This window comes from Columba livia, chromosome 11 (assembly GCF_036013475.1).
Source record: "Columba livia isolate bColLiv1 breed racing homer chromosome 11, bColLiv1.pat.W.v2, whole genome shotgun sequence".
Lineage (NCBI taxonomy): Eukaryota > Metazoa > Chordata > Aves > Columbiformes > Columbidae > Columba > Columba livia.
In genome coordinates, this window is record NC_088612.1 from 12,968,198 (window position 1) to 13,185,174 (window position 216,977).

The 216,977-nt window shown below is 52.5% G+C and overlaps 5 protein-coding genes and 1 long non-coding RNA gene across 8 annotated transcripts; 2 read left to right on the top strand and 4 right to left on the bottom strand.

Annotated features, from left to right (window-relative positions):
* The first annotated feature begins 30,847 nt into the window (after nt 1–30,847).
* On the top strand, nt 30,848–113,116 carry FRMD5 (FERM domain containing 5). Of its 2 annotated transcripts, XM_065076865.1 has the most exons (15): nt 30,848–31,157; nt 94,781–94,885; nt 95,810–95,852; nt 96,416–96,494; nt 100,216–100,313; nt 101,079–101,202; nt 102,202–102,289; nt 105,709–105,797; nt 106,430–106,493; nt 107,064–107,155; nt 108,742–108,816; nt 109,524–109,592; nt 109,698–109,804; nt 112,308–112,654; nt 112,834–113,116. In XM_065076865.1, the coding sequence occupies exons 1-15, from the start codon at nt 31,056–31,058 to the stop codon at nt 112,879–112,881; spliced, it is 1,530 nt and encodes a 509-aa protein (XP_064932937.1). In that variant the 5' UTR covers nt 30,848–31,055; the 3' UTR covers nt 112,882–113,116. The 2 variants fall into 2 exon arrangements, with proteins under 2 accessions (XP_064932937.1, XP_064932936.1); XM_065076864.1 differs by having other exon boundaries at nt 30,850–31,157; nt 112,308–113,116.
* A 2,263-nt stretch (nt 113,117–115,379) lies between these two features.
* WDR76 (WD repeat domain 76) lies at nt 115,380–124,679 on the bottom strand. Its single transcript, XM_065076866.1, has 13 exons — nt 124,523–124,679; nt 124,025–124,306; nt 123,187–123,279; nt 122,425–122,480; nt 121,489–121,597; nt 120,641–120,739; nt 120,512–120,555; nt 120,279–120,432; nt 118,700–118,849; nt 117,871–118,088; nt 117,259–117,411; nt 116,589–116,642; nt 115,380–115,801 (listed from the first exon to the last, which is right to left on the bottom strand). Exons 1-13 carry the CDS (start codon nt 124,607–124,609, stop codon nt 115,546–115,548), a joined length of 1,755 nt encoding a protein of 584 aa, XP_064932938.1. The 5' UTR covers nt 124,610–124,679; the 3' UTR covers nt 115,380–115,545.
* Nucleotides 124,680–126,532: 1,853 nt separating this feature from the next.
* BLM (BLM RecQ like helicase) lies at nt 126,533–144,442 on the bottom strand. The gene is made up of 21 exons (XM_065076861.1): nt 144,228–144,442; nt 143,524–144,146; nt 142,319–142,508; nt 141,229–141,350; nt 140,141–140,255; nt 138,488–139,152; nt 137,553–137,729; nt 137,037–137,155; nt 136,207–136,320; nt 135,368–135,466; nt 135,130–135,278; nt 134,446–134,552; nt 133,823–133,983; nt 133,137–133,332; nt 132,268–132,458; nt 131,663–131,810; nt 131,130–131,329; nt 130,180–130,372; nt 129,909–130,031; nt 128,515–128,722; nt 126,533–126,866 (listed from the first exon to the last, which is right to left on the bottom strand). The coding sequence occupies exons 1-21, from the start codon at nt 144,323–144,325 to the stop codon at nt 126,683–126,685; spliced, it is 4,182 nt and encodes a 1,393-aa protein (XP_064932933.1). The 5' UTR covers nt 144,326–144,442; the 3' UTR covers nt 126,533–126,682.
* A 309-nt stretch (nt 144,443–144,751) lies between these two features.
* On the bottom strand, nt 144,752–152,327 carry CTSH (cathepsin H). Its single transcript, XM_065076868.1, has 12 exons — nt 152,112–152,327; nt 151,944–151,975; nt 151,741–151,846; nt 151,591–151,661; nt 150,926–151,030; nt 150,531–150,617; nt 149,829–149,884; nt 148,670–148,751; nt 148,504–148,572; nt 148,054–148,160; nt 146,238–146,363; nt 144,752–145,484 (listed from the first exon to the last, which is right to left on the bottom strand). The coding sequence occupies exons 1-12, from the start codon at nt 152,182–152,184 to the stop codon at nt 145,409–145,411; spliced, it is 990 nt and encodes a 329-aa protein (XP_064932940.1). The 5' UTR covers nt 152,185–152,327; the 3' UTR covers nt 144,752–145,408.
* A 78-nt stretch (nt 152,328–152,405) lies between these two features.
* On the bottom strand, nt 152,406–185,632 carry RASGRF1 (Ras protein specific guanine nucleotide releasing factor 1). Of its 2 annotated transcripts, none has more exons than XM_065076863.1 (27): nt 185,131–185,632; nt 174,523–174,629; nt 173,587–173,734; nt 171,032–171,124; nt 170,382–170,635; nt 169,956–170,035; nt 169,316–169,509; nt 168,836–168,945; nt 167,989–168,107; nt 167,356–167,516; nt 166,510–166,573; nt 165,791–165,927; nt 164,702–164,784; nt 163,781–163,990; nt 162,813–163,183; nt 161,883–162,008; nt 161,180–161,350; nt 160,725–160,837; nt 159,964–160,076; nt 159,525–159,585; nt 157,490–157,593; nt 157,229–157,313; nt 156,453–156,650; nt 155,613–155,692; nt 154,854–154,971; nt 154,444–154,512; nt 152,406–153,412 (listed from the first exon to the last, which is right to left on the bottom strand). In XM_065076863.1, exons 1-27 carry the CDS (start codon nt 185,404–185,406, stop codon nt 153,320–153,322), a joined length of 3,738 nt encoding a protein of 1,245 aa, XP_064932935.1. In that variant the 5' UTR covers nt 185,407–185,632; the 3' UTR covers nt 152,406–153,319. The 2 variants fall into 2 exon arrangements, with proteins under 2 accessions (XP_064932935.1, XP_064932934.1); XM_065076862.1 differs by having other exon boundaries at nt 163,781–164,029.
* A 10,307-nt stretch (nt 185,633–195,939) lies between these two features.
* LOC110365191 (uncharacterized) lies at nt 195,940–201,108 on the top strand. Its single transcript, XR_010475455.1, has 2 exons — nt 195,940–196,076; nt 200,936–201,108. It is a non-coding gene; the product is annotated as an uncharacterized LOC110365191 (long non-coding RNA).
* Nucleotides 201,109–216,977: the final 15,869 nt, after the last annotated feature.

The window sequence follows — 216,977 nt, forward strand, 5'->3', positions numbered from 1 at the left end:
GGCTGGGGCGAAATAGCGGGCGGTAGGGGCTGGGCATCCACTCGGCTTCCAGCAGTGTGGATTCCCTCAGTGCTTCCGCTGAAAGGGGTTTATGGAGGAAACAGCATGTCTTGAAATTGTCTGAGGAAATTAGTTCTTTGGTTTTTAATAAATACTCAAATAAAGTATTTATTCATAATCAAATTGCCTCACAAACCATTAATACTTCACGTCGCCGTGGCGGCTGGTGTCCCAGGGCACAGGGAGGCGGGAGCTGGGACCTGCAGAGCTGTGTGCTGTGCTCAGCACCGGTCAGTTCAGAGCAGCTGAATCTGCCTTTCGACGCGTGAGGGCAGACAGGGTGTAAGCATGCAAGTTTTTGCTGCCTCAGAGGCTTTATTTTTCTGTGATAAGATTTAAGTAACGATTCTGCGCCATCCCTGTGGTCAAGCACCTGAAGCAGGAGCAGGTTTGCAGGGAGCTCCTGTGGTACAGCACACGCATGAGGCAGTGACAGTGCCTCCACACTGTAAAATAGTGTTGAGAGGATGTGGGGGAAACAGAAGGGAGTCAGTTTTCTCCTAAAAGGAGGAAAAAGAGTGATGTTGGAGGAATAAAGTGGATTCCTTTCCTGAGATGCAGAATGTGTCAGCTGTGATGACTCCCAGGGCTCCCAGGTGAGGCTCAGCAGGGCAGTTAAGGTCGAGTTAGTGAATGCTGGTAGCTGGTTTGGCCAGGAACATCACAAGGATTTTGATTAAAGCAATTTCAGTGAAGTCTGTTGCAGAATGAGATTTGGGATCCTGAGCCCAGGGTGCCATGGTCACCCCCCTGCCATCCAAGGCAAGCAGGGGCTCCAGAGCAGGGGTGACCATGAAGAGCCGCCCCCCAAGGTCACCCTGGGGAGCCTGGCACTAGTTTAATCAGCCCTGGCTGCAGGACGTCAGGTCCAGCCAAGACCTAAGATCTACAGCTGAATTCTTTTCTTTCAATTATTCTTCTGTTAATAAGGTTGAGCCTTAAGAAAATTGTCTGAGGCTGAATTGCCTTCTGGGGCTTTGTGTTGTGTTTTTTGGCTGGGGTGTTGCTCTGACTCACTCCAGACTTTTTTGCTCTTTTTAAACAGTGGAAATACCACTGTTGAGTTAAAATGGGTCTGTGTATTTATATGTAGAATAGTGAATACTGGATAAGAGAGCATGCTGATTTAATAATCTACTCAGCATTACAGAAAATGAGTGATTTAAGAAGTATATAATTCAATATTCTAAGATACTGTTTCCTTCCAACTGCAGCAGAATGAAGCTTTTATTTTGCATATATTACAAGTTTGTATTTTTTGCAAACATTCTGAATACAGAACTTAAATTAGCCTGGACTTTTAGCATATACTTTAAAAACTTATTAACGTGCTCCATCTGTTGGTAAGCTGAACGACTGTCCAAGTGAGCAGCAGAGCCCGTGAACATTTGTGTGTGGATCTGTAAGGCTGCAGTCACAACACAGAGTCATTAATGCCTGTAGAAGAGAATGCTGCTTGGTGCAGGGAGAGAGCAGGTGGGAAACCCTGCAAAGAGCCCAGAGGGAAAACAGCACCCACCATTCCTGGGCTGGGTGTAGGCACAGGGAACTTTAGGGGTTCCAGAGGGAAGAGGTGACGTGCGCTGTGGAGCAGCAGCATGGACTCAGCAGGAGTGAAGACAAGGGTTTTAATATCGTGGTGCTGTGGTTCTTTTGTCTTGTGGTGTGCTCGTGATTTTGCAAAACATTAACGTTCAATTACTCTTCTATTTTGTTGCTGGGGAACACAAGCAGAGAAGGAAAACAATATTTTAAATTTAACTCTACTAGATATAAATGAGATTTCATGGGACAAAGACTTTTTTGGCTTGAGGGGTTATTGCTGGGCCAGGTTTCAAAGGCCCTACTGCAGCCAATTGGATTCTTGGAGCATCTTAAAAAATTGTAAGCATTTTTATAAAAATGTTTTAGGCAACACAAATACAGCCATTGGCTCTAGGAGTGTATTTGATCGGTCTTCAAGTCGCACACAAGTATATCCATGTGTTGCTGTTACTGACTGTATTTGTGGAAATGAGAGAGAGTCCAGGATGATAAAAGTTTCAGACCATGCCCTTAAAGTTTCAAGAAGAGGTATCAAAATGTGTGCATTACCTCACTTTCCCCAGGTGTTCATGGTCACAATATACACGTGTATAGATTCCAAGAGCAGGTACTCTGTATTTTTACTCTCCCCAGGACAATTAAGGCCTTTTTCAATTGTGGCTGCTGGAATTGCTTTCTAATAAAGACTCCTCCTCAACTCTTATCTGCAAAATTATGCTAGTCACAGTAGATATAATTTAACACTATTTCATGTGAGGTTCTAAAAGCTAGTAGACAGTTCTCCATTATATGTGTGTCTTAATTCCAGAAAACCCCTTCTGTCTGGTACATTGTATTACACTGAGATACTTTCTGATAAATGGGTGTTGGTTTCAAACAGACTGTCATAAAGCATCTTTTAAAAAAATATTAATCTGATAATATGATTTCCACTAAAGTAATTGATCTAGTAAGTGGTTGGACGGGTGGCAGGTTTATGTTTGTTGTTGTCTGTACTAAATTTAATATTAGCTTGAGGGCAAGACTTTAAGGCATTTGAGCATCTCCAGCTTCATCAGGGAATCTTCTGCTCTATATATCAAAAACCCAGTGGTTTTGCCGTAATCTGTACAGGTTCATGTACCAAACTCTCAGCACTAGATGGGGCCAGGCACCGCGGTGAACCTGCATCCAATTGCATGGGCATTGAAGCAAGGCTTGGAGAGCTAGAAAACTCACTGCAAACAATGTTCATCAATTATGGCGTAAGTACTAGGTTAAGATAAAATCAGCAATTAAGGCCAAATGCTTATTAAGGATTAGGAGATTCAATGAGAGCTCAGTGGGCCTTGAGGAGTTGTACTGGAGCCTGGCTAATCCTTTTGCCTTTTCCAGCTTATGTTGCTATTTACCACTCATACCCACCACTGGAAATGGCAATTCTGAGGGACAGGCTCTGAAACGCAGAGTCATTTGTTGCAAGCAGGTGATCACGATTAATGTATCTGAGTGCAGGAATGCTGCTGTCTCCCTGGACCAATTCCTCTGCTCTCTGTGCACCTCATTTGGATTAGATTAATAGTTACGATTCCTAGGTTAGGTGGGTTTCTTTTTTTCTTGCAGACTAAGAAAGCCACAGATTGAGCATCATAGGTTGTTGCTCTGTGTGTCAAAGTGGAACCTGAATTTGAAGCAGTTTGTATTCCCAAGTCTATTTTAAGAAGACCTTCCTTTGTCCTAAAAAAAAAGGAAGCAAATTACTTTTACAACACATGGATTGGAAAGCACTTTCTGTCATACTCGAGAATCTTGTGTATTTATTTCTTCCTTCATGGTAGAAAAAAAAGCAGGATTTGAATGATAAACTACTAATCAGAATTTTGGCAGATTTTCTTCATTGCTTTAAGACGAACTGGCATTTCAGTGTAGGAAAAGCAACAGTTTACTAAGCTGAGGACTGGAAGAGCTGTCTGTGCACGTTGCGCATTAACATATTTTCAATCGTATGAAATGGGTGCATTTCAAATTTAATTTAGGTGTCAATAAAATAGCAGCCATGGCAATAGTGGGTATTCCCTGCCCTTCCAGTGCAGAGCTGTGCTCAGGACTCCTCCTGTTCTGCTCATACACAACAGGGTCATGGTCCCTGGGACTGCTCTGCCTGGGGGACCTTCCCGAGAGCGGCGCACAGCATGGGAACGTGCGCAGGGGGAGAACAAGGAGAAAGGAGGAAACTGCAGCAGTCCACCAGCGTGCTGGGTACAAACTGGGTGGGGATGGGTCACAGAAGGCTCAAAAACGGGATTTGTGGGAGTCCTCCCTTGGTGGGACAGCACAAGGGATGCAAAGGCAGGCAGGGTGACTTCCCATGTCCCTTCCAGGTCTGTTAGCCAGGCATCACGGTAGTGAGATCCCAGTCTCTAAATTTAAAGGCAATGGAAGCAGCCGTTGTGTAGGTGCTCCCCAAAGGCAAAAGGAGTATCGAGCCAGCTTAAGGAAAAGCTGACGCAGGGCAGAAATGTGATACATTTTCAAGAGCAAATGGTTCCATTTAGTCCAGGGACGTGCTGTGTCTGTGGAAGTTAGAGCTGGCCTGAAGTACCACGTCTGTCCAGGGCACCGAGAAACTGAGCAGTCTTTGGTATGCTAAATGAGGTTACAAATTATTTAAATAATGCTTCCCGAGAAAATTCATATTTGCTTACCATTGTGAATATGATTCTTCTTAATCTTGCCTTTGCTCCTTTTCCTCTCCCACATACCCACTTCAATTTTTTCTTGCTCTTTAAGTGCCAAATAGCTTCCCTCTCGTCACTCAGTTTTATTTCTTTTAAATGTCCAGTCTAATTAAGCCCACTGAGCCAAGAGCTGTGGAACAAGAGGGTCAATTGTGCTCCCACTTGCCTGGTTGGAACCTGGAGGAGCTCCCGGAGCCACTGCCGGGAATTTCCACTGGCCTCAGCAGAGCTGCCTGACCGGGCAGCTTGGGGTGAGCTGATTCGCACCCTCGCAGCACCAGAAGGGCACAGGAGACACTGTCACCATGAGGAGCTGCTCACGGGATGCTGTTCCACTGCACCGGAGTGAGAACAGGAAAATGCCATGGGGGTCAGCCAGGCTGTCCTTGTGGAGGAGACACATTGTGTCCAGCTCTGCAAGAGGTCAAGGAGGACAGGTGGACATAGGGAAACATCTTGAATGGCTCTGGCTGCTTTCCATCTCCAGGGAGTACCTTCGCCTGTCTCCTGCTCCCTTCCTTTACAGCACCTATGGCACACGAGTTTCCCAAGGAGCCCATGGCAGCAGCTCCTGTCTGGGAGAGACAGGAATCATCTCCTCAAGACCCAGCTTCTCCCTTCCTGAGAGCAGAGCAGGGCTGAGTCCTTTCAACCTCACTGCTCCCTTCTTGGAGGACATTGGAAGTTCAGATCTCGTTCCTCTGATGAGGAAAAGTGAGGGAGCTTTTCACAGCAATCAGTTTACTTTTCTGGCTTCTGAATCCTTTTTCCAGTGGACTGTGGTTGTCATCAAGACCATTCCTGTTGGGAACTGAGTGATGAGGAAGAAAAATGACTGTCAGGGCTGTTTCAGCAATGGACCTAATATAATGGGATGGCTGCAACCCAGGTTGGAGGTTGAGTAGTCAAGTGATGCAAATCAGAGAAGAGAAGATAGGTCATGTAAATAACATCATCCAGTGTTTACTGTGAGCAAGCAGAATGTGAGTCAGGGAGAAATCTGTCTTTGTCAGGGACTCCTGCTGATCCATTTCTCCATGCATCAGCCGCACATAAAGTTAATCTGCTTATGCAGCAGCTGAGAAACTGAAATGCCCTCAATGCCCTCCTGTCATCCCTGCATCTAGCTGGAGTCTCAAAAATACCAGGGGAGCAGAAATTCCATCTACGTTGTGAGGGTGACCACCCTTCATCCCTCTCATTTAGAATCACAGATGGTTTGGGTTTGAGAGACCTTCCCAGCTCCCCCAGTGCCACCCCTGCCATGAGCAGGGACATCTTCACCAGCTCAGGTTGCTCAGAGCCCCGTCCAGCCTGGCCTGGGATGTCTCCAGGGATGGGGCATCCAACACCTCTCTGGGCAACCTGGGCCAGGCTCTCACCATCCTCAGGGGCAACAGTTTCTTCCTCATGTCTGGTCTGAATCTCCCTCCTTCAGTTTAAAACCATCACCCCTTGTCCTGTCACAAAAAACTGTCATGTGATGTTTCCTCTCCTCTGCTGGGGACAGGCTGAGAGAGTTGGGGTGTTCAGCCTGGAGAAGAGAAGCTCCAGGGAGTCACCACAGGAGCTCCAATGCCACCTCGCCTTAAACCTTGAGAGAAGAAAACCTCTGGTTTTGTCCTAATTTAAAACCAGCTAAAGTGTGTAGGTTGTGAGATTCAGTATCATGTTTGTAAACATTACTAACAAATGTGTAATTTATTCTGCATCCTTTTTTTATTTCTTTAATTTATAGTATAATTTAGAATATCTCATCCTTTATTTTATAATGACACTACAAGGGCCAATCAGAGTTAATTCACGGTGCTTTCCTCTGATCCACTGTTAATTTCTAGATAGAAACACTGGGAGATAATTCACATTAGATACAGTTTTTATTTACCACACACCACACTTTGACCTACGTTTCTTATCACCTTGCCTGTATGGGCCAATGCAATTACTTTCCTTTTGTAATCTAGTGCTACCTTCAGGTCCATGTAAGAGACGATACAATGGCTGTTTAATTCACAGTAACTAATCAAAGTCAGTACTCCTGTAATTCCTGGAACAGACACTCACAAGGTCATTGTTGTGGGGATGATTCATGGTCGGCTCCCAGCGATGCTGCTACCTGCTTGTGCTGCTCTGCAGCAGCAACCGCCACGTTGGACACGTTCCAGCGTTGGTTTGAAACGTCTGTCAGTGCAAAACAACCAATGGTCAGGACACTCCTTTTGTGCTGCATCACAACAAAACAGGGGAACCTCTGCAGGGACAGTAGCAGATGAGTGAACGCTGCATATCCAGGGTGAGGCGTTTGGGACGGGGAGTGCAGGGCCAGGCCGTGCACGGGGATGTGCATCCTTGGATGCCCGATCGTGCCTGGTTCCTTGGGCTCAGGCACGTGAAGCCCAGGTATTTAGCTTTGCTCTCTGGAGAACAACCATAGCCAGTGTGTTCTGAAATGCTTCTTCCTGATTGCTTTATATTTCCAGCTGTATTTTAGAACAACGGATCAGGCAGCGAGACCTCCCTGACTTTAAACTAGTGTATTCTAAGAAGCTTATTGTTTTTCTAAGCCCCCTCCTCATCCTCACAACCCTACAGATTTTTCTCCTTGGTTAGCATCACATACAGCAGCATCCCATTCTGAACACCTGAGCTCCTTCAGTCTCAAAAAGTTAATTTGATTAAAACATTCAGAAAATCACTTTGACAGTGAGACATGAGCAGAAAGCAAGATGCTTCTCTTCACTTATGAAAGCAAGAGTCATGTATTGTATCAGTTAATTGGTTCAACTAAAACTTGCATAATTCAGTTTCTTCAGAGTGACTGGGATTTAATAATAAACCCCTTCAGTTTAACAGCATCATAGCGCTCGGGATGTGTGAAGATGTACAGGAGGCAGAGCTGTGCACACAGGGCTGCTCTGATCTATCATCCTGTGGTCCCGGGCAGCGCCCGAGGTGCCTCCAGCTGAGAACAGCACCCGAGGGCATGGTCCTGCTGGGTAACAGGACCAGCAGAGAGCAGGCGGCCAGAAAGGAGTAATTATTCCCAGGGACCTCTTCCAGAAAGGTCATCTTCAAAAGGTTGTAGTACAGCTTCTTAAAGCTGTTCCTCAAGACCGTTCCTGTTACAGTGATCTACATTTCTAGCCCAGTTTTTCCAAGAAAGGAAGCTGTACGGTCACACCATCTGGCTGCAAGTCCCCCTCCAAGAGCTTTTGTGCCTCTGGTCTGGCTGTGGCAGGAATGCAGGTCTGCAAAGCCTCGTGTTCCCCGTGCTGGGGAACAGATGGAAATGGAGCCATTTCCCCAAGGAGCTGGAGGGCAACAGGAGGCCTGAACACCCTGCAGGAGGCACCTGAGGGGCAGATGCAGATGCTTTGGGAGTGAGGTGTCGTCTTCTGCTGTTCACTGAATTGCTGTTTTCTTCCCAAGGAAAGCTAAGGGTCTAGACATTCTCAGTTGCTACTTAAAGATATTTTTGCTTGTAAGTAGGACTGTGCCTGTAGCTTGCCTCTCATCCAGTCCTTTCTGAGCCCAAATCCTTCCTCTCAGCTTCTCCACAACCCACTCTGCTGGAACCTACCATGCCTCGACCCAGGGTCAGGCACTGGGCACTTTCCACGCTGGAGAACTGCAGCTCTGTCTCCATCCCTTTCTCTTCACAAGTATGTTCTTGGATTAGTTTCTTTTTCAGGCTGGATTAAATTGCAGGAGCCCTTCAGTACGGGTTCCAGTGGCTCGGATCTTGCTGTTTGTGCTGAAAATGAGCTCCCAGGTGTCAGTGCCCGGTGATCTGCTGGGGGAAGCACTGCTGACAGTTTCCTCACCACTGCAAGGTTTTCATTCTGACCATTCCAATGTGTTGACTTTCAGTGTCTGTGTGCCAAGTTTCACCTTGGGACCTGTAATTTGGGCAAGACATTCAAATTACTGGTAGCAGTTCTGAGATGTACTGATTAATCTTTCAGTATACTTTAGATTTATGCGTGATTTCAAAGCAAAGGTCAATTGTTCCATGGTGCTTTGTAGGAGTGGTTTTTTTAGATGTGCAAAAAGATTTATTTTTAGAATTAGACAGTCAACTCATTGCTCGTCAGTTTTCTATGGAGAAGAAAGAAGACCATTCCCCCTTGCACCAAGTCCTATCCTGTTGCATTAAACCAAGATCCAGCATCTATTAAGACAAGATTGGAAAAGGCTTTGACTTTTAGTTGTTTGGGTTTTTTTACAAGTTGACTTGCTTTTGACATACTTTAATATTTTTCAGAAGTTAACACTATTGAAGTTTGCTTTTATAAATATTTACCCCAAAGACAGTGGGGGAATAAGAGAACAGGCACAGGCTCCTGAGATGCCCACAAAGTGGTATGGAGTGTGTCATACTGCAAAATGTTATGATTTCTCAGTGGGGACTTTTACATACAATTCATTATATCTGTGGTGTAGTCATGTTCATCTAACAAGCTAATCATGACCTTCACATTCCACCCATGGGAGAGCTAAAGCTTTGTAGTTACAAAGATTTATGAGGATACCCAGCCATGACCCACAGGGGTTGCTGGAATTGGTGTTTTTGCCTTCTTGGCCATTTTGTCCTGGTTCTAGGGTGACAGGAGGCACTTGGAGAGGGCTCTGTCCATCCAGCACATTCCCCCTGAAGAGGATCAATGTGCAAAGACGCTGGATGTGTCCCTTGTCTCCAGCCGGGCCGTCAGAGCATCAAATACTGCCTGAGCCGTGGCTCCGAGCCACTGTCCATGTTTCCTTCAGCAGCACTGAATCGTGTCCCTCTGTCTAGACTGGTTCGTGTCCTTTCAGTGCCTTTTTTATGCCCAAAAGTTTGTGGCAGCAGCCAGGGAGCATAACACCTTTCCGTGGAGAGACAGCCTTGAGACAAAGAGATATGTGAGCATTATTTACACCTGTGTGCAGTGTTACACCCAGACAGAGCAACTCTTGCCCTTCTGCAAGGCTGTATTGTCTCATACATGGTTTATGTAAATATTCTGAAAGCAGTTTTGTATCTGGCTGCTAGTGAACCTACTGGAGGTAGATCCACTCACTTGCCTTCTACATCCCATGGAACACAGAAGAGTTAAGCTCTTTGTCTGGTAGAGGACATGCTGGAAACTGCTGGTTCAAAAAGATTAGGCACAGTAATTAAAACATAATTGCTATTAATAGTTGTCTTCCTAATCAGACTTTTCTCTCTATTGCTCCTTACCTCAGAGGATTCTTTTCTTCTTTGTGTTTTTCTGGAAATGTATTTGTTATGGATAAAACCGAAGCCAAACCGTGGTCATAAACATGTTTGGTAAATGTTTTTAATTAAATGGATCCAGCACACATTGAAGTGGGCTCTGCGGGGGTGGATCTGTTTTCCTCTCCTGTCTGTACTGTTGGGCAGCACCTCCCAGTAACGGTGCCATTAGGATGATGCGCTGAAAGCAGGCTGGTAGTTCTTTATAAATAAAGACGTAAGCTGCTCTGACCGTGAGTGTACTCACGAGCAGATGCCTGTGCTCTCTCTGCCACGGTGTTTGACCTGTACAAGCCACTGCAGCACCGACCCAAAGTGACACGAGATACCACAAACCATTGGCCTGCAGCTCTTCAGCTTTTGCTCCTGTCCCACCTCCTCACTTGCTGCTTGCCTGCGTGGGGCTTCCTCTTGAGTTTGCAAGATATGTATCTCCTGACAATAATATTTATACTGCTCATATATTCTGTTACACACATGAGGTATCATACTGCATCTGGAGGTGGTTGTGATTGTGGGTGTCTCCCATCAAACAGACAGGGTTGAAGTCCCTAGGGGCTCCCACAAATCAAACTGGAAGGCAGCTTGTGATCTGCAAATTCCAGCCCTTGACACACCATTTGTGGAGACTTTAAACTTACAGTCCAGTACAATTCAATCTCATGCCAACCACACTTCTCTCTGAACATCTGTGTTAGTGCAATGCCAGATGTGCTCCCTTCATTCCTGACTTTCTCTGTGTTTCTTTAAGCAAAGAGAACAGATTTTTTTGTGTCCTGGTTTGATCTTTCCTGCAGACTCTCTCCATCACGCTCCTCTGTTCTTTCTCATTTTCTGTTGTTCCCCTGTTTCTACTGTCTTCCTCTTCCTTTTTTTGTCTTTTCCAATATTCACATTGCCCTCAAGTGCAGCTGTGCAACTACAGTAGAAATCCCCAATCAATCTGCCAGCCCTTTGAAGAACGGTTGTATTCTTCCATGTTGGCTTAATTACCGCATCCTGGTGAGGATGCGAATGCCTTTTGGGAGGGGAGAGAAGCAGCAGCTCTGAATGCAGCACCTGGGGATCGCAGTTCTCTGTTTGTGTGCCCCTGACATCTGGTCTCTTGACACCCTGTATGTGCCTTCAGAATCTTATTGTGCTGCATTTATTAGGGGTTGGATTCTCGCAGCCCTATCCTTCAGGTACTGAGCTCTTCGCTGTGCTCTAGAAAAGTGCTTAATGGTGCACTCAGAATCAAGCACCTGATTTAGTAGTTGGCTGAATTGGGTCAGAATTTGCCATGTGTTGCAGGAACAAGCCTGCACTGCACAAACCACACAGGCTAAATCAAATCTAACAGTGTAATTAGGAACAATTCCTACCTGGTTTATCTCCCATGGGATTGACCTGTTGGCTTCTCTACATACATTTGTAGATTCTGGTTTTCCCACACTCCGGGTCTCTTGCACTTACCTGCCCATTGCCAATACTGATGAGCAGAACTTCTCAGCACATGAGCTTTGCAGGAAAATCTATGTTACTTTGCATGTCTGAACACCTGCATTGTCTGTAAACTTTTCCTTGAAACAGCAAAAAGCTGTGATTAACGGGCCTGATGCTGTGAGGAGCTGAGCTTGCTTTGTGCTGAATAGCTTCCTTGGCAAATGAATATATTCCATAGCCTGCTGACATGACTGCCCTTGTTAGCAGGACTTGCTTTAGTGCTCCATGAGCCAGTGAGTGAACACACGGCTTTCTGGAGGGAGGCAGTGGGAGTGGTACCAGGGGTTTGGCCAAATTTCCTTTACTTCACGTCCTGATCAAGCTAAACTGGAGTTATGATACTGCCTCCCCTGCCCCACCTGCAACCAGAGCCAGGAGCCCTTCTAGTGCCCAAATAGGAAACCAGCAGCTATGATAACATTTAATGTGAAATCTGAGTTGCTCTTTAAAGAATTTATTTCAAGATGGACTGCAGAATGCTATATGCATCAAACCAGTGTGTTTCTCGAGTAGACAGGGTCATGTCATCTCTGTGCTTTTTACAGAAATAGCTTCCAGATGTAACCATTGTGTCATGGTACATTTATGACATTTGACAGTACTGCATGATGAGTGGGGTTTGGGTGTGCGATGGCAAAAGCGTGCACCAGTCTTATCTCTGACCTGCCGATGAGGTTTGTCCCAGCCTGCTGGGCTTTGTGTACTTTCGTATTTTGGGACCACAATAAACAGCCCTGGGTGGTGATGAGACAAAGCCAGGACTAAAACACCAGGCATGAGTTTTCCTCTGGTGGAATAGACAGACATGGAAATGAAGTCAAGGCATTTGAAGGCTCTCAAAGACACGAACAAGGGCATTTAGCAGCCAGCATCTCCTCAGACAGCCACTTGGAAGTCCACAGAATGGAGGCAAAGCTTCTGTCCTGTATGGTACAGCCACCTCCGCAGTCAGTGGGCCACTCGGGTGGCTGGTCACTGCAGCTGCATCTTCTCCAGGATTTCACCAGTGCTGGAGAATGAAAGGCAGTTGAACTCTGAAGATTAAAAACAGGCAAAAATCTAAATTTGTGCTTTGTTGCTCAGCATAAGATGATGTTGAAAACACTCAGCAGCGTGAGGTGCCATGTGGGACCCCTTTGTGTGTCCTGCAGAGCCCCGGGGCCGGGGTGCTGCGTTCACACCTTGCAGGGTGTGCTGAGGAACAGGGGAGGCTGCCCCGCTCAGAACCCCCGCAATGTCAGCCCCCACTTCTTGTCTTGCTTTTGGAGTAACAGATGTAACCTATTTGTTGGGTGCCTGAAGGCCATTTGGAAAAGGTCAGTGGTTAGAATACAGATGACATACTTTAAAAGCGCATGAAAATAGCACAATTCATTAAACTATGAGGAGCAGAAGGTTTGGAGTTAAGGGTGGGGTTGCTTTTATAGCCCCCTTTGAGCTTCGTGGCCGACTTTGTGTAGAGGAATTTGAGATACAGGTAGTTTTGCATGCCTTTTTTTTTGCCGTGTTATAAAATATTCATATGGTCATTCACGGATCTGAAATCAGGACTTCTGGGTCCGTTTCTGCAACTGACATGACGTCCTGTGCACTGCCTGCATTCCTCTTCTTTCCAGTACGTGGGCTCGGGGTCAAACCCCGTTTGCAATCCCTGCCTGACCATCCCACTCAAGCTTTGCCAGCAGTGACAGGACAGCCTGATGCTGCCGGTGGGTCTCTGAACATCTACCACTGGGTGGGTGCAGCCTCAGCACTCCCTGGGGCCAGCGCACGCGTGGGACTGTGCAATTTATAAGAGAGTGAAACCCTTCCCTGGGAGACCATATTGATGCTGAAAATGCTTTAGTGGTCTGTCACAGAATTACACATAGAAATCATCACAAAACATCTTAACAGACTTATTTTCTAAGCTACCAAAAACAGATGGACTGCACTGGAACCTGAATTATTTCCCTTTTTTCAGTCATTTTGAATTCTACAAGTTCCAAAAAAATTAATCTGGAGATGACAAACCCATTCTCCCGGGATCTTTTTTATTTTTTTTTTTAATCAGTATTTTAACAGAGCTGCTTTCAGGCCCTTGCATGTTTTCACAGACCCGTGGAGAGCCCCATCAGGAGCTGTGCACCAGAACAAGTGAAAAGCGTGGGGTACCAACCCCAGCCCTGCTTGGACCCATGGAGTCTGGAGTGTCAGCCACCCTGGGGCAGCAGAAAAGGTGCTTGAGATGCATGTGCTGACAGCGCGGCTGGCTGGTGTCCTTACTGTCAGCACGTGGCTTTAAGCAGAAGCAATCGCTGGATCCTGTGAGTCCCCAGCAGAATGAGCCGTGCGCTCAGCCGGTTCTGTTTGTCGTTCCATCGCTTGTGTATGTTGTTCCGTGTGAGGGGGAAGATGAGCTGTTACAGTTATGACTTATTCTAACAGTTCCCTTTTATGTTCAGAAGAGTTTGGCCGAGAGCAAAACCCTCATGTTACAGTTGAGTTGTGTTTTGTTTTCAAATGCCGCTCGGTGCTTCAGCTTGGGTGAGAGGCAGAAATAGGGCTGAGGCTGCCCAAGGAGCCTCGTCTTTGTGGTCAAAAACTTGAGCCGAGTATTGCCAGGCATGAGAGTTCAAGGACAGGTTGTATGGAGATTTTTGTAATCTTTTTTTTTTGAATTATTTTTGCTTATTCCCTTTTGACAAGCTTTCTGTCCTGTGCAGAGACAGCACAATGTCTTTAAATCTTTTTTAGCAGCTACTGAGGTGGAAACAGCCTGAGACAGGTAGCTGGAGACAAAAGGTGGCTCCCAAGGAGAGGAATCAGCTTAATGGTGACTCGAGTTCAGAAGGCAAGGAGAGGTGGAAGAGACCTCCCCTGAGGTAGGATGTTCTCTGCAGGATGTGAACCAGCCTGAGTGCTGTGTCCCAAACCTCGTTGCCATGCAGGGACACCACCCTGATCCTGAGCCCAGAGCCTCATTTGCTTGGTCCTGTTTGTATTTGCTGCAGCGAACTGACCTCTCAGCTGGAAGGACTCTGCTCATTTTCGCTGTGTTCATGTTGCTGCAGCAGCGTATTCTGGGTGTGAGACCATGTGTGAGACCATATTGTTTTTCTGAGGGCTGGCGCTCCCATTTTAAGCTTGATGCAGCTACTGATGCAGCCTCATGAATACAGACAAGCTGCCTATTTCCTTCCCCCAGTGCCTGGGGAGGTGATACCGAGGGCTGCACTCCCACTGGCTGCAAAAGTGATCTGAAATGGGGAGAGTCAAGACGTCAGGCTGAGTTCACACCTCAATTCAGATGGAGGAACCATGAGCTGTCCTCACAGAGTCCTGTGAGGCTCCTCCAGGGTTGTCTCAGGACAGCCCAGATCAGCATTTGGCTCAGAACAAAAAGCTGTTACAACACTACTGTCCCCTACTACAGATTCCTGTGTCTTCAGTCCCCAGACAAGCAATTGTGGAGCAAGCGCTGTCAATGACAAGCAGTCTGTCAGCAGGTTTTCATCGTCCTGCCGTTGGAAAGCTGTCCTTGGTAAGAACAGATTGTATCTAACATGTCCCCATCCTGATGGAGGAGTGGATTCGCTTCTCTGACTCCAGATTGGAAACTCTGCCCCTGAGCCATGAAAGCAACAGCACAAAACAGGACCCTGTATTCCTCTGGAAATAAAGCAGGATTATAGCCTAAGCCAATCAAATGAAGAAGACCACTTTGTAGTTAACGAGAGTGGTCCAGTGAAGCAGGTGACCCGGGGTAGACATTGGATCAAACTCATCCAGCCTCTCCAGCACGAGCAAAGCAAACAGCAAGTCCACATCAGCCGTTTCCTTTGGCCACCCTGAGGTCGGGTGCTCCAGGCAGCTGCCTGCCCTGCCTGCGCCCAGAGCAACCTGAGGAGCAGTGTGGGTAATTAGGGAGGCCACGCAAGAGTTGCAGCATGTCTAATGGTCTTCTGCCTCTGAAATGGGTGGGAGTGGGATGGAAACTACCTCACCTGTCAGTACCTCACATCAGGACTGCCGTGAATTCTTCCTGAAGGCAGCAAGAAGTTGCTTCGTGGGGATGGGCTGATCAGTGGTTGCTGTGGGGAGCTGAGGAGGCCGGGATGTGGCCCTGCCTCTGCCAGTGGCTGATGGTTCTGTGTGGAGCCCCATGGCCATGGCCAGCTGGATGAATGTCACCTCAAAATGCACAGGGCAAGGGGTGCCTGAGAGCGGGTGCTGCCAGCAGTGGACCTAGAGTGGGCAGGAAGGGCTTTACCCTTCCTTACCCTTCTTTATTTTGTTGAAAACCCTGAAATACTGCAGTGCAACATTGCCTGTCCTGCTCCCTTCCTTAGGGTTCTCCTGGCTGCATGGTCCTTGGTGGCAGCAGTGAGTCAGTGTCCCTGAGGGAGGCTGCCTGGTCCATGAACCTCTGTGTCTGACTCAGCACCATGCTGGGGCAAGTGCTGCAGAGAAAACTGGTGTCCAGTCGTGTGCGCCTCAGCTGGGAAACCCTTCGTTTGGTCCCTCCTGGGGCAGAGGGTGCCGCGCTGAAGGTGCTTTTTAGGGTGGCTGTGGAGATCTTGGTCAGCACGTGTCTGCCAAGCCGTGGGGCCAATCGTGGAGTTCATCGCTGCTGGGGGGAGTAGAGATGCCTCTGCCCCCCAGAGCCATCCTGCCACACGGGGAGGTGGGCATGGCAGGCAGAGGGTGTCCCCGCCCGGCCCCATGGCTTATTTTAGGAGTAGCTTTGCACGGCATCAATAAACCTGCTGCTGTCATTTAGCAGTCACGAAGCGAGACGGAGTGGGGAAAGCAGGCTATGGGAGGAGGGTGGGAGCGAGGCATGAGCTGCTTTAGAAAATAGGCTCTGCAGCATTCGGAGCGTGTGTGCACAGAGCTGCCGTTCTCTCCTTTGAGCTGAATAATGCGCAGTTATTTTAAGTGGCCCTGTTATAATTCGAGGTGTACTGACCTGCGTGACAGCAGCCAGTTGTCAAATGCCACCCACAGGCTAGTGAGCAGGAAGAGTAATTTGCATCCACACTGTCTCTCCAGCTTCCTTACCGGTGCTGGTGGCTGGAGAGGGTCCCGGCTGCCCCCCAAGCCCCACCGCCGAGGAGGAGGAGGAGGAAGGGCCCTGCTCTCATCTGGTTACTGTTGCTTGGGAAACCACTCCTGCCGTATCCACTTCTTCGGTACAGTGGTTGTCTTCCAAAATGGCAATAGCATGATGGGGCATCTTAAAATCTGGCACAGGTGCAAGAAAAAGCACAGAAGAGGGGTGGAAGAATTCCTGAATGTTTTGTGAGAACATGTACCTAAAAATATTTGTGTTTTCACATGCAACATCAGAGAAACAGGATTGTAATTATGTGGATGTGTGCCCCAGGCTGTAAGTCTGCTGGGCTCTGGAGATGAAATTTTGGCCACGCAGAAATAAGTGATGAAATTCTACCGATCTCCCAGGACCAGGATTTGCCTGGGGACTAGGAGAAGCTCAGCCCATCACCTTCCCTCTGCTCTGTCATGGGCCTCCCAGGCACATTTACACCAGGGAGATTTTCACTGGTGTGTTCATGAGGACAGACACCTCCAGGGCCTCTGGCCAGGGTAAGAAGTCAAAGCCATGTGCTGAGGGATGTGAAAAAGCTGGGACACAGGGTGAGGAGAGCTGTTCTGCAGGGCTGTGTGAGGAAAACACGTGCTGGGTGAGGAACACACGTGCTGGGTGAAGAACACGTGTGCAGCCAGGTGTGGAATACACATGGAGCTGGGTGAGGAACACGTGTTTCAGCCAGGTGTGGAACACACATGGAGCTGGGTGAGGAACACGTGTGCAGCCAGGTGTGGAACACACATGGAGCTGGGTGAGGAACACGTGTGCAGCCAGGTGTGGAACACACATGGAGCTGGGTGAGGAACACGTGTTTCAGCCAGGTGTGGAACACACATGGAGCTGGGTGAGGAACACGTGTGCAGCCAGGTGTGGAACACACATGGAGCTGGGTGAAGGACACGTGTGCCCCTGGGCAGCAGGATGGTGGAGCAGCATTCCCCCATGGAACTCCCCAGCAGAGCTCTCTGCTGCTGTAGCAGAGCTGGGCAGCCTGTGGGACTCTGCTCTTGATTAGAGAAACCTGCTCTACAGGGAGAGAAGTTCAAGAATTTCCTTAAAACTTCATGATTTCCTCTTAATAAAAATGTAAGAAGTTTGAAGACGCCTCTCAATGGACTTGGTGGTATGGTCTGTGCATGGTTCATCTGAGCTTCCCTCAGTATCTCTCCTCGAGTGACCTGTTTCTTTTCGCTGCCAGTATGAGAGACACAAACATTCTGAAGGAGCTCATCATGCAGTGGTTTAGTGTTGGGGCTTCTGGTGGGCGCCTGGCCATCTGCACACTGCAGGAAGCTCTGCTGAGCCTCCCAGGCCCTGCGGTTGGATCCCATGCTGGAGGGGCTGCAGGGGTGCAGGAGCTGCTGTCCCCAGCTCACAGCACTTGGCCAGGAGCTTGGGGGTCTGGGGGGGCCATGGGGTGCACAGGACCCGGTGTGGCTGGGGTACCACACGGGAGGTGTCCTGAGCCCACTGGGCTGGGCACAGGCGACCTGTACTGGGCTGCACCAACAGCCCTGGTGCTCTAAGGGCAGAAGCTCCAGCTCGCTCGTAGGGTTTGGGTGTTTATTTTCCAGCAAACCCATGATTTTATCAATTCTTTTATCCACATGAGCTTGAGGATGCTCTTGGCTTTTTGTCTCCAGAGAAGAGGCAGTGTCTTTGCTTTAACTGTGCTGTGAGTCCTAAAGAAAAAAATCATTCAGTTTAGTCGATTTTTCTTTGCCTTTTACTGGGAGATCCCCCTCTGGTCACTGGGGAATCAGACGCAGCTTTTCTCAGTGTTCAGATCTTCAAATGGGGAAAGTGGTTGTTCTTTGTGGGAGCCTTTGGGCCCTGCAGGTCACCCTGCCAGGTACAGCAGCACAACCGTCCCTCTGAAACTGGGCCCTGATTGCAGGATCTGGTACTTTTTGGATATTCCTAAATGTTGACATTCGTCATTTGCTATTTTTATTCACTCTGTCAGAAACATTTGGTAATTCTTTTTTGTTTCTCCTCCCTTCCTCAGGCTGCTTTCCAGGCACTCTCAACCCCTCCTCTTCTTGGCTGGATGTGTCCTTTCTGCCTTACTCTACTCCTTGCTGGGGTTATGGATTTAAAGCTAAAAACAAACTTCATCAACTTATCTTTTTCACTTTGCAAAAAATGTTACTAGTTTTTAAATGGTGAAGCTGTTAGGATTGCAGCACCTCTTCCAGCCCAGCAGGACCAGCTGCTTCTGGGCAGGACTGTGCCCGTTTGCTGGAGAAACAGGTGTCCAACCTCAGCATCTCCATTGAGTCACCATCCGCTTCTAATGTCACTTTGGTCTGACAGAAAGAGAAACATCTCTCTCAGCTGAAGATCTTCCCATCTGAAACTCTAGGACACTCAATTACTGTGCAGCAAGTACATTTTATATTGCCATTACAAATAATTTAGCTGCAACAATATGGCAGTTTAATTTGCCTTATTTATCTCAATCATTTTGCATGAGGAAGATAAATGCCTCAGCATAATTTCATGTAGACGCGTCTCCTTTAATGTGGTTACAGGTGAAGACACCATGATACATCCCTGCATAAAAATCAATCTTGCAGGCAGTTGGCCTGAATTAAAACACCCAAACCAGATACACGGGAACTTTGTTTGCATGGAGGGTGCGTGCTGTACCAGTGCCCTAATGTGAATTAATTTAAAAGTATCTTACCTTCAAGCATAGAAGAGGGAAAAAGACACTATACCCACACAACCATGTCCACATAGTCCTGCTGAGAGCATACTTTGCTGCTTCTTTCCTTTTTTAGTTTAGACGTCTCAGCACTTTCTGTTCCCATGGGAACCCTGCCTTTTCCCTTGGCGCTCCCTTGCATTTCAAGGCGCTGGGACTGGCGGGGCTGTGGTCCTGCTGGCAGCACATGGATGTGGCAGCCCTGTCCCTGCCCAGTGTCCCTGTCCCTGCCCTGTGTCCCGGTCCATGCCCGGCGTCCCTGTCCCTGCCTGGTGTCCCACTCAGAGCTTACAGGAGAGTACAAGACCTTCCTATTGCGGAGGGAAGCATGACGGACATCAGCACTGTGGTGAAATGCATTTCTGATGATGAAACTCACATTCACAGTAAAAACCTGATTTTCCTATTGTTACATGTTTCCCCGCTTTCCTGGAACCAATTTAAGAAGATTCATTTGCTACTGAAGTCATCCATAGTGTGATAATATCAGTAAGAGACTCTATGAGGTTCAGCTGGTCAGTACTTCTAGAGGTTTGTATTATAGAATATGTTGAGTTAATATAATTCACCAAACATACACTGAGTTCACTGGGTTTATGGGTGCCAAGGTGGATTGGCAAGATTGTTATCTTCACTGCTCAGTTTTAAAATGCTGCTTCTTAAAAAAGATCCTTTCAGAGCAGTAGGATGTGTGAAACAATGCTGCAAACTGCTGACAGGTACCATGGCAATGGGCTCTGCCAGAGATGTGACGCTCTTTGGAGCTGCTTCTCCTATTGACTGAACTATTTTTCACTCCATATTTATGAGTATTTCCACTCCCGATGGATGCGGACAGCTCTTCCCAACATCATTCATCTCTGGGGCGGCGGGTGTGCAGCCCGTCCCCCTGTTTCTGCTGGGCAGAGGGGGTCTGGCTGCAGGTCTGGCTGCTCCCAGCAGGTTGTGGATGGTGGCAGCAGGGGACACGCTGTGCCGAGGTGCCAGCCTGAGGAGTGGCACTGAGCTCAGGGTCCCAGCACCAATGTGCTGTGATGGCCCCTGCATCCCACCAGTTCCAGATGATTCCATGGCCCTCCCTGTGAGCTGCCCTGGCTCACAGCACCTGTGGCGAATGTTCACCTCTTTCTGTTCGTCTCGCTTGGTCTCTCAGCTCCCTTTGTTTTGCACAAGACATTTCTGATGGCCAAGCTGTGCTGCCTCACTCCCGCTCAGAGGTGCCGCACCAGGCCCTGTGTCGTTACTCTCTAGTGGGGTGTATTTTTGCTAAATGCTTGGGATGTGCAAAAACACGATTGCAGCTTGTCAGAGCTGCCCACGTGTCAGAGCTGGGAGCAAGAGACCGCCTCGGTCATCGCTCCTGGCGCTGAAGGGCAGAGCTGGCAAGGCTGCAAGCCCCGGTGCTCGTGGCCATGCCTGCCTGTGCCAGGCTGGCTGTGCTGAGCCCGGCTGTGCCAAGACCCCGTGTTACCATCCCATGCCCCTGGCTCCTTCTGACCTTGTGGCCACGGGTCTCAGCTCTCAGATCCTGCCATTGCTTGTGGATGTGGCCACTGATGGTTTCTGCTCTGCCCCAGCATTCCCTACTGGATGCATCCTACATGTTGTACAGGGTTTCTTCAGGAGCACAGGAATGTATTCATTGTGCAAGGGCATCACACAGCTGACTAAGAAAATGCAGCACTGCATGATGCAATCTTCTTGCTCTGGGAGATGCACACGGACATTCCATCCCTGGAAATGGTGGTTCAGCCCCCTGAAGAGATGCTACAGCAGGGATGGGAACAGGAGGCCTCACATGTGCTGTCAGGCAGGAGAAACCAGCCCTGTCTGCGATGGGGTCCTACCCGTGAGGGGGTCCTGCCTGCAACGGGGTCCTGCCTGTTCTCAGTGCCACCGTGGCTCTGGAGGTGACATCCCTCCCTGCAGTGCCCACAGCCGCAGCAGCACTGGCGCACAAGCCGAGTGGTGTGGCCGTGGTGCTCAGCCGGCACCCCATGCCCCGCTCCGGTGTGATGTGGCTGAGCTCTGGGAAGCCAGAGCTTCAGAACAGGAAGGTTAATTGCTATTTGCTTTCAAAGCTTTTATCTCATTTTTTAACTCCTCTCTCTTTCATCTTCCCTGTCTGCTTTTTGAAGAACAGCACTTAGAAATCTGTTTTTCAGGGTGCAAACCAGTCGCAGGTTCAGGACCAGGGAGAACAAAGGGAGGAGACCCATCTCAGGGCTGCAGTGGTCCCACGTGCAGGAACATGCATTCCAGTAAGACAGACTGTAGAAATGGGTTTTAAGGGTGTGGAGAGTCATGGACCCAGCTCCTGAGAGTGGCTGTGCCTCCCTGGGAACCCCGTGTGCTTTGTCTCACCTTCTCTGCTTTGGCTGCCAGGCGTCAGCACCATCTCTACCTTCCTGTGTTAGATAGAAGAACCTTTCACCATCATGTGTTCTCTTTGCCATAAAGATATTTATATACCTTAATAAAGTCAACTCTTGGTATTCTCTGTAAGCTACACAGATGGAGCTCGCAGGGTATTTTTGCCAGGCTCTCAGTGATTTTACCCATTCTCTTCTGTGCTCTCTGTGTATCTGTTAAGATCTTGAACACCAAACCTGAATGGGGGTTTCCAGTGTTGGTCTAAACACTGGGTAATCGAATTCTCCATGGGCAAATTTGCTGCCCTGCTCTCCCCCAGCTGTCTTTGCTTGCCAGGAGTGCTCCAGACACTCGTCTGTGTTGCTTTGCCCCCCACGCTCTCCCAGCACGTCCTGGGAGCGCTCCTACCATCCTCACCATGCTTTGCTGCCTGGGATGGCCCCTGGCCCATGCGCTCACGTGTCCCAATTTTATTTTCGGCCGCACTAAAACACTCTCCGTTCAGACGAGGGAGCATTTCAGAGCTCCATGTGCCTCAGCTGCTCTTCCTTGTCAGACTGTCCTGCCAGGCTGGTAATCATCCGTATGTTTTACCAGCAGTGATCTTGCATTTGCTCACAATTTGCTGATGGAAGAAAATGTCTCCCAGTGCCTGGCGCAGCCCTGGGGATGCCGTGCCGTGCTGGTGCTGTGCCGGTGCTGTGCCGCAGTTGTGCCGCAGACCAGCCATCTGGACAGGGCCTCCTCAGCATGGGCCTCGAGAGTATGCTCATCCTTACCAACCTCATATGATAGCACAGCTTCCCTTGATTGTAACCTTATCAAGGAATGAAAACATATTTATTTCACCAAATCTACTGTCTAAAAAACTGTATTGGCAATAATTATCTTTTTGTCTCTTAATTCTGACTCAATTTTTCCATTAGCTTTCCTGGCTAGAAACCTGCCAGTCTGCTTGGATATCCATGCAGCATCAGCACTTTTCTTTCTTTTGGATTTTCCCCGGTATTCAAAAGTGTATTTGAAATCAACAGCAGTGGGTCAACCGACTCTTTTCAGATTTGGGTGTTCCTGATTGTGGGTGTTTTACATCTTCCCTGGATGCCAATAGATGGAAATGTGTTTGTTGCTCTTCTGTTGTTCACAGCAGACAACACTTGCTGCCCCATCTGCTCTCTGGGCACGAACCCCAACTGTCCCACTGCTCTGGGGACACTGTGGTCCCAAACGTTGGTATCCGCTTGCTCGCGATACACACACAGGTCTTCTGGTTATTTCTGATTCTTCCCATCCAATGGCTTTTTTTATCTCCATCAATTTTGTAAATTTAGTGACTTTTAATTGACCAGCTCGTGTCTTCCTGCTCATTTCTCATTCGCCAGGTATCAGGTTTTAATTTCTAAGTGCAGACTCACATCTAGAATTCATTTTTACTCAGAAATACTTTGTTTTTGGTGGCAGAGTAGCAGTTATAGGCTGCGCAGTGAGCTCCTCTCAGAGTGTTGGCTTTCAGGCATGTTTTTCTGTCTGTTTTCTTCTCAGTCTCTTTGTTCCAAGTTCAACTCATTGGAAGCACCAAGTAATAAAATACTACTACAGTTAACGAATGTGCTCATTGGATGAAAGTGTAGTAGGTGTGTTTCATACCATATTAAATACAACTGTATGAATGTAATGCACTTCCATTTTTGGAAAGATTTGGCTTAGTACAGAATGACATTCTTGATACAGTTATTCATAAAGTAACTTCTTTAAAGCATTAGGTATGTCCATCAATACATCCATATATTTGTTCTTGTGAACCCTAAAAGGGGGCCAATGTTGTGATAACAGCCCAGATAAATGGGCTTCTTGCATTTTGGAAACCAGCTGATATAGATGCCAATTGCTTTCTTAAATGCACTTCCACTAGGGTATTTTTTCTTACGGGAGCTCCTTGCGGTTCCAAGGCACATTACAGACTTTTAAATTTATTTTCTGGAGCTCCGTACAATCTCTGTCTCCCCGACAGCATTCAGAAATCCGCAGGGATGGGAGAATTTCATATTGACTCTAAATAAAAGGGTAACTTTACAGAAAGAAAAAAAAACCCAAACAAAGCAGAAGCAAAAACCCCAGGGTTTCCTGAAGTGGAAAGGAACGTTTAATTTCTTACCCAGCGCTGCTGCTGCAGCACCACGAGACCGCGTGAGCTTTTATCCCTCGCTCCTCTCCTCAGAGCAAAATCCTTTGAAAGGCATCTTTTTCCTTATGATTCATTAACCTGTAAAACAGATCTGTTTTGTGGAGAAAAGGCCGTTTACTGAATTATAAGTGGACATCATCACTACATTGATTTTCCAGGGTCTTGTCAATAGAAACAGCATTAAGTAACTCGGGCAGGCTGGAGGCTGTGGACTAACACACTGGATCTACCTCGTTAGGCTCTAACAAACGCCAGCTCCAAGGGCACCATGTGTTCTGAGGACAGAGTGAAAGAAACGGGGACACTGGAGGGCTGGCCAGTGCATCGCCTGCAGCCTGCGCCCTCGGGAATGGCCAGATACCTCCATGCCATCCAACGCCAGAGCGTTCAAACATCATCTATCAGTGCAGCAGCATTCTGGGGTGTTCACCGCCCTTCCAGTTGGGCCCTGAGCAGCTGCCACAGCTCTCGGCATCTCTTTCCACCCCAAACATGCAGTAAATGTGAGAGGCTCAGCAATGCAACGGATGGTCCCCTCCCTGCTGACAGCCTGATGATGTGTCTGCAAGTGCACAAATTATCTTTGCGGTTCTCTTGCAGCTACATTTGCCAAAAAATCTGTATATAAAGTGAAGATAATAACAAGTAAACATTCAACCCAGGCTGTTGAATTTCTAGATGTGGAAGCACCCCGGGAGCCCATTTTCTTCAGACAACAGGGTTCTACTAGAAATATTTTTAAGAGAGTAGCTTTAAACACATTTAAGGGGAAAATAAAAGCAAGTTAGGAAAAGCAATGCCCATTGCTTGAAACACTCAAGATGCAAATGCATTTTCTTTACACAGTGCCCAGGCCTGGTGGTTTTGGGAAGGTGTCTGAGGCTGAGCAGCTCCCTTCCCTCTCTTCTGTTGACAAATGTGGTTTTAAAGTCTCTCAGATCTGTACAATGTGATGTTTCAATTACGAAGCTTCACCTGTTCCTCCTTCCTTTGGAAAAACACTAACTGAGTGTTTGATTCTATCGCAGGCCAGTGGGACATCGCTGTCCCCACAGAGGGGACAGGGCTTCAGCAGAGTGGAACAGATTTAGGGTGTCCAAATCTTGTTGGATTATGTGCCCAAATCCATCAAGCATCCCTGAAAGGTACATATTTATTTGCTCTTAAATTCTTGCATGCACATCAGGGACAGCATTAGCAAATCCAAGAGCTCATGCCTGAAAATCGGGAGCCAGGAGTGGAAAGCCTGAGCAACAAAGAACCCCAGGGCTGCTTCTCCTGCTGTCTTATTTCTGAGCCCTGCTGAGCACCCTCTGGTACATATGCCTCACATTTTCAAGCCTTCTTTTGCAATCAGGAGGAATAAATGATCATTTTTTTGACAGAGACTGTGATTACATCTTAGTCACAGAGAGCAAGAAGAGGGACCTTTAGAAAAATACCACTAGATATCAAAAGAATCATAAAACAAATCACAAGCACTGGCCATGGCACACAGTGATGGGTCATGGCAAAACTTCACTGGGTGTGTCAGTGGGGACATATCACCCTAGTGACGCATTTGTACAGACCCCCAGGTCACAGTCCACAGAGACATGCTTTTCTCCGCCTGTTAAAACATTTACAGAAACAGTCTGTAAACAGAATTATAGGAATGTTTTAAATGGACTTCTGGGGTGGATTCAGAACTATTCCCTATTTTTATTCTCTAAATATAAACTAGAGCGCATCTTGCTAGCAAAAAAATGACAAGAGCATTTCTCAGTGTTACCTCTGTGAGGACCCAGGGAGACTGGAAGTTGTATTTGCACTTTCAAGGCTGGGTGATGTGAGTGTCTGCCAAAGCAGTGACTCAGGAGGAGGAATGAGCCCTGCGTGCCCTGTCTCGCCAGGCACAAACTCGGGGCTCCAATCTCTGCCGCCAGCGCAGAGCAAAGCTTTTTCTGACATACCTATGATTAGCTCTGCAAGCAGGGAAAGAAGTCACAGCGATTGTGTGCTGTGAATTGCTCACTGGAATGTCACATTTTGTGCTGTCTGTCTCGTCCACAAGCACATTCCTCCACGAGGGCAGACGTGGTGCTGCCATGGGCAGCGAGCTCTGCACCACGAGGGGCTCGGCCATAGAGAGCTCCCTAAGGAAAAGTGAAGAAATCCAGGGATGAAGACCCTTAAAAGGATCTTTTGGACCAAAAAAAGGCTGGTGCCTTTGATCCTCTGGGGAACCTGTAGAAGACACAGGCTCTGCCTTATGGAGGAAACCATTTCCCAAGAAGTCCCGAGCCCTGTTGGATGCAGCCAGAGGTGAAGGTGAGAGAGACGTCAGGCACTGCCCACAGCTCCAGCACAGCAGAACCGCCCGGGGAGCTCAGGGGTCCCATGGTGAGGTGCCAGCCACAGCAATGCCGTCTGAGGGGAACAAACGAGATGCTCGGGAGTGACCCAGCGGCATGGTCTGCATCTGCTGCTCCATCCCTGGCAGGTGTCCTCCAGCTGGCAGGAACGCCCAAGCAGAAATTCACCTGTGTCCTGTTGCCTGCTGGGGAGTGTGGCAGCAAACACCCTCTGGAGAGATGCTGCTTCTCGGGGTGACAGACTGTGCTGGAGAAGCAGCATGTTATAGGGTGTGAGATCAGATGGAGAGTTTCAAGCGCTGTTGGCATGCAGATGGCATTGCTGCACACCAGGTTGCTGATGGAGGGTTATTGCTGGCTGGTCCTGCTGGGCAGATCATGCTGCTCGGAACTGAGGCGGAGCAAGGGTTTCCCCAGACTGCACCCAGAGCAGTGGTCCCTGAGCACAAGACCCCTCCTCCCCTTCGTTCTTCATTGTCGTTGCCGCAGGCGATGGATGCTACAGAGGGGTCTGAGCTTCACCTCCGCTTCTTGCCGGGCTCTTCCCAGCACCTTCCCCACCTGAGAGCTGCTCTGCACCCCACAGCTCCAGGAGGAGTGAGAAGGTGTATGAGGCCGACAGCACAGGCTCTGTAATTACCCCCTGAAATACCTGCCTCCAGCCAAAAATTGTGTGCTGGAGCTGAAGGAGACCTCTGCCTAATGAGCTGGTCCCTGTATGTCAGCAGTAATTAATGTGCATTGCCCTGCAGGTTCCCACCTCCTCCTAACAGGCTGAAATTTTATCCTCTGGCTATAATTGAAAACTAGGGTTAAAATTTTAAATGCCTGTGAGCTGGGAAGCTGGATGCTACAGCCTGTTCCCCATGGGTACATGTGGGGCAGTTGCTGGGGTGGTTCCAGCCGCCGCTTTCACTCCTGGCTCTTACTGTTGACTTCCATCCTCACCACCTTGTTCTCCTCCCTCATTCTCTTTGCTTCTCTTACTCTGTCATTTTGAGTCTCCTCCTTTCCTCACCTTTCTTTGTTTCCTTTTCTCTTCATCTCAGCATGAAACTCCCTCCAGGAGCGTGGTGTCATCCCTAGTGGCACAAGAAGCCACCTCTGTGCCAGCAGCCCCTTCCCATCAGATGGTGCTGATGGAAATAATACCAGGATACAGAGAAATAATAAAGGGACCGAAGACATACATGGATATGCATGTGAAGCACATCATGCTGCTTCCCGCTGTACTGGGAGAAATCATGGGAGAAACAGGATTTGGGGATTTCTTGTTGGTACAGCTTGTATCTTCCCCAGCTAGACCTGCCACCACTACTGCATGAGCTGCGCCAGGGACACTGTCTAAGCCTAAATAACTAGAACTTCCTGACCTCATTTTGCTGGAGGAGGTAACTCAGTTGCTGGTCCAAATGTTCCCCATGGCCATTAGTGTTCAGCTGAGGATGAAGGATGTACAAACACTCGCTGAAGGGCAGAGCACTCCCTGTCTGCATCCCCTGGAAAAATCTCCCACTGGTGCCCAGCATGCATTTCTGAAATACTGGCCTAAAGCCAGTGATGGGTCCCTCGTTGGTTGCCATAGTGTTTATAATTATTTGTTATTGTAGAAAAATACTGTCTGAAGCATATACAAGCATTTATTCCAGTTCAGAGCATGTAAATGTAAGGGAGCTCAGACACATGGTGGGCTGGTTTCAATAGCTGGTGAGCCTTTTTCTAGAAGAGGTGAAAGTCTTTTTTCCAAAACTTTTCATTAACAAAAAGTAATTAAGGAATAGCAGAGAATTTGGTCTTTGGTTTCTGTCTCAGTGTATAGAAAAGTGAGAGCAGGCGTGAACTGGTGAATCAATGCCTGCTTCATGCTGCAGACAGCCTGGGAGAGCAGAGCACGGCTGGGAATCCAGCTGATTTGGTAGTATAATGACAAAACTGACAGTACTGGTGACCATTTAAATTATGGGCAAACCCAATGAGCTGGACCATGTTTTGACATCTCATGTGGATGATGCTGGGCTTGTGTTGGAGCTCAGATGATAAGAACCATTGTTTTTCTATAATTTCAGATTCAGGTACCTGCTGAAAAGCAAAGCAAAGCTGACAGCCTCATTTGCTGGCTCTGGATGAAGAAAATGCAGAAAGTATCTAAACAGAACAGGCTGCAGTGAAACAAGAAATGCCAGTTAAAGCAAAAGTCCATGTTTTGGTCATCTAGAGCACAAGTAGTTATCACTTCCAAACATTAGCATAATTTAAAGAGGAACAGTCACCCGTTAGGGCTGTGCCAAGACAGAGGGCAGCTGCTGGTGAACCAGAGATGTCCAGCCAAATACTGGGGACAGGGACATCCCCGGCAGGATGGGGACATCCCCTGGCAGGACAGTCCCTTCTGTCCTCCAGGGCTTTAAGATGCAACCTCTTAGTGAAGTTTAACCTACTGGAAAACAAATTCACCTAGGAATTAATTTTAAAAATACATTTGGAAAGCTGCATTTTGGATTTTTGAGCTCAAATCTGCAAGTAATGGAGAATCCAAATATGGAGAATTTGTAGGATTTGCTGTGTTAATTATTAAAAAGGAAAAAAGACATTACTCATCAAAACTGCATTCTTGTCAGTCAAAGCTGGGGAACAGAGTGTTTTTATAAGGGCATTTTTTAGCCTTTGATACACTCATTGGAAACCTTTTCAGGTAGTTTGAGAGAGAAGCGCCGAGCTGCCCTCAGGTGTCTGGCTGCAGCCATGGCCCTGTTCTGAGGACGAGCCTGAGGCAGCAGAGGGGGATGAGCTTGGCTCCTGCATTGCCTCAGTGAGGGTCTTTAAAAAAGATACATTTTGTCTGTCAAAAACTGGAACCTCAGCAAAACCGTTCACTTGGTGGAGGAACGAAGTTAACAGGCGAGCGCGGCATGGGTGAGAGGCTCCTGACAAAGCGGGGCTGCTATGGCATGAATGCTCTCTTCATTAAGCCACTCAGCTGGCTCAGAGCTTCTGTTCTTGATGAAAGCAGCACCTGCTAATGCTGAGGATCCCATTCTTCATTAACAGTTCAGCTGGTTCAGAAGGGGAGCTCTGAGGCAGATGAACAATTTATGCAGAGTGGGATACATGACAAAGTAGCAGCTACTTTAGTGAATACAAGCATCTTTGTAAAAGTGCCCAGATGGTTCAGGAGCGAGTCCCATTCTTTGTGAAAAGCGCCGTTGTTGTTCCGGGCTCTGCATCACGCCTCCTGACAACGTGCTGGGCACAACCCATGTTCCTGGGAAGCTGCAGGATTCAGTGTCCTGACAGACACCCCACACAGGCCAAGGCTCTGGGTTTGCCTTCATTGTTTTCCAGCAGAATAATGTCCACTCTGAGATGGTGCTCTCTGTCTCACTGCTGCAGCACCACTGCCTGCAACATCGCATTCCCTCTCTGTCATTTGCATTAACTGGAAGTTTAGATTAATTGCCTATTGGACACTAAGATAACCAAGACTGGTTCCTCTCTGTGGTGCTTCCATGAGCACAACCGTGGTGGGCAGAGCTGGCACAGCCAGCCTGGCTGGGGACAGAGAGATGGGGGCTCAGAAAGACCCATCTCTTGTCATCTGTCATGGGGACAACCCCTGAATCGTCTGGCCCCAAAGAAAAGTGCTGGGGTCCGAGTCCCATCTGCCAGAGTGTGGACTGGCCACAGCAAGGATGGGGTGTCAGGGACACGAGAACCTGGAGAGCCCCCGGCACCTTGGAGCCATTCTCCTGGCTGTCGAGGCTGGGCAGGGGTTTGCAGAGTGTTGTGGTGCAGGGGGAGGTGCTGCCCAGCAGCGAGAGAGGGCTGAAGGGCTGGGAAACAGGGAGCCTGTGCTGCCTGGGGAAAGGTGGGGAACATGGCTGTGTAAACCGTCTTTCTGGCTGGGAAGGCAGGGAGTGAGCAAAGTTGGAGCAGAGGTAACACAGGGACCTCTTAAACAGCTGCGCATTTGGAGTCTAAGGCTGGTGCTGAGGAAGGGAGGCCGGGAGCTGCAGTGCAGCCTGTGTCTGCAGCTGGAGGGGATGCAGATGAGTCCCCCGGCAAGGACGAGCTGAGTCAGGAAGGTGCAGCAGGGACAGGGCCTGTGCTGCAGGGCGATAGACCAGAGGCAGCTTAGCAGGACCCTCACTGGGGCCTGTTTGCTTCAAGCATTTGTCGCATGTGTGGAGCCAGGGTGGCAGAGGGAGCAATGCTGAACCCCTCGGGGGCCCTTGCTCTGCACAGGTATGGCTGTGGACAGTGTGACACCCAGCCAGGAAATGGCCAGGGCTGGAGGCAGAGATCCTCAGCACTGCCAGCCAGGCTCCCAGCCCTGGTCGCTGCTGACACTGCCACCAGGTATTTCACTTCTCCAAAGCAGCACCGACTGCATCTGAGCAGCACTGAACACTTTTAGAGTCCGTTTTGTCTAATAACCAGGGATATTAAAGTTTCCTTTCATAGTGAATGAACACTAAGAGAGAGGCTCATGCCTTGGAAACTGTCTCAGCAGTGGGGCTGGCCCAGCGTCCTGCCCCCAGGGCCGCTGGAGCCAACCCCTCCGTGGAACACCAGCCTACTAACCCCAATCTGCGAGAGCCGGGCGAGGGCTGGTGCTGCGGTAGGGACCTGCAGGCCCCAGGGTCGGGCTTGTTCACCTGCGGTCCCCAGGGACGCAGCCTCCTCCTCCCCAGGACGGGAACGGCCGCTCCCTGCTCAGGTGTCCGGGCCGAGGGTGCCCTCGGCCGCACGCACCCCAAGTGCCCGCACAGCCCGGGCTGCCCCACGCCCTGCCCCGCTGCCCCCGGGCCGGGAGTCCTTCGGTGGGCGCCAGGCTGCGGGGAGCGGGGCCACAGTGCCCGGTGTCCCGAGGAGACCCCGGACCCCCCACCGGCGGGGGCAGCGCCGCGCACGCAGCGCCCCCCCAACCCCTTCGCGCCCGCGGAGCCCCCTCCCGTGCGGGGCTGCCCGCGGAGGCGGCGGGGCCGCCCCCCCATGCCGCATTGGTTTGCGGCGGAGCCCGTCACCGCCGCGGCGCCGAGATTGGCCCCCGCAGCCGGCGCCGGGCGCCCCCCCGGCCCTGCCTCCACCCGCCCGCCGAGCGCCGCGGCCCGGGCACGGGCACTGCGCTCCGCTCCGCGCCGCTCGGCCCGCAGCGGGGACAGGGCCGGGCCGGGCGAGGGGCGCGCCCGCTGCACCGCGCCGCGCCGGCAGCGGGATGTGAGCGGAGGCTCCGCCGGCAGCGCCCGCCGCTCCGCGCCTCTCCGCCTCGGGAAGATGCTGAGCAGGTGGATGAGTGGCAGCAGCAGGAACCTGGACCGCGAGTACAACTGCACCGTGCGGCTGCTGGACGACAGCGAGTACACCTGCACCATCCAGGTCAGTGTCCCGCGGGGGCGGCACAACCCCGTGCGGGGGTCGCGCTGCCCCCAGAGCCGCCGCGCTGCCGCCCGAAGCTGGCAGACAAAAGGAGCGGAGCGGCGGGGGCGTCTCGGTCCTGCACTGCCGCCGCGAACAAAGGCAGACCCCCCCCCGCCCCGTTCCCGCCGCCCGCGGCTTCCCGGCTCTCGGGAGGCGTCCGGAGCGTCGCCGCGGGAAACGGGCCGCGGCTGTCGGCGGTGCGGAGCCCCGGGGCAGAGCCCCCCGCCTGCGAACCCCTCCCCTGCCGCCGAGAACCCGCAGCCCCCGGAGCGCAGCCGGAGCCGGGCAGGGACAGCCGGGCACGGCCGCCCCGGCGCCGGGGAGAGCCGCGGCCGTGCCCCGCGGAGCCAGGCGGTGCCTCCTCTTTTGGCTGCGGGGCCTCCGGGCATCGCAGGGGGGACTTGGGTACGAAGTGAAGTACGGGAGGTGCTGCTGGGCAGGGTGCGCGGGAGATGCTGCCGGGTAGGGAGATGCTGCCGGGTAGGACTGGGCTCTCCCCGGCCGCCGCCGCATCTCGGGGTGCCCGGTCCGCCTCCCTCGTTAGCGCCCAGCTTTGCCCTAATGAGCGGTTGTTTGGGCTCGCCACAGTCCGGAGCTGCGGGACCGGGTGCGCATCTGCTACTGCCCAGCCCGGCTGCCGGCGGGACCGGGACCCGCAGCCGCCGGTTGCTGCCGGGTCTGCGCGGGGCCGCGGCTCAGCCCACAGGGACCGCAGGATGTCGTATTACTAAAAACTGGAAAAAGGCGTTCTCTGGCTCTGCTGCCACTAGTCAGGTACCGGGACCTTGGGACTGGAGGGCTGAGATGAGCATCCCTGGCTCCGACTGCTTTTACTCTTCATTCGTGTCATGATTTCTGCAAGAGAGCTCGCCACGAACTCGTACGCGATAGCACCGGCGACTCTTCCTGCGGGTATCGCCTGGCTTCAGCCCAGCCCGTGGGCAATGGAAAATTCAGTGCAGAGTTTGGAGTAAAGGTGACTCAACATGTAAATAGCAACAACTCCCACCCTCCAGCCTTCGCTGGGTCTCACCAGTCCTCTCCGGCTCCGAGGAGGAGGGAGCATCTTCTCCTTTACAGGGAGAAACACGCTTTAAATGGTGATGTTAAAGAATGGTTACCTAGGAATGCTGCAGGCTATGGGAGGCACCATCGGTTTTGTTTAAATCGCTTAAAATAGGTAAATACGGTGTTTTGTGCAACAAACGGCTGGAGAATGCTAATGCTGCTCATTCTTCCCTCACCTCCCCCACCTGGATTGTAAAGTGTGACCCAGTAAACAACTATACCGGCAACCTAGTTTGTTTTGCATAAGCAAAACTAATTCGTCTCTCAGAAGTTGTTTTTAATACAAATTCAATGGAAAACTGTAGTTTGGGAGAGAAAGTATGGGCAATGCAGTTTAGAAAAATCTGGATTTTCTGTCCTTAAGATAATTTAACAAGGTGTTGTCATTTTGCATGTCTGTCTTTTTAAAAATTTTTTTAAGACAAAATACTACTTGATCATGTATTTCAATGGCTTATTTTATGTACAGCATAGTAACTACTGAACCCTGGTATTTAGTATGCATGACCTAAGGTATAAAGAATTAGCTCATATTACCCTCACAATCAAGGTTATCCCACCTAGATATTTGGTTTTTATTTCTTTCATGCTGCCTTATAAGCCAAGTATTTATAGTCTGTGCAGAATTAAAGCGTGCATAGTAGGAATGTATAATGTCTCGCAAGTGAGAAAAACCGTCACCACACAGGCTGGGAGCGGTGAATGAGTTTTGAAGGTCATTCCCTCACGAGTGCAGATATTTCACGACTTGCTGAGATCCATCGTGTTTACTCACCCAGGCTGTTTCTACGCCTGTTGTTTCTAATTTATGTACTTCTATTTTTACTTAAATACAGAGAAAGTGTCCAAAGCATAAGTCATAGTTTTCATACGCAGTGCTGTTAATCACAGCGCGCATCTGGAGAGTGAAGCCGCTTGCTGGAAGTTTGTAACATGGATTTTTGCTGCTGTGCCCATGTGTTTGCTGCTCCCACACAGTGTGTGGGGACGTGGTGAGGACGTGGGGCCCTCCCTGAAGCATGGCCCGTCTGACAGGTCATCTGGCCTTTCCATTGCTGGGGGAAAGACAGAAGCATTGGAGGCAGAGCTGATTTTAGGAGGTCTTATTTGTGTTTCAGATAATAGCACTGGTTAGATCTGTCAATAAAATTAACCTCTGGCTGTGCCTGATAACAGGTGTTTGAGTAGGGGTACTGCTAGAGAATAACTGAATATTCTGTTTCTAAATAAAGCCCTTTTTATTTGATTATCCAAAGTTTACTTTGATAATATTCCCATGTTAAACAGTTCGTTGTTTGAGCTTGGGTAAATCCTTTCTCTCTTTTGCCCTAATTGTCACTGCAAACAGCCCATCCGAGCAGGCAGAGGAGCCTGGAGAGCTGGTCCATGGGTTCCCCGAGGGTAGGGGACATTGGGGACAGAGCTGCTGCAGGCAGGGGCAGCATCAGCAGTGGGTCAGGCAGCTGGGTCGGCACCTCTGTCAGGTGTTTTGGTGTTGAGGTTTTTTTTGTGTATTCCAGTAGTTTGCTGGTGTGGGGAGGACGTTGTCCCAGTGTTCATCTCTGCTGGGCTCTGGGGCAGGGTCTGTGTTTGCTGGCGAGCAGAGCAGGGCAGAGCTGTTGGTCTCAGCGCTTGCCAGGGCTCAGGGACTCCCAGCAGCTGCCTCAACATGAAGATGTTAGGCTTTCTGACTCAGAAAAGCTTGTATTTTAATCATATTATTTATCACAGAGGCACCTTTTAAAGGAGCGTAGGTGGCAGTTTGCAGTGTGGGGACAAGCAAAGGTGAGAACGCAGCAATGCCTGTTCGCACTCCGGCCCTTGGTGTTGTGCTGGCGCCGGCCCCGGGTCCCAGCAGTGTCCCTGCCCCTGGACGTGTCCCCAAGGAGCTGGTGGAGAGGAGCAGCCATTCCCAAAGGCTTTTTGTTCATCTCCGTGGCCAGGGTCTGGTGTAGCACTTGGTTTAATTTCTACTTCCCACCTTGCGCTCCGTGTCTCGCAGAGCCGTGTGCCAGCCTGGCAGCCGCGCTCAGAATAAAGCGAGCTTTGAAAACCCAAGCGATGCTCTCACGCTGCGGCTTTGCTGTGACTGAGCTGCTTGTCTGAGGAAATGTTTTAAGTTCTTCAGTGTAGTGTCAGTGGTGGTATAAGAGGCTTGAAATAATTAATGATTTGCCATTGCTCGATGCATCAAGCATTTTCCTGAAGAGACAGTGGTGTTTTGTTTCAAACCTCAGTAGTACTACGAGAACGTGGAGACGTGAGAAAATAAATATAAAAATGAGGTTTCTTAGGTTCAGAATGTAAGAAGTTTCTTGTGTGAGACTGGAAATAAATAAAAATGAGATCTTGACTGTGTTCTTGGACAAACCCCGTGTTTTCCACATGAAGCACAAAGTTCATTAAGAGACCCGACAGGATCATTAATAACAGGCAGTCAACACGAAGGGGAGCCTCGGGTTTTTGCAGCGCTGGCTACTGTGAAGGTTATTTGTTCATTATCTTTTTATCTTCTGAGAGTTTCCAATTGCTCTTGCTGGGAAATAGGTTAGCAGAGCGGTGCTGGCGCAGCGGGGCTCTCGGCCGCAGTCCGGGCGCAGGTGATGTGTCCTCGCTGGAGGATGCTCCCACTGCCGGAGCGCCGGATCTGCCAGGCTCCGTGCCGGGGAGCTGGGGTTGACTCTGCAGCCCATCCTGCTGCAGCCCATCCTGCTGCAGCCAGGTTGAGCCCATCGGCAAAGCCTCTGGGCTGCAGGACCACAGCAACCCCAGCCCTGTGTTCAGCGATGCCGAACGCAAGACCCGCAGGATTCTGTGGCTGGCCAGCATTTACATACCCCCCGGGTGATGGGCTTGGAAACAAAACTGCCCAAAACGCACAGCGAGTTTGAAGTCAAAGCTGAGAGTTTCTTGGGCTTCATCTCCCTTTCCCTTTTACATTAATTTCCAAAGATATAATTCTAAATACAAAACATCTACTAAACATCCACTGAAAAACTAGTGACATATTTACTCTTGTTTTAATGAGAGGCAGACACACAAGTTGTTGTGGAGACCCATTGAAAATATTTCTAGTGCTGCTGTTCTTCACCAGCTGAAATGTCAATTTTCTGTTAACTTTTCATACCTGTCTTACAATGTTACCTGCTGTGAAACTGCCAACTATCCCCCTCTTAGGAGCCAGTTTCCTGAAAGGACCGCTTTGGTTATTGCTTTCCCGTGTAAGATGTTGAAGGCAAATATAGATATATATGTATACAGACACAGAGTATTACCAATGTAGAAGGATATGTACAATAGCAGCCCTAAATAAGACATTTTCTGCCTCTGCCATGTAAAAAGTTAGGTAATGCACAGTAGGAGGTTTTTTTTAAGGTGTCTGGAGAATACTGAAAGTGCTTTGAGCAGCCCACTTGTTTTTAATTTTTGACTGACTCTTCAGGAGCTCCAAAGGATGGTGTTTATGGGGAGGATGCCGGTGGCCACGTCCAAGCAAAGCCATCTCCTTCCGTGGGAGCTCGCCTGATGTTGCACTTTGCCCTGGATGAGACCAGGAGCACCGACAGCATCTACGATCTCTCTCGTTGGTTCACCCGTTGGGTCTGTGTTGTAGCTGAAACCTTGCAGGTTGGCTTCTCCTGGGAGCCCTGTCTGAAGACGGGCAAAGACTGTGTGGTGAGCCAGACCCTCGCTGAGGTGCATCAGTGGTGGGGAAGGTCCTGATGGAGGTTCCACCAGCCTGTGGAAGCTCCTCCAGAGCTCGCGAGGGGTGGGTGTCCTCTTGGGGGGATGTTGCACCACGTGTGAAGGTGGGTTCCTGAGCATGGCTGGGGGCACTGAGAACGGCCACTGCCTGCAAACGCTGGGGGAATTTGGGTGTCAATGGCAAGTGGAATCCTTGTTGGCTTGGGCAGCAGCCCTTGGTCCCACGTGTTCGAGGATGATGTGTGCTCATCTTCATCTCGCGCTACATGAGGTGGGAGTTTGCCAGTGGGAAAAACCAAACCATGTGGTTCCCTCAACACTTTGGCCCTCTGGGGGCCTTGCAGGAATGTCATGCACGCCGTGGCGAGCACAGGTTGTGCGGGAGGATGGGGATCTCACCACGCAGAGCACACCGATGCTCCCACTGCCACGGAGCCGTCCCTCTGTCCTGCGCAGGATGCTGTCCCTCAGGTGGGGGTAGTTTAGAGATCAAACCCTCTGAAATCACTGCACTCCTGGTTTCCAAGCAGCAGAGGATGCGTGGCACTGCTGTCACTTGTTAGAAATGACAGCGTGGTACTGGAGAAGGCTGGGAACGAGCAGGGATTTCCTATGGGACGACAAGGGCAGTATTTTATTTGCTATCAATTTTATCAAGAATAGACAACACCCTCTTAGCACAGGGGTCAGACGTTGGTGCTGCTGCAGAGAGAACTGGACAGCGCTTCTGTCATCAGCCGCTTGTTTGTGGTCAAAACCACCAAATATTGTTTGGTTACAGAAAGCTTTGGAGTTTCTTCTGCAAATAAGAAGGTTTCAGGTCAAATTCTTTTATTTGAAATTTTTTGAGAGTAAATTATCACAGCGGTATGAGAGCAATTTCATATTGATGATCTGGAACTGCCTGCAAAGCTGATGAATCCACAGCGAGTGTCTGCAGGGCCGGGGGCTCTTGCTCAGCAGGAGGGAGCCGGGAGCAGGTTCTGGTGCAGCCCCAGCACAGCTACCGTGCGCGTGGGCCGGGGTTTGTCCTGCCGGCGCTGGGGCGATGATTTGGAAGGATGGAGCTAAATCCATGGCAGGATTTGTGGTTAGTTATTTTTGGTTGTTTTTCCTACCAGCCTCTTACAAGCTTCAGAATACAGGAAAATGTATCCTAATTTGTTTCTTTGTCGGCCACCTCTTGTGGGTTACCCCTCTGTGTTCACAACAGAGTTCTGGCTGCTGTGGCCGTAACAAACACACGGGGGTTTGTGTGTGCGTGAAATCACTGCCCATAAACATCCCCAGGCACGTGCCTACCTGACCATCTCAAATCAAAAGGTATTTTTAAGCTTCAAATTCTGCCTGTCTCCCCCTGCTGTCACCACCTGCCTCCTATTCAAACAAGCCTGTCTTTTGTTTGTTATATTCTGGGACATCGGCACAAGGAGTTCTTGCAGCTGAAAGTAGCTATTAACTATCCATGATGGTGTTTTCATCCCATGACAGATCAGTGACTGCTGCCCGTTGCATTCCGAAACAAGGGGAAGGGTGTGGGGTCTGAAGCTGCTGCAGCCCCATCCCCTGGGCACACGGCTGGTGCTGGGGACAGGACAGTCACATCCAGTCTCTCTGTGGCACAGATTTTGACGATCTGGTTTTCCAGGAATTTACTGGGTGAGATGTACTGGGATATGACTGTTCCTAAGGAACCTGTGGGATTTGGGGTTGGACAGGCAGTTTTCCTACGTGTGGTGCAGATGTCACGTCTGTTGTGTAATTATGGCCAAGACTGAGCTTAGTATCTACGAAAAATTCCTGGTGCTTAGAGCCTGATTCTTTTCTGCAAAGGGCCAGCGCAGAGGGAAGTTGTTTGAACTGGGCTTCTGACTGCCAGTGGGGAAGCTCTTTTTTCTAATAAAAAATAGGAATTTTGTGACTGCCAGTGGACCAAACTGGCATGGCCCTGGAGAGCAGCTGGGCGCTTTGTTCCTCCTGCATCGTCATTTTTAAAGATGCAGACTGTACTTTGCCCTTAATTACACTTTGGCAATTACCGCCCATGTAGATTAGCTTCACTGGTCACCATTGTCTTCATTTGCAAAAGTGACTTGGCAGCTGAAATGTCACGAGGAAAGCAGTTTATTCTGCACACACACAAAATGCGAGATGCCATCGTGCCTCCTTTGGCTGCAGGGGACAGCAAGGGGAAAATACAGGAAAATCTTATTTTCCTCACTAAAGTCAGCAGCTGTCTCTCCAGATACACTTCAGGAGCTGCGTTCTGAGCAAGATGGTGCCATTTTTACATAAGCAGTTTGTGGAGCAGAGTGGTGGTTTAAGCCATGGGATCTTCTAGCTGCTCCAAGGATCAACTTTGTCCTTCCATTAGTGACTGTCCCCAGTTTTCCTTGTGGAAACCGGGGGAATCTGTTCTAAAATTGTTCAGTCTTTGGTCCTGATCAGGAAAGTTGATGTAAATGGAAAGGGCTCTTCTGTAGACAAGGGAACAGACTGGAGAACCTGTCCGGGTTAGTAGAACGTACCTTGCATTGTGCAAATGCCACGGCTGGGGAATCCCTCCCAAAGAGGTGTGAGTATTGCGGGGCTCAGAGCCAGGGGACAGCTGTGACCTAATAATCTTAGCATAATAATTTTAACAAGTTTTCTTCAGATTTTTGAGCGGGGAGCATCGCTCCGCCCCTGGCCAGGCTGTGGTCCCACTGGAGCTGGGCACACGCTGAGACCCATTTTCTTTCCCCAGGAGAGTCAGTTTTCTGCCTTGAGCATCTCAGTGGAAATTCAAGGTTTGCACTTATTTTAATCTTTCGTATCTGGCAGTAAAGAATATAAGCACTGGACTCCTGAGCATGGAGAAAAATCTTAGGCTGGTTTGGGATGCTGCGGGGAGGAGTGAAATAAGGTGGGTCACGACTTGCCAGGTACTGCCAGACAGACAAGGCATTTTTTGTAAATGATAATTAACAAAAGCTTTGGGATATTGTGCTTTGTGAGGCCAGAGAGACCTCAGTGAGTTAATGCTGGATGTCAAATTTTGATCAATGCTGTAGCTGGAAATAGAATATTTGGCTGCACAATGTCTGTTACCAAAGACTTTAATTATAGTGGCATATCTGTCGTATCGATGAGGTTTTTCTGTTTTTTAGAGGGTTTAGAGCAGGGCTGTTTCAGGTTGTATTGGCTTTTAGCTTGGCACATAAGCTGGGATCCCAAAGGAAAAATCCATTTAGCTGCCAATAGGAAATTTTTGTTTAATAAAAAAATTACAAAAATGGATTAAACCATTCTGGAGCCAGAGTCTTTAGGAATATATAGATGAGGTAGTTTATAGCCATTCTAACTATATGTTATCTATATACTGAACTTATAGAATGGACAGTATATTGGAACTGCAAAAAACCCAGCCAGAATCCAATATAGTTATGTTTGAAAAATAGATAAGAAACATGCTGAGCAGGTACTTTTCATGAATCGATTTAATTCTCATTAGCGTTGCACTATATAGCATGCTGACTAATATTTCTGGCTGGCGAACAAGAACGGTTTTCCAAAGGAAATGTGAAATGAGAACAGAATGTCTTTGGGGTCTGGGCCCTGGGAGCTCTGGGCGATTGGAGGGGGAGAAGCTGTGAGGGTGGGGGAGAAAGCAGGGGGAGGGCTGGGTTGGAGGTGGTGGTGAGAGGGTGTGGGCAGTGGGGCTGTGGCAGATGGTGGGATGTCCCCGCCATGCACTCCGTGTCCCCTGTGCCACTGGCTCTGCCAGTTGAGCCGACAGCTCCTGCCCTGTGCTGGCACCATCCCACATCCCTCTGGAGGGGACTCTTGGACCGCGGTCCTGCCAGAATCTCTGTGTTCCTGGGCTGCTCCTCAATATTAAGGTTCATCTCCTGATGCAGAATGGACTCTTCTGTCTTCTGGTCCAGCTCTGTGTTACTTCTGTCCATCCTTTCTTCCACTTGCATTATTACATGCGTGTTTACAGTTTTGCATCATTCTCATTTGCACGTTGATATAAAAATCCCAAACCTGCAGGGAATGATTACCCAGCCTGTCACCCCTTCTTGGCAGCAACTCCTTAAGCCACTGGTGAGGCTTTAACCAGTTGTGAGTTCTGCTTTCTCATGAGGGGTTTCTCCATCTGGGGCTGTGGGATACAGCGCTGGGTCGTGAAGCAGTGGCCGTGGGGTGGATGAGCGGTGCCGGCATCTGCCGTTCTGCCTTGCTGGGCCTCCCCGGGGTGTGGGCAGCTCGCGTGGCCCCTTCGCAGGGCTCTGATTTAGTTGGGTACCGTGTCCCTCAGCTTAACATCTGCTCTAGACATAAATAAGGTGCTAATATAAAATAATTCCCAACATAGCATGCTTTGAGCAATGATGACAGTGACTTCTCTCTGCCCTTATGGGATGCTTTCCACTGTCAGCGCTGCTACATCGGCCCCTTGGCAAAGTCCCCGAGAATTAAAGGAAGATGCAGCCAACGGCTTGGAGGAAAGAAATGAGATTGAGGCTTTTCTTAGTAACCCCTGTGCCACCGAGGGGAGAGCATGCTTGTTTCTGTAGGGCTTTTAATTAACATGTGGCATTTTGTTACAAGGATGTCATAGAGTGTAATGGGGAATGATGTCTGAGGCATTTTAGGCTGGTTTGGTTTTTAGTTTCTGTGGGTGGTGTGTAATTCTCAGTCAGCTCTGCTGGGCTTTTCTGAAGAGACGTGGCTTTTGGACATGGTTAATCTTCATATCCATGAGCTGATGATGATGATCCGTGTCATGTTCTGCCAGTGTCCTGGGGCAGCCGAGGGGAAAAATGTGCTGGGGGAGCAGCTGTGCAACCCCTGCCCCCTGGGTGCCCCATGGGTGCTGCTCTGGGACACCCACAGCTCCTCCCTGCACCATGACCTCTCTTGGCTGCCAAACTGGGCTAACAGCTCATCCTTTTTCCACTAGAGTTTCTGTGAGGACACGTTCGTGAGAGACGGGTACGAGGAGAGCACGAGGAGGGACGTGAGGTTTGCCTGGAACGATGCTTTGGTTCCTGGACTGACCAGGGCTGGTGCCATGGGCAGCAAGGAGAATTTCACTGCTCAGGGTTGACGTTGCTTTTGCAGTGAGAATAATTTCACTGTACAGGGTTGGTACTGCTTTGCACTGAGGGTAATTTCACTGCTCAGGGCTGATGTGATGTTGCTTCGCAGTGCAGGGTTGCAAGTGAAGGAGAAGCAGAGCAGCCTGCAGCAGAGCTCTTTCTGCTTCTCCCAGCACAGAGCACATCCCAACCCTTCGTGTCTGGCACCGGGTGAGGATGCTGGAGGCCTTGGTGCCCGTCCGCCCACCTGCTGGCCCCCAGCCCTGTGCAGGGTGCAGGACCTGGGGGCAGCTCCAGCAGCCAGGACTGAGCAGCGAGTGCCAGTGCTGCGTCGTGGCTCCTCCCCAACCAACCTGAGACCCGCAACCGCCAGAAACATGGTTCTGAGCCTGAATCGTAACTGCTGTGTTTGTGAGGAGGAGACGATCCATTCTTGGGTAGAAAGAAGTACAAAACCCAGCAGCAGTGAGCAGGTCCCTGTAGAGGGTTGCTGCGAAGGGGACGGCAGTGCCAAAGCAGTGCTGGCATCCGTGACAGCGCAGGGATGAGCAGAGGGACGGCTGTGACCTGGAGCAGGGCTTGTCCCCAGGGAACCTCACCGTGAGAAGGCTCATCATGGCTGAGCTGCAACTCAATTATGGTTCCTGTGTCGCAGGATGTGAGTTTTGCCAGGGGAGTGCATTAGTAATGGAGAGCGTGAGCAATTAAACCTCCTGCACTCAGGACAGAAATTTCCAAATCCTTCTGGCTCTCCCTTCACCCCCTGGAAGTGAGCAGGGGGAAGATGTATTCTCTGAGACTAATCAGCCGTGTTAGGGTTTCCTGGGGTGTGGGAGGGCTCGGTGCCCCATGCTTGGGGCCAGCTGCCCGCATCCTGCACCCCAGCAGACCTAGTGCCCGTGCCAGGCACAGGTGACTGGGAGAAGCAATGCTGGGAGCTGGCAGCTCCAGGATGGATGTGAATCTTGTACCCAGGTCTAGAAAATGTGCAGATCTTCCCAGTGCTCGGGTGCAGCAGCCAAAAAGCTTCCCCAAGTGTCGGGTGCTGGTGTTTGCTTCCCAGACCCAGCACCAGTGCTGGACCTTCACTGGAATGATGGGCTGTTCTTCCAGCCAACCCTCTGAACTCAAGATTCCCCATTCCCTCTGTTTGTCTGTCTGCTCATCCCTCCGCCCTGGGGACAAGTGCCATCTACAGCAGGCATGGCCCTGGGACTGGCCCCGGTGGCTTGGCAGAGACATTGGCTGTGACTCAGGGGTTGTGGTGTTTGTGGGGTAAGGGTGAGTTGAGCTGGGCTGCAGTCTTACACTTTTGTGCAGTTCCCATGAGACAAGGATAAGAGTAAAAAGCAGCTCGGAATGGCATCCCTGTTGGCTTCTGCATGGAACTTGGGAAACCGTAAATCAGCCTGAAAGGAGTGACTGCTCCGTGACCCCCACACACACTGCCCAATTGTTGTACTTTCCTTTGTTCCATGGGTCTCTGTGGAGAGAGGAAAAGTCAACATGGGGCTGGGAATCGCCATGGGAACATCACCTGGGAGATGCCCTTGTCCCCACTGCCCCGCTGCTGGACATCGCAATGGAACTTCACGTCCAGCCCCTGGAAGTGACAACAAGGAACCGTAACCTGGTGTCAATCCACATCCAGCCCTGTCCCAGCTGCTGGGCTGTGGGAGCCCCTCCATGGGACTCCCCGGATCTGTGACAACGTGGCCCTCGGCATCGGCTGGATCTTCGGCACCAGGGATGGAGGGAGGAGGGTGCTGAGCTCCTCTGTGGACCCCACCCGGATGGATGCCCTGGGATGCCCACATCTAATACAGGGGATTAGGACCACTGGTGGATACGTTCTCATCTCTTCTCCTTGTTCCCTATTTATTTCATGTGCAAAACCTACAGGTTCATCTGAGTGAGACACTTAGTTCATGGAAACCGAAGTGTGGAGCTGCTGCCTGTGTCTGGGCAGCATCCCTGCCTGCGGCCAGGGGCTCCCAGGGGCCGAGGGCTCCGCTCCTCTGGGAGTTGGGTGCTGCCTGTTGTAGGAAAGCAGTGAAGTTACACACAGACTCTGATGAACCTTGTCCCATGAGCTTCTGGAAAATGTCACCTGGGTTTAAAGCACCATTTAGGCAAATAAGTTGTGCTGAAATTGCATTTCTTTAATTAATGCAGTCAGATTAACCGGTGCCGCAGATACACCTCTCCTTACATTAGTTGTCACTTGAAACTTCCCTGTCCTGCCATGTCTGGGTTTTTAAAATGCTGTCAGCAGTTCTGTGAGTCTGTGAACCGCGCGGTGCTGGAGGCTGTGCTGTCTGTCCCAGGGCTGGGGGCTGAAAGACTCGCAGGGGGATGGGAGAGTCACCCTGGGGGGGCATCTGGCTGTGCTCAACTTGTCCCTTGCAGGATGGGTCACAGGGAGCAGCAGGAGCACATCTGGGTGAGTATCTCAGGGCAGCACCACAGTGCCACTGTTGAGGGGATGGATCCAGCTTGTGTTACAATAACAAATGAAGCAGACAGAAGTAAACATAGGAGGAAGTTAATAGATAAGCCCCTTTCCACTTACTTTTGGAATTACCTAACAGCTCTAAGGTGATGACTGTCTTGGAGCTTCACGATGTGACGCTTTGCTCCGCCATCTCGCCAAGCTGGACCGTGCTGGTGGTGGGCACAGGGCTGATGGGCAGGGGAACACATCAGGTGTCACCTGTGTACTGCACCGTGAGCTGTTCTGAAGGACCCGGGGCACCTATTTGGAATTACGGCCACCTGTCAGTTATTATTAGTTGTTTTTATGAAGTTTTTCATGCCTGCCTTGCTGAAACGGTCTCCTACTCCATCCTGCGCGCTGCGGTTCTGCAGGCAGCGCAAGCAGCTGCCAGTGCTGCTGCTTCCTTTTCTTTATGGTTTTATAACAGTATCCACACTTGGATATTTTGTGTGCTGCAATAATAAAATGCATATTTGAATGGTTCTCTTGGATCTGTTAAATTAGGGAGGGGGAAGGGCAGTTCATGACTGCCCTGGTGCATTCAAGGGCTGAAGGGGAGTGGCGCTGTTTGCGATGTTCCCTTGTTTTGCAGTGTTGTACCTAATGATTGCATCTTTCTTACCACCTCCCAGCTGGCTCCCCACGTGCCCGAGCAGGTACCCCTGTGCCAGCCAAGGTCACTCTTTGCTTGGAGGCACCAAGGTGCTTTTCTCTGGGTGCGCAGATCCTGGTGACGCTGCCAGATATTGTGGGGAGGCGGCTGCACATGTGTTATCCAACGACTGATGAGTTCAGTGCTGCCTGATTTCTGTTCAGAGTTTGCTGGGCACTGGCTTTGCTGGCTGGTGGCATTCTAGGTGTTGGCGTCATTGGCTGGTTTACATACCAGTGGCTACAACCTTTATTTTGTTTTTCAGCATTCTGGAGAGGGTCCAGTTCTCTTTGGGCAGTCTGTCATGCACACAAACCTCAGCAGGACGGGCTGTGACAGCTGTACTGCATGGCAAGGCTTGTTTTGCCAAAACCAGATGTCCCTCTAGTCGTACCTGGGTCAAAGCTGCTGGGCAGAGGTGGGTGGACGTACGTTCCTTAACCTGACAGCAGGGTGGGACCAGGCTGCCACCTCTGCAGGACCTGAGCGAGGGGGCCACAGGGATTGAGGCTCTGTGCTTGTCGAAATACGGGATTTGCAAGGAATTTCTCTTCAACGTGGTCCAGAATCAACTCAAATTGTTCCTGGTGGCCATAAGAGCTTGTCTGCAAATGGTAGGATTATTTGAGATCTGTGACAGCTTCCTGGGCAAATGTGTGCTGCCGCAGCCAGTGCTATGCTGTCGATGCTGCTGGCGGAGCTGGGCACTTCCCTTTCCCAGTGTTTTCTCCATGGCCAGGCAAAGGAAATATGGTGCCATTTTGCTGTTGTATTCTTCCAAGTGAGCAAGCTGGCACGAAATAACACATACAGAGCAAGCATAAAAAGGGTGGGTGCTTACGGCTTGCCATCTTTTAGGTGTGTTTGGGAAAACAAAATCATCTGATGCACTACAGAAGCCAAAAGAGACTGTTTTGAATGCACTTGATTCTTCTGTAAGTACTACAATTATCCTGGCTTTTATTTAAAGTGTCGGTTAGACATGGTGGTAGAACTGGGTTGAAAATACAATTATTTTGCCTGGATGGCATTGGCTGCCGAGGGGAGGGCTGAGAGGGCCAGCGGAGCAACAGATTCTCTCAAGCCCTTAAAATATTTATGGTGGTGTAATGCGTACACATTTTAAGCATATCTGACATCATCCTACGCTTCTCTTGTATCTGTCATTGCTTATGGAGAGACTCCAGAGAGCATCACTGCACAGCTGGTAGGAGGTAGCTGCAGGTAGCCATGCACTTCATGGATATTTTTATAGCTGAGATTTAGAACGGAGCCATAAAGTCTGTTCCTAGAGAGCTCTTTATAGCGCAAGGAGGGGCTTTGCACAGCACTGGCAAAGGTGGCTGCTCGTGCAGTGGATGGGGTTGGGATGCGGGAACGTGCCGGTGCTGCTTGGTAAGGAGGGGCTTGGCTGGGGGCTAGTCCTCTCCTTGCACGCCCGGCTGCCCGGGGGATGTGAAGCAGCCTGGGAAGATGTGTCAGACATTTCATCAATGACTCAGAGTCACCCCGTTGTTCGCTGCATTCCCAAAGCACCATCCCCTGCGCAGGGGTGCTGGGGGACCTGTCACTGCTTAGCACGGGGGCTGGCAGTGTTTGGGGAGGCTGGGCAGCTGTTCACATGCACTGGGGTGAACAACAGGGAATTCTCACTGAGGTCTGGGGTGGCTGGCTGCTCCCAGCCAGGGACACCACTGTTCACATGCATGTTGACCTTTTCTTTTATCTTTTTCTCCCTTGGAGGCTGAAATCTCCCAGTGTGTCACCTCCTGAGCTTTCTGTTGACCCAGCAATGTCTCAGCCCACCAGTGGTTGTCCGTGGTGAGTGGGGGCTGCTGTGTGTGGGGCTGAGGGCACAGCGAGGGGCTTCTGCACTCCTGACAGTCTCCATAGGAATGGGGCACTGGGGTCTCTGCTTTTTTGGGGAAAACTATTCCCATGGCCCCTGCCCAGGCAACATCATCCACCCCATTGCAGGCTGCAGTGGGGTAGCCACCACGACTGCATGTTGAGCTCCTGTGTGCATCACCAAGCTGCAGGGTGACATCTTAGCACTCATCATCGGGACGATGTCTGTAAAGGGCAATAAAGGGCATGATATTCCAAAGAGTCTCAGACACAGGGGGGCAATTCCAGACACCTGAGCAGCGTCTCTGGGATATTTGTCATTTTGAGTGTTGAGTCAAGCATCTTCCTTTCCTTGGGACCCTGCCCCAGGGCTGCTGGTGGTGCCACCTGCTCTGGAGGGACAGGAGCTTATTTTCCAGCCAAAAGAAGAGTCTGTTTAAAGAAGCCACTTGTCTTACTGCTTGAGGGATAATTCTTGTCAATCTGCCACTTTTTACGCTGATGTGCTAAAAATAGCGCATTATTTCCAGGCAGTAATTGCACATCCTGTAGTTGTAATGAGCTCTTAAGGTAATTACCTTTTGGTGGGGAAGAGCTGAAGAGAGGGTGTGCTTGGCTGACAAAGAGGCTTTGCGATGAGCCTGGCGGGTTCTGAGCTCATGTTCAAGGGCAGACGTCCCACTATGGGGGTGATGCATCTGCGGAGCAACAGGGACATCGGCACATCGGCCCATCCCAAATTTCTCCACGGGGTTGGGGGAACAAGACCTCTGGCACACACCACCCACCCTGTGCCACTTTTTGGGGAGATCCTGGAATGAGCAGGAGCATCGTTGCCATGCTTGTCATCAGGGATACGGGAAAGATGAACGTCACCTGGGGAGGTGGCAGGAATCTGCTTCCCATCTAGAAAATAATCTTTTAACGTATTTGATTTCTTCAAACCAGTATTTAAATGTGCTTCTCCATAGCTAGGGGTTATCTGAACAGGAATTAGGATATATATTGGTAAAGTGCGACATGCCAGCTGCTCTGTCAAGCTTTGCCCTACAAGAGGTCACCCTGGAGCCACCGCTGCCCCATGCACCCTCTGGAGCCTCTCACCCTGTCAGCTCCCATGCCAGGGGATGGACCCACCTTCCGCTGCGCTCCCTTTGCTGTCCCCGGTTCAAGAAATAATCTGTTGTAGTCCTGCTTTGCCTCCCAGCTTTGTAAATCAATTTACTGTGTTGTAGAGTATCTAGTGCTTGCATGAAATAGGTAAATTACATCTACCGCTGTTACCTCTTTATAACTAATTTGATAACAGATTAAGAGTATAAACCATTTTGAACAGTTTTGCCTGAATCAATTTTCCTTTTGTAAGGCAGAGGTGCTGATCTTACAGTACAATGAGTTTCCCCATCTTGTGTAATCCTGTGGCTTTTCTTTATCGCGGTCTCCAGTGTATTTCCACAATTACAGCCAGATCTATGTATCTGCAGTTTTGTTCCCGCATGGCCATGCTGGGATAGAACCTCTCCAGGTTTCTACAGCTGCCCCATGTCTGTGAGCACTTTCCTACAAGGGGAAAAGCTCGTAAAGCCGTAACTCGTGTTTTATGGAGACAGGATTCCTTTATATTTCTGTTTTTTTAAAGTGTGGCCAAAGCCAGTGAAGTGCTCCCGTACACCCACCCCCTCCTGCCGGCACCGGTGTGGTGGATACCTGCGGGTTACTGATTCCTGTGGGACATCAAGAACCTGGGCAGGAGGGGACTGGGGAACATGCTCCTTTGCACGGCACCACGTGCTCTGCTTGTGGGCTCTGCCCTGGGCTGACGTGAGTGATGGGATTCTGAACTCCTGGACGGTCAGTGTTGCGCATTATTTTGCACAACCTTTTTTAAAATAAAGGCCCTTATTAGAAATCAGGCTTAATAGCCACATCACAAGCGTTTTTCTTCAGGCGGAAGCTGTTGGAGAGGATGGAGCGTGGTTTGCTTGACGTGCCTTTGTGGCTCTGAGGACAAAACCAGGCTGCTGATGCGATTCCCACAGAGGGGACAAGGTTCCCAGCCCCTCCCTCGCTGCCTCTGCAGCAGCTCCTGGTGCTGTGGACAGAGCAATGGATGCTGTTGGATGGACTGATGGCCGCTGCTGTGCGGACTGATGGCCACTGCTGGATGGACTGACAGCTGTGCTGGCAAGCAGAGCAGTGGTGCCAAGGGTGCTGTATGAAGCCCTCTGGGTGGGAGGCTGGGACGTGGCCCCATGTCTTTGCCCGGCTCTGTTTGCGGTGCCGTCCTGGCGCTGCTGCGGCTGCTGATGGGAGGCGGCGTGCGGAGCAGGGGCTGCTGTGGGTGTGTGAGCAGCGCCAGTGCCTTTGTGCAATTACAGCAACTCCTTTGCAATATAAATATCATTGCTTTAATAAAACTCGAGTGATCTGTGCTTGCCGATAACTACAGCATGGCATCAACATAAGCAAAGCATTAAGTTCACAATAATTGCAGTGCTCGCTGTTAGAAGGATGTGGCAGTGGTGCATACGTGCTTCAGAGTGTGGGGTTACAGGCCACGCCATGAAATTTTTATCTTTTAATTGGCTAATGCCATGTTTCATCACCTTGGCTGGTGCAGGATGTTTGCTGTAATTAATACTAATGAACATGTCTACTGGAGGATGCAGTGGAAGCTCTCCATGCTGTTCCATTTTCTGCCTTTATTACCATTTTGATTTAGAACAGACCACGAAAAGCACAACCTGCCTGTTTCTGTGCTGTGGAAGGGTGACAGGCCAAGGGTGCTGGTGACAGACCTGGGGTGCTGGTGACACTCCAGGGCTCGTTGTCCCTGTTCAGGGCTGGGGGAGCTGCTGGGAAGCTGCCTCCTGCCCCTCGGCATTTTGCTCCGTGTGCTTGATGTGCTGAGCGCTGCTGGGAGCAGAGAGGTACCCGGAGCTCTGGGTGCTGCACCCCAGTCCCTGCTGTGCCCCAGGTGCTCCCCAGGATCATGTCCCTCCCTTTCTTCCCATCACCACTGCCCCTGCTTCTGTGCCAGCCCCTCCGTGGGGGTCAGGAGGTGACACCACTCCAGGCCGTGTCGTGTTCCCATGCTGGGCACCTTCTTCATGCTGCTGGGGTAGACACTGTGATGTTATCGGGCTCTTTGAGGGCAAAATGCTGCTGGTCGTGTGAGGTTTGGGAAGCAGAGCAGCAGAGTTGGTCAGATGATGGCAGTTCCATACTGGTGGTGATTCAAATGTGATCTATATGACGTTGCAAAACCAAGCTGAATGTTACAAAGCAGCTAAGAATGGATAAGATTATTTTTATTATCTGGATTTTTTTTTTACACTTCTGCTGTAATTTTGTAGTAAAGTGCTTGAGCCTTGGCCTGAGGGGAGCAAACTGTCCTGCCTAGGGATGGGAAAGTCTTTGAGTATCTGGCAAGCATGTGGCAAGCTGTTTTTATGAGAGCAGCGTTATACAGGATGGGCTACTATACCTCTGAGTGAGCACTTGCCATTGGCTTGAGCTGGTGTGCACAGGAGGTGCATGGTGCTGTCCAAGCACTGAGGGCTGATTTAAGGGCTCTCATTGCTGGCTGGATACCTACCATGCTGGCAGAAAGATCCTCTTTGGCAGTAACTGACCGATGAGTTTTTGACTCAGACTGGGTTGGGAGAAGGTGGTGAGAATGTTTATGTTTGTTACAAAGATACTCGCTCTTCCTGCATGTCCCATGATCAGTCTCTGTCTGCAGCCCCGCTCTCTCCAGGCTGCTCCCATCCCCTGAGTGTCCCCAGGTTGTGTGGGCAATGCCTGCATCCCTCTGTCCTGCATCCCTGTGTCCCTATATCCTGTGTCCCTGCACTCCTGCCGGCATGGGCTGGCAGCTCTCAGTCTGCCCTTCATCCCAAGCTGGGAGCACTGGCAGGGACAGGTGACAGATTCTTTCCTTGGTGGGCTCCCCTGTCCTCCACCACCTTTTGTTTGCATTTACCATCTCCGTGTGCACCCACAAATGCTGCGAAAGTCGTGGTTTTGTCTGTGACTGTCTGAGCAAAGATGCTGCTGGGCATGCTAAAGGAGCCTGTCTGTGCAGCCTGCTGAAACCTGGGGTGTTTCTGAAGGTAGTTTAGATATGTGCATCTTCACAGGGGCCTTCAATTAAATCTCTGACAGTCCAGAGCCTTTATTTCCTTTGCTAAATTCCGGGAACTTCGAGTGATAGATAGGGAGCAGAGGATCTCAGAGATAGCGAGTGGTTTGAAAATATGTTTCTGTATCAGGCCTGATATGAGGACTTGCTTGCAGCAAAAGGCGCTGCCTTGATTGCAAGGGGAGATCACAATTCTTATAACTGCCAGGCAAAGCTTGCCCATCTTGCTCTCTCTCTCCCCCCACGTATTCCTGACACACGATCAGCACTGACCGTGCAGCTGCCTTAATTTTTTAGCATCTCAGAATGACAGGATTGTACTCCTCTATCTATTTACCCGTCTATTTCTGCAGAGTAAGGACCTAATTGAGCGAATAATGTACAAGCTGACAGCTCTGAAAAGCCATTGCGCAGCACTTTATGTTTTGGGGAAAGCTTTTTATTCTGCGCTGTTTGTGGTGTGCCCACACAGGGCGTATGGTCACTGATAGGTGGCCCCAGTCCCTGCTCGGTCACACGTCCTGCCAGGGACCCAATCCCTGGGGGTCTCCAGTGCCTGATGGGGGTGGTTACTGGCCCAGGTTTGTACTGAGGGGACAGGGTCCTGGAGAAGGTCTGCTGTGGCCCCTGGAGTTGCAGCATCAATCCTGGGCACGTTCAGCCCAAGCCCAGGACACATCCCTGGTGCAAACGCCCCTGTTGCCCTTGGAAAGAGGAGATGGGACATGGGAGCTCGTGGTGTCAGAGCGGTTCCTCGGTGGGATCTCAGTTCAGTGCTGGTGCCCTGGAGCTCACGTGGCCTCTCAGCTCCAGCGAGATGCTGAGCAAGGCAGCACCCGCTTCCCAATGTGAGCAAAGCCTAGTCCGCAGCAAACCATTGAAAACCCACTTTTGCCAAGTCCTGAGCCCAGAGATGTGGTTCCTCTTGTCATGTGGTTTAGTTGTCGCTGTGCAAACATCAGCTCTTGCAGCTGGAAAAGTGAAATCTCCAACCAGAAACCCCGCTGTGTAGCTCAGTGAAATCTGATTGCTTTGTCTAACCAGGCAAATGACTGACACAATTTGGAAAGTCCTTGAGAGTTTTTAAAGGTCAGTGATGTCCAATATATAACCAGCCCAACCTGAGTCACGCATGCTAAGCCAACCTTCGCTGAAGTCGCAAGATGGTTTGTTTGGGTTCTGCTTCTCCATGCAAAACAACGGCTGAGAACAGATCCGTATCCTCAAGGCATGACTGAAGCGATGTCTCTGCTCCCTGAGGCTACAGAGAGGATCTGGGCAGAGGGGACTTGTGATGAAATCCCCAGAGGACTTCACACAGAATTCTGAGAACACACTGTGTACTGCACAGGGGTTCTGGGCCACCTCAGTGGGCACTGGGTGATGGCGGGGACAGCAGTTCCCGCAGAGGTCCACATCCAGGTAGGTTTGAATGTCTCCAGAGAAGGAGACTCCACACCCACTCCGGGCAGCCTGATCCAGGCTCTGGCACCTCACAGCAAAGAAGTTTCTCCTCATGTTCCGATGGGACCTCCTGTATTTCAGTCTGTGCCTGTTGCCCCTCACCCTGGCGCTGGGCACCACTGAACAGAGTCTGGTCTATCTTCTGACACCCACCCTGAGATATTGATCCCATTGATCAGATCCCTCTCAGCTTCTCTTCTCCAGCTCAACAGTCCCGGCTCTCTCAGTCTCTTCTTGTCAGGAAGATGCTCCAGACCCCTCAGCATCCCTGTGTCCCTCTGCTGGGCTCTGTGCAGTAATTCATCGCTGTGGGGCAGAAACTGCCCAGATTTGGGACTCTCACACAAGGCGTGCACAGGACCCAAGCTGGGCCTGCTCAGCAAAGGCTGAGGACCACATACAGCATTTTTAAGGGCTGTGCTTTCTCCGATGCACAGATAATACAAAAATCACTTCTGTTTCTCCATCTACTGCCAACACGTGTTTTGTGTTTATTTGTGCTGTATTGTCACGGTTGTGTTGTGAGAAAGCACAGCTCATCCCAGTCAGCAGAGTTGGGTTACCGGTGCTCTCTGTGCGACATCTGTTCTCCTGCTAATGAATTAGGGACCCTAGTGTCCCCATGGCTCTTAACTTTTCTCCCATCACTCCAGGGTAACTCGGTTTGCCTTGGTGGAATTGCTCCACCAACAATTTGGTGAGTCCGCAGTGGGTGATTTCGGGCACGCTGCTCCTGTCTGCACCCGCAGCACTGAATGGGCCCTTCGCCTCCCCCTTTCCCAACTATTTAAGCCCAAATTCTTCTGGAGAGTTTCAGTGTGTGGGAAGTGCATCCATGTTGCAGTGCATCTTGTTCTGTGTCGAACCACACATAGTGGCACTTTTGGTTGCATTTTTTGACTGCTGTTGTGAGCAGTAGCAGCTCATTTTGAAGAACCACTGCTCCCAGGGATTTTCTAATATTGGCATTAAAAAAAAACAATAAAAAAGGGATGGACACTGAGGAGAAGCTGGTGGGACCAAAAGCTCTTTCTCCAGGTGCTGCCGCAGGACCGGGACAGCCCATGGGATGGGGGGACATCATTGGCCTCTCTCTGAAGGCAAGGATGAGGAACCTTCTCACCTTTATTTCCCTGTCCTACATGGGTGTGCCTGTACCTGCACACTGGTCTGAGACCCTTCAGTGATTCTTGTAGCAAAAATAATAAATACATCAGGGATGGAAAATGTAATCAGAATGTTTATTCTTGATCAAGTTAGTGCACCTTGCATTGATTGTGAGCATTCCTTAGGTGCGTTTCCATTTTTCTTCCTGCAGGTTTCACAAAACATTGCTTTCCTTTAGCAGGGACACTCTCTAATCATATGTGAAGCCTGGTCTGATGTGAGTAAGTGGAACAGACAGGCAGAACCTTTTTTACATTAAAGTCAAGTCGCGGAGTCTTGTGCACATGCCGTGCTGGATGGTGTTATCTGCAGACATGATACCTCGGCTTTCCACGTGCTCAGGGCACACGGCTGCAGGTCTGGAGCAGCACAGCTCAGTGGGGCTGAGCTGCTGGGAGAGCTGCCCTCATTGTGCTTTGTCTGGATCATAAAAAAAAAATGCATCCCTTTGCCATGCTTTCTTCTAGTAGATAAGTAAAGGTGAAATAAAACAACATTTCATTTGGAATTTCAGCTGGTATTTTTTCGCCTGCGGAACTCACAGTTAGTGTCTGCCCCGGCCATCGGGGCTCTCAGCTGGGCGTCCCTCGGTCCAGGGGTGGCTGTGGCCTTGGGGGTGTATTTTGCTGTAGGCTCAGTGGTATGTTTAAGGTTTAAAAGCTTTGGGCAAAGTGTTTGCGGGAGCTCCTAGAGGGTGAAAGGCTGTCAGCCTGGATTAATATTAGGAGAGCAAAGAGGGCACGGTACGTTAGGGATGCGGGAAGGCTCACACGCGGCAGGACTGTGTGTCTGTGCTGCCTTCTCCTGCTTTACGGGTCAGCTTTTCTCACCTACTTGGTTCCAGGTACTGAAAAAAGAGTGCCCATAATCCAGTGCCAAGACTAAGAATTTGCTTATCTTATATTTTATTGAGGAAAGCATCACATTTTCCCTGTTTTTATAATCCTTACTATAAATGTAGATCTGGTACCCTGCACCCTGCTGAAAGGTGCAGGGCTGGCTGGGCATCCTCCTGTGCCCCTGGGATGGACATGGGGTCCCCTGGCCCAGGGTCTCTCACTGCCACAGGCACCTTTGCAGCTCTTGTGTGGGGCACAGGAGACCTGTTGCTGCAGGGGACACTGCCTTTCTGGTTTGCTTCTGAGGGACAGCATAAAAATAGGAGTGATACACTGCAATAAGGTTTGGAGATCTCTGTCACCAGCAGCATCTCAAATCATTAAGCCTGAAATAATTTTAATTGGATCCAGAATTCACAAGAGATTTTTTTTGCTGCCTTTGTGGAGCTGGACTAGTTTCTCTGGTATCACACCAACCATGGAGTCCAGGAGAGCAGAGATCCCCGCGTGGCTTGGGAGTGACTTTGGGTCGTAAGTTACCGAGGCTACTTCCAGCTTTGTCTCCTTTGGAGTGAATGAACACCCCTGGAAAAGCTCTAAGTTGCTGATTTAAGTTATTGAAATGAATTCTCTAGCTTATTGACACCCTGTTCATGTGGGACAAAGACCTGTGTCTGTGGGGGAGATGTACCTGCAGCTCTGCTGGGATGGTTTGAGTAACTGCAGAGAAGATAAAATTTCAGTTAATCATTTTGCATCTCCAATGAAAAATGAGGCATTTGTACTTGCAAATGAACTGTAGATCAGTGACCCTCACCCACACAGACAGACTTTTTCAGTTAATTTGTCTTCAGATTGCATGGACTTCTTCAAATGAATTAGACAGTAATCAAACAGAGACAATTAAGTGCAATAACTGCACAGAAAGGTGGGGTACAAAGTAAACATTAAAAGTTCCATTTAAACAGACTGGCCTGAGAACATCAGCAGCCAGGCGTGTTGTAGCTCTCGCCCCCCTGTCCCCTGGCTGAGCAGAGCCGGGGGCCTGGGATACTCCCGGTACCGCAGCTGCACGTAGGCTTTGCTGCGGGTTTGGTGACTCCTTGGGCCTGATCATCACAGTAAACGTCCCATTCAGTGCTTCCAGTTTGATGCCAGGACTGCATTTGCAGACGCTGGTGTGTGTCTGTGCAGTGGGAGAGAGCCGGGTGCTGCCCTGGGGAGGATTTATCGCTTTGCTGAAGTGCTGGTGACAAACACTGTGGTTTGAATGGGAGTCAGCTCTTGTTCAGGTGTCTGCGTCCCTGCTGATAAGCGGTGAGGGGAATTAAAAGCTGAAATTACATTGAGAGCCTCTATCTTACTTTTCCTGTCACCATGTGCATTGACAGGGTACAAACCAAGCAGAACACATCAGCGCGATTCAGCGGTGCTGGGCAGCACAGCTCTGCCGCAGCACAGGGCTCAGCACAGCATCGAGGTAGTTACTGAAATGCAGTGACAACCGCATTGATTTGGGAATGTCAGGATGATATTTCTTGTTGTGCTCAACTGCAGTTCGTGGAGCACCTGATGGGAAACCTGTCTCGGTGAAAGCTGCTGCTCTGGGTGCAGCTTGGGAGGGAGGGAGGGTGCAGCTGCGTCTCCTTAGTGGGGTTCAAATGGACGAGGGGATTCTTGTGGTCGTGCTGGGGCTGGAAATGGTTTGCTTCCCAGCACAGGAGCAACGTTTTAAAACGTACACAGGAAAGCCCCATAGAGCATCAGAGATTTACCTGTGTTTGAGGAGGATTCTGGTGGACAAACAGCGCTTGGTATTTGTGCAGGGCTCCTCCTCCTTGTTGCAATCAGATAGGTTGAGTATTGTGACATAATGCAAACACAGGGAAAGGCATTGCCAAAACCCCAGGAAGGTTAAAGCCTGGGGTGCTCAGGAGCCTGTGGGGTTGGGAGCTGTGCAGGGGGAGCGAGGAGCCGTTGCAGGAGTGGAACGAAGTGGGGGGCTGTGGAGAGCTGGGGCTGAAGGGAGCCGGGCAGAGCGGGCTGGGAGCTGCTGGCACAGCGGCACAGGGACACAGGGACGTGGGCCCGGGCTGTGCGGGGAGCTGGCCCCAGCCCTGCCCTTGGCCTTGCTCCCAGTCCGTAGGTGTCTGGCAAGTGGCTTTCGAGGAATCTGCACCACACCTGTGCCTGCTCAACGTGCCAGCATTGCTGGCACTACAGCAAGCCACGGGCAAGGGCTGCCCATTGCCAAGGAGTAAGGGGACGTGGAGGACAATGGGAAAACATGTGGGGGATGAAAGTGGTGCCGTTTGTCACCATGACCCCTGGTGCCTACACACCTCCTCTACCCGTTGCGGGGGAATCAGGCACCACTCAGCTGCCACGAGACGGCCATGCCAACACAGAGCGGGGCAGGGTCGGGCTGCCCTGGACTCCACTGTGCTGCTCCATCCTCCAGCCCGCGTGAACATCAGGAACTTCTGATCACCTGGCACTAAAACCAAGGATAATTTTGCATGCAGGTTTACAGCTGAAGATTCATTGCTGACATTCTTTGTTTTCTTGCCCTGATGGATGCTGGTGATGCCATTGGGTGACCCTCAATTTGAATGTTTAATGAGACGCTTCCGTATTTTAATTGCATGTTGCATGCTGTGAGCGTGCGTACCACGGAGACGTCGCACCGCTGGTGCAATCTTACATGAATGCAGAGTTTGTTCTGCTCCAGCACCAAAGCGGCTGCCTGCAGACAGGTGTGTGCCAGCGGGGGGCATGTCCTGGTGGTGCACGGGCTCCTGGCTCCCCCTGCCCACAGGAGCCTGGCTGCTCCTCCGCAGGGACAGGGACATGAGCCATTGCCCGGGTTCAGGTCCTCTCCTCTGCTTTGGAGCCCCTCAGGGTGATTGTGTTGGGATCATCCTTCCTGCTGCAGGAATGGGGATTCCTGATGCTCCAGCTGGCAGCCACGATTTGGGCTCATTCCCCCAGGATAAAAACTGAGCTGGAGCTCTCTCCAGTGCCAGTAGAGCCAGTGCCGCTGGCTGCACACCCAGCCCTTTTTCTTCCCCCACTTCACGTTTCAGAAGCAAACCTGGATCCTAGTTTCCTTTCCCCATGTTATATCACTGTGCTGCCCTTGTTTGCAAAGCCCATTTTTATTCTCCAGACTTGTGCATAAGCACCCCTTTCCACTGTGCCTCCCGCCCCGGCCCCATGGTGGGACAAGCTCAGTGTGGGGCTGATCAGCCGTGCACTCGCTGCAGCTGAACAGGAGCAGAGATCCACTCATTGCTCCAGCATCACTCTGCTCCAGGCCGTCTGCAACTTTCTGGACTATGGTAGCTTTTTTGTCCTCTTTTTGGGTTCAACTGCCAGCCCAGCTGCGGTCACAGCTGCTGCAGCAAAACAAAGCACTGACCATGCTGAAGCTGGGAGAGCCGGTTGAAGGGACCTGAGCATCCCCCGGGCTGGTCCCCCAGCCTTGTTCTGTCACAGTGCCTCATTATGCAACTGAGAAGCTCCAGTCCTATTTTTCTTCTTAATTATTAGTTTGATCCGGTAAGAGTCTCAGCGTGGGTTTTGAGGTAGGTTCGGTTGGCCCTCGCATGCCCTGGGAGGACCACAGGAGTGCTGGTGCACGCACACGTCTCGTGCACACACAGCTCTGCCCTGTCCCAGCCGTGTCACTCCTGAAGCCCTCTTCAGTTCCAGGGCCACGGAGGATGGCAGAAGCTCCTCGCGAGGTTCCTCCCTGGTCTGTACCGGGGCTGTTCCTGGTGCATGAGCTGCCTCTGAAGCTGCCCTGGGGTTAATAAGCTGTTGCAGACCAGCAGTGTGTTCCTGCATCTGCAGTGAGTATGGTGGTTATGAGGTGCCACAGCACAGGTGCCAAAGCCTTTTAATATTATGTTTTCCATTAAAACAAGCTGCAAACCCCCAGTGACAGGGAGGCGCGTTTTGGGGGTGCAACATGTGCTGGAGGTGAGGCCCCTTTGCTCTCCGTTTTCCATTCAGATCACACGCCAACCCTGCCATGTCCCCAGGAACCAGCATAGCTGACCAGCCAGATCCCTGCTGACAGCAGACCCTCCTCCCCAGTTTCTGGAATTATCCCAGTGCAGGAGCAGCACTGGTTTCCATGCTGAGGCTCCCAGGTTGGGGGGAGCAGGGAGAGCCACGGCTGCACTCGTGCAGCGTTTTCAGTTTGCTTTGGCTGCAGAGCTACAGGCAATCAGCTTTGCTAGCCGTGTGCCTGCAGCTGTGTGTCTCCATCAGCCTTAGCAGGGCCTGCAAACAAGTTGTTTCTTTTGTTGGCTTTCTCAAATTTGCTTTCTGTTTTCCTTCGCAGCTCTAAAATTGCAGGCTAATATTTGTTGGTATTCCTCTGAGCTAAGGGATTACCTCCATATGTATCTGTATCAGATGATTTAAATATGTTGGCTTCTGCATGGACCTGTCAAATGTATTTTAGAATCTGGTTTAAGTTCAACTTTCTCCTAGTTGTTTAAGCTAAACTGAAAACAGGCTACTGCTTGGGAAAAAAAATAAAAGGCATTAAGTCTGTCAGTGTAAGGATCCTGGCAGGATCGGCCTCTCCTGGTTGCCCTCTCAGGGCTTTCAGATGCCTGGTTTATTACCCAGCTCTCAGTCTCATTGGGTCGCCGTTGCAATAGATATTGGTGCTGGGACGGCTGGTGCGTTCCTGACATCTCCTGTGCGCGGGGCCGTGCCTGCGTATTCGGTTCCCGGGGATGAAGGGAGCAGGTTTGTGGAGGGAAGGAATGGAGCGTTCCCTGGGTTGCGTTCTGGCTTGTTTCCCGTCGCCCCAGGACACTGGCTGTGAGCAGCCTGCCAAGCACTGCCAGCCCCGGGCCACAGCACTGCTGCAAGTCCAAACCACGCTGGCAGAGCTCTTCAGCTACTTGATTTTTCTGGAATTAGAAATCCAAATCTTTTTTAGTAAATACTAACACTAAAAAAATAATAATTCCCAAGGCTGGGCTCCTCCATTGCAAGTTCCATTGAGTGCCAACACTCTCAGCAGCTCCTACAAAGCCATTATCTCCAGTATAAATTGTTACACAATCCTAATTCTCATGCTGTAAATGGCTTCATAATGAACACGTAACATCAAAGTAGACCCAGAAACAATCAAGTTTCTGTTCAAAATCCAAGATGTTTGGGGAGGATCAAGAGTTCAGCTTTATAAACTGCTCCAGCGAGCAGGTTGGGTTGGATGTGGGGAGGATGAAAAGTGTGTGTCCCTCCCCCAGCATGACAAAAAGTTGTCGTTTCTCCTGATTTTGTAAGAGGATATAAATGTGTAAATCCTTTCATGACCCAGTAGGCACACTGAATTAACTCGAAGTGAATGTGAATAATGTGTGAAATAAATGAACAAGGAACCCCCGTATTTGCTGCCTGGACAGCGGGAAGTAACTGGTCCGGCAGAGCAGGATGCTGGAGCAGGATCCCCCTGCATCCCTCCCTCTAGCTGACCAGAGGATGCTTCCAAGCCAAGAGATTTGTACAGTTTTTGAGTTGTCAGACCCTGCAGGCTCCTACTGTGCTGGTGTGAGGGGGATGAGGATTTTGCTGGGCTGCTCCAGGTCTCTCCCTGCTTTGGCTCTGGACGTCTCTTGGTGCCCCAGGGCCGTGTGTGGGACGTGGGGCGAAGGACGATGCCAGCTCTTGTCATGCATCAGTCCTGCTCTAATGAAGTTCTTTGCCAGTCTACAGCACGGACTAATTTGGTTTCTGTATCAAAGTGAATTAAGTTGTGGCTCATGACCCTGATGGTCTGTTTAGCTGACGGGGAAGTCGCTGTGTCTCTGCAAAGGTAACTGCGTTATTTGTGCAGCTCCCATTTAGCTCTAACAGGGAGTACAGGCAGTGCAGCTTCCCATTAGAGCTAATAGGAATCACAGAGGGACGTGCCTAGTGCAGTGAAGCCATGCCATGCTGTGCCGTGCCGTGCCATGCCACGCTATGCTGTGCCGTGCAGCAGGAGCAGGGGCAGAGTGACAGGAACCTGCTGTGAGCAGCAGGGGCTGATCCCCCCACAAGAGGAGGATGAAGAAGAGACACAGTCTCCCTGCTGCAAGGGAATGGGGATGAAGGTCCTAAAGCTCCTTTTCAGACTGGAGAGCGGGGCTGAACCAGATACTGCAGAAATGGGTCAGGGCCATCAAATGCACACAGCAAGATCCAGGGTTTATTAAGGCACAATAATTCTGGGATTTTCTAAGCAACTTTTAATTTTGGTGGATCCGTGAAAGAAGAGCAAAGACCACAGATCCTGCCAGGTGTTTAATCATGACAAGAGCCAGCGGTGCATCAGCTGCTGAATTAACCTCTGTTCCCTGGTTTTCCCTGAGCAGGCCATTCCCTTCCCAGCGCTGTGGAGCTCCTGGTCCCACTGGCTGTGAGCTGGTCATGGCTCCACCATGGGGCCAAGGTTCCATCGGGGCCGTCAGGGAGGGCCCCAAGCGTTCACCTTTCAGTGGAGTTGTGCTCGGGTAGAGATGCATCACAAGCAGAAACGTACAACTCCCTGCTCTCTTTTCTTCCAAATTTCAGGATTTCTGATTAAGCAGGAGCCCAGTCTGGGTCAGCCTTTGCTGGTTATCTAAACCATTTCCCTCTGCCAGATGTGGAAGAGGCTGAGATTATTGGAGCACACAGTGGATCCAGCACAACTGCTAGTGGCTCGATGTGCCTTATTAGTAAATCTTCACCATTTCTGTCTTCCTCAATGTAACATAGTGAAGGGGAAAGGGGAATTAGTCAGGGAGCTGAGCCTAATTGTAAAATGTTGGGAAAGAGCAGCAAATGGCCCAAGCGGAGGCAGCTCTGACGTGACTGATGACTCAGGCTCCCTGGGCAGCCGAGTGGGTGCGAGGGTGAGCAGCAGTGAACAATGGCCACAATGTGCACGGCACAAAGGGGCTTTTCTTCCCCCAGAGCATGCACAGCCCCTTGCCCCAGCCCCACTCTCCCCACAAACAATGGTAGGAAAATCTTCATTTGTGCTGGAGTTCCCCTTGGTCACTCTCACTGTCTCCCAGGCCAGGGACTGCGTGGTCTTGGCTCAGCTCAGACCTGTGGGGTTTATGCCCTTCTTTAAAAAACACTCCATGCCAGGGGGCAGATGGTGGCAGCTGGTGATGTTCCACACGAGTCAGTCAGTTTGTCCCTTGGATGCCTGGGTTGTGCCGTTCCCCGTGGGGTGAACCGGGGCAGAGCGAGTCCTCGTCCTGCAAATCACCAGTCCCGGAGACCCCAGGGCTGGTGGTACCATCAGCTCCTGCTCATTTCTGTCCTTGCAAACACAGAAATAAACCACTGGTTTTGCCCCATTCCATGTGCTGTGCCTGGAACTGGGACTGGGGCTCTGGTGTCTCTGCCCAACAGGCTGGTGCTGCTGCTTCTCCTGCTTGGTCATTCTGCTCAGGAGCTCAGCTAGTGCAGTTGCTTTGACAGTCTCCGTCTTTACAGTTTATTTCATCTTTTTGAAAGATTTATTTGAATAAATTGCCAGATGAAATACTGCTTTCAACTTGTTGACCTGCTGGGGTATTGTAGCCTTCCAGCGGTGCCATCAGGGAAAATTCAAGCCTTAGAAGTTTGCCTGGTATAAACGAATTGCCTTGTAGATGTTTTGATGCAAAACTGCATCAAGCAGAAAAGGGGGTTTAGTGGCTCTGTGTCTTGGTTAAAAAAGAAAACTTTTTCCATACGTTTGAACAGCTGATTTGTTTGCCACGGTTGGCTTGGGATAACAGTTCGTGGCAAATGCTGAATGCAAAACCAAACCTGGTTCCCAGTTCCTGCAGCTGGTGAAAGTCGTGCAGAAACGTGGTGATTGCTGTGATGAAATGCTGCTCAGAATATGAGTGTGGATGTGCCATGAAATACATCTTGAAGACATTTTTAGGTGCTATTTCTCCAGAGCCTTCCTGAGGGTGATGGTTTCAGACTCCACACCAGGTACTTCTTACCAGAGCAGGGTGAGGTGAGCAAGTTTAAGCTGAGCCTGCCCTCTGAGCTGCACCTTGGTAAGCCTGCAGCTCTGCTTGGCCAGAGAGCAGCTGGCAGCAATGTCCCGTGGTACTGGCTGGAGGGCACCAGGATTTAAAACAGGGCTGCTAAGCTGGAGGTACTTTCACCCCATTTTACCCTCCCTCTCACCCAAGCCCTCACCCTGGGAACATGCCAGGAATGGTGGATCCAGGGTGAAAACCGATAACCCCAGACTAAAAATCTCAAAGATTGAAAAGCCAGTGATCTTGTAATGTTCATCCAACAAAATTACTGCTAGGAACAGTGTGCTCACTCAAATAAATCACATTCAACAGTAGCACAAATATTTCTTTCTTGCAGAGATGGTCGGTGCTCCTCAGTGCCAGCGAGGATGTGCCTTTGCCCTGGGGTTGTGTCTGGGCTCGCAGGAGATGGTCACGCTGGAGGGCCCTGGTTCAAGGCAGATTTCAGTGAGGGTGGTGGGGGTGTCACTGCACGGATGTAGAGGGGGCAGGGGGCTGCATTCACTGGAGCCAAACCTTACCAGAGCCAGCCAAGATTTCCTTCTGCACAGGAAATAATTTCAGAGCACAGCAATAGTTGTTGCTGTATTTGTACAGAAGAAAGTAATTCCAGGCTTTGCTCACGTGTTATGGCATCATCCTTGAGGGTAACGTGGTGTGCACAGCCAAACCCCATTGTTCATCATCATTGTCATCATCCACCTCAGCTGATCCTTGCCCAAATTGCTGGAGTGTGCAGCTCCTGGGCATTGGCAGCTCCGGCACAGCTCCATCGGCCAACGCTGGAGGAGGCTCTGGGAACCAGCCGGAGCTTTGCTGGGTAGTGCAGCGGCTGCGGAGTTTGCAAACCTTGTGCTGTGGCCAAGCAGACGGGCATGGCCAGTCACAGCTGAACGTGGGGAGAACACCCTGCGCTGCCGGCAGCTCCTGCAAAGTGCTTGGAACAAAGTGGCACAAAATGGGACATAATATGTTGTTTGTAACTGTCCTGTTATTAATAGTTAATCAGTCAGCTCTGTATTTCAAAGTGTGTGGGCATGGGAGGGAATTGCCAGCGAAGCAAACTGCTTAACTTGGAGTTGCGTTTCTGGCGTTTGACCTCTGAGGAAACACTCTCCAGGTTTTCCTGGAGAGCTCATTACAAAGACAATAAAGGCCTGAGATAAATAGGATGCAACCGTTATTAACACGCGGTCCCTAGAAACTGGTCTAAAAAACTCAGCGCTTGGACAATGAAATTGTGTCCCTGATTTGTGTGGTAGCGTGTTCCCTCCTGTTGCCATGGCTACAGCATCCTCGGGCGATGCTCCTGGCACCTGCCTCCCAGCCTGCTCACATTAACGCCTGCTCAGATCTGTATCTTGTCGGGCTGGTGTGTTTGCATTTTAAACCATCAGGAATGCCTTCATGTGAACCGCCGGATTCGCATCCATTTTACAAAGTATTCCCGTTTATTCCTGTGTCCTTTTCCCAATGCTGTGGTTGATGTGAGCGGATACCCTTCCTCAAGACAAAACTGCACCAGGGCTGCGTGCCAGCGCTCCGCTGGGTGAGGAGAGCTGGCGCCAAAGGGAAAATCTCCAGCAAATTAGATTGTTTACCTTTGTCTAAAAATCCATGTCTGTGGAAGCTGATGGTGAAGAGTGGGTTGGGTACCAGGAGTCCACCTCTTCCCGAGCCCCTGCAGCAGAGGCGTGGGTGGCTCTGGCACTGGTCGGGGGATCGGGGTGGGTGTCCCTGTCCCACCAGCCCCCTCCCTCACCCCTGTGCGAGGCTCCCGCACCCGCAGCCCCATGCTCAGCCCCCAACCCGCCAACTCCTCCCTCCACACCCATCCCATGTTCCCTGTACCCAGAAGCCGTGTGTGCCCTGTGGTGGTCACGCTGAATCCTTGTGCAGAGGCTCGGTGCAAATCAGAATATTAAAACCGCGGGTGACCTGCTGGAGGTGTTCAGCACGTGTACGTACACCAGGGCGGTGGAACATCCCCACGATGTGCATCCCCACCACCTCCCCCGCCAGACCGGATGCCCAGACCCGTCTCACCCCTGCGGCTGTGGGTACAAGGGGCAGCGCGAGGCAGGGCAGCTGGGGCCACTTTCTGGAGCCTGCATTGGGGCAGTGACAGTTTAGATTTGGGGGCACCACGAGCTGTGGGATCCACCACCTCCCGGGGCAGTTTATTCCTCTACTTAATCGCCCTTGTTTTTCAAACCCACATCTTGTTTCTAAGTCAAATTTGTGTGCTTCCAGCTCCTGGAGGCTGGTTCTTTGGCTGCTTTTCTTTGCTTGATTGAAGAGCCCTTTAGTAGCTGGTATTTTCTGTCTGTGAAGGCACTTACCGATGATAATCATGTCACTTCTCACTCTTCTTTTTGATATATTAGAGAGGCTGAGCTCTTCAGCACTCCCACTGCAAGGTGCCTTCTCCAGCTTCCAAACAATTCCTGTCTCTTTTTACAACCTCCCTGGTATTTTCAACTCCCCCTTTGTGATGAAGGTGCTGAGGCCAAGCCCCCAGCATCCCACCCTCCCAGTATCTCCCCCTCCCAGCATCCCACCCTCCCAGTATCCCAGCAGGAGGGCTGTGCTGTAGCAAAAGACTCTCCCAGAGCTGACCCTGAGCCCCTGTTGACACCCCCAGCTGTGATTTGATGCCCGTGCCGGGGCTGCCCGGGCTCCTGCTCTGTTTCTGCCTCTGCAAACACAGCTGGGTCACCAACTTGTTGCATCCTTTATGTAATTATCCATTCTTTTATAGAAACTGCTGATGCAGGCAGGCAGCACAGCAGGTCCTGTCTGCTCTGTGACTGTCCCCAGCAGGCTCTGCCAGGCATAGGGCAGGGACTGGGGCACCTCTGGCCCAGCTGCTGGGACCGTGCTTGTGGCCTCTCTGTGTGGCACTTGTGGGTCCTTCCAGTCCTTCTCCTCAACAGCAAATTCACAAAAAGCAGACTCATATTTCACAAACAGCCTTTAACAATGATGGCTTCCTCACAGGTGTGTGCTTGGGACCCCAGAGAAGGACCATGTTTGACGAACGGCACGGATTTGTCCTGTTGTCTCTGCACATACCATTGCCAGAGGCAGCCAATGTTACCCCAATAATGGGAAAATAATAAAAATCTACCGCACTTTGGAAAAAAGATCTCTCTCAAAGGGAAGATTGTAGTCAGAAGAACATATTTAAGTACATCCCATGCACAGGGGTTTGATAGGGTTTCTTCTGGGCGTGTGTTTCTCCAGTTACCACTTTTGATAGAATCTTTCTATGGATCTGCTGCCATTTTGCATTAATCCCCGTTTATACGAATTCCTGAGTGAATCCCATTGTTGGTGCCCGCGTCCGCTGCAGTCTGGGGAGCCAGCTGTGATCCTCGTATGCACCCGCTCCGTTCGCCTCAGCATAAAATAAAACCTGGTGGCAATATTTCTCCTGTACTGGACAACAGACTCATATAAGCAGCTCCTTCAGCAAAGTACACCTATAATTTACTTTCATACCGTGAAATACAGACGGGATAAATCAAATAGATGAGAAGTGAAACCAGCAAAGGTCAGAAGCATCTTTATTACTATGGGAGTTTTCACAGTAGAGGGGATGGGGCAGGGAGGGCTCCTGGCAGGCAGAGGTCACCGTCCCCGGGGACTGTCCAGATCATGGCCTTGGTGCCGGGAAGATCCCGTGGAAAGGACCACAGCTCCTCAGCAAAGCTCACCAGGCCTGTTTGCACAAATCACATTATTTTTCAGACTCCGGAGTGTGCCCAGCACACATTGTAGACCATCAAACCAAACAGAAACCTTCACATAAGAAACCAAATCATTTCTGGTGTTTGCATCCAGACCTGCCTGCAGGAGGGAGATGCCCTGGACACTGGGACAGATCCTCCTCCCGTCTGGAATCTGCTGTCAAATCCGAGAGCAGCACTTTGGCCGTGGCTGCTCCACCAGCCCTGGGCACGGCGGTCACATCCCCATGGCCCTGTGCAGCTCAGCTCCTTTCTCATCCCATGTTTTTTTGCTCAGGAAAGCAGTGAAGGCAAAAATTTAAACAAAAACACGAAGAGAGGCTTTAGAGCGAACAAATTGGAAAACAAACTCAGTGGAACAAGGAGAAAAGGCCCGTGACATACAAGAAATTGTGTGGTTAGAAATAGAGCTCAGCCAAAAATTAGCTAATTGCATTTTTTTCCCGCAAGACAATTAATGGATGGTTAGTTCTTGTATTCCTGAGGGGATTCCTGAGTTACTCTGCCCATGTTGCTCCCTCTGAATCTGGTTTTGAGGTTTGGATTTAAATGAGGGGCAGTGGCCCCAGAGCCCAGGCAGAGGATCACAGAGATTTTTGGAGAAACAGCTGCCCCCCAAGTCCCCTCGGCCCGGGGGCTCTCTGCAGCTTGTCGATGCTGTTCCCTTCTGGTGGGGCTGCAGCAGCAGATTGCTGCTCCCCTTGGCAGGCGCCCGGGCGCCTTCCTGGACGCCCGTGTGACATAAAACAATGTGACACTTTTGCGCATGATGTCACACTCATATAAAAATACTCATGGCTGTCCACCGAGATCTTCGTACAGCCGCAGCCGGCAACAGCCGAATCTGGGGCATCTGTGGCCGTGGTGCCCACGGCAGTGAATTTCCATATTGTCGTGTGCGGTTAATAATTTGATTCATCCCAAGTCTGCCTCCCCCAGGAGCGTGAGGCAGACAAAAGAGGTTCTAGAACGGCAAGATCCGATTTTTGCCAGTCGTTAGCAGGGAGGCAGTGGGCAGCTGCAGCTATGGCTTGGTTGTGTTGGGCAGAACGTCCAATGGTTTGGGGGACAAAATGATTGTCACTTGTTTGCATTGTGCACTGCGGTGAAGGTACCAATGATAGTTACACTCTAGCAGAAAACTGACAAGGTGGGTGAGCTGCAAATGCCCTTTTTGACTCTTTTCTTCTGTCCCCATTATTTGCATTTGCAAGCAAGCCCTTCAGGGCTGGCCCACAGCCGAGCAGAGCTGTGTGCGAGTCCCAGGGAGAGGTGGCCTTGTGCTCTGCAGGGCTGGAGAAGGAGGAGAGGGAATGAAATCCTGTTTGCAGCATCCTCTGGCCTGCACACGTGTGCTCCTTCGCCGTGGGGAAGCGGAGCTGTGATGTGGCCATGTGTTGCGGGACGGCCAAGGTCTCTCTTAGCAGAGATGCCTCTTCCAAATCCTGGTTTTCTTCTAAAATCTTGTCCCAGGGTTTTCCTGTGACACCCTGGCCTCCCAGCCCCTCCAGCTGCACACCCCTGGGACCGTGCTGCCTGTGCCTGCCTGGGCCTGGATGCATGTCTATATAGATACACATATATACTAAAAAAAGACAATATATAGAGTCTTTACAAATCCTTTGCAAGGTCACCTTATGTGACAAAGGACATCAGCACTTCAACATAAGGCGCTGAAACGATCTTGAAGGCTCATCCAGACGCCAGGCTGTTAGGAGGGTCACTGTGAGCGCGGCAGCGTGGGGACATTTTGTGCCAAGATGTGTTGCTGGTGTACAAGGCAGAGCCCGGGCTGCCCTGGTGTAAGGAGGAGGAGGAGGCAGCACAGGGTGAAGGGCTGGGGCTGCAGCAAGGCTCAGCACTGCCGGGCACCGAGGGACGCAATGGGACCATTTATAGTTCATGCTTGGCAGAAAGGCTGGAGAGACAGGGATTAATTGTGCACAGGGAGTGGTACTGGCAGGAAGAGCAGATGGCAATATTTAGATTTACAGGAAAATATTTTAAATAAGTTTTCTCTTGAAGTACAGGCTTTTCTGACTGACAGGGGCAATACGTGCAGAACGAAGCTGCTGCTGCTGTTCCCAGATGACTGATTGGCAATAAATGAGGTTTCAGGGCAATACCTGAAGGTGGTGTTTAGGAACATTGCTCTGCCCTCCCTGTGTCCCCCTGCTGAGGCAGCACTTGTGGGTTCAGCATCTGCATGGGGCAGGATACCCAAACATGCCTCTGTTTGCCTGAGAGAGTCCCATCCCCAAATGCCTTAATTTCTCTTTATTCTCATCTTATTCATCTTATGCACACACACCCTCTGCCAAAGCCAAACCAAACTAAGTTTTATCATGACAGTGGCAGCGAGGTGTTTGAAGATGCTTCTGTTCAGAGCTGCTCAGTACGCGGCAGGTCGGCCGGGGATGGCAGCAGCCGTCCCCACGGGAGCCTCTGAGTCACCGTGTTTGCACAGCGAGAGAAATAAACCCTCAGAAAACAAACTACCTCCTTCATACACAGCATGGAGCCTGACGGTGGGGCAGCCGCCAGCCCTGCAGCCCCCCCGTCATCCCTCCTGCTCAGTGCCTGCACGGGGCTGCTCCTGGAGTTACTGAGGGACTTAGCTACATCAGCTCTTTTGGACATTCTGACAAAATGCACTTTTTTGGTGCGGGAGGTTTGGAGTTTAAATCATGCCCTTCACAAATGGCCCCACTGCAGGGTGTCTGAGGACGAGGCAGGTTTCGTTCACTCTGTACAGATATGAAATGCTGACTTTTACACTTTAAAAGCTGCTTGTTAGTTGGCAAATCAGAATCGCTTTGTTGAAAGTCAGAGGAGTGAAGGGGGCAGAAGCGATGTGTCCCCACGTCCATCACCACCAGCTGTGTTCTGGGTAGACCTGAGGCTGAAGCAATCAAAATTTACTGTCCCCGGAGCCAAGCAGGAGCCTGGGGGCTTTTCTGCTGATGTTTTGGTGGATAATATTTGGGTTATAGCAGCAAGAGCAGATGCCTTGGAGTCAAATCCCTCTGCTGGGTTTCCTGCTCCCCTAGCCCCTCCAGCTGCCCCGAGATGTCTTCCGCCAAATTTTTGGGGAGTTTTGGGCATTATAAGATGGGTGTGGTAAAAACTGTCATTAATAAGTGCCGCAAGGGTTGATTTAATTATTGCAGGCACAACTGGAGTCTGAAGGGGCACTATTTCCTATCACAAGTGTCTCTGCTTCAGTATTGCAAAATTTGAATAATTCTCTTTGACAGCTTTTTTCTTTTTATAGCAGTAATTAGTCAGTGTTGCTGTGATGAGCGTTAGGCAAAGCTGCCCTGGGATTGCTGTTCGATGGCTGCGAGTCGCGCTGCTCGGCTGGGGAAGGACTCCTGTCTGCAGGCTGTAGAGGTGCAATAATGACAGCAGGTGAGGGTGTTGGACTCAAATGCTGAAACGATTCCTCCCGAGACAAAAAACCTGGCCTGTTTGTTCTACTTCAAAGTCACACGTGCATTTTAAGGCAGCTGGTGGGATGCTGTGACACCTGTTGGAGCCAGGCTGGTCAGTCAGGCCCAGCAGTGATTACTACACAAAATAGCAAAAAATAATTAAAAAAAAAATAGAAACTGTAATTTTAAAAGTTCAGTTTAGGTGGAGGGAGATAGAGGGGTTTAGGGAAGAAACCAGATATTAAATGTGTTTTTAATCCCAGTTAGTACCCAAAATACTGCAACATCTAGTCACCAGGGGCTGAAATTAGTGCAATGTTGGCAGGATTGTGTGTTACTTTAACAGAAAGTGCACTTAAGTGTGGAAAGAATTTACCAAGGGAAACGACAGAGATTTTGTCTCTTTGTCTAATTGAAGCTATCTAAAAGCCATGGGCCTAGTTTTATCATACACTGTTGTTAATGCACACGTGTCATTTTCTGGGGTTTTTTTTTGGCTTAGTTTGTTAAAAAGATAAAATTGGAAGGTTAGAGTTATCTGGTGACTTCAAAATAGGTGAGTCAGAGTGGAACTGGAGTTGTCTGATTTTTTTTCAGGAAGCCAAGGTGGAATTAATCCAGCTTCCCACAGTCAGTTACTGCTCTCTGCATGGCACAGAGCTCAGACTGTTTCTGTGTTTGGGCATTTGGAGCTCAGACCGTTTCTGTGTTTGGGCGTTTGGTGCTGACGCTCCACAGCAGCAGCTTCAGTGCAGCCGCCCGGCGCTGGGGCTGCACTGCACCGCACCCTCCTCTTCATCACCTGCTGAAAAGAGGCATTTTCCTTCCTTTCCCTAGGGCTGCAGAGGGACAGATGATGTTGCCTTCAGAGAGAAGGATCTTTTATTGTTATTAAAACACAGCTGCAGATCTGTGGGGGCTCTGTTTGCAGCGGGGCTGTGAGATGGGCTCTGCAAATCTAAGAGTGCATCCCTTAGCCCTTGCAAATGATAACATTTCCGCATAAAAACCCCATTTTGTGCTTTATTTTTATCTACAAATGGGGGGCAAGTCCTGCCTTGGCATTACTTCATATTCCCACACAGGTGAGGGTAAGGAGCAGAATCTGTACGTGGCTGTTCCTGCAAACGTACTTTGGTGATGTGACCTCCTGTTGCCCAGACACCTCCTCTGCCAGGACAAACCCGCCTTGCTCGTGCGTTGAACAGGGCTATGGGAGCTGAGACCCACACATGTTTTATTATCTATGCATGTATGAGATACAACTAGACACAGCTGCTGTATTTTGCAGAAATGTTGAGTATCGGTAATACTATAATAATGACATCATCAGTAAATATCAAATAGGTTCATCATAGAACAATATTTTTCAGTATTCCCATATGAAAAGGGGATTAATAACAATCCATGCTGCTGATGGATGGCGCAGGTTTCCTAAGGATGGACTAGAACTGTTTTAACGTTCCGCTTGATATGCAATTATTGCTCGTGGCCATATGTGGCTCTGTGTATAAATATTGTCGCCTCAGCTGCTGGAGTGCAGCAATTTGGCAGCTCTGGCATCGTCCCCATCCCTGGCAGGCACAGGGACACGGGGGCTCTGAAGTGGGGGCTGGCAGCAGATACCCCCAGCCCAGGGAGCTTTAGTTTCATGGTGAACTGCTCTGGAGGGGTTTAGAGTGGCAACATTGCCTCCTGGCCATAACCTGCTTGGGGTTTCTCTCTCCATGGGTCCCCTAAGTTATCTTCATCTCCACTGGTGTTACTAAGGTATGAGGTTTTATACAGTTGAGTTTCAGACAATGAAAGTGTCACCTTCATCTTTGGGAGAATGTTGACACCAAAGGTCAGTCAGACCTGGAAAGGGATCACACAAAGCCCAAGGTGGCAGTTACAGCGGACGTGCTGGGGGACTTGGATGGCACTGTGGGGACAAAGAAGATGGAGATGCACAACTGAGAAATCACTTCTTTACTCTCCTAGCATTAACAGTGTTGAAGAATTCTCTTTTAGACCTGAAATCAAGGAGGAAGACTTGAGCCTGTAAGACCTCAGGCACAGTGCTGAGTACCCTGAAAAAAGAGCATCTGTAACCCCATTCCTGCCCCAGCAAAGGCTGGGTGGGGGCTCCTTCATTACCACCTTCCTGGTGTTAATGGGTCCCAAGTGCACCCACCTGTGCAGCCCCTGTTCCACCCTGTCCAGGTGGGACCAGATGTTATCTATGGGGAGCAGCTGTGGGTGCAGGAGTTCTGGGGGACTGTTGGTGGCTGTGAGCTGTTTGGGCACTGCTATGGTGAGTACATGGGTTTTGATCCCTGGGGTGGGATGAAGGTTGGGACCCTGCTCTGGGAGATGCTCTCAGCTCAGGGTGAGGCTGGGGCTGCTGCTGAGTCAAAGCTTTTGCAGAAGAGCTGAGATTTCTGAGGCTGAAGTGGCAGGATAAAGCAGCAGTGCTGGCTGCTGCAGGTGCAGGGGGGTGTTCAGAGCCCTCAGCCTTGTCTCGCTTATCTGGGAGTTCAAGTGCTTTGCCTCAATGCTATGTGTAAGTCCTAAGAAGTCCCTGGGGCTGCACGTGCCAGGTTATGTGTTTCTGAAAGGTGGCACAAAATCAACACTTTCTCCCAAGAAGCCTGGAGCAGACAGTGGGAGAAACAGCCCTGGGTGTGAACCGGGACCCATGGGCTGGGGAAAAGGCACCAAACCAGAACCCTAGGCTGGTCCATTTATGGGACCTTATAGGCAAAAAATAAAAAGCCAGAAAAAGGTGGCTGCTGCAAACCACAATACGTTTCCATCTTGTACCCCAGAGGAGTGTTTTTCTTCACTCCAGTTAAAAACAACCAGTGGCCCTGGGTAGGGAGATGGTGGTGGCTGGTCTGGAGTGAGAGCCGGGCTGGCATTGGGTCCAGCATCGCCGGCTGCAGCCCTTGTCACTGCTGCTGCCCTTCTGGGTTTCTTGTGATGAAGATTAAGTAGAAGACTTACTAGTAGCTACTCAAAAATCTTGTAGCAAGTGGTTTTCTGTCTGCAGGACAGGATGATGCTGAGGGATGTCTGTGTTTCTGTGAGGTGACCGAGAACACTTGCTCTCAAGTAGCAGGTTCCAAAGCAGCTGTTTCCCGCAGGTTGTGTGGCTCAGTGTTGTGGCTGGGGGGTAACCCCAAAGTGTGGGCTGCTGCGAGCACGGTGCAGCCCTGAGGAAAGGATTTACTTTATTTGCTCTTCCTTGTGTTCTCCCGTCAAGTGGTTGGTGCTGGGGCAGGCTGGGCTGATGCTGTGCTCTGGCCCGGGGGGATATTTTTATGTTTTGCTGGTTTGGGGTGGGTTTTTTCGTGTTCTTGGGTCACAGGGTCTGGTGCTCCCACAAGAACCAGGCACGTGGTGATGTCCCTGCCTTGGTGTCCAGGTCCCACTGGCACCCGTGGCTCCCCTGGTCCCTTCATCCATCATCCCACCACCCCATGATGTTTGGTGTTACCTTAACGAAGGAGATTCCCACGTATGTGCTTCCCATTCCCAGGCGTGTGAGCTTCCCTTGGCAGAGAGAAAATGTGCATTTTTAACTTGTGTTTAGTTTACCAGGTGATCTAAACTGCTCTGTACCAGTGGCCTGACATCTCCTTGTTTGTTGCTCCCTATTGTGTGCCAAGTTCACAGCAATGCTTTGTCGTCTCGTAGGCTTTTGGTTAAAATCTTGTGAATTTGACCTATTTTCTTGATGTCCCTGTTAAACACCCACCCAGTGGCTTCAGCATCCTAATTGCATTGCAGGCAGCTTTTAATCTGTTTAGTGTGTGTCATGTTGATGTTGTATCATTCTCATTTTTAATCAAAATGTCATGCAGTACCAGGTTAAGTGTCTTACGGAAGTCTAAATATATTAAATTAACACTGTTGCCTTTATTAACCATTTTTTAAACTAATCAAAAAGTCAAATAGGTTTGACAGGGTTCATTTCTCACAAGCCGTGCTTGGCATCTGCTCCCCAGTATCAGTGGTTCTGTTATTTTGTCCCGATCAGGGCTGGGCTGGAGGGACAGTGTTTGCCTGCGCCAACACCAATTATTTATTGGCAGAACCTCCTTCTTCAGACTTTCGGAGCTTTCTTGTAGAAATATAAAACGAGATGAGTTTCTGATTGTAAGGGAAACTGTATAACCTGAAGTGACTGACGGTCCCTGTCCCAAAGAAATTGCAATTTAAATGCTAAATCTGGAATCTGCCAGGAGTTTTTTCTTTCTGAATGCGAATATTTGAATTCTATCATCAAATGCCAACTGTGAGCTGGGTCCTTGCCCTGCAGGCTCGGCAGGACAGGGGAAAGGTAATTAGTCACTGACTATTTCAAGTTTTGTCACCTTGAAATCTATGGCAGGGAACAGGAATATGGGGTAAAAAAGGGTTTACAGCCACGGCTCCTGGAAGGACACACAGACCTCTGGATGGTCCTGTTGCAGGAGCAGCTCTGGGGCTGCAGGCAGGGACCTGGATTTTCCTGGGAAAACCACAAAAACACACTTTCCCTCCTGCCCAAGGGGGTTCCAGCCTACCCAAGCTTAATTTATGATAATTATTTTTAATATCACTTTTATGTGGCAATACATTGTTTTAATTTCATAACAATGTAACATCTGATATTAAGTGTTTGCAGCTCGGCTCCAAGCTCCCTGAGGCGATATTTATTAAAATCTTTTTTTTGTCCATATTTCACGTTTATTGCTGCCATCTTTAATTAAGGGAGGTAAATACTGCTCATGTGGGTTGAGGGGCCTTTTTCACATGAATAATTAGAAAAGGACTCAGTAACAGGATATGCAGCAGGATGGAGAAAGGAGCTCCCTGGCGTTCTTGCTGCCTTGTCCTGCACCAGGGCGGGCGGCTTGGCAGGGACACGGGTCTGTGCACCCAGGATCTGGTGATGGTTGAAAATTAGCAGTAAGGTCCCGCTGAGGGTGGTTTTTGGAGCTGGAGGAGTTGTTTTGCCGGGATGTGGAGCTGCAGCATGGTGGGTTTGCTGGAGCTGGACCCTGTTTGTGGGATGGGCAGAGCCGTGGGGCCAGAGGATTTGCAGCCTGAGCTGCACTTTGCTCCTGCCTCCAAACCTGCTCAGAACCCAATACTTTAGTGAATTCCTCCATATAGTTTTCTTGTAATTTCTGGAGTTTTATTTCTTGTGGTTCTGTGTTCCATGTCCACACCTGCTCTGGGAGGAAAGGCAAAACCAGACCTAAATCCAGTGGAGTGTGTTGATAAGTCATTTTTCCTGCTATATCTCCTAAAATCCATCTTTTTGTCAGATAATGGTTCTGCAGGTGGCACAGGATGCTCAGGGCAGGGGTGATGCGGTCCTGGGTAGGGATTCACCACCTTGGTGACCCCGTTATTTCCACCCCCCGGTATTTCCTACCCCCGCCACCTGCCAGCTGGGGCTGTCCCGTCTGTCACTGAGAGCTCTGCTGCCTGGGCCTGTCCTTTGCAAACCATTGCAGGTGAGGAGCAGGCACTGCAAAGGGACATGGAAACCGAGATTGTTCAGGAGTTACAAGGACTAGGCTTAAACAAGATCAGCTCTACCTCACATGGATCCAGTAATATCTACTGTGAAAAATGTTTGCATCACATTTTCTTCTTCCCTTTTGTATCTGAAATGTCATTTGGTCTCTGAATCCAGACACTGCATTTCACACATCTCCACAGCCCATTTAATTAAGAGACCTCTGCTCAAATGAAGGGGTTTGACTTCACACTTTGCATGCAAGCAGCAGTATGTAATTGCAGGTTTGCTCATAATTGCATGGCTTCTGGAACACATTTTGGTGTTCATTCTTTGTGCAGTTGTTTGTTGTAGAGAAAATAAGATTAATTTATATTCCAGTAATATGTCAAGTACATGTTTTTACACAACTGTGTAAAGGTGGAGCCTGTACGGAACTCACAAATATTGCGATGTTTGCCTTTAGATCCAAGGTCTTGGTCTCACTGCTGTAGTAAAGAGGATTCCAGGCTGTCCACAAGGAACCACAGAGAAGGCAGAGCAACCTCAGTTCCAGTGCAATCTCACTGGCTGGGCAGGCTCTCACAGGGCTGATTTTTGCCCTAATAAACCAGCTGCAAAAGCTGGGTTCCCAAGCAATAACAGCGTACTAAAACTTTGTGCGGGCGGCTGCCGTGTGCATAGCCCAGCAGAACCTGACGTGAGTGTGTGGCTGCTAATTGCCCCGGCAGCTGGCTAATTGTGCAGGGGGCCTTCCTCATGCAGGGACGCTGCTGCTGCTGCCCCTCGCAGGAGCACGGCCCTCCTGCAGGTCTGGCTCCGCTCCCACCATTCCAGCACCACGGCAATTCATGGTTCTTGTCTCTGGCCCCCAGGGATAGTGATCTCGGTGCCGCTCTCCTGGCATCATGGTGTCTGATGGCTGCAATGCCTCGGTCTGCACTGATGCAGATCCAGAATGCAGCTTGTGGGTGGATGTCTCTCCTGTCTGCCCATTGCAGAGGCTTTCTGCCACTGAAACGTTAATTACCAGAGGGCTGAAATAAACTCCAGCCCTTTCCAAGGGGATCCCACCCTGTGTTCAGAGACAGGTGTGGGACCTGGTGGTGGTGCAGCCCTTGGGGTGACAGAGCCTGTGTCCTCCTCTCTGCCCATCACTGGGACGTGTTTGACACGAATTCCCTGTTTCTGCAGCACCTGGGAAACGAGGATGCCTGGAATGCTAAGAATGAAGTTCTTACACTGTGGTCGTTACTTTGAGGATGTTTCTCAGGGCTGTGGTGTCTGACATCGTATAAATGTCAAATAGGGGAAGGAGACAAGCATGTGGCTGTGGGTTTGGAGTGTCCTGGTGGGGGCCCAGGCCCTTGTCCCTGCTGGAAGGAGCTGTGGGACGGTGCTCTGGGGTCTGGCAGAGCACTGGGCTGCCCCCAGATCCTGCTCTGGCTGCTGGAAATTCATTATCAACTGGCAGCAGGCACATCTGTTGCCCTCTGCTCTGTAGATCCCAGCCAGGAGAGGGTTCTATTCAGAAAAGTGTTCTTTGGGGACAGATAAGATATGTCATTTGTGGAGGCATCTAGAATCCAGCCATGCTGAAGCTTGAGATGCTTGTGCTTGCCTGTGCATAAAGGAGAGAGTTTTTCTCTTGTCTTTTTCTCTTTGTTAGGTCTCCTGTGTTCTCTTCTCTTGCATCTCTTAAGTAGTCACTGTGGATCTCCTTTGTCAGAGCTGAGTCACCATTTAGTGATTTCTCTCCTTCACATCTCCCCTCGCGCTGGAGAAATGCAGCGACAACTATGAACTTCCCCACGAGTCATTCTGTCTGATGGAATATGTTCAGGTGGTTGAAGGCTGCGATGGAAGGATATTTTCTCTCTAGTGCGGAGACACAGCCTTGCTGGGGGGTTGCTGTGATTTCTTGCTGTCCCTCATTATGGACAGAGCTGATGAAGGGGACACGTGCCTGGCTGGGGGAGCTGATGGAGGAGAGGTGCTGCCACAGGAGACCTGCGGCTAAATGAGCCCTGATGCAGCCCACAAAGCCCTGTTCAGAGATAATGCCAGAGGCTCTTTGAACTTGCTGACAGCTGAGATAAAGTATCAGCCAGTGGCAGTTGCAGAGAAGCTGGAAAAAGCACATTTCTGCAGCCTGCAGGGCAGCAGCCCCAAGCTGGGGCAGGTCGATGCCTCTGCTGTGATCCAGCGTACACCGCAGGGATGCACTTCATCTCCAGCTTGCCACAGAGCAAGGAAAATAGTGTTTGAGATGAAACCTCTGGGAGGTGCAGGGAGCCGTGGCGATGCTGGCGCTGTCCTGGCAGCCCTCCTGCTTCAGGGACACTCTTCCTCTGGGCCTCAGTGTTTGTCAGCCGTGAGATAATTGGATGTGATAGTGCAGGCACAATGACTTCATTTCTGTAATTATTTTTATTTCTTCTGCAGGCCTGTGTTTTAAAATAAACTTCAGAGCTAATGTGTTGGGTTACATCTTTATCTCCCTTATTTAATTTCTCTTAAAGGACTGGATGCTCAGTTGTCCCTCAGTGCCAGGTTTACCCAGCTTTGCTTGCTCTTCCCCCCACTCCACATTATTGACATGGACTCAGATATTTGCCACACAAGACTATACCAAGGATTTTAAACTTAGGCTTTGGTGTGAGGGATGGAAAATGTTCCTGCAGAAGTTGGGACCCTATTGTGACATTGGGCGGATGGACAGTGCTCATAGGCAGGACTTCTTAAGCTTGTGATCTAACTCTGGTTTCACTTGATGAGATAAAACCTGCTGGCAAGCCTGGGCTGCCCTGCACAGCCTCTCCTGCTGCCCCAGTTCCCCATGGGCTACCCTGCCACGAGGCTCCACTGCTCTCGCCAGGTGCCCATGGCACACCGGAGCTTTCTGAAGGACACTCTGCTTCATGGGCATCTGAACCGGTTCTGTGAAATGTGTGCCCTGGCGGATACGGAGGGAAAGGGGCTCTGTGGGGCAAAGAACAGGGGGAAAAAAAAAAAAAAGGTATTTGATGTTGAGCTGTCGCTAGCAGAGTAATCTCGTGTTTCGTGTCTGGATATTCAGCTCGCATCAGCTTCAATCAAGCGCTCCATCGGAAGTCTCCTTCCATTAAGTCGTGCGATTCTCATCCGCTGATCTGGGCTGCAGTAAAGCTTACACAGCCATCTGGGCTTAAAACAATGACTTTCTACATCAACATGAGTAATCCTCCTGCCTGACATCATTTAATCAGTAATTTGTCTGAACATGTTGTAAATGCACCAGGCTGGGGGTGGAGTTTGGGTCCCAAAGCTGCTTCTGCTGCGAAGGGCAAACCCCCCATCCCCAAGGTCTGGTGCAAGGGACAGTGGTGACAGCTTGTGTGCTGGTCCCGGGCAGCCACGTACAGGGGATGCTGAGGTCCCCGTGACATGTCAGTGCTCAGGGCGAGTGTCCCCAGGGTCCCTGTGCCCAAGGGGCTGTGGCACAACCAGCCCCTCCTGCGAACTGCTGCTGTCAGGGGAGATCTGTCCTGAAATTCAGGCTGCGTTCAACCTCAGCTGCTTCTGAGCCCGTGGGACAGCTGCAGGCCCTGCTTCTGTGGATTATTTTTATCTCTAAATAAGAAATTCTCTCTAAGCAGCATTTAAAACTAATGTCATTGTCCTGGCAGTGGTGGCTGCCCAGGACACGGATGTGAACACGTAAAACGTGGCTTCTGGCAGGACAATTCAGACAGTTTCTTTTAATGTCTATGATTCTTAGTATTGCCAGGAGTTGATTTTTGAAAGTGATAATTTGTTTGAACTTGCTGGAGTCTGTTTAATGAACTGGCCAGGCTCAAAGGGGATGGCTACATGCTGCTTGTCTGCAATTCCCACGTTCTTTCAGTGAGCAAATATCCCCTGACTGCTCCGGAGCAGCTCTGCAACGTGCAGCTCTGCACCATGCGTCCTGCCCCGAGCCCTGTGCTGCCTGTGCAAGCTCCAGGGGCTTCAGTGCTGGGGGAGGAGTCTCTGTGGGACTGTGTTCAGCCCATTTCTAGACCCCCCTGGGCAGGAAATCATCGGCAGGTGACTCACGGATGGGGTCTGAGTGGGAGGATGGTGGGTCTTGTACAGGGAGCAGGGATGTCCCCAGCTGAGCTGTGTCACTGCAGCACAGACTGCACCTGTACGGGACCCACTGGGCTCCTCTTGGTGCTACATTCAATTGGTGGTTTTGAAAATCTATTTCTTTATCTAAAATAGAAGTGCGTGGTTGTGGGAGTGGCACTGCCCTGAGCCCTGGCTGCCCGCAGGGGTGATGCTCTGCCAGGTTCATGCTGCCGTTCCTCATGCTGCCAGGACCCGATTTCCCACTTATGTCCCCCAGAATCGGCACGGGTGGTCCCTGTCAGGCAGCAGACGGGCTCCACGGTGCAGCCCTGTGGTTCATGTCAGGAGAATCGCCCAATGTATGCAGGGAAGGTTCAAATGACATCTCTGTCATCTGCTGTCATGTTTGTAGCCAGGCAATAGAGCATTGCAGTAATTAAAAGCAGAACCACGCCCCACTTAGTGTAATGAGGCGTGGGGCTCTGCCAGGTTCCCCCAGCACTCAGCTCCCCTCCCCGGAGAGCTCCCGGCATCACCAGTGATTTGGGGAGTGGGAACTGCTTTGGATTTCAATTGAAAATGAAAATCTCAGTGACTGATACACCACTTCAGTTCACCCCTCTGCCCCTGCACTTCCCCGGCTCTCCCTACAGCCCCCACCTGCAGGAAGGGCAGCTTTTGGAGGGCAAGATGTGTCTGGTGGTGGCTGATTCGGATGTATTTGTATGAGGACTGGTACCCGGAAGCACCGGTACCTGTGGGATGTGCCCAGCCTGCAGGCTTGGTGTTGCAAAGATAGCATCTTTCATTTGCGTATAAACTGATAGGCAGCCAAGTGCACTGTGCAGAACAGTCATTACCGGAGCGGGCAGGGAGCCCTGTGCTGCCCAGATATCTGCGGGAAGGTGGTGTACCCCCCGGGGGCTCAGCTTTGGGGTGCACATGTGGTGGGACAGGGCTCCTGTGGGGCTTCTGGGACAGGATTTTGCAGGTTGCTCGTAGGTACAGTATTAAATGAGGGAATTAAATCATAAGAGCTTATGCAATTTCAGTAACTAAAGGTGATGCAGAAATGCCAGAGCATCAGCTGGCAGGTCCCAGCTCCCTGTGTGCCATTTAATGCTGCAGGCAGGAGCTGTGGACCCAGAGTGTCGGAGGCTGTGCCTGTTTGCGACCTTGGCAAAGTCATTTCATGTTGCAGTTCCCCAGTCCCCTGCCGTGTTCAAGTGCCAGGTTTTGAGGTGTGATGGGAGAGATGCTGGAGCCAAGGTCTCTGCAGGACTGAGAGCCTTGGGAGGTTCTGGTGGGGGGACCCAGCCCCGCGGAATGGCTCAGCACATGAGCAGCCGTGGGGTTTGGAGACTTTGTGACTTGTTTCCTGCTTTTACGGAAACCTGATATTTTCCCCCGTATTGGGAAGCTGAATTACAGAGCCCAGACTGTCCCGCTGTCCTGGGAGATGCTCACCCACTGCCTGTTCTTCACGTGGAGGGGTTGAAATGGACTTTGCGGGGCTCGGGGGCACCTGGTGCTTGTGGCCTTACTCTTGTCAGGCTGTGGGTTTGGCACACGGTCACTGGGGGCCTGGTGGGTCCCCGCTCCCTCGGGGGTGCTCCCATTTCTTCTCTGTTGTGCAAATGCAGCAACAACGCTTTGGTAAAGCCTCAGCCCGCCCATCCTGCTGCTTCTGATCTCTAGACATGATGCTTTGTCAAACATTTTTTTTTGTTCAGTGGAACTAAGAATTCTCTATTCTGTCTTTTTTTTTTGATATGGAAAGTAAACAAGTTAATGTGAAGGCATCTTTCTAACTGTGTTTGTGGTTCAGTATGCAGCGAGGCTCTGAAACCGTGGAAGTGTCGGTGCTCAGGGTGCTCTGTGCGTGATGTTGTACATGGGGAATTAGACTCTGCTGGAGAGCGATGAAAGCAATGAACTGTCTGCGATGTTGTTAGAGTGGATTAGATCACTTACTTTGCAGAATAAAATATATGAAATGCTTTTGCTTTTAGAAATCAGGGCTGTTTTATGTCCTTTTCTTGTGCCTGACCTCAGGTCCCCACTCTCCCCGTTTGCCCACCAGTGAGGGGCTGGGGGGTTTGCAAAGAGGCTTCTGGTTTCTTACCAGACTGTGTCCTGCCAGGAAGAGTGGTAGGGCCAAAGAAGTAAAATACCCCAGTAATCAGGACAGAACAGAGAAATAAGCACTTGCTTCTGTTCAAAACAAAAAAAAAAGTAACTCTGTTTGTGGCTCACTGTGGATAATTGGATCCTGCCGGAGAACTTGGGAAATGCATGGAACAACAGTTTTCTTTCCGTTTCTTTCCGTTTCCCCAAGAGTTTCCCATGAAGAATGGCACATCCTTCCTGCAGATGTTAACTGCAGATCCTGCCTAAGTCCATAGCTTTAAATATCAAACTCACTCCTTCTCTGTGCATGCAGTCTGCGGAGGAATGGAAGATTTTCCCCAGCTGCGCTCTGCTCCCTGCAGCTATGGGCTCCGGCTCCCCATGCAGCCCTGGCTCTGAGCTTGGAAGGGCCTGAATTCCCTGACATGTTTTTTGCAAAATACCAACGTGCCGTGTCCTGTGGGTGTTTTCAGGGAGAGATGTCAACCCATATAACCGTTCCCCAAATCACGTTACCAAGAGAATGTTTTTTGCCCTCTCGGGTTGATCTGAAAAGGTCGTGTGTGACACTAGCATGTGACTGCAAGGACAGAGAATTTTGGGGGCTTTTCTTTAAAAATAGCAACATCTGAGTGAAGTCCTGTTCCCTTGCAGCTGGAATTGCCCCCCCGGTGCCACCAGAGCTTTGTGGGGTCTGTGTGGAGCAAGCCCCTTCAGCAGGATGGTGTCTCATGGCCCCCTCATGCCCACAGCTCATCCCGGGCACAGGAGCAGAGGGAGGTGACTGGGCTGTGTGGTCCCTATAGATGACCCCCGGGGCTCTGCTGTAGCTGCCGAGTGGCCCCAATGACACAGTGAGGCTGCCTGGGTGTCCCCAGCAGCTGGGGAGGGGACACAGTATCCTCTGAATTGCTGCTGGGAGGTGCCATGGTGCTGATGCTCGGTAGCTCCGCAGGGTTTGTGCCCTGGACCTGGTAAGAGCCTGTTGGCTCGTGTACCCCAGGGCATCACAGCAGTGCCATGGACCAGCCCTGAGCAGCCTCTCCCCTGCCTTTAGCCTGCAGGGGTCTGTTATCTGGGGATGTTGCCTTGCTCTGGGCTGGGGCAGGAGTAGAGCAGGCCACAGTTAATGGCTGTAGCTCACCAAGGAGTGGTGCTGCTTTCTTCCCAGCAAGGTCGGTGTGTCCAGGTCATCTTCAAAGGCTTTGATTTACAGAAGCAAGCTGGGAGAGATGGCAAGCCAAAGTGAAAGGTCAACATTCATTTCGGCAAAGGCTTTTGTTGGGTCCCAGGTGAAACCAGAAATTTGCATTTAAATGAATATGTATTTTGAGACATTAAACCCACAGGCAAAATAAAAGGCCTTGCTGAGATGACAAATACACCGCTTCTTGTGCTTGTTCCTGATATTAGGCCAGACAGCATTTAGAAATAAAACCACATCAGATAAAGCAATTTTTCTTCCTTTTCTTTTCTGAAAACAACAGTCTACTGTAAATACTTGGTGTGGACCTGGGCTACTGAAATTTTAAATGATAAAAGAATTGGTGGATTTGCAGGGTCTGTGTATGATGCACAGGAGAATGATCTCAGAGCTGTTCTGCAGTTCCAGTTCAGCTTCTCTTTCATCCTGAAATCCTAATAAAGAGAGAAAAGTCTGCTTAGAGAAGGGGGAAAAACAAGTCAGCTTGGGGTGACCTGGGGTGCAAAGTGGGACCTGCTGGCCAGGGTTGGTGAGGGGAGCCAGCAGTCCTGTGCAAACCAGAGTGGCTCTTTGGAGGAAAAAGCACCATAAAATAAACTGTTGTGGGGCTCCGCCGCTGTGGCAGGTTCTCAACCGAAAATGTTTTTATCTCAGACGTCTGATGAATAAAACACGGACTCTTTGCTGCTCTCTGAAGTCGACACCCAGCTGCTCAACAAGCTTGTAAAGCATTTAGCGGAGGAGCGGAGCTGCGATCAAATGCACCGCTGGCTCTGTTTGTACGCTCCAGGCCGGGGGCTGACAGTGGCACCGCTCGGCTCCCTGCCTGCAGAGGTGATGCTGCCCTGCCCGTGTCCCTGCCTGAAGAGGTGATGCTGCCCTGCCTGCGCCCCTGCCCGCTCCAGAGCCCTGGCCCTCTCCTCTCTGCCACGGTGCTCACAGAAAAGGGGCTGGTGCCCCTTCCCTTGGAGAGGTCCTGCTTTGTACATGGTGCTGGATGGTGCTGGCTACCCTTGTCAGATGCCACCAAGGTGGCCTTCGGTCCCTCAGGGGTGATGCAGGGGATGGATTCCCCCTCCAAAGGTCTCTCTGCTTTGTGGTTTTTATATCCTGATGTTGTCCAGCAATGCCAGTGTGAGGTTTCCCAGCTGCCCTTGGCCAAGCAATCCTTAGAACCATAGAATCATTTTGGTTGGAAAAGCCCCTCAAGATTACAGAGTCTAACTGTTCCCCCACCCCTGGCACTACCCCACGTCCCTGAGAACCTCATCTCTGCGTCTGTTCAACCCCTCCAGGGATGGTGACTCCACCACTGCCCTGGGCAGCCTGTTCCAATGCCCCACAGCCCTTTGGGAAAGAAATTGTTCCCAAGATCCAACCTCAACCTCCCCTGGTGCAACTTGAGGCCGTTTCCTCTGGTCCTAGCACTTGTTTCTTGGGAGCAGAGCCCGTCCACCCCTGGCTCCAACCTCCTTTCAGGCAGTTGCAGAGAGCGAGAAGGTTGTTGTTGGTGATGGGGACACTGGCAGTGGGTGCAGACTGAAAGTCTTAGCTTCTGCCCTTCGTTATCCCCTGAATTTGTCTCGCCAAGCAGAACGTCCCTCGCTTGGGGAAGGGGAGTGGCAGTAACACTGCTCTGGTGCAGGACAGTGGCTCTTGGTGCAGCTTCCCCAGCATCCCCACCAATGCAGAGCAGCTGATGCTGGTGCAGCCTTCCTGGGCCCCTTTGTGGGAACAGGGCTCACAGCAGCACTTTCCCCCAGTTTGTGCTTTCCCAGCCCCATGAGAAGCAGCTGTCACCAAGGCTGGACTTTAATGTTGCAGGCAGTCTTCACACAGCACCCAGTGTGTTATCCAGGGCTTATTCCACAGTGTTATTGGTAAAATAACGTTGTCATAATGGAGATTTACATCGCATGGTGCTTGTGTCTGTATCTCATTTTCTGCTGAAGGCGGTATCAGATTTATTGGAAGGTTTCTGCTGTCTGCACCTCTATTAGTGTTGCTCGTTTATAGCATAAAATGGCTCTCCTCCCTCTCCCTAGGAAATCACCTTCTGGGAGGGTTAACAATCTTGCAGTCAAGTGATATTCGTAGTTATATAAAAAAAAGTCATCTTTGTTAATATTCTGTGAGCAATGCGATGTCTCTGAGGACAAAGTTCTTTCCATTGCTGGGTAAATCAGAGTTCATTATCATGTTAATCTGACTGATTACAGTCTCCCAGAAGGATTCCACATATGGTCATTTCTGTAGCACAAATAAGGTCTGTTTTGCCTTAATCATAAGGCTTGTGCTTCTGCTGGTGATCTTTATTCTTGAGGTGCATGCAGAGAGATTTAAATACTAATTGTTTTTGAACCTGCTCTTAGTTTTGATTCTGAAGAGGAGTTTTGGACCTCTGCCTTGTGTTTGGATGTGGTTTTGCCCATATATTTTATTGGTTTGGTTCTGGTTTTAAGTCTGTAGGAGCATGAGCTGTACCCCATCATCCATCCATGAGACTGTGCAGATGAACGTCCTTTCTAGGAGAAGGTTTTGGGGGAAGTTGTGAAGCTCAGCGTTGGTCTCTGTACAGGACGGGCTATGGGAGGGCGCGCAGATGCTCCTGCTGTTCTCTGCTTACTCAGAGGTCTGACAGACGCTGCTGACCCAGGACATTGATCAGACTTCTCACAACAAATTATTCCAGTGGTTTACACATGTGAGAGCAAGGGTTTGGGGACACTGGACGTTTGTGAGCACAAGCAAATGAAATGTCTTGTTCCAGTTCCTGGGCAGGCTGAGATGCTCGGGCTGGCCCACGGCCCCATCCCAGCCGCAGTGCCAGGGCGGTGGGTCTGGCCCCATCACAGCCGCAGTGCTGGAGCGGTGAGCCCAGCGCAGCCGCAGGGGCCCATGGGGCTGTTTGGGCTCCAGGGCTGTGCCTGCATCCCAGTGCTGCCGGGGGCAAAGGAAGGGCTGGACTGTGGCTTCACCCGGTGTTATTGCAGTTCTCACCCCTGTGTTTCTGCCAGCGCCTCGCTTCGCTTTCATGAAAAGTAAATTTTTTATGAACCATTTATACTTTTCTTTCTTTTCTCCCATGAGCGTTTTGCTGCATTCAGCTGCTGGAAGCAGAGTGAGCTTTTCAGCAGGAATGTTGCCAAAAAAAACGAAGGTGCCTGTTTTTTGTGAGTGGCACAGACAGATTTTCATCGTTGTTGTTTGTTTTATTTCATTTTTCATCAGCTGTGTGTGCAATAGCATTGACCATGACACGCAGAGCTCATTTCCACAGGGTCTGAAGGGGATGCTGCTCGGAAAGGGGGATTCCCCGTGGGACCCCAAGCCCCATGCCCGGCGGATTCCTGGCTGCGCAGGCAGCTCCGCACTCGGTCGTGAAGCCCCCACAAGCAAAGCTGTTGCTAAAGTGTTTTTAGTTCCCACGTGCTGCAAGCAGCATGACTTGCATTAAAAATATCTCTTTCTTGTATGCAGCAAGTAGGGCTTACCTTCTGACAAGGAAATATTTCTCATCAGCTGATTGCTATGAACATGTTTATGAGCCTCTAAATCATATATAGCAGAATTAGTTGCACCAAGACTCTTTTGCGTGCTAATGGAAGAAGAGTGCCAGTTTAAACAAGAGCACGTATGGAGCTGCTCCAGGCTTGCATGAATGAAAAAAGTGAGTTTGACTTATTGGAAAAACCAATTTGGTTTTATGGTGAGAGGTTTTCAGTGCCTCTAAATTATAGACTTATAAATTCTAAATATAATTTCTAAAAGTTACACAGTAGCACTAAGTAGCAAAATGTAAGGTGTCGTATCGCTGGGAGTTAGTGTGCAGGTGGCTGGGGAGCTGTGTTCCAGCTGAGGGACGATCCCAGCATCTCCCAGAGGCTCCGCGGCAGGACCCGTTCAGATCATGATTAGCCCATGGGGACGTCCAGCAGCACAAGCCCTTGTTGTGGGGTCACTGGGAGAAGCTGACGGGGGGGTCTTGCTGGGGGGTCCCTCTGCTGTTCCACCAGCCAGTCCTTTCCCCACAGCCCAAATTTCCTGCCCCTCCTCCCATCTTTAATTTTTAAAAATCCCCTCTACTTAATCCATGATAAATATTTGAATGGTGTTAAATTCACCCTTCTGACAGAAACTCTTGTCATTCTTGTTCTTAACTGTGACTCACTGAAGAATATTTTGCTGTGGGAAGAGCAAACAGATGGCCCTGTCACCAGCATCGAGGCAGTGGGACTGGAGCCTGAACAGGCTGCTGGAGCTGCTGAGGTTTGCTTGGTTTTGTGTAAAACACAGTGGCTGGTGGTCACTACCAGCCCCATCTCGGGGTCTTGTGTGTGCTGGCTCCAGCTGTGCAGTGCATATCCAGCTGTGTAGCATCAGTCCTATTGGGTCTACCACCACCTCCACGGTGCAGAGGGTGTGGGGATGAGCTGCCCTGGCTGGGGATGCAGGATGGGGGATCAATGTTGCTTTGCTGTTCTGTTTCCAGCAAGATCCTGTTCCTTGCTGAGGCAATGCCATGACTCTGGGATGGTGCCTGGAGAGCTGTCAGTACTGGGGAAAATAGGGAGCAAGTTTTCCAAAGCCCTTGGGAGTGCAGAGCTGTCAGGAAAGCTTCCTCTTCAAACGAGGAGATAAATCCTCCCCAGCTGCAGCAGTGAAGTGTGGACAGAGCTACAGCCACATTGGTTTGTGGGGGGCTGGTATGTTCTAAGTAGGTGATAAATCCCTGACTATGGTTTGGGATTTAAAAATGTGCTGAACTGCTGTCCCAAGGTGGATTCTTTCCTAAATGGAGACATAAGCGGAAGCATCAGCTGCTCAAATTCAGAGATGGAGAGCTGTGAAGGGTGTTTTGCATATGCCACCATGTCAAAGGGTTTTAAAAACCTGCCTGTGGATTAAAACAAGGAGTTGATAATCTGAAGTTTAAGGTTCCAAGAGTCACTTCATTAGGAACTTTCCTTCTCAAAATCTTAATAAAGTTCTGGAGCAAACTCCCTGGATAAGTCTTGAAGACCGAAATTACTGTGTCAGCGAGGAAGAAGGATTACAGATAACAGGGAATTAATACTGAAATGCATATGCTATAAATATAACAGGATTACATTTGAGTGTTATGTAAAACCCGTTTTTCTTACTCCTAGTCTCCTCCGGTGGGCTGGAGCTGGCGGAGCTGGGGCTATCACAGAACTGTTCTGCATTTCCCACTTCACTTGTTGCCGGCAGCTGCCGTTTGTTCATCAGGTGACTCTGCTTCTGTCACCACCTTTGCTAAAGGGTTCATTTGGCACACACCAAAAGGCCCGGTGGCCCAGGGCAGGGTGGGCTGTGAGGTCTGGGCAGCAACGTGACCCCAGCACCATGTCCTTGGGGGACCGGTGCTCCCCGGGCTCCGTGTGTCCCTGCTCCGAGTCCTCCCCAGCCACCTGGTTCTCTGTGGCCTTTTATCCCCTTTCACCCGCACCCAGGACTGCCTTTGGAAGCCGTCTGCAATGTTCCCCAACAAAAATCCTTTGTGCTCATGCTTGGGGCTCATCCCCAACTGGATCTTCTCAGAAACCATGGGAACATTCCTGGGAACAGTCCCTCAACACTCCTCAAGTCCTGGCCTCACCAATGGCTCTGGGAGCATCTTCCCAGGGGATTTTTGTGACACTGTGGCTCCTTGGTGCTGCTCAGCCCTTTCTGGAAGCAAGGCTGAGCCTGCAGCACACCGGAGCACAGCAGCCCTTAGCTGAGCCCTCACTGCTGCTGGTTCTCAGGGTGCTTGGGTCACGGTATCGTGGGCAGGGGGTGACCCGCTCCCCTCCTCGCTGCAGCGGGCACCCAGTGCCCCGCTCACCTGGAGGGAGAGCATCAGCCAGTGCAACAGCAGCAAAGGAGCCAACAAGAATACAGCAAAATAGCCAACAATAATAAATCAAAGTAGTGAAGAAGTGTAATGCTTCTTTCTGCAGCAGTGGAGCAGGGGTCAGGGAGGGGGCCGTGGGGACAGGGCAGGACTGCAGGAGTTGCCAGGGAAGTTCTCAGCACCAGCACAGGAGCAGCAGAGGGTGCGAGAGCTGTGCAGTTCACTGCCCTCCTGCCCCACTGGCGATGGTGCCATCCCGCTTGGGGACACCTGTGACATTGTTGGGGAACCCTCAGGGCTAATGCTGAGGCTGCTGCTGTCCCCCTGCAGCCCCAGCCTGGGGGGCGTAGGGAGTGAGGGGTCCCTGCAGGTAACGCACCCCACTACAGCCCTGCGGGCTCTGCTCCCAGCGCAGTCACGCATTTCTGAGCCACTTGTTCCCTGTCTGGAAATTAATGTTCTCAGGCATATTTTTACCCATTTCTGCCTCATTCCGCAGCTCAGATGAACTGCCTGCTTCCTCTGAGGGCCAAGAGCCACTGATTTGGACTGGACCCTGCCTGCAAAGTGCACGTTAACTTTGTCCGAGGGATATTAAATCCCAGCCTCACACAGTACAATGCCGAATTTTGAAAATGCAGCATTTAAACCACAATATCGCAATCAAATTGCTAGTGAAAATCTCTTCATGTTGGCAATGGAGCTGGTGGGTCTTTGATGTCTTCCAGCTCAGATGTTGCTGCCAAAGAGACTTAAGCTTAAACGTCACTTTGTAAAGTGGACTTTTTTTGAAGTTTTCTTTAAAAAATAATCTTCTAAGCTCAGGAAGCAGAGAGGAATGGCCAGTTCCACAATGAGATTTCCAAACCAAATAGCACAGAAAGGAGACACTTTCAACTGCTGCTTTTTCTTCTGTAAATCCTGCACTTAATCCGCAGAGCGGCTGTGGGTGAATCACTGTTTTGGCTCCAGCAGTGCAGATGCTGCGGTGGGGCTGGGTCTGGCCATGCCTGGCAGCAGAGTTGGGATGTGGGTCACACTGAGAACAGCAGAACCTGAGCTGCTGTGGGGCTCAACCCCGTGTCCTCTCCTGCTGGTGTTTCTCACCAAGCCCTGGCTGTGTGGTGAGCCCCGTCGGGGGATCAGCTGCTCCCTGCAGCCCCCGTGTTTGCTGGGCTCCCCCTATCATCCGCTCTGCCAGCTTGGGGCTCCCATTGGGACAGAACCTTCGAGAGGAGCCCTCAAAGCATGAGCCAGTCTGGTTTGGCTGGAGGTCAGAACCTGTTTCTTAGAGTGGAGTTTTGCAGTGGGAGCTCACTGCAGGAGCCGGAGGAACCTGCTTGCGGGGGATTTCTGACACATCCCATACTGTGACACTGCAGGGTGTAACGATGCTCAAGTGAGGATGCGGTGCCCAACCCTCACCTTCCCATCGCCAGAACCACATTTAGGGTTGTCTGATATCGCTGTGCCATCCCCGTGGCAGTCGGCAGGACCTGGTGGGTGTCACAGGCTGCGGGAAGGGGCTGGTTCTGCGCTGCTGAAGGAGCTGGTTGTGCTCAGCCTCAGTGTGCAAACTGGCCTTGCTGCTCTGGCCTTGTCCTGGAGGCGGCAGGTTTGGCAGCAGGTTGGGTGGCAGTGGTGCTCAGGGTGATGTAGGAAGCTCACACTTTTATATGGTTTATATGGTGTTGGGCTTGGTGCCGCGTGGTACCTGATTAAGAAGCTGGAGTGAAACAAACCCGTCATGGCACATGATAAATGGTCTAAAAATGGCTGTGCTACCAGTGTCTCTAAGCAAGACTTTAGGACAGAGCTGGGTCTCACCCCGCAAGGCAAAGCCATCCCTCACCGCTGGAGTGGTGGCTGTGCTGCCCAAGAGCTGCTGTGCCCAGGGACGGGGCTGCTCCTGCCTGAGCTGAGGCACACCGTTTCATTTTCAGATGAGCTGCTATTTCTAAATCTCCTTTTTTAAAAACGTTTTTAGCTCTGGATGACCCTAATTTTGGCTGAGGAGCTTAAAAAAGCTAAGAATGCAAGGTTAATTTAATCTTCTTAAGGTTTAAAAATCATCTGGGATCCTTTGTTTGATAGTGCTGGAAGCGTTTATCTCCCTGTAGAAGCCTTGTTTCTGTTTTGCAGTACATGGTGCAAAACTCTTTCGCAGTAAAGGCTGCCAGTTTCAGCATTCTGCACTTTTTGTCTGCAGGAACTGTAGTGATGCTGATGCTCAGCAGGGCGAGGTGCTCGGGGGCTCCTCAGACCCACGACCCTGGGCTGGAGGGCTGGGGCCAGATGGGCCCTGACCTAAGTTTGTTGAGTTCTGTTGAGCAGCAGAACCCACAGTGGAGTTTCCCGTCACTGAGCTGTGGGTCCATTTGCCACTGGAAAGTCCCATTGGGATCTACCTGCCATCGGCACAGCACTGTCTTCCTGTCCCTCTGTAAAAATGGATCATAGAACTCCCTGGAAGATCAGGCACGAGGGAGGATGTGGGGCTGAGCTGGGGGGAAGTTGGGTCCCCAACAGCATCTCTCTGCGCTGCCCTGCGGTGCTGAAACCATCTGGGTGTTGCTCGTGGGATGCACGGCTGCAGGGACAGCACACGGAAATACAGGTCTGCAGATGTCCTGCCTGCCTGTGCCATAACGCAGCTGTCCGTGAGCAGGGGCACATCTTCAGCTTGTTCAGCACGAGAGTGGGCAAAATTAGGGCTGTTATGAATGGGAACAACGTGATGTGATGCATCAGGAGTGACAGGCAGCCCGTGTCCCCTGCGCAGCGCTGGGAGCAGAAGCGCGGCCCCAGCATCACTCCCTGTAGTCCTGCTCAGTTGCACAATTGCAGTTAGTCCTGGTAACGCACTACCCTGCAGCGGCTGCGGGGTCCGGGACACAGTGCTGTGCTTACTGGCTGTTCCACAAGTTTTTATATAGAACAGAAGTTTAAGACAGAAAACAATCATTAGCAGGTGTTAATATTCAGCAGGGAATACCTGTGCATGGTGGGGTCAGGTCAGCACACAGCGTTCCTGGTAAGTGCGACCAGTGATTGCTAGCAGTGTGATCGTCTCTCCATCAGACTGCTGTACTGCAAGGCTGACCTCAAAAGCTGGCAGACCTTGAGACAGATATAAGTCTTACTTTATAAGAACATATAAAGATCAAAACATAGAATATTTAAGCTGATATTATGCAATAGACAGCTCTTTTAAGTTGTGATTTGTAAAGACAGTTCAGATAATTTCCTGAAAGATGTACTCATAATAATTAATTTAGAATATGTTTAATTCAAGTTAGAGAGATCAAAGAGAAGGAATTTTCCCCTGTAATGCTGTTTGCGTTTTCACACTTTCACCATATTCCATTGGACTGGATAGGGGAGGCATGTCTGATTTGTCCTTCATTGCAGCTTCTCTGTGTTAAGATCGCAGAGGCAGCATGCAGACGTTCGTGCACATTTGGGGCATGGGAGGGGAACAGGGGGGAAAGCCTGGAGCAAACCCCTCAAAACGGGCTCTGGGGTGCGGAGCAGCACAGCGTTGTGAAGGGTGAAATCCCCTCTCTGCTAGAGAGGTTTGCACTTTTGCCGCCTCCTCCAGTGTTTTCCATGCCCATTGTCTGTACGAGGCTTCCCGGGTGTGCGGGTTCCCTGAGCAGCGCTGGGGGGGCTGCCGGCAGGCAGGGCCGACATCACTGCCAGATGTGCCGTGCATCGCTGGCTGCAGATGGCACGTGCTGCGGCAGCTGCTTCATGTCCAACAGCCCTTCAGGTCTGATCGGGAGTGATTTACAAGTATGTCTTTATTCGTGCAGCTACAATTGGTGTTATTTAGCCACTTGTTTTAACCTCTGGCTGTGTCAAATGTGCCTTTAGGTCAGCCTGCAAAGTAATCTTCTCTAGGGGAAGAAGATAAAATCAGTGTTTATTACTATTTTGTATATAATGCAGGAGGAGGTTTGGTCTTCCTAACACACACAGTGGCTGATCTGGGCAGGTTATTTCATGCCTGACAGGCGAGCAGGGCTTGGGTAGTTGTTCTCTGCTCACGAGATGCTGCTGCAGTTTCTCTCTCCTCAAGCGCTGTGTTGCTGCTTCACTCCTCATTGCAAAAAGGAATATTATTTAAGGAAAGAACAATAACTTGCTCTAAGCCAGGACAAGGGATTTGGATTCTGGCAGGTTTCGTTGTTCCTTTCCGCTCTGTGCCCTTGTACCTGAGCCGGGTGCACAGCCTGTGCTGGGCGCTGCTTGTGTTTGACAGTGATGGATGATACAGGCAGAGACTCAATTAGCCTATTAATAAGGCACAATCTAGGCCATGGTTTTCCAAGTTCAGCACCTAAGTCCGTATTCAGGCTCCTAAATGAGTGGCCTCATTTCCCAAGCAGCAGCAACAGCTCCCCAGGGGCAGCGGGTCGAGGGGTGCAGGTCTCAAATGGGAATCTTTCATTTTTCCCAGTGCTGGTGCATTTGCATATTGTCACTAGAGCAAGTGGGGGGCTTGTGGCCTGGGGAGAAGGAGGGATGCAGGGCAGGAGAATGGAGAGAGCCAATCTCTGCCATTTTCGCACGGTGCTCTCAGAGCTGTTCCCACGGCTGGCAGGACTGGCTGCCTGCAGGGAGTTGTGTGTGTTCGGGTCTCAACATCTCGCAGGGACTGAGCTGGGCTTCGGCAGGCCCTGCTCAGACCCAGCCTATCTTTGGCCATGCTGTGCCTGCAGGACGCTTCAGCAGCCTCAGTGCAAACTCTTAGGGCACCACTCCCAATGCACTCCTGCCACTTCACGCTTCTGCCCAGAACAGCTCTCCCAAGTCTCCATCTCCACAACAATGAGAGCTGCTGAAAAACTCCTTATGAAATTGGGGAAGAGCGTGAGTCAGCGGAGCCGGGTGTGATGCGCTGCGGTGCCCAGCAGCTGCCGGCTCTGCCAGCCAGGTTTGGGCTGCGCCGCTGCCTTTTAACAGCAGGTCCAGGAGCCCAGCACCACTTCACCGCGGAGCCCACAGCCTGCTTGCGCAGGCGGGTTTGCACCCTGGGACCGGGCTGGCCATGACTCTTTGAAGGAAGCACTATTTATTTAAAATGCAGGGAGATTTACCATACCGCACCAAGGCCCAGGAACAAGTTAATGCCAGACCCACAGGGTTCCCTGATTGCGTGGCCTGTGTCTGCTGAGCTATTATTTGATCAGATAATGCACATGTTAAATGTGTTTGTCAGGAAACGGAAACCTGTGTTATCTGAAAGAGGCAGTGTCGGCTGTCAGGAGCAGCCTTTGATCTGCAGAGCTGTGGCACTGTAAAGTGGGTTCCCCATGGACTGGTAGGTAAAGCAGGATCCCCATGCATTGGGAGGGAAAGCAGGATCCCCGTTGTCTGCAGGGTCCTTCTACAAAGCCCGGTGCATGGCCAAGGGCAGGCAGCTTTTCAGAAATAAGTAAAATACTGGTTTTGATCCCAAACTTGACACAGACTGAGGGGACCCCCTTCTGGGGGTGACACTCTGCTCACCTTGGAGCCCTGGGATGGACCCTGCGGGCAGCTCTGCTGAGCTGGGGGTCATGAATTACCCGGGTGCATCTGGGTTCTCGTCCATGAGCCAAATGTTACAGTGATTTATTAGAAACTGGATGGAAAATTTCGGAGTAGTTAAATTGCTGTTGTATAAAGGGCTTATATGGAGCGTTGCACAGCTGCACTCTTGGTCTGGGTCAGTCCCTTTGCTGGTAAATCAGGTCTGGTGTGGGGGCTCTCCAGCCCTTGGCTTACTGACTTCAAACCTTTAGCATATAGGAAAACCATTTCTGGGAAAAACAGTGATCTTCTTTTTGACAGAGAGGATGCACAGCCCGTCTCCAGCTGTGACCCCCGGCTGGACGAGCTGTGAGTGAGTCCTGGGGGCTGTGAGTGGGTGTCATTGTAGGGCTCTCAGCTCTCTCGGGTGCTGCGTTTTCATAGCAAACGCAGGATGGGCCATGGTCTCCTGGGCCAGCGCTGCTGTGGAGTAGCTCACAGCACTCAAATTCAGTGTGTGCTTCAGCCTCTGCAGCGCTGGAAATGAAATTTTTAATAATTTTGAGATGTAGCAGATTTTATAGCTATAATACTTTAAGATTCCCCATTAATGTTCAGTCTACCACTGGCTGTAAGTTGTACTGGCACACCAGGCCTTATAAATCTGTAGTTCTCATGGCCCTGATGCTCTGTCTCTCTCCAGAGTGGGGATCTGGTTCTGGAGAAACAGAAAGCTGTGAAGTCCCCCTGCCCTGTGGTGCATGGCCCTGGGGACCACGGAGGCGAAGGTTTTTTCCTAAAAACTCCATCGCAGAAAAGGCACAGAAGAAATATGCTAAAAATAGACAAGTTGGCACTGGCTTCATGCTGTAGTGCCAGAGAAGGGAAAGGCTGTTGAAGAGAGACAGAGGAGAGCAGAAGCAATGAGGTGACGGTGACCTGTGCCACATCTGTGACAAGGGACTCCAGCGCGGTCAGAGCAGCAGTGAAGCTGCCACCTCGCTGATCTGCCTGGAAACACGGGCCAGAGCCTGGAATTCACAGCTTCCCTCGAACGGCTCGAGCTGCTGGCTGATTCCCAGACAGACTCTGACCTTGCTCACAGTTTTATTTATGCTCTTAAAACACCCCGCATGTTTTGTTTGGTGATGTTCAGGCTGTGTCTGCAGCGGCTGCAGTTCTGCTGCTCCACTCTCACCACACACTCTGTCCAGGCAGCTTCACCTACAAAGTGCTGCCAGAGGTTTGTTATCCAAGCAAACGTGTTTTTTGGCCGATGTTGCCGCCCCCTGCCGAGACCTGGGCAGCCCCAGCATTCTGCCCGCACATGAGCCACAGGTCTCTGGACAGGGATGGGGCTGGTGTGTTCTGCCGTCCTGCTCCTGGCTGCCTCTTGGGTGGGATGTAAGATGGTTTCTGAGCTGAAAATATTGCTGATGAAGCACCAGGGCAGTTGGTGGATTTACAGCAACCTTGGTGTCACCATAAGTATTGGACCCTTCATCTGCCTGGCATGCCCCAGCTCCTCCCTCTGCTGCCATCGTCCTGCACTTTGCCAATGAGCTTCTTTGTCTTGCAGAGAGATGCTAAGGGCCAGTACCTGTTTGACCTTCTCTGCCACCACCTGAACCTGCTGGAGAAGGACTACTTCGGCATCCGCTTCGTGGACCCCGACAAGCAAAGGGTGAGAGCCCTTCGCGCCTGGGCTGAGCGAGGGGGTTTCGTGCAGCTGGGTGCTATCAGACGGGTCCTTGCTGCTGCGGCTGAGCACTAGGCCAAACAGAATTGGGTTGGGCAGTGATGGGGGCTCTTCCCCAGCGATTCTCCCAGCCCCTGCTGCGGGAAGGACAAGCCACTTTCTGCCGTCTCTGTTTTGAGCTGGGAGCTGCTTCCTTGCTGCCGCCCAGGGTGGGAAGGGGCTGTGCTAAGCCCCTCGCTGCCCCTTCTCCCTTCCAGGGCACCCACTGACACTCATCCAGGTTTTCTCACCCAGAGCAGTAGCCTCCTCTTCCTCGTCCTCCTTGCTTTGCAGAGTCGGAGCCATTGGGAGTGTGTGATGCTGCTGCCACTTGCGAGGTCTCTGGACCATCACCCCCCATGTCACCTGTGCCCCCCAACTTGTGTTTTTTTGGTCTTTCTTCCTCCCAACTCTGCAGCCTTCTCCTGTCTCTCCAGATTTGCCTCCTACCCTTTGTTATCATGCTGTGCAGGACCCGGTGGCCGTATTTGCAGCGGGCTGTGGAGTGGCAGCTCTTCAGTGTGGGCGAGCGGCATTTTCCTTGCATGATGCTGAGGGATCGTTAACTTGTGTCAGCTCTTTGTTTCCCTGCTTTTGGTGAATCGCCTCTTTAAATACATGTAGAAATTAACCCCTGTGCATAAAGCATGGTTGTGAATCATCTCTGTGTGCATGGTCGGAGAGAGCATGGCTGAGCTCTGCACTCACCAGCGTCTCCGCACGATGCCCTGGGGACCCCCCAGCACAGTCACTGTGTGAGGAGGAATGTTGGGGTTTTTACTCAGACTATCTTCTCTTCTGGCAAATGAGCATTATTAATTGAAAGTATTTGTTACTGAGTTGCTTTAATTACCTTCTTTTTCCTTTCAGCATTGGCTGGAATTTACCAAGTCGGTTGTGAAACAGATGAGGGGTGAGTATCACCACAAGCAGTTGTCCCAGACAGGTGATGTGTGCTCCCTACATTCTAGATGTATTGCCATTTTATCCAGTCCTTCCCCTCTGGGGTCAATTCCCAGTGCATCTCCCAGAAAAAGGGCCTTTATAGTTATCCATAAAGCTGTTCTGCTGACCTGAAAGTGGGGTCATTCTCCACCGGTCCCACTGCAGTTGCAGCCGGCCGTGCCCCCCAGCACACGGGCACCAGGGCACCGGCCCTGCGGGGACCGGGACAGGGATGATGGGGATGAGCAAAGTGAGATTCACCAATGCCGGGTAGTGAGGTGTGCGGCCGGTGCCACAGGGGCTTCACCATAGCTTTGCCGGCGACATCTGCTCCCCCACGGCACCGCAGCAGGGACCAGCCCTGGACCCATCTCCTCCCTCCTGACCCGGGGCAGCTGGTGTGTTTGGAGTAACGGGGAGGGTGGGTGAGCCCTTCAGCAGTATCTGACCATCTCTGGGAGCGGGGTTGTTTGGGAGGACAATGGGGACAAACCCTGCGTGTGGTGACGGTGGCATCGCTGTTCTCTGCAGCCCAGCCTCCCTTCACCATGTGCTTCCGCGTGAAGTTCTACCCCACGGACCCGGCGGCTCTGAAGGAGGAGATCACCAGGTGAGGATGGGGACCAGCCAGCAAGGGCTCAGCCAGTGCAGGAACACTCTGCCCATCTTCTCTCTATAGTCAAGAGAGAGCAGCAGCCATTGGAATTTCCTGAACGCTTCTGCATTGTCCCAGCTGTGGGGAAACTCTGGAAATCTCCAGCTGGGTTTGTCAGCATGTGGGACCACTGTGTCCAGTGCTGCCTGTGGGTTTAAACTCACCGACTTCATCTTTGGCTGCAGCTGGTTGCACAAACCACAATTCCAGGGCAAAGTGCTCTGGGCGCAGCCCTGTTCACCGTAACATCCATCGTGGCTTCCGTGCCATCCTGCCAGTGCAGAACAGCTCCTGGGCAGCACCAGGCATGTGCCCTTCCCTGCAGCTCTCCAAAATCTCTCCTTCCAGCTGGAACCCCCTGTCCTGAACGGTGCTGGACAGTGGATTCAAGCAGGAACAGCAGTTCACCCTCAGAGTCTGATTTCTGCTCCTGCAAATACTCTCACTGTTTCCAAATCAGCTGTTATAGCCAGCGCCAGAGCACGTCCCCAGCTCAGGGTGTCCTTGCATGTGCTCGGTCTGTTGGGAAGGGCTGAAGTGTCCCCAGTTCCCTTGCTGTCCCCTGGAAATAATTAAGCCACAACCCTTTTACATAAGGGGCATGGATGTTCTGGGAGAAATGGGTGATAAAGTGCGATGCAGAAACTTGACAGCGCTGCTCTCCAGTTGCTATCTTTAGGGGCTCTTCACGCTGCTCTTCCTGCCAGAAGGATGGACGTGATGAGCACTTGCAGAGAAACCACAGCAGCTTTGGCAAACAAGCCATGACTGCAGATCTGTGGGGCTGACAGCCCAGATCCCCCTGTGGAGGGTCTGCTGCTGCCTGAAACTGAAGGTTCCTGCATTTGTCCCCTGGAGCCTTTTGCCATTATTGCTGCTAATAATTCCTAGTTTTCTTTACAAGCCTGGGGTTTGTTAGGGAGAAAGTAATAAAAATGGTACTTTTTCTAAAAGACAATACCCTGGATCTGGGTTTGGGGTGTGAAAGGTGCAAAACCTATAGGGCCCCAGCTGCCAAAATGCAGGTGGAGGCTCCAGCCAAAGCCAGTGAGCTGCATCTGGGAGCAAAGGGTGGGGGAAAAAACATCACCCTGTGCTTCCTGCCTCTGCTTTTGCCTGGGATGTACCTGACCAAGGCAGGACATCATCGCTCCTGGATAAGAAAACCTCCATCTTACCTGTGAAAACAGGGACAAAAGTAGCACGAATGTCTCTTGATGGCTGCCAAGCAGGCTGGAAATGCTGTCCTGCTCTGGGGGCAGCCAGCTGCTGCAAACTGCAGGACCCCTGATGTCTTGGCCCCAAATGCCCTCAGATGGTGGCAAATAGTCCCTGTTATGCACTTGGTGCAGCTCCATCTCAGCAGCCTGCAGCCGAACATCCCTGCATCCCTCTGTGCATCCCTCTGCCTATCCCATCCCACGCTGGGCTGCTGTTGCTCCATTTGCTCTGGCTGCCATTAGATATTCCTGCTGAATAGCTGGAGTCTGTGCTGAGTGTGCTGAGAATTAAGTAGGCTTACTGATAGAGCTAAATATATTCCAGGATTTAAATCTTAGGATTTTCAGTCTATTTCTGCAGGCAGCAAATGAGAGAGGATGTCAGGGCTTTTGCAGCCAGTTTTGCACGGTGTTTGAAATATACCTGGGCTCAGCTTTTTGCTTCAGTTTTGCATTCATCAACTCTGTATTTGTGGTGAACAGCGCAGTTAGAAGAAGTAGAGGATGGTTACGTGTTTCAAAAACTCTTCCGGGGTTTGATTTCTTAATGCTGAAGTACAAAAGTAAGGAAAGCTTTGCTTGTGTTTCACAGAAGGACAAAAGAACCCCCCAAAACAACCCACAAAAGTAAAAAAAGCCCTTAAGATGTTGTTTTGAAGAGAGAAAAAGTTTCAGTTCTTGGGGAGCTGTGGAGGGGGCAAATCCTTTGAGAAGAGTCCCCAGTGCGTTTGCTGGGCCGATTGAAATGCGCCCCTGTGCAGAATGCCAGAGCTGCTGCTGCCATGGGCTGCCTGGGACAGGACTGACCTGGGGTTTGGACAGGAGCATTTCAGGGGACACACACAAGTGGCCAGTAGTTTCACACGGATACATCTCCTTGTTTTACTTAGGAGGCATTTATTTAGTTTGCAGATTTTACATTTACTCCCAGAAACTGTAGCCATCAGACCTTCATTTAAATGTTAAATGGCCAAACCCCTTGTTTTTAATGACAGCTATTACGTGGGCATTAAGCTGCACACACAATATGTTAATTGCATTTCTTTTCTTTAATCAGAGATTAGCAAATGTCTGCAATTGTCAGGCAGGGAGAACTGAAATGGGGTCAGGATTGACCCTTGGGTGTTGGGAGCTGCACCCCCAGGGCAGTGGGGTGGAGCTGGATGGCAGCTCATGGCTTCCAGTTTGGAAATATTAAATATTTCCCATCTTTAATCTCCTTTTCCGAGGCAGCTGCATCCCAGTGCTGCTCTGGAGAATTCCCCTTTCCAGGGGCTATTTCCAAGGAACAAACAAGGCTTTGGAAAACCTGCTTGGCACCTGCACGGATTTGGCACTGCAGCTCAAATTTACAGACTTTTCCTTTCTGACCGGGGTTCCATGGTGGGTGTGGGATGGGGACCCAGGCAGGTTAAATCCATGCGGTGGGCTGCCTTGCTCGCTGCACTGGAGCTGTGCCTGCAGCTCAAACCTGGGCTTAAAATCCACCTTCCCCTGGAACGAGTACACTTTAATATCTGGTTTTCTTTTTGAGATATTTTATCTGTGAAAATTAGTGGCTTATCTCATCATAAATACGGATTTGAGAAATGAGGCATGACTGAGATATTGCAGAGTGCGAGTCTGATCATTTAAACACATTTCCGAGCAGTCCAATTTCCATTTTGCTCCTCCACTCTGTGACTTATGTTTTACCATCAAAAGGTTTTTCCAAATGTATTGCTGTGTGACTCAGCCCAAGCTGTTACTGAGGTTTGAATTTATTCAAATAAGTAGTTTCCCACCCTAGTTTACCTTATCACTGGGCGTTGGTGCATGGAGATGGGCAAGAGGCAGCTGGCGCTGGATAATGTGATGTTGGTCATTGGGGAGCACAGAGGGGGGAACTGGGTGAGACCTGGGAGGATACAGAAAGTTGGACAAGGAGGAAATCAGGCCATGGGGGAGCTGAGCAGCCAGGTGGGGATGCAGGATGGGGAAGCAAAGCATTGCTGGGGGGCTCAGGACCACAAGACCCTTCAGAGCATCTTCCCCGAGCACCTCATGCTGGACTGGGGCAGTCACAAAGCATCACCAGGACTGCAGGGACCCGCACTGCCTTGTCTGACTTTCCTCTTGTGTGCGTTTTCCTGCTGGGATGCTCATCCCAATGTCTCAATGCCCAGGGAGCTATGTGTCTCTGCTGTGCTGTGTGTGACTGCACAGGTGGGAGCTGGATCGGGGGAGATGCCATGTCCCTGCGGGGCTGGGACTGTCAGTCTGAGCCTCAGCACCGGCCCTGACAGGGAACTCCTCCGTAATTAGCACGTCTTGGCTTCCAGCAAGCGTAATGTCTTGTAAATGGGATGCTCAGAAAGAAACGTTAGTGCATGTCGTGGTAGATATTCCACATCTAAATTGCCTGTTTAGCTAATTTAAACTTTGCTTAATAAATGGACTATCTCTTCTGTCCTCAGGTACTTAGTCTTCCTGCAGATCAAAAGGGATCTCTACCACGGCCGTCTCCTCTGCAAGACTTCGGATGCTGCTTTGTTGGCCGCCTATATCCTTCAAGGTAATGCCTTTTGACAAGATAAATTTACTTTTCATGCTAAGTACTGATTACATTCTTTCACTTACAACAGATCACTGCACCTAGAATACAAATGCCATCCTGCTGGTGTGGGTCCCATGCTGCCGGGCTGCGGTTGTGCTGTGGTTGTGTGGCGCAGGGCTGGGCTGGAGGGGGGTGAGGAGGTGAGGATCAGTAGCCCTGGGGCTGAGCCAGCCTGGGCCATGGCTCTGTGCTTGTCTGGGCGCAGGAGCAGCCCTGGGACAGGCAGTTGTGTGTCCAGGGCTGTGCACAGCCTGCGGTAACTCCGACCAGAGCTGCTCTCCATGTCACTTTACGGATTTCCAATTAATTTTGTTTTTTAAGTCACAGTTGCACCCCACAGGGTGAGCAGGATTCTCTCACTGTTCCCGGCCAGCTGGGATGGGGCTGGGGACTGGGACACCCCAAGGCTGCTGTAACACAGAACCACAAGGCTCCTAGAAGGCTCTGGGCAAATAACTTGACGAATTAATAGATTTAGGAGAGTGACCGTCTGCTGGTGGGTGATTCCCAAGCAAATGGTAAAAACAATTGCCGGCAGTAAATGGCATACAAATGATCATTCTGATGGGAAGCACGGGTGGGTGGGAGCAGCATTCCTGGGATGCTCTGAGCTCTGCATCTGGGTACTGCCGGGGTGGGGATGGACCCTGGCCTGTGATCTCCAGAGGTGCCTTCCAACCCCAACCATTCTGTGGTTCTGTGACCATTTCCATCTGCCTCCAGCTGAGATTGGGGACTATGACCCAGGAAAGCACCCGGAAGGTTACAGTTCCAAGTTCCAGTTCTTCCCCAAACACTCGGAGAAGCTGGAGAGGAAAATCGCAGAGATCCACAAGTCGGAGCTCAGGTACGGCGCCGGGGCTTTGCTGGGCAGCAGCAGGGATTCCAGATGCTCAGCTGGTTTTTGTCCCTGTTTGGGATTTTCGGTTGTGCTGTGGGATGAGCACTCGCTGCTCTCGTGTGTCAGATCCAGCTGGGAGCCAGCAGGGCTCTTGGCACTGCTGGTAACAGCAAACTGCAGAGCAGAGAGCTTTGGGAAAGCGGGGTGTTTGATGGCACAGAAGCATCACAGCGAATCACCCTGTGACAGAAGCTGCTGCATTTCCCAAACCTCTGCTCACTGCGAGTGTGATCCAGCAGACAGAACAAGCTGCAGAAAGTGCAGAGAATAACAAAAACAGGTGGGCAATGGAGCAGATTTGGTCCTGGGGCAAAACCAGCCCCGTCCCTTCTGCCCGGGGAGGGCTGGGGGGTTTCTGCAGCTCTTGGCTCAGCTTGGGCATCCCTGGGCTTCCCTGGCAGGATGGGGACAGTGACCAACCACTCCCAGACCCCTTCTGCCTTCACCCCGCTCTGGGGATGTGCTCTGTCACACTGTGTGCACAGACCATCAGCAAAGCTCCATGTCCTCTCGCGGTGCTGGTGGTACCTCCAGGGCCGTGTCCCATGGATCAGCTGGTCCCGGGGCGGGGACAGTGGGGCTGTCACCTCCCAGGACCCCAGCGGAGCCATGCCCATACATCATGGGGGCTGCTGGCCTCTGCCCAGCAAACTCCCCATCCTCCCCCTGAAGAAATGCCTGTGCTGCCTATAGGAAATTCAGCCCCTCATTTGGCAGCAGCACCTCAGTTTTGGTGGGTTGTGGTGCTGTGAGATGCGCTGGCAGGAGCTGGGGGGCGCTCCACACTGCTCTCCTGCTGCAGACGGGCTGTGCTGACAGGGGTAGCGGGAACGTGTTGTGACTGATCCCTCTTGTCACTGGTGGCAACCCTGTCACCAAGGGCTGACGTTCCTGTTCATGTCTTCCATGCAGTAGTCTTGTTTTCTCTGTTTCTCCCCCCTGCAGTGGGCAGACACCAGCTACTTCAGAGCTGAATTTCCTTAGGAAAGCCCAGACTCTGGAGACCTATGGGGTTGACCCACACCCTTGCAAGGTAAAACACTTTTCTGAGCACTGTTCCTTGCGTTGGATTCTTGCTCCAGCCAGTAACAAGCTGCAGATGTGGCTGGTTTGTCACCTGCCATGGGGCTGCGGTGCTGGCGGAGCTGTGGGACACGGGCTGTGCTGGAGCCAACTGCAATCTCCAGCCCCAAAAACCAGCCGCAGCGAGCACAGGGGAGGGGGAGCGCTCCAGAACCCTTCCAGAGAGCACACACGGAAACTGTAAGGAATCATTTCTCATGCAGACAACTGTAAGAGTCAGTGGCCCATCATCTTCTGTGAAAACCTGTAATTTGGAGGCAGTAACAAGGTCAGTAATGTGTCTGAGAGACCAACAAGCATTAATCTCCCAGAGACAGACTATCGCTCTGCTCTTCCCTGGCCAGTAATCCAGTTTTCTGTTTGAAATGCTTTTTATTGAGTGTAGATGTCATTGCATGTGTCTCTCTCTGGTCCCTTATAATCCCATCGTGTGCAGATAGATGTGGGATGCAAAGCAGACGGAGAATTTTACTCTAAGGGTGGTACCTGTTCCGTGGTCCCTGGGAATTTTACCTGGATTATGCCACATAAATACGCCATTGTGGTGAATCCACCTGGCCTGGCAGGGTGTGCTGTGGCTGCTGGAGGCACTGCCAGGCAGGGGGAGCTGCATTTGCGCCAGGTCGGTGGTGCTGCTGGCAGCGATGCTCGGCACCCGGGATCAGTGCCGGTGTGGGGAGGTCTGTGCTTTGCTCCTGTTTCCCTGCAGGGTCCTGCGCCCCATTTAGCACCCCTGCTCACTCCATCATCCCCCGCTCCCCAGGGGACCCTGCTCCTCCGCTCCCCTCTCCATCCCACATGCCAGTGGTACATCCCTCTGCTCAGGTGCTGCTTCTCCCTTTCCCAAAGGTTTTCCCAAGCTGGGGAAAGAGCCACAGCACTTTGGGCAGCCCATGAGCTGCAGGAGCTGCTGCTGGGCTGGTGTGTTATCCACAGGCTGGTTTCGGTACAGATGCACAGAAATATTCCTGCCACCACTGGACAGAGCTGCTGTGTCTCAGACACGAGGGGTTTGGGAATTTGCGTCCTGCCCTGTGCAGGGTGTTGGGTTGATGTTCAGGTGTCTCTGCTCTTGGCCATTCACCCTTAACAGATTAAGATGGATTTTTGATCTAATCTGGATTTAAAACTAATTTGTTCTCTGCTCAAAATCGGAATATCTCGTCACAACACTGTCTCCCTGCCATCCCTGCACCATGAGGTAACTGAGATCCTGCATCCCAGGCTGGAAGGCAAACAGCAGAGAAAATGTGTCACCTCTTGATTAAGCCAGGGAAGGGCATAACTGGAAGCAGAGGGCGAGAATTGTACCCCTGAACTGGGGAGATACTGGGCATGGGGCAGCTCTGCTTGTTGCTGAGGTGCTCCGTGCACATTTTCCCCCAATAAAACATTGTAGGAGGACCACAGGCACTGAACATGCATCCCTCTTCTGCAAACCACCCCTGTAGAATTCCTTGCCTGCTTTTCCTGCCCAACGCAGCAGAGATCCCGAGCCTGGCACGTGCCTTCCCGGCGGCTCGGCGTCCCTCCAAAGCCACCTGAACCTCTGCCAGCCAAATAAAAGTGAGGGCAAATCTAACAATTACTGAGCTGCCACAACTGTTTCATAATATTCTTAAAACTGAGTGTGTAACTGTTTTTTTCCGTGCACACCAGCACAGTTAATGATCGCTTCCCCGGAGTCTAGACGTTGTGATTAAGTTAAAGTGCTGCCTTGCTCTGTGTGTGACACTAATTACTGGTTTGGTGCTGTCTGGATGCCGCCCAGCCGCACTGGCTGCGCGGGGCTCCGGGGGAGTCAGGTCTAATGGCTTTTACCATTTTGTGGTTTAATTACTAGTGAAGGGGTTGGTGGGGCCTTGGTGGTTTATTGCTCCCCGGTAAGTGATGGGATCCCTGGGGCTGGGACCTGTCTTGCGGTTTCTCCTTGTTTGTGCTGCCCCGTTATTCACTGGCAGGTTTTGGGGGGTGTATGGGGTGTTGGGCCGAGTGAACCTGCAGGGAACAGCCACTGGCAGGGTCGGTGCGGGGGATTCAGCATCGCCGCCACCTTGGGGCTGAGGGTCAAAATGGTGTGTGAGCTTTGCTGACTCAGTGACGTTTTCAGAGAATCATACAATCATTATGGTTGGAAGATCATCAAGTCCACCACTAAACAGTGTCCCTAAGTGCCACATCTACATGTAATAGAATCACAGGAGGGTTTGGGTTGGAGGGACGTTCCCAGCTCCCCCAATGCCACCCCTGCCATGAGCAGGGACATCTTCACCAGCGCAGGTTGCTCAGAGCCCTGTCCAGCCTGGCCTGGGATGTCTTCATGGATGCGGGGCATCCACCACCTCTCTGGGCAACCTGGGACAGGCTCTCACCACCCTCACAGCTAAAGAAAAGGATTTGCAATTCTCAGAGATCCTCCAGAGAAAGGAGGGAAGGAAAGCCACCTGCTTTCCTTCACTCAAGTTCAACCTGGCCCTTAGTAAATAATAGTGTGTTCTACATCAGTTTGTGTTGCTTTCCACATGTCTGTCTTTCATAAAGTTCAAAAGCTTATCATGGATGTGTTAGGCTGCCTGTCAGGAGCAAATGGTAAGTTAGGCAGTTTTAATGTCTCTGAGCATTTTAATTCCACCAGATGTAAGAAAATAAAGTCCTTGTCTCATACTGATTTACTTTCTCTACTCTGAAATTGGTTTTTTTTATGAAAAAGAATGGCTATAGCACTTAAACCTTTTTGACAGATGTTTAAGCTCTGGGTTGTTAACAGAAGCAGGAGCAGATTTCCTTTGCAGTGACATTTACCCTGACCGAGGGGTCGCTCCTTCCTGAGGAGTGAGAGATATTTCACTTTAACGCCAGTCCAGACCTGAGAAGATCCCAGTTATGCCAAGTGTGCAAAACCAGATGGGTAGTGGTTTTGTAATGTGGACTACTTTACAGCAGGGACAAAGCTAAAACCATTTATCTCAATTAGCTTGGGATCTAGTGATTAATTTAAACCTTTGCCTTGGAAGTGAAAGGCCACCACTTCAACCAACAATTCACCTGTAGCTCTTATTTACAATGATTATTAAACCTCTCTCATGTTGAATGTTATATCTTGCAGGCTACATTTTTACCCCCAAAAGTTCTATATCATGTATTAAAAAAGGGTTAGTCCCATTTTATCAGTGGCTAAGTTTCAACAGTCCCATTTATGGCTTGAAAAGGTGGCCAGTTGCCCTAAAATAACAAAACCTAATCAATAAGGAGGCATGATGATGATGATGATTGACATTCCTCAAATTAAGAGTTCACTTCTAGCTTACAAATCACACCAATAAATGATCTCAGATTTCCACTCACTGAGAAACTGCTGTTTTCTTCCAGGATGTGTCGGGGAACGCAGCGTTTTTGGCCTTCACCCCCTTCGGCTTTGTCGTTCTGCAGGGAAACAAGAGGGTTCACTTCATCAAGTGGTGAGTGATGAGTTCCCCGGCTCTGCCGGGAGCCCTGTGGTGCCTGCACTGCCAGGCTCAGCGCTCCCGAGAGGGGGCGATGGCCCTCGGGGTGTCACTTTGTGCTCTGTCCAACCCGTGGTGGGGCCTGGGAGCCCGGCTGGCCCTGTGCTGCCACTATTTGCTGGCCCCAATTCTGCCTTAGCCCCTCAGCCGCAGGGCTCCGGGGTGAGCTAAAAATGCTCTTTTTTGTTGCTTTATTGTCCCGGACTTCTTCAAAAGCCCCCCAGCCCCTCTGAACTCGGTTGCCTTGTTCCTCAGTCTTTACTGCATCTCAGATTTTGGCTAGTGTGTTCCTCACTGATATTGTCACCTGGACGGTGCTTGTATGACGAGGTCCTGGTGACTCTGGGACACCCCGCTGACCATTGGCTTCACCCCAGTGTGTCCCCTTTTCTAGCTGCTGGTTTCTGAGCCAGGGCTCTTCTTACTACCCCGTGTCACCTCCCGGGCACTGAAAACAGGGTCCTGAGGCTGCCCCGCTGCTGTCCCCAAGCCCCAGCATGTGACCTGCAGTTCTCAGTGAGTGCCCAGGGCCACCGGCTGCTGTGGGCCCTGCACAGCCTCTCACCTGCCCGTCCTTGTCCTTGCAGGAACGAGGTGACCAAGATGAAATTCGAAGGGAAAACTTTCTATTTGTACGTAAGTCAGAAGGAGGTGAGTGCTTCCCCATCCCATGGGACATCCCAAGCGTGGCCATGGCAGGTTCTCTGGGCACTTGGCAGGTGTCACCCTGTGCTAGGGGTGCAGGGACACAGTGGCAGTGCTGGGGTCACGTCACCCCTGCTCCCGCTGGTGCCATCTCTGGGCGCTGGAGCCGCAGATGCTGGGTCAGCCCCAGCTGTGCCATGGTGGGGGCTCTGCCTCTGGCGTTTGGGATTGTTGTGGTTATTTGTTACCACCACTTGGTTAGCCCTGCTTAGTGACATCAGCCTGAAAACCTTTGGCTGAAAACAACTCCTGCACAAGCCATCAGCGTGGTTTTCTTAAAAATGCATTTCTGGCCGTTCAAAAAAGTGGGTGAGCGGGAAGAATGGTGGCAGGTCAGAGTGAGGGGCTGTGCCGGGGTGTCAGATGATGCTCCAGCATCTCCCTGCATGGCGCTGGAGCAGGATCTGCCCCGTCTCAGGCGCTCTTCGGCTGCTCTGGCTCCAGCCACATTCCTGACGTGCTGCCCCTGGGCACTGCTCACTGTTCCCCTACCCACTCCTTCTCTTTCTCCTTTAGGAAAAGAAAATTGTTCTGACCTATTTTGCCCCAACACCAGAAGCCTGCAAACACCTCTGGAAGTGTGGGATAGAGAACCAGGCGTTTTACAAGTGAGTGTTGGACCCTGTCTGTGTGTGGGGTTCTGCGTCCCCCGGGGTCAGCGCAGCCCGGTGCAGCTCCTGTCCAAGGGCTCTGCCAGGCACCGACAGCGTGACAGCCCTGTCCCGGTGGCCTCAGCATGGTCACCAGCCCTGGGGAGTCCTTCCCACTCCCCCACTGTGCTCATCCCTCCAAAACAAGCCTTTATTCAGGAGACTGATAATTTGGAGATGAAACCTTTAATGCTGAGCAACCAGCAGAAGCATTGGACTGCTTTCCCTGCTGATGGTAACTGGTTCGCAGCCACTGCGGATGCTCTGGTACTGCCAGCACAGTGTGCAGCCGGTGTGGGAAGTGGCAGGGACGGACACCGCCAAAACTCAGGAGATGCTTTCTGACCCAATATTCCAGGGTGGATTTTCAAAATGGCTTCACATAGGGTCTGTTTGTGCTGAATCCAGCACTAAAATCCCCACTGAAGCTGAGCCAATGCCCCGGGTGCTCTAGCAAAGCCTACTTTTTAATGGGGAAGGCCCAAAAACTTTCAGAAAAATGTGCTTCTAAGCTCTTTGGGAACAAATTAATTGCTCATGGTAAATACTCAAGGGAGTGAGCTGCAGCTGCTTGCCTGGTGGTTGGGGACGGTGGCTCGGGGGACTGTCCCCCTGGCTGCCCCCTCCAGGGACCTGCGGCGGGGGGAGCTTCTGCCGGGGAGGCCGGGGACGGTTTTACTTTCCCCAGGAGCTCAGGGCTCCCTGGTTCATGGCCACCTAAGCAGCTTTTCTGCCCCCAGTTTGGTGAACTAGGCTGTCAGACGGGGGGGGTCACGGGCTGGTCTGGGCCCAAAACCCAGGGAGGTGCCAGGTGGAACAGTTTGGTTTTACCATCCTGCTCATGTTGTACTTAAAAATAGCCTGCTTTGTGCTTTGTAATGAGTTTTATTTTAATCAGCAAGATGCAAGATAAAGCCTGTGATGTATTCTCTCTGGGAATACTGCAATCAGTAGGTTTCGTTTCTCGTTATATTAACACGGAATGAAATTGCAATATTGCTTTACAAATCTTTTTATGATTACTCATGTCAGTAAATTACCGCTGCAATGTGCACCCACTGGAGTGGGCTGTGGGCTGGGCCGAGGTGCTGCTGGGCTCAGTCTGGGGCGAGGGACCAGCTCCCAGGGACGAGGAGGGGACAGGACTGTCCTTACCAGGAGTTTTGGACAGACAGACCCCAGCAGGTGATGCCTGCCCGGGACAGGCCCATTCCTGCCCTGCAGAGCCCTGGCGAGGGGTTCAGCTCCTGGAGAGGTCCAGCCTGGGGCCGCTCTGGTGTGCGGGTGCTTGGTGGGGCACCCAGGTATGGAGAGATGCTGTGGTGCTTCACGTGCCACCATGCTGCTGCCAGCAGCTTGTTTGGTTCCTGGTAGTGTTTCACATCTCCAGGGCTTTGCTCCTGTAATCTGGCCATGCTACTGTGTGCTGGATGCGGTGCCAGCATCAGCAGAGCAGTCGGTCCTCGCCCCCCATGGGTTGTGTAGTGAAAAGAACTGAGTGTTCAATGAATGGGATGCTCAGGCCACTCTTGGTGCTATTGCAGGCTGGAGAAGTCGAGCCAGGTCCGGACTGTGTCCAGCAGCAACTTGTTCTTCAAGGGAAGCCGGTTCCGATACAGGTAAATGATGACAGTAAGTAGCAGTATGGGTGAATTTTTGGATGCTCCCTTGGATGTGCTCTGGGGAGCAGGTCAGGGCTACGGTGGCCCGAGGACCTGCTGAGGTTCCTGCCGTCCCCCGGGGTCCTGCCATGGCAGCACCGCCCCCTCGCTGAGGCCATCGCCGCTTCTTCCTCTGCTCCACGGCTGACACCCCCAGACCCAGCCCCACAACAGCAAAGTTTTGGAGGGATGGGTGTGGAGAGGAGAGGATGGGGGGTCTTTGAGGTTTTTCTTTTGTGAACAAAAAGGAGTGAAACAAACCACTGCAGTTCCTAAATTTCTGGGGGTGTTGCTCCTCCGTGGCCCTGGACCTGCCACCTGGTATCTCTGCGAGATGAGAGGCCCCAGGTGCATCCCCAGCTGTAGAGTGTGCAGGAGGGCCCAGGTTCCCATGGTGTGTCCCCCAACAAAGGGAGGTGACTCCACCGTGTCCAGCACCTTACGCCAGGAGAAGCAGCAAAACATGGTGGCCGAGGTGTCAGCCCAGCTGTCCCTGCTCTTCCCATCACCTGTATTTCCAGCAAATCTTCCCACTTGCCCTGGAGCTGTGGGTAGAGCCCCCAGCCCATGTGCGTGGGGGCGTCTTGGGCTGTGCTGGGGTGCAGGTGCCGCGGGGGCAGCTTGATGGTGCAGTGCTCACAGCTGCTCTTCTCAACCCCCCGCAGCGGCCGCGTTGCGAAGGAGGTGATGGAGTCCAGTGCCAAGATCAAGCGGGAGCCACCTGAGATCCACCGGTAAGAGCCCAGTGGTGGGGCTGGGATCTCCCCGGGGTGGCAGAGGGAGCCAACGGGCTCGGGCACCGTACATGGCTCTGACATCATTCCCGTTTTTGTCCCCAGGGCAGGGCTGGTGCCAAGCCGGAGCTGCCCCTCCATCACACATGGCCCCCGCCTGAGCAGTGTGCCGCGCACCCGGAGGAGAGCTGTGCACATCTCCATCATGGAAGGTAGGGCAGGGGGCCAGCCCCGTGCTGCCAGGACACACACACGCATGTGTAAACGTGTGCGCACACACATACGAAGCTGATTTTTGTACCCCCTGATTCTGCTGTTGGGATGCCAGGGCAGGGGTTGTCCCCAGCGTGTCCCCAGGGCTCAGAGCAAGGTTTGGCAGCACCAGGTGTTGCTCTTGCAGCTTGGGGCTGGTTTGGGATCAATAGCTGAGCCCACACAACGTGAAGAGCTGGTTGTGGAACAGAAGTTTCCAGTGCAGAGGCAAAACAGAGGAGAATTTCTCTGCAATGTTAATTTAGATCAAATTGGAAATAAAACAAAAAAACTTCCAGGTTGTCCTGATAGCTCTGAGGGAGCCCAGGGCCGATATCTGGGCTGACCTTTGGGGTGACAGCGTGCCTGGAGCTGTGACAGCCCTACAGATGGGGTCACCTCTGCCACCTCCCACATGTGCCATTGCAAAGTGGCCAGAGTGTTAAACAGCCTCCCACCATAAATCACCCTCAGCTGGCACCGCCCCTGCCCCAGCAGCTGCTTTTCTTCGCTCTCACTTCAGCTCGTTCCTGTGGAAATGCGGGAGCCCAAAATAGCCCTGACCCCAGGCTAGTGGCACCAGTGCCACTGCGTCAGCCATACCGGCGGGTGAACGGCTGTCCCAGCACTGTCGCAGTCCCTGTGGGCGCCCGGTGGCGCGGGCCGGGCCAGCCGCTGCTGTGCACCATGGTGAAGTGCCTGATAAAGATTAAAACCAAAGTCAGCGTCCACCTGCGGCTCATCAACCACTGCTGCCGGGAGGTGCGGGTCCGGGTGCTGGTGCTGGGGCCGCGGCTGCTGGCGCGAGCGCTGGGGGCTCTGCCGCTGGTGCCGGTGCTGCCCAGGCTCAGCCGCGATGCTCCGCGTGCCCGCATGCTAGGTAATGCTACGCTGTCTGGGCGGGTCGGGGCTCTTGGGCAGTGGTTTTCCTGGGGGTCCCTGGGGGTCCCCCTGACCGCAGCCCCGGGGGGACGTGGGATGTGTGAATGTTGGACAAGGTCTGCCTTGTCAGCTGGACCCTGTGTTGTTGGTACCACAAAGCTGCTCTGCTTTCGGGGCTGGACCCAGCTTTCCCCAGATTCTGTGGCTTTTTGTGCCAGTTCCATGGAAGGAACCAGTGGCAGGAAGGTTTGGGTTTTGGGGGGCCCAACACCACTGCCATTGCAGTGAGGAACAGGGGAAACCCTCCTCCCTGCGGAACCAAGCTGCTGCTTGCCCCGGGGGTGCCCACCCCATCCGGGACACAAGGGGTGTGTGAGGGGACGTTCCTAGGAGCATTGCGACACAGCGGCAGACATTGCTGTCAGGGTGAGAACATGTTTATGCCTCCCCTGTGCTTATCGCCTGAGCTGTTGCTGGCGCTCGGTGCTGCAGTGACACGGGTGTGAAGCTGAGCTGAGCCGGGGGCAGCCAGCAGATATTTACCAGCAAGAGGCTGCAAAGCCCCAGGAATGCAGGACAAGCTCTTTTCTTCGCCCTGTGGCAGCACGCAAGACCAGGGCAGACAGTGCCACCATGACCTGGTGTTTTGGAGCACTAAGCCGTCCCCATTGGGGGGGAATGTTGAGCCCTGTCCCCTTACAGCCTGTGACACTGAGGACCCACTGGTCCCGGCCACCACCACCTCCAGACACCCCTGACACACAGGGTGCTGGAACTGCCTCCCCCCCATAACCTGCCCTTTTGCTGTGAAAACTGCAAGGAACAAGTCCCACATTTGTGGGATTTCTTGGAATTTGGGTTTTTGGGGGGGCCGTTAGTGGGGAGGGGAGTTCCCGGGGTCCTGCCCGCCATGTTCAGCCTTGGCACGAAGTGCAGCCGGGCTGTGCCAGCCGGACAGGTTGGCACACAGCTCTGCTGTGGCTTTTGTTCCTCTGTGTGCCTGAGCAGGTGTAAAGCATTGTTTTGGTAGTGAATAAGTAGAAATCAGAGCTATTAATGCCTCTGGTCTGACTTGCGGTTCCTGAGCAGCCTGCTCTGCGGGGAAATGGGGCTGTGTAGTGTGTCCCTGTGTCCTCAGCTCAGCTTTGAATCCCTCCCCTCACACCCAGGGCAGTGCCTGTCTCGGGACTCCCACAGTGGGTCAGCCATGCTGCCCGCACGGGCTCTGGTGTGGCTGGGGCCCCCTCCCAGGTTGTTGCCCCTCTGTGGGGTGCAGGGCTTTGGCAGGGGGTGTTTGTGATTGAGTGACAGCCAGCCCAGGCCCCTGCCTGCTGTCCAGAGTGACAGCCAGCAGCTATTGGTGACGGTGACAGGTGGGTGTTTGAGTGTCACCGCTGCAGTCAGGAGCTGCAGCAAAGCAGCTGCTGGGGGCTCCAGCTGGGCCAACCACAACCAAAGGCAGCTGGTGGCAGCCGTGCTCTGTCCTCTGTGGGATACCAGGCTGGGGACAGTGCTGGGTGAGGGTGACAGGGACCCCCCCACTGTGCAACACTGAACCTCTCTCTCCCCTGCTGTCCCCAGGCCTGGAGTCCCTGCGCGACAGCGCCCACTCCACCCCGGTGCGCTCGGCCTCCCATGGCGACGCCTTTGTGGGCCCCGGCCGGAGCGGCCGCGCCGAGAGCAGCGAGCGGGTGGCCGTCATCGCCGATGAGAACTACAGCCCGGCGGACAGCGTGCTGCCCACACCGGTGGCCGAGCACAGCCTGGAGCTGATGCTGCTCTCGCGGCAGGCGAATGGGGCTCCGTGCAGCATCGAGGAGGAGAAGGAGTCGGAGGCCGGCACGCCTGCGGCTGAGGCGGAGGAGGCGGGCGAGCTGCGGGCCCTGTGCCCCGGCGCCAGCGGCCTGGGGGCGGCACAGGCCGAACAGGTGAATAAGTTTGTTTTAAGTGTCCTCCGTTTGCTCCTTGTGACAGTTGGACTCCTCTTTGTTTTGCTCCTCCTCCTGATCGTCCTTACCGAGTCCGACCTTGACACTGCCTTTTTCCGTGATATCCGCCAGACCCCCGAGTTCGAGCAGTTCCATTACCAATACTTTTGTCCCCTCAGGCGATGGTTTGCCTGCAAAGTCCGCGCCGTGGTAAGCCTGCTCATTGACACCTGAAGGCAGGAGCCGCCATGTAACTAAGCTGGGGGCCCGGGGAGAGACCTGCCATCATCCCTCGGGCGCGGGACCCGCCGGGGAACCCGCGTTAATCCTCCTTTCCCGACCCAGGAGGCGGCTGTCCGGGAGGAAGAGGAGGGTGTGCGCAGCCCCCGGGGCCTCCTCCTCCTCCCCCCTGCTCCCACCCCTGGAGCACAACACCCGACCGTTTCCATCCTACAGCCACGCATGTGGCTTCGGAAGCACCGAGCAAAGAGAGGGATTTATTTTACTGTTCCCACCCATCGTTGTACGAGCATCAGCTGGGAGGCTCGTGATGCTGTTTTATGCAGGAGCTTTAGCAATGGTGCTACTGAGTATTGATTTAAACACTCGTGTACTCTTCTGTTACCAACTCCACCACTGTGCACACCACCACCTTCCAGTACCGCTTTGCAGAATCCCCTCCCTGCCGACTGGAGTCTCCTCCGTGCGGTGTGACGCTAATGGGACCCCGGGTCACCCCGCTCCTGGGAGGACGAGCCGGCTCCCTGGGCACCGAGCCCTCAACCCGCGCTGCAGACCCGGCCTCTTGCCACTTTTTTTAAGCCTTGAAGCCGAGGCGCTGCCAAAGGCAGGGAGACGGCTCGCCCGGCACTCTCGGCACAGCCTGGGCACGCAGCCGGCAGTGACCGCGTTGGGTTTATCAGACCTTTACCCTCCGAAAGTTGTACCTCTTTTGTAAAAAAAAAAAAAAAAAAAAAAAAAAAAAAAAAAAAAAGAAAAAGAAAAAAATGAGAGAGAGACTGTTTCAACGTCTATTTTAACAACAAAATGCTATTTTGTTATTGAATCTAATCAAGTCTTTTTTTACATTATGGATTGGGTGACCGTGGTGCGCTGTACCGAGCAGTTCACGTTGAGCAAATGGTTTAAGTGTAAACGCTTTTGTAGCCTGGAAGCCTAACACCAGATTAACGCATTGCTAGTTTTGAAATGGAGAAAGAAGCTATAATTTTGTGACTTTTCTGAAGATAAAAGGACAGAACTACAGGAGTGGAGGTGACACCGAACAAGCCAATGGACAACCATTAGACCCATCTGTTCTGAAGCAAAAATCAATAAAACCAACTCATCGTACTTGTGACATGATCACGGGACCTTCAGTTACCTGGGAAGCAGCAGTTTATTCACACAGGGAGCAATAAAAGCCAGTTCTGTTAAATTTTGGTTGAGAAGTTGGACATATCAAAAAAGGTAAAAAAAGGTGAGCAAATTTTATTTCAATCTCAGGGAGAGATTTTCTGTAAGCTGGGGCCATAACTGCAGTTCTAAATAGCCGGATTTCCATGTTCTTGTCTCTGAGCATCCCCTGTCCATCGTGCACACGCGGGCCCTGAGCCCAGTGCCGTTGGTCCATCCAGCACACAAGCCGCCCAGACTCGGCTGGGTTGTCACTGCAATAATGAGGCCCCGTGTCACCGCAGTGTGTGGGGGACACGGCCCGAAGCTGCCGCGGTGCTGGTTCCAGGGGCTCGGCAGGAGCCGCGGCTGCCAGGAGCGAGGAAGGGACTTGTATCCGCTCTCCTGTTTTATGCAACATGGCAAAATTCTCTCTTAGCGTAGTGTTCCTACCTCAGCCCGCAGCTCCGGTGCCCACACCGCTGTGTCCTGTCGTGACCCCGCGCCAGCGTCCCGCCCAACGCAGCCCCAACACCCCTTAGTCCAGACTAGCGCTAATGCCAGCCCTAGTTTACCGCTGCAGTTTGTCACCCAGCGTTTTACTGCAAAACCACGAGAACTGGTGATTTTTTTTCATTGTGTTTTTCCTGTATGTTCCATATTATGTCTTGTGTTTTGCTACCTGTTAGTTTGACCCGTCTTATATTAAAATGTTGTTTCCTTAGGTTCTTATATCAGAAAAAAAACTCATAATAGCATACTGCATCTTGAAGCAGTAGATGGTAAAGTACCTGAAAATGTGAATTTCTTAGTTTTCATTAAAAAAAAAAAAAATCTAGAAATTAACCTTTCATGTGCCAAATACTGTAAGTTACATTTTTTCCTTCAAAATGTACCTTTTTTCTACATATTCAATATCTTAGTTAGCATAAAATCATTGGTGCCATGAAAAATATTTTTAAATTTAAATAAATATTTAAATATCATGAAAGCCAGAGTTGGTGTGAGATTTGTTGTCTGTGGTGTCAGTAGCAATTTTTCACATGCATTAGACACTGGAGTTCAGGGATGTTTTGCTGGGGCAGTGGGTGCTGAGCTCCCACTCAGCTTGGGGAGAAGGGACAGGAATCCCCCATGCCAGGAAAGATGAGGGCTCCACCTTCCCTCGTGAAAATCACCAAGAAGCACCTCAGCCATGAGGCAAGTATCCTGCTGATCCAGCCTTTTTTTTGAAAAGTTACTTTGGTATTGGGAAAAATCTCTATTTGGGTACAAACTGACGTCGTATCAGGATTAACAGTTTATTTTAATTGAAGAAGAGAAAGCTGAATGTTGTTTAGAAGATTTATTTTAAAGCTTCCAAAATACATTTTCATCCTGAGAAAACAGGCTCAGGTTAGGAACAGCTCACTATGGACTAAACAAATTTCACACAAAAAAAAAAAAACACAAAAAAACCAAAAACCCTAAAAAAAAAAAATCCAAGCCCCTTTCTTTTATTCTTTGAAGACATGAAGGCGGCCGCTGGAGTTGCCGCCCACGAGGATGTTCCTGGTGGGATGCAGGACGTTGATGGAGCAGACGGAGCCCAGGCAGTCGGGGTTGCAGAAGGTGTGCAGCAGCGCCCCGGTGTCGCGGAAGAGCTGGACCTGCCGCGGCCGCGCCATGCTGCCCACCGCGAAGCACCGCTCCTGCTTGGGGTCCCACACCGCGCGGAACCGTGTCAGCCAGCGGCCCGTGTTGCAGTTGTGGCTGCAGAGAACAAATGGCGAGAGACAAAGTGAGAAATATTTCTCTTAGCAAATCCAGTATGTTTTAAGTATTGTCATTTATGGCATATTCACCTAAACCCTCTTCCTCGCCTTCTAAACCATCAGCACATGCAGACACGGGACAGAGTGTATTGCGACGTGATTATCTGTCAGAGCAGTAGTGCTTCATAGTTGCATGTTTTAGTAAAGATAGGTCAAACGTGCATTAAGGCTTTTGATAAATTGCAAACTACAGATTTTCAAGCCAGTCACTCCTCATGTCGCTCTAGCTCCTCCACAAACCACCCCTGACCAGGGTTTGCCCTTCTGGAGCAGAAATGTGTTTTACAAGACTCTGCCCAAAAAAATCTGCTTTACTGTTAAGAAGTGACCTCTGAGAGTTAAAATTGCACAAAGAAAAAAACATTCTGAAACAAAACACACTTCAAAAGTCACAAGACAGGGAAGACACTACAGCTTCTCCCCAGGAAGGGGAGACACCATCCCTGGAGGGGTTGAACAGACACGGAGATGAGGTTCTCAGGGACATGGGGTAGTGCCAGGGTGGGGGAATGGTTGGACTCAATGATCTTAAAGATCTTTTCCAACCACAACAACTCTGTGACTCTATTCAACAATAAAGCCGGCAATGCCCAGCACTGCTGTATGAACCAAGGCCACCGCGGGGACCCATGGGGACGAGGGCAGGTCCTGGGCTCAGGGGACACTTGGCAGCTCTGATCCCGCAGCAGGACCAGAGCACATGTCCCCACGCTGTGTGCACTCACCTGACAGTGCTGAGAGCTGCGAGTGTCGAGGACAGAGAGCTGGTGTCATAGACCCTGCAACACAGAGTGAGGTGTCAATAAACCACACACGCTGAACACGGCAGCGCCGTCCTCACAAAGCGCAGCCCAGCACATCCAGAGCACACGCGGCTCTGGGTGGGAACGAACAGCACAGTGACAGCCGGCTCAAATACAAGCACTGACCCTCCAACTGCAATTACCACATTTGCTGCTTTAACTGGATTTGCTTCCAGCTAGGACTGAAGATCATCCTTCCCAAAAGCTGCTCTAGGACGAGCACAGGAATGGCTGAATATCACACTGTTAAGTACCCGCAGCTACAAAGAAATTCAGTTTCTAAGCATTTTGTATCTGTATTCATGAGCCCGGCTTTTGGTTGGTTTTTTCGTTGTTTTGTTTCTTTATTTTTAAAGACTAACAGCACCTATATATTTTACTGCTCACTGTTAAATATTCTTCAGGAAAATGAGAATTAGGAAAAAAAAAAAACCTGCAATATTAAGAATGCACATTTGAGAAGTAAAAGTATCACTTTTTAAAAAAGTGATAAAGACAGAAAGCTCTCAATAACGGGCAATGCAGATAGGAAATCATAATAAAATACTGATTGACATTTTCTATACAGATTATTCCTTCCCACATGTCTTACCTGAGCTTATCATCTGCACACACGGTCACGACTCTGTTCCCAGTCACAGGTGAGAAATAGGCGGAAGCGACACTTTTGGTGTGTCCTTTCAGAGAGCTCACTGGCTTGTTCCCCTTGGACTTCAGGTACCGGACGTCATAAATACAAACATCCCTGCAACACACCCACAGAACACTCTACAGTGCAACACTTCAGTATCTATTGTTATTCTCCATTTACCACAAAACGCTCGAGACACGGCAGGTTCTACATGAGCTGCATTTAGAACTTCCCGTCTGCAGCGCATGTTCACTCAAACGGCCAGTGGCTCGAAGGATTTTGAGCACCAAACCCGCCCCAAACGGACAGCTTGGTAAAATCCCTCTACACTGTCATCTGCCAAAAGCCGGGGCCTCATAACACCATTTGTACTGTTACCAAAAGGTGAAGGAAAGTGCAAAGTGTATAGCGTTTAAATCCTGCTAAGAACTAACAACTTATTTTCTATAAAAATGAAGCAAGCTTTGACTGCACACAGAGGTGGATGAACCCTCTGCCTCCTCGCCAGCCGCTCCTGCCCGCCAAACCTGCCCTTAGAGCCAACTGAAAATCCACAGATTAACAGGTACATACACTGAGCCAGCAGCCATAAAATACTGTTTGTTCACTGGGTGAACATGGACCGTCCTCGTTCTTTTGAAGCCGATGTCTGCAGAAAGCTGTGGAGACATTCCTGGGGTCCGTATGTCCACAACAGCCACATCGCCAGCCCAGTGTCCCACGACTGCCGTGGACCCATTATCATCCAAGAAGTCAAAGGAGGAGAAGTTGTCATCCTCGCTTCTGCAGATCTGAGCACAGAAAGGGTCAAATGCAACCAAAAACATTTGACAAAATACACAGACTTGTTTGTAATACCCCGAACACTCTACAGGCTGTAGATCTCATGCTTTCCCTTTTTAATATACTAAAAATCCTCAGGACTACCTGATAAAAACTACCTAATTCAATGAGAATGCATCTGTCAAAACCACGCAAACACAGCAAGTGTCATGGAGCTCACCAGGAGACATCCCAGCACTTTGCTCACTTGAAGCCTGAGAAAAGCAAAGCCAGCCTGCGCTTTATATCTGTTTATGATGTTTATTTAGGTGGGCTTTTTGGTAAAATTTAGTTCTTAAATAGCTCTCGTTTGTCACAGTTAATAGCTAATGCCTCTGAGAAGAGGCACGTATTGCTTAAGTATGGAGATATGAAATTAATAAATAATTCCAACTGCCTCTGCAGGAAGGAAATTGGGAGTATCCAAGCTGTTCTGTTTTACCAAATAAGAAGGACCTCCATATTTTTAGGATGTTAATTAAAGATTCAGGCATATGTCCCTGTGGAAATGGAAACTTGAACTTCCTTGTTAACAGCACAGCCAGTAAACAAGGAGCCCCAGGGCTCCCGGAGCACTCACCTCGTCAAAGACGGCCCTGGTGACGTCCCCGCAGCGCAGGGTGTCATAGCTCAGGGACAGCAGGTGTGCGGGGTGCCAGGGGGAGAAGTGCATGCAGCTCACCATGGAGCTGTGCGGGACGAACACGCACGCGCCCGCGGACTCACCGTCCTGAAAAACAAGAGTCAGTGTATGCCAGCGCTAATCACTGCCGTTATTTCTATTAATTACTGCAGCTTTCAAAGTCTGGTCTCAGAAGAGCACTACAGGTTTATTCTCTGTTTCAGAATTCTGTTTCCTAATTAGCTGCAAGTTCCCACTGCGATTTCTGTGCAGTCATTACAGTCACCAATACTGCATCTGGACATCGATCTCTGGCTCCTTGTTCCTGGTCTCTCAGCTGCCACAGCTGACACTTTGCTGCAGACCAAATGCACACATATGCCTTTTGCATCAAAATATGTACATACTGCTTTACATAGAACTTGAGCTAAATGTAAAGCACAATCTCCTATATCCTCTAATTCTGGCATCATTCGAGCTCTGATATACAAAAAGAACCTGGATGGATCATTTTGGAACAAGCCCCAGTTCATTCCACAAAGGCTACTCAGCTCCCAAACTTGGTCAAGTCCAACACGCTCCAGGAAAATAAAAAAGGGAGAGCAAAAGAGAAAAGAGCAGCTTTAACAGTTCTGAGCTGCAGCTGAAATGTCTTTGCCAGGTCACACAGAGCCTGTGGCACTGAGACCGCGGCTCCTCGTCACCAGGTCACACTCTTTGCAGGCAGAGCAGTTTAAACTTCTTTATAATTGAATAAGAGTCTCAGAGCTGAATTTAGTTGATCACTTGCTGAAGCTGTCAAAGCAGAAATGAGTCGAGAGAAGCTCAAGAGGTTAATGGCACTGTGAAAAACAAGAAGAAAACCTGCATGTGCGTGAACTGGTTTGGGTGACGCGGGTAAAGCAGAGGATGGTGACAAAGGTGGAAGTCAAGGGCATGAAGGATTCTTGCTGTAGGAGTAATTAAGGCGTTTCAGAAACGATGTTGAGACTGTCTGCAGAGCTCTCCAAGGTTTTCAAAGCACCACATGCTGAGCTATTTTTCAGAGACAATGTAGGTAAGTGTGTGCCAGCAGATATTGGCATCACAATTTTATCTCTACCGTCTGGAAAACCAGTGACTCACTGCAGCTACCCCACATTTATACAAACAAAAAGCCAAATCCTTGAGCATCCATTTCCCCTCAGTCTCCAAAGCTGGGTTGTGGTGTTCCTACAAGGGCACTGGAATTAGATCCTGAACCTCTCAACAGTTAATTGCAATTTTAACTCTCACTGAGAGCCATATTTCAGCTACTGATCCATTTTCTTCTGCTCCTCCCCAAAAATCACCAGTGCAACCTTTCCTCTCATTAATCCTGGGCTTGACAAGAACCAGCCAGACCTTATGAGCAACTCTGGTGAGCCTGTTTCACAGACACCCTGGTGTTATCCCTAAAAACTGGGAAAGTACAAAATACCACCGTGAGCATAAAAAAGGGACGCTGTGCCCATCCTGCCCCGCCAGCCCCGCTGGGTGACTGTGCCTGACGACTCACCACGTTCCAGAGGCCGACCTGCCCCGACTTGTCGCCAGCTGCCACAAGGACGATGCTCTGGGAAGGGTGGATGGCCATGGAGCACACTCGGTACTTCACCACCTTCCTGATGTTCTCCTCGCTCAGGACCATGCTGCTCAGGCTGTCCTGGTACCTGCACAACATGGTGAACATGTCAGCCGTTCGAGGAGAACCAGACAACACCTGGTTTTCAGCTGCTGCCTTCAGATTACCTTTTCATGTCACACGTGAGCTTTTCCGTACCATTAGCTTTCATCTAAGGATAGAAAGGGAACATTTATCAGAATTAGATTACTTATAACTCACATTATCCAAAAATCATTAATTGTGGCTAGTAGTACCTCGCTTATCCTCATCCATGTGGCCAATAGCTCCTGTGTCAGTTTGCTGCTCTCCTGATCCTCTGGCACCATTGGCACAGGGCCGGCTGGAACGCGCGGCTGCAACGACATGAGCAATTTTTGTAACTCAAATCAAACAAAACTACAAACAGTTGCTTTCCACACACCATATATTCTGAAAATGTATCTATTATAATATAAGAAATAAACATAACAAGAGCTTGCACCAAATCTTATTAAAAAGATAAACAGAACTTTACTAAGCACTATCGCAAAGACAAACAGCTACCCCGTGTTTATCCTCCCCTGACACTCCTGCAAGGTTGATCTTCCAGAACTGTATTAAAGAGATTTAGCTTTATTCTACAGAACCAATGAAGATTTAAATTCCCATCTATCAGTGCAACAGAATTTTTACTTGTCACTACATAATGACTTCAAAAAGGTAGCAAATATTTCAAAGGAAAATATACTAGATCAAAAGTTGCACTGAAATAACATTAAAGCAAAGTAATAAAACTTCAAATGTAAAGCTGCTGAAATCTCTGGGCTGTTGAAAAATGCATAACATTTTACCTCAGGACCCTTCTGACCATTCGAACTGGCATTATTTCATCAACCCAAGTCGCAGAATATTGGCAAACCTTCAGGGAGGACATGGGAAGACGCTCGGGGTGAAGGAATCTCCCTTTGATCTTTGCCACTGGGCAAGGCACCTGCCGCTGCCTCTCCAGGTTTTTACAATAAGCTCAGCGCTGACAACCATTATCAGTGAACATCACCAGTGCCGTTTTTCCGCAGCTGCTGTTCACAACCCATCTCATCACCCCCAGCCCTATCTCTCTTACCAATTCCTCTGCCTCGGGCTCCGGCACCGGGATTCCCGACGGCTCCACTCTCTGCAGCCGCATGGATCTCCGCCGCACCGGCTCGTCTTCTGCCTTCTTAGGCTTTGCTCTGGAACAGAACATTCCAAATCTGCAGGGACAGCTCGATCACACAGTCCCCTGTGACAAGCACAGACCACAGAGCAGGGTCAGATGTGCGGCTTTGACCTCCTGACCCAACTCCCAGCCTGACCAGTTCCCATTCACGTCAGGAAGGCTGTGACTACTTTTTCCTTATCAACACACAACAAAAGCACAATTTGCCATGCATCTATATGTACTGCATTTTTGTTTTGCTTGTAATTCATCCCACCACTGTGGCCTCTCTGCCCAGCCCTCCTTACCCATGATCCATCTCCACTCACTGATCTAGCCGCCTTCTTCCCTTATGTACCTTATTCTTTACTTGCGCTCAAGCTCATTTTCCTGCTGTGCCTGGCATGGCTTTGGCACTGCTGAATGTGTTTTCTCCCACACTAACTAGTTACCCCATTCCTTGCACCCAGTTCCCCCTCTCTTCCTTTCCCATGCCTTTTCCCATAATTTGTTTTCATCATTCAACATTTCTTTCTTGAGCCATCACACAAAAATATGACCAGAAAAAAAGAAACGCGCTTGCTATATTTTAATTAAAATATCACAAAAAGAGCAAATTCTGTCTTTTGACACAAAGAATGTTCATACTGTCATTGGCGGAACAGAGGCACCAGCTAGAGGAGCTGCCTGTCCGTGAATTCATACAGCTAGAAATACTCAGTTATTCACATTTAGCTTTACAGGGAAACTCCTCACTACCTGTCCCTGTTCGCAGTGTCGGGTGTGTGCAGATGAGAGTGCTGACACGTCTAATGCGCCACAGAGGAACAGAGACACAAGTCTCATACATAGTTATTTTACCTTTTGGTGACATTAGGTTGTTTTCTAGATGCAATCTGGTAAAGTCTTGCAGCTGACTTAAAGAGAAAAAAAATTAAAAATACATAACAAGCAAAAATATTAATGTGTTTAAAATACAACTATCTAAAGGCTACAAGGAACTATATTGCAATTATTTATAATTATAATAAAAAGGGATTTTTGAGCGTTGAGCTGTGCTGTGTCTGCTTTGCGTCCCTGTACCAGCAGGAATTCTGCAATTACCGCCCTGAGGGAAGCTGGCAGGAGCTGTTTTCCCTGGCTGCCGGCTGCGGTGAGGAGCCGAGCTGCACAGGTCCCGCAGGTCAGCGAGCCGGGAGCCGCTGCCGCGGAACGGATACAGCGTGGATTGAAAAAACATGACATGCAAGAGTGAAGGAGTGCAGAAAGAAGGGCAAAGATCTGGATCTACTCATGCGATAGCATCTGAATTCCCACTCTCTCGACTCTCTAGACCACGTCTCCAACACAAGAAGACGATGACGTTCTTCTGTCCCCAGACCTGGCATGGAACATGGTACGAGTGGAGGCTGCAACAGCTTCCCTTCTCTGCCAAAAGCTCCCTGGCAGCACAAAACCCCCATTTTTATCCAGTGAGGGCAGCCCTGGCACCCCAGGACACTCTTGTGGCCTTCCTCAAGCACCTGTCACCGTTAGGGAAGGGTTTCACAGCCACGGATGACAGAACAATTATCACAACACTTGGAGAAAGCACATTTGGGGCTACTCAGAATCTATACAAACCTCGTGCAGCTTTAAAGCTGCAAAAAATTTTGCGTTTTCTGTAATGTTCTTTAGTCTCTTCCTTTCATAAGCCGATAACTGTGAGTATCCATCCTACAGAAAGAAAAGCCAATTACTCTTCACTGTAAAGTTACATGGCGGGCGAGACACGTCCCCAGCTTCTGGGAAGTCTCTCAATTGTCTGTCTAAATTACTTAAAAGTGGTTCAATATATTTGTAAAGAAACAGGCCCCATACAAACCGGGGTGATCCCCATCAGTACCAAAACTTGTCCATACAGGTACCAGCCTAGATGAGGTTACCTGCCTTACTCCTAGCATTAACTCTACAAAATGGGTCTGTTCATCAAAATCTTGCTAGATCAAAACCAAAACTGAGGTGAATCAATAAACAACTTAAAACTTCAACAATACAGTAAATATTGCACATAAACGTAATACAGTTTTAGAGCATTTTTGTCTTTTACAGAGAAGGTGGACTTGACAAGTTGAAATGATGATTTAAATATAAATGGACATTGACAAAACTTTCATATCTTATGGCTGTGTCCATCTGTAAAAACGCCTGGAAGCTGGTTATGGACAGCATGAGAACGCTGGTGTGTTTGCTACGGGGTTTTATGTGCTCTGATAGAAAGAGCGTTTCTTTCATCCCTTAGACATTCTGAAAGGGTAAAACAAGGCTTTATACCGATAGTCAGAGAGATTAAAAAGAAAAACAACATAAAAAGAAGTACTTTCAAACCTTATAAATATAATGAATGTGTGTCCTGAGAACCGCAGACCCACCGTCCTCCCCGTCCCGCAGCCAGGAGCGAACAGTTCCCGCGGCCACTCACCCGCGCAGCGTCCCCCGCGTCGCTCCCGTCGCTGTCCCCGTCCCCATCCCCGTCCCCGGCGCCGTCCGAGCCGCTGTCCGCCGGGGATCCCGGGCCGGTTTCCGGGGGTCGCTCCAGGCGGAGCCGCTTCCCGCCCGTTCCGCCTCCGCTCAGCAGCCGCTTCTGCGGGAGCCGCCGGCCCGCGCGCAGCGGCGTCAGCAGCACGCGCAGCTCCGGCTCCGCGCGGCGCCCGGCCCGGCCCGGGCTGCGGGGGAGCGCGGCGGCGCCGGGCGGGGTGGACTCCTGGCGGGGAACGGGATCGGTGGGATCCCAGCGCGGGACGGGCCCGCAGGCCCCGCACCTCGCCGGACACCCGCCTTCCCGCTCCAGCCCCGGCCGCCCGGTCCTTCCCCGCGCAGCCCCAGCTCCCCCGGCCCCTCATCCCCGCGCAGCCCCAGCCGCCCCCCGCACGGAGCCGCTCCCAGCCCCGGCCCCTTCGCCCACCAGCCCTCCCCGGACCTGCAGCCGCTGCTGGCTGAGAGGGGAGGGCTGCTCGGGCTCTGGCTCCAGCTCCAGCGTGGCGGACTGCGGCTCCGGCAGCGCCATGGCGGGCGGGGGCGGAGCGGCCGCTTCCCGCTCCCGCGCAGGGCGGCCCGGCGGCTCCCGCCCACGGCGCCTTCCCGCCAGGGCCGCGCTGGCTCCCCCAGACGCCTGAGGGCTCGCAGGAGCCCCAGGGCTGCCCTGTGAGAGATCAAAGTCACGATCAAAAATGACCCGAGGATGGAGCAGCACCACTCTGGGGACAAGCTCAGTTGGAGGTGTTTGGCCTGGAGAAGAGAAGCTCCAGGGAGACCTTAAAAGGGGCCAACAAGGAAGATGGAGACAGACTTTTGAGGGGTGGTGGTTTTAAACTAAAGGAGTGAGATTCAGGCCAGACATGAGAGTGGTGAGAGCCTGGCCCAGGTTGCCCAGAGAGGTGTTGGGTGCCTGTCAAGGTTTGATTGCAGGGTGACAATAAACCATGGGAGATGTACTGTTAACCCCCTCTGCTCCCCACTTTCCCCCTTTAGCCCCTCCCTCCCCCTTCCTACTAAGGACAGGCAATTGGGAAGGGAGGAAGGACAGAGAGAAGAGAGTTGGAAAAAATTAAAAATGTTTTTCTAATGCTACTAATAAAATAGAGAAAATAATACAAAATATACAAAACCAACCTTCAAAGTCCCAGCAACTGCTCTGGCAGATGAACACTCCAGGTCCCTCTACTGCTCCTCGTAAGACTTGTGCTCTCATGGCAGGGGTTGGACTAGATGTGCTTTGAAGGGTCCCTTCCAACCTAAACCACTCTGTGATTTTAAGACAGGTCATCATGGCCTTGTTGCTCAAGAGTTGCCCTGGTGAGACCACATCTGGAATATTGTGTCCAGTTCTGGGCCCCTCAGTTCCCGCAGGACAGGGAACTGCTGGAGGGGGTCCAGCGTAGGGCAACGAAGATGATTAAGGGAGTGGAGCACCTCCCTTATGAAGAAAGGCTGAGGGAGCTGGGGCTCTTTAGTTTGGAGAAGAGGAGACTAAGGGGGGACCTCATTAATGTTTATAAATATATAAAGGGTGAGTGCCATGAGGATGGAGCCAGGCTCTTCTCGGTGGCCAACAATGATAGGACAAGGGGTAATGGGATCAAGCTGGAACACAAGAGGTTCCGCTTAAATTTGAGAAAAAACTTCTTCTCAGTGAGGGTGACAGACACTGGAACAGGCTGCCCAGGGAGGTTGTGGAGTCTCCTTCTCTGGAGACATTCAAAACCCGCCTGGACATGTTCCTGTGCAACCTCACCTAGGCGTTCCTGCTCCAGCAGGGGGATTGGACTAGATGATCTTTTGAGGTCCCTTCCAATCCCAAACATACTGTGATACTGTGTGAAATCCTCTGCTCCAGTCAAGCAAGAGAACGGTTCATGCTGGCCAGGTGCTGCCATGAACATGCATGTACAAACAGGCGTCTCTAAACCCTCTGCCAAACACACCGGAGTTACCTTGTGCAAGGCAGGAAAGGGGGAGCCAAGCGCACCTCAAATGCCCTTCACTGCATCTGTGACAAGATCACAGTTAAAAAAGTTAATAACTAAAGCAAGCCCTGGGGTAGAGCTTGGCACTCCCAGAGGCTCTCCAGCCCCAGTATCCGGGGAATAAAGCTTGAAGCTTAAAAGCATTAACTATATATCAGGTGAACATGGCAAAATATTCACAGACTCAGCAGTGTTGGGTTAATGGCTGGACTTGATGATCTCAAAGGTTTTTTTCCAAGCAAAATGGTTCTAGGATCCTCAGACTTACCTTTCTGAAAGCAGCTCAGCCATCGAGCTCTGCGAGCAGCCGGGAGAGCAGGGGCAGCTTCAGTAACCGTGTCCACGGGTCCCACCTGTCCCCGATGGAGCTGTAGAGCAGGCTTAGGGATTATTGTCACTGAAGTAGCAGGGTTGCTAGAAACAGACATAATTCTATGTGTTTATAGCACAAAGGTCCAAATAAATGGTTTTTAAACTCATAAGTTTATTTAATTCAAGTTTTTGTAATTGGCAAATGTACAAGTGTCAGAAGGTTTAGCAAAAGAAATAATAAAAAAAATAATAAACAATTACATCTTCAGGGCTTGCTCTATACAGTATTCACATGGTGCTAGTTACAGTATTGAATAGGAAGGCTGAAGGAACTGCCTGGCTTTGGGTTTTGGCGGTGCCAGGACTCCCAGCCTGCCCGCAGCCCCTGGTGTGGCCGCGACGCTGTGCGGTGCTGAGCCAGAGCCAGACCCGGCTGGAGCCTTCGAGCCGAATGGCCTCCTGGTCCTCCTGTACTTGCTGTGACCCCTGCAAAATTCAGAGAGAACACACCTGGGTCAGGCATCTGCTTTACTGCCACATTCCCTGCACCCATGGTCTGCTTACATATACACCTCTGTTAGATTTTCTACAAGGCTATGCTTTCGTTTTTAAAACGTTGGGGTTTCTTAATGCACATGGCTGCAAAAATACCTTTGAAATGGAAATCAAGTGTAGCTGTTGCTCTGGCATTTGCCTAAAGGCAAGAAGCAGCTGAAACAGGGACAGAGAATGCTGAACACACCCGAATCCTATTAATCCAATTAGAGAATCAACATTAAATGACACTTCAGGGTCAACAGCACTTAATGACTAATATTTTAGTAGATGGGAAGGTGAAAAGGGTGGGAGTAAAACCTGCTGAGCTATTTGCTACAAAACATGAGGAAAAACAGGGCAGAGAAGGACAGACAATGGCAGAAGCAGAGAGTCTGAATAAGGCAGGCGATGTTTTCTCTTTGCTGATTAGTGTAGCATTACAGCAGTGAAATAGGAGTGGTTAATATACTGATAAAACCTAAGAGTCTTTAAAATTCAGGCCTGACTCTTCAGGCGGGGATTTCACAGCATGTTTTGGAGAGCACATTAGTGTTGATCCAGAGCTACTCTTCCAAATGGCCTGAGCTCCTCCCGGCTGAAAGATAATGCAATTTATGTGACACTTAAGAGACTGAATAAAACCTTGTTCAAAGAATTATCTCAAATGCAACACACAGGCTGTCTGCATAGCTGCCCTTTTGTACATCCTGTTCTCCGTCTCATATTCCAACAAGGTAAATCTCTACACTGTGGTTAACCCAACCACACCACGGGGAACTTTAATTTACTTCCTTTTTGTGCAAGGCAAGCAACGAGCACAGCAAACCTTTATAAAGGCACAACTATAAAACCCAAATCAGAACTTATTGCTCAAGTTTTCTAATGTCACCTCCCCTGTTTTTAAAGAGTGTTTGGGGAAGGCAGAATTTCTCCAACCATTTCTCTTTGTTTGTCCTCTCTCAGTGCTGATTAACCAACGTGTTTTAAAGCATAAACCTTCAGCACAAACTGCTACTACTGGAGTTACCAGACTGATAACTACAGGAGCTGCTAAAATAAGGGCATCAACTTGAAGTTCGAGGCTATTTCATCCCCCTGTGATGGTTTGGTGGTGGATCTGCACTAGAAGCTCAAGACCAACCAGACTCCTGGATCCAAACATCATGGTCTTGGTGCAGTCATTGCTTTGCATGGTACAACCAGAGGGAGAACCTGAATTAACAAGGGCCTAGAAGCTGAAGTACAAATATTCCATCAAATCTTATAAAGATGGCTTGAAACTTCTGTTTCCAAGCACAGAACCCAGTCAGCTTGCTAATAACAGTTATGGCAGGACACCGAAATTCAGTGTCACTGCTCAGCTTGTGTCAATCAAGCATGAGAAACAAAGGACAAGTGTTAAATAACCTTCCTCACCAGGAGCATTTTAAATAGAAATTGCTAGAAAACCGAAGTTGTTAGCAGGTACTCGGATAATTTTAGTGCCATTCTTCAAGCACACACTCACTCAGGAAAACTCAGCAGGGTAACAGCGCAGTTCTGGGATCATCGCTGTGCTGCTCTGTGCTAAGAGGAATAACCGGTGACCACAACGTACCCTTTGTAGTGAAACTGCTGGCTGCCACCGTGACTTGTCTTCTTCCTCTTCGATTCTCCGAAGTTGGGTGGCCTTTTCCTTTTCCTTCTTTGGTTTGCATTATTGCAAAAATAGCTCGAGGTTGTACCTACATCTTCTGCGTCCTCATCGCTCCCAGGTGTGCCGGTGCTGCCTGTCGCTGTGTCCACGCTTTGGCAGGCGGCATCTTCTGCAGAGAGAGAGCGAGTTAAAACAATTAAATACAGACACTGCCTGGACTGGTCAGAACTGTGGCCAGAACACACTGGCTGTGCCAGCTCCACCATGTTTCATAGGCTGCTGTACAGCCAGGACCGCAGCCAGGTTTGGTTCGTCTCACAACATAAGAATACCAGCCCGTCGTATTTTCCCTAGCTTGGCTTCTTGTCTAAACTCTTTCGGTAACACTGGGCTTTCTGCCTTTACACTCTGTTCCCCACATCAGCTGGCAAGAATTAGGGAATATAGCAGCAACACTCCAGTCAAATATGGCACTTGTTCTTAAAACCAGCATCAGGAGATGCTGAAGGGCTCGGGCAGCTGCGAGCTCCTTCTTCATCAGTTGCGATCAAGAGGGACGTGATTCTTTGCACAGGCAGGAGAATAAAATGCCTAAAAATCAGGTTTGCAGACATGTGTTTATTCACATTGCAGCGTATAAAAGCACAGCCTCCTTAAATGTAAACACGAATCACTTTAAAATCGCAGGCCCCAATGTCTAATTAGATAGCCAAGCTGTATCAAATAGTCCAGTTACAACACAGGCCACACGCTGCACTCAGGGGATGTTACCAGATTGACTGGTCTGAGGGCTCCATTCTCCACCCAGCTGAACTCTGTATTTAAGGCTGGAGCTGTGCAAAGGCCCCATGAAACACCGAGAGCTTGTTCACCCAGCTTGGAAAGTTTTTCACATTTGAGCGAGGGCTCGTCAGCAAAGACCTGGCCTTGCTGACCTCAATTACCATGAAAAATAGCAGGTGGTAGTTATTGATCATCTGCCAGGCCACGTTACCTCCTACACAGTACATGCAGGTGTAAGAATATGCAGAGGTGCCACACCTTTAACCTTAAGGTCAGAATTCTAATTATAACTGAGCATATTACATAAATCCCAATAACTAACAGGTTTGGATAGAGCAGTCTGCTCAGTTCTCGTTTTTCAGCCTTTCAGAGAGATACTGAATTTAACTAATGATAAGAGAGCAAAGACCTTTGTATGTTCTGAAAACATGCAATTGCTCCCTTTTGTAATTATTGAACTGCAAAAAATTAAGTTATTTGTACTTAAAACATGGTAACTTTTGAATGAAACTTCTGATAGAGGAGCAGAAAAGGGTATTAAAGAACATATTTAGGTACAAAGTATACTGAACCTAGGAGGGTCCATTCAGAGTACTTCTCCATCACTTTAATTATTTCCGCGCCGTATTTTTCTAGTTTGTCTTCTGTGACACCATCAATCTGCAGTAAAACCTCCGCATCAGACGACAAGGTTTCTGTAACGTAACAAAGTACCGATTAGACACCTCGAACAAATATACTTTTTCTAAGAGAGATCACGGCAGAGTCTTCTGGAGGAAGTTCATTCCTTTTAGTGCCACACTACACGTTTAAGCCCTTGAGGTAACAAAAACCCGACATTACCTGCTATTTTCTTCAGAGTTGAAGTACTGAAAATATTGAAGTAATGCACATCGAAGACTTTTCCAAGCATTTTACATGTGTCTGTAAGTTCCCCGAGGCACTTTTTAACCATCTCTTCCCGCTGTGACATCTTTGCCACGGAAGCTCTTTGCTTTCTGATGGCGCTGGCACTTTCTGTTTCATGGAACTCCACCTGTTAAGATAAGCAATCAGTAATTCCTGCCCGGGGAGTCACTGCAGAGCAGCAGCAGAAGACTGATGGGTAACACAGGAAAACTGAAAGCATTCTTTGATGGACCAAAAAAGCTATCTGCCCAGTACAGACCTTTTAAATGATTTTTTTTTTCCCACAGGCTACTCAATTGCCCATAACTTTCTTCTCTAAAGAACAAGAGGAGTACATGTAACACGGAAAAACCCCGAGTGCCCAGTTCACAGCTGGCTTTGGAGGGAGGTCAGTAGGTCTAATGCTGAGGGCTCCGCTCTTCTCCACACACAGCACTAACGCAGGAGACGTTGCCTCCAGCAGCTCTGGGACTGGTTCCATGACCTCCTCGAAGTTCATTTTCCACCAGAGCTCACTGATGACTGGAAAAAAAACTAGTAGAAAATGCGGGAGAAGGCGATGCTGGTCCTTCCGTTCTTAACCAGCTTCTCCTGTCTTGATTATAACTTTCCCTTTTGTCAAGCTGGAATCAGATGGATGGGGGAAGAGAGAGATTTAATCCTCTCAAACTCACCTTTTGCCTCACAACATTATTATTCCAATACTGGACTAGAAATCCTGCTGCTTGGATCCTGTTCCCTGCACCTCCTAAAGATTAGTTCCTGTACTTCAGCTGGTAGGAAACCTACAGTTAAACTCCCCTAGGGAACAAGCTACATAAAAACTGTAACACATTCGTGAAATCAGTATGTTGAAGAAAAAAAATAAATAAATAGTGACACACCTGTAGTGAGCCATTGAGCACAGCCGGAGCTTTCTCTCCTAGAACCACGTATGCCACAGCTTGGTCATTAGCTGTGATATACAAATCTTCATCCAGAATCTTGTCCAAGACCAGTTTTCTAAACAGCCTTTCAACGTTATGCCTCGAGTAGGCAGCTCCCTTCCCAAATATCCCAGACTGAATCTTCGCGCTCTTTGTACCTGTGCAACAGAAATCACAGGATTAGCTGACGTGGGTATGTATTTACACACCGGGGGGGATTCCCGAGGGTATTCCATGGTCTGTGCACATTAAAAAAATTCATTTTTAGCAGCAGAAACTCCAAACACCACCAGAAAACTAATATAATCAAAAGAGCAACCTAAAGCACATTAAAGCTTTAGTCTGATTTATTTTGGATCATTAACTACCCAGAGATTTCTGGGATTCACAAAATATATCTGCTTTTAAACCACCGCTGGTGTTGTGCAGACCTCCCGGAACTCAGTCAGGAGCTGGTGCACCAGGTCTGGTCTCCGAAGAACAGCACTTACCTAAGAAAATGTCCACCATCATATTCAATGTGTATCTCCCAGAACCCGGATTTCTCTTTGCGTTTATTCGTCCCATCTGTCCACAATGCTCTTGCACAAATCTTATAATGCTCTTCACTTCATCTGTTACATTTCTTGATTTGTAATCCTATTAAAACAGACTTGATTAGGAAACAACGTTATGTGGTTCTGTGCCAATGCAAGTTGTTACTGCATGAAAACCACCTTGGTTTTCATTATTGAGCTTTTTCCAGTCATGAATGAATTTTGTTCCAAACACAGAAATAGTGATTTTCTTGTTCATATACCTACAGTTCTACAATAGTCACAGGAACTCAGGATTTGATAATACTCTGAAAAATGCAATAATGCACACCAGCTGATCGCACACGATCTCTATTGTGTGAATTCCAGACAGCGAGTGGCAAGATTGCTGCGTGAACACGGGCAACAAGGTCAGTCCTGGGGAAAGCATTCCCCTCGTTACTCTGCTGCCATGCACCAGAACTTACGCTTCCATTTGCCTTCCTAAATGTCACGTAACCACTTTTTAATGCAACTAAAATCAGCTTAACAACACTGTAAATTAGGGGTGTGATTCTTACCTTCTTTCTACTGCAGTTATCACAAATGACTTCTGGGTGGTCTTTACAGAAGTTGGGATTAAAGTTAGTTTCCCCAAAGTAGGCCAAAAGCTGAATTCTCCGGCAGTCGACTACGTTCTCACAGTAATGAACCATACTGTACAGGTTGTTAAAGTGGGTCTGTCGCGTGTGACTGTTTCCATCTTTCTCCACTGAAATGCAAGAAATTCAATTGTATTTGTTAAATCTGCACTTCTGCATTTGTATATATGATCAGATAGGCAAAACACAATATTCTTTTTTGCTTAAAAAAGGACAAGCAGGTTAGTACAGACCTAGCCTAGGATGGATTTTACCTCTAAACTTTTAAAGACTGAAGAAGGAAAGAAGACTAGAGTGACATGAGTCAGGAGAGAGATACATATGAGGGAAAATGTTTTGACTAGAATTAATTCCAAGTGACAAAAATCTCTCACTACAACAACTCCTCCAGGTAAAGATGCAGCTTCCCTTTGCAGTCCCATACCACAGGGTGTTTCAAAAAGATAGACTTCAAAATTGGGTCCAACTCTTTGCAACACCCTGTACTGAATGAGAAAATAACAGAGCCCAGATGAAAATGAGACCAGTGACCAAGTGACTCTGCCAATCTGTGTCTCCTGTAGCTTCCACGTCAAACTTTATGGATTGATTACAATGAGTGCAAGCTCGTTCCTGGAAGCATCAAATCTGCATGGTTTAGATAAGAAAAGCAGGGAAGCCTAAGTCAAGTTCCAAACACAGAATTATCAGGTTAGAGCAATACTTTGGCTTTACTGCCTGTGAAACTGTTTTGAAATCTTCAGTTATTGCCTTGAGGAAAAACAAAAACAAGAGGGACAGGCACTCACTGAGGATGAGCCTCCTGAGCCGGGTGACGTCGCTGTAGCTGTAGAAGAGCAGGCAGTGGGACATCTCCCCATCCCGCCCGGCCCTGCCCGACTCCTGGTAGTAACCTTCCAGGGATTTGGGAAGAGACGCGTGAATCACGTAGCGGACGTCAGGTTTATCGATTCCCATTCCAAAGGCGATGGTTGCACATATAACCTAGGAAGGAAATAACAATTTGTTACACAGAGTTTCGGAAGTTATTCATGCAGCACCGTGCACTGACAACAGACAGGCAATCAGGATTACAAGACTGTGCAGAAACGAGAATTCCAAATTTAACTCCGCAAGATGAGTACAAAACAGCAAAGCCACCTCTCCTTTCAGAAGAGCTACTCCAGACAAAGAGAAAACTCCAAATTCGAGTCTCAACACACAATTCAGCCACATGCCTAGAGCTGTGTCAGAGCCTGGTACTGCTCAGCTCTTTCCTCCTGGAGTGTTGTCCCTTGGTGCAGCGCTGCCGAGGTGTAAAATTCCCAACAAACAGACTGCTAACGTGTTTAAGCAGATCTGTTCAGATCAATTATTTAATACTGCATCCAATCTGGCAATAACATTACACAACTTTGCTTCCGTTTACGAGGCCAAAAGGGACAAAAGTGCTTCAAGTCCCATTCACTTTTTTCCCCCAGCTGCTTTCCTTCACCTGGCACCCTTCCTGATTAACCCACTTCTTCTGCACCAGGTCTCTGTTGGAGTCGGGCAGGCCAGCGTGGTAGGCGAGAGCAGCCAGACCCTCCTTCTGCAGAATGGCCGCTGTTGTGTCACATTCATGGCGGGAAAGGCAATAAATTATTCCAGAGTCATCTGCAAACATATAAAAGAAGATTTGTGTTACAATACAGCTTTATTCCCTTTCACTTGCTTAACAGTCACACACGTCAAGTTAACAGATTTATTGCAACAGGGAGAGGCTGGTAAGGGTAAAGCAATAACTACTTCACAATAAAGTAATTTTATTACTATCAGTGTTTTTGCTAGTTTCGCCTCACCCAATTTCCTGGTTTTTTGGTGAGGTGGAGTTAAGAAAAGTTTTCCTGTTCAGTACTGTGCAATCTTAGGATTTCAAATACATGAGTCAAGTAGCACACAACACAAGAGCTGGATCAATAATATAATTTTGCCTCCAACTTGTTGTTCTTGCAAATATATTAGTTGCTTACAGAAAGGCACAAGTCTGGGTTTTTTACAGCATTATAAGAGCTTTTCCTGCCTTAAAAAGTAGCTCACAAAAATGCCGGCACGCACACAGTGCTGCTCAGTACTCACGGGGATGGTATTTTTTAATCCATTCCAAGCAATCTGTTGCCACCTTCTTCGGCTTCTTGGGTAATACATCGTATTTCAAGTTCTGCCTGTTGAAGCTCATTGTAAACCTGAAACACAACAGTTCCTGGGGCTCGTCAGCTTTGTGGTGCAGGAATCCTCAACAAATACTGACTGGAATGGCCCAGACTCGACTGACTCCTGCTTGTTCTGCATCATCTGCAAAGGAATTATTGTCGCACTGTGCCCACATCACCCGTGCTCTGGGTCTAAAATTCCTGCATTTTTCCTGTGGCTATGAAAACAAACGATGCTCCATGCACTATACAGAAGGAAGAAATGCCCATAACCCAAACGTGCACACGGCCACTGTCTTGTCTTCATTTTCCTTTTGAATACCTGAAGCCACATTCGACTGATCACATTTGCAAAACAGTGTTACCTCCCTCCTTCTACCCTAAAATACATCTCTAAAATAAGAAATTCAGCAAAACAGAACGCTTTGTTTCCTCATCATGTATGAAGAAAACACCCACATTAATGAGAATGTCTGTGTGGAATTTAACCAGATACAACTACATCAGTATTTCAGACAGACCTGCAATGCTCTGCTTACTTTACTAAGTTTTCCACTCAAAATTTTTGTGGGACAAACCAATTGTTTCAGGGAACTGCTGAGCAACTTACACTTGTGGTTTCAGCATCTCGAGCTGATTCTGAATGTCCTTCTGCACGCGCGGGTTGGCGGTGGCGGTCAGAGCCATCATGGGAACAGAGCGGAACTTCTTGCGCAGCATATTCAGCCTTTTGTAGTCTTGCCGAAAATCATGACCCCACTAGTTCAGAAGCAAAATTCAGGGATCAGTGAGTAAGGTGCCCTGATGAAGCCCTTTGCCGCCCTGAACAAACGAAGGGAGGGTCTCACCTGGCTGACACAGTGGGCCTCGTCGATCACAAAGCGCGCCAGGAGCCGTCTGTCGTAGAGGTTTTCCAGGGCTGACATGAGCCGGCTGCTGGCGCAGACCTGGGCACACACACATAAACACACCCGTGGCATTAGAAACCAAACACAGCAAAGGGTCACCCTACCCGGCCAGGAACACAAACAGCACGGTGCAGGAATGTTAATCTCGGCTGCACAGGCAGAGCTGGAAGGCTAAAGAAACGGCAATGAACTTGTTTTAATTGACAGCAAAGCAGCTGGTGTGGGGCTACTGCAGGGTTCGAGGATCTTCTCTCCATTGGTCCTACAGTCTGAGCAAATGTAAATTATTTCTGTCACAAAGGACAGGGAGAGATGGTGTTGGAGAAAGAAATGTAATCCCACACTAAACCATCCCCTCGTACAAAGCTCTAATGGAATAACGATATCCCACCTTTAACAAAGAGGTTAAGTACAAGAAAATCTTTGACAATCACGTATTACCTCAATGGTTACGTATTTTTTTCCCTGTATTATCCCATCCATAGTAGTCCGGATTCTAACAGCTACTTATCAACAATTAGTCACTAACATGTACTAAGATATATTGAATTGAACAGGTATGGGGGTTTTGTTTTAAGAATTTAGATTGTATAGACACAATCAGTTCTCATTCTTGGTTAATTACTGATTGAAATCAGTTACATCTGTACAGAGTCTTACTGAGTTATCTAAAAAACGTTGAACAGTTTTTTCCCCCAGAAGCCTACTCTACGCTCAGTGGTCATAGTGATCCTCCTCTTGTTGCCTCTGTGATTTTACAATTCAAAATAAATACAAACCTTCTCAGGGGTAACATACAGAAGCTTTATTACAGGATCTTTTTTTGACAATTGCATATATATTTTTGAAGCATCAGCATCTGTTCTGTCACCAGTCAGATATGTTGCAGCAATCTATATTAAAAAAAATATATTAAGTTTTAATATGTGCAAAACAGAAGAACCTCTGAATACAGACTTATATCTAGTTATAAACACACAAAAAAGTTTGTGCATTTACCATCCTCAGCAAACGGAACATTTTCAGTGCTGCTCTGTGTAATTAGAGGCAGCATTCGAACACACATCATACTGTAAACACCACAAATTTTTTCTAACGATAAAAGCAAAAGACTATGAGCCAAATTCTATTCTTCTGCTCCCAACTCTAGCAGCAGACCAAGAGCTGACTGCGGGGATTTGTCTGCTTTCTCTGAACTCTTTCCCATGAAGACAATAGATGTGATGTTTGCTTATTGCTCAATGTGCTGTAAGTTTGAGACTGAATTCAGAAATCTTAGGAAACAAAGTTTATAGGAGCAGGTAACACAGAACAGCATCGCATCAGAGAGACTGAACACAACTTGGGGCAGCAATTTATTATTAAATTTGAAAGTATAACTTACTATTTGTGCTGCACAGTAACAATGGAACTGGATCCTAAGGACTGCCAAGATGTTCTAGTTTATCTAATTCAGTTCTTCCCAGACAACTTTGGGTGCTTTTGACAGTTTCTGTCTCACCAATTTTTCCAGTTTATATTTGAGAGACTTAAGACTTACTGTAAAATTTCAGATTTCTAATTTACTTCTCTGCAGTTAAACTAAATAAAGTGAGCTGTGTGAACTTACATCCAAAGTCTTCAGCTTCTGAACCTGATCTATGATCAATGACCTCAGTGGAGAGATGACGATGGTGACTCCAGCAGAGACACACGCTGGTAACTGGTAGCACAAACTCTTTCCCCCGCCTGCCAGAGGAAAGAGAACACAACAAATGTCAGAAATGGAGAGGAAACTGAGACCGTGCGGAGATGAAGCACAAGAGCGGAGACCTGTTTCTTACTTCCCGTTTTACAGCACTTTCAGAAACACTGAACTGTTACCTGCCTTTCATCTGATACCTGTAGGATGAGTGAAATATTATGTGAAATATTATGAAAGGCAGAAATTCAGTAACAGCAGTCAAAATACCACAGTGCACACAAAATTCCAGAAATCCTGCAGCCCTGGAACTCAAGCAGCACCGGTTATCACCACCCCCGAAAGGCACAGAGCAAAGCTTGGCACGGGCCCTGCAAACGGAGCTTTGGGTCTGTGGAGCACGTGCCGGGCTCGGAGCGGCAGCTGCCACGGTTGGACACGTACCGGTGGGCATCAGGATGAAACAGTCCTCGCCCAGCAGTGCCGCGTTGATGGCCTCCAGCTGATTTGTCCGGAAACAGTGCAAACCAAACTTTTTGTGAAACGTATTCATCATTTCTTCAGAATGGGGAAACTTCATTCCCCTGAACCGTTCCAGCGCAGGGTTGTTCACCGGCTGATCTGGCAGACAAAGCAAACGCACTGACAGTCGGTTACAGCGTCACGTTGCGCTGTCCCTCTGGCCACACAGAACTGCTTCAGTACAACAGGTTGCTCAGCACCACCTCAACCCTTTCAATCTTTTAAACTCAAATCATGACTTACTAAGAAAAAAAAAAAATTGCATTCATCTAGAATTTAAGACTGGCTAAAGTGTGAATTCTGATTGTATGCAAATCTCTGGGAAGAAGCTTCTTGTCTGTATAAAATGCACAGTAAGACACCGACAGACTTCATCTCTGCCACAAACAGCTATTAACAGGCTCATTAATCAGCAACAGACTGAATGAAATGGGTTGACATCTTCACCCTTTACCAGCCCTCCTATGGTAACCACAGGTGACCCACCCCATGCCCGGGGGATTCGCTTTGCTTCACCAACTGCCCATTGTTGAACATTTTGCATAAACAGCTAAAACTGTTGCACAGCTTTGAAGCAACAACTGCAGAGTCATTATTTAATTAAAACACAGAAACATTCTAGTTTCTAATTTCAGCAGCACCATCTCCTCAGCAGCCTGCGTGGCAAATAAATATTCAAGAAGTTTGGCATCACTTGGAGGAAAAAATGGAAGATGACTTGCAAAGAGAAACCAGAAGAAACTTCCACAGAAACAAAAGGTGTGGATGTAATCTACAGTCAGTTACTTGGCCTTAGGTTCAAAAGTAAATAAAAATTCTAAAAGGGGCAGACAGTAATCCTACTGAGTGTAATTTACCTGAACTGTTCTTTGTTGCCATCACAAAGCTGGACTTCGGGGCAGCGGTGCTGGATACAGCAGCAGCTCCTTTGACTCTGGACAGGATCTTTGATGACAGCGATTTGGTGGGTGGCCCTTCCCCAATGGGCTGGTATGATGGTGCCGACGGCGTTTGAGGTGCCGAAACGTTCACAGAGTTCTCCCAGTCCTCATCAAAATCATCAATATCAAAGTAATCGAGGTCAAAGTCAGTGTCGTTTGCAGCCGAACTGCCTGTGGTGGGGGCGGCAGTGGCAGCTCTGCTCGCAGGACCAGCGGTTCCCACCCTGGGCTCCTCGCACCAGCTGCTGCCGTCTGTGCCACTGGCCTTGGGAACGGGCAGGGCTGTCGTGCCGGGGCAGCCAAGTTCCTCCACGCTCGGCTTTGAGGCGCAAGATGTATCCAAGGTTTGATTCGTTTTGGTGGAAAAGTTGCTTGGATGAACCGTCCCGGGCCGCACAGGTGGGAGGTGTGTGGGTCTGGGTGAGTTTCTGTTGGACACGAAGCTCGAGCTGGTCCCAGCACACGGGGCAGTGCCATCCCGGGCTGGGGCATCCCCCTCCACACATGCCCTCCCGCTCGTAGGAAAAGTGTCGCTTGTGCCGCTTTTGCTCCAAGTGACGGAACCGGCCAGCAGTTTTCTCCTGGAATAAACGGCAAGGGAAGGAAGAAGAAAAAAAATATTTAGTCACAAGCAATGATTTATGAAGTTCTGCAACACACATGAAACAGTTTTGTCTCCCTCCTATTCTACATATTAACATATGGTGGTTCCATTGTATGCTGTGTCACTACATTTTTAAAAACATTTCAAACAAATCTGGGGAAGAGAGATTAAAACCAGAATGCAGTTGAACAAAATAATTACAAAACGACCACATCTGCCCTGCAGACATAAAAATAAAATAATTCCTAATAGCAAAGAACTGAGCCTGACAAGATAAAGCATAAAAAAAACCCACCACCACCTTAGAGGCACAAACCTGAAGTTAGAAAAGTAAAAATATGCTCAGAACAAATGTTTTTATGTACTTTCTAAAGACTCTGTCTGACTACAGCAATAAGAGGAAATAGAATAAATTAGTTTTACCAAGAATGTTCAGAAAAAGCACGTAGTCACAGTCCAGTAAAAAAAACAAACAAACAAACAAACAAAATCCCAAATCTCAACACTTTGTCCACACGTTGTGCCATTGGGTGATGAGGAAATTGAAGCAGCAGCTGCAGCAGCAACAAGCAGACTGACAGGTGACACGTTCCTGGGTATGATGAGGAGCCATAATCACCCGTGAGTGCTAATGAGTCTCCCGGAGGGAATATTAAATTAATGTCTGCGGTGACAAGAAGTCAGGATGACACCTGGCAGGTGGTGTTGTCACGCAGCTTCCCTGGCTGTGGCTGTGCCTGTTCCCAGGAGACAGGACGGGCTGTGCCCAGGGCTGTTGCAAACCCCATCCCAAACCCCATCCCTTCTGCTGGCAGACCGGGATCCCCACGCTGCCGGCAGGATGGGCTGGTTTTTACCTTCCTTCTGCCAGTTATTTGAAGCTTTTTTTGGTGGGATGGGGACACCTGCAGGCAGGAGCACAGGCAGAGAGCTGGGGCACAGAGTGGATGGGCAGAGGGACCCACCTGAGGTCTCTGAGCCGCAGCAGCTCCCTGGCGCAGGACAGCGCCTGCAGCTCCCGCAGCGGGACGGTGTCCAGCAGCCGGCACATCTCCTCCATCACGCCGCGCAGCCCCTCGCCTGGCAGACACAGGGTGTTTTAGCACACGGCAACGCGGATTTTTATTAGAACATGCAACAAGATGATACCATTCTCCCAAAAGACAGTAAATTGCCATAATAAGCCTGAATAATTTACTTTCAATATATTTTTTAAAGTCCACTGGCATAAAGAAACTGTTTTTGTGTGCACAAACTCAGCTCATCTATGTATTTTTGCCCTTGCCTTTTAATTATCCACCTATATATATTTTCCAAACTTTATCATGGTTCTTTCAAACTTATTTCCAAAAAAATTCAAGTTTGCATGTTCTGTTTATCTCAAATTACCCCTCCCCAAACACCCTAAAACATATTTTATCAAAAAATTACATTGCGATCCTAGTCTAGGAAAGTCTGTAGGAAACCCCCCAGAGGTGAAAGTCAACATTTGTCACCCCCCCTTCCAAATTCCATCCCACCACAAACCGCCACAGTTTGGAAAATATACATAGATGGATAATTAAAAGGCAAGAGCAGAAATACATAGATGAGCTGAGTTCGTGCACACAGAAACGGTTCCTTTATGCCAGTGGACTTTAAAAAAATATATTTGAAAGTAAATTATTCAGACTTTTCATTCTGCAAGTGAAACGCGGAAGCAGTGCCCACAGCCATAATCCATGGGAACCAACCCAAAACCACTGTGCAGCTCCAGCCTAGAGAGATGTGTCCTTGTGCCATAGCTGATGTGGGCAATGATTTGGTCAACCTGTGGTTTTAAGTTCTGAAGAGATCTGTGCCGTATCCCGGACAAACCAGGAGTCAGGATCAGACAACACCCCGTGTCTGCACAGCGTGTACACGTCTGGAAATCCTGACCAAGACTCAGCCCCCGCCTCCTCATCCCCATCAGCCGCCGCCAGTTAACGCTCTCAGCTTACACGGGATATACAGGAGAACAAGAAGCTGCAAACTACCCCCAAAAATGTCAACTTTGAGCTGTTTCCTGTACCTGCATCCTCCGCACCAGGATCACTGTCAGCAACAGGCTGCATTGTGACAACCTTCCCAGGCTGGGACTCGCTGCTGCTGGGTGTGCATCTTCCCCCAGGGGGAGGCTCTTTGAAAATATTACTAACATTAAAAGAAAAAGTCATTAAAATACAGATCTCTGTAAATCAATGCAATTCAATAAGTTTATTTTCTAAAATAACAGCATTTAAAATGAATGTAAAAGATAAATTTCTGAGAACGTAATTAAAACACAAGTAGCTGAGCAGCTTGTCACTTGCTTCAGTAATTCTTTTTTTCTCCCGCTACAAAAGGAAAAATAACACTGCTTTTTCTGAAGCAAAAGGCACCTTAAACACTGGCCATATACCAAAATGTATTTCATAAAACATTAACAAGGTCCTCCTTCCCCTCTACTCTGCCCTGGTGAGACCCCATCTGGAATATTTTGTCCAGTTCTGGGCCCCTCAATTCAAGGACAGGGAACTGCTGGAGAGGGTCCAGCGTAGGGCAACGAAGATGATTAAGGGAGTGGAGCACCTCCCTTATGAAGAAAGGCTGAGGGAGCTGGGGCTCTTTAGTTTGGAGGAGACTAAGGGGGGACCTTATTAATGTTTATAAATATATAAAGGGTGAGTGTCATGAGGATGGAGCCAGGCTCTTTGCGGTGGCAAACAATGATAGGACAAGGGGTAATGGGATCAAGCTGGAACACAAGAGGTTCCACTTAAATTTGAGAAGAAACTTCTTCTCAGTGAGGGTGACAGACACTGGAACAGGCTGCCCAGGGAGGTTGTGGAGTCTCCTTCTCTGGAGACATTCAGAACCCACCTGGACATGTTCCTGTGCGACCTCACCTGGGCGTTCCTGCTCTGGCAGGGGGATTGGACTAGATGATCTTTTGAGGTCCCTTCCAATCCCAAACATACTGTGATACTGTGATACTGTAACAACGGCTGCCAACTACTGACCTGCCAAGCAACACACACTAACACTCAATCTGTAACTTTTTAACACGTTTCATGTCTTTTTTCAGTACTTTTAAAAAATCATCCTAAAGACAGACTTTTTATGAATGACCTCTGCTCTACCTGATGCTTTTCACAGAGGGTGAGCAAGAAGGCGGCTCCTCAGGGGAGGGCGGCACCACGTCCAGCTCATCGTCCTCATCCAGCTCCAGGTCAACACCGTCATCGTCCCTCCCCGGGAGGCGGCTGCTCCCACCACTGCTGCTCCCACCACCGCTCGGCTGCTGCCTCTGGCCGCTCTGATCCTCAGCACCTGAAAGAGAAGCATATTCATATTGTAGGGTAACACTGTAAACCACTATAAACAAAAACACAACTGAACAGAGGGAAGAATGACTGGCTAGATTGCAAAACACTTGTTCAATACAGTTTTTAACTTCTAAAGGACAAAAAAAAAAAAAGAATACTGCTCCCTTTTCTGCCTCTATTAAAAACAAATGGACAAAACCCCCACAAATGCTCTTTAAAGTGGAAAAGTTAAATAGCTTGCCTATAGTTACCTTACCCTGTCAGAAGGGAAAAACTTAGAGGTACATTTTCCTACAAGGTATTTTATAGAAAACTCCTGCTGTATTAAATACTACCTTTGAAAGAGTGAAGACTCATCAACTAGCACACCCTCTGTGCTGGAATTAGAGGGTCAATTTACATGTATAGTGTATAGACTCCACTGGGCATAGTGTATAGTGTATAGGCTCCCTGGGCAGCCTGTTCCAATGCCCGACAGCCCTTTTGGGAAGAAATTGTTCCCCAGATTCAACCTCAACCTCCCCTGGCGCAACTTGAGGCCGTTTCCTCTGGTGCTGGTTCTTGTTCCTGGGGAGCAGAGCCCGACCCCCCTGGCTCCAAGCTCCTTTCAGGCAGTTCAGAGATCAGAAGGTCTCCCCTCAGCTCCTGTTCTCCAGCTGAACCCCCCAGGTCCCTCAGCCGCTCCCATCACACTTGTGCTCCAGCCCCTCACCAGCTCCATTCCCTTCTCTCAACTCGTTCCAGCACCTCAAGGTGTGTCTCGGTGTGAGGGGCCAAAAACTGACCCCAGGATTCGAGGTTTGGCCTCCCCAGTGCCCAGCACAGGGACGGTCACTGCCCTGTCCTGCTGCCCACACTGTTCCTGACACACACCAGGACGCTGTTGGCACCTGTGGTACCCGCTGCCTGTCAGCAACGAGCATGCAGTTCCCTCTGATTTCTAAACAAATCAAAGCCCTTGCTGTGCGAACACAAACACGTTTTCTTGCAGCTCACTGGTGCTTTAAAAGAACAGTTACCTGGGTGCAGCTGTCCCCCATCACTGTCCAGAACCAGGTCAGCGGGTGAGTTCTCCCAGTCGCCCCCACCCGCGGCCGGGTCACCGCTGCAGGGAGCCAGGTCATCCAGGCAGATCAGGGACTGCTGGGACAGGGGCCGGGGCTCGGGCTCCGGAGAGGCCTCCCCGTGCTCCGGGGGGCTGCGCGGCCCCGGGCCGGTGCCGGGGGAAGCGCCGGGCGGCTGCTCCGGGCGGGGGTGCGGCCCGCGGGGGGACTGCCCGGGGGACGACAGAGCCGGCACCCGCCCGAACCGCTGTGTTTCCGACAGGTCGAAGTCATCGATGTCGTCCCATTCGTCTCCCGCGGGGGCGGCGGGAGCAGCCGCAGCGCCGGGCCCGGCTCCCCGGGCGGGGGCCCCGCGCAGCCCCTCGCTCCCGCCGGGGCCTCCCGGCGGGTCTCGCAGCCCGCAGCCCGGCCCGAGGCCCCGCTGGCCGCCCGCCGCCGGGAAGAAGTGCTGGATCTGCGTCCTCCGGGCCGCGGCGGCGGGGGCGCCCGGGCCCAGGGCGGCGTTCACATCCTTGTCCCGCAGCGCCCCGGCGGCGGGAGCGCGCCCGGCCGGGGAGAGCTTCTTGAACGTGAAGCCCCTGTGGAGAGACGAGCCCCGTTAGCGCCGCGGCCGCCGCAGACTGCAGGCCTGCCGCTCCCCGCCTCTCCCCAGTACTCACGTGGGCCGGGGCCGCGGCGGGGCCGCTTTCCCGAGGCCGCCGCGGGCCGAGTGGAGCCGCAGCTGCTCCCGCAGGTTGTTCAGCGGCACGGCCGCCATGGCGGGACCGGGCGGGGCCGCCCCGCCGCCAGGGGGCGCCCTCCGTGCCGCGGAGCCGCTCTCACCGCCCGCTCACACACCGCCGCCGCTGCCGCGCGCCCCGGCCCGCGCCCCCTTCGCATTCGGCGCCAAAACGTCGCCTGTGCTCCCCCATTGGGTGGACGCGTCCGCACCGCAAGTGACGTATGTAGCGCTTCCGTTTCCACTGCAAAGGCGGGCTTCCGCCCCTCGCCGCAGGGCGGCGGCGCCGCTAGGACCTGGGCACGGATCGCGGCGATTTAAAGCTGGTTCTAAACGCAAATAGCGAGACCCCCGGCAGGTTTATCGCTTTGCGCGGCCCAGCCGCTCGCAGGAGCTGCATGAGGGGCCGGTGTCCCCGTGTGACACCCCCGGGCCGGGTCCTGCAGAGCACACGCCACACACCGCACCGGGACCAGGCTTCTTTATTCAGTCAGCGGCAGATTTTAGCGTGAAATAACACAGATGCCCTGCCCGACACCCGGCCTTCTCCCACCAGTACGTGTTTATCGACTATTTGCAATATGTTCCTTGCTTTCTTCAGTAATTCATAAAATCATCCCTTCTCTCTTTGCATTAAAATACCCTGATTTTTAATACAAAAAAATACTAAAAACATTTAGTGAAAACAGATAAAATGTGCAAATCACAGCACTCTTCTTTCTCTAGAGAAAGAAAAAAATCACCTTTGAAGAAAATTTTAAAAAAATCCCTTGAAGTGACGTGTGGGTTGGGAAATGGGCACCTGAGGGCTGAGCTTTGTTGGGGCAGCGTCTTAAACCAGGGTAACTGCGGCGTTTCCACTGCAGCAGCCCCTGCTGCGGCCGCTCCGCAGAGCGGGGGACCGGGGAAGCAGAGGCCAGCGCTGTGTGGGGAGAGCAGACACAGGTGCTGAGCTGTGCAAACTGAGGGATCTGCCTGTGGGTGCCGACGTCCAGCACTGGTCAGAGCGGTGCTTCAGAGAATCACACATTGTTCGCGCTGTCTGGATGTTAGCATTCCGAAATCCACATGCCATCAGTCACTCCTTTTCCTACACCCGCTTCCGCAGCCTGCGCCCTCCTCTCACACCTGAGGAACCGGGTAAGATGCACAAGCAGCAAGACCACACATATTTTTGCCGCGTTCAATGAGGAAGTACCTAAAAAAAGAAAGAAATGCGTATGAGCGAGTGATCCCTTCCCCAGCAGAGCCAGCAGGACGGGTACCTGCTATACCTGCTCTCACAGAAATCACTGAACCATTTTGGTTGCAAAAGGCCTCAGAGATCATTGATCCAACTGTTAACCCAGCGCTGCCAAGTCTACCTCTAAACCACGTCTGTGAGAACCTCATCTGTGTGTCTGCTGAACCCCTGCAGGGACAGTGACTGCTGTCCCTCTGTACAAGCTCCTTTCTCATGCCAGCATGAGGATCACGTCCTCGTGACAGAGCTGCCACCAGCAGCCAGCCCAGCAACACTCTTCCCCATCCCCTTACTGCACAAGCTGGCAGAGGGAGCACCTGACTCTCAACAATTTTACTTGCAGCTGGAAGTAGTTGCAGAGCCAGAAAAGTGGCTCCTGGCACAGCCCATTCTCCGGCTGTGGGACCACGGGAAGGGACATGGGGCTTGCCCGGCACCAGAACCAGCGGAACGTGGGCTCTGTGCGCTGGGGGTGAAAATGACGGGTCTCTGGTGCCAAGGGTCGGCTCTAACCAGGCACTCCAGCACTGGTGTGTAAAGCCGAGTCTCCTTCCTTGCTGAGATGGGATCATTTCCCCTCCCCAGATTATGAAATGGCTGCCAAACTACAGCATGAGAGCATGAGGGAGAGCTGGAGGCCGAGGAGGAGGATGGAACCACAGGTACAAGGAGCCTGGGCTGGGTGCGGTGGCACCGGGACGTCCTTACCCGTCCATGCCCCACAGCGGGCCCCAGGAGTTCTTCACGATCCAGAACGGCGTCCCGTCCTCCTCACCGTACCCCACAGCCAGGACAGCGTGGTTCACCTTGTCCGGGGTGTGCTCGCACCGCGGGCTGCACGGAAAAGGGAAAAATAACACAGATTTGTTATGTGAAAAAGCAGCCTGTAACTAATCATGGATTACCCGGCATTCCTGATTGCGCTGCAGCTGCAAAAAGAACCATGGTAAGCTCTGAACTTCAGCTGTGGAGAGCAGGGAGAGAGCCAAGACAAGGAGATGCTGCTCGGTGCTCTCGCTCAGGAATCACAAGGGACACGGACCATCGATCTGGGCACATGCTCCAGCTTTTTGTTCAGAACTAATGTCAACACTCACACAAGAACAAGCTACAGGGAGGGAAAAAAACTGAGCAAAGGATTTTTTCCAATGAAAACCATAAGCTCTTGGTGCATTCTAGTAATGGCTGGTTCTGCCCCAAAGCTCAGGGCACTGTTCCGCATTGAGCACAGGGAACAGTGAGTTCCTCAGTTAAATACACATTTCCCTGTATTGCCTCTGAATTTGCAGCTTTTAAATTGCACTTGATGAAAGTTGCTGCCTGTGATACAAAACAACACATGGTACAAGCACCTCGTTTTAAACATTTTCAAACTGCAGACATGTAAAGGATCAGTAATCTCCACAACAGGTTTACTTTTCTGTTCCCAGTTGCTCTAGTGAGCACAGGCTGACACCACCAGAGCAGCAATTATTCCATTCACTGCAGTTTTACATCTGCCTTAGACTGCAAACGAACAGAACCTCCCTTGGCATGTTCCTCCAGCTGGGATCCTGTCACAGCGCCTGTCCTCACTGTCACACCCGGCACCGCCTGGGGCAAGCAGACACTGTGGGATCTCTGTTTGAATGGCAAAGCCACCGGCACTCGCCATGCTGCCTGCACTTCCCCTGGCCGTTCCCTGGGCAGATCACTCCTGCTGAGACTCTGAGCTTAATTTTCCCTGCAGTTCTACGTGACTGAGGATTCATTACTCAAGTATGTTTCTAGTTCTCTCTAGGCAGGCACCGTCCCCTTTCTCACCCAACAGAAATCTGTCCTGCTGCACTTAGCTTCCACACTCTTTCCAAAATATAATCATCATCCTTTTAAATAGCTTTTTGCCTTGGCTGTAGAGCTGACACAACACTTGAGACTTCCTCCTGCTAGGTCACTTATGTCTCAAACTCATTTTTTGTCTCTGCTACTTTTCTTGCACATGCAGCTGCAGGGAGGGATTGGCAGGAGGCGCTGGGGACCTCCCCGCGCTGCAGAGCAGCGATGGCTGAATAACCCACCTGCAACCGTACCAGCACAGGTGCGGCCGCACCGCTCACCCCCTTCCTGGGCTCCAGCCGCCCAAGTCCCATGGAAAACTTACTGTGGTTTGGGCTTAGCCTAAGCAAACCAGCCACGTTCAGCCGCAAGACCTGGGCTGGCCCTGCCATCACCCCCAGTGCAGACAGACAGACAGACGCCAGCCCCGGGCCAGCTCTCCCCAGTGCACAGACTGGCTGAGCTGCTTCCCCATGCAGCCTGGGCTGCAGGTGGGGCTGGTCCCTGTTTGAGGCACCCTGCTCCCAGCGCCACGCTCCCAACCCTGGGAAATGGCTGTACCAAGGCTCAGGTGACTTGTATTTGCTGTTTTCTGTTTAAAAGCAAATGCAAGAATGCAGCCCAGTGTCCCTGTGTCCAGTGCTGCCAGGGAGGAGACACAGTTTCAGCCCTCGCCTTCCCCTCGCCTTGCAGCTGCACAAATACTCACTTGGAGTAGACACCTTTTCTGTAGTGCATGAAGTTACTTGTCACCTCAAAGGCAAAGCTCACCGGATTGTGCTTCCCCACAGCTTCCACCATCCCGTCCTCATCATACTGCAGGAAAAGAATCCCGGGGTCATTTATGTGCCAGTTACGCTGGGACCAGTCAGGATCCCCCCCAGCACTCAGAGCACACTGGGGACAGCTGACCCAGCTTTCTGCTCACAGACAAGGAGCCAAGTGCTGCTTGCATTGAAGAACAGGAGCCAAGAGCTCCTCACAGCCTGGAGCTGCGCCTGCTGTGGAAAGCAGAGCCCCAGTGCCTGCATTCTGGCTGCAGCACTTCATCGGTGCCGCCTCCAGAAAAAGGAGTACGGCACAGGAGAGTGTGCATGCCAGCAAAGAGCAAGCAAGCTGAAGCCCTGGACATTGGGAAACATGAACCTCAGGGCCATACCTGTGTGATGTTGATAACGTCCCTGACAAACGCAATCGCCTTCTCCGGCTGGAACTTGCAGGTGCCATTCTGTGGGGACAGAAAGGAGCCGGTGCTGGAGCCTGTGCTGGACCCCACTCTGCTGCTGCAGCAACGCACCGAAGCCATGCTGGAAATGCGGAAATACCTCAGCCCGGTACGGGTACGTGTCCTCCCCCATGAGCCCTCTGTTATACAGTATGTACTCGAAGGCTTGGCTGGGCAGGCCCCTGCAAGACAACATGGCCAGAATGCAGACTAAATAGGATGGTAATGCTCCAGCAGAGCCATCAACCTCTCCCCACAGTCCTTCAGACCGTTCCCGCAAACTGGGGGGGGAAGAGGAGGATAGTGTGTGCCCTAGACCCTCTAACGGCAGAAACTCCAGCCTGTTCCCGCAGTACCTCCCTGCCTGGCACTCCTGGTTGTGCCGTTGCTGTTTGCCACAGTCAAATGTTCTCAGGGGTGCCTGGTCCCTGGGAGACACCAGCACAGGACCCCAAAGGCTCGAGGCTGCTGAGCCCGCCCAGCACTGGCTGTGCCAGCGCAGCCCCACAGCCTCCCACACGGAAAGGTGGTTTTCTGTGACCTCTGCCCAGCCAGCACTCCCTGCTACACAGCACGGGCGGGACAAGGGACCCACATCTCCAGCAAGGAGCTGCTTCCTTCCCTGGCCACCCTCGGGGAGCGTGATCCGGGCGTGCTTGCAAAGAAAGGACTAAGGAGGAGTCATGAGAAAAATAAAAAGCACCGAGAGTGGTTTTGCTGAGCTCTCTGAGCATTCCTCAGGGACTGCTGCTCTTACAGAAAGCAGAAGAGTGCAGAAAGCTTTCCTTTCAGCCTCTCTAGCAATGCTGCTAGGAATTTACCAAAGGAGAAGCAGAAGTTTCTGTGGGTTCCTTCAAGCACCATGAGATGAGCATGACCCACGAGCAGAGCAACAGACACAACCCCCCGTGCCTTCCCTGAGCATGTTAAAACCGGACTACACTGCACCCATGACTATGATGTCAGAAGACATTTTAACAAAACAGATATCAGACGAAAAACTAATAAACAAGAGGAACAACAGAGGTTCAGAAATGCTGGAGATTTAGTAAAACATTCTAACCGCTAGGGAGGGTGAAATTAAAATAAGCAAACCAAACCCAACCCAAAACTGGTTTCCCTGACACGTCTCAGCCAAGGAAAAACCAAAAACCATTCCAAGATCTGGAAGGACCCTGGCAGTAGATCTTGAGGAAGGCTGTCAGTCATGGAACGTAACATACACTTATTTCTATTCTTTATTACTTTATATTACTTACCCGCTGCAGCCGTGGTTGTTAAAAGCCTGGGCGCAATCAACTAACTGTTGTTCCGCCTACAGAAAAGATTTTTGAGTCAGTATATATTGAGCAGCAGAACAAGTGAGACAAACACGGCATGCCCAGCAGGCAGCGCAGGAGTGCTGGTCTCCCCCGGCAGCTGCTGTTCACCCGCTGCAAACAGGAACCACCCGCCTGAGCGGCCCCATGTCCCCAGAGGGGACAGGAAATGTGGATCCAGCAGCCAGGGCCCTCCGGCTGCCAGACCCATCCCTCCTCACAACAGCCGAGACGCCGTCCCACCCACAGGAGTGCTGGCTGACATCTCTGCCAAAGGTCAAGTTTGTTTTTAACACTCAGCTATTCTCAGTCAGGGAAGTCACTACTGTCTTTCTGGTTCTCTGAGACTGTAAATCCTTGGGGAGTTTAAAAATAAACAGCCTCACAACGTGCTGCTTGCAGCAAGCTGTTCTGCAGTGAGGATCTGCTGCCAGCTGGTAGCACCAGGGGCGGCTCTACAAACCACAGCAGTGCCCAGCAGCAGGGACCCACCAGCCTGCGGCCCCTGCACCCCATCCTGCTTGAGGAGGGCACTCAGACCTTGAGGGGGGACGGTGACAGGCACATCCTCGGGCACAGTGAGCTCCCAGCCATGCCAGCAGACAGGACGTGCCATCAGTGCACAGGATAGGAAAATCTTACCAGAGAGAGGAGCTTTCCTGTTGCAATAGCAATAGCAGACTCCAAACACCCCGTGGTAGAAAAGGTCCAGCAGCTCCCACAAGGGCCCTGCATCAGGAACCAGAGAGGATCTGCTCCACAATGTGCTGTGGTATCACCAGCCTCCTCAGACCACCAGGGCCAGGGCAGAAGGACACACCAGGAGCACAGCGCTGTGACTCCCCCCAGCAGCCGGGCTCTGCCTTCTGCTTGTTCCTGCCCCCCTGCTACCCTTTCCCCAGCCATTGGGGACCCTGGGGGAACCCACTCCCTGCAGACCCCCAGCACTGCCCCTCCGGGCCCACTGCCCTGCCCACAGTGGTCAGCCCCCCGCCTGGCCCGCTCGTGCTGTGTCATCAATCACACACACTCCTCACTTGGTTTTTCACAGGCGTCACGTAATTTCCCTTCTTCCTCCAGTCAATGGAGTCGGGATACGGCCCAGAGCTGCGCAAGAAGTTCCCTTTGGTGGCCGAGCAGTTCTGCAGGCGAGGCGGGACAGCAGTGGCAGGTCACCGTGCTGGAGGACAGTGCCCCTGGCCAGCTGCCCTCCCTGGGCTGGAGGGAGCGGTGACAGTCACGCTGCCTGGACAGCCCTGGCCCGGCAGCCCCTGCAGCCAGGGAGAGCTGGGCCAGCCCAGATAGCGCCCGGCCAGCCCGCACCGCGGCAGCGGAGCCCGAGCTGCGCAGGGAGCTCCTGACTCCCCAGAGAGCCAGGGCCGGGCCTGAGGTCTACCCATAAAAACACAGATCAACCCGGAAAGCTGAAAGCAGAAGTGACAACCCGGCTAGAACCAGAGTAAAGACGGAGAGGCGGCCGGAAGCTGTGCCGTAGGTGGTTCACTCGCACTTACCCGGGCTCTGGCAGGACAGGGCACTGCACTGTCAGAGAGGATTTCAGGCGGCACAGCCATGGGGTGCAGCAGAGATGGGGTGCAGCACAGAGATGGGGTGCAGCCACGTGTGGGCACAGAGTCCCCCAGGACTCAGGTGCCCTGTCCTGCCAGGCCCCCTCCCACCACCACACGCTCCCGTGCCTTACCTGGGGCTCTCTCCACAAGTACAGTTTTTTAAATTCTGCGAAGGTCAGATCTGAGAACTGGTTCAGACCCACTAGAAGGAGGCAATAGGCACGTGTCGCTCATCGCGGCCCGGAACTCGGAGCTGCCGGGGCCGGGGAAGCGGCTCGTACTCTGGAAGCTGTGGTTCCCCGCGTTGTGCTCCTCGATCTGCCTCTTGTTGCCGAGGAAGATGCGCAGCCGCCGGGGGTACTCGTCCGGGCCGTACCGCCGGTTGTTCTGCGGGGCACAGCGCGTCAGCCGCGCCCCGGGGGCTCCGAGCCCCGGCCCGGCCCTGCCCAGCGCGGCCCCGGCGCGGGCGCCCGCGGCGCTTTACCTGCAGCATCCAGGCCTTGAACTGCAGCTCCTCTGCAGGAGAGAGCGGGAGGGGTCAGCGGCTCCCCCGGCCCTGCTCGGCCCAGCCGCGGGCCGCAGCCCGGAGAGTGCCCGCGGCGCCGAGTAGAGCCGAGCCGAGCCGCCCCCGCCCATCCCGCCGCCCCGTTACCTTCGGCCGAGGGCGCCCAGGGGGCGGCGGGCGCCAGGAGGGCGGACACCGCCAGCAGCAGCGACCAGGCCATGGCCGAACCGAACCGAACCGAACGCAGCCGAGCCCCGCCAAGTCGAACAGAACGCAGCCGAACCAAACCGAACCCGGCGAGCCGAGCGCACCCGAGCTGAGCCGAACGCCGCCGGCGGGGCGGGCCGGGGCAGTGGGCGGGGCGTCCCCTCCCCGCGGGGCGGTGCGGTGGTGCCCGCGGGTCCAGCCTTCACCCGCCCATAAAAACCTCACAAGCCCCGGTTCACCCTGAGATAGAATAGATTTATTAGCAAGAGGTAATCAGGAAACATATACTTTTACAAAAAAATGGAAATATTTTTTTTTTTCCAAACAAGCTGTAATTTGAAATAGTTTTAGGGCTTGAAAGAGAATTCTCATACCACGAGGTATTGCTTACAGCAAAAGTGTTCTGGTTGTCAGAGTGGAGCATGCCTGCCACTGTAAAGTTAAACTGTGTTTATATACTGTACAATGTAAAAAATACATGGTAATATTCACAGAATAAGCACTACATTACTATACTCCTGCTAGCAGGTGGTTAGACAGGATTACAGTATATGTAATAAAAACACTCGGTCATCTTGGTCTAATTCTACATCATGTTACTCAGAGTGGTCACAAGGTATACGGATCTATAGCATATCAACAGAAGCTGGGCATGAGCCGCACGCAGCAGGAGTCACGGGGACGGTTCCATCTTCCCGACGCGGGAGGGAGGGAGACAGCGGCCAAGGGACCCCCGGCGTGGGGGCACGGAGAGAGGGCAGCTTCGCGTGGGGGGAAACTCCAGCATGGTCTGTCCCCCGCCTTCCAGAGCGTGCTCAGGGACGTCACTGAGCAAGAGCCGCCCCGCGCTGCCCAATCCCCCAGAACGGGGGGCACCTGCCCGGCCGCCACCTCCTCCAGGAGAACAAGTGACAAGAAGAACGTCATTGAAAAGAAACCGGGACTCCAGCGAAGTGTCAACGCGTGAAACCTTAAAACGATGCGGGAAATCCTACGCGAGGGCTACTGCGGCCAAAGAACGAGGGGGACGGTTGGCTTGGAGAAGCACAGACGTGAAGGTCACTCCAGGGCGCCCAAGGAAACACGGAGATATCTATATACAGTATGGTATAGTGGGTGCGACTGCAGGCGCCGGGTACCGTGCGGCCTCAGGAAGGCAGTTTGGGCTCTATTCGCAGAGAAGCTTCGTAAAGGGTTTCTTCGTCCATCACAAAGGACTGGTCCAGCAGGTACTGTGTCACCTGGGGAAGGAGAACCCAGCCGTTAGCAGAGAGGACTCCCCTCTGCCACAGCCGCCCATAAATGCCGGAACTGGGAGGTGATAGAGGCCAGAGCAGTGAACAAGTGGCAGAGCAACACCTGCAGCTCCTGCCAACCCACCAGGCCCTGCACCTGCATCTTAACCCTGGGCTGCAAAGTCCTGCCTAGTCCTCAGCTGCTCCTCTGTCTTTCTTGCTCACTTTTCCTCCCCGGCACCGGCCACACTCCTGTGGATGGGCAGCAAAGGGCAAGGGAGGACAGGGTGTGAGGGCAACGATCCCAGGAGCCACCAACACTTGTCACTCCTTCCCATGGAAGGGCCCTGGGGGTGGGGAAAGGTGCATCTTCTCCTTTCACGCTCAGGTAAAACTGGGTTCAAGTCCTGGAGCTGCAGGGAGCTCCGCGGCAGGACGCCCGCTCTCGCTGCACACAGGTCTCTGCCTCGGCCCACGTCTGTCCAAAAGTGGCTTAGGCAGGGCCAGCTCCATCTCTGGCACCCACCTGCTCCCTGGTGCCGCTCCCTTCCCGTGCTGCCTGACCGTGGCCACACACCAGCCCCAGCTCAGCAGGACCGTGCTGGTCCGTGCCCATGATCATGGTGGATGCGGAAAGACCCAGAGCGAAAGGATGGTCCTGTGTGCTGGGGAGAACCAGCAGCAGAGCTGGGGACAGGCAGGGACAGCACTGACATGTTCTGGCCAAGGCTGGGACAGCGAGAAGTCGTGTCCTTTTGCTCTGCCAGCAATGCTGGGCAGGTGGAGGGCTCTTTACAGTTTGTGTGGCACGAGAAGCACCAGAGCAGGGAGGTCACTACCTGACTCCTGTGCTTGTCCCCCTCTGTCATGAGATCTCCCACCTGCACTGGCTCTGCTAGCATTTTCTGTCCTAAATTCCTGACAGAAGCACCAGATCTTCCCCAAGGGAGCTGCCATGAATCAAAGGCTGCTTAGACTCTGCAACTGGAGTGGGAGAGGAGAAGACGGAGCGCGTGGTGCTGGGGACAAGGCCATACCTTGGGCTGGTGCTCAATCTTGTAAGCGGTTTGCTGGAACTGGCGGATCTCTCTTATGATGTGGGAAATCTGTCCAAGAGAAAGCACAGAAACTGTTCACAGCACAGCTATCATCACCGGCAACATGTCCCAGTACCCAGGAGGGTGACGGGCAGCGGTGGAGCTCACTCCATTCCCACCTCCCACCACAGCACCATGTGAAGGGTTTTTTTGTTCTTTCCACACACATTTCTTGCCAGAGGCAGCCCTGGCTGGTACCTGCGTGCAGGGGGATGTGTGCAGCTGGGGTTGGGCGGGTGATGGACTGCAGGGGCTGCACAGGAGGCACAAAACCCAGCCAGCACAGCGGCACTGAGCCACATCACCTCGAGCCAGCCCCCACACGCCCGCAGCAGGGCTGGGACACTCACCATCCGCATCTTGGAGAAGTTCACCAGCCCGTCCTCAGTGTAATTCGGGGTACCCTCCTCGATGAACGCCAGGTCCGTTAGGTACATTCCCAGGTAGGGGACGCATGGAGGGTCACAACTTTGGGAGCAAACCAGAAACAAATAAGAAAGAAAACTGCCTTACTCAGTGGCTTAGGAGCAGGGAGGAGGGTGGGACTGCACAGCGATGCACCAGCCCGTGGGGATGCACCAGCTCCAGGGCAGCTCAGCACCCCACTCCCTGCGCCCACCTCCTGCTGCACCCACAGCACCTGCTCCCCTGCACCCACCAGACCCTGCTCCCCTGCACCAAAGAGACTCCGCTCCCCTGCACCCACAGCACCAGTGCTGCCACAAAGGTCCAGCTGGCTGGAGTGACACGCATTGGCTGGCAGGAAACCCCAGCTAAATATTGTACACTTGGGGGTTTAAACTATGAGTCTGTAAGGAGAATGAGAAAACAAAAAGACTTCCTGGTGCCTGACAATGGTTTCCCCCTGAGCAACCCCTTTTATTCACTTCACTCTGCTGCTCAAAGGAGTAGCTCATTACTCGGGGTCGCTTTGTAAACTGCTGTCTTTGCTGCTGCCCAACACACTCCTTGGTGTGGGCTCTGCAATGAGGTGGTGAGCAAAACCCCAGCCCAAGCAGGGCACTGGGGTGGGACTGGTTTCCCTGTCACCACAGGCCCCAGCTGGCTGTCACCCCCCACAGAAACCGCAGGAGAACCCATTCACTCACTTTTTCAGTGCCTCCCTCAAGTTCTTGAACCTGCCCTCCGACGACACCAGCTTCTGCAGCTTATCGATCAGCGCCTTTGTCTGCAAGGAACACAATGTGTCACTTGGATAAAGCCCTGGGGGAAACCCCAGCCCTGCAGCCAGGGGGTGACACCTGCGGTGCCACGGGGTCACCCCATCCCACTGTGCTGCACTGACCACCACAGCCGTCACTCCTGCAGCTGCTCGACACCTCTGAGGGTGCAAATCCTGCCCCGGCCGCTACTGCAGCACCTGGTGCCAGCCAGGGGAGCTGAGCAGGCTTTGGGAGCAGAATTCCTCCAGTGCATAACAAAGGCTGTGCGCTTGTTTTTGTCCCCTGCCTCCCACCTTCACCAGTGCCTGTTTCAATGTGCAGATTTGTCACTTTGCAGTAAAAGAGATGGTGTTGCCGGTTCCGAGAAGCCCACACAGTGGCTCTGGGCTGTGCCAGGCTCTGCACTGTGCAGGTACCACCTCCTTCTGCACCAAGTAACTCAACACAAGGATTCATTTTGCTCATCCATAACTGGTCTGAGAAGCCCAGAAAGCGAGTTCACAGATGTGTGTGTGTGTGTGTGTACCCAGCTACAATGACCCTTCCGAGGCTTCTCTAACTGCACATCTGAGCTGCAGGATGAACAAACCCAACAGCATTGCAGGGGCTGAGCTGCTGGCATGTCACCTCCCTCCTGGGAAAGCCCTACAAGAACCTTCCTCCATCTCCTAACTGTGTTGGTCAATGCACATGTCTCCTGCCATCCCAACACCATCACACTGACCCCAGCAAAGCCCCCAGGGTGGCTCAGCCCTATGCCCTCACCTGCTTGGAGACCTTGAGCCAGGTTTTCTTGAGGCGGAAGATGGCACTGCGGTTGAGGGAGGAGGTGACCTCCAGCACCGCGTTGTAGTTGTGCAGGCACCGGCAGATGTCGGCCACTGCCACCCACTTCTCGATGGCACTCACCCGCGCGTTGATCTCCTCATTCCGCAGGATCTCCGACGCGATCAGGTTACTGACCTTTAGGGAGACACCGGGCGCCCTGCGCATCAGGGGGATGTGGACACGGCTCCTCACCCTCCACATCACCACGTGTTTTCAAATTATTTCCACTCGCTGCAGGAGCCCCAGAAAGAGCAACTGCAGTTGCTCAAGTTTGGTTTTCAGAGGATGGACCAGACTCTGTTCAGTGGTGCCCAACACCAGGGTGAGGGGCAACGGACATAGACTGAAACACAGGAGGTTCCATCTGAACATGAGGAGAAACTTCTTTGCTGTGAGGTACCAGAGCCTGGACCAGGCTGCTCAGAGCGGGTGTGGAGTCTCATTCTCTGGAGACATTCAAACTACCTGGAAGTGATCCTGTGCAATCTGGTCCGGTGACCCTGCGTTAGCAGGGCTGGGGCTGGGTGATCTACAGAGGGCCCTTCAACCCAACCAAGCTGTGATTCTGTGATCCTGTAACTGCACCAGATGCTCCACCTGCACCAGTTCACCAGGGCACATCCACGGAGCATGGGTGGGGGCAGACAATGCTCATCCCTCCAAGTTGCAGGTGGCTGCGGTGCCTCTGCCCACCCCCCGGTGGCTGCACTTACATCATTAAAGTGTTTCGTGTTCTTCATGATGTAAGGAGTCCTCTCGTTCTTCTCAAGCTTCATCCAGCCTTGCCCAAAGAATTCTCTGCAAATGACAATGTGCAGGTCAACATTTGCTTCCCATTTTGCTGGGATGTCCCAGCAGGTGGGAAGGGTTTGCAGCCCTGGGTTTAGCCTGAGCCAGTCTGGTGGGGGGGAACGGGCAACCACAGAGTCTGGGGTGATCAGAACAGTGCTTCCTTGCTCATGAGGACCACTCACTCGTATGGGATCTTCTTGAAGACCAGGTGATCCAGCAGTGTCAGCTGTTCTGCTATTTCCAGCGCCGAGTGGTTTTCAAAAGGTTCTGCTTTGACTCCCTCAGCCTGAGTGACAAAGGCAACAACGAGGCTCATGGGTTAAGAGCACAGTGAGAGCACCCACATTTCACTCACATAAAATCAAAGCCCAAGTCGGGCTCCCAAGCCAAAGCTTCTCCCCATTGCAGCTGGCACGTGCAGTTCTGTGCTGGTCTGACAGTCCAGAGGAACCATGTCCTGCCAGCGCCAACACGTGCCGGCTTCCACAGCCCCGTGAACAAGAGGGTCTGAGTTGTGTTATCATCTGTGCACAGGCACAGACACAAACTTAACTCATCTTCTCCATTAAGTAATTAGGTGTGAGCTACAGAACAGATCCCTGCACGCCGACTTCTGCAGCCACTGCCTTTTTGTTCTATGTCTGTTTAATTATTATAACAAAGCACCAGAGATCCCAGCTGGAGCAGCTCCACCAAGCTGCTGCCTTGGCCTGGCCACCCCTGCCCGCAGCTTGGCCAGCGTCACCGGCACCCTCTGCAAAGCGAGTCTGGGGAAGCACAAGGGCCCAGGCACCCACGGGTGAGGCGGCCCTGGGAACCCCCCCGCCAGCACCAGTTACCCGCAGCTGCAAAATCCCCTCCTGGCCACAGGAAGGGGTTGCAAAAGGGCTCCTGGGAGCAAACACCAGCTGGGCTTGCACGAGAGGCTGCAAGGGCGGGTGCACGGTGAGGAGGTGCAGGCAGCAGGAAAGTGGGTGCACGGTGAGGGGGTGCAGGTAGCAGGAGGGTGGATGCACAGTGAGGGGATGCAGGCAGCAGGAAGGTGGGGGGGAAGGCAGGTGGGGTGGGTGCACAACAGAGGGTGCAGGCAGCAAGAGGGTGGGTGAACACCAGGGGGGAAGTGGGAAGCGGCAGTGGTGGCACCCAGCAGCAGTGGGGCCATGCAGGAGGGTTCCAAGCACCCTGGGGACACCTGGCCGGGGGTGCAGCACAAAACACACCCCCAGTGCACAAGGAGGGCGCTGGGAGACCCCCAACCCCCACCACCCCAGTGTGCACCCCAAACCCCAGGGCTCCCTTGTGTCCCCTCCACGCCTCCAGGCACAGGTCGCTGCTGCTCGGCTGCTCCACCACGAGACAGACAGAAACCCTCGGGTTTATTTGTCATCTCTTCTCCAGGGGAAGTTTCCAGCTCCCACGGTTACACAACAGCTTAAAACCCCCATGGGGCCCCAGCCACTTCAGCAGCCGTGCCAGGGGACAGAGCTGCTGTTGTTCCAGGTGCACCAGCCCAATCTGAAGTGGCTCTTGGGTTTTCCTGGGAGCAGACTTTGAGCTTTTTTAATGCAGGAAGGTGGCAAACACACCACAGCCACCCTGATGGTTTTAAATCTATCGCATGTTCCCACGGCTCTGCTCCAGGGGAGCAGCACCAGCTGGGCCAGCACCGTCACCTGGAATCAGCATGTGACTGCTCTGGCACAGGGCTGGGGACACAAAGGACATGGTGGGGACCACAGGGTTTTCCTGGCCCCTCAGGCACATCCATGTTTCCACTCCAGCTGTCCTGCTGATGGTGCAGGAGGACTAAGCAGACAGTGGGCTGATTGGCATTGCCCCTGCCCATAACAGATGTGGCTGTGCTCACTGCTGGCCCTGTCCCCATTTTACACTAGAGGTGGTGAGAGCCTGGCCCAGGTTGCCCAGAGAAGTGGTGGATGAACCATCCCCGGAGACATCCCAGGCCAGGCTGGACGGGGCTCTGAGCAACCTGAGCTGGTGAAGATGTCCCTGCTCATGGCAGGGGTGGCACTGGGGGAGCTGGGAAGGTCCCTTCAACCCAAACCATCTGGGATTCTACAATCCCCAGGAACCTTCCCCTGCTGTGCAGCCACACACCGGACACTGGGCTCGGAGAACCGCTCTGGGTGCGGATCTTCGATCCTGTACCACCGCACTGAGCTACAAGGCACTGTGCTGATGGGGAAGGGTATTTACCATCTGTACAACCTCTTCCAGCGTTATCTGATTGTCTCCTGGATCCTCCTGCGTCAAGGTCCTGCGGGAGGAAAAGACAGTGTTACTGAAGCTGGGAAAGCCCCAGGCCCGCAGGCTGCCGTAGGGCTCAGTGCGTTTGCACTGAATTAACTCTTGGTGGGTGTAAGAATGTTTCTAAGTCACATTTCCTGTTTTAAAGAGGAAAAACCCCTTAACGGAGGTCACAGCTGGCCCTGCATGTGGGGACAAGGGTGGGGATCACACCTCGCCCATGGGCCCACTCAGGTCCCGATGTGCCAGCGGGGACGGACGCACCCACAGTGCCCGTCCTCCTGCCTGGCCCGTCCATGACACCTTGTGCCAGCTCTTGTCCCACGTGAGAGCAAGACGTGGCTGCTGAGAGTCCGGCCCAGGGACAGCAGCTCCCCTGGCCCTGCACCTGATGATGTTGGCGGCCGCCTTCCTCTCCTGCGTCAGCAGCTCGGGGTCGTGGATGACCTCCTCCAGAAAGCCGATCACCCGGAACTTCAGCTCCTCATTGCTTTCAAAGTCCTGCCCAAGCAGCACAGTCACAGTGTTAATGGTCTATAATTTAAATTAACACTGACTCCCAGCAGTTCTGCTCCCTGCCACCCAACCTGGCTGAGACCAACAGCCCCACGGTGCTGGAGTAGGTGGCTGCTTGGCCGGGGCAGGAGCTGCCTCTGCCCCCCAAATCCCAGCACATGGGGACCGGCCAGGAAGGCTCCAGGCTCCTTCTGTACAGCTGCATTGGCAGCACTTGGCATGGGGGCTTCCCAGTGACAACCAGTACAGCACAGCTCCCAGTGCCCCCAGCAACTGAGAGGGACAGGGACAGCAAGGACAGCCACATGGTTTCCCAACCCCAACCCCAGCCCCAAACCCCTTCACAGGCACCAAACTAAGCTGCTCCCCTTCCCCCAACCCTGCAGGGGTGACCATGGGTCCTGCTCTCCCCTTCACACAGCGAACATGCAAACGCAGCAACCCAACACCTGCCTCCCCACCCCACGGGTTCCCCGCTCCCCTGCTTCGTGTTTTCATCTCCTCCCTATGTCTACTCAATCACTTAATTAAAAAAGACGTGCCGGATTGTCTTTCTAGATGGAGCCTCGTTGAGCCACCCGGCACGCAGTGGAATTCACACTGGCGGGGAGGGAGGGACCCCCCGCCACCCACCTGCGAGTGTTTGGAGACCCAGTGTCGCAGCACATTGAGGACGCGGTTGGTGGCCGCTCTGCGGATCACAAACTCCTTGTCTCCATTCCGCTGGTCCGTCGGGAAGCCTGAAACTGTGGGGAGTCCTTAGCGCAGCACAGCCCTGTCAGGAACCGCTCCCAGGGGTTTCAGGGTGCCTGGCAGGAGCAGCCCCACGTCCCCAGAGTCCCCAAGCTGCCTCTATTGCCAGCGCTGGGCGTTCTGTGTCACCGGGGTGCTCGCCCACAGGGGCCAAGGTTTGGCTGTAGCCTGCGCGGTGCTCGGGCATCCCCGGGACATGGACCAGAGCAGGCGTGGGGCTGGGGATGCCCTGCCCCCTCCCAGCCAGGGGGCTCCTGGGGGAGAACCCACCCTCGGACGGTGGGAATGGGCACCTCAAAACATGACCCCGCTTCCCCAGCAGCCGGGGTAGGTACCTGCGCTGGCCAGGGACATCCTGCGGTACTTCTCCTTGGTGGGGGTCCCCTCGTTGGCCCCCGCCGTGGCGATGGCGAAGGCGGACGCAGCGGACAGGGCACTGCGGGTGCTGTCGAGCTCCCGGCACGACGTCATGACCACACCGTTGTTGTAAGAAAACAGCGAGAAGTCTGGGGGGAGAAGAAAGGCAATGGCACTGGGGTGGCTGCTACAGCCCAGCCAGGTCCCCCCAGCCCCTTGCAGCCCCCAGGTCAGGGACACCGGGAACGGGGCTCAGGGAGGATGGGTGCAGAGGGACAACATGGGGCTGATCCAGCCCCGGGGCTGGGCCAAGGAGACAGGCAGGTGTGATGGCACCGCACCATGAGAGCTGACCAGCACAGCTCCAGCAGGATTAAACCACCAGGAGCTGCAGGGGAGACTGCAGCAGATAAACCGCTGCTTGGTGACAGCCCAGGCTCACGTAACTTGCTCCGAACGCACCAGAACGGGGAGGGGTGAGGAGACCTGGTCGGACACGCAGACCAGGTCAGTGATACGAGCCAGACAGTTTGGCATTTTCCTGTCCGCTCACAGGAAAATAAAGGGTAAAGTCCAGCTCCTTCTCACTTCTGCTTCAGTTTTACGCCTGCACCGCCAGCAGCAATGCGTGGCCAGGGTTGCAGCAGCCCTGAGCAGGACAGGTCATGGTTCACTTGTTACCTGATGAATTTTTGCATTTGACAGACTTTGGAGTTGTTGGGGATTTTGTTGGGGAAGTTTCAGCTTCTGCTTCATCGCTCTGATTGGGATCCGTGTCCGACTCTTCCCTGACAGACACCTCAGAGCCTGGGAGGAACAAGAAACCCAGTTACCATCACCACTGGACACCTGTACACTGCAGCCACATTTTAACTCTTCTGGATTTTCCTAAGGTCTGAATCATTCCCACTGGATGCACAGCAACCAAGTACAGGAATGGTACAGAGTCCCGCAATTACCACAGGAATTTTGGGATGTTTTTTTGTGGTCGGGGGTCTTGGGGGTGTCTTTTTTGTTGTTGTTTTGTTCTTACAGGTTCTGCAGCTTTTGGGCAGCACACAGCCCACAGGAGGCTCCCACGTCATGCACTGCCAGCATGGGGCTGTGCCCAGGGCAGGGTGCACAGGAGGGGGTGGCACAGCCCACAGCGGGGGGGCAGGATGACACTGGGGTGCAAACGGGGTGTCCTGGGGTCCCCACTGCTGAATTCAGCTGCGGCAGCGGGTGCCTCATCTGCTGCTGCTTTTGCGCTAACAGCCAGGGACCTTGCTGCAGGGCACAGAGGGACAATGACCTGTGGCCTTTACAATGCTTTACTCACCTGGCTCAGTCTCTTTTCCCCCAGTACTCCATTGCTGCCAGCACTGCTGCCGCTGCCACCACCGCTGCCACCACTGCCACTGCCACCACTCTCCCCAGCACACAAGGGACAGCTGTGTGCCTGCTCATGGGGCAGGGGCTTTCTGTGCCACCCCTCCCAGCACACAGCTTCTGCAAACCCCTGGGTGCAGTGTCCCTGATCCCCTGCACATGTCCCTGTGCCCCCTGCAAAGCACCCACCACAGCCACCACCCCTGCTGCTTGAGCCAGATACCCACTCCCCGCACTCACTCTGTTTGCTCGGTGCCGACTCCTCCTGCTTTTCTGTGGCCGCTTCTCCTTCATCAGGGATTTTATTGGGGAAGTTGCTGGACACATACAGTTTGTTGATGTCCAGGGTGGTCTTGCTGAAGGGAGCCATGGAGGAGTACATGCTGGCGTAGCCGTTGGAGGAGCAGCTCAGCGCCGCCAGATCCAGCGCCTTCCCGCCGGTGATGATGGGGATGTTGAGGGACAGCTTCCTCCGCCGGCTGGGAGACGAGGACTTGCTGATGGAGAGCGGGGGAGGCGAGGAGAACTTGCGGTTGGCACGGGGGGACTTGGGGGGCTCGCCGTACAGCAGCTTGTTGTTCTGGCTGTTTGCAAACAAGAGCTCCAGGGACCTTGGCGGAGAGATGGGGAAAGGCCAAGCTCACACTGACTCTGCCAGAGCGGTTGGTGTGATCCCCACCAGCAGCTCCAGCAGTGCTGGGTCTCCAGGGCATCCCCCGGCACGGCACAGCCGGTGAGAGCCCCGTTACGTCGCTGCCACCACTCGGCCCTCCCAGGAGTGGGGACACTGGCACGAGTAGAGCTTGAGTTTATCTGCTTCCCCGATTTCACAGAATAATTTTGGTTGGAAAAGCCCCTCAAGCTCATCGAGTCCAACCATTACCCCAGCCCCGGCACTGCCCCATGTCCCTGAGAACCTCATCTCCACGTCTGTTCAACCCCTCCAGGGACCGTGACTCCACCACTGCCCTGGGCAGCCTGTTCCCATGCTGACAAATCATTTGGAGATGTCACAGCCCATGGGGACCAGGTGAAACAGCCCTGGGGTGGCACTGGGGCCAGGCAGGCCTGGGGAGCAGAGGTCTGACTCAGGACAGAAGAGGGGACAGGAGAGCAATGCCACAGCTCCCCCATCAACCCAACCAGTCCCTTGTGGACAGGACAGGTCACCAACACGGGCATCGCCACAACACTGTGCATAGCCTCACCGCGCAGGGATGGCGCTGATCGGCTTCTTGTAGATGGTGATGAGCTTGTCAAGGACGACCAGGGCAGTGGTGAAGACGCGGTAGGAGTGCAGGAAGGTGTTCAGAAAGTCAATGCTCAGGAACCGCAGGTCTGTCAGCCTCTCCAGGAGCCGCTCCACGCTGGCATAGCGGATCTGCAGGACCTTGCAGGAATTCATCGTTTTACTGAACCTAATGTCAACATCATCACAATACAAGCTGGCATCAGACCTGCAGAGAAACAAGACATCTGTGGTTCCAGCCTGGAACGAAACCAAGAGCTGCTTTGCATGAGCAGCTTCCCCCAAAGACACATGGGGTGCAGGGGACACAGTGCAGGGTCCTTGGCAGCGCAGGAGCCTTGTTCCTGCAGGTGTCCCTACATAAAAAACAGGTGAGAATGCTGCTGGGGGAAGGCTTAGAAATCCGTACTCCAGAATGGGTGGGAACACTGCACGGTGTTCAACAGGCAGAGGTTTGTGCAAAAAATGTGGAAGGACTGTCCCTGAGGACACCCATGAACCGAGACTGTTCCTGTGTGCCACAGCAGGGCTGCAGCAGGGACACCCCGTCCTGCCCAGCCACCTAATGCCACAAGCGTCGGGGATGGGCCCTGCACCCAGCACCCCTGGGGACAACAGCCCCCATGCCCCTCTTCTCCAGGGGTATCACCCCCACCTCTTCACTATCATTATTTTTTCTCTAACCTGTCCTTTCTGAGATTCCCATCTCCCCAAGCCCAGTCCCATGCAAACCTCCTCTCCCAGCTAACGAGCGCTGCTAATCACCATGCTGGAAGCAGCACACCCTGTGCTGTGCACACGGGGAAGCTGCTGGGTCTCAGCACCATGCAGGGTTCAGCAGGGGGGTGCGCCATGGGGGTTCCGGCACGGTAGCACTCACTTGATCATCTGCGGGACCGTGACCTTGGAGTTCTCCTCGAAGGCGTTCATCATGAGCCCATTGCAGCGGATGTTGTCCACGCACTGCAAGAGACACAGGTGGGAGGTGGGAGACGGCAGCCGTGAGGATGGCCCCACTGCCCACCAGACTGGGACATGACTTAAGAGAGCCTGAGCTCAGGCTTAGCTAGACCAGATACATCCTCGCCAGCTGCACCTGCTGCTGCTGACAGGAGACCACAACTGTGGGTGCAGAGCTGGGAAGAGCAAGAACTTCTGCCTGAAAACAGGAGCATTATGATGGCTCCTGCATCCCTGTTCTGGGGGAGGCATCGCCCAGGACTGCTCCCCGGCCCATGCTCAGGCTCCGCTGGCAGATACAGGAACCGTGGGACCTGCAGAACCCCCACTCAGCCATCAGTGCCCTCATTAACCTCCCCCCAAGCCCATGCTGCTGGGCTCTCTTGGGGGCTGGGCTGTGGTCCCTGTGCAGGTGGGACTGGGACCAGGAGCTGCCAGCTCCCTGGGGCGCTTCCCACGGACTGATGCTCGGCAAGAGGATGCGGGCAGGGACACAGTACAACAGGGGTGGCCAGGAGGCAACCCCTATTTAACTAATGATTTTTTTCTCTTCCTCCCATCAAGGAAAATATCTTCAAATTCATTTGCATCAAGCAAATGCAGAGTAGGTGTGAATTGTGCCCCATGTCTGAGCCAGAGGAGAAATCCAAGCCACATACATCCATGTGCAGGCAGAGCACTGATGGGACAGACCCTGCCATGGCACCTTCCTCCTCCTCGTTGAGCTACCAGACACCGGAAGGCCTTTGGCCATGGCTCTGGGTGCCCCGCAGCTATGAGTCACCCTCTGCGTGACCCTGCTGTCCCTGGGTGCCCGGTGCTCCGTGTTCCCCATGCTGCTGACCGCAGCCACAGCCTGAGGGCAGCACCGTAGCCGACACTGAGTGCCCAAAGTCACAGACAACACTGAGTGTCCAAAGCCACAGCCAGCATGGGTGCAGCTGAGCAGGAATCCTCGGGGGCTGCTTGTCCCCAGGACTCTGCCCCTGACCCTGCGAGTCCGTCTTACCTGGCTGATGTCGCTGGTCCATGCAGCCTTCTCCTGCCTCGACGAGGCCACCAGGATAACCGTGAAAGATGAGGAATCTTTTGGCTCCACCACGATTTTGAAGTCAAGATGGTCGATGTCTTGGCCTGATGCTTTTGCTTCGGAACAGAAAAACCACACACAGTGATGGTGAAAAGGTTTCCCCATGCCCTCTCCCCCAGCACAGGTTGTATCCAGGTTTTAAGGAGCCTGTTCCACTTTGCGGGTTGTCTGTGGTGAGGACAGGACAGGTTTGCTGGGCAAAGGCTCCATATTTGCAAAATAAAGCCAGTACACCCGAAGCATGGCATGGCCTCGCGCTGGGACCCTGCACCGTGGCATTGCCTGGGCTGGCAGTGATCTCGTGTCAAGGTCTGACACTAAGTGCAGTCCCCGTGGGACCCACACCCCCAGCACCCCCCAGCACTCCCATTGTGGGCTCTGCCCTCCCCGCATGGGGTGACGATGCTGCAGAACCCAGATTACCCGCCCTGCGTGGGACGCTCTGCCATGCATGGGGTGTCAGGACCTCTGCAAAGAGGCTCCTGGAGCAGCTGTCACTTGGCTCCTTGAGAGTGTCCATCAGCTCAGCACCCACCAGGAGATGCACAATCCAACCCTGCACCCACAGGTGGGGCTGAGCAGGGCCCTGCCTGTGTCCTGAGGGGGCTCTGCCCAGCGTGGGGCCGTGGGGCACGTACCGTCCTCATCGGTGCTCTCCTGCTCCTCCACCAGTGTGCAGTCGATGAGGGAGATCACACCATTCTGTGGGGGAATCGGGGCTCAGCAGCACAATCCCTCCAGGGTCTGGGGGCTGCCCTGGTCCCCCCACACCACAGCCCACCACCCCAGGGATGAGGATGGGGATGACGCTCCGAGGTTTTGGTGTGGTCGTGGCCAGTGCAGTCTCTGCCTCACTGGGAACAACTCCTGACAGCAGGGATAGCACGGATCTCCTTGTGGAACCAATCAACTAATTTGTTTATAAATTATTTAATATCAGCTTTAAATTAATTTTTCCAAAAGTCTGTTGGTGTAATTATCAATTCTTTGCCACGGACTGTAATTTTTCAAACTGATAATTTAATGCCAGTAATGAGCAATTTCTGTAAGATTCTCGCTTGATTAACTGCGAAACTTCCACCAACAAAAGCATGAGTCTTGGGAGCGGCTGGAGCAGCCTGTGAGCATTATGTACAGTCCCAGGCTATAATTTAACTTTCGCACTGAATAAATTGTCAAGGCTCCTGCTGCAGATCAGGAGAACTTCTTTTATCAACAAACTGCAATTTCTCGTCTTTGACTCGGAGCTCTGCACGTCACTGATGAGGTGCCTGGACCACGTACAATAAACCCCATTGCCTGCCTGCTCCAGCCAGGCCCCCCTGTTCCAGCCAGGACCCCCGAGGCTGCGGCCAGCGGAGGGCACGGTGGTCTCCAGACCCCGGTGTCACCGGGACAGCCAGCAGTGCCAGCCCCTGCCCCCTCCCCACACCCGGCACCCCAGGAGCAGCCCCAGCCCCATCACCCTCCCGCTGTCCCCACACCTTGGTGAGATGCAGCTTGCCCCCTGAGCCGCGGGTGCAGATGATGAGGTGCTTGGAGAAGAGGAAGCACTGCCGCTCGCCCTCCTTCCGCAGCGACAGCGAGCCCAGCCGCCCCCGCGGGATCTTCCCCTTCTCCGACATCGGCACCTGGATCAGGGACCCTGTGGAGGGAGAGACCCAGCCCTGTCCCAGTGTCGGCTTCAGCGGTGCCGGGCAGGGTCTCCAGAGTGGGACATCACCGTGTGTCCCACGTGGGGCAGTGGCCAGCGTGTCCCCAAGTGCCAGGGCTGGGACCAGGAGCCCCCAGCTGTGCAGGTTATGGGGGGCACAGGCTACAGCCCCCAGTCCACCCTGCCCCCACCCATGGGGTGCTGCTCCAGGACCACGTGTGGCCAGGGGGCTGGGTGCATCTGGAGATCAGTAACGGCCAAAATGCTCATGCTGCTCCATGAGACAATGAAATGCAGAGCCGAGACTGAAAGTGGGGCACTTTGGAGCACAGGAAATTCAGAAACAGGCTATATTTTTAAATTTCCCAGCTCAGCAGACCATGTTGCAGAGGAACACAGGGATGGGGGCTGCGGGGCTCTGCATTAACCACAGAGGGGAGAGACATTGACACAAACATGGTACCTTGTCTTACAAAAGTCTGGCTGGTGTCCAGCAGAATTTCACACCCTTCAATAATCATCCGCTCTATTGCCAGGTTTTTTCGAATGTTTTCAGTCTCACTCACTTCATCGTGCATTATCCTGAAGGAGAAAGAAGATAAAATTTGAGCTCAGATCAGATTTGCAGGAGTTTTCCCAGCAGATCCCTTTAAACAGACTGGAGGGGCTGCACCAAGGTAAGGTCAAAAGCAAAGCAATATTGAGGGATCACAGCATTATATGTATCCGTATGGACCCAGGAGCTTGGGAATTAGCCTACACATCAACCTGGTCTGTACCTCCAGATCTCTAAATATTTAAACATGAGTGCTTCTTGCTCAGAAATCACTAAATTCAGATTTAGGGCAGACAGATCCTCCCCATAAGCAGCCCCCTCCGACACCCCTGCTCCTTGAGGGGTGGGAAAAGGGATGGAAACTCTTTGTACAGATCGTCCGAGGATGGTGCAGCACCGATGGGTTCAGCACTGTCGCAATTTGCTGGCAACAGGACACAGGGAACGCTTCAGTCCATGGCCTGCGCAGGATAAAGGTTGGGAAATGAGGAACTGCAGCCGATACCAGGGTGCTTATTGCGGACACTAGCAGCACCATGCCAGACTGAGGAGACCAGAGCCAGAGCCACCCCAGCCCCCCAAAACTCCTATTTCGTCATTAAGGAGCCCTGGAAAACACAGTGCACGGCCAGAAGCAGCCGGGCTCCTGTCCCACGAGTCTCCCTACCACCTCAAACCCAGCGGGCACCAGAGCTGCCCCCGTCCCCGCAGCCCGGCCGCAGGGACCAGCATGGATGGGCAGTGTGGGTCTGACCTGGAGAGCTCCTCCAGCTTGGACTTGGCATAATCCAGGCTGTTCCTCTCCACGTGCTCGTGCGGGGTGTGAGCCAGGAGCTCGTGCAGCGTCAGGATGTACCGGGGGATCTGCGGCACAACAGATCTGGGAGGTTAAAAAAGCCTCAAAGCTCCTTGTGCTAAAACCTAACGAGGAGGGGAACAGTGTGAGGTTTTGCCCAGGACCCGGCTCTGCCCCACCCATGTCTCAGCAGCACGGGGTGACTGCAAACCTGGCAGCTTCACCCAGAGTCCTCCTGCAGCACCGTTGACACAGCAACAGCCTGGGCAGGTCCCAGGAGCAGTGTGGGACCCACGGGGTTCAGCCCCAGCCCATCTGCACTCGGCTGTACCCCCCACCTGATGCCACTTTGGGGCTGCGGTTTGCACTACTCAGCCCAACCGTTGCCGCCGGCACTGTAGTGACATCCCCACGGCCGGTCCCAGTGCCAGCAGTCACCTGGAACATGGGGTATGTCAGGAAGGTCTCCAGGGTCCTCTCCTCGCAGTCAGGCTTGGCCTCGTAGTGCTTGAGCAGCTTGTCGAAGTCGCGGTTCTGCTTGCAGTGCGCCAGGATCTGCAGGCTGTACTGGTGGTTCCGCACAAACTCCTGGTAGATGTTCAGCATGGGCAGCAGGATGTCGAAGAGGTCAGCTGCGGGCAGGGGGTGTGGTGGGTGCGCTGGGCCAGCCTGTGTCCTGGGCTCCCAGCACAGCCCCCTGGCTCAGGACCCTCCTCCTCCCTGGGTTCCACCCAGGCTACCCGCCCAAGACCATGTCCTGTTTGTGCAAGCCCCAGTCTGCCCAGTTTGGGTGCCACAGACACCCTTTGGAGCAGCTGAGGGTCCCATCCAACACAGCGATGCTCCTCAGCACCAGCTCTCCTGAGTGGTCCAGCCCTCCCCTCCCACTGCCTGGCAGAACCAGCAACGCAGGAACTGGGTTTCTCTGGCTTTTGCTCAGGTCCTCGACCCCCCAGCCAGCATGCACAAGTGATGAGCTGTGTGATGGGTTCCACCGCTGCTGGTCAGCAAAGCGCCTGCGGACCTGCTCCCGCAGCGGGCGGGAGGGACGGGTGGCGAGGAGGCATCGTGCACTCACCCAGCACCAGCGTGGGCCAGCTGGAGATCCTCGCCTTCAGGCCTTGGTAAAAGATTTGGTGCAAAAACATGATGGTTTCACTGAAAGATAAACCAAGGGGTGAAAAGACTGATGAACAAATGACAAATATAGAGGGATTAGATCAAATCTCATCGCCTGCCTCCCTGCCCTGCCAAGGCCTTGGAGCATCATCCACCCCCGCGGTATCTCCTTGTGTCACTGCCAAGCCCTCAGCCACTGTGCAGGTGTCCACGGGGACAGCGAGTCTCCACCCATGGCTCTGGGGACCGGGCTGTCAGCTCCCAGGGACCCCCAGCACCCCACATCCCCACACCCGTTCCCAGAGCGGGCAGCAGACACCCACACTGCCCACGGGCTGCGGCCCAGCCGGGTGCACAGAGCTCCAGGGCCCGGGCTGGCACTTGCCTGTTGAGGAAGATGCTGCTGACATCGTCGTGTGTGATGGGCGGCTTCTTGGAGCTGGCTGCCATGCGCAGCGGCCGCAGGAAGTTGTTGACGAGGATGTGGAGCTGCTGGACATACTCGGCCTCAGCCTCCAGCATGCTGAAAACAACCTGGTTCCTCTTGCGCATGCTGTCGGCATGCGGGGACCGTATGTAGTCCTGGATGATGGTCTTCCACTTCCTCCGGCACAGCCAGCCCCGCAGGAAGCTCTGCACCTGCCGGGAGCCATGGCAGCGTCAGGGACAGCTGTGGGGCCGGTGCCCATGCTTGGCACAGAGCCAGGTCACGGCACTGCCAGGGTTCCCTGGCTCCTGCTGGGTGTGCGATGGTGCCCAATACTGGGGCTGCTCCGAACACCCCCAGCTGGGAACGAGCAATAACTCATGGAAATGCACTTGCTTATCGCCAACAATGTCCTCTGTTCCCTTTTACAGGGATGCGTGGAGGACTCCTGTGAGGAGCAAGGATCCTGTGTTCACTCAGCCCTCCCCTGGCACAGCCACAACACCGGGTACTTCCCCGGCTCCGCCAGCCCTGCACCCAGCATGTCTCCCATGGCACAAGTGCTGGGTCCCCGCCAGTGCCAGCTCTATGTCCCCATCACCACCTACCTTCTTGATCTTCTTGATGTCGCTGTCGTCGTCGCAGGGCGCGCTGCTCTGCCCGGCCTGGATGCGCTCGTGGTCCTTGAGCAGGGAGGCAATCTGCGGGCACAGAGTGGTGAGCAGCCACCCCGGCACATCCCGGCAGCCCAGACACTGCTGCCGGGGAATGGCACGTGCCACCAGCTTAACCAGAGACACAGGGACACATGCTGATTCTGTCTTAATGGGAGATGGGAAATGAAGCAGATGCAAAAAGGCTGCAGAGCTGTCAGGGCTCCCCAGCCTCCCAAGCATCTAAACACAAGACGGGGACCTGCAAATCCTGCCAGGTACCCAGCTGCATCCCTGTTGCCTAAGGAAGCCTTCAAGTCGTTAAAAAACAAGTTGGATAGAAAATGGCAGAAAAATCTCAAGTCCTTTGCACCCTAAAACTTGCAGACAGGGACAAACCCTCAACCAGGCACAGCTTTCCAGCACAAATTGGATCAGATCTCGTTAGTTTCAGGCATCTGAATTTTTGCTGTTTCTCGCCTGTGCTTTTTATCACTCCTCTGCTCGTTGTGGTGTCCCCTCCACACTGCTGCAGCTGCATATGGAGCTACAGAAAGGGCAGGAAAACAGCAAAAGTACCATCCAGGAAGTTGAAACTGGGAAAAATGTGATTTGAATTGTGATTTTAAAGAGTACTGTCCAAAAAGTTTTGGAGAGAAAGGAGCTAAGACCTTTTTCAGCTGCAGATGCAGCTTCCCCATGGTGCTGGGGGCTGACGGCACCAGTAACTGCAGCACCTGCCCAGCGTATGTTGGGTTTTTGTTACATGGGATCAGATTTTAGAAGATATTGTAGAGATTTTTCCCTCTCTCTGTACCTTCCCATGGAGCTTCAAGTCACCAAACACTGCCTGCACCCCTCGGTTTTACATGTTTGCGAGCACTGAGGCTATTCTCCATGCCAGCTCTGGGAGCATCTTGCCTGCGACCCACGGAGCGGGTTTGCTGGTGCCATGGTTTTATTTTGGTTTGCTTGAGTAAAATTTGCACATTAAAAGCAGGAGCTGATTATTTGATCTCTGCTTCAAAGCATGTGGAACAAAACAAAACCAAACCAAACCAACAACAAAACAAAAACCAACAAAACAATGCAAAGTAAAATCAAATGCACCCGGGCACAGGGGAGGGGAGGGGAGGGGATGGGCTGCAGCTCTACCCGGCATCTTGGAACCCGACCCCTCTGCTAACTGCAGGTTCACAACACGTCTCCCACCTCCCCTGGCCCACAGCTCATGGGGATGCTCATGGCCCCGTGCTTGCCTCCCCTGTCCCTCGTACTCACCCTGACCCGGGGGCTGCACCGGAGCTGGGGACTCCTGACCAGCACCCAACCAGGGTCCCAGGAGAAACCCCCACCAAGTGGGTGCCAGGGCTGCAGACAGTGAGGCTTTGGGGCCAATTTCATTCTCTCGGAGAGCACAAACACAGCAGTACCGACACCACTCCAGGGAAAGGCTTGGGGCTCCCCAGATCCACAAGAGCAGTTTTCAGTGCCCCATGACCCATGGTCAGGGACTAGCTACTGACCTGCACTTCTTAACTTAAAAATTCAAAATCGAAAGAAAAGACCACCATAAGGATGTACCAACCCACTCCTGCCCTCACTGCCTCCCCAGTTGCCTCCTTCATGGCAGTTTTGAGATTTTGACTGACTCAGGGTTGACAACTCAGCCCAATGGGCAGCAGGACCCATGAGAGCATCTCCAGGGCGGGTGCAGCCCCACAGGGGGCAGCCAGGCAGCACGGGGAGCACCCAGCCTGGAGCCCCAGGGACACCAGCTGCCCTCGGCACCGACTGCTGAGTCATTTTTCCATTTTGCTGCTGTCTGCAGTAGCCTGCATCATGTCACCCTTCCTACAACCCAACGCCACAAACTGCTGCGAGAGCTTCTGAGACCAGCTGCGGGCAGTGTTTTTCTGGACTGTGCTCATCAAAGAGACGCTCCCGTCTCAGTGAAGGGTCCGTTCTGTTCATAGCCCCATGCGCATTAATTCCCCAATGTACAGGAGCTGTCAGGACACTGCAGCTGACAGCGGTCCCCTCCCAAGGCCACAGCCAGTCCCTGTGTCGGTCACTGCTCCAGCTCTGCACTGCCCGGCACACGGCACTGCCAACCACACAGAGCGGTCTAATCAAAGTGTGCAGGGTGGAAATAAGGAGGTGAAATGGTAAGTCAGGGAGCCTTCATCTGTCCCCCAGCACCTTCTGAACACAAGGGACCGGCTCACTGCCCATTCCCCAGCGCCAGAGTGATCCCTTCCCCATGGTGGCAGCGTCCTGGGGTTGGGGACCACCCCGGGCCCTGCATACACTGCACAGCTCCTGCAAGAAAACCTCCAACTAAGGCAATGCCCTCACCCCTCTCTGCAAGACAGTGGGCCAGCCCGATATCATTCAAGCAAACACAAACACACTGGCTGCTGTGTCCCCACCAGCGCAGCGATGACGCCTGCCCACCCACAGCCCTGGGGAGCAGTACTGCATCCGTGGGGTGATGCTGGGGTCTTCACCTCGGCCTTCAGGCGCTCGATCTCGATCTCCCCATCCTCAATCTGCTGGCGGAGTTGCTTGGCAACTGTCTTCTCTGTTTCCACAATCTGCAGGAGATGGAGGTACTTCTGCATCAGTGCCTCATGCTCTGTCGCCAGGTTCCTGTAGCTGTGGGCAGACAGGGCAGTGAGCACCCTCCTCCCCTTCCCCCTGCTCAGGGTACCCACAGGGTGAATGGAACGGTAGATGGCTTCAGCAGGTCGGGATGCTGCTGCTCAGAACCAAGCAGTTTGGAGAGGACTCGGCTTCCCCGTGAGGGTGCAAACAGAAGAGACAACACCAATTTTCAGGAAATGGTAGGAGACTTAAAAAAAATAAAAGCCATGGCCAAAGCTCTCTCAACTACCACATCCCAAAAAGTTTAACGAGAAGGACACTTGTGGCACCAGCTCTCACAAACATCTGCTCTTGTTCAGGTGCAGCAGCAGATGATATTTCTCTAATCTCCTGCATATGACACTCACCTGGCCCCTCCTCGCTGCCAGCCTGGCACATTCCTCTGCCACGCCGGCTCCTGACCACACTGCCTGGGGTAAAACCCAAGCTGGGCAAGCATCGCACAGCACGAAAACATTAGCAGAAGAAACCTCCTTCTGACCACTTCTGCTGTTCCAGATGAAACCCCTCCTGAGGGCCTTTCAACTCGACACAGAATTTGGCATTCACCTGGCACCAGGCCAGGACAGGCAGTGCCAGCCTGCCGGGGAGCTGCACTGTGTGGGGCGCGTATGGGTATGGGACCGGGAGTGTCTGAATGCAGCCGCCTGCTCTGCACAACAGTCCCTGACATGGGGTTGGGGACCAAAGGTGCTCTGCTCCACCTGCCAGCAGTGCCCCTGGGCACAATTTCACCCCCGACACCCCTGTCCCCAGTCTGCGGTGGTGGAGGATGATACCTGGCGTGAGCGATGGCTGCCACCCATTCGTCACAGTCCTTGGCATCCTCAGTCCTCAGCTCCAGCGTCTTCTGGTTCTCATGGTTGAAGTTAATGGTGAAGTAATGCTGGGGGGAGAAACGGGGAGGTTACTGCTCCCGCACACAGGACCATTAGAAAAGCACTTTACAGTCCACCACAGGTCACTTCATTTAAAAAAAAAGTCTTGAAACACCAGGAGCACGACAGGAACCGACTGCCTTCAGCACTCCAGGATAAGCTGCTCCTCACCATGGAGGCCGTGCAGCCACATGGCGGGGGAGGATGAGGCTGAGAACCGCCCGAGGGGAAACCCCGTGGGGAAAACACCAAGATAAACCCAAACCCACCGAACTTCAGAAGGCTGCAGGCTGAGCCTGCAGCCATGGCCCTGGGGACAACTCCCACCTGGGGACAGGGACAGATGAGCAAGGGCATTTAGCTGAACCTGGCACTAGGCTGCCTGCATCCCTGCCTGCGTGGGCAGCGACCATCCTTGGCACCCAAAGGAAGCCCCTGGCAGCCCCCAGCCCCACGTGCCCACAGCACGAGGCGGCGGCTCTGCCGGGCGCGGGGTGCAGGACCGGGCGCTGGGCTATATTTAGCCTCCCTTGACATTTGCAGTATTTGTGCTAATTGTGCGGCACAGCCCGCGCCGGCTGGCTCTGCGCTGCTCCTGCAGTCTCCTAGGAAACACAGACCACGCTGCAGCGCTGGGTACTGCCCGGAATAGCGGGGCTGGAGCCAAACCCACCAGAAAAAGCTCATCCTGACACTCTCTGCTCCTTGCTTGGGTTTAACAAGGGATCTGCACTAATAGGCATCTTGGGGAAAAAAAGGCAACAAAAAAACCCAAACAACAACAAAACAACAAACCCAACCTGCAGCAGCTGCTTGGTCCCCGTGTGCACCCCTGCTGCCCAGGACAGACCCTGGCACACCATGAACACTCAGAGGGCACTGCGGGGCAGGCAGGAATGTGCAGGGGAACCTGCCCCGATGTGGGGCTGCAGGCTGGGGGAACAGTTTGTTTCTGTGACCCTGGGAAGGTGCATCTCCTTCTGTCCAGGAGCCTTTAAATGAAATATGTTTATCGCTGATCCTGCAGACAAGTTTTCTCCTCAGGGAGCCTTCCCCGTGATAAACCATGTCACCGTCCATCTCCCCTTCAGACCGACCGGCTGTGGCCAGGCTCAGAAGAGCTCCAGGCAGACAGGGAGCAGCCGGCCTGTCTGTGGGACACATCTGGGGCTGCAGCAGCTCCACAGCCCTTCGGTTCTCATCCTCTTTGCTTTTCCCTCCCACCCCTGAAGGTTTTTATTGGCTATGAGACATGTCAGATAGAAAATTCGGCAGGAATGTTTGGTCTCCAAAACCGTGTTGCAGTTATGTCGCTCTGCTTTATGTCCCTCTCTCTGACATCCCCTCCCTGGCAAACAGCATCCAAAAGAGCTTGTCACATTGGCAAGCCTGGAAACCCTCCCCCTCACACACTGACTCAGGAATGTCACCAGCCGTGCCAGCGCATTGCCAAACACTCACTCCCCAGCCTGGGGTCCCAGACAAAGGACACCAGGGCTGGCAAAGTCCCATCTCAGCCCCTGTGCCCCCACGAGCTCCTGGTGCTGCGGGGTCAAACAACCATGTGCCACAGCACATGCATTCACCCTGGCACATTCCACCAATGCCAACAGCTCGTGCTCGGCCAGGTCCCCACAGGACCAAGAACACAGGGAGATGCTTCTGTGGCTCCCCCAAACTGACCCTGGCCAGCAGGAGGGCACAGTGAACCCTGGGCTGTGCTTCCCAGACACTGCAGGTCCCTCAGGGGATGCAGGTGACAATGCAGCACCTCCCTGTGCTCCCATGGGTGATCATACATGCCCAGAGCCCTGTGCCCATGGGTAGGACCCGCATCACACCTGGTCAGAGCATCCTAATCCCACCCAGGGCCCTGCAGAAGCAGCAGCTCACACAGCCCCAGGACCTGCTGGGTTTTAAACCAGGGGGTGGCAGAGCCTGTGGCAGAGACTGAGACAGGGACCAGGGCTGGCACAGGGGCTGCGTTCCCCCTGCTTCACCCGCCGGGTCCATCAACACACCGGCACCAAAAACATTTCGTCAGGCGGCTCCTGGCTCATCTCTTCTAAACCCAGAAACTCCTGCGTGTTTTGCCAGCGGCAGTTCCAGCACTGTCAGCAGTGATGCCAGGCAATGTGGGGCCAAAAGCCTCATCCCACAGCGGGGGCAGCTCCACAGCTGCTGTGGGGCTGTGCAGGACGGTTCGGTCCTGACCACGGCTCCAGCTGCAATTAAAGCCGGTTCCTGTGAGCACACACGCACACTGCCTGTCACTCTGATGTATCCCCACACAATACCCAGGAAATGCAGCACGCTTGAAAGGAGGAAGTTATTTTATATTTTAATAATAAAACTCCCACCACCTTTTATCTCCGCCTAAATTATGATCCCTCTCTGTCATTGCAGTGACACATCAAACCTGACAGCCCAGGAACGCTTCCAGCCACGCTCGCCGTGTCGGGGCCAACGCTCAGTGGCAGCAAGGCCAGCTGGGCAGGGACAGACCCGGGACCCCCGCTCACCGGGACCCCCCACTCACCAGCACCGGGACCCCCTGCTCAATGGCACCAGGCAGAGCATGGAGAGCAGCAGGATCAGACCCTGCCCCAGAGCAGCTTCTCCAGGGCAGCTGGAGCTGCTGGGCCAGCCCTGCCTGGTGCAGAGCACAAAGCACCCACAGCTTCAGTTTGCTGCTTTTCTGCCCATCTCTGCTCATTTGAAAAGCTCAGTGGCACCCCGGGCTCACACCACCTCTCACTCTGCTCCTGGCACACTCAGCAGATGTGATTCCTGACGTCCCTTGTTACAGAGCATTTTCCAGCCTCCCCCATTTTCCCAGTGCCACCTGAGCACGCGCTGTGGGGTGCGCAGCCACCAGTGCTGCAGGATGCACAGACCCACAGACCCCGGTGCTGTGAGGGTTTTATTTCAGCAAACCTCAGGTGAACACAGCGGTTCCGCCTGAAAGAACAACACAGGAGCATCTCAGGTCCCAAAGGGAAAGGCTCAAACACCCACCCAGGACCAGCCACAGCACCGTGACCACCACCCAGCTCTTGCCGGGCCAGTGCCCACCGGCAGCTCCAGCCCATTCCAGCAGCTGCTCCCAGGGTACCCCAGGCAGCACGTGTCTGGGGCTCTGCTCAGGGTGGCCCAGCTGGGAGGGACCTGGCCTGGCCCCCACTGCAGCCCCGGCCCCTGAGCCCACACCTCAAACTCCACTCACACTGTTGCTTTTTCTGCAAAAAATCCCCAGCACCAGCCTGGCTATATTGACTGAGAGTACAACAGCAAAACACCACTCGGGAGCTATTTCTGCTTCCAGAACCTCAAAAACTGGCTTTGAATTAGTGAAGGAGACAACCCAAGTGATTAATGTGCAGGGACTGTCTCCCAGAAGTGTCCCTGAGGGTGTGATGCCCAGCACAGTGCTGGCTCTGCCCTCCTGCCCAGCGCCGGGGAAGCAAAACCTCCTGCATGGGCAGCCCAGCCGAGGGTCCCTGTGCAGCCTAAGATGCGCTTCACCTGCTCCTGTGTCCATTTGATGCCCTGTGCTGATCTTGAGGGGTTTTACTTTTTGCCTTCTGTTAAGTAAACAATAAATACATTCCAATAAGCTTTAAAATGATGCATTATTTCCAAAATAGACAATCAACTGATTCCAGAATTCTTTAAAATCTGGAGCAGGGTGTTTTTCAGCCAGAGCACCACACCAGACCACTCTGGATGCTGTGACCAAGGTGGTGACAGTGCCCAGTGAGACTGGGGGGACTGAGACAGAGACATCCCCAGCAATGCTACCCACACAGGAGAGGTGATCGTCACCCTTTCCCACACAAAGCCATTCTGTTGTGCTGTCACAGGGGCCTCTCTGCCCCGCAGCAGATGTCCCCCGCCGTCCCCCTGCAATGGGGACGCTCCCCGCCGCGCCGGAGATACGCGTCCCCTCCCTCTGCCCATGGCAGATAGGTACACAGCCGCCTGCTCACAAAGCTGACGGTTATTGCAGCTGACAGAAAGGGCAAGAGAGGAGAATTTTCCTCCTCTGGATGGATGAGTCGAAAAATCCACAGCCAGCACTGGCAGCTTTTAACTTCCCTGACCTACATAGCGTGTGCGCTGGGAAGACAGACCTGGGAGTGGGACGCAGGAGATGGGTGGCCGGGCAGCTCTTGTGCTTCCTGCAACAAGAAAAAAAAACCCAGAAGCAGAAATCTGTGTCCTCTGCTTCAGGATGGACCATAATGATGCTCATGCATGGGCACTAGAGCAGAGCACCAGCTGAGCTGGGGACTCACTGCAGCAGGATGCTGCACCCCATGAGAATCCCACCCCAAGTCTTGGGCAGAAATACTTGTAAAATTTTTTTTAAATCAAGTTTTCCCCTCTCTGGCACGTTATGCAGTGATGCTGGCAGATGGGCACACAGGCAACGCCAGCACCACACAGGTATCGCCTGTACCACACAGGCTCCATGGTATATACACCACGAACAGCTCCCCCTGCTTGGAAATACATAGCTCTGTGCAGTAATTAATAAAGAAACCAGCATTATCCTAACCCTGGGTATACTGGACATTCATACCTCAGCCAGATTTTACATATGAATATCACTGTGATGACTCTGCACCTTCGTATTTGCAAGAAATCTTGCAAAACTGTATATGCGCAGCTGAATAAATGTACCTGAGGCTGCTGGGGGAAGGTTTCTGTCGTGTCTCCTATTGCTTCTTTAACAGATTTCATTGACAAGAATGCGTGAATAAAGGGGATGGACTGGCATCACATTTAAAACACAAAAAACCCCAGCAGGATAATCTTCAAATTTATGAGTAGTTCAGGTTTAGGCTCACAAATTTTGATTTATATTAAAAAAAATCAGATTGCATGTAAATACATGTAGGTTTCTATGCTGCTGGCTTGAGTTACTGCTGCGTTCAGCCCAGTGCCGAAAGCCTGGCTAAAAGTACCTGAGTTTAGGAAAAAAGTTTCCATTTCAAGTTCATAAAAATCCAACAGGACAACAGGCCAGCTGTCATGGCAAAGACCCATGTGAGCAAATCAAGGCAAATTAAGCTGATGGGAAGAGTCAAACAGCTTAAGTCAAGAGATCTCTTAATCAGAACTGGTCCACACATTAAAAAAAATATAATTGAAAAATGTTTTTTTAAAATTTTTAATACTATTTTTCAGATTTTTTGTCTCACAGGTGAAAATGCTCTTGGCCTTTTTGCTTCATCAGAAACCAACCTCTGCTGAGGCCTGCCCTTTGGCAAGCAAAATATTCCAATAACTATTTTACTATTCCAGCTCAGAGTTTAGATGCACAAACCCACTTTTTTCAACCATCCAACACCCGACAGCTTCTCCGGCAGGATTCCCGCTGCCCAGAGGGAGCTGCTGCTGGGGAACAATTCCTGCCGCGACTTCAGCTCCTGTGTCCGCAGAACATTGGTAATAAAGCCACGTTGTCCCCAGATTGCCTTATCTGGATTTATAGGCCAAATGCAGGGAATAGTTTTTCCCCCACGACAAAGGCAGTTCCCACAGAGGCACGGTGTCCTGTGCCTAGCAGAACCACTGCATCGACATCACTCACACATCATACCACATTATCCTGCCCTTTCAATGAGCATCCTGTGAATAATCAGAGATGGCAATCAGGCAGCAGTATGCTTGGGCTGACACCCCGAAGAATAAACAGACTTTTCTAGAAAACAAGAGTCGCGTTACCCGCCTGTGCAAAGCAGGTTTGGCACAGACCCATCTGGGGGCATGGCTAACGTGGTATGGCCCTGGGCATGGGGCTGCTCCAGGCAGTCCAGTCAGACCAACCTGGACCTGCTGATTTGTGTCCCTGCCCCCGTGCTGGGCTCTGCCAGGTGGCAGCCTCCCCACACCCCGCACAGAAGCATCCGCATCCCCTGCCCCACACCCCACACAGAGGCATCCGCATCCCCTGCCCCACACCCCGCACAGGAGCATCCGCATCCCCTGCCACACACCCCGCACAGGAGCATCCGCATCCCCTGCCCCACACCCCGCACAGGAGCATCCGCATCCCCTGCCCCACACCCCGCACAGAAGCATCCGCATCCCCTGCCCCACACCCCACACAGGGGCATCCGCATCTCCTGCCCCACACCCCACACAGGGGCATCCGCATCCCCTGCCCCACACCCCGCACAGAAGCATCCGCATCCCCTGCCCCACACCCCGCACAGAAGCATCCGCATCTCCTGCCCCACACCCCACACAGGGGCATCCGCATCCCCTGCCCCACATCCCTGGAGTGGAGGTGGGCTGGCTGGGGCTGCTGTGGACACCCAGCACCCCGTGAGGACAGGTGTCCCCGAGGAACCCAAGCACAGAATCATGGAATCACTTTCATTGGAAAAGAGCCTCAAGATCATGGAGTCCAACCGTTCTCCCACCCTAGGCACTGCCCCATGTCCCTGAGAACCTCATCTCCGTCTGTTCAACCCCTCCAGGGATGGTGACTCCACCACTGCCCTGGGCAGCCTGTTCCAATGCCCCACAGCCCTTTGGGGAAGAAATTGTTCCCAAGATCCAACCTCAACCTCCCCTGGCACAACTTGAGGCCGTTTCTTCTGGTCCTAGCACTTGTTCCTGGCGAGCAGAGCCTGACCCCCCCGGCTCCAAGCTCCTTTCAGGCAGTTCAGAGATCAGAAGGTCTCCCCTCAGCTCCTGTTCTCCCTCAGCCGTTCCCACCACACTTGTGCTCCAGCCCTCAGCTCCACTTCCCTCCAGCTCTCCCAGTGCCTCAGGGACTGGTGTCACTGGACAGGGTGCCCTCGGTGACCACGCTCTGTCTCTGCTCAGAACTCACTTCTCTTTGTGCTGCTGGTGCTGAAAAGGGCTGTGGTTCCTTCATTCCCTCCCCAGCTGTGCAGGGCAATGTGCAGGACCGGGGCTGGACACGCTCCAGACAAACTCCTTCCCCAGCATGCCAGTGGGAACCATTTCCACAAACCTTCTCCCATCCCACGGGGAGACTATGACCATGCACGTCCACCTGCTGACTGCTCGCCCTCAGCTTTGCAGTACGGTACAAAGTGTTTCAGTGCCCCTCAAAAGCACCACAGACGACAAATTTTACACCCACCCCTGGCAAATGCTTCAGAGGTGGGGAAGAAAGTCTCCTGTCACAGGCTGCGTGTTCACTAGAGTAGCCCAGGCTTTGTGGGAAAAAACAACTCGGAGCTTCAGAAGCTGCTGAGTCTCACATCAAGGGTTTTGCACAGTGCTACCACTTGACTGAGCACCACGTTGGCTCTTGTCTGAGGCACAGAGGGTGGCTGGTTGAGAATAACTCATGGCACCGGGGTATAGGTCTGCAAATCCAACTGAAGGCTGGATCCATGGAGCAAACCCAGCTGGAATCCTGCTGCCTGGTTCCCGCACCATGCAGAGCCCTCACCCCACGCCAGGGCCCTCCCGCTACGGAGCACACGGACATGTCAGCCCGCACCCCTACGCCTGCTCGGCTCCTCTGCCGGGGCCCCCCTTTGGCTGCACCCCCCATGCAGTCCCAGCAGAACCCCTGCGTTCCCCCCCCCAGAGACAGGAGATGTCTGAAAGCGCCTCCCAGCACCCCCACCCTCGGGGGCTGGGGAAAGCACAGCACTGCAGCCAAGGCAGAACAAAAGGGGGGTTCACCCCCACGCCGAGCAGCCAAACCCCAACCTCCCACCCAAGCGGGGCAGCACAGGGAACCCCGCAGTCCCTTCCCCCAGGCCACGGCCTGAAGTCCACTCAACAATCAAATATCTTCCAAATCAAGCTGGTTTGAAGAAAAGCTCATTTGCAGAAAACTTAACAAAAACAAAAAGTTTCTGGAGGTGTCCAAATCCCCTCTTGGACGTTTCAGTTTTTCCAAAAACCTTGCTGCTTTATTCTCACATGTGCTGTATGCTAAAAATACACTGCTTTCCTAGCAGGAAAAAAAAAAAAAAAAAAGACCCACCTTTTAAAATTTCTCTGTTGTGGAGAATTTGAAACCTCTCAGGCTTTACTCGGGGACATAAATGCCCTCAGAAAACAATTAATGATGATCACAGACAATGCTAGAAATTTCCTTGGCACCCTCCTTTCAAAAGACGGTTTGGTGATACTGAGCACAGCTCAGTACGGGCTGAGCTGAAGAAAAGGCTGTGTCTGGTTTGCAGAACCTGACACCTTCCTCGCAGGGACCCGCCAGCTTTGCTGCCATTCGGCGTCCCGCACAGACTCCGCTGCGGGTCTGCACCATCAATATTCTGCTGCTTATCTCATCTGGCGTGCCATTAATCAGTTTGCAAAGCAGTGGGCATCCAAGCGCTTGAGCGCTTTCATTTGAATTTGTCCTAGTGAATTATACAAAATTATGAGCCAGACACTAAACCTTGGTAAGTCGGCGCAGATCATCGGCCTGGTAAATATTTAGTGTGGCAGGATCTCACTGCGCCATGACAGCAGTCTCTCATTTACAGAGGGTAAATCTTCCAGGTGCATTTGGAAACAGAGAGGGGCTGTGACATCCTCCACTTAACGTTTATCTGCTGAAAAATCCCTCCTGCACAAACACGAGAAGTCAGAACATGGTGAGCAAGCCATGGCCTGGCTAGCAAACCTGCTTTAAGCCAAACCAGAAACGAGCAATGATATTTATCAGGCTGCTACCCAAAAGGCCACAGCTGACAAAACAGGACAGAAGCGTGACCCCCCCACAGACACAGCCCCTTCCTTGCTGCCACAGCTGACCCTGCCACACACAGGGGGCTGCTCCAGTGCCAGAGCCAGGGCTGCAAGGAGCCTCAGCTGTTGCAAAAAAATGGTATTTTGATCCAAACAGAGAAATATTCCCATGATCCCTGCCAGGAGCAAGGAGACATGCCACAGAGCAGGGGTGCTGCACTACCTTGCTCTCATGGCAGGGCTTTTTGGGGTGCTGAGTGTGCCAGGATGAGCAAGAGGCAATGAAAGGGCTCACTGCCCTCCCACTGCCCCATGCCCCAGCGGGTCCCGTCCTGCAGTCTGCCAGCACTGCTCACCACCACCTCCCCAGAGCCTGCTCAGCCTGAAATTATGCAAGACCTGCAGAGCTGGACCCAAATCGAAGAGTGGCTTCAGAAAGCACCAGCCAGGACCACCTGCACTGGGAAAACCGCCCCTGCTCCCGCCTGCCAGGGGCTTCCTGGTGCCCTCTGCGACATGGGCGCCCCACGAGTGTGTGGCTGCGCTCCACATACAGCTGTCAAGGGGCGAATACCGCCGCAACAGGCTGCTCTCCCCATTCATGAGACTGGAGGTGATTTTGGAAGCTACGGCAGCAACGGATGGGGATTTGCACCCCCAGTCCTTCCTCCCTATCAGGCTTCCCGAGCTCCAGCAAATTACACCAGACAAACAAGCCAGAGGTTGCCAACATTGCACATCGTGCTGCTCAGTGCCACCCTGCGACCTGGGCAAGGTGCAGCCAGGGAGAGCAAACCTTCCCGGGTACTCTGAGGGCTGCCATCCCTGCAGCCGGGTCCCCAGTGCTGCTGGGGGAAACCGGGGTTCTCCCAGGGTCTCACGAGGGCTTTGCTGTTCCAGCGCTGTTCCACCCGCAGACATTAGCATCTGGCAAGGAGTGCTGCAGACACGTCCCAGCCCTGCACGTGCCGTGGGGGGGCCCCGGCTCCTCTTCTCCCCACCTGGGGAGGGATGTGCAGCGTTCCCAGCCAAGGCTGAGACAGGAACGCAAACCGCATGTGTAGGGAGCAGGAACGGGGTGAAATCTGTGTGAAAACAAGGCCCTGTGCCTCCCCGCGCTGGGCACCGTGCACACATCACGCGGGCTGGCCGGGTTTGCCCCGCAGCGCCCTGGCGAACCCCAGGGGTGCACACGGGGGCTGCGTGGAGCTGGGAAATACCAGAGGCGAACGGCCGAGTGGCAACGCATATGGAGCAGCCCCATGGGAGCCCCGCTTCTCCCACACCCTCCCGGGGCCACAGTCCCAAACCTTCGCTGGGGGGCGCGAGGACGGGCCGGCGGGGCCGCGCCGCAGACACGCGTGGGGCGCGGGGCTCCGATGCGCAAAGCGCGGCCCGCGGCCGCCGGGGGGCGCCCCACGCCGCAGCCCCGCCGTTAATTACCGCCGGCTAATTAGTCGCGAAGTGTGTGTGGGGGGGAGCTCCCCGCAGAGCCCGACACCCCCATAATGAACTCACCCGCTGCCCCGGGGTGCGCTGGCAGCGCGGCCGAGGCACCGGCACTGCAGCCCCGGAGAGCACCCCCCTCCCCTGGCACTGGCTGCCTCATCCCGTGCCCCGGTCACGCGTGGGGCAGGTCTCGGGTGCAGGGCAGGTCCGCTCCGCGGCGGGAGCCCCGGGGAACAGGGCTGCGTGCGGCGACGGGACCGGGTCTGGGATCCCCGCGGGGACAGAGGCGGCCCCGGGGCATCAACCCCCACCGACAGCGACCGGTGCGGGGGGGCGACGGCCCCGGGTCCCCGTCGCACCCACCTGCTTCTCCAGGGAGTCCTTGGCCGAGAGGGAGGGCTTGGGGGAGGGCGCCCGGTCGCAGACGCAGCCCTCGAGCAAGTAGAGCCCCGAGGGCCGGGAGCTGGAGTCGGTCTCGAAGTAGAAGAGCATGTTCTGCAGCAGCGCGAACCACTTGGTGTGCCATTTTGTGTTGTCGGAGCTCCGCTTGCTCAGGTAGCCCTTCCTGGCGCCGTCCTTCTTCGCCAGCAGCCCCAGGTAGGTGACGTGCCCGTCATTGAGCCGCATCCCCTTCTGCATCTTGGTGGGCACCGCCAGCTCCTCACATGGTCCCCGCCGGGTGACCGGCGGGCGGGTCCCTGGCGAGCAGCCGCAGCCCCCGCGCCCGCATCAGCGGCGCCCGCTGCCCCCGGAGAGCCGGCGGCCGCCGCGGCGGCTCATGGCGCGGCCGAGCCCCGCCGCTCTGCCCGCGCAGCGCTCGCCTCCCGCGGCGGCGGCGGCTCTGCCGGGGGAGCGCCTCGTCCCGGAGCCGCGTCTCCCGCGGACGGGCGAGTCATGTGATGCCGGAGCCGGCGGCGGCACCGGGAGCCCGTCAGCCCCGAGCCGTGCCGAGCCGATCCGCGCGGGGTTGGCCCTGCCCCGCCGCCGGCTGCGGGGGCGGCCGCGCCGCGCCGTGCTCCCCGGGGCCGCCCCCCAGGCCGCGGGACGCCGGTGCCCCCGCCCGCCCCCGCCACCAGCGCGGCCGCTGCCCCGCACCGCGCCGGACCCCCGGGCACCGGGACCCCCGGGCCGGCACGGACCCCTGCGCACAGCCAGAGCCCTGGGCCGGTAGGGACCCCCGGGCACATGGGCCCCTGCATGCAGCTGGAACCTCCGGCCAGGAAGAACCACCGGGCACATGGGACCTGCAGCCACAGCTGGAGCCCCAGGCTGAGAGAGACCTCCAGACCAGATGGGAGCCCTGTGTGAAATGGGGCCCTAGGCCAAAAGGGACCCTCAGGCCAGGAAGAACCTTGGGACAAATAAGACCCCCAGGCAGAGAAGTAGTCTGTGCAGACAGGGACGCCTGGGTGAGGGAGGACCTCCCAGGCCAAGTGGGGGTCCCAAATCTGAGATCAACCCTGAGCTGGCACAAACCCTGGTTTGCCATGAGCCCCAGACTGAGCAGGACCCCCAACCTACACTAGCTTGGTGGGAGGGTGTCCTCAGCTGGGCACCTGCCCTGGGCACTCCAGCCTCAGGTACCAGCTCCCCCACCATCCCAGGGGAGCACCCCATGTTCAGCCCTGCATGTGTTGCTGACCATGGGACATCCCCACTTGTGGCCTTCCCAGTGGCAGGTCCCACACACAGCCTGTACCTCCCAACCCAGCCATGCAGAGCTGATCCCATCCCTGCAATCCCTCCTGCTGCAGTCCCTTGGGCTGGGTGGCTCCTCTGTGTGCAGCAGCATCGGGACCCCTGACACCGGCCTCTCCCTTCCTACCCCCGCCTCTCATTAGGGCACCCTGGGAACCACAGCTGCTCCCAGATATCCCACGTGGGAGAGAAGAGGATCCAGCCATGAGCGCTGGGTCAGTCAGACACCACGGGGATGGGCACATGTGAGAGCTGGGGTGGCTGCAAGGTGGCACACAACCCCACTGCCCATGGGCAGCTGCCATCCCACGGTGCCACAGGACCCAGCCCCAAGTGTGACCAAGGCCCTGCAGACAGGGTGGGCATCAGGAAAACCGTGTTAATTACCTTTGTTTCCGCTGAAAATGCTGGCAGCTCTCCAAGGAATTCAGCGAGGTCACAGGTTGCCATGGCAACAGGAGGGAACAGGCTGAAATTGGGAAGGGTGTTGGCATTGCCAGGGTGGAGCTGCTTAGCAGGACGTAAACTCAAGGGACACGATCTGAGCACGTGCTGGGTGCTGATTCGGGGACGGAGCAGCCCCAGCTGTGAAGGGGAAGCAGGACCGCACACTGCCCCCAGCACCCTGTGCCCACCTGTTCCTCCCGCTGGCAGACGGGCTGCTGCCCTCCCGGCCGAACACGCCGCTGCCGCCCTGATTGTGAGCAGGTCTGTGACTCCAGGACTCTCCCCACCGGCACAGGTCCTGCTCCTCCTCTGTTCCCTCTGTGTCTCTGTGGATGAGCCAGAGCCAGGTGGGCAGCAATGGCCGTGGCCATGAGCTGAGCCTTTGGTAGCTCCTCATGGGGCGGTGAGCTCGGGGCAGTGCTGCCAGCTCGAGGGCAGGGACAGGCAGGACATGCTGCACGTGAGATGATGCAGAGACATCCACTGAGAAAGCCTTCAAAATCCTGGATCAAATAATAACTTGGAGACCAGCACTGCCAATAATTCCCATACTGGGCAAAAGTGGAAAGGCCATTTCACACCCTGGGAGCTGCTGAGCCACCAGGTCAGCCGTGGGGCCGTGCCTGGGGACATGGGGTGCTCGGGGATGTGGTGTCCCCGCTGCCCCCTGGTATGAGCAGGCTGCCATGGGGACAGCAGCACTTGGCACCAAGGACAAGTGGCATTTAGATGAGGTAGAGTCAGTTCTAGATGAAGCAGCTGGGCTCTTGTCCCCAGATAAGTGTTGGGTTAGCTTGGACTCCCCTTAGCTATTTTTTCCATTACCCTCCATATAATCTAACAGCTTGCAAGGCTCGAGCAAATGGGGAAACTGATTTCTAAAGCAAAGGGAGGTTTATTTTTCATATGTGATGTTTGCTTCACTCGATTCTAAGGTATTTGCAGTGTGACCTTTCTGCTCTGGGAAAGTAGAGGCAAAGCCTTTGTCCCTTTTCCCAAGCACTGCCGCTCAGCTGAGCCAGACCTGCTGCTGCTGCTGCGGTGAGACAGGGAATTTGCCCAGAGTTAACATTTCCCAGAGTTTCCAACTATTTTAATTGCATTGGTTTCTTCTCTCTTCATGTAAGTGTTTAATAAACATCAAAGTGGTTCCTGTGGGCATCCCGCACAAAGCTGAGGCTCAAGCCCCAGCAGAATCATGCACAGCAGCAGCAGCAGCTGCTGCAGCAGCACCCAGGGACACAGGGAGAGCTGGGGGACCAGGAACGCTGCTCAGGGGCAGCGGGCAGGACAGCAGGGGTAGCAGGGAGACAAACCAGCAGCAGGAGAGCTCCAGGAGTGGGACAGCCACCAGCAGGACATATCGCTCCTGACAGCTCTGAACACACAGTGACTGGTTCTGGGGGAGCAGGGTAGAGCATCTGTTGAGCAAGTGACAAGACAGGTACAGGACAGCGGGTGACAGCACCCGTGTATGGGTGCTGTCGGACTGCAGCGGGGGTTGGCTGGGGGCTGAGGTTTTCAGCCCTGACCTGCGGTGCAGCACAGGACAGGTCTCAGGCAGCCTGCTCACTCCTTCAGCACCACGGGGATGTGCCCATGCCCCTGTCCTGCTGCTGGCAGGTGTGAAGCCGGTTGCTGTGCACTGACTCCCTGTGAAACGCATGCTGTGATTTCCAGGATAAAATAATCAGCCGTGGCGAGCACAGCCCTTGCTGCACTCAGCCCGTGCTTCAGCCTCTTGCGTGAGCGGGGCGTGTGTTGACTCAGCCGGCGACAGGCTCTGTTATACGCCAACAGCCTCCTCACCAGCTCCATTCTGCACAGTCTCCTCTTTCAGGCTGGGGTGGAAGGAGCCGTTTGCCACTCTCACACCAGCTCCAGTGGGGCACAGGCTGCTGCCTGATGGCTCATCCTGCCCCAGCGCACACATTCCCCATCCCTGGGCGCAAACGTTCCCTGCAGGGCTGGCTTAGCACCCACAGGGGTGATATCCCTTGGGAGGAGACACTCCTTTCCTTCACTTGGAATAGGGACTAAAAATGGGCATTTTTATCCAGTCAGGCTCAGAGGCATCAACACAGGGCTGAGGCATCACCAGGGAAGGTGCTGACATTTGTGTCATTAAAAGTTGTTTTCCCAGGACACAGCATCATTCCAGGCTGCTGACAGCTGGGCACACACTCACAGTCAGTACTGAGCACTCAAAGTACTCAAAGTCAAGTCCATGGGCTTCAGCTCCTAAATCACAGCAGCAAGCTTGAAAATCCCATCCTTGGCTAAGCAGGTTAAATACATGCTTACAACTCTGCTGCAGCAGGTGGTCGCTGTCATGGATCCTGGGGGGTTTGGCTGCTCCCCGGCCAGGATGGGCTACACAGAGACAAAAACCTGCTGGGCTGGAGCAAAAATAAAGTTCTTCCATTTGCTCAGCAGGAAACTTTGAAGAAGCTGGGATAGTAACTTCATGTTCAGTTCCCAGGCAGCCTGGCAGAGGTGATGGTACCAGCTCACCTGTGGACAGGACAAAGCAACCTGGTTTGAAAGGCACCAGCACCCTCCTTGAGAGCTGCTCTCAAGCGTGCCCTTGGTCTTCATCCAGTTCCCCAGCAGCTCCGGTGCTCTGTCCTTTGTGTTCTCAGAAACATTGCTAGGCCAATAGCAGGACAGAGATTTTTCAGAGCATAAGTCAGTGTCTGTTATGTTCACACAAATGTCAGTGCTCCAGCAATGCCCTCCCCAACAAACCTGCATCAGAAGAGCTGGACCCAGCACTTTTTTGCACAGTTCTCTGCTAATTGGCCCCATCCAGTGTTTCATTTTGGCAGGCCAGGTGCCCATCACACCATTCCACATTTAACCTTACCTGACAGAGGGCTGTCCAGGGGAGAGGTAAACCCTGGCTGCTGGGGCACAGTGAGCACAGCTGTGCAGCCGCAGCCCCCCCGGAGCAGCACTGCTCCCATCACCCCCTGGCCCCTCCAGCCTTCCCTGCTGCCCAGGGCAGCTCCACAGCCCATCCCGGGGCTGCTCCCCGCCCCTCCAGAACCCACGGCATTGCCTGTTGCCACATGAGTTTCCTTCAGCTGACAACCAGGCTCCAGGACAGGGTGCTCCCAGCACAACCCCATGCTGATCTTCAATCCAGAATGTGCCCCTCACCTGGGAATAAACAGTAGGATGAGCATAGATTTGCCAAGCAGTTTGTCTGGGAAAAGCATCTTCTCCACCCATGTTATAAATCCCTCAGTAGTAACTGGTTTCACAAGCAAATGGTTCTGGAAAGCTACCAGGCACCTCATCTATTTTGAATGTCACTGATTCAGCGGCTGGTGAAACCAGAAAACCAGCCCTGCAGAGAGAGGTTCTCCACAAACACGATGAATTTGAAGCAACCTCCTCCTTCTTTTGCAAGGCAACTCATAATATTATGTAAAAATGCAAATAGTGTCCACGCGAAGCTGCAGAGCCATAAGTGCCCAGCACAGCGCTCCAGTGGGGAACAGCCCGTTGCTCCACCGCGTGTGAATCACAGGCACGCGCAGTTTGGTTTGCAGGCGCTTGCAGCACAATGTGTGCTCAGCAGCCCTAATGGGCCCTTTGCTGCGCCGCGCTAACGAGCGGTGTGCCGGGGACAACCGGGACAACTGCCATGATCTCCCTCACTGCTCATGAGCACTTGGAGGGTTTGCAAAACGGAAACACTGGTAAGAGCTGCCCATGGACTCCTCAGCTGAAGGAGCCCATAAGGTATTTGGAAATTGTTGCCCTTCTGAAGCATGAGCTGAGGGACAGCAGGGGAGCTTTTTGTGTGCCAGGGGGACAAGGAGATGGGGGCAGGAGGGGGTACAGGGAGGTGGCACAGATGTACCTCCTGGGGACAGTCACACCAGGGCACAGTGCCAGCAGTGTGTGAGGCTCTCCAGGGAGCAGAGACCCCTCTCCCAAACTGAGCCCCACTGGTCCCAGTTGCCCAGGGAGTGTGGAAATCAAGAGCTCAGTGATCCCAGAGCCTTCAGCCATAACCTCCTCCTGCTGCTGGCTCTGCCCCGTGTTCCCTGCCCCAAGCACAGCCAGTGAAGCTGCAGCTCTCCCCAGCCAGACCGTGCCAGCCTGGAGCCTCTCCCAGCAGAGTGACACATGGTGTACCCTGTCCTGGCCCCAGGGTGGCTCCTGGGGGACACCACGCTGTCACTCTGGGCAGGGCTGGGCTCCAGGAGGGATGAGGTGCCCCACGGACCCCATGGCTGACCCATGGACACCTGCAGGGCTCCTGGGGAATGGAGCTGCGTCCTCCCAGCCCCACCACCTGCCTGAGCCCTCCTCCAGCCACCTCCTGGGGATGGGACAGGCAGCAACACAGTCAGTGCCCTTCCCAGGCTATGCATCTGCTCATCGCACCACACTGCGAGGCAGAGATGTCTTTCCTGCCCACCACTCCAGTGCCAAGGACCCACCTCCAGCCTGGGCTGGCATCATCATCCTGGAACCCACTCGGTGACATGCACAGAAAAGAGGTTTTGTGTGCATGTGGCTGGGTGGTGAAGGGCTCCCATCAGCCAGGGGTCAGACAGGATGGGTCAGGAGGGAGGTCCCAGTGCTCCGAGGGATGCTGGGCACACTGGGCTGAGGGACTGTGCTCCTGACCCAAAGGGTTCTCCCAGACGGTGGCTGAAATAAAAACCCTCGGTGCAGCCTGGTCAGGGTGAAGAGCATCCACCATGACGGGTAGGGTGAGGGTCACCGGCACAGATGTTCCTTCCCTTCTCACCTGGCTTCCCCACTAGCACCCAGCCACAGGCACAGAGCAGATGGAGGAGCAACACTTGCATGAAGTGCTTTGGGGGGAGCAGGATGTACAAATCAGGGCTGCTCACCAGCACTAAGATGCTGTGAGTTCATTAGGCTAATTTGTCACTTAGAACTAAACTCTGGGCACTGGGTGTCAGGAAGGGGCTGGCTGCATGTGACCCCGGGTGCCAGCGAGTCAGCCACACTGCAGAAATCCTGTCTTTGTTGACATTTTTTAGATTGAAAGCTTAAGGACTGCTATTATGCTGTGCAAAATTATTTCAACAGCCCTTTGAACTGCTAAACTATTCCCTGGGAATATCAGCACCAGGAATGACAAGGTGGCAATTTATGCCGGCAGCTCTTGCTCGCTGCCGAGCCCACAGAAAGGGGCTACTGGCGCAGCTCCTGCACCTGAGCGCTGTGGGCAAGAGCCGCCTTCCCACGTTTCATCAAGTCATGCTTTGCTCAGGTCCTTCCCCTCCTGGAAGGGCTGCAGATCAGCTTTTTATGTATTGAGGACTTGCATTTACCGTGAGCTGCTCTGAGGCCACCAAACCGTGCAGCTTCTCCAGCCCTGCAGCCGATGGAGCAGCCAGGAGGATAACGGCACCACCAGGAATAAACACAGCAGCTCCAGGATTCACGGCTCAGCAGCAGGACAGCAGTGCCATGGGCACAGCTTTGGGTGTCCCCAGGCTTTCTTAGTGCCACCTGCCGCTGAGCTGTGCCAGTAGTGCACAGTGGCCAGGTGATATGGTGCCACCGTGCTCACTGGAGCCACCATGGTGCTGGGATGGTCCCTGCCTGCCCAGTGCTCCAAGGCAGACAGCACATCTCCTGGCAGTGATGGGCAGCTCTGGTTACCGCAGGGGCAGCCAGTCCCCTGGGGACACCAGCCTGGCCCTGCACCTGTGTCCCAGCCAGCCTCAGCCATCCCCAGTGCCACTTGGCTCTGCTGGAACAGTGACATAGTGTTTGCCCAGCCCAGCAGGAGCACCAGGCACAGACAAAAATTGTCCCTGTCCCATGGCAGGGTCAGGCAGAGGGGGAGGTGCCAACCTCCCTGCAGCACCCCAAGCCACTGCAGCACCTGAGTGCTGCCCCTTGCGGGGGACGGGCACAGGCAGCCCCACACTTGGCAGGTGCCATCGCACAGCATGAATCATGGGTATCTCCATGGAGAGCTCCCCAGGGAGCACACAGTCGCTGCGGGGGCCGGGGCTGCCACCCCCTGGCTGCTGGCAGCACCATGTGCCAGTATCGGTGACGGAGGCTGTTCCGGGGTGGGGACTCAGCTCCCGCTGCTGCCCTGTGTCAAGAGCAGCCCCAGGCTGGGCTTCCCGAGCTGCCGTGGGCATGCTCACATATTGCAGATGCAGCAGTGATTTGGCAATCAAAAGTTATTTTTAGGCATTTCTGAGACAAACTGAAGTGTTTTACAAGCCTCTCTGAATGTATTACAGCTAAAATGTTTTCTATATATTTGTGTGATGCTGCACTTCACAGGCCAGAGGTCCCTACTGTTACATACAATATTTGCCATATTATAGACACGACAACACTGAAACCTCCCCTGAACATCACAGCTGCAGACTTTTAAAGACATTCCCTGTCCCTACAGGTACAAAGCATTTTTTGGGTACAAACATCCCCGCTTACCCTGTGCCTGCCTGACTTCGTTACTCTGCCTTTGACTGACAGTTTCCACACTGCAGCTCTCGGCACTGCCAACCACTGCTGAGGGACTAGAGCAGGACCCGGGCTGTGCCGTGGGCACCCAGCCCCTGCACAGCCCCCCCCGGCCTGTTGAGCACATGGCACAGTGACATTTGCAGACAGAACAGCTCTGCACATTTTCCGTTCTTAGGTTTCAGAATCAACACCACACTGGGGAGAAGGGCTTGTGCTACTCCAAGCTGCTGCAACAGGGCCACAATATTACTTTATTTAAGCTGAAATCCAAAGCAATGCTGTGGTCCCCAGGCCCCTGGCTGGTGCTGGGTGACCTGCACCCACCCAGGGGTCCCAGTCCCAAAGATCTGTCCCAGGGTGAGAGCTGGCTGAGGTGGGAGCTTGGGGAATAAAGCCAGCCTTAAACACTTCCCTGAACCCAGCTCTCCAAAGGAGGACTGTGCTACTTTCTGTTCTCTAATTAAACTAATATTGCATCTTACTAGCAAAGAACAACGAGTAAACAAACAATTAAAGACTTGATGAGCTGTTAAATGCAACACAGGCAGGAACAGCCAAGGAGCTGAATAAGACACCAGGCTGTCTGAAGTGGGGCAGCCTCGGGAGCCCTGCGTGCACCCACGTGTGCATGGCTGTGTGCACACACGTGTGGGCACACATGTGGGCGTGCGTGTGGAAAGCACCTGGTCTGAGCTGAGCAGCACTCTCAGGAAGAGCATCCTTCCAATCCCAGCAGACTCACAAACATCCCCAAAATAAGATATTTATATATATATATATATATATATACACATATATATATATATATATATATATATATATACACACATACCTCTAAAAAGGCTTTTTTCCAATTCAGTGCTTTCACTAAAGGCTGAAGAGCATTCCAATCCTTCCACCTGTCTCTCAAGAGCCCGCCAGACCTTTATTCAGCAACCCTAAAAGCAGATCTGGCAAAGTCTATTTTAGACATCCCCCTGGACACATGTGAAAGCCCAGCTCTGCCCCTGGAGCTGGGAGGAAAGAAACAGCTGCACCCTGGGCAGACCCGACCCCTGGGCTGGGGCTGTTCCCCGGTGCTGCCAGCTCCCCTGGAGGGCACAGCGAGAAGGGGCAAAGCAGTGCCCGAGCATCCTTCCTTGGGCTGTGCCCTGTGCAGCCCATTTGGGGGGCAGCTCTGCACCCTCAGCACAGTGCAGACACTGGAAACCAGTGCAGACCAGGGTTTTTCTGCCCCCTTTGAGCCTGGGACAGACGAGCTACGCTAGTGCCCCAAGAGGCGCTAGCAGCGGGTACCAGGGCAGAGCTCTGAGGACAGCAGCTGCTGAGCTGGGTGCTGCTGAGCTCGGTGTATGCCAGTGCAGGAGGTGCTGGGAACATGGGGGACACGGCTGGATGACCTTGGACAATCCGTTGGGCTGGACATGCCGTGCCCAGGTGGGTAATCCCCAGGGATCAGCCCCTGGCAGTGGGCCCTGCACCCTGTGGCTGCTCTGGGACCTGCCGGCTAAAGTTATCAGGCCCTTTAGCCCATCTTTAAGAATTTAATAACTGAAGCTCTGGAAGCAAATAATCACTTATTGTCATGGAGAAATTGTTTCTCTATCTCTCTACCAGCATACTTGGAAGACAACAAAGCACTCCTGGATCTACCTAGAGGTGATGGTTAAAGGAGATGCAGGAGCTACGGGACTCGACTGGAGTGGATGAAACAAGCCCTGAGAGCTGATAACACTATAAATACACCAGACGACGCAGGCAGCCGTGGGCAGACACGGGTGTTGTTCACTAAACCAGTTAGTTCCCCACTTGCCGTGTGGCAAACACACCATGATTACCAACCGATCAGCTCTGCGGAGCAGCTTACTTGGGCGGGTGGGATTATCCGCCCCAAGGGCACAGTGGAGATGCCACAGCCCCCACGGGTCCCCTGCATCCCAACACCGTGCTGCAGCCAGGGCTCTGCAGATGGGAACAGCCACCTGCGGAGGCCATTTGTCTGCACAGTGCCCCGTTGTCCCCATCCCCATGGGCACCCAGCGAGCCTAGGTAATTACACCGCTGGGTGATCAGCGTTGCAGGGCAGGGCTCTGCACAGCACCCAGCCGTGCTTGGGGCAGGGAGCCTGCTACCCAGGTGAGATGGAAGGACAGAGCACCCCAGACAGCAGGATGTTGGTGCAGGGGCAAAACCATCCCTGGGATGGGGGGGTCCAACTGTTTGGGCCAGATTCCTGCCAGGCACATTTAGCAGCCATGGAGGAGAGGGGTCCCCCCAGCAGCATCCCTGCCACAGGGTTGTCCCACAGACACAACCCACATCTGTGGTGCATTTGCTCCACTGCCCTCATCCCCCTGCCCTGCTCCAGCTGTACCACCTTCCTCATAGATAGAATCATAGGATCATTTTGGTTGAAAGACACCCTCAGGATCATCGAGTCCAACCATAACCCAACTCTAGCACTGATCCATGGCCCTAAGAACCTCGTCTAAACGTATTTTAAACCCTCCAGGGATGGTGACTCCACCACTGCCCTGGGCAGCCTGTTCCAATGCCCGACAGCCCTTTTTGGGAAGAATTTTATCCAATCTGAATCTCTGCTGGCACAACCTGATGCCATTTCCTCTTGTCCTATCACTTTCTACTTGGGAGAAGAGACCAACACCAGACCAGCTGAGGTAAGGTTTTACATGCTGTTACAGTCCCTCAGCAACTTTGTTGGGGGTTTTCTGGCTGCAGGACAGAGTTGGTTCACTTGTGGCTGTGGGGGACCCTGCTTGTTTGCAGGCACACACACATCATCATCCTCACCTCGCAGAGAGGCTGCACAGAAGGCAAAGCGATCTGCCCAAGGTCATACAGGGAGCCACCGGCAGAGCAAGGAGAGGCCCTGGGTCTCCCTGTCCTCACTAGGTGGTATTTGCAGCCGTGTCAGTAACTGGGCATTAACACGTGCAGCCAACAGTGAGGCCCTGGAGCTGCCCCAGACCTGCAGCAAAGAGACCCAAAAACTTCCCTGCAGCTCAACGAGGAGAAAGTGCCCAAGTTTGGCACACTGCTGAGCTCCACATTGCAATGGGATTTGCTGTAACAGATTCCCATCAGTCACAGAAGAGTGACAGACTTATTTTTTAATCAGATTAAGCATCTGCTGCTGACAGAGCACATCTCTGCAGAGTCAGGGCAGCCGTTCCAGCGAGCAGTGCCCACAGGGGAAACGGAGCAGGAAAACACCAGGGAAGGCAGCAGCCAAGCTCAGATGGCTCATACATATGTTTTTAAGGTCATTTTAAGCCAGATGTGAGAGTGTCCCACCAGGGTTCTTCCAGTGCTGGGTTTACCCAGCCCCGCTGGCTGTGATGTGACCAGGCAGCTGCCCAGGCTGGCACCGCCATGGCAGCAGATCCCTGTCTCTGTGGGATGTTCTCATGTTGGTTACGGAAACAAAACATTTGCTAATGCAGGAAGATTCTTCTTCAGCCATAAAAACAAAAGGATTAATGAACCACTCGAGTAACGTTGCTGGTTACTTTTCTCTGCCTGAAGAGCCCTGTCCAGCTTATGTGTTTCAGGATTGATGAGGCATTAACTCCCAGCTGAGGGGCTGATGCAGACACGCATCCCCTCCCGCTGCCCCGGCAGAGCCAGGAAGTGCCTGGGGTTTGTTTTCTGGACTGATACCCCAGAGCTCTGCTGGCCAGCGCTGCTGTGATGCCCACCACTTGCCGAAGCCTTGTTTGCAGCCGAGCCAGGCTGCAGCACATGCGGGATCCTGTGCCGGCCTGGCACCGGTCAGCATCAGCACAGCTCTCAGCCCTCTTCACAACTAAGTCCTCCAATTAATTTTGACATTTTTCTCCAATCAATTATTTCGAGTCTCCACACATTGCATTCACCCAGCTCTTTTTAACCCCAATGGCCACTTTCACTTCTCCACACAGCGTCGAACCCCTGTCACCAGCCCCAGGCACATGTCCCCCTCCCCAGGCACCCAGAAACACCCAGGGGACGGTGCCTGGTGGCCCCATAGCAACTTCAGAACATCATCAAAAACTTAACTCAAATGTTATTGAAAAGTGCATTTAGTGACACAATTTCCACTGCCTTGGACCAAAGACACCAGGAGATCAGAGTTACACCAATGCACAATGACAACCCATGGACTGCTCTATAGGAAACACCTCACAGTGGCCCAGGGGGTTTGTCCCTGCATCACTGGTCCGCAGTGACACTATGGCACACCCCCATGGGGACCCCATTCATCCACAGCCCCCCAAACCAGACCCTTCCAACACACCCCACAGCCTCACATTGTCACATGTGAGAGCTCAATGAGAAATAGAGCATTTTCCCTACGTTACTGCACTATCCATAGCTCACTAAAAATAAAGACTGCTTTTTTGCAGTGTGTGAAAACGGATGATAAAAATTCCCATGAATACTTCATCAGGCCGCCTGCTTTCCCATAGATTTTCTGTCTCCAGGAGAGCGTTTCCAGCAGCCGCTGGTGCCTGGAAACCAGGACCGTGGGGGAACCCAAATCAATTGCATCTAAAAGAGGGAGTTTTCTGCTAAATCCTATTGCTCCCGGTGGCACTATCCATGCAGGAGCTCTGGCGGCAGCTGGAGCAATGGATTTTCCCCCAAGGCAGAGCGAGGGGCTGGGGACAAGGGCTGGTGCACCCCAACATGGGCACCTCCGCCTCCCTGACCAGACTGTGCACAGGAGACAATGGGCAAGGACAAGCAGCAACAGGATGAAAATAGGACAGGAAAGATCCAGCTGCAGAAGTCTGGAAAGCTTTTGGAGCTGCAGGGACGCTGGAGATTTTGTCAACAGCTGGGCCATGCCCATGGAGTTTGGAAAGGTGAGCCTACTGTGGGGCTGAGGTCTCCTCCAGTCCACCAGCTCTTGTTCCAGCAGGTCCAAAGGCACCTTCTCCCTGCCCGCACATGCTGAGCTGCCCAGTCCTTGCAGACCTGGGTTGGGTCCCTGTCCCTCGCCAGCACCCTGTCCCACGGGGTTTGCAGGCTCAGGGCATCGTTCTCACTAGAGGAGATCCAGCATAGGGCGTAGGTTTTCTCTAGAATAAGACCTGAAGACTGGCATCCTTATCATTTCATGTCTGCCTGAGCAGACACTGAATCATACATCAAGCTGGCATTTAAATAGTTGAATTCCTCTCTTTAGCAAAAATACTGCTCAGTTCTAAGAAGGGAAGGCTGAAGGGATCTGCTTGCTGTATCTGCCAGACAGGTGGGCACAGCGAGGGTGCTGAGCAGAGGCACGTGGTGGAGAAGGTGGGGTAATGGGGTAAGAGCAATCCCAACAAGCGCCCACAGTGTCAGGAGCTGGGATGCTGGAGGAGCTGGGAAGCTCCATCCAACCTCAGTGGTGCCCAAAGCTCAGCCACAGGAGGCTCCGTGAAACCTGACTTGAGCCTAGAGCTGGGTCTAGCCTGGAGCTGTCCCACTTTGAACAGGGGTGGGGGGATGGACCAGAAGTAGTTCCCACCCTGGTCATTCTCTTGCCCGTGATCACACCAGATGCCATTTAACAAGTCACAATACCAGACCAGCAGCTCACAAAGGGCACAGAACCCTCCGCTCAGGAGCACTGCCACAGTAACTGCTGCAGCATCTCAGATCCAGCCACAGGTTTTGTCACGGTCCCAGGCCCCTACGATCACAGGCTTTGCTAAAAATCCCTGGGGATCTGCCCAGTCACACGAGCAGACATCCCTGCTGGCTTTATTGTGCAGACAAGGTGAATGGATGGCTCACACAGAGCATTGTCCCAGCACCAGCCTCCCCTACCCTCCCAGCTCCTCTCTGCCACTGTCCTCACTGATGCTCCAGCTCACCCAGGTCACCAGTCCCCTGCCCTTGTCACCAGCAGTGTGTTGATGGCTCACCAAGCCCTGCCACAGGGACAAGTATGTCTTGTCCTGCATGACCTAGTTAGCACCAGCAGCAGTGAGCTGCGGCTCTGGGAGACGAGCAAAGTCTGTCTCAGATGCGACAGAGCCCGAGGCATTCATCCCTCCCTCCCCGGGACCCGCAGCCAGCCCCGCGGGAGCCCTGTGCTCATCTCCCACTGCACCACGGGGACGGGCATGTCAGATGTGGGGTCACACCTGCATCCCCGGCTGGGGATGCCCAACCCCTCCAGCAAACCCCGCTGCTTTCTAGACTTTCTAGTTGCTCATGAATCAGAAGCTGGAGCAGCCACTGCCTGTGGCACCTCTCCCGCTGTTTCTCGTGGGTGGCATACGTCACCTGCCCAGTCTCTTACCTGACAGGAGCATCTCTGGGGCACACACAGTGCTGCATCCCCCGGCTCTGGCCAGGCTGGATCGGGAAGCAGAGGTCACCTCAGAGAGAAATCCCCTGGTTTTGCTGTTCATTTTGCACCCACAGCCGAGGCCGGGGCTGCACAGGAATCACCAGCACTTGGTCTGGGTGGCCCCTATACAGACACAATATAAGACACACAAATCCTCCCAACACAAACTCAGCAGCCCTTTCCCCTTTTATCTGAAAATGACCCAGGAACATCCCCACCAGCTGCCTGCGCCTTCCTTTTGTGTCACACAATGCACCTGGTCGTTGACAGCTAATGAGGGCTAATTACCCTCCAGCTCAAAGCCTGTGCCTTCCCAAGATCCTGCTGGAGCTGCTCTGCCCCAGCCCGGCTGCGCTGGGCTCCAGTTGCTCCCAATGTCCCCCGTTCCACCCCCCAGTGCCGGCTGTGCCTTCAGCTCCGGGCTGAATCCCCGAGGGACAAATTCTGTGCAGCGGAAAGGGACCCGAGACGAGCGAGTGCCAGGACTGGGCTGGAGGTGCCGGGGGTGGATAAAGCTCCTTGTCCTGAGCTGCAGGTTTGGGCAGCAGCGCTCCCAGCTCCGCTCCCCGCCGTGCCGGGGAGAGGGTTTGCCATGTGTGCGGATGGCAGTGCTTCAGAGATTATTATTTAGTGCGTGAATTGGTTTTTAAAAGTCAAACATAAGCAACCCTTTAAAATTTGGCATTTGGCGTGGTTTAGGTGCTCAGAGCACATGACAACTGCGCTCACCCCCACTGCCGGGGATGGGAGAGGAACAGAGCTGGTGGGTACCCAGAGCTCCAGAGCCGGGAACCGCATGGACCAGCCAGATTGCTGCTATTGCAAAGCCAATTTTATTATTACAGCAGAGATTTTTTTTTTTTCCTGAGCTGGTCTGTTCATAATGGTATGAGATCAGAAAAAGTAGGAATTCCTGCACTGAGGAACAGCAGGAAAAATACTGTACAAAGGCAGAAGGTTTTGCCTGGCAGTGAAATCAGTGAGTTTCAAATGTCAAGCCTGCTGAGTTTTGCTGCATTCGAAGGAGCCTTTCCAAGCTGCCTGAGATGTCACAAGCGTTGGATTTTGTCTCCCTGTTCAGCTGACTTCAGTAAATGGCAAAAAATGCCACTAAAATACAGCAATTGGCAGCACTGGCTGCACAAATAAATAAGCTTGTCATAATTTAATTTTTTTTTTCCATTTTCTAAGTTAAAAATCAGTGGATGCCAAATGTCACCCATTGGACCATTCTGCATGTGCACGAAATTAGCAGGAACAACAGGACTGGAACAGAACCGAGGGAGGTGTAAATATGACCTCTGTATTTCTGCACCTTGGCTGATTAAAGTGTATTTTATTAAAAAATAAAAAAAAAAATCTGTGGTGGATCCACTCTGGGCTCAGCCTGGTTGCTCTGCACCGGGAGTGGGGTCTCGGCACACACCAGCACTGGTCTCTCAAGTGCCCGGGACACCCAGCAGTGCCACAGCCACCCCAGGAGGGGACACAGTGACTGCAGGGGTTGGGTATGTTGTGCGTTGGAGGGCACCAGAGATGGTGCAAATACACGGCACCGCTTGCAAGGGCAACCATATATTTAGTTTGTCTCTACCACAAAACGCCTGCCACAGAGCCAGCGCGGTTTGGGCTGCGTTTCCATTTGCTAATTTAGCACAGGCCTGTCAGAGCCGTTCATCTCGGGCTGGTGACTGTTGGCGTGGAAGCTTGTTAGCAAGTTGTCAGAACAGATATCGCTGGGGAATCTGAATAACAGATCAGGTGTCAATGGCTGCCGAGCTGTTTGTTTTGAGGATGGATTTAGAAATTCAGCTGAAAGAGAAGGAGCTGTGTCTGTAATAAGAATTGTATGATGTCAGCTCTCTGTGAGGTTTTTGTCATTACAGCTCATAATTTGACAAAGTTGCTCCTGCTTTAACCGTTAGGTGGAACACATTCATGCAGGGCAATGCTGTTCCAAACAGCAGATTGCTCCGGGGTCTCTGCTGGTTGCTCAGTTAGAAAACAACTGGAAAACCATGGGGGTGAAGGCTCTTCCTAGGCACAGGGGCTGCCCTGGCAGGGGACAGGACAGGCAGAACAAGAGACAGGTGCCAAGGAAGAGAATTGTCCCAAATCATCCCTGAAGACCAGGGGCTGGCGAGGAAAAGCTGAGACCCCCTGTAGGAAACTATTACCTTGCCAGTAGAATAGGCCCAGGCAGGATCCCTCAGCAAAGAATATTTTGTTAACAAGTTTGCAAGACCAGGTGTTCCACCTAAAGGGAGGCACACGGAATAGGGCAAAAAGCCCGCATTTATAACCCCCCAAATCCTGTCCACAAATTCCCTCCCTTGTGGTTGGTACTGCACAGTTTACAGACTACCCAATGCATGTGCCTCAGTTTACCTGTTTCACTCATTTAATTCTAACAACCCCCTCTCCTTATTGATTTATTTAAAATATGGATTCCTGGCTCTTTGGTTACCCTTCTCCCTAGCTTAACTTTTTAAATGCAATAATCAGTTTGCATTCCAGGATTAGTTCGAAAAGACTTTGTTTTACATTAAGGGTTCATAGTCTGATGTCTCTCAGTCCTTTCTCCCCTGCTGGGGTCAGGTCCCCAGTTTTGTAAAAGCATAATCTCCAGTAAACACTCCTTACACCCCCAGGCCAGGCTGGCTGTGGGATGAGCATCCACAGCCCTGCACATCACTACTGTCCCAGACACACTCAGGTTATTTTTCCTTAATTGTTTATTCTCTGCAGAGTTAATAGCTTCAAAAGACATTTTAAACATGTAAAATAACATTTAGTTTTCCGCCTCCCCCTTCTCCCAGGTTTTCTTTAGCCAATGTCCCACAGCCCCTGGAGACCCCTTAGCACCACGGCGTTGCCCCTCGGCTCAGGACCCTCTCCAGCAGCCCAAGCAGCGGAGCCAGGAGCTGAGCACAGCTGCGGGGCCGGGACAGGCAGCTCTGGCTCTGCCACCATCCCTGCTCCTTTTCACAGCTTTGTAACACAAGTGGTGAACGTAAAACAACAACAAAAAAGGAGCATGATCTAATTAGCAGCCTTCAGCTACAGCATTGAATTAGCAAAAAAAAAAAATTGGAAGTGGGTTTAATTAAGACTGTTGCTGGAAGAGAATTTTGATTAACTGATGTAATGCATTAAAATTGCAAATCCCAGAGGCTTAAGTGACAGATAAAATAGTGCAAATGGTTTACAAATTAATTTACTTTTTTTAAAAAAAAAAAAAAAACACACAAAAATCCCTCAAGCATGCTGCATGTTATTAAAAATTAATTAGTCATAGAGGGAAGATCTCACACAAAGGTTACACCAGCACGGGCTGCTGAGATGATGCACGTGCCTGTGTGAGGCTGATGGTTTCCTGGAGCTACAAACACGAGATGCACATCTGTGTGCAGGGGAAGCAGCAGGAGCTGGTGACCAGCAGCACAGGGCTGTGCTCAGCGATGCTCTGGGGGGGCACAGAGCCCCTCAAGCAAGATGGCAACTCTGGTCACGGCACCATGTCAGTGCCTGGCTGTACCACCTCTGCCAGCCCCACACCAGTGACAGATAATTTGGGAGCACAGCACCCTTGTCCTGCTGCATCCACAACCCCAGGGCCACATCCCGAGCCGGGGCAGCAGGAGGATGGGGACCAACGAGGGGGTGACACAGGAGTTGCCAGGACAGGGGATGCAGGCAGGGCATGGGGCAGGACTGACCCGCTGGTGGCCATGGGGTCACTGACACCTCTAAACCCAAGACCTTACGATGGCTTTCCTGCCAAGGGACAGGCAGGCGATGGCTCCATCTCAGAAGCCACAGGACTGCCACAAGGATGCAGACAGAACGTTGTCAAGAGCAGCAGTGTTAAACTGAAATGTTTATCAACTTGATACTCTTTTTTTTTTTTTTTTTTCTTTTTAATTCCCCTCATTTGACACATTTTGGTGATGTTTCCATACCCCGTCGCCATGGCAACTTGCATTCTCCTCCCCACTGCTCTGTGCATCCTTCTCTCCCGAGAGCCGCAGTGGGTCCCCGTTCCACAGCCTGTCCCTGACAGCCGCAGCAGGGTCTGGTGGGCACAAGGACACCCGGCCAGGGCTGCTGCCAACCACACGGCTAGGCCACCAGGCCTGGCCCCAGCACCACAAAATGCCACCCAACTTCCCAGCAGCGACATGGGTCCACAGGCTGTGGCTGTGCCACAGCTGAGTTCTCCACACTTCTAGGAGCTCCGGATCTTAAAACTATCCTCTTGGGTTAAAAATACCCTGTGGGTACCCATGACCATGTCCCTGGTCTGTGTCACCAGTGATCCCTGCTTGGTCACCATCCCTCCCACAGTGTCTGCTCCGACCCCTCTTTTCCCCCCCACCCCATGTTTCTGCACAGTAACCACCTAAGGGACAGGTAGCACAGACCCCAACCAACCTCCAGTTCATAGTTTGCTGCCTAAATAAGCAATCTGCTTCTGAGAACATCCCAAAGCAACAAGAAGGGTTTGTGCTTCAGCTGCAGATCCCAACACCCAGACTTCCAGCCCCTTTTGCAGGCATGGGGAGCTCCGGAGCCCCCTCCTCACATACCCTGTGTCACAGCAAGTGTTTGGGACAGCACTGACAGCCAGGGGCAGAGGCGAGAGCAGCCCCGCAGCCCCTGCCACAGCCCTGGGCCAGGATCGCACCCCACGGGGCAGTATCACACCCCTGCCATGGGCTGGTTCTTCCTCCAGACCCGCTCGGCCAGGCGGGACCCACACCCTGCACACCCAGGGTCCTGCTTCTGCCCCCAAAACCCAGGTATGTGGGGAGCAAACGGGTCGCACAACCCCCAGACTGGAAAACACTTGTTGCCTCATCTTTGGCAGAAATTCAGATATTTCTTCCAGGCACTCAGTGTTTTCCAGGGTATTTTATTCTGTTTCCAAAGCACAGTTACCCTGGGAGCCCAGGACCTGTTGCACGTGTTACCAACAGTGCTGCCTTTTCCGCGGCCCAGTGATGGGTCCGTGTGCGGCCCTGGAGCGCTCAACCGGGAATTATTTCAGCTGACAAAATCAGCACTAACAAGTAGGACATAAACCTGTATCCACAGTAAATCCAGTGTGCTGCAGGAGCCACAGCTCAAACAGGAATTTAATTGTACCCTTTGGGCGTCAGATAAAGTTTTTAAAAGATACAGCAAAATATAAAGTGATGCAAATTTGACAAAGCATTGCGTTTCCCACTGAATACGGTAGGGGATAGAGGGTTAGGAAATAGAATATCCTTAAGGAAACCTGGTAACCCTTTGTGGGCAGACTAGACCCCTGCAGCCCCCCGGTCTCCCACAGCCCCCTGCCAGCCCCCAGCACCATCAGTCCCCCTGCAAGGGGATAGACAGATGGACAGGCATTCCATGTGCCACCTTCCCTGGGAAACTTGGCTGAAAACCACACAGAAAGCAAAAATAGGAAAACGCTCTTCAGAGAAAGGAGATATGGAGCAAACATCACCGCGAACACGTCCAGGTCAACCCCCCCACCCGTCCTCACAAAAGCATCCTTATGGTCTCTGTATTTTGGATTTCTACTCAGCCAAAATGGTCTCACAGAATCACACTCTCATCTCTCAAAAAGCCCTACAGAACACCCATGACTGCAGCTGAGCCTGAGCAGCTCAGCAGAGACGGTTCCCAGGCTCCAGGGCCAGATTTGTCCCTGATCCCACAGGGCATTGTGTGGAGGAGCCCAGTGTGGGGCTCTGGGCTTGGGGGTGACCTGCTGGCAGCACAGGTCCATTTTGCAGGTCAAAGAACCAGCACAGGGCCAGGCTGCAGCCCCACACACCAGCACAGCACCCACTGCAATGCCGGCGCATCACCAGGCACCTGGCACTGCTTGCCCCGTCATGGAGGCAGCACATGTCCTGCTCACACGGGGGTCCCGACAGCCCCCAACACATGTGCAGGGGGACCAGGGGACCTGCCCGGCATGAGTGATGGGCTGGGATCCAGCAGGAGCCAAGCAGTGGTTCCAGCTGGCTGAGCTCATTCTGTTGCAGATTACAGAGATGTTCCCAGCAAGACGGGTTGTCACATCTCATCTCACTCTGCATTCCTGCTGTGCTTTCCGCATGCCCAGCCGCAGCAGCCATGTCCCACACGGGGTGTCAGCCCAGCCCAGCGGCTGCTCTGAAAGCGTTAACGCACCCCAAGGGGGAACAGCACCCCAACGCCACTGCTGCCCCACGCTCAGGGTCCCACCCAGCTGCCTCCAGAAAGTAGCACCCACCGATGTGTTTTGCCAGGAGATGTAGATGTCATGGTCACTTGCAGCATTTCCGAGTGACACTGAGCTGCAGCAGCTGCAACATGACAATCTGCTCACAACACTCCCAGATGCTCAAGCCGGTTATCCCAGTCCCAGCACCTGGCACAGCAGAAGCTACACGATGTCCCTGTCTCAGCACACAGGGACCAGACAGTGACAGCCACCCATGGGCATGCGGGGAAGTGATGGGACCGTGTCTCCTGCTTCATAGCTTCCACTGCTCAGTGCTGTTATTTCAGGAAAAAAATGGCCTGGGAAAAGAGAGGGGGGAAATACAATTTGAACACTTGGATATTACCTGCGTTACAGGTACAGTGTGTTGTTTGGCTGGTTGCCTCAGCACCTCCAGTTCGGAGCAGACACCTCGGCAGATCCGAACCAGCCTTTATTGCCAGGTGATGTGAAAATGAAAAGTCAGCTAGGCCAAAGCTAATGCAGCATTTTCAAGCAGGCTTACTGGGAGCAGGTGATGATGCGTTCCCCAATGCTGCTGCTCCGCTCACCCACCCAGGGACATCTCTGTACGAGCTGTGGATGCATCAGGCATCACACAGAGTTTCTGTTCTGGTGTTTATGCTCCTAGCAGATGCTGCAAAATCAGATGGAAACAGCAACCCTGATCATCCTGAGCTCTCCTTGCAGAGTCACATTTGGAAACTGGCGGGTGGTGGATTCCCCTCTCTCCCCAGCTCTCACCTGCCCCCGCCATGCTCCTCACACCCCTGCCAGCTGCTGCTCACCGCAGTCCCCACCCTGCCCTGAGCTGGGTGTTGTCCCCCGCTGCTCCCACCCTCCGTGCCAGGCTATGCCCAATTCCAAACCGTGCCCACAAACCGTCAGCCACCACCCTTGGCTGGCACAGTTTGCAAAACACCTCGGGGGAGTCCCTGTTCACCTCCAGCACTAGGATCACCGAGCCCCCCAGCTGCAAATTCAGCTGGGACACAGCCCGGTGCTGGCCCTGTTTGGGAGTGAGCAGTGCCCCCACCCTTGGGGTGTCAGACACTGTAACACAAGCAGCAATCTGTATTTTAATCTCATTAAAGTTTTGCTGATTGCTGCCAGTTGTTTTTCAGCAGCACAGGTACCCTTTCATGCTCCCTGTCTCCTTCAGGGCACTGCCAGGGCTCCATCCAGGTGACACACTTGTGACAGGTTCTGCTCAACCCACCTCACCTGCAGCTGCGTCCAGCTGCCATTGCAACCCAGGCTGGGGACCACAGCCAGCACCAGCCCAGCTCCCAGCCCTGCCACACCGGGAGGCACCGGTACCCATGCTAGGGACCTGGGAGAGAAATGGCACCTCTGGCGTGTCACCAACAGCAGCTGCTTCAGACAGATGGGAACCAGGAGTGGGGTTCCTGGGGAACCGCATGGGAGGAGTAGCCCTGAGCCCCAGCCCAGTACCGTGTCACAAGAAGATCTCACTGGAGCTTGGGGGTGAGCAACAGGAATCTTCTACAAACACTTTCCTGCTAAAAGCACTTCCCTTCAGGGCTGCAAGCCAAGAGCTGCCCATGTTCAGGCAGCAGCCCCACAGCCATGGCACATGAGGGGCACCAGGCAGGGAGGGAGAAAACCTCCAGAAACCCCCAAAAGCAGCAGACACCAATACCTCAGGGGCTTCAGGCTGCAAGGTTCATCCACAGCACCAGCAGATTCAACCGGCAAGCACCATCGTCCAGGGCTGGAGAAGCAGCTGGTGACCCTGATGGATACAAGGGACAGAGAATAGAGCCAAAGGCAAAGCACCAGCTCCTTGGATGCTACAGGCAACACATCCTCAGGAAATGCACAACCCATGTCCCAGGTGGGCACTAAAAGCCTCCTGGCACCTTGTTTGTGCCCCACAGTGCAGAACAGGCCCTGACAGCCCGATTGATACAGGGCTAGGGGTCATTAGGGCTGAGCAGCAGCATGTGTGGGACCACCCAGCTGCTCCCAGTTGTGGGCGCCAGAGCCAGGGACATGGGAGCTCTTTTCCTTTGTTCCGAGCATCTTGCCAAGGTAGGGCCAGGTCTCTGGGCTTCCCTGTCCTTGCAGCCGTGCCAGTGTTGGACCCAGCACCCCCTGTCCCCAGTGTTGTCCCTGTGTAGAGGCGCAGCCCAGCGCAGGCAAAGTGGGGAGACCAGGAGATGCACAACGCGCTGCTCCATGCCCAGAGTGCCTGCAAAGAGCGATCGCTCTGTGGCCAGCTTTGCTCATGAATAAACACGACCACTAACAGCATGGTTTATGCTGGCCCCTGGGGAAGCATTTTTGCAATTTCTCGCTAGAAACCCTCTAAATGCATCACTTCCCTGATCCCCCATAGAGATGTTTCCACAAACAGAAACTGCTGGGCTGCCACGTGTGAATATAACTACTGCATTTCTTTTAAAATCCCATCTCGCTCACCTTTTCAAGGAGAGTGGCAGTGGGGAGAGCTCAGCTCATTTCACCAAGGCAGCAGCTTTGCTGAAGCCTACAAAATTATTCTGTCTCCTGGCTCTGTCCAGGGAGCAGATCTCTGCCTTAGACCACGAAAGGAGCAGCAACAACAGGAAAAAGATGACAAGTGGCAGTGTTTCTGTGCTGTCACTAGCAGGAAATAACACACGGGTCCTGGGGTGCTGCTCCCACCTCCCGGGGCTGCCCCTGGGCAGGAGCACAGGTTGGTCCCCCTCCCTGGCAGGATGTGCTGGGGTATCGTGGGGCTTGGGAATCCCTGCGGGCAGGGGGTGCAGAGCGACAGCAAAACCCTGTTTCTTCAAGGTCTGGGGGGTCACTGTGCCCTTCACGGTAGCATGTTCCCCTCATGTCAGCTGCTCCAATGGTGACGAGCTCGGCTGCCATGTGTGAAACAGGCAGCCCGAATCTGAAAATACCCAATCTGTCAGGCTCGTTCCTGAGCGTTTTTTGGAAAACCCTGCAGGCAGGTGCAGGTGCCACATCAATATGTCAGCACTTGGATGACGAGTTCATAATATTTTCTGCTTGCATTCCACTGTCTCCATGTATTAGCAAACAAGCTGCTCCCAAGCACTGCTCTCCAGAGCCGGGGTTGCAGATTCAATAACCAAAGCATCATTGTAAATCATTAGTTGGTGATTCAGCATGGAAATACCTCATTATCACTTAAGCATGTGCAGTATGCGACTTATGAAAACCTCTGAATTATGACTAATTAAGTGCAGGTCAAAAAATATCCCAGATCAGAACTACAGTCATCCACCACGGAGAGTAAAATCTGTGAGGCCAACAGGACTGCGGGACACTGGGGATGAACAGAGCCATGCAAGGTTTTCATTGGACAGCATGTGCAGAAATGTAGCGCTGCCTAGAAAGCTTCTTCCATCCTGAAGCATTGGGATACTTTGCAACATAAACCCCTAATTAACAGAATTTTTTAAATCTGCAATATTCTAATTAATGTTTATATTAATCATGATAACTTCGAACGCTGGCAGATTCAAAACCTCTTGGAAACAAATCCATTCTGTTTTGAAAGAGCTGACCCCAAAGAACCCAGTAACTGTGCCCCCTGCGCCCGCTCGCTGCTTCCGCTGTGGTCTGGAGCTGTTGGTGATGAGAAACCAGGGGGTCCCTCTGTGCCCCCCAGGACATCACCCCCTGCAGCCCTGATGGGATTTGCACCATGTATCACCTTAAGGGGATACAAGGGGGACCAAACTGGCACTGAGCGAGCCTCTCGCACTAAGAAAGGCTCTAAAAACAAGCTTTTAATACACTCTTGCATCCTGTCAGAGCTTTAAATAGTTGCTTGGAGTTCAAATTTTAAAAACTGTTGAGCTCAAATCACTTATGACAACTTGGGAGCCAAAAATAAACGGGAATGAGGAGGCGCTCGTCCCCCCGCGCGGCTGCCCTGGTGCCCGTGGGCTGAGCTGCTCACAGACAGTGCCCCAGCCGGGGGGTGAAAGTGGGATGTGGGGGGGTCTCCCTGGGGGGCAGCCCCACAGTCACCCCATCCTGCGCAGTGTCACCTGCCGGACCACATCCTGCACGGCTGGAGGGATCGGCCTCATTTACCCTGCAGGCAGAGGGAGGCCAGGACGCTCTTGGCCAGGAAATTAAGTCAAAATGACTGGTGACACTGACAGCTCGGCTGGGATGGGCTCTCATGGCTGGGGAAACTCACTCTTTGCCACGTAGCAATGCCCAGACCTGCCATCATATCTAGTTTTCTGAAAGACCACCCGAGGGCTTGCTGATCCCCCTGTGACACAGGTCTGTCTTCGTAAGTGTTGTCACAGGAGGCTGGGGACACTGCTGTGTGGGCAGCCCCTCGTGTCCCCTCCCGTCGAGCTGTGCCCAGGCAGCGCCCACCACATGCGCCGGGCTGGAAGCAATCACTGCTCGCGGGCTTTCCAGAAATATTCTGCTCTCTCGTTCACTGAACTTTGATCTTTTATTCAATTTGCATTCTTCTGGAAAACTGAGAGACAGAAAGGATGCCCTTATGCTGTCCGTCAGGGAGGAGGCTGCAAACGTGACAGTGCTGCCTGCCTGTAAAAACTAACAACAGGGCTAAGCAGGGAGGGGGCTCCAGAGCACAGGGCCTCTTATTTTGCATTTTCTGGACTTTGCAGGAGCCAGCCCCTCTGTAGCTGCCGCCCTCTGGCTCATCACGGAGTGAAGCATCTCCCTGTGCTGCGGAGAGGCCACTGGGCTCTGCTCGCTGTGTTAGGGAGGAAGCAGCAAGCTGCAGCTCTGCGCTCTCCTCCCGAAACAGCTGAGTAGGAGGTGATGGAAAAAACATGTTTTCCCAAATCCCCAGCACTTTCTGCTGCAGCACTTGGCTCGGGCTCCACCTGCGTCTCCGCATGCAGCTCAGCACACTCCCTGAACCGGCCTGGCACTGGTTTCCCCTCTCACAGGCAGGATCCCATGGTGGCAATGTGGCTGAGGTGCCCCCTCTGTCATGCACCATCTGCTCTGCATACAGCCAGGGAGGGGGCTGCCGCAGGGCTCCTGCAGTGCCACTGCTGTCCCCTCCTGCAGTGCCACCGCTGTTCCCTCCCCACCGTGCCACCGGCCCAGGGGCTGCCGGGACACAATGAGCCCAAACCACAGAAAATCCCCAGCTGTGCTTAGTCAGCATTTTCCTCAGTTGTGCTGGAAACCTTTCAGGAGCACAGCTTTGTTCATGCTTATTGATGTTGAATTGCTTTTAGGGGGCTAATTCCCCAGCAGATGTGCACACAGGTGTGTGCCAGCAGAGCAGGGGCTTTGTGGGACAGAGCTGGCTTTGTACCAGCAGTGAAGCTGGGTCTGTACTGGGGATGAAGCTGGTTTTATACTGGGGGTGAAGCTGATTTTGCACCGGGGGTGAAACTGCAGGTCCTGCTGGCTCTAGGGGTGAGGAATGTGGGAGCAGACACTGGGAGTCAGAACTGGCCTGAGCAACTCGGCTGCTCACGACGAGGAAAAGAGATGGTGGGTACATCCACTGCTGTGGGGTACATGCACTGTTGGGGGGTGCATGCAGTGTTGGGGGGGTGCACTGTCTCTGCCCCGTGAGGCTGGGAGGCATGTGGTGACCCCCAGGCTGACACCCACTCAAGTGGCTCATGGAGGCAGGAGCAGATCCTGGCAGGTGGCACTGACAAAGCCCCAGCTCCCGAGGAGCCTCATGGGTGGCCCAGGGAGGTGCAGGAGTGATGGGGACAGATGAGGCTGGTGGCACTGGCAGCCCCCAGGAAGGTCTGCAGGCCTGCCCATTTCCTCCCCAGGACAGGCAGCAGCCCAGCATGGGGACACAGGTGTCACTCAGCTGAGATAGTGTCAGATAGTGGGGTACACTCATGAAACAACAGCACTTGGAGCAACAGCTTCTCAGAAAGCACTAATGCACGGTGAGGACTAGCCCTGCACTCTCCCCTGGCACTGCTGCCAGGCGAGGGGGGTGACCCACAACCCACAGGATCAGGCCCTTTCACACCAGCAGCACAATAAAACATGCTTGGGGTCTGGGTACTTTACAAAAGCACCACAGTGCGGAAGACACACTGCAAACAGTTTTGCATGCAGCTCTTTCAATTACCAATCTCGAATATTAAAAGGATGTATCCCACAACAGCAGAACAATATGGATGTGAAAATGAAACTTAATAATGAATAATTTGCTCTCTAGGGGAAAAAGATGCCAAAGGGAAGTATATTGTACTTGCAGTCATGTCATTACAGATGTAGTAATTTTGTGGTTCTTGCCAAACCCTCCCGCAAACAGCAGCACTCCTGAGCAGGCTCTCCCAGCCCTCGGGAACCCAGCCTCTCTGCACCGGGGGCTGCTGGAGGGGTGTCAGGAATCCCAAATGGTAAATGAAATGTAAACGTGTCACCAGGAGCAGAGGGGGAATAATGAGCCGGGAACAGCAGAAAGGGATGTGCCCCTCGATGTGCGGAGGTGTCAGCAGCAGAGGAGAAGGATCAGCAGCCTGGACGCACGGCAACCTCCTGGGACATCCAGGGGATACCCCAGAGTCCCGGCCCTGCCAGGCAGAAGAGGGGGCTCAGCCGGGGGCTCAGGGAGGGCCGGGAGCAGGACAAGGCTGCCATCTACAGAGCACGGAGCGGGTGGAGGGGGCCCTGCCTGGGACAGGTATGCCACAGGGATGCTGGTGGTCCCTGGTCCCCTGGCCAGTGGCTCCTGGGCACCAGCTGCTGTCGAAGCCGCTTCCCCTGCACCGCAGGGAGCACCCAAAGCCCTGGTGCAGCTTTGTGGGTGCCCAGCAGACGTCCCTGCTGGGGTCCCCTGGGACCCCTCGCTGCCCGCGGCCACGTGCTCTGCCCGCAGGGAGCACACAGGCAGCTGGGCGAGACACAACTCGGCTTGTGCCGCGTCATTGAAATTGATAAATCATGCTAACAAATGCTGCATCTGCCACAAGCGTCCTCATTAGGCTCTGGTCATGCGTTAATATTTAACAGGGATCTCTCACGAGGGGTGAGCTGGGCTCAGCACCCCAGCTCCCAACCCCTGGAAGCCTGTGGGGCTGGGGCTGCTCCAGGCAAAGAGCTGAGCAGAGAGACGTGTCACAGCCAAACCAGCCCGGCACATTCCACGGGACCACAGTCCCACTCAAGGCTCAATCCTCCCGGCGCCAGGACACCAGGCAGGAAGGTCCCATGCATTACTCTGCTCCTCCCCAGTGTGGTGGCACAGGACAGCCCTGTCCAGCTGCCAGGCTGCAGCCCCAGCTCTGGTGGGGCAGCCCTGCTCCTTGCCCCCACCGTGGGGAGCTGCACCATGTGCCATGGGCTGCAGGTGAGAGGCTGGCTAGGCTTGTGCTGCTGGGTCTGAACGCTGCAGCAATTTTCCCAGTGAATAACCAGCACACACTATGGCTCTCCCCAAGCTGGCTGTTCCCAGGATGGCCCTGGTGCCAGGACACATCAGGGGTGTCACACTGAGACCCCCGATGAAGCCTTCTGGTGTGCCAGGGGGCAGTGGTTCTGTGTGTCCCAGCCCTGGATGTGAAGCTGTGGATGCAGTGCAGGCAGATTTGCTGGCTTTGGCTCCTCGGATCTCACAAGGTCCTTTCTGCATCCCCCAAAAGTGCTGGGGTCGGGGTCAGTGCCCTCGCCAGAGCACTGCCACAGGCAGCATCCATGGCTCCCGCAGTGGGTGCAGGAGCCGTGTGAGGAGCTGTACGGGGAGCTGTGTGAGGAGCTGTATGGCGAACTGTACCGGGAGCTGTGTGGTGCCGGTCTCGCACAGTCCATATTGCAGGTGACATCCAGCGGCTGCGGGCAGACAATGCAGCCCCATCGCCACTGCAGCACCCCGCACCCGGCCCCCGCACCGAGGTACGCAGCTCACAGCTCTGAGGGGCCGCTCTGCTCACCGGGCTGCGTGGGTGTCAGGCTAGCAATGAGCTGACTCGTGGGAGCTGCCAAACCCCACACCGGCAGCGTGGCGCTCTCATGCTCAGCATCGTTCTGCCTTCCACAGCCTCACGGTGCGTGGCCGAGCCCGAGCCCTGCACCTCACTGGGACAGGACCGGGCAGGACGGGGCTGAGCGTGCAAAGTCCTGCACAGCCCCTGCCATGCCCGCTGCTCCCCGGTAAGCGCCCCCAGGTGCTGTACGGGGCTGACATCCCACACGCCTCGCAGCAGGGCGGTGCTGCTGCCGGGGTGCGGTAGCTGCCAGGAGAGCCCGTTCTCCTCTGTCCTGCACCGCCCATGAGATCCAGTAGTGCCCACAGGGCCATGTCACTGCTGCTGGGTGTGCACAGGGACAAGGGACCCATGTGGACCCAGCCCTGGAGGGAGACCCTGAGTGCACAGTCCTGCTGCACAGGAGATGGGCACCCACCGTGGGGTGCCTCTGAGACAAGTTGGGTGTCTGTGCGAGGTCAGGACCAGTGAAAACCAGTCAGAAGACAGCCCCAACATGGAGCCTCAGGAAGCTCAGTCTGCTGCCAGCCCAGTGTCCCAGCACGTCACCCCGTGGCACCCAGGGACACGAGGCTCTGGAGCAGGGTGAATGTGCCAGGGCCTCCCCAGCCTCCCCAGCCAGAGGGTGCAGCTGCTTAGAGATGGGAGCTGCTGGGGGTGAGGTGTATTGGGAGGTATTTGCAATTTCCTCCCACCCCAGGGGGATTTTGGATTTTCTCTTCCGTCTCCAGAGGGCAGCAGGAGAAACTTCCCTTTGCATCTCCCTCCAAGAGCTACTTTAATAACAGAAGTATGTGGGAGAGGCTTGTGAGCACAAATAAACCCACAGACAGGAGCACCAGTGAAGGGAGCTCACCTTGCACCTGGGGCTTGCTGGGAGCCTGGACCTGAGGGGACACCCCAGCCCTGCAGAGCTGGGACATGAGGGGACACCCTGGCCCCTCCAGCAGATCAGTGTTTGCCGAGGCACAGGCAGCTGCAGGACCCAGTGTGTTGGCACCGCACTGTCTGAATTCCCACATGCCATCAAACACTGCCAGACTCCTCCTTGTCACCCTGCCCCAGGCTGGGCTCACCCCGGGCACATCCAGCTTGGCACAGCTGGGAACAGCAGGTCCCTTGGTGCCGCCCAGCTCTCCTGGTGCTGCTCAGCACTAGGGACCCGATTTCCGGGGGCATCATTAGGGGCACCAGTCCTGCTGCCACAGTGTCACGTTGTGAGTGAGGAGCTTCTGCAAAGAAACTCATTTTGGGAGCAAGTCTTGTTTACTCTGAAACAAATATTCACATCCCTGGGAGCTACTCAGCAGCACAATCACCAAAACCAACATGGGACCCAGGACCAGTCTGTCTTTTTGTACTCGCCCACTGGCTGCTCAGAGAGATAAAAGCCTTGGCTCTGGCCACAGCTGCTCCCGTGGGCTTTGTCTGGCTTAGCCCAGTCTGTTTTCCCACCGCGCCGGGGAGGTGTCACTAGTCAGGGCATGGTGGTGCCAGGGTGATGGCACTGGTCAGGGCATGGTAGTTCTGTGGCAGGTGGGAACTCTGTGAGATCGTCACCTGAACATCCACCTGACTCCACAGCTGGGGTCTGCGGGCAGAGAGTGCTTCTCCCTGGTGTCCCTGGCAGCGTGCAGTGCCGCTGGCACTGGCACAAAGCAGGGACACATCTGTCTCCTCTTGTTCCTCCTCCCCTTGCAGATGTTTTCAATGGGACAGTTTGTACCTTCCAGCAAAGTCAGAATTCTGGTCCGACAGCCCAGGCCGCCAGCTCTGCAGGCTCGCAGCTGAGGGGCCGCGGTGCTGTTCACTGCCACCCGTGCCCCAGGGAGCTGCATGCTCCCGGCTGGCAGCAAGGATGTCCCTGCATGTCACCTGTCCCCACAGGCTTTTATTGACCCCAGCGACTGGAAATGTTCCCCAGCTGTGTTCTCCGTGCAGAGGGAGGCTGGAATGTGGGGCAGGCTCCTGAGCCATCGGGACATGTGCAGGTTCCTGAGTGTGTCTGTGCCCAAGCCAGGAGCAGCAGATGCAAAAGGGCTCAACACAGCTCCAGGGGCTTTGCGAAGCCACTGCTGAGCTCCTGGAGCCCCCAGCACCTTCCCAAGGGACGGCCGCTGCTCCCTGAGGTGACAGCCTCAGTCAAGCTACCTGCAAAACTGCAGAGACCAAGGGGACAGCGAGGGGTGGCTCATCAGGCTGGCCAGTGCAGTCACTGTCTCTTGTTTGGTAGCAGATAAACCTGGACTGAAAGAAAAACGAGTGGGAGCTGCAGCCGCCCTGAGCGCACAGTTGCAGAGACCTCACGCGTGACAGTCCCCAGAGACTGTACCTGTGGTGGGTCCCCACAACCCAGCCCAGCGCTGGGTGGCCAAGGGCTGTGGCCGCTGCCATCTGCTAAATACAATACAATACCAAATACACCCGTTTGCCATCACTGCCAAGCACTGGCGATCACCAGGCCCAGACCCATTACTCCCACCTCGGGGATGCCTGTGGCCACAGGACAGGAGGACCCTGGCCCTGGGGAGGTTAAGCTGGAGGAGTCGGAGGCTGTTTTGTGGGTGACTCACACCAGGATAGGATCTCGGGTTAGCCTGCACATCCCTCATGCCAGTGTGGGACTGTCCCCGAGTGCTCGCTAATCCCTGCACGGAGCGGCTGTGACAAGCTCGCGCATGCCTGGGCTGGGGAGTGGAGATCCGGATTCCTCGGCTGCGGCCTCAGCTGCACTGGAGCTGAAAACAGGAGGGTTGGGGTGCTCCAGTCACAGCCCCCAGCCATCCCAGTGGGGTCAGCTCCAGCGAGCAGCGACTAGTGCTTACCTGCCTGGTGTCCCGACAGCTGATGCAGAGTGGGCACATGCCCATGGGTCACCCACCCCCCCATGACAGACCCGGCTTGGTCCTTCTCCTTGAGCCGTTGCCCTCAAGTGTGCCGAGGAGGAGCAATCACACATGAGAAGTGGAGGACAGTGCAGGGACACAGTGACATGGGCCTTGGGACACGGGATAGG

Bases quoted from the DNA above. Each gene is read 5' to 3' on its own strand.
- FRMD5 (XM_065076864.1), top strand. From the start codon at position 31,056: ATGCTGAGCAGGTGGATGAGTGGCAGCAGCAGGAACCTGGACCGCGAG. The intron at 105,798-106,429 runs GTGAGTGATGAG...TTGTCCTTGCAG, and splicing joins AGGGTTCACTTCATCAAGTG to GAACGAGGTGACCAAGATGA. The intron at 107,156-108,741 runs GTGAGTGTTGGA...GTGCTATTGCAG, and splicing joins GAGAACCAGGCGTTTTACAA to GCTGGAGAAGTCGAGCCAGG.
- WDR76 (XM_065076866.1), bottom strand. From the start codon at position 124,609: ATGGCGCTGCCGGAGCCGCAGTCCGCCACGCTGGAGCTGGAGCCAGAG. The intron at 124,307-124,522 runs GTCCGGGGAGGG...GTTCCCCGCCAG, and splicing joins TCAGCCAGCAGCGGCTGCAG to GAGTCCACCCCGCCCGGCGC. The intron at 118,089-118,699 runs GTGAGTGCTCCG...TTCTGTGCTCAG, and splicing joins CCAGGGCCGTCTTTGACGAG to ATCTGCAGAAGCGAGGATGA.
- BLM (XM_065076861.1), bottom strand. From the start codon at position 144,325: ATGGCGGCCGTGCCGCTGAACAACCTGCGGGAGCAGCTGCGGCTCCAC. The intron at 141,351-142,318 runs GTAGAGCAGAGG...TTTTAATGTTAG, and splicing joins CCCTCTGTGAAAAGCATCAG to TAATATTTTCAAAGAGCCTC. The intron at 128,723-129,908 runs GTTCAGTATACT...CTCTCTCTGCAG, and splicing joins CTCTGAATGGACCCTCCTAG to AAGATGCCGCCTGCCAAAGC.
- CTSH (XM_065076868.1), bottom strand. From the start codon at position 152,184: ATGGCCTGGTCGCTGCTGCTGGCGGTGTCCGCCCTCCTGGCGCCCGCC. The intron at 151,976-152,111 runs GTAACGGGGCGG...TCTCTCCTGCAG, and splicing joins CTGGGCGCCCTCGGCCGAAG to AGGAGCTGCAGTTCAAGGCC. The intron at 149,885-150,530 runs GTAAGATTTTCC...TCTTTTCTGTAG, and splicing joins CAGGAAAGCTCCTCTCTCTG to GCGGAACAACAGTTAGTTGA.
- RASGRF1 (XM_065076862.1), bottom strand. From the start codon at position 185,406: ATGCAGAAGGGGATGCGGCTCAATGACGGGCACGTCACCTACCTGGGG. The intron at 170,036-170,381 runs GCAAGTGCCAGC...TTTATCTTTCAG, and splicing joins AGCAGCATCTTCCTCAACAG to TGAAACCATCATGTTTTTGC. The intron at 165,928-166,509 runs GTACGTGCCCCA...TCTGTTCCGAAG, and splicing joins GGAGAGCACCGATGAGGACG to CAAAAGCATCAGGCCAAGAC.